At 52.6% G+C, this 245328-nt stretch overlaps 10 protein-coding genes and 16 non-coding genes across 48 annotated transcripts; 5 read left to right on the forward strand and 21 right to left on the reverse strand.

The window, feature by feature from the left end:
- Window positions 1–29333: 29333 nt before the first annotated feature.
- EPOP (elongin BC and polycomb repressive complex 2 associated protein) lies at window positions 29334–43228 on the reverse strand. Of its 3 annotated transcripts, none has more exons than XR_008573934.1 (3): window positions 40661–43228; window positions 32086–32145; window positions 29334–30893 (listed from the first exon to the last, which is right to left on the reverse strand). XR_008573934.1 is itself a non-coding variant. In XM_054801917.1 (2 exons), exon 1 carries the CDS (start codon window positions 42891–42893, stop codon window positions 40686–40688), a length of 2208 nt encoding a protein of 735 aa, XP_054657892.1. In that variant the 5' UTR covers window positions 42894–43228; the 3' UTR covers window positions 29334–30893; window positions 40661–40685. The 3 variants fall into 3 exon arrangements, 1 of the variants encoding a protein (XP_054657892.1); XR_008573935.1 differs by having other exon boundaries at window positions 31128–32145; XM_054801917.1 differs by lacking the exon at window positions 32086–32145.
- A 20654-nt stretch (window positions 43229–63882) lies between these two features.
- MLLT6 (MLLT6, PHD finger containing) lies at window positions 63883–110190 on the forward strand. 3 transcript variants are annotated; one of them, XM_054801747.1, is made up of 20 exons: window positions 63883–64013; window positions 67552–67631; window positions 72484–72538; window positions 74119–74228; window positions 74674–74777; window positions 75491–75584; window positions 76757–76864; window positions 86007–86105; window positions 93823–93997; window positions 94753–95346; window positions 96838–97019; window positions 97770–97887; window positions 101550–101616; window positions 102003–102145; window positions 102424–102612; window positions 102812–102900; window positions 103318–103673; window positions 103806–103914; window positions 105423–105800; window positions 106625–110190. In XM_054801747.1, exons 1-20 carry the CDS (start codon window positions 63905–63907, stop codon window positions 106667–106669), a joined length of 3204 nt encoding a protein of 1067 aa, XP_054657722.1. In that variant the 5' UTR covers window positions 63883–63904; the 3' UTR covers window positions 106670–110190. The 3 variants fall into 3 exon arrangements, with proteins under 3 accessions (XP_054657722.1, XP_054657723.1, XP_054657724.1); XM_054801748.1 differs by having other exon boundaries at window positions 76760–76864; XM_054801749.1 differs by lacking the exon at window positions 63883–64013 and adding an exon at window positions 64904–67036.
- Window positions 110191–115823: 5633 nt separating this feature from the next.
- On the forward strand, window positions 115824–117151 carry CISD3 (CDGSH iron sulfur domain 3). The gene is made up of 2 exons (XM_054801892.1): window positions 115824–116129; window positions 116468–117151. Exons 1-2 carry the CDS (start codon window positions 115890–115892, stop codon window positions 116645–116647), a joined length of 420 nt encoding a protein of 139 aa, XP_054657867.1. The 5' UTR covers window positions 115824–115889; the 3' UTR covers window positions 116648–117151.
- A 67-nt stretch (window positions 117152–117218) lies between these two features.
- PCGF2 (polycomb group ring finger 2) lies at window positions 117219–128029 on the reverse strand. Of its 4 annotated transcripts, none has more exons than XM_054801888.1 (10): window positions 127633–127722; window positions 124438–124577; window positions 124049–124145; window positions 122019–122074; window positions 121390–121440; window positions 121195–121303; window positions 120556–120604; window positions 120270–120408; window positions 119847–119927; window positions 117219–119406 (listed from the first exon to the last, which is right to left on the reverse strand). In XM_054801888.1, the coding sequence occupies exons 2-10, from the start codon at window positions 124547–124549 to the stop codon at window positions 118916–118918; spliced, it is 1185 nt and encodes a 394-aa protein (XP_054657863.1). In that variant the 5' UTR covers window positions 124550–124577; window positions 127633–127722; the 3' UTR covers window positions 117219–118915. The 4 variants fall into 4 exon arrangements, with proteins under 4 accessions (XP_054657863.1, XP_054657866.1, XP_054657865.1 ...); XM_054801891.1 differs by lacking the exon at window positions 127633–127722 and adding an exon at window positions 127915–128029 and having other exon boundaries at window positions 118916–119406; window positions 120270–120365; XM_054801890.1 differs by lacking the exon at window positions 127633–127722 and adding an exon at window positions 127915–128029 and having other exon boundaries at window positions 118916–119406; window positions 120270–120368.
- A 1298-nt stretch (window positions 128030–129327) lies between these two features.
- Window positions 129328–129401, forward strand: TRNAN-GUU (transfer RNA asparagine (anticodon GUU)). Its single transcript has one exon. It is a non-coding gene; the product is annotated as a tRNA-Asn (tRNA).
- A 2093-nt stretch (window positions 129402–131494) lies between these two features.
- On the forward strand, window positions 131495–134246 carry PSMB3 (proteasome 20S subunit beta 3). The gene is made up of 6 exons (XM_054801986.1): window positions 131495–131649; window positions 132086–132270; window positions 132664–132771; window positions 133149–133326; window positions 133572–133666; window positions 134121–134246. Exons 1-6 carry the CDS (start codon window positions 131647–131649, stop codon window positions 134167–134169), a joined length of 618 nt encoding a protein of 205 aa, XP_054657961.1. The 5' UTR covers window positions 131495–131646; the 3' UTR covers window positions 134170–134246.
- On the reverse strand, window positions 132356–159649 carry PIP4K2B (phosphatidylinositol-5-phosphate 4-kinase type 2 beta). 7 transcript variants are annotated; one of them, XR_008573946.1, is made up of 12 exons: window positions 159381–159611; window positions 149944–150041; window positions 148234–148330; window positions 144093–144245; window positions 143165–143311; window positions 142766–142804; window positions 141290–141403; window positions 140730–140988; window positions 140233–140336; window positions 137774–139524; window positions 137203–137239; window positions 132356–133686 (listed from the first exon to the last, which is right to left on the reverse strand). XR_008573946.1 is itself a non-coding variant. In XM_054801975.1 (10 exons), exons 1-10 carry the CDS (start codon window positions 159555–159557, stop codon window positions 139444–139446), a joined length of 1269 nt encoding a protein of 422 aa, XP_054657950.1. In that variant the 5' UTR covers window positions 159558–159649; the 3' UTR covers window positions 134629–139443. The 7 variants fall into 7 exon arrangements, 1 of the variants encoding a protein (XP_054657950.1); XR_008573945.1 differs by lacking the exon at window positions 132356–133686 and adding an exon at window positions 134629–134720 and having other exon boundaries at window positions 159381–159593; XR_008573944.1 differs by lacking the exon at window positions 132356–133686 and having other exon boundaries at window positions 134629–137239; window positions 138858–139524; window positions 159381–159593.
- On the reverse strand, window positions 149958–179154 carry CWC25 (CWC25 spliceosome associated protein homolog). Of its 10 annotated transcripts, none has more exons than XR_008573948.1 (20): window positions 177725–178238; window positions 176792–176917; window positions 176260–176692; window positions 175835–175960; window positions 175376–175736; window positions 174110–175122; window positions 173601–173749; window positions 172731–172827; window positions 172248–172471; window positions 167450–168474; window positions 166923–167095; window positions 166471–166707; window positions 165673–165742; window positions 164992–165119; window positions 164684–164753; window positions 164025–164209; window positions 163374–163457; window positions 162619–162780; window positions 161183–161353; window positions 149958–150041 (listed from the first exon to the last, which is right to left on the reverse strand). XR_008573948.1 is itself a non-coding variant. In XM_054801977.1 (20 exons), the coding sequence occupies exons 11-20, from the start codon at window positions 167465–167467 to the stop codon at window positions 161239–161241; spliced, it is 1242 nt and encodes a 413-aa protein (XP_054657952.1). In that variant the 5' UTR covers window positions 167468–168474; window positions 172248–172471; window positions 172731–172827; window positions 173601–173749; window positions 174110–175122; window positions 175376–175736; window positions 175835–175960; window positions 176260–176692; window positions 176792–176917; window positions 177725–178127; window positions 179000–179154; the 3' UTR covers window positions 160484–161238. The 10 variants fall into 10 exon arrangements, 8 of the variants coding, with proteins under 8 accessions (XP_054657952.1, XP_054657953.1, XP_054657954.1 ...); XR_008573947.1 differs by lacking the exon at window positions 149958–150041 and adding an exon at window positions 160484–160659; XM_054801977.1 differs by lacking the exon at window positions 149958–150041 and adding an exon at window positions 179000–179154 and having other exon boundaries at window positions 160484–161353; window positions 177725–178127.
- On the reverse strand, window positions 168889–168960 carry TRNAC-GCA (transfer RNA cysteine (anticodon GCA)). The gene has a single exon. It is a non-coding gene; the product is annotated as a tRNA-Cys (tRNA).
- Window positions 169348–169419, reverse strand: TRNAC-GCA (transfer RNA cysteine (anticodon GCA)). Its single transcript has one exon. It is a non-coding gene; the product is annotated as a tRNA-Cys (tRNA).
- TRNAC-GCA (transfer RNA cysteine (anticodon GCA)) lies at window positions 169845–169916 on the reverse strand. Its single transcript has one exon. It is a non-coding gene; the product is annotated as a tRNA-Cys (tRNA).
- TRNAC-GCA (transfer RNA cysteine (anticodon GCA)) lies at window positions 170342–170413 on the reverse strand. Its single transcript has one exon. It is a non-coding gene; the product is annotated as a tRNA-Cys (tRNA).
- Window positions 170799–170870, reverse strand: TRNAC-GCA (transfer RNA cysteine (anticodon GCA)). The gene has a single exon. It is a non-coding gene; the product is annotated as a tRNA-Cys (tRNA).
- TRNAC-GCA (transfer RNA cysteine (anticodon GCA)) lies at window positions 171296–171367 on the reverse strand. Its single transcript has one exon. It is a non-coding gene; the product is annotated as a tRNA-Cys (tRNA).
- On the reverse strand, window positions 171648–171719 carry TRNAC-GCA (transfer RNA cysteine (anticodon GCA)). Its single transcript has one exon. It is a non-coding gene; the product is annotated as a tRNA-Cys (tRNA).
- On the reverse strand, window positions 175537–175608 carry TRNAC-GCA (transfer RNA cysteine (anticodon GCA)). The gene has a single exon. It is a non-coding gene; the product is annotated as a tRNA-Cys (tRNA).
- TRNAC-GCA (transfer RNA cysteine (anticodon GCA)) lies at window positions 175996–176067 on the reverse strand. Its single transcript has one exon. It is a non-coding gene; the product is annotated as a tRNA-Cys (tRNA).
- Window positions 176494–176565, reverse strand: TRNAC-GCA (transfer RNA cysteine (anticodon GCA)). The gene has a single exon. It is a non-coding gene; the product is annotated as a tRNA-Cys (tRNA).
- Window positions 176953–177024, reverse strand: TRNAC-GCA (transfer RNA cysteine (anticodon GCA)). Its single transcript has one exon. It is a non-coding gene; the product is annotated as a tRNA-Cys (tRNA).
- Window positions 177305–177376, reverse strand: TRNAC-GCA (transfer RNA cysteine (anticodon GCA)). Its single transcript has one exon. It is a non-coding gene; the product is annotated as a tRNA-Cys (tRNA).
- Window positions 179155–179261: 107 nt separating the features above from the next.
- On the reverse strand, window positions 179262–181223 carry RPL23 (ribosomal protein L23). The gene is made up of 5 exons (XM_054801987.1): window positions 181095–181223; window positions 180742–180825; window positions 180360–180488; window positions 179610–179723; window positions 179262–179389 (listed from the first exon to the last, which is right to left on the reverse strand). The coding sequence occupies exons 1-5, from the start codon at window positions 181105–181107 to the stop codon at window positions 179307–179309; spliced, it is 423 nt and encodes a 140-aa protein (XP_054657962.1). The 5' UTR covers window positions 181108–181223; the 3' UTR covers window positions 179262–179306.
- LOC129195693 (small nucleolar RNA SNORA21) lies at window positions 180080–180213 on the reverse strand. Its single transcript, XR_008573950.1, has one exon. It is a non-coding gene; the product is annotated as a small nucleolar RNA SNORA21 (small nucleolar RNA).
- Window positions 181224–181510: 287 nt separating the features above from the next.
- On the reverse strand, window positions 181511–181582 carry TRNAC-GCA (transfer RNA cysteine (anticodon GCA)). The gene has a single exon. It is a non-coding gene; the product is annotated as a tRNA-Cys (tRNA).
- A 2083-nt stretch (window positions 181583–183665) lies between these two features.
- On the reverse strand, window positions 183666–183737 carry TRNAC-GCA (transfer RNA cysteine (anticodon GCA)). The gene has a single exon. It is a non-coding gene; the product is annotated as a tRNA-Cys (tRNA).
- Window positions 183738–184105: 368 nt separating this feature from the next.
- Window positions 184106–217926, forward strand: LASP1 (LIM and SH3 protein 1). Its single transcript, XM_054801684.1, has 7 exons — window positions 184106–184232; window positions 189056–189150; window positions 203656–203740; window positions 211102–211209; window positions 214463–214619; window positions 214760–214857; window positions 215110–217926. The coding sequence occupies exons 1-7, from the start codon at window positions 184164–184166 to the stop codon at window positions 215281–215283; spliced, it is 786 nt and encodes a 261-aa protein (XP_054657659.1). The 5' UTR covers window positions 184106–184163; the 3' UTR covers window positions 215284–217926.
- Window positions 217927–224182: 6256 nt separating this feature from the next.
- Window positions 224183–233621, reverse strand: FBXO47 (F-box protein 47). Its single transcript, XM_054801719.1, has 10 exons — window positions 233441–233621; window positions 232849–233019; window positions 229980–230056; window positions 229342–229419; window positions 228083–228191; window positions 227000–227176; window positions 226313–226459; window positions 225579–225721; window positions 225012–225171; window positions 224183–224316 (listed from the first exon to the last, which is right to left on the reverse strand). The coding sequence occupies exons 1-10, from the start codon at window positions 233619–233621 to the stop codon at window positions 224198–224200; spliced, it is 1362 nt and encodes a 453-aa protein (XP_054657694.1). The 3' UTR covers window positions 224183–224197.
- Window positions 233622–245328: the final 11707 nt, after the last annotated feature.

The following is a 245328-nucleotide window of genomic DNA, read 5'->3' on the forward strand; positions in this document are numbered from 1 at the left end:
CTCTTTGGGCCTCCCCCCGCAGCTGGGTCTAGCGGGACGTTGAAGCCAGAAAAAGGCACGTCCTGGCCAAAGCGGGGCAGGAGACGGCCGCAGCGGGCTCAGCCGACGGCTGCCTCGGCAGAGGTGGACGCCCGCGTCTCCAGCCCTGCCTGCCTCCCCGTGCACTTTCCCGGAGATCCAACTCTAATTGCAGGAGGGAGGTGCTGTATTTTTCCATGCATGAAGATCCAAAGTGACACTTTTTCCCCTTCTCTTTTCAGAGCGCGAGAGAGCTGGTTCATTAACATAAAACCACCGAGCCAAATAAAAACCCTGAGTGCCGTGACAGCATCCCTCCAAATAACACGGGAGAGGAGAGTCTATTCGTCTCCAGCTCTGCCCTTGCCAAGCGCCGTGGCAGCCGCAGAAGGAAAGTCAACTGGCAGGTGGTTGTTTCACACCCTATTACTGTGCCACTCAGCTCGGCCGAGCCGCCTCCGAGCCGCTGACAGATGGATGGGATTTCGAGCCCCAGCTCCACCCCACGGAGCTGGCAGCAAGCGAGGGGATGCTCGGGAAGAGCAGCGCGGCTCAAGCCCCCTGGTAAGGCTGGGAGAGGGGTCACCAAGCCCAGATGTTGGGCAGCTGGAGCAGGGATTTCTTTCTAAGGCAGCCTTGTCTTCAGGTACCCAAAAAATATTGGGACCCTGGTTGCCCACAGGGTCACCGAGGGGCTTCCAGGCAGAGCAGGACACGGGCACGGCAGTGCCGTGAGGCTGACTGCAGGCTTGCGAGGTGCGTATGCTTTATGCACACCAATTCTGCAGGAATTTGGCTTCCGAAACATGCCAGCGCTTCAGAAACATGCGTGGCCTGCGGTGCCTGCCTGGTACCCAGCTGGAGATCCGTGTCAGGGCAAGAGATGGAACCCAGGGCACCCTGGCTGCCCCAAGCACCCAGCGCCACAGCCCCCGGGCCAGGACCCTGCGCAGCCCTTTCCTCCCTGCATGTCGTTGGATTCACCTTCTCCATTTTCATCCCTTTCCCCTCCTTCCTCCCCTGCCTGCACCACAGGGCTTGCAGAGGACCGGGGAATCCTACGCTGGGCAATGCATCCCCCTGAAATCCCATCCCAGCGCTCCATCTCCCACAGCAAGCTGCTGGCTCCCTCCGAGCGCAGCCGGGTACAGGATCCGAGCCTCTGCTGATCTGCGCTTGGTCCCGTTTCAACTCAAAATACCCCATTAAAAAGAAAACCACAAAACCCAGACCAGATGCCACAACCACTTTTCAAAACCATCTCTCTGGGAGTCAAGCTACTGGGCTGGGAGTTACAGCATCCCTTCCCCCCTACGGGTATCCCTGCCTCCCACAGGTAATTAAGCCAATTAATGAAAGCCACTGACCATAAGATTTTGACGCCCGTAATCCCAGGATGCTCACAAGGAAAATGCCGGGCACTTTGGGAAAGGGGAGATGGGGAGAAATTCTGGCAGGTCAGGAACCAAACGCTGGTTCCCATCATCGTTGCTGCAGCGAGGTGGGTGAGAGCTCGTGGGGCAGCGAGAGCTGGGCAAGGTCTGACCCACGGCCCGACCCACGGCCCGCCCCACGGCCCCACGGCGCTCTGTGGGGCTGCAGCCCCAGAGCTGCAGCTCAGGGAAAGGCAGGAGGATGCCCGGGCTGGCTGCAGGACAGGAGCCGTAGATCTGGGCAGGTCCTGAAACATGGAACCTTTTAACAGGCTGGAATTGAAATATATAAACTTGAGGTGGAGGAGATCCAACAACGCCAGCCAAAGCAGCGGTTCGCAGGCTCAGCTGGAGCAGAGCAGCGCCCACGGGTGAGCAGGAGCGCTGCCGGCAGCCCGGGGAGCCCGGGGAGCCCTCGCCCCCACCCACAGCCCATCCTTTTTCAGATGTCCCCTTCCAAGGTCTGAGCACTGAGACAGTGTGGGGTGACCTGAGCGAGGGGCTGTGGGGGAAGGACCGGAAGGGAACCTGCTCTTTGATTCTCCTTTCCCAGTTATGGTGAAACACTGGTTCCCAGTTTGGGGCTGGAGTGCAGATGCTACATTTCCCAGCCTGGAGCTATTAGCTGTGCTGGAAGCCCAAATGCATCATCTTCCTTCGCCCTCCTCCCTTTGCAATCAGAACATTTCAGCATAGGAGGGGAAAAAAACAAACAAACCATAAGTGTTTGGTCCCCCCCTTCCTCTTCCTCCCACCCCTCTCCATCAGCCCTTCTGTTGGAGATGAATTTTAAAAAAAAAAAAATTTCTTCATTTGCATTTATTCTGAAAGTGGAAACCATGCAGGGGGAGGGAAAAAATAAAAACAGCTGACAGCAAAGTTTTATTATCCCCATTGGGTGGCTAGGAGCAAATCAGTAATTTTTTAACAAGCATTTGAGCTCCTTTGCCAAGTGCCTCTTTGAGCCTTGGTGCACCTGCAGCCTGGCACAGCCAGGAGGGGGGTTAATGAGGACCTTTGATGGGGAGCAAGCACAGCTGATGGGTAACAGCACACACTCTCCCATCTCGAGCTGAAGATCCTTGCGGTGATGAGCTGGGACCTCCCCAGATCCACACGCGTTGCTGCGGCTGCAGGAGATGAAGCCTGTCTGGTGGGTAAGACCCACTCGCGTGGACCCATCGTTGGGCTCCAGACCTCCCCAGATGATGCTAACAGGATTGCTCACTGCTTTTTGAACCCAATAATTCTGTAAAGCTTGGCCAAGCAGCCTCTACACTCCAACCCGGGGACCTCAGACCAGGCATCTCTCACCTGACCCACCTAGAGGTGTTTTAATAATAATAATAATAATAATTAGTTACAAAGCTTGACCACAGCTGCTGGGAAAGAGCCAACTGAGCAAAGTGCTGGAGATGGAAGAACTTCACAGCCACAGAGCTGGCACGAAAGGGTGTCTCTGTCCTTCTCATACCTCCCCGCCAGCTCCCATCCAGCCCCACGCCAGTGCTGCCCCTTCCCGAGTGCAGGTCCCCAGGACCGTGGGTGCCAGCCCCCACCACACGGCTTTGCTGGAGCTGCAGGGCTGGAGCAAGTGGCAATTTGTGCTTCACAAATTACAAGTGGTAGGAAGCCAGGGACGCTCCCCCAGCACCGGGGGCAGAGCAAAACGCTGGAGAAGCAACTCCCCTCAGGTGGGGACCGCAGCACAGCACCCTCCCTCCTCCCCATTTGCGCACCACAGCCTCCCAACGCCCAGCTCAAACCCCACTCCGCTGCACCCTCGAGCCTCTCCAAAACACCTCGGCAACCTGCAGCCTCCCTCTGTCCTCCCCAACACGCTTGGAAATAAAAATCTTAACAGCAGGAGCCTCAACGGACTCATCCATGCACGCAGCACCCTGGGGACACCCACACCCGTTCACCTCTTCTCCTGACCCCGAGACAGACCGCAGCCAGCCCGGCCCCGTTCCCCTCCCTGGGCACCGAGCCCCAAATGGGTGGGGATGCTCCCCACAGCCCCGGGCCACACTCCGTGCCGTGGGACATCGCTCACACGTGTCCGTGCGTGCCAGGCGTGTCCCTGGGGCACAGAGGCAGCCGCCGTGCACCCCGGCTGGGATCGATGCGTGGCAACGAGGAGAATCAATTTCTATAATTAAACATTGCACTGCTGGGCTGTGTCCCCACCACCCTGCTCCCCCCACCCAGCAGAAGCGGCAGCGGGGGCTTTCAGCCCCACGGCAGTGGCCCGTGGGGGACTGCTGCTCCCGGCCGGTGCCAAGGCAGCACCCACCTGGGTCCCTGCAGCAGCGAAGGGCACCCCAGGGCCTCCCCGCTCGCACGGCAAGGCAGCGGTACAGAGAATTTCTTGGTGGAAAAGAAAGCAGAGGTAGACACGGGTGGGTGTTTCCCACCCGGCTGGGCCTTTGCTGCGAGGCTGATGCTGTGAGCACCAGGGGAAGGGGAGGAGGACGATGTGGGGGGACAGACGTGCTCTCCCCACAGGGGTGGGATGTCCAGCCAGGATGGAGGAGGTTCGTGCCCCGGGCTCACACCCACCCCAACGCAGCAGAGAGGGGCCTTTATCCCCCTTTCCCTGAAGGGAAAAACACATTTTGGGGGAGCTACGCAGCTTTCCTGCATGGGGAACCAGGGCCGAGCCTGGCACTGCCACCCCCACCGGCACTAACCCCACCACCCCCCAGTCCAGTGCAATCGCCACGCCAGTTCTCAGCATCACCCCCCTGGGCAGAGCCACCCATGCCCCCCCACCCCATTCCAGCCCACCTCCCCAGGAAGGGGGACGAGCATCTCCCAGCCCCCGAGCAGGACATTCCAGACAAAACGGCCAGGGCGAGCATCCCTTCTTGCCCATCCTGCTGGGAGGGGAGGGACGGCTCCTGACAAAGGATAAAGCTCCCTTTGCACAAAGACACCAGCCCTTTGGCAGCCCTGCCAGGGCCTGTGGCTCCCCACACCCTCCCAGCCCCCCCCCCCCGGAGAGGATCGCAGCCCACCAGCAGCAGCCTGGGGGCACAGGGTGCCTGTCAGAAGGAGCACGGAGCCATTTCCACAGGCGTGGGAACGCTGGCAGCTTCGGGGGGGGGGGCAGTCTGGTGGGAAATAATTAGCACGTTGGAAATGTATTCCTCATTAAAATGAGGGAAGAGCCACCGCTGGGGCTGGAGCAACCACGTGGCTTCGGGCAGCTTTGATGGGGGCACTGCCCTGAACCCCAGGCTGGGTTTGCTGCTGTGGGGGGGGATCCTGCACAGCAGCCCCCACACCAGCAGCGGTATGAAAGCTGCGGAGCAGCTAGAAGGACTGAAAAGCATCTGCACCGCCAAGATCGGGGCGCTGGCAGACCTTGAGCAAGTTTGGGGTCCCTGGGACTGACCCGGCTGTAGGGAAGGGCCGAATTCCCCGCCTGATGTCAGGGTAGGGGACACCCACCCCTTGCCTGGACCAGCTGAGCAGGGGGACCCCTTCCATCTCCATCCTTAAGCCAGAGCTAGCTGGATGTGACCCTCCTTCCACCCCCCCCCAAAACACCTGCCGAGGGTCACAGCTCCCGAGGGCCCCGCGGCCGGGCGCCGGGCACATTCCCGGGGCCAAGCACAGACAAAAACAACTTCCCCACAAGTTGGGTGCCAGCACCCACGCAGCAACGGGTGGGTGGGCGCAGGGGCTGAAGCATCGCCACTCCCCAGCCCGTCTCACCACAGCCAGGGCGAAAACAGAGAGAACAAAGAGGGGAGAGGCTGCGGGGCGAAGGCTGGGCGCTCCCCGCGGCGAGGACGGACAAAGGGACCCCCACCCGTGGGCAGCGCAGCCCTGACACACATCCCTGTCACCCACCGGGGCTGGCACAGGGCAGGGCAGCGCTGGCGGCCGCAGCACACTGTGCACACCCACCCGCACACCCACCCGCACACCCACCCATCCCTGCTCCTGTGTGTACACACGGCGGGGGCGGGGGGAGCAGACCCTGCTGTGGCTCCCTTACCCCCCCCCCAAACACACGGGGAGCAGCCGGGCACAGCACAGGGCAGGAGGAGGGCAGGCAGCCTTTGGAGTTATTTTAAGTTTCCCTCCCCATCGCCTCCCCCCACGCCCAAGCCCAGCCCGGGATGTGCCAGATTTTTCTTCCTCCTGCAAGGATGCTGAAAATATCTCAAAAGGGGTGACCCGCAGCCCCGCTGCTCGTCCTGCCCTTTTGTCTCGGCAGCGGCTGAGGGGTGGGGGGGGGAAGGAAAAAGGGGAGAGAGCAGGTAGGGGAGCAGCCCGCAGCCTCCCTCCTCCTCGCCCATCTGTCTCCCCAGGCTCGCAGAGAAAGGAAATCCAGAGCCCGGCAGCCCCCAGCCTGGCTTGGTCAGCAAAACATCGCGTTTAATGCACAACGCTGCAACAACGGAGCTGAAACAGCCATAGGCACAATAACGGATTTCTTCGAGCATCTCCCGTGAGCCCCTGCCCCCAAACACCCCACCGCTCCAGCTCCCCACGCCGGTGTTTCTAGGACAGCGGCTCTCCAGCTACTTTATCCCTTCGGAGCAAGGCAGCCCCGACAACAAACAACCCCAAGAAGCAGCATCACCGCCGGCACTGGCTCAGCATCCCCCCAGCCCATCGGTCCCCTGTGCAGGGAGGCACCGCATCCCCGGTCCAGGCAGCCGAGCCCCACGCACACCCCTCCGGAGCATCACAACCCCACGCACACCCTTCCTGGGTGTCAGTTCACAGGAAACCAGCAAACTCCAGTGCCGGGAGCAGCGATTTTCCCCCCCCCCCCGCCCTGGGCATCGGCAACACTGCCCCGGCAACATGGAAAGAGGAGGAAAAAAAACCACACAAATAAAAAAAATACCTGCTACTTAAGAATGGATGCACATAGTGAGAGTGACATGCCTTGAGAGGGTGTATTCCCCATTTCTGCTCTGCTTGCTCGCTTTCTTGTCTTTCCTTTCTCTCTGCGAGGGGCTCAGGCCCAGCCAACCATGGGAGACGGAGGCAGGAGTGCGAGCGAGCGGGCGTGCGGGTGCGAGCGCGCGCCGGGGTGTGTGCGCGTGGGAGCGCGCAGCTCGGCGATGTACAAAGGAACAAATGGGAAAAACACATTAGCTCATGATAGATTAATGTGCGGGGAGACGGCTCCCCCTCTCTGCTCCCTCTTAAAGGCCCCTACGTTTTATTCGGCGATAGGTGGCTAGCCCGAATGCCAGGAGCAATCAGGGTGGCGCGCAGTTGCCACCGTGTGCCATCACCCACTGACAGCGGGAGAGGCAACCGGACCCGCGGGGGACGCACAGGAGAGGCAGCTCCGGGCGATGCATGGGAGCGGCGTTCACGAGACGTTGTACACCTCGAAAGGGGACAGCAGAATAGCATTTGTACACCGAGAGAGAGAGAGAGAGGGGCGGGGTGGGCGGCATCCTGCCGCGGTCCTGCACGGGCAGCAGTATGGCTGCTGCTGTAAAGGTGGGTCCGAGGAAATGAGGGAAAAAGGGTGGTGGAAATGCTGCCAGCAGAGGCGGGACCGGACCTGGCCCCACGGGACCGGCAGCTCCCAGCTAACGCAGCAACGTGGCTTGGCCATCGTTTGGCAGCTGCAAACTCCCTGCAGAGCAGCCAGCGAAGACCCTCTGTAGCAGGGCACCGGTGGCATCATCAGAGCACCGATGGCATCATCAGAGCACCGATGGCATCATCAGGGCACCGATGGCATCATCAGGGCACCGATGATGGCATCAGGCTCAATCTCCGCCTGGCAGTGCCCACCATGGTGGGGACCCAGCCGTGGGCTCTGAGCGCTCGTGGTCCAGAGGGAGAGCAGCACCCACAGCGTGACGGGTACACGAAGGTGCCCCGCTGGCACCTCACCCCGGCTGGCATCTCCTTGCCAAGGGAAACAAACCCAGAGACCACCAGGGAGCAAAGGAAGGGGTAGGGCAGGAAAAAATAAATAAGCAGCCACTTTGTTTTGCACAATTTCCTGGGACCAGTGAGGAGGGCTTGCAGGCTTTCTCCCCTCCCTCCGCACCGGTGCTGCTCTCGTTCCCGTGGGACGGGGGCTGCGGAGCCAACCTGCACCTCCCCAGCGAGGGGAAGGGGAGGTGGAGGAGACACCAGCTATCCCCGACCCCCCGCAGCCCCCGCACTCCCTGCATTAGCTGGAGAGCCGCTGCCCGGCGGCACGGGGAAACGCAGCAACGCTGGCTCCATTAGAGAACGTCCGTGGGGCGAAAGCCTTTTCCAGCACCAGCAAAGTGCATCTTGATGGGGCTGACGTGCTCCTGACAGCAGGATGCCCCAGTACACGTGGCTGGGGGGGCTGCGGCATCCCAGGGCTGGCATGGGCTGCGCACGGGGACGGGGTCTGCTGCAACGTGCCGCCTGTCCCTGCTCGGTGACGTACCCCAGCGGGCTCGTCCCATGCCCCCAGGCAGCCCCATCATTTCACGATGCACCCCCATTGCCTCCTCGCACCCCTGCAACCACATCGTGCCATGGTGGGAGAAGGGGAGCTCTGTCTGCCGGGAGGAACAGGATAGAGGGAGGGAAAGGGGGAGAAAAAAAGATGAATGAAAAATGGGAATGAAAAGGGTTGCTGTTAGACCTGGGAGCACTTCAGAGACGTAATAAGAGGTGAAGTGTTTATAACACGGAGTGAAATCCTCCAGTCTGTCTCTCGCTGGTAGGCAGATTAGAGGAGCTAAAGTTCCCCCCGGCATTAAAAGTCTCTAGGTTAATACCAAATCCTAATCTGCCACTCCAAGGGATGCCACCGGGTAAGTCTGAACCTGCCCGTGCCAGAGGGGAGTGTGGTCACCTCGCAGGGCCATCCCACAGCCATCCACCCCCCAAGACAAGTGAGATAACCTCATGGGTCAGATCCTGCCCTCCCCATGGGCTCTGGGGTTTCCCACAGCAGACCCCACACCGCTGCCTGGTGTGAACCCAGGAGGAGATTTAATTTGCATGGAGCATCAGGTGGGAAATTCAAGAAAAGAGGTGTAAACTGCTCCCCTCCCACGGTGGGAGCCGCCCTGGCCATGCCCAGGACACAGGGAGCAATTTCAAAACATTTTGGGCTCTCTGGGATGGACATAAAACTGAGCAGCCAGGAAGGGCCAAGAAAACCCAACACAAACGCAGCAACGCTGTGAAAGCTTCCCCACAAAGCCCCACGCATTCAGCACCGGCATCTGCAAGAACAAACCCAGCCCCGGCACCGAGGCCGCACCGCGGGGCGATGCCGGCTGACAGCTCCCCGACTTCGCAGCTCGCGGAGAGGCAGGGGTTTTGATCACGGCAGATCCAAGTGAGGCGGTGAAACGTCTCTAAATGAGCTGAAATGCGGTCTAATCGGCACATCTATTTTCTAACAAGTTACATATTCCCTTCAGAGCTCCAGTCATTTCGAAAACACATTAAGGAGAAATATTTGAAAGCTAAAATGTATTAAACAAGCACTTCATCCTCATCAGCAGAGAGGTTATAGACCTTTGCCGGTCTCCTTCCAATAACCTTGCACGCAAGATACCACGAGACGAGCTCCTGTTTTCTAAAACCCATTAAAAACACGTGCGCCAGAGGCCGGTCCCGGGGACGAGGCTGGGCTGAACCCCCACCCCGAGCACCTTCACGGGGGGCCGGCAGGGCAGGACGGGGCGGTCGTGGCCCCCGGGGCTCCCCTACGGCAGCCAACACCGCGGGCAGGGGACACGAGCCAGCCCTCACCCGAAATAACAGGAGTGACCTGAAAACACCCAGGGCTTCTTGGAAGAAAGCCTACAAGAGCGCAAGTCTATTTATTTCTGTTTTCTGAGGCTTTGCAAAAGGGGAAGGGAGAGGGAAGGTCCTGCAGCCACAAGAGAGAGGAATTTAATTTGAAAAGGAAAACAGATATTGCGTATAACCACACGACGCCGGGAGCTGGCACTTCAGCAAGAGAGCCAACGATTCCGACCTGCACGGGAACGGGATGCCACCGGGGGCCAGCTCTGCCCCCCGGCACACGCCAAAGCACACTCAACACCAACGCCACCACACAGACCTCTTTCCTTTCCAATAAAGGAGGGGAAGGGAAGAAAAGAGGCTCCTAAACCTTCCCCTGTTCTCCCCAGCTCGGCTGCAGCCTTGCAGCAGCACGGTCGCTGTTTCACCCGCCCGCTCCCAAACCCCCCAGCCCTGCAGAAGGGGTTCAAGGTCCCTTCGCCGCTGGATGGGAGGAACATGAAAGCTGAGACTCAGCTCTCCATTATTTATCATATGCTTCTTTTTTTGTCTGACTTGTCCTAAAAAGTCCTTTGAAGCACCCGCCACAGGATGAGATTTGTGTGCTCCTTGCCTTTAATTAGCCCTCCCCATGAACCAACCCATCCTCATCCTCTCTCCTCTGCTGGGCAGCCCAGGCTGACCAGGGCAGCTCAGGTTTCCTGCTCCAGCACACAGCAAAGGTTTTGGGGAGCAGGAACTCCCACCACTTGCCCCTGCGAAGAGCCACAAATGCCACCCACAGAGGCGTGGGGGTGCCACAGCCTCCCCCTCACCCAGGCCACATCAGACCACCCCCAAAGATCCAGCGCCCCACAGTTTAATACCACGATGCTAACAGGATGCTCTTCCTAGCCCCACAGCATCCCTCCTCTTGGTCTCACCACACTCCCCCAGCAGTAAGCTCCAAATCTATGCAGCCATCAAAAATGGTTTATCCTCTTACTGGTCTGACTCTGCCACCCGCTTCACTGGGGAGTCACATCCCCCATTAACAGGGTGCTTCGCAGCAGGCAGTGCCAATCCTGTCCCCACATGGTCTCAGAAAAAAAATAAGCCCCAGCTTGTCTGTGCCCCATCCTTAAAACCCACCAGCTCCACCCAAGGGGAGGAACCGAGCGGCTGAAGAGGCTGTAAATGGGGGTGTTGAGATGAGCATCACCCGCTGCCCTCAGCCCTTGCCAGCCTGGGAGGGGGTCGCTCTGGGGTTGTCCCCCACGTTAACAAAGGCTCTTGCTGCTGTATGTGGCAGCTCAGGCAAAAAACGCCGCAGCTGTAAGCGGGGCCACGTCCAGGCTCTGCGTGTGCGTGTTCGGTGGGTGGCAGCCTGTCCATCCCACCCGCAACCCCTGCTGACCCATCCCAGGAGCGGGAGGGGGGCAGAAATGAAAGAAGTTGGCGATGTCTCAGGCTCAGCCCTGCCCTCCAGCACCATTCCCTCCCCACCTCGCCTGGGAGACTTTGAAGCAAAGCCTGAGCATCTGAAGCACACCAGAGTCTGCTTTGCTCATATTTTTAATATAGCTTCACACAGAGCCATCCCACACACATCTGTCCCCCCTCGGCACAGGCTCACATTCACCCGCGTGCCCAGCCCCTCGCCCACGCTGGCCGCACAGCCACACGTTTCCATTTATAATGCACCCAGTCACGCACAAGCCCTCGCATCTCCATCCCGCCACACGTAAGCTTGGGGATGTGGCTTTTCCGTTCCCCCTCTCCAGGCGCGCTCCATCTTCTCCCCAAATCCACCTGGAAAGCTGAAGAAAGGCTTTACATTTCCCTTCAAGCACCGTTTGTATTGCCACCATCCAGCCCCTTTCCTCCTAAAAAAACCCCTCTCCATAGGGTCCTACCTGCAACGCCCAGATTTCCCACTCCCGAGCAGCCCCGTTATGGGCAAAGAATAGCAGAACCGCACCTATAACGCTACGGCCCCTAAACAAGGTCCATATTATTCCTCTCCCAAATGTAAAGCCAGGAAAACAGGCACAGAGCAGGGGAAGGGGCTTTGCCAGGAGCTTTTTGCCCCAACTGCTTCAGCTCATGGAAATCTCCCTCCAGGAGTGCAGGGAAGAGGCTGGAATGCTCCAGAAATGAGCTGGACAAGCAAGGAAAGGTATTTAGAAGAGGGGAAATATTGCAGAACCTGAATAAATTCCCCAGCCTGCCCCACAGAGGAATAAAACCCGGAAGAGCTGGCTGCCAAAATTCACAGTGACTGATGAGGGCTTAATAACAGTTAAACAATACACGTATTGGCAGATGTTTATAAGCAAAGCCACCACCAGCAAATAGATTTTATTGTCTCAGACAGGGACCCTTTGCTGCCTCCATGTCCCTTCCCATCTGGAGCGTGCGAGGAAGCCGACAGTCCCTCTAGGAGCCTGTCCATGCCTGATTTCCACTGGGAACCAGTCTGCAAAGCTCACGTGCGCTCATCAAGCTCTGAAGACCGAGCGATCCTCATTCCCCAGCCCTCCTGCAGCAAATCCAGGTGTGCGGAGGGGGACGACCACCCCATCTTCCATGGGCAGTGCAAGGAGGTGACAACCTGCAACCGCAGCGGCTTGAAGGGGAAGGGGTTGAAACTGCAGAAATTCAAATATTGAAAGAGAAAAGGCGCCTTGGTCCGGGGGTTTGGAACCTCAACTTGCCTCTTTGGAAAGGAAAGTGTTTAAGGCCAGGTTGGATGAGGCTTTGTGCTGCCTGGTCTAGTGGAGGGTGTCCCTGCCCGTGGCAAGGGGGTTGGAACTAGATGATCTTTGAGGTCCCTTCCAACCCAAACCATTCTATGAGTCTATGAGTCTATGAAAAAACTTCAGCCCTAACATAGAAACCCAGATCCCAAGGTCTGAGCCAGATCCTCGCCCACCCACGGTCACGCTGCAGCACGGGGGTGTCGTTACACAGCTATACCTATCGCTGCGCATCTGGATTGCGCGTCTGAGTGCCCAGGGATTGACCCAGGTATAACGCCCGCTGGATAAATACCCAGCGCTGTCACACTATGAAAGTCAGCCGGAGCAAAGCCGCTGGGAGCTGGGACCTGGGGCGCGGAGGGGATGCTGCGGCTCACGTGCTCTGGGATGCCGGATGGCAGAGGCCGTGCAGGCGTGAGGCTCCTGGGGCGACGTGCTTCGGCAGCAGCTCCCTGTCGCTGCCATTATCCGCTGCTTTCCTCCGGGCATCGGGAAGAGGAAAAGTCTCCATGGCAACCGAGGACAGATGTGACCATGACTTGTAATCATCACATTTTGGGGCTGAACGAGGCACCCATGTACCAAACACACTGCAAACTGTCTGCAAGGAGACCTGCCTTCTGCCACCCATGCAAGGAGGGGTGACCTATAATTGCCCAAATTTTACAGTAGGGAACCTGGGCATGGTCACACAGGGGAATTGGGGCTGGACCCCCACTTCTAATCCCCAGCCCAGTCTCTCCAGCTCAGCCGGGGCACTGGGGCTGCCCTCTTCTCCATGGGTTTGACAGGCAGGCGGTGAGGAGGAGGGTGGGATGTGCTGCGAATTACACCAAATTTTTACAGGTTGCGGCCAGCTTCCCGGGCTAGCGTTAAAGAGGAGGCGCTATCTTTCATCAGCCGGTAGCCGGGTTTCTCTCCGCAAGTGCTGTGTGGGCAAAGAATTGTTGATGCATAATGTATGGACATCTGAGCAGGAGGGGGATGGAGGGAAGAGGACAAACAAGAAAAGGAAAGAGGAGGAAAAGAGGTTGAGAGAGTCAAGTCTCCTCCCTCTTCACCCCAGATTTGGCATCTTTCTCTGCTATCCGTGGACCCTTTGCTCCCTAAAGCCTCACAAAACTCCTTGCTCTCCTCGGTGCTGCTCCATGGGACCTTTGGCCATGACAAGGGCTGTCCCCAGGGTCTGGCCATGAAACGGGGACAGAGTCCCAGCAGCGCTGCTCCTCGGGGCTGAGCGGTTGTTAGCTGGTGGCACGGCAGCCCGTGGCCGCAGGACAGACGGGCGCACAGGACAGACAGCTCTGCATCCTCACAAGAGGCGTCCGAGCTTCCCGCAGAGCCACCCCAGCAGCCACCCTACGCAGGGCAAGAAAAGCCAGATGCTTTACGAGGTTTGATTTCTTCCTGCAGCTTTAAGAGGATTTTCTCCTTAGAAGGAGCAGCTTTGCTGATTGCAGAGATGACCGATATTTCCACTAACCAGGCAAGAAATCCTGCGCTAACTCCCAGCCACGGTGGCCTGGGGGACGACAGGCTCGGGGCTCACCACGCTCGGCCAACTCGATCTGCCCTTTCCCTTATTCTCAGGATACCAGCAGCCCTGCCTCCAGCAGCCCCAGCTGAAGGGGCCACACTAGTGTCTTCCACTGAACAGAGAGAAAAAAAGCCCCCAGAGCCCCCCGTACCAAGCTGGCCGTGGCCTTAAGACGGTGTTGGGGATGTAGCAACAGCCAAGAAGTCGGTGCAGGCTGGAAAACCCATCACGGTACGGGACTTCCCCGTGCAGAGCCACACACAAGCCTTGTCTCAGAGAAGACAGCAAGAAGGACACGTTAGCATGGATGATGGAAATTACTTTATTTCACCAGTATCTTATTAGTCACCAGGATTTAGCGAAGGTTGTGGGAAACAAAAGCCATCAGGTAAGTCCGTAGAAGGTTCCCTCCTGCTGCGGAGGTTTCTCCAAAGCCTCGGGGCAGCTCAGGAGAAAGCCAAGGCGTTTGCTGAGAAGTTCAGCAACGGGACAAGGGAGACGAGTTATCACGGGCTGATCACAGGCAGACGCTGACAGTTAAAAGGGAAGGAGACGTGCGGGGCAAGCGGAAAGAGGTCGTAGAAAGCCATGAGAGTGAAAAGCAGCAGCTGCTTTATTATGGGGTTTTTTTGTGCTGGGAGGAGGTAGGGCAGCAGAGAGGAGCAAAGAGAAGAGCAACACAGCAAAACCATCAGGCCTGAAGAGCCACATCCACGGCAGCATCCAGCGTGGGCATGCTCAGGGCAAAACGGCGTTTGTCAAGGTCAAGGGCAGCCCTGCATGGCTGGAGACGGAAACGGAGGAGATCCCAGTAACAAGTTTTAGAGGGGACTGGGAAGAATGGAGTTTGGGCAATATTCTGTGCCAAAAAAAAAAAAAAAAAAAAGAGGGCTTTTAAGATTAAGGCAGCATGGAAGGGAAAACACAAGGAGAGAGCTGAGTCACGGCTAACACCTCGCCTGTGGGTAAATGCCACAGCCCGAGCGGAGCAGCAGAGCAGCGCTGTCTGCAGCAACCAAAGAAAGGAAAAAGGGTAGGATAGAGGGCTCGGGAGACAGGGATTAAATGTTATTTACCACGGCTGGGCTTGAGCTGATGGCTAGACAGCCACCAGGAGACAGCACAGAGGCAATCCTGAGTCATAAGCAGAGACGTAGCGAGCGCTGGCAGACCCTGGCTGCTCTTCCCAGTGCCCCAGAGTAAAAGCTTGCAATGGAGAAAGAATCCCATCAGAGGTGGCAATAACTTGGATTTCTCCAGGTCCTCGCTCTCCTGAAGTGGAATTTTCTCTGCTTCACGCGAAAGGGTCCTTGGGCTGCCCACGACATCACGGCACCAGCTCGTTTGTGAGGAGGGGCTGCCCTGGGTGGGAGGATGCAGGGAGAGCTCGTGAATCACGCGCTGCATGGGGCAGCCACGCTGGGAAAGCTCGGGAGGTGGAAACATCTAAAAAGAGCGAGTTCAAAGGCTATTCCTGCAGCAGAAGGAACCAGAAATCTGGGTCAGAAGGGGTAGGAAACACGTCAGCAGCTTGCAAGATGAGAAAGAGACGTTTCTCCAAACTTGGAGGATGAGGTCCCCAGTACCAGCAGTTCAACCGTGCCCTGCTGCAGAGCTCAGGGTCGCAGGGGTGTCCCCATCTGGGGGTCAGGGACCCCGTGCCATTTCCAGCAGCACCCTGGAACTGCGAAGCAGAGAGGAGTTAAGGAGGTTACAGGGATCTGCCTTTTGCATATGGGTTAATGGAGACGGGTTGATTCTGCCCAAAGCCACATGGCTGGTCGATACCAAAGCATGCCTGAAGTCCATTTTCCCCCGACGCCGTGCTGTGCTCGCCCCGGGAGGGCGAGTCAATGGGCAGCAGTTTGGGACGACACGCTCCGCAGCAATCGATAAGCAACAGGAGCATCGCATGAGGTTTTCTTCTTGCTTCCCACTGACTCACTGATCTGGACTTGGCAATTCAAATACAGTTGATTATCTCTCCTGCCATACAAAAAGAAGGGTTTTGGCAGAGATTTCTAGAAAACTTGGGTTCATCCCAGTGCGAATGAGGAAAACTTTTGAAAAGTCAAAAATGCACAGGAGGGGAAAAATCTTTTCCTGAAAAGCTAAAGCTAGCTGACTGCATCTCTCCTCTTCCCTACGAAGGCGGCAGCATCTTCCTGTGCTCACAGTACTTTCTCCATTTGATTTATGCAGTAAAACACCCTCCTTCCCAGCTTCCTTGCCCTGGTCTCCTTCAGCTGGAGAGAAACTCCCTTGAATTTGTACGAGGACAGCAAGGCAGGCAAAGCCACCTGGATGGTGAATCCATTTCTAAGAGGAATTTGCAAGGAGCTGGTGAGCCCTGGAGAAACCAGCTCCGATAGACTTTTTCCTCCCTTGTTTTCCTGAAACGCAGCAGCAGCTGCCAGCAGGCTGTACCTTTAAAGCAGAGACAGGCTGATCCCCAGGATAGCAGCTGGAAAGGGCATATCCATAGCTCCGACAGCGATAAGAGCCTCTGCAGTCCCTGGGAATTAGCAGGCACGGGCTCACGGAGTGGAGCCTGGAGCCTGCCTGGCTGCAGGTATTTAAGAGGCTGCAAAGATGATGTTCAGCCCCATGAGCTGGAGGGGAGGCAGGAAAGGAGTCAAATACATGATGCAGATGGAGCTGCAGAGGACCAGCAAGCTCAGCTCGCCCAGCGCCAGGACCAACGCGACAAGACTCAGGCTTGGCTTGGACCACGAGCAGGAGGGCGCAGCCTGCACAGAGGGAAGGGCACGTTCCTCCCTCCTGTCAGAGCTCAACGCCTTGCACCAGGCAGCATCAGCTGGATCAGAAGGAACAGAGCTAGAAAACTAAACCAAAACACCAAAAAAATTAAAAAGTGTGGGAATGCCACAGCGGGGCAGGAGTGCAGGCACTCGCACGCTCCTGACCCCGCCTGCTCCCTGCGTGCATCTGAGCCCCAAAGGACTTCCTGATATGATGCTAGTTAGGATAGAAACGCCAATCACATTTCCCTTCGGTGTGATCTTATCAGGCTTGGGCTTGCCAGCCGGAGCTAATTAAATCCTGGATGCAGTCATTGCTTAAATGAAAGTTTGTTTCCTGCAATAGCAAAGCCAAGGATGGAGGCAGCCTGTGCTTTCTTGTATCTAGCAAGAACATCTGCCACAGCCGACTCGTGTTGGTCCTACCTGCTCCACAGCTGTATGCACAGGTCCAGAGTGAGACCCCCCTTCCCCTGGCTCTGCCCAGGCTTCACATCCCCGCTGGTCACAAGAGGCAGATAACGTACGTGAGGGGCCACATGCGGGAGCCAGCCACGATTCCCAGGGTGGGAGGTGCCGCCTTTCTTTAGCATCAAGCCCTGCCTGGGGTTACAAGGTGCATGATGCTACCAGTGGGCACCAGGTCCATGGCAGGAGCTCAGGGGACCCCCAGAGCTTTGCATTGCACGTTTTGTTGCTGTACTGGTGCAGCACGAGGCATTGCAGAAACAACCTGGATCCCAAAAGCAACGGCTGTCTCAAGAGATTACAGTCCAGCCGCAGCACGAAGTTACCTTGAAGACGGTACGCTGCGCTTGCACAGCCAGTACGCAGTTCAGAGCTACAAAAGAAACTTTACTTTGACTTCCAGCTCACAGGGGCTGGCAGAAGGCAGCCAGGAAAGGCAGCCCTTACCCCTTAACCTACTCCTGACCAGGAGGCAAAGCCAGCAGTCAGACGCCTTCCAGCAGCTGATGAACAAAGGAAAACAAGAAATAAGAGGAGGAGATGGGGAACCAGCAAAGCCCCCGGTGATTCTGGCACACTGGTGCCCCGTGAAGGCTCGTGGCTCTGCAGCACAGGGAGCATCCCCCAGCCATGCTCCGGGCAGCGCCTGGCCCAGTTTCCATGACCCATAAGCAACGGGAGGAAAATACCCAGACTGTTGCAACGAGTGCTTTATTAGGAGATCTTTACCACAGGACAGGAATATTAAAGTGCCGTTTGCAATCCAGGGATGCTCTGGTGCAGCAATACACTTTCTCTCTTCTGGTTTCCTCCAGCTAATCCCACCCGCTCCGCATGTGGCTCCTGCTTTAAGGAGACTTCAAAAGGCATCACAGCTTTAAAATGTTGGGGAAACCTCCCTAATCTACCTTCCACATCGCTAAGTCCTCATAGCCCTAAGAAGCCCTCGCAGGCATTAACCCAACAGCCAGAGCCTGTCCCCTCGGCACGGGGAATAGCACAATACTTTAAAGCTAAGCAGAGAGGATGATCATACAGTTAAAGCACTGACAGAAAACGCGATAGCCGGGGATCTAGTCCCATCTGCCATATGCTTCCTCTGGGACTCTCCATCTCTATTTTTGGGTGATCCATACTTGCCTGCTGCTGAAGGAAAGTGGGTGGTGGGGAGGCTATCACAAGCTGTTGTGCTCTGCAGGACTTTTTTAGTGTTCTTATGAAAGCTGGGTACCAATTTGCAGAGTAAATTGGATAACCTCGTCATCCTGAGACGTGTCCATTCAGTACGGTCTGCGTGGCCACAGCCCAGTCTGCTTGGAAGCTGATAAGGGCTGAGGAGCAGCATGGACACGCAGGGCTGGACACCAAGGGGTGCTGCGATGCACACGGCAAGGAGGGGAGAAACCAGGATCTGCCAGACCCTCGTAGTCAGGCAGGTTTTGTCTGGCTCCATTCACGTCAGTCTCTGACACCAGGACCTGTCAAGTTGTCCCTAAAAAGCTCAGAGCAAGGAGATGAAAGAAAAAAAAAAATGTGCTTACATGCTCCCACCTCTAATTCAACCTGTCTAGAAACCAGCTCTCCAATAAGCCCGTTCAATACCACTTGAGTCCAGAAGATGCAGCAAATAAATCATATTCCTGGGGTGGAAGAGCCTACAGCCAGAGCCCGGCCGTGCGAGCGCAGGGGATGCACACTAGGCACAGAGGAGGTAGCGTGGAAAGCTCGTCTCACTGCAGGAGGTTTGCACACCCGTGTTCAGGTTTTTGGGCAACGACCTCACCCGTACGGGCACCATGGCCGGCACCCCGGGTGGCTGGTTGCTTCTCCCTCATCCATCATCCCGTAGGGGTGAAGGCTGTCATTAGCCAAGGAGAAGGAGCCGGAGCCATCCTTGCTCTCACGCATAGGTGCCTTCTTTTCCCAAACGTTGCCAATCAGAGAAGAAAGTGGGATGAAAACAGCTCCCGAGGGAGAGTGGGCAGCTGGAGACGGCGGGAGAGGAGGGAGGAGGCAGGGGGAGGAATCCCGAGATGCCTCGCTACCGAGTTCACACTGAGTGGAATTGCTAGCAATTTTGTAACAGAAAAACAATTTGTGTGAATCTTGGGGGGGAAAAAAAAAACATAAATAAAAAAGAGCCTGTCAGCAGGGTTGGAGGCAGGAGGGGAGAAGCAATGCCGGGGTCACCGTGCACTGAGCGAGGGGCCCCACGATGGTGCCCACAGGCAGGAAAGGAGGTCGGAGCTGGGGGCCAAACCTGCCCGAGCCCACCACGGTGCTCAGCAGCACCCTTCAGCTTCACAACCCATCTGCATCTCAACATCCATCAGGCCCCGCAAGGTTCCCATCCGCCCAGCACACGCGGGTGCAAAGCAGCTCCACGCCGCTGTCGAAGGTGCTAATAGCTGCCGCAAGAGAGTCCAGCTCCAGAGGTAATCGCAGACCTCATTACAGCCAAGGAGCCCGCCAAGTATTTTTTTCCAGGCTCAATGGAAGGAAAAAATTAAGCCCAATCACTATATAGAGCGGCTACACTCGACAGAAGTTACTGCCTAAACCTTTAGCTGGCAAAGCCTGAGGATTTCTTACCTGCCCCCAGCCAAAAAAAAGTGCTCGCAGCGCCCCGGGCAAGGCTGGATCAACACCGCGCTCCCAGCCCGGCCAGGATTGCACTGAGTGGTGTTAACGATCACGCAACCGAGGTCTGCAAAGAAGTCAAGAGATGGTGTTTATTGAGCCCAGAACTCGCCAGAATGACAGATTTAGGGTATTCTATACAGAAACCAGACCTGTTTGATGGTTGCTCCTGTTGCCCTGGAGACACAACGGGCCTCAACGTTATTTACGCTTTTCCAATGACCACGACAGCACCAGGATGATACGGCTCATCGATTTCCCTAATGAAAATCTTGGTGAACCATAATGTCGGACCACAAAATAATGGCGAATCTCGTCAGCCAAGGAAGAGTCGGCATGAACTGCTGTTACACTCAGATGGATCGAAACCAGGACCTTCCCCCCCTGCACGTGGAGCCAGGGAAATAACCGTGCAACGCACATGGAGGGGCCAGCGTTCACCTCTGCTGGTGCCAGGACTCTTGGCATCTCTTAAGCCACGGTGCTTTCCTAAGTGATTTTTTTTTTTCCTCCCATTAATGGTGCAAACTGCAGAAGAACCAAGAGTTCTCATCCCTCCACCTGATGCTTTGATAAAACGCCTGAAGTGCAGGGTATAAAGATCCCAAATCCCAGTAAACCAAGCTCCTCACTGCAGGGATGCAGGAAGAAGGGGTGGGGATGCCAACCCTCTTAAACATCAACAATTACTAAGCCTGAAAAATACACACTTTATACATATATTTAAGAAACCTAGAAGAATAGAGGGGTGGGTGTGGAAAAACTCCAAATTTCTTTTCCCAATTATCAGCAAACTGCCTCCTGCAAAGCTGACAGTCAGAAACAAAACAGTCATTACACCACACACCGGCGATGGGAGGGAAGAGATCTGTCAGGTGGGTTTGCAATTAAATATCAAACATGCAAATCGGAGCCGCAGCCTAATGAAGAGCAGACCAAGGGGTCAGCACTGGGATGGAGGGCAGCGGGAGCTGGGTGGCTCCAGGGAAGCCACAGCCCAGCCACAAGCAGCCGAGAGATGCGCTGGGATGGTGAAAGCAGGCAGAAAGGAGCGCAGAAGGTGGGGGGAAACGGGCAACTGGGGTAGAGGAGCTGATGGGAATGGAGAAATCCTGGATAAAGCAGGTGGGGAACAAGGCAGCTGTTTTTCACAGGTTTTCTGAGGCTGACGTCGGGCTGAGCGCTCAGCCGAGATGCCAGTCGAAACGCATGCCTGGCTGGGCAGGACCAGTCTCTGGTGCAGCTCTGAGCAGCCGCGGTTTTGGGAGAGGTGCAGGAGCCGCAGCGGGCCGGGGCTGCGGAGTGGGGATGCAGCCGGGGACCCCGCCAGGTTTGGCAGCAGGGGAGGTGTTTGTGTGTCCCCACGAGACACATCCACCCCTGGCCAGCATCAGATGTGCCAGGGGCTCCATCCCAGGGGATGGGAGGGATGAGGGTGGCAGCAAGCAGTAAATGTCAAACTGCTCTCCTCAGGGGGTCTTCCTCGGCCAGGAGCCACTACAACACACACCAGCGTGGCACATCCATGCAGGGACACCATGGGACCAGCCTCTTTGCCAGCGACTCCTGACCCTGGTTACAGACAGATGTGGCACATCTGTTTACAGCATTGACCAGCCCTACCTTCAGCAGCTCTGCAGTTTCCATAGCTATTGCACGAAGGCACCACAACCTCCCCAAACCTCCCAGACAACCCTGCGGGAAGCCTACGCAGGTTACAGCACCGGTCACAGCTTCCAGGGGAAAAAAAAAAAAAGAAAAAAGAAATATAACAAACCAAACAACATCCAAACTCTGCTTGCAAGCAGCCCCTCCCTGGCTTGGAAAGGATGCTACTGCAGCTTCACCCATTGAAGCTGCCTGAGCAAACCCCATCCCGCAGCACGGGCACCCATCGCAGGGGGGGAGGCAGCAGGGAGGCTGGTGACAGCGGGGTTTGTTTAGTCTGAACAAGAGGAGACTGAGGAAGACACGATGAAAGTCCTCAAAGACGTAAAGGGCAGCAGCAGAGGACAGGAATAATCTGTTCTTTATGTCTGCTGTGGAAAGGACAAGAAATAATGGGCTTTAACTGCAGCAAGGGAGATTTTGACTCAATGGTAAGAAAAACTTTGTAATAATAAGGACTATTAGAGCCCTGTGACAGACAGCCCAGGAAGGCAGTGGGATCTCCATCACTGGAGGCTTTTAAGAACAAGGCAGACAAATATCTGTCAGAAATTATATAGGAATAGTTGATCCTGCCTTGGGGCAGGGGATAAATTAAATTACCTTTTAAGGTCCCCCCCCCAGCTCTCCCTTTCTGTAGTTCCTTGTTCGCCATGTCACCAAAGGCTGTATGCCTTTAAGGAGAAAGCATCTCCCTAAGAAAACAAGCACATCTATCATCAGAAAAGTGCTGTCATTAACAAAGCTAACGAGGCCGGGTGCACAGAGGTGAAGACCCACCAACCCAGGCACAAAGATACGGGATTGATTGGCTCAACCAGCGACCGGTCACCCCGCGTGATGGGACACCGACTCCTTGCAAAGGCGTCTGGGAGGAGAAACCCTCAGCGAAGGGAAGATCCTCGGGCAGCGAGGTGCTGAGGCAAAGGAGCCCTCCTGGAGGAGAGGGCTGTTAGATGAGCAGGGTACTTCAGACAGGAGGAGGGGGGGGGGGGGGAAGTATAAGGCAAGATTTTTTTTTTTGCATGACCACTCTTGAGCACATTCTGGGAGCATTCGGTTCCCACCGGCTTGAGTAATGCCATCGCTGAGCTCTGCCCCAGCGTGCCAGGAGATTCTAGAGCTACAGACGAGCTCTGTCTGCCCCGGGAGATGAACCTACACGTGGGGAGAGGCTGCCTGCAAACTAGCAGGACTGATGTGCAGTTTAGAGCATCAGATCGTGCTAACAGTGACAGGTTTTCCCTTCCCTTTTAAAAAAAACCAAGCTCTTTCTTCGTGTTAGCTGTTTAGCATAAACCAAACAAGCGAGCCAGCCCCATCTCCTACCTCCTGTAACCTTTATTCCCCACTGAGCCGCTTGTCAGCCGTTTGCTGATCGGGTCCATAACTCTATCTGGGAGCGTTATCTCATGCAGGGCTGCCTGACCCTCCCCGGGGGGGAGGGCACGCTCCCCACGCTGGGGCAGCACGGGATGTATCTGTGCGGGGTCCAGGTTGGCTGTTTGTTTGGGCGTTTTGGAGTGGTTTATGGCCAGGTTGCAGACAGCGGGGCTGCAGCCAGCCCCTCTCGCCCGGCTGGCAGGGGGGGACCGCGCTGACAGGCTCAGTGCCTTGCCGATGCCGTCATACAATAAATCTGCAGCATTCTCCAGAGAAATCTATCCAGACATGGAAGAGGTTGGGCACAGCTTCCTGGGAGACCTGCTAACGAGTCTGGAGCCTGATGAGACACCCAGGGAGCCCAGGAGGGAAGGGGGACAGTGACTTACCTGCAGCCCAGCAGCAAGTCCCTAGTAGAGCTAGCAAGAGACCACTAACTCGGGTACCTCTCCTGTCCCAGGCTGGCACGCCGACCTCCTCCTGGGTCTGAGACAAAACCCAGCACTTAGCAGTAACCTCCATTCTGGCCAGGGAGGCTTCTGCGTGTTCCTGCCCTAACAAAAGGGGCTGTGTTTTCTCTAAGCGCCTCCAGGCTCTGTAAGGAGACACTGATGCCTCAGATCAGGTGAAATTCCAGATCCAGGGCAAAAGACAAACCTATCCAGGATCTTTATGGGTCTCATCAGCCTCTGTCTGTTCCAGAAACCTGCAAGATTGGGGATACACATACCCTTACGCACAGGTGTTGCTGCAGGAAACAGCACACGCACACCAAACTGAAGCACGCAAGCACACTCGAGCGCTTCCACCAAGCGGCACGTGGACCCTTCGGCACCCCCACGCGCTCCCAGGTTGTGGGGTTGCTGCTTCGGCCCCGCTGCCTCTGGAGGGTGATGCTGTGAATGAGAATCGGGTGCAGGCAGGGCCATGGGGAAAGGCAGGTACCCGGTCGCTATAGAAACCGGCTGCAGGAGGATGGAGAGGAGGAAGATGGGGTACAGATCCCCACCACGCTGCTTCCACAAGCAGCACCCTTGGCTCTGAGCTGACAGCCCACATCAGCCACGCTGGTTTTGAATCCCACAGCTTGCTGCCCAGGGATGGGGACAAGCCATAAGGGGCACTGCTGCTCCCCACTGAGTTTTTCAGCCTCTCCAAGCCTTGGGGCTTCACTTCCGTAGCAAAGAAAAAAGGCCTTTCCTTGGCAGCTCGCTCTAAATACGAATGCATTGGTAGTTGCTCGAGACATATATACGTCATGGGCACGGTAGCATTGCCCAAGCATGAGCCTGGCATGACTGTGGGCAGTAAGCAGTGTTAGAGGAATACACAGCTCACCAGCCCCAGCCTTTTCCTCCCCAGTTATAACCTGGGGTATAGCCAGGAGGACATGAAACACCCAGCCCAGACTGGGGTCCGGAGCAGTTCAGCGAGCCTGGAGAAAGGGAAAGCAACGAGCACAGCCCCCACTCATCCAGAAAGCTCAGTGCATTTCACAAAACCTCAGGAGCAAAGCCAGGAGCAGGGTGATGGTGTTATCACTGTTTTAAAGGAGGGATGGGGGCAAGGGATGGCGAAGGGAAGCTGATGGTGGCATACAGTACCCGGCTCCCAGCCCACTGCCCCCCTCCCCTCTGCTGCCCAGTCTTGGGTATTGCAGCCCTACATATGCAATCAAATCACCGTGACCTACAAATTAGCTTCTAGACCCATTTTATGCTAAACGGTGTAGGAATACAACAGACTCTGGCAAGACTTCAAATTAAGACTGCCAATTAATGGTCCTCTTGGGGCTAATTAAATATTACTTTCCATAGCACTTTTCCCCTCCCCTAAATACTTTGCCAACTACTTCCAGACCCGGCGCAACACAGCTGCCTGGGGCAGACGGCAGCAGCCGCAGCGCGAGGGGGGGACTCCCCCTGGTACCCAGGTGGGCACCTCTGCATCCACACACCCTTTCAAATTCCAATGTGGGCTGAAGTGATTTGATTTTGGAGCGATCAGTGGGTAAATTGGCCTTGCAGAGATGTCAATCAACGGTTCCATGAAGTCAAGAGCTCGCAATTCCTTCTACTTTGACTGAAATGCCTTTAAGGATATGAATTATGCAAGCAGGGAGATGACGGGGAATGATGGGTGGCAGATTTTCCCCTGTCCAGATCAGCAGGTGACAACAGGTCTGTGCTACAGGCTACTGTGACAAGGCAGCAACGCCTACAGCTTTAACCCTGCCACGAGCCGCACGTCCAGCAACAGTTTTGCCTGCTCCCCAGAGCCTCTCTGACCCAGTTTTGGGGTCTCTGGAAGGGCAAGGGCACACACACCATGCAGCAAGAGGAGATCTCGGGGGACGCACCCAGCAGCAGCAGCAATTCCCCTCCACACCAGCCCCCTGTCAGTGAGGACAAGGCTTGGGAAATCAGAGAAAAACAAAGCTCAGTGAGAAGATGGCTGTCCAAACAGCCTTCCTCCTCCCTCCCAGCGAGATGCCAAATCCTGCTGGCACCCTCCAAAACCAGTGGGTCACAGCACCAGCATCAGGAGAGAGCTGCCAGGAGCAGGGGGCTCACAGGAGGGTCGATAGCCACGAGTGCCTCAAAACATTTTGCAGATCACAAAATGGAAGCTGGCAGAGGAAAGGCTGCATCTCCAAGGATGCTCAGCTAGCTGAAAAATGCTGAAAGTTGGGTTTGCTGAAGATAATACTAGAAGTGCACGTGTCTGCAGAGAGCCAAGGGCCATCACTGCTCTGGTCCTGGAGTTACGCCCATGGGCACTCAGGGTCACCCAGCCTCACCCCAAACACGGGAGCTCCAGTGAAGCAGCAGTATCCCCAGCTAAACACACCCAACACACACCTGAGTCTGCAGAAAGCCTGAAACCATCGCTCCACGGAGAGAGGTTTGGGGGGGTTGGGGTTTTAAAGCACATTTTGATTTCAAAAGCTGCAACAGCGCTAAAGAGCGGAGCTGCTGCAAGGAGGCAGAGCCAGAAGCGGGGTGTGGGGGTGCTTCCCTGAGCTCCTGTGTTCCCCAAATTCACCTCTGGAAACCAAACAGGTCCCACAGCCTCCGTGCAGGCAGGAGAGAGGCATTGGCAGAGGGCAGCACGTACAGGAAGCCTCCCTGCCTGCAGCCCTGCGGGTAAATAGAGGGCACAGTCCCCTGAGCTGGCAGCCAGGGCTGCTGGCCAGTGCTAAGTCACTGAGACAAATTTCAAAAGGGTAGAAGGGGAAAAAATACCCAAACACAGGGGAAACAAAAAAAAGAAGAAAGAAAGAGAGATGAGAAAACATCTCGGCTGGTACAGCCGGCCCCCGAGCCCCAGGAGAGCATCAGCTACTGGGCTTCTCCTCCCGTTTCCATAGCAACACAATTTGGTGCTCTTTAGAAGAGCTCGCTCCCCCCTCTCCCCCTAGTTAATTTTATTTCATGTTTTGAAATAAAAGTGGTTGATATGGCTTTTGTCTCGGGAGCCTCATTGGGGAGGGGGGAGAAAAGGGAGAATATCAGCAGCTCTGGAGGGGCTGCAGAGGGAGAAGGGGGTCCTGGACCCCCCCACCCCAAATCAGCCATCCTGGAAGAGCAGGTTTGCTGGGTCTACCGAGTGCTCCTGCGCTAAGGCGCATTGGGGTGCTGCCCGTGAATCACAGGGTGGTCTCGTCCCTTAGAGGTGACAGGCTGGAGATGGGTGCCAGCCTCATCACTCTCTCCCTGACCTTGAGAAACACCCCAAGACCTCAATTCCCCCTCGTGTGAGCTCGATGCCACCACCCGCCTCTTGCCCCTCCTGTCCATCCACACAGGGCAGACCCACCTCTGGCTGTGCAGATGCAGTGCTCACCCCCACCACGCAAATACGAGCACCCACCCCCAAGGACCCAGCACAACACGCCGAGACCAGCCACGATATATTGTGTGCAAGAAAGAACACAGGGGCTGCAACCCCAAGCCCTCCTGCTCCAAAAATATCCTTCTTTTCCCAGACACGCCACCAGGATGGGAGCAGGGAAGAGGCTGGGAGACACAGAACCAGTACAGCCAGGTGGTAACAGCACAGACCATCCCCTTTACATGGGATTTCCTACACCAGGAACAAGCATCGGAGCCGCCCTTCCCCACCACTCGCCCACAGGACCAGGACCTGCCAAAATCCCTAAATGCCAAACCCGGCTGCTTGGACTCAGAGCAGGGAAGCACGCGCAGCCCGAGGCTGCCGCTCAGCTCCTCGTGAGCATTCGGGCTAATGAACGCGAACGCATCTGTTAGTTGCTAACAGTAGGGCTGTTTGGGAATGTTTTGATTAAATATTTTTCATAGAAAATTCCAACTGGTTGAGATTGAACTCGTTTGCCTGAAATAATTGGTGGGGATAAGTTTTCTAGTTAAAGGAAAAGGACTTAGGAGAAATGTGTTGGAATTTTGCTTCCTTTAAGCTATAATACATTCTATTTCACAATTTAATTTACAGGGAAAGAATGTTAAGAGAGATCAAGTCAATGTTTTGAAGTGGTAGAAAGAAAAATGTTTCAGTAACCAGATAGCTCTGTGGATTTTCCACTTTAAAAAAACCACCAACCACTTTTTATCCCAACCGAGAACAGGAAAACACTTTGAAATCCCAGTTTCTGTAGCAAAAAAGCTGCCCACCTCCAGAAAGCACCCTGGCACTGACCAGCCAGGGCAGGTCCCAGCCTGGACAAGGCTCTCAGCGATTCTCCACCTCCAAACTCCACCACAGCCACCAGCAGGCACCTCGTGCCGTGGGTGTTGGGGTGGCTCCATGGGGCCCATCAGGACCCCGAGGGCTTTGCTGGGAGGGAGCCTCGGGCTGGGCAGGGGGGAAGCTCCTGTCCCACCCCAACCTGAGCTCAGGGTCCGGCAGCAGGAGGGGAGGCAGCGGCTTCCCAGCCCTCCTCCCGGCTCCAGCACAGGGAACAGGGCAGGGCAGAGACCTTCCCTCTGCAGCAGCCCCGACCTCCTGCTCTGCCACCGCGGCCCTTGCGCAGGGGACACAGCCACCGCCTCCCCGGGATGAGCAACCCCCCGGGTCCCCTGTCCCCATACAGAGAGAGGGGCACGATCCTGCCCAGCCCAGCCCACCCTCCTTCAGCATTGCAACATCAACGCCTCTCAAACAAAGTACAAGAGAGAAAGTGAGTAAAAAAAGAAAAAAAAACCGCACACATTTCTAGGCAACACCCGTGCTACCTGTGCGGGCAGACCCCGGGGGGGGCAGCAGCAGCAGGAGCAGCACGGCCCTGCCTGCACTTGCCGGGCAGATATTGCCACCGTGTGGGCAGGGCTTGCAAGCATCAGCTGCAGCAGCTCAGGGAAAATACTCAAAACTCTTAATTAGGTTCCTCCTGTGCTAAAAAAAAAAAGAAAAAAAAATGTTTCCCCCGGGGATGAGTGTTCCCCCCCGGGAGGTTATTGCTGTACGGCCCCTCCTGAGAGCAGCGCTGGTGCTGAGAGGAGAAGCAGGACCCGATGCAGCAAGGGCATCGTCACCCGACGGTTTGGGTACCCCGTGGGTTTGTGGCTGCTCCTAAGGCAGCCGTGGAGGGTGACGGAGGAAACACATTCGTTACCAGCGGGTTTCATTGCACTGCGTGGGGTCCTCAGCTCCCCTGGGAGATGGTTCATGGGTGGGGAGGGCAGCGGCCGGGTTGAAAACTGAGAGCAAAAGGGACAAAGAATAAAGTGGAAAATAAAGATGTGCTCTAGGTCACGCAGGAGGCCTCCAAGAGACCCCGGAGCAACCGCTCTCACCTCTGTTTGTTGGAGCTGCACCCACGGGGACCCCACGAGTGCCTGTGCACGTGTTTGGGAAAGGGGTGAGACAGAACAGGGGATGCTTTTGCATACGATAAAAAAACCAGCTGGCCTGCTGAAAACACCGCGTGGATCTGGGTACTTGTAGCTGGTAGGGTGTCCCCAGGGCACAGGATGGATGTCTTTGGGCCAGAAACCTCCAAAGAGAGGAGCAAAAGTCAGCCTGGACATTGGGGAGCTCACGCTCACACTCCTTCATCTCCAGGATTGCTGCGTGGGGTGGATCCATCTGGAAAGGAGAGGTGCTGGGGGACCCCTCTTCCCTCTCCCAGGGAAATGTTGCTAGCCAAGAAACATGGAAAACTGCGAGGCAGTCGGATGGTCGCTGCACAGCAAGGGCTGCCACGGAGAATGATGGCCGTGGTCCCACCTGGCTTTAAAGCCTATGGGAAAGTATAAATAGCCGTCACAGAAAAAACTGCTGCTACATGAGCAGATGGATTAAGCAGAGTTATGGGAGCTATAGCTATATATATCTAGACGTATAAACCTGTGCGTACATGTGTGTGTGCTCAGATACACGCTCCCCGCTAAAGCCCCCAGATTGCACATGGGACTGGGAAGGGACCTTGTGCTCTGACTTCATCCTCCTTGGCGGTTGCCAGAAAACACTCGGGGGATACAACTGCAGGATTGGGAAATAGTAATAATAGCTTATTTATTTGTTTTTATAGCTTTTTCATTTAATAGCTTGTTTTATTTTTAAACACAACAGCGCTGAAATGTGATTGAGGTGGGAGCAGAGCACTGGCCATCCCCTCAGGAGAAGCAAATGCAAAGGAGAAGGCATGGAGTGGAGGAGGAGGAGGGAGTGGGGAAGGCAAGGGGGAGCTGGGGGCCCCCGGGATAAGGTGTGGAAGCAGTTTCGGGCTCCTTCCATCAGGGCAGAGGTTGCACCTGAAGCAAACGGCCAGAAAACCTGTCCCTGCCAGTGATCTGGGGAACTGGGTACGTCCAAAAGCCAACGAGAGGGTGCTACAAAACCAACCCCAAGGTGACGTGGGGGTATCTGCGTCTTCAGACCCTGCTGCGCAGCCCTGGAGAACGGCTGCACCACCCTCTCAAAAAAACAAATCTTGCGCATCCCAAGTGTTGTATAAGCACCATTTTTATATTGGTTTAATTATTTCAACAATAAATTTTCCACCAAAACAGCTGAAGCGATGCAAACACCAGTGTGGACATGCATAGGCAGAAATCAAAGCGCTGCAGTTTATTCCACTTCCCTGCGGCTGAAAGTCTCTCGGTAGGAGAAACCTCGCGGTGGCCTCCCAGTCCCAGGGGGTTTGTTCCCTGCGCTGTAGCTCCCACTCACACCCAGGGCAAAGGGACACTCGAAGCGCGAGTGACCACGGCAGGCGCTGGGGTTTGCACCTTGGTCCCACGTGCTGCTGGGCTGGGCTGAGCCTGCGGCTGGGTGTCCCCACCGATGGCTGCGTGGGACCCAGACCCAGCACCCTTCGCATGAGCTTTTCCAGCCCCTCCATCGCCCTGAGCAGCGGCTTTGCCAGGTGGCTTGAACTAACCTGGCTGCTTTGCTCCAACAACGGCCCCTTTTGCCAGCAGCAGCAAACAGGAGCACAGCAATCCTCCAGCACCCCGTGGGTGCCCAGGTTTGCAACCAAAACCTGTAAAAGGGTGCTACAAGTCACGGGTCTGCGGCGAGCCCCCTCCAGCTCACGGCCCAGCCCAGCAAAGCACCGTGGGGCTGCTGCAAATTGGCAAGGGGAACTGGTACAAAACGTCGGTGCGTAAATGCAAAACAGCTTATGTGGATCCAGGAGAAGTCCAGCCTCTCAAGGACGACTCCACGCTAATGCTTTTGCAATAAATTCTACAGCAGCTTCTTTCTAGCAGGCTTTTGGTAGGCGTTTGACCCAACTCCAGTCAATCTAACATCGTTACACTGCAGTTAATGTCAGTTTGAAAGTGCTTTTATAGCTGAAACACTGCTGTACTTAATGTAAACACCGAGGTTATGAGGATTCTTGCATTGACACGGGGAGGTTGTACTGATTAGCTTAAATCACTGTCATGTGGTATTAGTTAAAAGGATGTAAAAAGCAGCGTCTGAGGCCTTGTCTGCGCTGCAGAGCCACCGCTACGCCCTCAGGGACCCGGGGGGTAGGTGCACGTACAGTGATAAATTGGGGATTTTCTGCAGAGGGGACAGGGACAGGTTTGTTATGACATCAATAAAGAGCACACGGACAACAGCGCTGCCAACACACCCGTGCTGGGACCCCAGGAGCTCTGGAACAGCAAGACCCCCTGTGCTGGGGAGGTCCCACCGGAGACGCCAGCAAGTCCTGCAGAGCGTCCCGGCCGGATCCTCATCCTGCAGCGCACGGGGGTCCCCAGTCACCCCGCAGCAGGGGACAGGGATGTGGCATCTGTCCAGGAGTGCCCGAGGTCACCAAGAAAAGCCATCGAAAAGCAGAAGCACAAGCACGGTGCCCCGGGGCTGCGGCCACCCCCCCTGAGGGACCGGTGGCCCATCCCTCCGTGCGTTTCACATCGAAGAAAAAATCTTCCAGCACGAGCAGGTTCTTCGGGCCCCTCGGCTGGACTTTGGCAGGCGACGGACAATAGGAAATAGGGACTTGGCGAAGTTTTCTTGTTGAGCTTGCTGGAGACAGGATCGGACCCGCTGCAGGAATGATCTCCTGTAGGAAATCGGGTGGTTAGAGCTGTACGCGAGGGCTGCAATGGCAGGTCCGTACCTCGCCAGGCACCCTCCTCTGAGGGCGGCGGAGCAGGGTGGGAGTGCAGGAAACCCTCCCCCTCCACCAAATTGCATCCCCACCCTCACTGCAAACATCATCTCACCCCTCTGCCTGCCGTCCCCCCCCCCATCCCCTCCCAGCTGGGGCATCGCCCTGACCCCCACCTGAATTCACCTTGTCCACTGGGAACACGCAGCAACGTCCTTCCACTGCTGGGGCGGATGGGTGGGTTTGGGGTTTTTTGAGAACATTTATAAAGATCTCATTGTTGAAAGGAAAAATGGGATCTCCTTTCCTTTTACCTTCCAGGGCAGCCCTAACCCCTCTCCCCTCATACAAAAACACACAGGAAAGGGGTTTCTTTTCTGCTTGATTAGATTCAAAGGGATCTTTGTCTGGGGGTAGGTAGAGAAAAACCCTCCCCCACCTCCCTTTTGACCCTCAAGACTCTGTCTGGTTTTGTTTTAAACCAAGAGAGACAGAGCTACACCCTTGGGATGTTATAAATATATATACACCGGGAGGATGGGGGGGCGGCGTCATTCGATTTTCCTGGACGGCAGCTCCAATCCTGCCGACCCCGCGTTTCTTCCCCGATCTCCGGAGTGCCGGCCGGGGTTTGCCTCCAGATGCACGGGGGTTTCCCAAAACGGCCCCCCCTCTTCCTAAAAGTTTCTCCTCTCCTCCGGTTGCCACGTTATTTAGTTATTCTAAAAGGCTCCTCAGGAAGAAAAGCCATCAGCGGGGTCGGAGCAGCACCGGGGGGGTTGCAACCCCCCTGCTCTGGGGGGGACACCAGGGGGGTCCTGCTGCCTCCTGCCCGGGGGAGCTGCTCCTCCAACGGCCCCGATACGCCTCACCCGTCCCAAAAGAGATCACAGGTCTCTGCGACAGCACTTTAAATTATATACACGCGCACGTGGACACACGTGCTCCGTGCGAGTAGCTGAGCACATGTGTGCACGCGTACATGAACACCCATAAAACACAGACGAATGCAGCTGCACACATTACTGCCTACAAAAAGTTTGTAATGCGGAAAACACACTACGGACTCTCCGGTACCTTTTTTCCTGTCTAGATTTTTCTCACATTAAAAAAAAGAAAAAAATCCATTATGAAAACCACGTACCTCTCGGTATCTTTACTGGCAATTAATTTCAAGGAGGGGTGTTCCATTTTGACAAGGACTCTAAACATGTTAATATTTGAAGAGGGGAAAAAAAGTATGACATTAATTATTCAGATATTAGTAGGCATGCTGACAGCATAGCCCAAATGATTTTCTGTCACAAACTGCTATTAATGGATTTTTTTTTTTTTTTCCTCCTCCACGGAAGTATTTTACAAAGACTCGGTACCAGCATTTTTCTTGAAAGAGTTAAGTGCTGAAATTATCATTATAATTGTAGGAGCAGTAAGGATTAATAATGAAAATAATGGGAACCAGAGCGCACAACAGATGTGAATCTCCCCTGTAATCGTGTGATTAAAAACCAAACGTACTACATTGCAAATCATGGTGGTGCACTGAAACCACCCCTTTGGGGTCTCGACTTGCACCCCAGGAACCTGCACCCCAAGGACCCACATCCTGTGTGCTCGCACCCCAACCTGCACCCTGGGGATCACGTCCAGCCGTGCACCCCCCTATGCCTGCACCCCACCGTGCCCTCCATCCCATGCCACAGGCAGGACTGGCAGGGGAGGACATTGCTGGGCAGCACATTACCAACCGAAAGGGGCTTCTGCCCCGGCCCCCCCGGGCGGCACAGCTGGGGGGAGCAGAGCTGGGGGGGGGGAGCACAGCTTGGGGGGGGAGCACAGCTGGGGCTGGGCTGGGTTCACAGAGTTCAGGCTGCCGAGATTTTAGGGCGAGATAGCGAAAGCTGACACCCAGGGAGCCCCCCCGACCGGGCCAACAGCCGGCCCTGCAGCCCCCACCACCTCATTCGGGAGCCCCACAGAGAGGGGCCGAGGGGGTGGCCAGGTGACACCCCCCTTCCAGCCGGCCCAGGGCCACATCCTGCCCAGCCTCACTCCCCCGAGGATGCTGCTCGCCAGCCAGCGCTCCCTGGTCACCCCCTCCTTCCCCAGCTCCCTCGGAGCCGTTTTCTCTTCTCAGTCCTAAAAATAATGAAATAAGGAAGGAAATGGGGGTGTCGTGGTGTCATCCTGCTCCCTCACCCCACAGCTCTGCTGGACCCTGTCCCCACCCAAGGATGGGTGACGGGTGCCCACCAGCCACCCTCAAGTGACACCCAGTGTCCCTGGATCTATTTGAGGGTGTGAGAAGCTTTCAGGTATAAATATGTCAGGGCAGGGAATCCCACCTGGATAAATGCAGGGGAAAATGGGAATTGGCAGGAAAAAATACAAATATGCAAGTGAAGACCGGGCGTTATTTGCAGGGTGGAAGGGAGGCTCCGTTTCTGCAGAGCACCTCTGGTCCTGCAGGCACCCAGAGGGACACGGAGAGGGGCAACAGCACGTGCCCGTGTCCCCAAAACCTCCCTGCACTCCCCAGACTCTCCCTGCCCTGTCGGAAGTTATTTGCTTCCACGTGTATTTATGTATTTCTGCTCTTGGGAACCGACGGGGAGTATCTGAGCTCTGGCCCAACGGGGAGAACCACAGCAGAGGGGACAAATCCCCCCCCCCAAACTCTCCACGCTCCCACTGGCTTTCAGAGGACAAGCTAAGAATATAAAATCATAAATCTAAGAGCAGCATTTTTGTTATTTCCCTTTTTTTTTTTTTCTTCCCCAAAGTCATCTCCGATGAGAAGTTAAAGACCAGTTCAAAAATAATCCTCAACTGAGACCTTTACCGCGAGTCGAGGAGGGCTTTTCATCGCGTTAGAAACCACAGACAGCAAAACGTGGGCTTCGATGTTTCAGATCCAGCTCGCTGCTCGGGGAGGATTGATTTCAGAGCACATCCTGATGGGTCACTTCTTTTTTTATGACATGCCGCTTGCATGCAGAATCCCAAGTTTCCTACGCAACGTCTTCAGTTATTTTGGGGGGGGGGGGTTAACCACTGTAACGAATGGTTAATTACAAGCAGTCGCCCAGGCGGTTGCTGGTATTTCCAGCTGATTAAAAGGCTGGATGAGCCCAGTGTGTAAAATTGTAGGAAAAAGTGGAATTTAAGGTAAACACCCCGAGTGTGTGAGGCCCCAGCGGATCCAGGCACACTGCAAGGAAGCCAAGGGGCAATTGGGGTGAAATGGGGGAGAAACGGGTCAGAGGACCAACAGTGCCCAGACCCCCCACACACACCTTCTGGGACCCCCAAACTCCTCCTGAGGGAGCCGTTCCCGAGGGGAGAACCCGCCGAGGGTCACGCCAGCGCTTTGGGGACCCCCTGCCCTCCCCTTCCCCACAAACCCAGCCTGGATCCGTGCTGTTTGCCATGCCGAAGCCAGGATTTAATGGCATTTTCCTCGCTCCCCACCCCCCGCCCCGGTCCGGGAAGGGGAGAGGACCGGAGCCACACACCGGCCCCGAGCAGGGATGCTGTTCCGGCGGGAGAGCGGCCGGATCCTGCCCCGACCCCAGAACCTCCTTTTTTCCTGACAAAGGACAGGCGAAATCCTCCCCCGGTTTTGGGGAGAGGTGGGAGGGGGAAGGATGAGCACAGTTTCCCATATGGCCTCATTTAGGGTAATTTCTTTCAATTGCTAAAAGCATAAATTCCACCTATTGAGCCCGTAGATTTATATGGAACAGCTGAAGGATCCTCCAAAGCGCTTTGTGGGCTGGCTGCGAGGGCCGGCTCCCACCTTCCAGAAAGGTTGGCGGATAATTTCCGTGGTGATTTTTTTTTTTTTTTAAAGCAAAGTAAATTTTAGCTTTTTTTTTTTAAGAGGGAGATATTGATAACATGGGAGTTAGAAAGAGCCTCATAACTCACAATAAACCCTTGTCCATTCTCTTCTATTGACTACATGTAAACATGGTAAATGAAAGGCCTTTAGTGACACTTAATCCCTCACCCCCTCCTCGCTTCACCCCCCCCCCCCTGCTCCCTCCCTGCCCCCAGCCCAGCCTGCCCTGGGAGGGGGTTACGCTGCTTTTTTTCTCACAGCTTGCTGTTTTACTGAGCCCCTCCTCTGCTATCTAATTTATCATTAACACCCTGACACTAAACTAAATAAATGCAGCGGCTTCCCTCGGCTTCCCCCCACACCTTGCTCCAGAGCTGCAGTTTTCCTCCCCCCGGATCTTTTAGGCATGAACGAGTCGCAAATCTACGAGTTGGGTTTTTTTTTTGGGGGGGGGGGGGGGGGGGCTCGGAGTCCCTTCCCCGGCAGGTCCCGTGCTGGTCCCTGTAGATAATTAACGTCATTATTAAATTACCTTCTTTAAAAGATAATAATAATAATAGCAGGGTCATTTGGCTGCGATTAGACCCGGTGCGGTCTCGCCGGGGTCGCTGCCTCCTGCTCGGGCTGCTCCCAGGCTTTGCCTCTCGAAATTTTAAATGTTTTTAAATGGGAGTCATTTTGACTTGGATTCCTTTCCTCCCTGCCAGAAAGGAGGAGGGGAAGGAAAAAAAAAAAAAAAAAAAGCTGCAAATAGGTTTCAGGCGCCGAGTTCCTGATTTGCAGATCGATATACTTGTGTAATTTGGGTTTCAGCGATTTTTAAGAGCAGAGAGGGTTTTTACCTGGCAGAAGCGAGGTCGTCAGATGATTTTGTGGCAATCGAATAATACATAGTTATTAATCACAACTAATGAGGTCTTGACTGGAGGTGCATTTCGTTTCTCTTTCCATTTTTCTCGGTTTGGAAAGATAATCTTTCTGGCTGTGAAGGAGCCACGTAAATGCTTCCCAGGTCAGAATTTCAACCTTCCCAACTCATATCCAAAATAACAGACTTCAGGCCCCTTTCAACACACTGCACAGATAAAAACCAATTCTAGTCTTTGGGTCGCTTGTTCTGATCTACGTTGGGGTTTGTGTTTGGATCTGACTCTACCGATGCTGTTCCAACGGGATCTTCCAATCTCTGGCCACGTTTTCCTTTGGCAGAGATTTAAAAATATATCTGAAGTGCTCCTTCCATAAGGGGCACTAACTCCTGAGGCCCTCAAAATAGAAACACATGTTTGGGGAACAGTCTCTGGCCTACAAATTAGAGGGAAGGAGCTATTGATTTCCAATTAAATGTTGAGGAAAAATGTTTCTTTCGGGCAAAATTTGTCCACAGAAACACTCACACACACCCCCAAAGCAGCTGAGCACATGCATGCACGGTCACACACTCACACATGTGACAGGCACACATGTGTCGCTTCGCACAGCTGTACAGCACGGAGGGTTGTAGCCACACGGAGCCGAGGACGCGGCCACAAATGCATGGGGGGGGGACACGCACGCACGCAAACACACACGGACAAGCACACACGTCTCACGTGGGTCCAGCGCACAGGAGGGTGCCAGGCCCACGGGTGGGTGTGAGCAGAGGAACGTGCTTTCCAAACCACGTAAATAAACGCACAGCCAGATGTGCGCGGCCACACAGCCACAGCTGTACATAGACTGGCGGCACAGGCTGATACACACTCCCTGCGTAGCACGCAGGCATACGCACAACCTCCGTGGGTGCACACACATGCACACACACTCACACACGTGTCCTGGGTGCACAAACACGCATCCCCCCCGAAGGGAGCACAGACGGTGCACCCCAGCCAACCCACCCACCCCAGCACACACCCACAAAAACGGCCAAATATCAGCCAGTTCTGTGTAAAAAAAAAAAGTATTTATTTCTCAGCCTAGATCCCATATTGCACGCAGGAATTAACACTTTCATCGTCATATACTTACAACAACTTCAAATAAATAAAGGTACAGTAAATCTAAACAGAAAGCCCAATACATGGCTGGAAAAGGCTCTTTCCTCCCCTGGGTGGTTATTTTTAAACGCATGTTTTAGGCCGGGGCATGGGGGAAAGGCAGCATCGGCTGCTGGATGTGCCCAGCCTGGGGAAACTCCCCTCCCCATCCACAGCACCCCCCAAAAATAAATTATCCCTGGGCAGAAACATCCCTGGATCCGGTGGTCCAGCAGAGAAGCACCCATGAAGTGACCAACATTTTTAAATGCGCTGGATGGGAATTTTTAATCCAGCAATGGAAAGAGAGAGCAAAGGTCCCTGAAACCCCCAGCCCCAAAATAAACCCTTACAAACCGTGATTACAAAGCACCACACCGTATCCAAGCTGAGATTTTTCCTGAGTCTAAAGCAGGCTGCATTTTTAAAAGCAGCACCCTTTCATAAAAGTTTTCTTTTTCTTTTCTTCTTTTTTTTTTTTTACAAGATACTTTCGGTTTTCTCCTACCTAGACAAACATTTTTATGGAAAAAAAAAAAAAAATCCGTTTCTGCTTCTTTTGCACCCGTTTGGAAATAAAGCAATGTCACTAATGTCATTATAAAGGTGCCTTTATATCCTTTATGCCGTCCTGGCGATGCGAGTTGATCTTTTGCTCAAAACCAGAACTAGTTTGTATCACTCGAACCGCTCCCTCCTCCCGGCTCATTGTGTCCCGCAGAGGTACTGCTTCTTCCAACCAGGTACCGCTTGGGCTTGTTCATTTTTTAAGTCCAAAACAGGTTATTTCAGATAACAGTTTGGGTTTTCCTTTTTTTAATTTTTTTTTATTTAGTTTTGATGCATCGCCACCCCCCTCTCCAGTCTCTTACTGGGGGATTGCTAGTAAGATTCCTTTTTTTTTTTTTTTTTTTTGATCGCTTAATTTCTTTGAAACATGTTTAAAAACAAATGGTGAGATTATTGTTATTATTGTTGTTGCTATTATTATTATTGTTGTTGTTTGCTGTGAACGGGATGGTTCTGCTGCTTGAGGAGCCATTCAAGGTGTGTTTGTGTGGAAAGTTTTGAGGTATTTTGTATTGTATTCACAGCCCTGCTACAACCCCCTTACATTATATACAGATATCTACACCTACACACGCACGTACGTATGTGTGTGAGCAGATAAATATGTACGTGCACGTAATGTCTGCATGTGTGCACACATATCGTGTATTAATAGCGGTGTTTTCCACACACCCACATGTACAAATGCATATATACACAGAGATAAATATCCGTGGACGTGCACACGCGTAGGTGCCCGCCTGCCCGCTCACCCCACGCACGCACTTTCCGAGGTGATTATATCCCTTAGAAAATATTCCTGAGTTATTTGGCTGTTACTACCCGCGGCAGACGGAGCTGCGGAGTCTGGGGTTTGCTGCCCTTTTTTTTTTTTAATATATATATATATTTATAAATTTTTTTGCATTCATTCCCAGCGCGGATCTCGGGTTTGGTTTGTTTTTTTTTTTCCTGCCCGGTCTCCACGGGCGCGGAGCGCGGCCGCCCGCTTTGTGCGGCCGGGGGTCCCTCCCGCGGCACCGCTCCGTCCCACCGACCCACCCGTGCTTTATTTTAAATGTTATTTTTTTCCTAGAAAATACATTTTTAACCCGATCCGGATTTGGAAGAGTCGGGGAGAAAGAGCGAGCGATCGTGCTCCGCGCTCGGCAATTACACGGAAAACGGGCATGTTTCTCCTCCTCCCGCCCCCCCCGCCACGCGTGTCCCCTTCTCTCTCCCCGGCTCTGCCCTACGGATCCCCCCCCGCCCCGGCTGGCCAGGCCGAGGGGAGCAGGGGGGTTGCGGGGGACACGCGGGGCAGAAAAAAAACATTTGCGTGATTCCTGTGTGCGCACTCCGAGACGGCGATGCGGAGGCAAACTCCCCAAAATCGGCTTTTCTCGCTCCTACGCACTCGCAGGGCTTGGGGTTTGTTTGGTTTGGGGGTTTTGGGTTTTTTTTAACCGTCCACGGCTATGGATATAAAACCTGAATATTTCGAGACAGAAGAAATCCCCCTCTTTTGCTCAGCGTGGGAGGAACGGGAGGTGGGGTGAAGTAAACAAAAAACCCCCAGTTAACCAAAAAACCCGCTGAAAACCCAAGTAAAACAAACATTGCTTTTAGCAACAATTCACCATCTCCAAGAAAAACAGCGCTTAATAGATACAAAATACGCTTGACCTTAAAAATGTCTTTTTTTTTTTTTACCCACTGATGGAATTAAACAAGGAAAAAAAAAATCAAAACGGGCCGTGCCAGACCTGAATATTTTCTTTTGAATTCTACGATGATTCTCCTCGCCCTCCCCTTTCCCTTCCCTTCCAGCAAAGGACACTGTGAAGGGATTTTTTTCGGGGAACCGATTTTTGGAGGACTGTGGAGGAAAAATAGAAATTCCCGAGCGGGCAGTGCGTGATCCCCGACCGTGGGCTGCGAGTATTTTCTGTTGCAAAGAAGGGGAAGAAAAAGAAACAGGCCCCCCCCCCCAAAAAAAAAAAAAAAAAAACATCAGCTTTGATTTGCTTAACGTTTCCAAAACAGAGCGGACTTCAGAGAGCCCGTCGGGCTTTGATGCCAAAGCGGGGTGGAAATCACATCAGAAATAGTCAAAAGAGCCAGTTACAAAGCCACTGGTTTGCAAGAAAAGTTAAACTGGGATATGATTTCCTCTGCAGAGGAGAGAGACATTCCCTCCGCATTCTTCCCCGCATTCCACTCCGGAGCTCGGGAGAGATCAAATTGTCCATCTGTACTCTATTGCTAATGCTCCTGGATCCTATTTCTTGTGCCCGTAAAGCTTTTACAGGCCTGCTACCTTTAGGCTATCGGAGTTCGGGTTATTATCCAGCAAACAACTCACTTTTTTCTTTTTTTTCTTTTTTTTTTTTTAATATACGTGCAGCAGTTTCAAATAACTTCCTCTCAAAGCCTCCTGTTTGCTTTTAGCAAACAGAATTTCCTGGTCTTTTTAAAGTTGGTGTTTTCTTCCTGTCTCTTAAGTAGACAGAAAACATTACATTGCTATTAATATAGTTATTTGGAATAGCTGCTCCCAATTTCGCCGGGATTGACTCGGACCGAAGAGGAGTGTTTATGCTGCATGACATCATTATTTCTCTCTGCGTGTGATTAGTATTAGTTTAATCCAATGCATTTATGGAGGAAAAGGGAGAAATTAGATCTATTCTTTCCTCGGTTTTTTGGTATATAGAAGCGGGGGGAGAAGGGGCGGTGGGAGCGGGGGCCGGGGAGCTGCCGGCCGGCCGGGGTGAGCTCTGCTCGGCGGCGGGAGCCCCTTCCCTCCCCTCCGAGCTGCGCGGTTCATCCCAAATCCTTTTGCTGGGAATAACCCATCGCGTTTCGCAGCCAGGCGGGGAGGGGGGAAGGCGTCCGTCCGCCGCCCCCCTGGGTTTGATCGCGTGTTTTAGCTTCGTCCCTTAAAACTCAGCGCGAAACCAGCATCGGACCCTGGCACGTACACGGACAAAAAAAAAAAAAAAAAAAAAAAACAAAACCCTCCCCCGGGCAGAGCGGGGAAACCCCCCGTCCACCCCCCAGCCGAAGCCGTGTACACACTCACTCGCAGCCTCCCCGAAACGCTCCTGCACCCCCCTGGACCCCGCACGGCTCCTCCGGGCATCCACCTCCCTGCCCGGGAGCCCCCGGCTCGGGCGGCCGCGGAGCTCGGCGGGACGGAGGGGTCCGCTCCCCCCCTCCGACCCCCGGGGCACCCCGGCCCGGCCGCCCCCCCCCCCGGGACCCCCTCCCGCCCCCCCTGCAGCTCTCATCTGTTGCATGTAAACCTTTCCTCCGGGCCGTCCGCTGTCCTTAGAGATCCTCCAAGCTATAGCCCCGGAATTTGAGGCTGGGGGGCACCGGGATAGCGTTGCCCCCCAGGTGCCAGCTCCACAGCGGGTGAGTTTTGGAGAGGGCCCAGGAGTTTTTGACCCCCAGGGAGGAGGCAGGACACAGGTCCCCATCTTCCCCCACGACCAGGGAGGGAATACAGGGGAAGTTGCCCATGAGGCTGAAGGAATTCCGAGGCGGGGTTGGCCCGGCGCTGCCGAGGCGTTTGCAATGAGTGTTTCCCTTTTTGGCATTCCTCCTTTGAGTCTTTTGTGGCCTCCCTTTAGAGGAGCTCTGTTGCCTTTCTGCCTCAGCGCCTCTGGCAAGGCGTCTGCGCTTGGCATTCCTTTCCGAGCCATTGCCTTTCAAAGCTTTGTTTGACAAGGTGCTGGGGCTCTCTGCTCTTTTGGAGCCGGGGGATTTGAGCTCTGCAGCTTTACAGGGCTCCGTCCTCCCTCCGTGGCGCAAACTTTTCCCGTCCAGGTTGAACCCTTTGGCGTAACACCACAGCTTGGATTGCCGGATCAGCCGGTCAAAGTGCTCCCGCCGGGGCTCCCCCGTCTCCCCGGGGGGCGCCGGGCCGAGGCTCCCCGCCAGCTCCTGAGCCGGGGGCTGCGGGGCCGAGCCCGGGGCCGGCTCTTGGGAAGGCGCTCGCCCGGCTAAAGCTCCGCTTTGCCTCTCTGCCTGGTCACTGGGGCCTAACGAGGCTCTATTGTTCGAGGCATCTTTGTGCAAATCCTTCCCTTTGGCGCAGGGCTCCGCGTCCCCAAAGCCTCCCTCCTTTTGTTGCGGATCCCCCCCAGGGGTGCTGCTCGGGGAGGGAGGGGGGGAGGAGGAGGAGGAGGAGAAGGAGGAGGAGGAGGAGGAGGAAGGGGAGGCCTCCTGCTTTGCGTACAGCTCCGGCAGCGGCTGGGCCCCCGAGCCCAGGACCGGACCCGGGCTCAAACTTTCCAAAGTTGATGCTCGCAAAGTCCTGGCCCAGAGCTGCTGCGAGAGGAAGAGGAGGTTGGGGTCGGGGCGCAGGGCTTTGCCCACGCTCGGGGGGGGCTCGGCAGGGCGCTCCTCGCCGAGGGGCTCCCGGGGGGGCTGCGGCTGGAAGCGGGGCAGAGCCGCCTGCCTGTACCGGGTGCTCTGCACCGAGTCCCCGCTGCACAGCGAGCTGCTCTCCGACTCCGAGGAGCTGCCTTCCTCGCTGCTGCACGAGGTGTCCCCTTCCTCCTCCTCCTCCTCCTCTTCTTCCTCCTCCGACGAGTCGCTGGAGGTGGCGGGGCTGGACCCACCGAAGTCCAGGCTGGAGTCCGAGTCGCTGGAGTAGCCGGCGGAGGTACCCTGCCGCTTGGAGCCGGGGAAGACGGAGGAGCGGCCTTTCCTGGCGGCCGCGGGTCCCTTCTCCGCCGGGAAGAGCCCCTTGGCACAGCAGGGACCCCGTTTGCGCCGGCCCGGCTGAGCGAGCGCGGCCGCCTGCGCGGAGGGGTGCGCGGCCGCGGGGTGCAGCAGCGCCAGGTCGCGGGGGTACCCGGCCAGGACGCCGGCGAAGAGCCCCCCCCGGCCCGCCAGCCCGCAGCCCCTCCGGCCCCGGGGGGGCTTCTCGAAGGCGGGGAAGGCCCTGTGGAAGGGCTGCGGTAGCAGCGCGGCCGGCGCCGAGCGCGGCTTGGGGAAGGCGGGGGGCAGCTTGGGGCGGCCGGGGGCCGCGGGAGCGCAGCAGCCGCCGGCTCTGCAGGGCGGCAGCAGCTGGGGCCGGGGGCAGGGAAAGAGCTCCCCCGGGTCCGGCAGCAGCAGCTGCTCCCTCCTCTTGCTCTTCCTTTTCCTCTTCCTCCTCCGGGGGCTGAGGCTCTTGCAGGAGGTGCAGAGAGCCTCCAGGTCCGCCTTGGAGATGAGGGAGCATTTCACCGCGCGGGTGGGCACCGAGTTGATGGCTTTGAGGGTCCGGAGCTCTTTGAGATCGCAGCGTCGGCTCTTGATCTTTAAGGTTTCCATCTTCTTGCTGATGGTGGTCCTGGGGATATCCTTAAACAGGTCGCTGAGGACCTGGGCCAAAGCAAACATCTGGGTGCCATTGATCTGTAAGTATCCCAAGTTTATCCCTTCGATTTCTTGATAGCCAGCATGAAAATCCCCCGGCCTGGCTTCCCCATTGTAATCCATGGTAGCTGGAACAATTCCGAAGGTCCCTTCGCAGGTCAGGAACATTTTGCAAGGAGCATTTACTTTGTCTCTTTCAAAGGGGGCATTGAAAATAAGGACATATTTGTTTCCACTCCCTGATCACACACATCCCTACCCCTCCGGAGAGGTGGGGGAGGGGAAAAAAAAGCAAAAAAAAAAAAAAAAAAAAAGCCAAAGCAGTCGATCTCCCTTTCAAACGCTCCAGTCAATGGTTTGCAACATCTTCCAAACACCCAGTTCCTCCGCCTGTACCGGGGCTTGACTCCTCGTCTTCCCCCTCCCCAGCAAAAAAAAAAGAAAGGAAAATAAAGAAGTCAAACATCTTGCATCCTCCAGGCTCCCCCCGGCCAGCTCCCACCCCGCGGCCGCGCACCCCACCTTCCACTTCAAAAATAATCTCTTGGGGGCGGGGGGGCGGGAGTGGGGGGAGGAATCAACAAGCACAGCCCCCCCTTTTGCTGTGCGAAGCCACTGAGATGCTTAAGCAAACAAAGCTACCGACAAGGGGGGGGGGGGGGCGGAAAAATGGTAGCGGGGGGCGTGGGGGGCTGGGAGGCGGGGGAGCCCCGGGGCTCCGTGCGGCTCCCACCTTCCCCGGGCTCCGCACTCGCGGCCCCGCCGCCGCGTACGGTATATTCTAGGGAACACCCCACCGAGCCGTCCCCGCCACCCGCCAGCTGATTGGGCACTCCAGCCCTGTGATGTCATAAAACCCCAACATTTCACACGCACACCCCCGCGCAAAACCTCATAAACCCCTGGGCGGGCCGCGTAGCACCGCGCAACACCGCGCAGCGCTGCTCCCGGGCGTGCCCGCGGCTTCACCGCCCCGAGACCCGGGCGCACACAATAGAGGCAGCCTTGGGTTTGGGGATTTTTTTTTTTTCCTTAAAAAAAAAATAAATTACAAATTACACTGTATTTTCGAGGTGATGGTAGCGCGGGTGCCTCCGCTTTGTTTCCGCGTTTTAGTTTTCTGGGGTTTGTTTTGGGTTGGTTTTTTTTTTTTTTTCACGTAGGGTTGTTTTAAGAGAGGTTACTGCGCCTTCCCAAATCTGCCCGGATTCCTCTGGGATGGGTGTGTGTACGTATAGATTTAATAAAGCGTGAAAGATATTACTCTAAGCGAGTTGTTCGAAACGATTGACTCCGCAACAATTCATCCTTCAACCCGGAGTGGAATGCTTATTAATTGCCAATTACTGTATTTATTATGTGGAATGAGCGCGGTATCAACAATAACATCGGCAATAGGCAATATGTGCAAATAAAAGCAATGCAAAGATATTTATATTCTTTTTTTACTCACACACGTTCTTTATTCACTTCGCATCTTTTTCTTCCAAACTCTTTCTTTAAAAAAAAAAAAAAAAAAAAAGGAAATTCTTTTGCATGCCTTTGCGCTGCTTAACTTTATTTCGAACTTTAAATCCCAAGATTTCTTCGGCATTTGGTAGCTCACTCCTGTCTTACAAACCAGGCGATGTTTTCCCAAAAGCAGGGGGAAAAAAAGCTGCAGATTTCGGTCTCCAACGGGGAAAAAAGAAAAAAAAAAAAAGAAAAAAAAAAGCCCCATCCCCTTACCCAGCCCGGAGTTCCATTGTCCCGTCCCCTCTATTTCTTTATAAACCTGAAGCTACTTGAGCGAAGTGAGTGGAGCCGCGGAGGCTGGACCGAGGGATTTTAACTCTCTGCTCAGGAGGCTAATTTTGGGGAAACAGTTACCTCGGAAACCTTTCTGGGGGAAGGGAAGCTGCAGCTCTGCAGCGCATGCTGTTCCCTTTCAAGCTTCGTCTGTCTCCCACATGAAAAGTTGCTTTTAGTCTTCCTCTGCTTTTTTTTGTGGTTCAAATGGCAAAATCTGAGTAATTTGATAATAATAATTTGTTAAACTATATGTACAATCAACCACAGATGATCCCGATTTAGAAACAATCCAAAAGGAGGAGGAGGAGGAAGCGCATTCCTGAGTATGCGTGAAAAAAAATTTAAAATAACTCCAACATCGACTTTAATTTGGGAGCGGAGATCACCTGATTTGCTTTTACCTTCTCGCCGGCTGACGGGAGGGGAGCCTCCCGATGCCAATCCCGAGTCTGCCGGGGGAGGAATCACTGCCAGGGTTTTTCCCCTCCCCAGCACCCATGGGCGCACACCCCCCGCAAACGCTTGGCCTTGCTGAGGAAAGAAAATACCCCGTTTTCCAGATCTGGCTGCGTTAAACCACCACATTTCACCCTCGTTTTCCACAGGCAAGAGTTTCCTGTGAGTAAAGGTCTGCCGGCCAACACAAACACCAAATTCCTCTTTGTTTGGGTAGAGGGGAGGGGGAAGAGTTTGCATCGCGATGGACGGAAAGTGGCCGGTTAGGGGATACTGCAGCTTGTTGCAGTGGTTGTCGGCGTGGTTCGCTGCGAGGGACCACAAAAAGTCCTGGTAGCAGCCAGCCCGGAGTTTCCCTTCGCAAATATAAGGGAGATCCAGGGTATTTTTCTTTCCACATAAAGCCAGAGCCATTTTACCTATAGGCTGAGCTTTGCTCCGTGCCAGACTGGAGGAGGGGAGCGTGGGGTGGAGGGAAGGAGCTGGCAGAGAATATCCCTGTCCGATGTGGCTGATGCAGCCGCGGGGTTTATCAGGGGGTCTGCTAAAGAAAATACAAGTTCGAGCAGCGGAATAAACTGTTCCCGATCGCTTGTGGGGCTGTAGAGAGGACCCGGAGCCCCCTGATCGCCAGCCAGGAGGAAACGGGGCTCAGAAGCCGCGCACAGGCGAATGTATGGATACGTCATTTCCCAGTAAATCTCTGTCAATAGGAACACAAATGGACAATATTTTGGCTATGGATAAAGTTCAATATGGAATATGTGCGTGGGGGGGTGCGTTGACGTCTCTATAGGGACGCAGACAGCTCGAAGTGGGACATATAGAGACTCTGCAAATATGTGTGTGTGTATATATATATATATATATATAGTGGTGGGCAGGATACTCGCGGCCAGGGTGGTGGTTCATAAGCAAAGGCGTTTTAGTAGCACCATAAGTACTCCGTGTTTCTGCTATAGGCGCCCTTGCTGCTAACGCCGCGGGTCCCCCACTGCACGCAGGGTGCCGAGTGTCCCGTCCCTCGCTGTGGCACCTTCACCCCGGTTTAACAACGTATAGACGAGCTGGTCGTTATGAGGTGTACGGTGGCTTTTACACTTCTTTATCGTTAGGGTGGCTGCAGGCCTGATATGGAAATGGCCACGGAACGGGCTGCTCCGTGGGTCCCACGCGAGGGCTGGGGACGAGGGGAGCTGTGCTGGGGCCGTGGGGGGGGGGGAGTGGGGCTGCACCGATCCCCAGCGATGCTGCTTGGGAAAATGGGCGCAGCCAGGAGACCTGGCAGTGTCTACAGCTGTGTATTTGTGTATTTGTGTATCTGTGTAGTATTTGTATATTTGCATCTCAGCCCAGTTACTGCTCCCGAGGGCGGAGGGGGGATTCCAATCCCCCCCCCTGGAAGAGAGGTCAATAACCCGGGGGTCCCCGCGGTAATCCTCACCCGTGAGACATCCCCGGGAGATTTCTCCCTCGTACCTGTCAGGGCTGGTTGTTTCCGCAGGAAGCAATAAAAGTTATCAGGTTATGAGGTTATTCCCATTTCCAGGGGCGCAGGACCCCTCTCCCCTCGCTGGAGCAGCGGAGGAAGGGGGGAGCGAAATAAAAGGTGTGTGGGGGGTGTTCCTCAGGTTAGCTTACTCCGGTAAACTCATCCCCACGCACTTCCCCCAGTGGGTTCAGGTTTAGATAAGGTGCGTTTCTGCCTGACACGGAAGTGCACACGCACACGGCGGGGCGCCCACGGGTGCAGGCGAGGCGCTGCGCTGGAGGAGGAGGGAGATCCACGCGTGTCCGCGGGGTCCGGGCGGGACGGGGGGTCCGTCCTGCGCGGGTCAGGGTCGGCTCCGCGCCTTCCTCCCGGGGCTCTCGGGCAGAGACAGAGCAGGAGCCGCTGCAAACATCTCCCGCGGCCGCACAGCAGCGCAGATCCCGCAGGCTCCGGCTTCCCGTGGGATTTCCATGTTGGTTTTTTCGGTGCCTCATTTTCTATTTGATCTGGTGCAAGGACATCAAAGCTTCAGTGAGGAAAATAGAAATAAAAATTAAAAAAAAACCCAAAACCTGAAAACCCCAAATAAATTTGAGTTGCACTGTTTAGAAGAAGTTTTAGGGACTGGGGCTCCTCTGTGTGGGTTGTGCATGGTGTATGAGAGGTCTCTCGTGGCGGGTGGGTGGGTTTGGGTTTTGCTCTGATAGCTCAAGTCTCACTTGTGGCTCTCCCAAGTTCAGCATCCCTGGCAAAAAGCAGGCAAGGGGGGAGATAGGTGCAAAAAAAAAGCAGGTGCCAGCAGGAAAACAGGAGAGATGCTGCCGGTGGGAGCTGGGGCGAGGGCAGGGAGTGAGCAGGGAGGAATTCACAGAGCAGTTGGCACTTAGGGAGGCTACATCAGATTTACCACGAAAAAACTGATTAGAAATTAATATTGACCCAACTGCATTATTTCAATTGCAGTAAATCATTTTATTTACTTTCTTTTCTTGCCACAAGCAAATCCTAGAAAATGAGGTGGCCGAAATGATGCCAAGATCCCTCCGTGCAGAGATCCCTAGAGCAGGGACAGCCTGGCCGTGCCCCCGTGCAGGGCAGATACCCCTCAGTAAATGCTCCCACGGCAGTTCCCATCCAGAAACCTGCGTGGAGAGGCTGCGAGTTCCCACCTTCCCGCTGCTTGCTGGGGCAGGGTGGGCCTAGTGCTCCCACTAAGAGAGTCGAGCCCTCTGGGGAGGGGTTGGTGGAAAAGGCTTTTGGCTCAGATACGAGGAGTGTTTTCAAGGAAAATATTGAAATTCTGATTATTTTTTTAAATTTCAAACAGTTTGTAAAAGATCTGCAGGCAGCCCATTGCATCTGAGGGAGCTGAAAGCAGCCCAGCACCAGGCACTGGTTAAAACCCCTAATATTTTGATCAGAGGCAGTTGTTACTCCTGACAGGCACTTAAGCTGTCTGGGATGAAAATATTTCTACAAATCACTTGGTGCATTGGCTTTTTAAACATCCCTGGTACATTTTACAGGCTACAGGAGGGAGCTGAAGAAGCGGACCCAAGCCCCACCAGGCCGGTCTGCAGGACAGACAGATGGACAGGCCAGGGCCAACCCCAGGGGAAAAAAAAAAAAAAAAAAAAAAAAAAAAAAAGCCTCCTTCACTTTGGGGTGGTGGGTAGCTTCATAACTGCTCTCCCTGCTCCAGGACCCACTTTATGCTGCCAGCAGCCAGGGATTGCTAAAAAGCTCTCAGATGCACTCAAACGCAGAGATATTCTCTCTCGTTCACATGGGATAGGGTTATCTTTCAGGAGTTCTTTCTTATTTTTCAAGATTTCTCTCTTATTTTTCAGGATTTCCCTCCTTTCTTCTCCACAAGCATTTTGTGAATAATATTCAATGCAACCAAAAAATGTCTCTCCATTCTCAATCTAAACATGGAGCACATTGCATTGCTAATCAATAATATTTTAATAAATCCTACTATTCCTAAAATGATATTTGAATTTATCTCTCAATTAATTTTCATATTTCTAACATGCTTCTAGAAAACCGGTGCCTGAGGAGAACGGCGGACTGTGGAGCTGTGCAGGGCTGCATGCACCGGGTTGGGAGAATTTGCAGTAAATCTGTGCTGCTGATGCAGGGGCTGTTATTAGTAGATATTTGATTCTTTTCAGATTTTTTTTTTCCTTTAGGTACTACCCCAGTGCAAACAAAAGCAGTATTTAGTGACAATTTATAAAGATGCAAATCCCGCTCCCCTCTCTTTTGTTTCAAAATACAAAGAGAGAAAAGTGGGTTTAGTTTGAAAATAAGCTCGGCTTACAGGGCTGCAGGCTGGGGCTATCCCTGCTGCTGCTGTTGTTCCCTTTTCCTCCCCGTAAAAAAACCCCACGGTTTGGGTGTTTGGTTTTTTTTTAGGGGAAAAAAAAAAACCAACACAAAATAGCAAACAATAAAGAATCGAAAATGTGCAATCTGATGAAAATTGCAGGGTTTAAACTACGGGAGAGGCCTAGGAAGAGCAATAGATTGCATCAGACCAAATGGTGCCGCTCAGACCGCGTTTAAAAGGTTTCGAGCCTTGCTTGGAGTAAAACCGAGAGATTTAAGGCAAAGCCGGGGCAGGTCCCGGGGAGCAGATCCCGAAAGGATGGAGAAACGAGTCGTTATTTTTTAATCAGCTGAGTCGTTTGCTCCGGAGCTCTTTTGCGTGGTTTTACTGGCGTGGGAGGAGGGTCCCAGTTCAGGGAATTAAAAACGCGCCCATCCTTCCACTGACTTCAAACATCCCAAGGTCGCTCTTTCAAACTTTCTGCTGTATTTCTATCTTTCTTAATAAACAGCCTTTCACCATCCTCTAACAAAGAAACCACATTTTCTAGAGAGCAGCTGAAGGAAATTATACAGTAATAAACACTGCCGCTTGAAAAAAAAAAATGTTTGTTTGTTTTCCTAAGTAAATACAGCTAAATACTTCCAAGAAGGTTTCTTCTCCTGGAGAAATCCTTGCGAAGAGGCTCGGAGGAGGGTCCTGGGGAACCCGGCAACTTCGAGGGATGAGATGTGAGGCTGGAAGGGGAGAACCTCCATTTTCCTCCTGTCTTCAACGAGCCTATTTTTTCCCCCTCCGATTCTTTAAAAGATTGGGTTTGTGACGATTGAGAGAAGTGTACGTCTTGAAAACAAACCCCCCCAAAACCAACAGACTGCTAAGAAAGAGAAAAAACGAGTTTGTAGAGGGAAGAGTTCATGCCGCAATCTTAAAGCCAGCAGAGAATTTACATTATTCTTCCGTCGCCTTTTGATGTTTCCCATATTACATTGTGATTTGGTTGTTTTCCCTCTTCTTGCTTAATCCAGGCTCTTACTCTTTTTATACGGGAACAACTACTAATAAAAAAATTTGCAGATTAGTAAATGATAAGCCCAGGACACTTTCCTTTTAACAAATTTCATCTGAAGAAATCTTAATTCTGGGGATCTTTTTTCCCCTTTAAATCTAACGCAGCTAAACCAGGGAAAGTCTCTTATTATGTCTAACCCATTGATTTACTACTAACGCAGGATTTTGTTCGCTAGTTCAGTTTAGAATTAAAAGAATGCTGGAAAATATTTTTGTTGCTAAGATAAGCTTAAACCAAAACTCTTCCTTGCCGTTTAATAAGTGCTGGTATCAGTAGAAATTAAAAGCGATGCAAGAAAGCCACAATCTTTCAGTCTTTTTATAAGATAGAGAATGATCTTGGATATTGCCTTTTCCCTCAAAGAGCATTTTATATTCTTTGGGAAACATTTATCAATTCTTATTTAAATTGCACTCATACCTACAACACTTATTCCTTAAATTTTAAGTGTTCTATTTAAAGCAATTACGACTTAAAATTCCTTCGCGACAGACAAATACCCTCGGAGCATTTTTAAACTGTGTAAAGTTTCATGTTGTCAAACTTTAAAAGGGAAAAAAAAACTTTTTTTTTTTTTTTTTACCTTTTACAAAGTATTTCTCCTGCCTGTTATTGATTGACAAGTTTATTATTATTATGAATGGATTCTCCCATTTCCCAGTCCTCTTCAAGGCCTGATGTGGATTGAGAGCCTGACCAGTTGCTTATTGACCCATGATGGCTATACAATGACCCTGCTGCCCCCAGCCTGACCCTGGGACCCCCGAAGGACCCAGCCCAACAGAACAGGGCTCAGATATGCAAAGTTGGAGCTTTATGGGGTTTGGGGAGGGGAGGGAGAGATTGCAAAGTGGGCGAGGGTTTCATTAACAAAAATGTGTTTATTGTAAATAAAAAAGGCAAAGGGGCTGTTTAAAGGAACACGTCCTAAAGGATCGAAGCTACCTTCTGGATGGGGAATGCTGGAAGCCTTGGAGCCCTTTTAATACCAACACATGCCTAATTGGTGACAATAAAAGGAGGAAGGCTGACACTCGCTCTGCTGAGTTTCCTGGCTGCCTGGGTGATATTCAGTAAGTATTGCTCGATTTCAAAAAGTTACCGAATTTGCTCAAGTTTGAAATGGCAACCTCCTTTAGGGAGGAAAACAGAGGATCCCCGTGGAAAGGCCCACTCGCACCCCGGCTATTTTCCCTTCCCTCCCTGCGAGCATCCCCGTGCGTGGGTGTCTGCGTCCCGCTGAAATGGGAAGCTGTACCCTCGTTTTGTGCTGAGATCTGGTGCTCGTACAATGAGAGGAAGCAAGGCCTTTAAAAATGTAATCAGGGGGGATGAATGAAATAAAAAAGGTTGGGGTGGATATCAGCATTAATATTCACCCTTTGTCTTTTTACCCACTAAGTGAGGAAATGAAGAGGAAAGACATCTCCTCCTACCCTTGAAATGCAGCTCCTCTGCTTGGCTACTGTACAGGGTTTGTGGGCGAGCTAATAATTATTTGTGAGAGGTGAGAGATGGTATGTGGCCCAGAAAGCGTTTGTTTTGTGAAACAGCATTTCGCTCCATTTCAGAAAGTAAGGGGATCTGCTCCCCACCCTCACTCCCTCGTTTAATGGAGATACAGTTGTTTAAATAATTTCCCTCTTCCCAAAACAAATGCAGGAGAATGAGAGCTCATTTTTTATCCTAATTGATGGATCGCTGAAGACAAGCCTTTGAAGAAAACGGCTGTCAACAGTGGGAGATACCCGGAGCATCTGGGTTAGATAGGTATAAAGCAATGAGCAACCTGCATTCTTTGCGAGGCTGGATGCTCTCAGATTATAAACCACGGCGATTGCTTTTGATTTCGCCATAAAAAACAACAGCAGCAGCAGCAGCAAGTTGTTCTGACACTCTCAAAACATCTGGATTGTAAAGTTTGCTGGTTTCTGGCAACAGCAACAATAATAATAAAATCTCTCGCCGTACGGGCAGATCCCCAGGGTTTCGCCAGGGTTTGGGCTCGACCCGGCCGAGATGTTTGTTCCGCTGCACGACAGAAAATGTACGTGTGCGGGCACATCTCAAACACCTCCTCGACGGGGGATGCAGGGGATAACACACTCCATTTCCGTGGATCCAAAGGAAAAAAGCTCTTGCAATTCCTAATCGCGGGGCCCGTGCACCTAAAGGCAAGAAAGAGCAGAGCTGGGGGATATAGAGTGTGTGCGTGTGTTTAAATAGCCTGAATTTTGATTTAAATCTTGGGTTATGGGAGAGATTTGCACAAAACCTGGTATACGGGAGTACACGGTGACGTCAAACGCTCACGGGGCACAAGGAGCCCTGGACCGAAGTGGCTGCGTGTCCTTGCACGTTGTGGTGCATGGCAGTGCACGGGTCTGTGCACACACGGACACGCAGGGGTGTGGGGTCTCCATACCCAGCACGACCCGGGCAGGAGCTCCTCTACCTGCTATTGAGCTGCCTTAAACCCTGGAATTTGGGATGAAAAAAAGTTATTGAAAGGTTGAGAATTGTTGTCGAGTACTTCCCGCACATTACCCCGTGTGTAGGGGAGGAGGTTGCATCTGTTTGTCTTTAATTGATTTTATTATTATTTTTTTAACACGGTGGTATCTCCCAGCTGCCAAATGGCTCTCGGTTTCGGAGACGCTGAGACCTAAATGGAGAGGAAAGCACCGAGCTGGGAAACAATAAAATATAAAATATTTGCGTTTCACTCCAAAACGGACATTTCAGCTCCACTTTCTAGGAAACGCGTGGCAGAAATGTCCCACTCCGTGAGGGAGGGACGGGAGAGCCTGTGGCTGTGTGTCCCGTCCCGTGTCCCCCTCCCCAAGCTCCTGCAGCCGCCTGTGCCTCGGGGGCGGCAGGGGGGGGTTCTCTCGCCCCCAAATAGAGATGAGACAAAGAGATGCCTTTGGGGAGCTGCTTCGGGGCCGCTCACAAGTTATCATCTAAAAACCAACGTCCCCGAGGGAGCGGACACCGAGACGGGGGGGACACCGGGCACCGGGGACAGGCGGCGGCACCGGATCCCCCGCAGCGGTGCCCGGCCGGGGTGAGCGGCGATCGCTCCCGAGCTGCGCGGGATGAGCGGGGCAGCGGCGGGGGCCGAGAGCGGGAGGCGGGGGAGCCGGCTGCAAGGCGGTGGGGGGGCTGCCCGGCTTCAGCCTGGGGTACCCGGTGCTGCTGTAGCCGGGGCGTCCCGGGATCCGGCTCTGCTCGCCCCGGCTATTCCGCCTCCTTCCACTGAATTTTTTCTTTGGTGCTTGTGAGAAGGGACCCATAAAAACACGTGTCGCGTCCCCCCGAGGTTGCTCTAAATACCCTGGCAGGAGGGTGCCGGTGCCGCTGCCCCCTCCTGCCCTCCCCGCTGCCGGAGATGGGCATGAAAAAGCGGTGACAGCGGCGGTCGCCATCCTCCTCCGGCTCCAGCCCTTCGTCCCAGCGCCCCTCTGCCGCCCTCCGCTGCCATCTCCCCTTCCCCCGGGCCACACATCAACCCCCCAGCCCCTTCCCACGCCCGCACCTCTCGGCACCGGCTCCCGAGCTCAGCCTCGCCGGTAACTTTCCCCTTTGCCTCCGGCGAAGCACTTTAAAAAAATATAAATAAATCAGAGGAGCCTCTCGGCTGTCCCTTCCCCGGGGAGGGTCTGTGCCCCGGCTCCGGGAGGGGCCGTGTTTGCTTTGGGGTTGCGGTGCCGCCGGTTTGTTTCCACGCCGCTGCCGGGCTCCGGGAGCCGCACACCCCGGGAGATGCGGCCGTGCCCGCACCGGAGCCCGGACACCCACTTACACCCTTCTTCCCGGGGGATCTGGGCTGGAGGGATTCGCACCCCAGGGAGTCTCAGCCCCAAGTCTCCTCCTGAGGAAGAGCAAGGTCCCAGCGCGGTTTTTCTCTGCTAAAGCCGGACACTCCCGGGAGAAGCCCCGCTCAGCTTCGGCTGCCGGGATGGAGAGAGACCGGGATGGGGCAGGGGAGAGCAGGGGCTGCATCGGACAGAGGACCCGAGCAGAGGATGGATGGATGGATGGATGGATGGATGGATGGATGGATTGGCGGGAGAAATAGTCGAGTTCAGGCTCTTGCGGTCATTCCCATTTCTGAAAGGTTTCGCCCTCCCCGGAAAAGTCGGCACTTCCCCTACAGCGGCCCCCAGCCATGAGCCCCCACCTCCTCGCCCTGTCCGCTCAGAGCCTGCCCGGGGCGAGTCCCCGTCCCTGCCCGCTGCCCTGGGGGCGCGGCCGGAGGATGCGGGTTTGGGGGACTGGGGTTCGCCCGGCCCCGGGCTCAGCCCCCCCGGAGCAGCCGGGGTGGTGCGGGGGGGGGGGCGCGGGGGGCTCGGCCCGGTGGGGAAAGGCGAGATGCTGGCGCCCCCCGGAGGTCTCCCACGGCCAGCCTGGCCGCAGGGCACGCGTTTGGGGGAAAAAAAGGGCATTTTTAGGCTTTGCCCAGCAGAGGTCCCCGGCTGCCTTCCCACGAGCAGTCGGCGGCTCCCTGGGCCCGCCGGGCCAGTCCCGGCCCGGTGCTGCTGCTTGCACCCACCCGGCAACGCCGTGACACCCCCGCCCCCTCCCCCCGACCTCCGGGGCATCTGCTCAGCCCCCCCCGCCCCCGAGCATCACGTCCCGGCCGCCTCAGTGCCTTGGGACCCCGTGGGGCTGGTACAGACCCACCCCCGCCCCCGGGTGGGGTTTCTTCTCCTCCACGGGCTTCAGAGCAAAGCTGCCGGTTTGCCCGGCAGAAACAGAAACTCCTCGCAAGGGAGAGAGCAGCAGCGGAGGGAAAAATCCCCTTTCCCCGCACACTTTGGGCAGAGATATGTTACTGTCTCCTGCATGCCAGGGCACACAGCAAGCAGCCTGACTTTACAGAGATCGTTGGGAGATTATTTGACTGAAGTGGGCAGCAAAATTCAGGGCAGGGACCTGGAAATACACCCGCTGGGTTGGGTAGATGTGGTTAAAGCCATTGCAGGGGAAAATGCACCCGCCCCGAGATAACGATTCCCCTGCAGAAAGGGGTCTGTACGGAAAAGCGCCACTGAAACCTGTCACGTCAGAGCTGACACTTAGAAAAAAATCACATTAACCCAACTCTTTCTGCCTCCTTAAGTGACACAGTTCTGTAAACTGAGTCTCATTTTCAATTTCAGGTCTTCTCACTATTTTTGTAATCCCACTGTCAACGAGCCAAAACAGAGAGAAAGAAAGAAAGAGAACATAGTAGGTTTGTCTATATTAGGAAACGACTTTAAATGTACTGCTATGTTTGTGCAAACCTCCCATGTAGACCCATTACTACTTTATACTGCACTTATGATAGATTATTTTAATTTAGCAAATAACCAGATTGAATTAATGTAAATCTTAATTAAAGCTGGACTTAGTGCACCTGAATAGCTTTTGCACCAGTGAAATTCCTCAGCATAGTCCAGTCAGCACCACACCATCCATCTACAGACTTGTTCCAAAGCATCCTGCCACGGCCTTGCCCTCAGAGATCTTTGTGCACTGACTTTTGACACTTTTAGAAATTATTGGCATTGCTGGGTCTCTCAAGTTGAGTGCAAAAACACTTGGGCATCAAGATAGATAGGTATGAATCATGGCTGAACTGATTTATTCCAAATATTACTCATGAATTAGGCTGAAACCATCAGCCTAATTTTGATGCCTTATCTCTCATTGGGAAGCATTGCACAGAAGTGGTGACGGTGACTTTACACACTATTTTGGGGGTCAACCTCAAGGATGTCAGAATTTGGCCATCTTTTATTTTCCAAGAGACAAGCTATGACTCACCAGTGACTAAGTAACAGGTTGTGGTCTCAAAATTTCTGATGAGTAATAGGGTGTGGAAGGAGATCTAACCCATTCTGTAAGTCACTAAATAGACGCATGATTAAAAGGACGATCCTAACAGCAAGGCAGATTGGCAGAGTCCATGATAAATCACTGAAATTATTAGTAAAGGAAACAGTTGTTTCCTCTGACAAATAATTAGGACGTTTATAATAAACAGGCACCTCAGAACGGTCCATGCAAATCTCCCAAGAGTAGTGACAAAGGACTGAAGGTCTGATTATGTTGTCTTTTCTGTCCTTGCAAGCTCTTACTAAGAACCAGAGCCACTCACCGTATGACAAACATGTGAAGTGCAGCCTCCTGCTGCCCCAGCCCCCCCCAGGCCTGCAGGCCCCCTGCCCCACACCGGGCACCCACTGTTCCCAATCCCACCAGCCCTGTGGGGCTTTGGGGGTGGGGGGGGCTCAAAGGGCATTGTAGCGTTTGTAGTGTTGAGTATGGAGAGGTGACGGGTAGATGTGGATAGAGGGAGGGAGAGATGGAGGGAGGGATGCAGGGAAGGATGCAGGGATGGATGGAGGGATGCAGGGATGGAGGGAAGGATGCAGGGAGGGATGGAGGGATGCAGGGATGGAGGGAGGGATGCAAGGAGGGATGCAGGAATGGACGGAGGGATGCAGGGATGGAGGGAGGGATGCAGGGAGGGATGCAGGGATGCAGGGAGGGATGCAGGGACAGACATCCTCCAGGGAGGTGCATCGCCTTTGCCGCCTGTAGGGTGGGCGAGGGGGGACACAGGGCCGCCTGTGCTCAGGGCCGCCCGGTCCCGGCCCCGGGCTGCTCTCGGGGCCCCCCTGCGGCCCCCCGCTTCCTGCCCGACCCCCGGGAGCACGGCACCGCCCCCGCAGCCTGCGCGTCCGCGGCCCCGGCGCTGCGCGGAGGCAGGATGTCGTTGCCTGAACCTCAGCGCTGCAGCTCGCAACCAAAAAAGCCGCCGATCGTTTCCTGTCAATATTCACGGCGCTTTCTCAGCCCCGGCGGTTCCCAGCCCCGCAGACCCGGGCATGGTCCGGGCTGGCTCGCTGGAGCCGGGTACCGGACACCGGGCAGCTCTGCCACCGAGCCCCGGCATCTGCACCGGGGGGGCCGGCAGCCCCCTCCCGGGCCCGCAGCACCCAGCGCACCCCCTGGGCTGTCGATAAAGATTTTTTTTTTTTTTTTTTTTTTTTTCAGAAATCTTAAGGAACGGGAGGGATCTGGGTGAGAGCTGACACCCCTCCCCAGCCCTGGGTGCTATGTGGTGAAAGGTGTGCAGCAGCAGCAGCGGGGCTTGTGCAGCTCCGTGCACGACTGTTTCTGCAGAGCTCTGGAATGGATTCTTTTGCATACTGGAAACCAGCTTGAGAAGTCATTAAATATATATTAAAGAGTATATATATATAGGTAATTTGGGAGGAAGGGAGGAGGAAGCCCAACTCTGTGCAGGTTTAGCACCCTGGACCGTTGTTGGCTTGGCAGCAGGGCGGTGAAGGATGACGGCCTTTACCCACCCGCTGCCCCACGCCTCGCCATGCCATGGGGCCTGCCCAGCCCGGGGTTTTTGCAGCCCTGGGAAGATAACTTCATCCTGGAACAGCGACTTGGTTTTGTGCAGTCGCTGCGGGGCTGTTACCTTCAGGCTTTTACCTCAGGTTTCCTGTCTTAAAGGCAGTTTCCGATAGCGTAGCCAAGAACTGAACGTACAATTGCAAGCTAAGCTGATGCAATGCTCTGAACCAATGCAAGGATGTCAAAACAGAGCGTTTAATTAAACTGGTTTGTAAACCAATTAAATGAGAGCAACTGGTGGGTATAGGCAAAGCTTCAGTTACTGCCAAGTATTTTTTAAAGGCGCTAAAAACACAGGAATGTGAGGAAAAAGTCCCAAGGCACAAAGGGAAACAGGTGTCTAAGTCCCATTAAAAAAAGATCTGCTTGTGATTATTAATCCCCCCTTTCACATCAGGACCTCAGCCGAAGACTGAATCTATGAAGCACCTAACAATCTGCCATGCCAAAGCACCCCGGGAGAGTTTAAATGCTCTCAAAAGCCTTGGTCCTGCTCCGCGTGCATCAGCAGACCGTTGGGCACACCGAGAGATGGGAGCAGCTCCAAAGCTTGTTTTGGTTTTAAAGCCTTTGGTTACGTTCCGAAGAATGAACTTGAAAGCCTAAGTACAGGCTCCTTAAAAATGCTCTTGGTTTCTTGACACAGACCACATCACTTATTTCCCTAGTAATTGTTGCGTACTTTCACTACCTAATGTAAATAATAATATTAATAAAAATAATATGACACTAATAAGTCCTTGGTTCTGCCTCCCCATAGGGAATTAGCCTAATTATTCTCTTGAAGTTCGTTCCAAAGCAATGTTTATGTGATTTTATGACTATCCTATTAGGTTTGTTAAACTGGACTTGTTTTAGAGATGTTCCTCAACTGCACATTCTCTCTTTTGCAGGAAGAAATGAATAAACAGCTGAACCACTTTAAATACATGACCCATAGGAATCCTCATCACCCCAGTGGGAGAGGACAGTAAGGTAAGTGGGCTGGAAAGCGGTCATAAATATGGGTATGTCACAAAAGCGTGGGAGTTTTGGCTTTTAGGGTGAAGAGAGCACGATTCTAACGATCCCTTCAAAATATTTCCACTCATAAAGGAGTAATTTAATATCAAAAGCAAATTTGTCATCTTCCTGTACGATGACCTACTATATTAATCAATTTTACTGTTTTGAATGTATCAAAATCATGAAGACAAATATGATCCACTGTCTCGTTTGATTTAAGCTGCTAGAGGAAAGAAAAAAAAAAGACGGGCACAGCAGATATTTCAATCGCTACTTTTTCCCTTTATAAGTCATTAATGGCACTGTTTCCTTTCAAAGTTGTTAATGACATCATTGTTTCCTTTCAAAGTCTTTAATGACATTGTTTAATGAATAATAACTTGCACTTATATAGTGCTTTTTCAGACAAACAACCCAAAAGGGCTCTGCAGTAGGGAATTGGTCAGACAAAGAGGGAAAATGAGGCACAAAGGGAGGAAGTGACTTGTCCAAGGCCAGAAAGTTACTGACGAAGCAAAGCTGGGAGTGCGTGCGTTGGCTCTTGGCTTTCTTTACCCTCTGGATCTTTCCGTGGGCGTTCGTACATTAGAAACGCAAGCACGAAGTAACCCATCTAAGAAACTGTAAGCACCGAATGCAACAATTCGTTCTGAAAGCTGATGGTTTCTTTTTCTTTCACAAATATCTTCACTAAACGGAGTCGTTTCTTAAGAAAAGATGCCTCGGTGAAATGCTTTGTGTGAGGATAGGAGCAGGGCAGAAAAGAGATGAAAAACGTGGGGGGGGGTTTGGTAGGTGTGCTTGATGAAGAGCAGGGGCAAAGGTCTCGCTCTCTCTCCCTTGGGACCGACGCGGTGCGGAGGCAGCTGAAGCTCCTGTTTAAACAGAGACTTTGCCTTTGCAGGTCACAGTCCAGACTCCCAGCTTTTAGCCCTGCAGGGTATGAGAAACCTTTGCAGACCTCAGTGGGATTTTTCCTTGTCCGACGATGGGAAAAGAGAGTTAAGAGGCCCTGTATACTGTAGGAAAATGTACACTGATTGCTGACTGATTGCAATTGAGATTTCATTGGATTGGCAGACATCTCCCCCGTCTACAGTGTAGAGAAATATCAGATTTTGACCCCTTGTCCCTACCAGCAAATGTGGACCTTTTGTTGCTAGGTAATAAAATCAGGTTTTGGTGGAGAGCAAGGGAAAAGGTTTATATCCTTTATAAACCCACCGCAAAGGCAGCAGAACTCCAGAACCATCCGTTTAAGTGGCATTATATGTGGGAGAGGCAAAAAATAAATTTGGGTAAAGTTTTGTGTATACCACTGAATCACATTTGATGACTTGTCACTATCATTACCATCATTCTCATCTTTGTTCCTATTACAATTACTATTAATCGTGATGGTGGAACATGCAGACACTGTGAGTACCATCAAGATCCTACTGATCCCAGAATAGGGCAGAAGGTGTGATAAAATGCTATTCCCTCCTGGAGGGTCTAATAACCCAAACAGAGAAGAAAGGAAAAGCAAAATAATTTGCCTAAAGTCTTGCAATGGGTCGGTGGCAGAGCTGGAGCCCATCTTTCCAGATTTGCCGAGGAATTCTCTGCCATAGATTATTTACCTCTTCAAGGAGGGACACTTGTTGGCCTTGAAATTTGATAACTATCATAATCTTTCCCCATGTTTTGAGACACTACGGTATCTAAAGCAAAGGATACAGAGAAAAACATCAGGGACAAAACTTTAAAGAAAGCCGAACTAAATTATTTTGTTTAACTAATGTGTACAAATCACGTGCGCAGTCTTCTCGCTGTGCTAGCAAGCGTTTACAGAGAGATGAAGGAGCTCCACGTATATGCATCGGTGAGAAGGATGAAAAGTTTGGTCAAAATGAGAAAAAAACTTTCTAAAAGAGATAGGGTTTGGAGAGTTCTCCGATTATGTCACGTTCTCCCTGGTGGCTGCTGCTAACAGAGGATAAGACTTCGCTGCTGTTATCTGGTGAACTGATCCCGCAGTTCCAACTGAGAGATTTATACTTTAAAGTAGCGGTTCTTGCTAGCGACTCAAAGAAATTTGGCTGCCTAGTGAGGATTACTACTCTTATCTGCACAATTCCCTCTTCCTCCAACCTGCCCAAGAGGAATAAGAGAAAATCTGGTAGAGCAAACAGGGGCACAGACTTGCCTGTCCACAAAAAGGCAAATTTTAGCCCTCCTTGGACCCAGATAAATTACAGTCCTTACTCATGATAATATCAAGTGACAGTTTCCCCATAAATGAAGGAAGGAAGAGTCTTCATTCCCAGGAGAAGCTGTTGGAAAAGGCTGGGATACTGTGCAGAGAGGCAATCTATCACCGCAAGCCATTAAGTATGTACATCCCAGGGTTTCCTTGCATCGACCCTTTGTGTAAGCTGGGCCATGAGCGCTTCTCTAATATAGATCAGTCTTTAAATTTCCTAAGAGCACGCGGAGTTATCATAAGAAAGCTACATTTTCTTCCCTTTTTTTTTTTTTATTTTCTTTAACATAGGATGTATGCATTTTATAGATAAAATAGCTGAAGTATGAATAATCTGGAAAACGCAACGATATGGCCTTACACCCCAGTAAGAGTATTTTATTTATTATATCTCAAGAATTTCTATGTCAGGCACTTAGATGCTAACTAAGTTCATGTTATTTTTAAATACTAATGAAGTAAATGCAAAGAATCCCCCTGAAAATGAAAGATCATCTGTAACAAGGACTCTGCCGACAGAGATAAGGCTAACAGCTCTGTTCATGATGTATGAGCCTGTGCAGAAGCCAGTTCCCTTATCCACAATTTTCTGGATATAGTAGCAAACAACTAAGTTTAGCAACAACTTCTGTAACTGAGGTCTCCAGTTAGGACTGAGACACACAAGGATGGTGGTTCCCATGAGTCAGGACATATCACTTGAATTTTGCCTGCCTCCTACATATGGCCACATTTTAAAAAGATCGACTGATAAAATAACAAATGAACAATATAAATTAAATATCTCCATGTCTCAGTTTTCACAGTTGTAACTTTCCCCTAAATTTTTCTCAAGAAACCGTTGTGCCCTTTCCTCTCTGGCCTAGCCTTTCCTCACCACAGGGATTAGTTATGTAAATTGGAACTTAATCCCCTAAAGGCAAATTTGCAGTTCAAGTCCAAGTGTCTGCTAGCATGGCCAACTGGAACCAAGACCGTCAGGGGATGGCGGATGTTTAGCATTTTGTCCCGTAGTCTAAGACAATCTTAAACCGCAAGGATCTCCTTCAGGTTACAAAGGCAACCAGCCAGATTTTCCCCCTTTTCTTTTAAACAAGTTCATAACACAATAGATAAAAGAAAAAAAAAAAAAAAGAGGGGGAGAGGAGGGGAAACCCTCCCAGAAAAGTGAGCTAAGGCTGAGTGAATTTCCAGCAATGTGGTGAACGTATTGTCTGCCCCTGTGACTCTCAAAGGAATGTAATAAAAGGAAGACAGCAACCCAGCAGGCAGCTTCTCAGGGAGCCGTCTGCCTTCCAGCCCCTTGATGTAACGCTTGAACAGGTGCAATATAAAGGATGCTAAACTGGTGATTATTAGGGCTGTTGGAAAGGGTTTCCTCTCTGCTCTCTGATGAGAAGATTTTTTTAAAAGAAACTATATGATGGGATATGCCGACCTTTCAAAGACTACCTGTCGCAAGAGAAACGCTTTGAGCAAGAAGAGGGCCGCCAGCCTAAGAGACATTGGCGCTGTTTCTGGTCTTGTTTAAGCTGCCGTAAATCAGGAATAGTTCCCGTGGAGTCACTGCAGCGATACGCTTGCAGGCAGGAGAACAGAACTGCTGAGGTTGTGTTCCAGGGAGGGCATCTTTCTGCAGAAACACTGGTGGCTTTGAAGACCGATTTTCGAGTAAAGATACGACCTCCTGGCTACTCACAGCATCCAAAACCAATTTTAAGTGCCTACTCCTGGAAGCAGAGAGAACGGTTTTGGGGTTTTTTTCCTTGATGTTTCCTTCACTACCGTGTCCATCTCTCTTCAGCGCTCACAACCCACAAAGAATAGGGAAACAAGATTTCGGGTGGCTCAGTGATTCCATGAACCCCATATGTTTCCCAAGATACAATACTCTCGCCTTTCAATCTAATTTACAGCACTTCTTTTTTAAAACATCAAGGATTTACAGGAACAGAATTGAAAAGTAGTAATGCAAATAAGGCAGCTTTATATGCACCTTTTTAGTGAAGTCGCTGTATACCGTTCCTCCATCAGCCCTACAAAAAGCTCTTCTATAACAGTACAATGACGTAAGAGGACATCTTTTTCTTTATCAATGCAGGCAAAAAATTGTTTACTGTTTCTTTGCCCAGTCTGGCACCAGGCACTTCCCTTTTCCCATGAGGACAGCGTGGTGGCTGGGTAAGGACCTACACGAGAGATCATGAGACCTGGGCTCTGTTCCCTCCGAGCTGCTCTGTGTCCTCAGGCAGATGGTTTCAGGTACAGCTGGAGCTGTAGGAACACGTTACACGAATTCTTTGCATTCCTCCTAGGCCACCTTGCTAAGATTTAATTATTTTTGTGCTCTGTGCTTGGGTTTTCCTCATTTCTCCTTGACTGTTCCGGGGGATGTGTCCAAGGCAAGGGCTGTTTCTCACCATGTACCAGAGGTTTCATGATACTGTGTGGACTTACGGGACCTGCAGGTGCAATCCCATACAGCATTACTCACTAGCTTCTAGGATTACTTCTTTTTACCGTTTTCCAGCTGATTTCTGACACTCGTCCTGCTGTGTATAAACCTCCAAGGGGGCATTTTTCTCCTTCCGTGCAAAGATAACAAAACAGGTGCCAACGGGTTAAAAACTCCTCCAGAAGGAGCCTCCGAGAGCAGGACAGGCGGTGGCGCTCGCGGAGCCCCGATCTGTCAGAGAGGAATTGCAGAGATAATAGGATTTGAGGAACGGTCCCAACTCATCGCTCCGGAGCGATCCATGTTGACTGGCTCGGGCACGCATCCAGCGGTTTGCACACACGGGTGCACACTCGGATTCCTGCTCGGTTTGCTCGGGAGGGGAGGGGGAACGGGAACGGGGACGGACACGAACAAAAACGTAAAGAAAGAAGCGACATAAAGCAGCAGGAGGAGGGGGGTAAAAAATAAATTAATCTCACACGCACAGAGGCACGCAGAGAAATGCACCCGACCCAGCCAGCCTGCAATCCCTGAACCTCAAATTTTACAGGAGCATGCGGGCGGCGCAGCCATGATTGTATAGGCGGGGGGGGGGGGGGGCTTGTGTGTGTGTGTGTGCGTGTGCATGGGCGCGGGGCGAGCGTGCGGGGCGGGGGCGCACCGCCCCCGGGTCCCCCCCCGAGCACCTCCCGGCTCCGCGCCGCCGCGCCGCCGCCACGGGGGGTCGGACACCCCGCGCCCCTCGCGGGGCGGCCGTGTGAAAGGCAGGCTGCGAACGGGGAGGGGGGAGCGCGGAGGAGGAGAGGAGGAGGAGGAGGAGAGGAGGAGGAGGAGGAGGAGGAGGAGGGAGGAGTGTGTGCGTAGAGGGAGGCGGGGGGGGAAGGAAACCCTCATGGAAGTATGAAGGAGATGGTGGGAGGCTGCTGTGTCTGTTCTGATGAGCGGGGCTGGGCGGAGAACCCGCTGGTGTACTGCGACGGGCACGGCTGCAATGTGGCGGTGCACCAAGGTAAGGCACCGGCCCGGCCCCGCCACCAGCACCGGGGGCAGCGCGGGGCCGGGGCGCCGCCGCCGCCGCCTCCCCCGCCGGGAGCCCCGGGGAGGCCGGGGGGGGTGGGGGGGTGGTGCGGGGGCGGGGGGCTTTGTTTTATCCCTATTGTTCAAAATAACGGTGTCGCCGCTGGCCTGGCTCGGCGGAGGAGCCGGAGCGGGGGGGGGGGAGCGCGGTGTGCCGAGGGCGGCGGTGGGGGGGGGGAGCGGAGTTGGCCATCAGCTGCGCCCCGGGGGGGGCACGCACCTCCCGGGACTCCGGGGTGCTCGTTACCGGGAGCCGGCAGGGACCGCCGGCCGCTTCCTTCCTTCCGCGGCGGGAGCGGGGGAGTTGCCCGGGGTGGCGGAGCCTGGTCGTGTCCCGTTCCCCCCCCCGCCCTCCCCGGTGCCCCGGGAAGGGCGGGCTGCCGAGCCCCGGGCCGGGAGGGGGGCAGCGCCGGGCTGGGAAGCGCCGCAGCCGCCCCCGGGGGTCCGGTGCCGTCGCCTGGGCCCGCTGCCGCACATGGCCCCGGGTAACCCCCCGGGGGGGGCCGCGGGGCCCGGAGCTGCCCCCTCCGAGGGAGGGAGGAAGGCAGCCCTTCTCCTGGCAGAGATACGGGCTATTTGCATTTTAAATGACTTGGAGCACGCCCCTGACGCACGGTATCGGGTTGGAAAGTTTGTCCTCAGGTCTCCAAACAACAAAAAAAAAAATTAAAAAAAATATGTATTTACTTTCGTTCAAATCCAGCAGAAGGGCATAGTGATTATCCTGCTTGGTTTGTTTTGAATAACACGAAGGTTTCTGGTCTCATCTGGCACGTCTGTTTTTCCATCTATTATTATCCTATCCATCTACCAGCGCATCTCCAGCCTCTTCCTGTACAATCTCTCCCTCGGTGTGTCGATGCACGCTCCCGTCTCCAGCTGCGAACGCGTCCTGCTCTGCCCGCCTGTCAGGCGCAGGTCTCTGGGTCTGTAGGTTGGGCTTGCTTTTGCTTTTCGTACGTTTGGTGTATCCATGCTCACGTCTTTAGTAAGAAGTCGCTTACAACTAGGTGACTGAAGGGGAGTTGAAAGGAGGAAGCGAAGCTGGCAGGGGATTTCTCTTCATTCAGAGCCGATTCTTGGGTGTCTCCTGTCATCAGGCAGCCTCTCCAGGGTGCCCCTGAGTGACCCGGCAGGACGAGGGTCTCTCTGGAAGGATGCTTCTTTCTGTTTTAATTTTGCTGGTGTAAGTCTTCCGTTCTTCCCTTTATTTATCAAATCATGCTAGAGAATGGGTGTCTTCATCGCGCTCTTTTTTTGGAGGGAGATAAAGGGCATCGGCATCCTTGCACCCGCTCCCAAGACTGATATGAACGCTTTTGTTTGCTGGCAAGACCAGTTTCAAATGTGCAATGCTTTTATTCTTTTAGGGTGCGTGTTTCTAGGCCCGCGCAGGTACGGAGACTGGATGTGTTTGCTGTTTGCTGCGGCGGCGGGGAAGCGGGCACGTAGCGTTGTTTCGGTAGAGTTGGAAGATGTTAGAAAAGTCTCAGAGAGGGCACGGCTTGTGTGTTTGGAAAACGCAACTGTCTATTTAGGGCTTCTAAGGGTCCTTCAGGATATAATAATTCATAAGGAGTGTAGCAGCATGTAGTGGATGTTCTTCAACCCTCTTTTTAAAGCCCGCTCATAAACCTAGCAGTAGTGTGGTGTTTTGGTAGGCTTTTATTTCTTAAATAGAAACAAACCACTGTAGGGGATCATCTGGGTCATCTATTCTCATTCCATGCAGTCACACGCTGGGTTTGGTATCTCTTTGTACTGCTCAAATATCCACAAAACCAAAGTTACCTTTTGAAATGATTGTACAGTTAAATGAAGAACCCTGTATTTTTTTTTTTTAAGCTTGTGTTATAGCTACACATTTGGGCTCATTCTTAAAAACACCAGTACCGTTTCTGTGACAAAGGTTAGAAATCCTAGTTTTCCAGTAAAAAAATTCCAAATGTAAACAAAACCATCTGATTGGAAATGAAGACTCTACTAAGGTAGTTAAGAACATTTACAAATCATATTTTCAGCTCTGCCTGACTTCTGTCCTGCATTTTCCTTATTTTCTTCCTTGTTTTCTTCCCTTCTGAAGCAGTGGGCACAGAAGCTCGCACTGGCTCCAGCTGAGTGCTTGCTTTTGGCCCTAAGCCCACTGCTAAAGATGGACCCAAGGCAGGCTCCTCTGTCATTGCTTTCATGTAGTTTCTATTTTCTTATGTGTATGCCTTGGCTCATCTTGCAGTCAGCTCTTTCAGTTTAACTCTACAATTGCGTTCGTTTTCCTGGCCGATGTGGAATAATAGACATTAGAGAGACGGAGAGAACCTATTGCGGGTCGTGTCTGGTCCATCCCCCAGGGAACATCACAGGATTGCTTCCAGCAGGATATTTTCAGATGCTTTGTCCAACCTAGTTTCAAATGTCTCGAGTGACTGGGATTCCATTCCAACCGCCAGTTTGCATTTGAAGGTGGAATAAGGAAGATATAATTTGTTCTTTCCTAGGAGACTCCTGTACTCTCATCTGAGATGAGTAGCCTTACTTCTTACCGCTATCTTTACCAGCCTCTGTTGCTTTAAACCCAGCTGCCTGGTGGCTAAGAGCCCTTTTGGGGTCAGAAACGCTTCCTTTGGGACTCAGAAAGACCACTCTCGGGCAATTAGAGGGAGAAGGTCCCCAAAGAAGGTGAAGTCTTCAAGCAGCATTGCCCCGTTGGAGAAGGGAGCTAATTTTCAAGAAGTGGGAGCTGCAGCTTGCAGAGGGAAACCCTGAGAGCATCGGTAGTGGAGCAGAAAGCAAGAGGGACACATGGTATAGCTGGATGAAAACAGCAGTTTGGTCGGGTCGTCAGCTGGAGACTTGTACGAACACAGAACCTCTTCCCAGGAGAAGTCCAAAAAAGCCTGATGATCTTGGAAGCATGCTGCGAAAGGCTGCCGTTGGATGTGGCTTGCAGACTTGAGGGTGTGTGGGATAAATGGGAGTTTCACTCGGTGTCTGTCTTAATTCTCACTGAGATGATTTCCTTCATGATACTGAGATTTTATCTTAGTCCTATTTATGGTTAAGGTGCTTCATAGCCATCTGTTTCAGAATTTTATATTTAGATCACTAGTGACACTTGAAAAGTTAAGGGGTAAGAAATTGCTCTGTTTGTGTTCGCTAGGCCAGACTTAGACACAGTTTATGAAGCACTCTATTCCCACTTAGGCTAGATTTTCATCGGAATTTTTTTATACTAGACATGAGCTTATTTGAAAACTTGAATAAATGTGTAACACTGGACCTCTTGCAAAAGGCTGTCTGCTGCTGCTGGATATGGAACCTAGAAAGGGGAATAAAATGCTGCATAGATGTAATTTTTGGTTTTGTCATCCATCTCTGACCGCTAACAGCTCTGGCAAACTTTCATATGCACCTGAGAAATTAAACAGTTGATTTAAAGATGGTCTAACGAACTCTCTTTGCTTTTCTTCCAGCTTGCTATGGAATTGTCCAAGTTCCTACCGGGCCCTGGTTCTGTCGGAAATGTGAATCTCAGGAGAGAGCCGCCAGGGTGGTGAGTACAAAGCACGCTTGTACTTAAACTAAATAGGTTTGTTCGATGCCCTTCACGTCTCTGCTGGAAGAAGTGTAGTCCCCTGGCAAAAGTGATAGAGCCTACTGCAATTGTAATCCCAGCCCTGCCTGTAACCTGCTATAGTTTGTTTCTAGAATAAGAATAAATTTATTGAATGGTTTTATACAATGCTATTAGACTTTTTGATGCTAAGGTGAGAGGTGCTTTTAAGCAAGTTATCAGTGACAAAATTTTTGAGTCTAGAGACCTCCATCTTCTCAAAAATAATGGCATTCTTCTAAAAGGTGGTTTCCCTGCTGCCTTTTCTGTACAGCTCCTCAGGAAGTTTTGGAGTGGAGGGAGGTTGGCATCACCTGAGATGCTGCTGTTCTGTCAAAGTTGTCATACTGACTGACAGGATGGATTGGCACTCATATCTCGCAGCAACAGTCTCCTGCATAAAGTCTTCCGAGTTTGTAAAACAGCAGAGAAAATGACAGGAAGCTGGATCAGGGTTTAGTTTCTGTCTAAGTAGCAATTTAGCAGTATAGAACACTTTACAAATGTTCTTAATTAATTCTGGCATTTCCCGGTGAGGCAGGAAAGTGGAAACAATCAGGCCAGGACTGCCTCTTAGGTCTGTCTATGTGGCAAAGTTATTTGTGCAGTAAACTAGGCTGTGAGTTTATAGCACACCAGCTACTCTGCAATAACTTCCCATGTGAGCCCTTATCAGATACGGCTGCACCAACCAGCTGCTGAGGTGCCGGGCTGTAGATCTTTAACGTGTTAGTTATGCCATGGATGCTGCTTTTGCCATACAGTAAATCCAAGCTAGCTTCCCCGCTTTGCTTCCTTAAAGACGGATTTAAATTAAACTTTGGCTTTCCTGAAATACAAGCGGCCTCAGTCAGCACAAACAACGTTTATTAATGCCTGCGCTGCCTTCTGAACTGGTTTAGCTAAATCGTTTCTGAAGTACGCACCTAGCGAAGCTGATGTAGGCGACCTCTGAATCTGCGGATCTGTGCCGGCCTGAGCAAATAGCATGCTCCATCTCAGCTGGGCTCTGCTTGCTGCAGTACAAAAGTTTAATCTGTTTCACAGATGGGCGAAGAACTTGGCAAAGATGAGTGAATGGGGGAATTAGGTATCCATACCGTGCTTTCTACAGTGCATTAACTCATTCCTCATTGGAAGTGGGAGTGTAAACAAGACCAGACTTTCAGACCTGAGCTCTTTTCCCATTGTAAGATGCTGCTTTTATGTGCGCTGCAGTAAAGAAGATCAAATGTGTCTTTGAATGGTTTTACATCCTGCAGATAGTTTCATAGCAAAGAAAGGAATTTGGATTTCATGAGCCTCCTTCCCCCCGCTCTCCCAACCGTGCAGGCAGAGAGGAGCTCTTCAGCGTTAGCTACGATTCAGTGTAAGTTGTAGTAGTACATGTACACACAAGTCCTCCTCACCTGCGCTTGTTGCAAGGACTGTAACTCTTCACTTGCACATTATACACTTCAAACCGCCTCCAAGGTATCACGAAAACAATACCCCCGCAGGCGGCTCCTTATTTAACTCGCTCTTGGTGAAATCTGTTAGACAACGCGTGGTGGGCTTCAGTCATGCCATTCAGTCCCGTGGCATTCAGCCCTGCTACTATAATAACTGAACAGTGATAATCTTCCTTCCTAAGAAGAGCTGGAGATGATTTCCTATCTAAATCCCTCACCTTTTCAGTTAAACACCAGCAGTCATAGCAACAGACATGCAGATGGGTACATACTTAAAAAGAACCTAGTTCTTTGATTTAGAGAACAGCATGATCAGAGTAAGGGAAATGAGTCAGGTCTTACAAGATCTGCGCGTGGCTCTGCTACTAAAACACTTTGAATCTGGGCTCTGTGGTCCAGCGAGGCTGGAGGGTATGGCTCTTCCATTGCCCCGGGGTTTCGCTGCTCCTTTCTCTGCCTGGCTTTCTGCAGCTGCAAAAGGGCCGTTATCAGCCTGCGGCCACTGCCCCCGGGATCTTCAAGGAGACGTGCTGCCGTGTGAGCGCTAAATACACTGGCAACAGCAGCAGGATGAATTGATATTTATATTTCTTTCGTAATGACTGTGTGGCAAACTCCTTTGAAAAACAGCAATGTTTTTCTTCCCACATCTGCCTTCATAGAACAATCTTAAAGCAGTTGACAAGCTTTGTCCATCACAAACATATTTATTGGCTAAATATTGACTTCTGCTTTGAAAATGAGATAGGGAGGCATGGAGAATATTACACTCCTTAGTGAGTGCTTTGAAACATAGGTCTCCTGTGTTCTGTATTGCTCCTTTGGAGAGATGGACTCCATCCCCCGTCAGCTTTGGAAGGAGAGCTCGGGAGCCCTAACTTCAGTCGGCAGGTGTAGTCGCTTGGTGGTAGATCCCAGAGTTAGAAGCCCCAGAGGATGAGGAGCTCTAACCTTCCCCATCACAACCTGCTTTAAATCAACCAAGCTCTGCTCTTTTCCCAGAGTTGAAATAAAAACCCCGGAGACTACCTTGGCCTATGCAGGTTGAATAAAAGGAAGAGGTACCGCTAATCCCTGCTCATAACCCCTCCTCAGATGCTCAGGTCCCTAAAGGATGCTGTGGACGCTATTGTGCTTACAGTAAGCAACTGAAAGCCCATCCACTTTGTAATCAAATTGTCTAGGAAGCCCGGTGAGCTGCAATGGCCAGAGGGCACTCATGTGAGGGATCATGTGAAGGCTTTAGCTGTCATTTAGAGTCAGGGCTATTAAAAGTCTTGTGTGGGGCCGATGGAGCTGTTAACCCCTCTTGTTACAATCAGAGCTTTGCTAATCGCATGGTGGGAGAGCCGCTTTGATCTGAGGGGTGGAGGGGAGAGCGGAGGGGCCTTTTCAAGTGCAAATTTCTTATTACAGTGTCTCAGTTAACCCAGTTCTTTTTCTGTCTTGGCTCTGCCGGGCTTTCCATAGTAATTGTGAGAGCAGCTCTCCAGCCCTCTGGCAGGCCAGACCTAACCAGGAGCAGCGAGAAACACCTCCCGTGGTCACCCATCCCTGTTTCAAACCAAGTCGCAGGGAAAGTGAGACGGGCTGCGATGACCGCACTGGTCTTTGTCCCTTCATCTCTTATTTATACGTTATCACAGCGATTTCATGCTTACCAAAGGTGCCTGTTTGACTCCCACTAAAGAATTTGAGGATCGGGCCGAGCCTCCTTGCTGCCCGTTGCACTGCAATCCTATTTATTACGCCTGTCTGTCCATGAGGTAAAACTTCAGCAGAAGAAATCTTGCTTGAGGAAAAACCACCTTTGTGGAAGGTCCTCAGGGACTACTCGGTGGCAGAGGCTTTTGCTCGTGGCAGAGGCTTTTGCTCATGGCCAGTTCTTGCTCAATACGTCGGTGGTTTTTGTGGTATGGAGCACCTGCCCCATTACGCTTGCCAGAGCCGAGCGATCGCAGGGAAGCGCAGGCAGGCGAGAGGGCCGGGTCCTGCACACTCATAGCAACTTAGCCTGCTGTCTTGCTTTGACACCAGTCACCTCATTTCAGAACTTTCTGATGAAGCATGTTTTTTCACAGAAAAGAGGGGGGTTTGGGTTTTTTTGTTTTGTTTTTTTAACAAATCAGACATTTCTACTAGGGAAGGAAAAGGGTTGTGTGTCACAGGTTTTCAGGCTTTTTTTAAAGTCAAACAAAACAAAAAGCATGTAGAAATTTTCCCTGAGTGATGCTATGAAAAGACAACGACCGTTTTCAGGCAGCTCAGCCTGGGAGGAGCCCTCAGGGCCGGCAGCGTGTTCCCCCATGCATGGCAACACACCCTGAAACCACCCCAGCTCCCACCAACGCTTCAAAAGGGTGTTATGGCCAGGGGAGAGCCCTCATGTGGCAATTGGCCGACATGGAGGCTGCTGTCAGCTGGGCAGGGCTGCAATTAGTGAGGGAAGATAAACGAGGGCACGGCCTCCATGTCTGCTGTGACCACGGTGCTGGGTTTCCCCAGCTCTCACCGTCCTGCTTGCTCAGACCTTCTCCGCGCCCTCACCTCCCTCCCCGCACTGGCCGTGAGGGACACCCTTTGGTGGGTTTGGCCCCTGGTAGAGGACGTGGCGTGTGTTCCCCCTCGTGGCCTTCCCCAAAAGCAGCCATTAGCGACTGGGCATGGAAAGGAGCGCAGAGTTGCTCCTGTCCCTCACAACCTGTCATGGCGCTGGGCCTGCAGCCTCCCACCCAGCATGGCAGCGCTGAGGGAGCTTCCTCCACCCTCACGGGTGGCAGGGACTCTCTGGTGCCGATGTTCCCCTCACGTCCTCCCCGTCCCACCTCAGCCCTGGGTTTGGGGGGGAGGCAGGGTGCCCACCCGCCAGTCTCTGGCCGCCATGGCCCCCCCACACCCCGCCAGCAAAAATGTCACGACAGCCTCACCCGCCTCTCATGAGACTGGAAAAAATATCGCAAGAGAAAGAGAGAAGGAAGGAAGGAAAGAGGCAAAGATAGATAATGGCTTCTTTTTATTTGCCTTCTGCTCTCTGAGTCATGGTTTTCAGTTTTACTCCCCAACCGCAAAGACAAACTTTTTTTTAAAAAGCCCCGTGAAAGTCAAGGTTCGCTTGTAGCCCCGTGGCTCTTAGGCTGAGGCTTTAAATACGTCCTCCTCAGGATGATATCGAGCTGTGTCAGAGAATCTTTTTGCACCCAAACCGGTCTCAGCCCTTCTTCCACTTCCTCTCTTTGAAAGCAGCCCCATCTTTCATAACCATGTTGTAAATGAATCATCTCTTTTCTGGCCCTGCGCCCCTGGGAGTTAGATTAAACTTGTTCTTTCTGCTTAATTTCAAGAGATGTGAACTGTGTCCCCACAAAGATGGAGCCCTGAAACGGACCGACAACGGAGGTGAGTACCTCTGCGCGGAGCCGGGTATGTCGTGCAGAGCCTCCGGGGACTCGGCAGCTGTCCCAGGTGCAAAATAATTCATTTCTGAGCCTGTGTCACCAGAAAGGGAAGGCTGGAGGCTCCAGAGGAAGGAAAACGTTCTGCTTTTTTCTTACAAAACCTCATTTCTGAAGCCTCCATGGCAAAAAGACCTTTCCCTGGGGGGGAACCTCTCTGACCTCTGGCTGGCATCGAAGCACAGCCCCTGAAATGTGCAGTTCCTTGAGTTTAACCTCGCAGGAATCCGTGCACGATCTGGCTTTGTTTACAGAAATGTGGAAGTTGCTGAGTTATTTGCTGCACGCTTGCAGAGCAGCAGCGTGATCCTCAGGTTAACAGAGCCTCAGCCTTGAGTCCCCATCCGAGAGCAGGGACCAGGATGCAGTAAAGATGTTTTTCTCTGCAGGACTTCTCTGCTCATCGTTGATGCTTCTCGGCCTCTGGTGCTGTGAAATACTGCGGAGTCTGATTTCAGTTGTCAGAGCTTGTAGCTATTGATGCTACTGGCTGTATAGATCAAACTTCATTTTTCTCAAAATCTTATTTTTCAGAAAGGCTTCTGTACCTACCTGCCTCGTACCTGAATACGCAAAGAGTTAAATTAGGCAAGGAGGTCTTTATTCTGATAGATCCCATGTTTAAGGAAGAAGCCCTAAGTCTAGCAAATGCTAAAGCTGGTTGTAAGTGCCAAGAGCCTTAGTGCAATAGCACAAGTATTGTGTTGGGGGATCGTTTTATAATAACATAGCATCTTCTTCCAAACGTGTTATTACATGGTTTGGTCAGGTCTGTGTAGACAGGCACAAGAAGTGTTACAACCATGTCAGTGTACAGAATTATATAGCCCAAGTACTTACAGTGCCGTGTGATTCTGTAATAGTGGAGTTTGGTTCTGCCTGCCCGGGTGAATCCATCCTAATTCTAGCTAAATCCTTCCAGTGCGGTAGCCGTACCGGTATGGATCAGCCTCCAAAGGCTCCTGACCTTCAAACTTTCTCAGTTCTGTCCTGACCGGATGGAATTTCAACTTACACATCTGATTTGGGCAGTGTCTTGGTGGATTTAGATTTTAATCTAACTTGGCTTGCTGAAAAAGAGCCGCTGTTAGCTGTTGATAACAGCCAATAAAGGGAGCTTTGTTTCCAGTGACATGGGACTACACGTCAAACCTGTCCCATCAGCATCATTTACTGCTTGGATGCTTTTCCTGGGTTTGGTTAGGTCTTCAGTTCTTGGTCTCATGTCCTGAGAGGGTGCTTTTAAGAACGATGAGCATTGTACTTTTCTTTTCCCAAAGAAATCTCTGCTTTCTTATTTAATCTGGAGGTGGTATTCGTCTGTCTTTCACCCACAGAGGATTTGATTGCTAACCAAGTTACAACAAGCAGTATTTCAAATCTAACATCTAACTTAAGTTGGCTCCCTTCCTACACTCTCTTCCTTCTCTCCTTCCCATGCTTGTCTGCAGCCCTGTCTGAGTTTAAGACTCTTCTGGGTTGCCCCATGTGAATCTCCGCGCCCTGTCTTGTTTGCTTCCCCAGGGTGGGCTCATGTCGTCTGTGCTTTGTACATCCCAGAGGTGCAGTTTGCCAACGTGCTCACCATGGAGCCAATTGTTCTGCAGTACGTACCCCACGACCGTTTCAACAAGGTAAGGCCATCTCCTGCTCCCCCAAGCCTACTTGCCCCACCTTGGCTTTTTGGGATCATCTTATTCTACCATGTTTCCTGTCCAATTTATTTGAATTTCCAGGTACTCAGATTCCTTTAACTAACAAAGTAAATCCCCATTCCTGAAAGTAACTTTTTGGTCCTCCCTTTCTGTCTTCCCCAACTCCCTGCAACTTGAGCAATCTCCACCTTGGAGCTGCGTGTTGGTTACTCCACATTTTGATCTGACACAGGTGTTATTTGGGGAGAAAAAGAAGATGTGTGAGTTTTGTGCATGCCACTGAGAAGTAACCCAGAGCTGTTGTCATAGGAGGGAGATGACTGGACACAGAGTTGGCTTTGCCTCCTGATGAACAGTGAGAGTGAAGGAGACGTTTTGTCTGCCTCTTTGAGCACTTTGCCTTTTTTTTTTTTTTTTTTTGCAGACCTGCTACATCTGTGAAGAGCAGGGCAGGGAGAGCAAAGCAGCCTCTGGAGCATGCATGGCCTGTAACCGTCACGGCTGCCGGCAAGCTTTCCACGTCACCTGGTGAGTTCCTCACAGCATCGCCCCACGAATAGCCCCAGCTATTGGTTTTACTGCCATGGCTTTGAGGCCACACCACATGGGTGGTGTGGAGAGTTGGGCTAATCACCCTGGGTTGATTTTGTGCAATGGGTATCTCATCCTTGCTCAGTTTGTGAGGGGAACTTCCCCAGGAAGGCTGAGGTTTCACCAGTGAGCCTTCCCTGCTGAGAATGAAGCCTGGGGATTTCCCTAAGACTGTGTGGAATCCAAGAAGAGAAGAGATGAGTCACAACCCAGGAATGTTCCTTCTCCAGCAGAGCACATACAAGAGTATCATCTAGATGATGTGATTTTAAGGGCTGATATCCTCATGTACCCTCGCAGCCTGGAAACAACATTACCCATCAGCAGAACAGGGAGATTCCCAGCTTTACACGGATTCCTTGCTCATGATATGTCTTTCGTTGGAATCGTTACTGGTCTCCCAGGTCTCCCTTAAGAAAAACAAAAATTGCAAGACAATCTGGTAGAAAAGTACTGACAATTTTGAAGATCTTAGTATGAATTAAAAATAGTCTGAACTTTTTCCCCCCTTCTTGCATACCATTTGCCAAGCAGAACAGGAAATTTCAAGACCCTGCCTGGGTATCCTGAACTGTTCTTTGCCCTTTGATGTGATGTGTGGTCTGGTTGTACAATTTGCTTTATCCTCCTCCTAATTGCATGTATTTCAGTGCCCAGATGGCTGGCCTCTTATGTGAAGAGGAAGTCCTAGAAGTCGACAATGTCAAATACTGTGGCTACTGCAAGTACCACTTCAATAAAATGGTGAGTTTCTTCATCCCTGCAATGGAGTTTTGTTGTCACGTGTAAGGCATTGTCTTCATCCTAGATTGTATCTCTGTGCTCAGAGCAGTAAGAAATGCCAAGAACGCATAAACAAGGTCTGCAGCCTGCTTCCCTTTTCAGCCATTTAGTCAGTCACTTAGGAATAAAGATTAATTTGTATTTTGCATTTCTATAGCATCCTTAAACCCATTTTCAAATGGGTTTGGACTTCTCCGACCCATTCTGTATGGCTGGAAGATGAGTCCCAAGAAAGGAGAGCAGCTATGATGCTCCTGGGAATCAGGGGTATAGCTCAGGCACCCTGGGCAGGAGGGTGTAACAGAACAGCCAAAACTTCTGCCTGAGGACAGAGACAGCCCGGGAGAGACGTGGAGTCATTCACTGTTTGGGGGATATTTGGGGCAAAGGACTTCCCCCTATTAATTACAGTACCGAGAGGAAAGAGAGGAACCCTTTCCTGTTCTGCATAATTAGTAGACACCTGCTCTCCCCCCTCCAGCAGAAAAGGAAACTTGATCCTCTCACTACAGCTTTATGTCTCAGTGCCTCCTTTGTTGCTGGCCTTTCCCACTTTCCTTCCTGCTTATCAGTGCTGTCACATACAGTGACTGATGTCTTGAGCTTCCCCTCAAAGTCAAACTGGAGGAACCTTCCCTGCCCTTCAGGTACCCTCAGTATCTGACATGAGTGTAGCTCTGTATCAAGTTTAGTGATGCTGAGAAGGATAGCAGGACTTCTGCTAGTGCCTGGAGTCTGAGAACAGGGCGTCCTTCCACACACCCCACTCAAGACTGAAAGCTGGACACTGCTGTTCAGGACTGGCTTGTCTGAGCAGCATTGCTCCTACCATTTATCTTGTTGTTTACAGAATGGTCTCTTAGCAGCTGCGCTTTTCTTCTTACAAGTGTCAGTGTGCATAGGCCACCAGGAACCAAGGAACTGGGGAGTTAGATCTACATACTGTTTGTAAGCCCGCTAGTATGGTATGCACTGTGGTCCCCGTGTCAGGAAGCAGGCTGGGCATCATTTACTGTAACTCTGCTCACTGTGACGGTGAAAGCTGGACTCTATAACACTGTTTCCTCTCTCTCTCTGTTTTTTTCTTATTTCTCCTGGTCTCCGTGTCTTCTCCCCTTCCCCACTTACCTCAGAAGACCTCACGTCACTCTGGAGGTAGCTCCTTCATTGCTGGAAGAAGGAGCCGATCCACGTCCCCTGCTCAAGAGAAGCATGTGTCCCACCACGAAAGGCCAAAGAAGGTAAGATCTGCACAGAGTTTGTCCATCCAGAGAGGCAGACTCATGTGGGATGGAGGTGAGAAGGGGAAGAGTGTGCAAAGAGCGCCGATGGCTGCTCAGGTGAGCCCTGACTCTGCAAAGAGTTCCACAGTCAGAGATCTGAATAGTGGCTGCGTTTTTAAACAGGCCTCTAGAAACGTGTATGCAAATAGAGCAGCACAGCCATGGGGAATGCAAGGCCAAGTCTGCATGTTCAGATTATGCCAGAGGACTCCTGGCAGATGGTCCTATGGAATACACAGCCGTCCCCTTTCTGTCTTGTGGCAGGTCCACTTTGAGGATGACACTGTGCTGTGATTTCCAGCCGCTGAGTTGATCTGTGGGGCAGTAATTTGGGCTGTGGTTTTAAATGTAGCAACTCAAGAATATAAACTGGAGCTCATTGTCCTCAGATCCCCGAGTGCAAGTTTGAAAGGACAAAAAGATACTGATAGTAATCTGCATTGTGGCCAGCAGGTTAATTGTAGGCAACAACAATAATTAGTATAAACTAGTTAGTATTTTGTTAGATTAGCCAGCCACAGGGATTCCATCTGCTTCAAGTCTACCTGTGAAAACAGTTTATCTTTATAAAACACTGACTTAGAAGAACATCGCATGCTAGATCTGACTGGTACGATAGTTATCTAACTCTGCTGGTTAAGATGTACTCATCAAAACTGCTGCAATGTTACAGGACATGTTAACAGCACACCAGGGTTCATAATTATCCAACTGACTTGCGTGACAAATGCTCCTATCTCAAGGAAAAGCAGCAGTGAACGTGGAAGGCAGAATCCCAGCACACTCCTGGGTTCTGACAGGGATGCAGGTTCCAGTGTGGAAGGGTCTGTACCAAAAGAAATGAGGAGGCCAGAGGCTTCTGAGGTTTTTGTTATTTATAACAATAAATAGCCCTAAATGGCGGGACGCGCATTTTTTGAACGATTCAGGTTCTAAGGCAAGTGGCAGCAGAATAAGAAATCTTCCTACCCCTTGATACAGCTTTTGCAATATCAAGAATCCACAACGTAGCACTGCCACCCTCCTTTGCACCCCATCTATCCAAAGTGGTGGGGTAGGATCTGAAGCAGAAATAACTTAAGCAGGGATACTTTCAGTATGATCAGATAGTTTTTAATACTTTATGGGCCATATCCTGGTTTTTGTTAGCAGAAATCCAGAATTATTCTACCAAGCAACCTCTGGATATATTCCGCTATAGTCAAAAGCCAAATTTACCTTGTTGTATAAACACGATTGGTGATACCCCTGCAAATTGCAGCGCAAATCTTTTAAGTCTTGCCATAGGTGTCTGGCTGTTTACTACGTCTTTTTTGTTTGTTTTTGTCTTGTTGCAGTAGGCATCCTCACAATGCGTAAATGATTTTGAATGGTAGTGATAGTGACCCACATCCAGAAACAGCCCGATGACACTCCGGTGGGTTATGTGGCCTAAGGCTGATGGATTTCAGCGCAGTCTCCAGGGGACAAGGGCATCCAGGCTTTCAAAAGCAGTATGGCCATCAGTTAACACTGACTGACACCCTCCTGGGCATGCCCGGCTGAGAGGCCATAAATTGTGTGGGCAGGAAAGCCATCTCCTTCTTTATTTACAGAGGTTATCCCGCAATATCCAGTTTGAAACGCTGCCCACCATGTCCATTACGTGTTCGGGAAGCTTGCCCAAACCGTACCTGATACATGGGCAAACAAGGCAAACCTCGCTCGCAAAGCAGTGCCTACCCTGCTGCCGACACCGAGTCAGAACGTTTCCTGCCGCCGCCAAGGCTGAAGCGTACGGGGAGTATTTACTCCTCTTGTGTGTTCAGCTGCTGCGAGGAGAGGAGGAGGCGGGAGGGAGAAAGAGCATCTGTGCCACGGACGGGGAGCGAGCGCTTGGCACAAGGTGAAGGGCTGTACTGGAACGTGCTATTTTTATCCAACAAGCAGGCAGAGAGGGTGGGGGAGAGGGCAGGATCGGGGTGATTGACGGCCGCTTTGGAGAGCTCAGCTGTAATTATAACTGACAGACTGTGCAAGTCCAAGGCTGGGGACCGTGCGAGGGTTTCTGTGTTTGCACAGCTTCTGGTGGCAGGGGTGGGAGCGCCGTCATGTGCCTGGCAGGTAGGAAAAGCAGGTCAGCGCCAGGGGGAGAGCGAAAACAGGAGGAATATGGATTTATTTATAGGCTTCTCAGTGGCGCTTGCCGCTATTGTTAGCCTGTGGGTTCCTCACAAACGTGCAGAGATTCCGTCTCACTGCTGCCTCACCGCTCTCGCCTCCTGATGGCTCGTAGGGTTTGCGAGCGGCAGATCTGATGGAGGCCCCTTCCACGGCCGGGATCGCTTGGCAGTGCAAAATCAACTCCTTCCACTTAGAGAGAGGGAGTCAGCACGGAAAGGGGGACGAGGTGTGCAAAGCAGCTGAGATGGGCAGGGTAAGGAAGGCACTCTCGGCTTCCAGGGGTGTTGGGTAGTTCCCAGGTCTGGGAGTGGTTCTGAAGTGCAGGGAGGAAGAACTGGGTGTGAGGCGGTCTGGGAACACAAACTTTTCGAAGGGGTACCCGAAGAGGGGCTTGAACAATTAGTTTTCGCGTGGTTTTGGAGTACGTGACTAGCAGTGCATGATCTAATTGCACATGTTTCAGGGGAACTGGGTGTGCTGCTATGCTGACCTGAAGTAGAACAGCTTTTTCTTGAGCCTGTCCAGCTGTGCAGCCGGCTGGTCCCGTCCTCCCGGAGCTGGAGGCGTTGCAGGAGAGCCGATCACTCAGCAGCAGACCAAAGTGCTTGTGTGAGTCTCTGGGCTGCAGGTGCTCATGGCTCTCCACTCCAGAAGGAGCCCAGTGCCTGACAGCTCCCTTCCCGTGCAGGGCTGTGGCTGTTTACTTAGGCTTTACGGAGGAAAACTCTGGCTGAGTTAATGACTAAGTGAGGGGCACAGGATTTAACCCAGTGGCTTCAGTAAGACAGCAAAGACTCAGGATTTGGACTCCTAAGCCCTGCTGTAAAACAGTTCAGCATTTGTGAAGAGTCTTGTTCTCTGCGGAACAAGGGACAATTGTGATGTGGGACTGCAAGCCAGCGTCGGCATCCCCCGGCTCTTGCAGGCACAAATGATACCAGCCCAAGCATTTCCTTCTGTGCTGTCCTGAAAATGGAAAAGCTCCAGGCTTTGCGTTTTCCTCAGAACATACCAGGCCTTAACAAAACCAGCCCCATCTATTTCTTTGGGGTTGGTATTGCAATGTGTGTGCTCCACCCTGTGGGAGCCTTTGCAGGATTGGTTCGTTGAAAGAGAGAAAGAGAGAAAGAAAGAAAGAAAACAATAGCTAAATACCAAGAAAATGCTGGATGACGCACAGGGGTTGAATGAAGTACAGATGTTCTGTCACCTATATTGTCTGCTTGAAACGCACAGAAAAAAATTACCATGCTCTGTGGAATGAAATTTGTCACAGCAGGAGCAGACGGGAGCACACACACTACAACGGTTTTAGGCGTGTATCCCATGGAGGGAGACACTCGTCCAGTGTTATTCTTAGCAAACACCTGGAACCCATAAGCAAGATCAGGGGACTTTTAATGAGGATATGGGACACTGTTCTGAGCGGAAAGGTCTCTGCCCAGTGACACAGGAGGGAGAGGCGCTTGGAGCAGATCAGCCCACCTGCAGTTGTTCCTCAGGTCTGGGTACGGAGCCAGTTCTCCGCAATCATAACACACCTTTAGCTCCTGAACTCCTTCCCTAGCCACAGTGGGAAGCACTTTATGGGGGTACAGGGACTGTCTCTGTCCTGCCCCTCTTAGCCCTGTAGCACCAGCCAGGGCAGCGTACGAGCCCCCGGTCCCACGGCGGAGAGCAGATGCACGGCAGAGCCTGCCTCTGCGCTGCCATTGCCTGTCTGGCTAGACCTGATGCAGGTGGAGGAGAGGAGCCAGGGATCCGGCCTGGCAGATTTAGCACACTGGAGAAGTTGTACTGGGCTGAAATCTAAACCCAGTGGGTCTGTGAGGGGCTTTGTGTTTGCATTTGAGTTGTTGATGGAGGTCTGCCTCCTGGAGTTTTGTGTCCTTGCAGGCACCAAATGGCAAAGTGGACTTTTTTTTCAAGTGGGATGCAGGTGGCTGCTTGCAAGACCAGCACAGATTTTTGGAGAAGGAGTACTGAATCTAAGCCTACTCTGATCCAGCTATCGAAGGCTTTTTTTATAGCATCCTTGACTGGCTTTCTGTGACCTCTTGTTATGCGGGTGTTTAACCGCCCCCAGCAAATCCTTCCATTAGCAGGGAGCACAGCAATAATTTGAGAGCACGCAAAGCCCAGCGAGGGCTGGCCGCGCGGCCTTGTGTAAAAACTCTGATGCACTCAGAGCGTGTCTCGAGGCAAACCCGTGAAATCCCCAGCACGGCCCTGGTGCAGGCGAGTTTGCAGGCAGGGGCTGGCTTAGCGTCCCTCTGTCCCTGCGGCCTTCCTCCTGGCTGCGGCTGCCATGGCTGCAGCCCAGAGCCAGGCCTCCTCCTTCGGGTGAGGGAGTTCAGAGAGCCTGGGAAAGAGGGAGGGAGCAGCGGAGCCCGCTGGGCTCTTCCCAGCTCTTCCCTCCCTCCTTCCCCTGCCCAATCTACTTTTAATGATCCAATTGCTGGTGTCCAGCAGATTAGAAGAGGGGGCTCGGAGAAGGGGAGACGGCGGTGGGGGGAGCAAGAGGAACTGTGCACAACCCTTTTTGGCAGCGAGAGATCCTGTTTCGTTCCTCCTGTGCTGGGGAGCTTGAAGGGAGATTGTGTCGCTGGCACGCCCCCCCCCCCCCGCCTCCGATGCAGCTGCGCTCCCCCCGCCGCAGGCCTGGCCTGCTCCATGCCCACATGCCAAGCCCCAGCTGCTCAGTTCTGCATGGAGAGAGTTTGTTTTCCATGAAGTTTGTTGCTGAGGGCAGGTTCACGTTCCCTGCAGACCGCAGCTCGCCCAGCCGGCCAGCCTGCCACAGGGAGCACCGAGCGGCTGCAAGGTAGGGCTTGGCTTTTGCTTGCAAAGATGGGATGGGGGTGTTGAAAGGTTTCCTGTTCTCGCAGTGCATCCTCCCTCCCTCCTCCTCCTCCTCCTCCTCCTCCTCCTCCCCTGACTCCTGCTTCATGGCACGGCCAGGCAGGTCTCTGTGGGCAGGCTGGGCTGTCGGCAGTGGCTGTGTTGTCCGTGAAGTTTCCTGGAAGGAGGAGAGTGCCTGGGTGCAGGGAAGATGAAGTGCTGAACACAGAAAAGCCAGGTGAGGAGAGGGCACTTGAGAGGCAGGGCAGAACGCTGCTTCCCTGTCCCCCGTCCCCTTGCCCTCCTCCCTTTTCGCCCTGCGGCTCTTGCAGGAAGCATTTGAAGCCTTCCGGTTCCTGAAGAGAACCCACATGTTTAAAAGCCTGTGGTGCAAGCTGGGGAACGCCCTGGGTTGTCTGAGGGCCTGTCAATACGGGCAAGATCACCAGGAGTGACTGAGCCCCCCCGACCGTCCCAGTGCCGTGGTCTCTGCGGGCAGCAGAAGTAACCTCTCACCAGTGCCTGGTCTGGGGACAGCCCGACCTGTCTGCGAAATGTCCACGGGGTGACGGAGTTAATCGTCCTGTCTGTGTAACACAGGGCACTGCGTTTCTCCAGGAACGTGAAGGTGTCAAATCCTGTTGCCCTTCTGAGTACCCAAAAGTATTAGAGAGCAACTGGAGGGTGGGAAACGGGTCCTACTGGGTGTGCAAAGGCAGTGGGCACCCCAACTCTGCAAAGGTTTAGGGCTGCTGGCTGCAGCCCAGAGAGCTCCTGGAGACCCGCTCCTGTGGGTTTCTGCTCTGCCCGAGCAGGAGTGGCACAGAGAGTCTGGAGAGGAGGTGGTGTGGGAGGGGAGAGGTGCTTGGTGAGCACAGAGGGGAGCAAGGTGTGCCGGTGGGCATGGCCTGCGACCGGGTGCAGGGACACCCGGCAGAAGCGCCTGAGCTCCTCGGCGGGCTGCGGTGGTTCTGGTTTCAATGCAGTCCTTTGAGCAGAGCACGAAGGCTGGTCTCTGTGGGACAGATTTTCTAAATAGTTTGAGTGCAGTTGCTCAGCATATGTAGTCGGGGGCAGATCTTCAAAAGAGCTCAATACCCAGCGTTTAGCTTTTTGGAAAACCTGACCATTTATTCAAGCATTTAAATGGGAGCTGAGGCGTTCCAGAAATCTGGTCCCTATTGTGCAGGCTGGGTTTGTGCTGAATATGTACATATGTACGCACTCCTACATATAACCAGGGGACTGCTCAGTTAGCTGTTGTAGACTCTGCGCTGCCGGCAGCGAAGGGAGATTTTTCAGACAGGATTTTGAAGCTGGAGGACGTGAGTTTGGTGGTTGCCATCACAATGAAATTGCGGGAGGTTTTATGGTTTACTGCGGTGGCAGTCAGGACATTTCTGCCTTTCCCCACGCACGTGCACGTGTGTGTGTGTGTGTGTGTGTCTGTATGTAGGTTCTTTGTCATTAGCCAAAATGGCTTGGCTCTGCCTTGTCTCATCTTGACCATGATACGTGAAATTAAATCATTACGGTGCTGTCTCGCTGGCGTTTGCAGCAGTGTATCTTATTCCCTCCTGCTGCAACTTCATGATCGAAAGGCATTTGGGATTCGGGGTCTGTCAATGAGAGAATAAGCTTTGTGGTATTCAGAAAGTTTAAGGACCAGGGTTTGTGCAGTTATTTGGCAAAATGTATTGTAACGAGGTGTCTGGCTCCTGTTTTCCATTCCTGGCTTCCGTGAGTGGCACAGGCAGCATCTGCAAGTAGGCGAGCGTGTGTCCAGGTGGGGTGGGGATCCCTGACTTTTCTTTCTGAATTTACGGATTACTTTCTGTGAAATCTTAGCAAGTTCTCTCGTCACATGTGCCCTGGTTTCTCCATTTGTAAAATGAGATGTAGATATTAAAAACCACTCTTCAGCTCGTTGAAACTCTCTGCTGTGTGCTATTAAGTGAGTGCAAATTGTTACTATTACTGGAATAACGAACACTGATGTGCACATGGTCCGTGACGAGCTGCTTACCTAACTGGGCCACAGTTTCCCCATCTTCCTGTCCTAGAAGACCCACGAGACTTAGATTTTATAGCATGAGAAGCCCCCGACTATTTAAAACATTATGAGATTTAGTAAAGATTTAATTTTAATTTTGTTTTTCGGCACTTAGTCTGTAGAAATCACATTTTCAAGCTTTCCTTGTTCACTGCCAAAGCTGGAAATGTATATTAAAGAAAGGGAAGAAAAGAAAACAGAGATTCTTGTAAAAATCTGTGGCTCCAGGAACAGAGGCTTTAACAGATACGCCAAACGCCAGCAGTCTTGCGATAAAGTGATGGATGTTGGCAGCGTCGGTTGGGCACTTAGCAAGTGCAGTGAAGTTCTAGGCTGGATTTGTCCCCTTTTTTCACCAGCTCATCCCAGTAAAAGCTTCCGTGGTGTCACGGCAGGCCTATGCCGCGGGGTGACTGGTGGCTGCGGCGTGGGCCTCCTTTACGAGTGCAATGAGAATTCAGGCAAACCCCCACTGGAAGGTGCTGATTTCTGGAGCACTTTTGCTTCACCTCTGCTTCACTTCATGCCTTCCTTCTCCAGCCTTTTCCTCCTGCCCTGTCCCTCCTCCTGCCCTTTTTTTTCCCCATTTAGTGTATTGTTTCCTAAGCTAATTATTCCACACTCTTCTCTCCTCCCCAAAAACACACAGTGGAGCTCATATATTTGCTGCAATTGCATCTTCCCCTGACAGCATCCCAACTTTGGCATGTGCTGGCAGCTGTAGCCTCAGGGCTTTGCCTGCATGAGGAAGCAATCAGCATCTTTCTGGAGAGTCAATGAATTTTGATGTGACTCTTCTGTTCTGAACGCACCTTTGGTCCAGACTGAAGACTTCAGCTTCTAGAATAAAACGTCCATGCAAGGGAGTTGTACCAGAATAGCCATCCTTTCCCACAAAAAGGTCTTGGAGACAGGAGGATGGATTTTTCTAAGCCCTGCATCTCGTGGAGGTGTTTATCTGACAGCAGGTCTGTTGGTCCACACACCAGTGACCACACAGGGAAGTTTGGAACTCCGCACAGAAGTTTCTGCAGCCTCAGTAAAGAAGGCCGTATCTTTAGCTGCCATCGGTAGCACGGAGAAGCTCCTGTAGTCCACTGAGTGTGCTCCCATGGGAGCGTGCAGCTGAGGAAGACAGGGAGGAAGCAGGAGTGTGTGATGGAGTAGGCACTTTTATCCGTCCATCCTGTATGCCAGCTGGCCTGGGCATCCTCAAGCCCCACTGACTTGAGGTCACACAGGCCTATGTTTTCAGTCCTTTCACTGAAAACCTCTTGGGTTTAGCGTAAACATCCAGATAAAACTATGTAAGAGTAGCCTCCTTGGCTACAGTCCGTTCCTCAAGGGAATATAAAATCAGGGCAGGCAGCACTCAGTGTTTCTCAGGCCATGATTTTTCCTTGGTTTATAATTTGAAGAATCCCATTTTTCTGGGGTTTTAGTGTGAGAAAAGAATGAAGAAATCGAACTGAATTGTCTGTCTCCTGTTAGCAGAGATGGACCCAGACCAGCCGTCTCTGGTGGGAGGGGAGGTGTGGGGGATCTCTAGGTCTAGGCTCCGCGATCTCTGCTGACCGATCTCTTTACCTGTGCACGTGCAACACGTGCCGAAATCAAGATTCTCCCATTGGCTGTACGGGGCGAATCTGAGAAACCCTGGAGGAAGGTAGACAGAGAGGGTACGGGGGCACGGAGTCCCTTTGGGGAAATAGCAGGAGGAAAGCTCAGGTTTCTTGAAATCAGCCAGAGCTTGTTAAGTCCTTCCCTATCATCTTACCATAAACTGTTTCGGGGGCTTCTGTTGATATTCTGCGCTCCAGATGTTGGCTGCAGCTGGGGTAGAGATAGTGGGACGCTCCCAGCCAGAAGCTGGGATGTGGGGGAAGGGATACTGGGCTCGTGTGGATGGGTGGAGAAGGAAAGAGGAATATGAATGTATGGTTGTAAATCCACCCCTACACACCCTCCTTTCTTTTCCCTTACAACTGCTATTCTCAGCAGAGGAAAAGTTAGCCTTCCAGTACTCTCTGATTTCTTTTGCAGAGTCGGAAAGACAAGGAAAGACCTAAACAGAAGCACAAAAAACGTCCGGAGTCTCCCACCAGCCTTACCCCGTCCTCGGTGCCCGTCACTGCAGAGAAGGTACCAAACCCACAGGATGTGGGCATGTGAATGTAGGGTGGGGAGGGAGGGCAGGGGGAAACCATCGGCACTGGCTTTTGTAGGAAGTGGGGAGGAGAGTGCAGAAGACCAGAGAAAGGGCTTTTGTCCATTTATTTTGATTTCTGATTCGTCACGTTCTCGCTCTCTCTGCCTGGCTCCCCACCTCGACGCCCACCTTGGGAATTTAACACAGCAGCTGTCTTGATTTCTGTCAGCACTGATGACACAATCATGGAGCTAAACTCCCAAGTGATTGAGCTGAAGTGCCAGCCTGTTTTACAGCAGATGTTCGGATTTGAAGCTCTTGCGGAATAGATAAATATCCATGCTTTGGCCTTTTCCGCTGCCACATTGTAAACAGCTCAGGCAGGTGGATAAGCAAGGCAAGGCTTGTGGGAGGAGGTGTTATCCTTTATTAGACAAACCGATGTAGCTGAGGGGGGAAAAACCCCCAGACAATCTTAGAAGCACATGAGATCTTCAAAGTGCATAATAGAGGTAGCTTTTCTGTGTGAGACAATGGGAGGTTGCTTTCTATTTAGTTCCTCCATTTTGGGAAAATTCAGGCAGAGGGGCACGGTGTGGTGGCCTGTTTTGCTCCTGAGGTGTAGAGGCAGTCCGGTTCCCTGCTGGGAAGATGTCGTTTGTGTGGGTTTGTCTTCTCAGTACCCAGGGCTGGTGGGGCACAGTCAGGATGTGGGTGTATTTCTGCTATTCGCTGCTGAAATCATGCTGCTGACATGGGCCCTTGCACTGGCTGTAAATCAGGATAGCCCTGAGCTTTTTGGAATTCGTGCCAGCCTCAGACTCCAGTAATGCAGAATAGACACAGTGGAACTTGCCCCGAGCTTGCATGCAACAAGGTGAAGGCCAAATTTGCAGTTGTTCAGGGTCAGGGAACAAGTGAGGTTACTCCAGCACCTGGACCTTTGGATTTGTACTCCTCTCTCTCTAGTGGGAATGTAAATTAATGCAACTCCTTAGTGTATCTGGTGTAAGGGAGAGTAGAACTAGGGCCAAGCTCCTGCTAGAACAAATAAACAACATGTCCCAGGAATGTCCTTTTGTGCACAGAAATGCTACTTGGAAAGGCTTGGGTGTCCTTTACGTGGCAGGACTGCCTTGTGAAAATGAAAATTCACAGGGTGGCAGGGTCTGCATGTGTGAGAAGCGCTGCAGGGGCAGTCTGGAAGAGCGAAAGCTCCTGCCAGTCAGCACAGGGTTGCTTTGGGTTAGGACTGAAGAGGATTTTCTGTGTTCTGTGTGAGGCCAAGCCTGGAAGCAGGGAGGAGATGCAGGTCAGAGCTGAAATGGCAAAGCTGGTTGCATGGGTCTCACGAAGGGAGAAGCAGAAAGTTACAGAGGGACAGAGTGAAGGAACAGCCTCTGAGCTGCAATCACTCTTAATTTACCTGTGCTCATGTTAGGGCAGCTCAGCTCTGGTTTTTGGGAACAGCAGATTCACCCAGTTAACAGAGCTGTCAGGAACTGATGGCCTAAGAAGATTATTTTCAAGCTGAACTGAAATCCAAAACCCGACTCTTGGCCAGCTAGAGCGGTTGTTAGACAATTACCCACTGTCTCCTCCAAAGCCCTGCCAGACCTTTATAAATAAGAAGGGAAGGGTGCAATTCAGTTTTACGGGCAGCTTTCAACTCTTTGTAAGCTAAAATTCAGGAGATCCTAATTACTGTAGCTGTACTTGAGTGACAGGGTTTTAGTGTTTCCCTAGGGAGTTATTATTAATCCTCATAACAGAGAGTGTATTTCCCTTGCTTTTTTGTGCGTAGATCCCAAAGTATTGTTCAAACTCTGTTACCAAAGGTACCTACTCCAGCTGAAATGTAAGAGCTGCTCAGCAGCCTGCTACAACCCCGCACAAACCCCTCGGGGTAGTTGTATGAGGCTTTCTGGATAGTTGCACCAGTGTAACATTGCACAGACTAATGTAAAACCCTGAGACACGTTAATGTAGCATGTCCAAACAGGTTTCCTCCTGGAAGCTAAAACCATCTTTGTCCTTTCTGGGTCTTAGATTAGTACAGCTCATCCCAGTAAGAGCGTACTGGGGAGTGGGGAGGGTAGATGCAGCAAACCAAAAGCTGCTGTTTGTGGTGGGATATGCCGAAGAGCATTGCTAGTCCCTGCTGTGCCATGGTTAGAGTCTGCAGAGAGCTGGGGTCTCTTCCTCTCCTTACCACTTGCACGACCTGGGGCAAATCATTTATCACCTCTCTGGTCCTCTCCAGGTTATGCAATGAAGCAGAGCGTAAACTCCCCAGGGATGATCCCTGCAGGTGACACAGCCCTCCCTTCCGTGGGGAGCAGCTGGGTGAGAGCAGATCTCAATGACCTGCAGCAGTGAGGGCAGATGGTCGTGTCCAGGCTCCTGGGAGAAGGATGCTGGCCTGGAGCAGCCGTGCAGAGCTGCAGCAGGCTGCTGCAGCCCTTGATGTCTGCGCCAGACCCGTGCTGCCAGCTCGCCATGCTGCTCGCACCGTAGCCAAGGTGGCACCACATACAGTGAGTCCCAGGCTCCCGCCCCAGTGCGCAGGCTATGCTGGAGCAGGGGTTGGACTGGAGGTACTGAGCATCACCGGTGTTTTGGAGCCGGCAGTGAGGAGCAGGAGCATCAGTCAGACGGATCAGCAGAAGGGTGATCCGCTTGCACCTTGGGCACCAGGACTGGGGGGACTGTAGCGTGGCACCAGCCACCAGGCCATGCAGGGGTGTTACCAGTAACTGAATCCACACTCCAGTCTGCTCCCAGTATGCTTAGCCTGAAAGGAGCCTGGGGCAACAGACATCTGAGCCCCGGCACCTGATGTTGCTACCGAAGTCCTCTGAAACTGTCAGCAACCCTTTACTAATGGATTTTCAGAGCTATATAGAAAAGCAGTAGGACTTTTCAAGCTACTTACCAGGTTAGTCTGATAGCAGAACCACGTTGTGCTGCTTTGGAGGAACGCTGGTATATTCCACTTCCTTGTTCCCTCAGGCAGCCTGGCCTCTGGGTTCACATTTTTCTTTAATTTTGCAATCCAGATTTATTTTTCAGTTCCAATTTTCACCTAATACGTCGTCCACCCTGTGCTCCCCTCTTGAACCATTTAGTTATGAAGATCCTTTGATGTGGTTTCAGTCTTCGTCGTGAAATCAATTGTGCTAGACCTCTGACTTCTGCCAGATTTTTTAACATCTCACTGAGTGCTTCCCTGCGTCTTCTAGGAATCTAGATACCATTAATATCTGACTCTACCAGGCTTCCATGTCCTGTCTGTGCAGTGACAAGCTCCCACTGCCTCCCTCTGGTTTGGTGGCTAAACATACTGAAAACAGTGGTGGCCTCAGCTGTCATCTACACCAGAAAGTGAAACTAGGGTGTGAATTCACAGCATGCAAATGGCTCTTCATGACAGCTCTTCTGAGCTCTCCTCCTGCCTCTGCAAAGTGGCTTTGGGCAATGCGATTTTCATCGCTCTCAAAGAGGGGCAGGAGACCTTGCTCGTGGGGCACAGGAGTGTCCCTTCTACCGAGCACACAGAGCAGCTGACCTGCTGAAAATCCCCTCCAGGGCTTTTGGATGGACTGGGGAGGATTGTAGAGAGTGAATTTGTGCTGGATATCGGCTCTCATTCACTGTCATCCTGGCTACTTGGAGCTCCTGCAGACTTTTTGGGGAGCGGGGAGGAGGCAGAAAACATTCCCTCTGGGTAATAGTTTCTGGCTATTTCATGTGGTCTATCCAAAAACTACAAAATGCTGCCAACTAGTAACGCTTTTGAACAGCCTGGTGGAAAGATGGCATTCATGGAGCGGGCCTGGGGCAGGGGAGGGTTCCTCGCCAGGGGCGAAGCAATGAGTCTCACCAGTAAGTCTTGGCAGCCAGGGCTGCTCCGGCTCTGCAGTCGCACACCGCCAGACAAATTCAGGAGGCAGTTTCTGTGCTGGGTCTCTCCGTGTAGCCGGTTCTGGCGATCGAGGTTAGTGAGCAGCAGAACAGCGAGCGGCGTTTCTCTCCCCTCCCCCTGCAAATGCCCCTGGGGAGCCATCCTGCCGCTCTCTGTTGCACTTGCAGTAAATCTGCAGGATTGCAAGCCACCCCAGCTGCCTTCTTCTGCCAGCTGCAGACATCATGATCACTTGTTGACACACACTCACACATGCTACGTGTTTTGGGCTGAAACATCTGACTTGCTCTGGGTTTTGTAACCTAAGCCGCGGATGCCAAGACCTCCCCGCACCCACCCTCTCCCGGTCAGGTGCTGGAAAGGGGGTGCAGCAGGGCGAAGAGCTCCCGATTGCAGACACCACTGGAGGCAGGGAGACATTCCAGGTTTCCCACTGTTATTTGAGCTCTCAGCATCTACCCAGGACTGGCCTGGAGCTGACAGATCCTGGGAACCTCTGCACTGCGCCTGGCTCTGGCAAATTCACAGTCGCTGTGATGGGGTAGGGGTTTGTGGGGGAAGGCTGATGATTACACCTGCAAATCAAAGTACGTCTCAGCATGGATATTTGCAGTAAGAATCCCTGAGCCTTTTAGCATCCCTTGTCCTGACGTGAGTGGGAATTTGCGTGTGACATCAGGGACTTAAAAATACGGCTTCAGCCCATCTGTGTCCCCTATCCCCACCTACAAAGAACAGCAGCGCAGCGCTGCCTGATCTTGAGGTTGAGGTAAAGGTTGTGGGTGGCTCAGACACAAAGATGCTGGACCTCGTGCCTGATGGAGACTCCTCTGACCTCTGCCTAGCGATCCAGCGTGGAAAGGCAGCTGATGCTTACATCCTGCCTGGGTGGCTGCTTCAGCACATCGCCCCGTGGTGCGTGGGCTGGAGGAGCTCCTGCTCTCGTCGCATTGTTCCTCGTTCGTGTCCTCCCTGCTTCCCCTTCACCAGTAGTTTAATCCAGGCCAAAGCCGCTCTGTGTTACCGACGTGGTGCCAGCTTCCCCCACCCCTTCTGTATTTCGTCAGTGGTTCCCTCTAGGAGCTCGTCCCGCCAATCAGGAGGCAAAGAGATGCTCTTCTGATTTCCCATAAATAAATTAATGAATGAAGAGCTTGGGTGCTGCACAGTGTCACAGAGAGGCCAGGAAACAGGTACAGCCCCTCGGGGGACAGTGAGTGCTGGGGGGGGGGGGGAGGAATGCGTGCATGCCTGCGCTTGGGTGCCTGCGCGACTTCGTCTCGCTTCTCCCCGCTCCAGGATTGAGGCAGGAGTTTCCCCATCAGACTGTCACCCCCAGCTGGGGCCGCAGGTTTATTCTGGTGACATTTTTCACTTGGTTGCTTTAAATAGACCTTCAAAATGTAGCTGCTGCCTCATTTTGAGAGAGAGCTCTCACTTCCTCAGTGCTTCCCTATTTTTTTTTTCCTCTGCAGCATGCCCTCCCACACACACCTGTTTGCAACACACGAAACATTGGTGTTTCTGCACGCACACACACAGATTTCCATGCCGGAGAAAAGCCGATGATCCAGAGGTTGAGACCTCTATTTATGCACAAGGCAAGCAGCAGGCACGCAGGTTTCTCTAGTCCTGCTCCCTCTAGGCAGCAGCCCTGAGCTGGAGATCTCCTTCGTTAGGGAGACGATGGGATTGCAGCCCTCGTTACTGTTATTAATATTGGCATTATGGTAGCAGACCCCTCCCTTTCAGATCAAGGCCGTGTTGTGCTTGGCAGTCCACGTGTGTCTCCTGGAAGGCTCCGCTGCCACACAGAGCTTGCAGGCTCCACGGAGCAAAGTGGGAAAGAAATGGAGGCACAGAGAGGGGAAGCGACTTAGTGTGGTTTCAGTTTCCCTCTCTTTGCTCCTCGGCTGCAGCACTTGGGTCCTTCCCCCAAATTCTGGCTCTATGGAACGGCTGCTAGAGAAGGGCCCTTTGTGGTGAGGAAGGGCTTGTGGTACTACCGTACAGATCTGTCTGCCGTGACCTGTTTGGGAAACAACGTCTAGGATAGCATGGGGCAGGAGGTGGGAAAATCCTGCCCCCAAAATCTCTGGGAGTCTCTCAGGGAGGTCCGTGAGGTCAGATCAGCCCTACAGGCGAGCGTCTGTCCATTCAGCTGGGCCAGCTCAGCCTCTCTTCCCCTCTTATTTTTTTTCCCCTTTAATTTTACAATTAAGATTTATTTCCCAGCTCAGATTTCCCCCTACCACCCCACGCTAATTCATTACTTGCCCTGCACTCCCTTCCTGACACTCCGGATTTAGAACATGTCTTCTCATGTGGTTTCCCCCTGCCCTTCTGTGGCCTCGTGCACCTTGTGCGAAGCTCCAAAGAGGTGAATTTATGGGAGGAAAATTCAGGGCTTTGCATTTCTGCTGAGACATGAGCCATCTCGTTCCTGCGACTTCGTGAGCAGTCTCAGGACTTCCCATAGCCCCCAGACACTGCTCTCCTTTCCCTCCCCAGGCAGATGTGGAAAGTCGGAAAGATTTTCATGCTCCCTCTGAGCTCATAAATCAAGAAGGCTTAATCTCCTACATCCAGGAGTCTGTGATGAGAAAATACAGATTCCCCCTCCTCTCCCCCCTAATTTCCACCACTCCCTTCCTCCTGTCTTTCATATTCCCGGCACATCTGGTGTGTGTTAGGCTGCCAGCTGTTGCATTGTGCAGAGTGATTAAACCATGTGGGAGGAACGGGGAAAGATTTTTATCTGGGCATTCATGAGTCTGCATTACAAGCCCTTTTTTCTTTAGCTTTCCCCAAGAAGAGGTCATCTGGAGTCAGGGATAGTGGAATGTGAGAAAGGTATTGTGCTTCTCTGTGTCTTCCTTGTATCTGCTCAGTAAGAAATAAAAGGTGTTTGCACTAATGTACAGGTGTTATATTTTGGGCTGTAGCCATCACATTGGAACTATATCCATAATATTGATCGGTTGCAGTAATATCTTGCAAGAAGTGATCTTTGAACACTGCTAGTTTGGCTTTGAAGTGACTTGAAGGTGAAGGTTTCATATCCTAGCGTGGGTGCCCCGAGGGATCTGGTTTTGGGTTCATTCCACTCTCCCCCTGCTAAACTCCCACACTTCTCTCTCTCATCCCAAGCTCCTGGATTTCCTAGCATCTGGCCAGCCTCTTCATCCCCCTTGCTTCCCTGTCTCCTGCAGGCTTATATGGGGTTTGGGTAGCATCTGTTGCTGCATGGTCAGACGCTGCTCTAACAGTGTCACTGTGAAATATTTACTGCCGTAGATTTGGAAAGCCCTGGGCTGGCAGTGGAGCTGCTTCAGTGGAGGCTTTAGGGAAGGCAGGGAAACTCCTGTCACAGCACAAGCACGAGCAAGTTCCCCCAGGTGGACTGACCTTGCTGAGAATAGCACACCTGAGAGATGCAGCTGAAATGTATGTTTGAAGCACGGCCAAATTCACATTTTATTTGGGCTGAATAACCCTCTGAGGTGCTCCCCTCTGCTGATGATGTGGGGGATCTCTCATTGTCAGTGCCCTGTTTAATTTCCTGCAGTTAGGTGGGATGAGCGTAATCCCTAGGAGAATAAAGCTTGGTGCCACCAAGCAGCAATAGAGGGGAATGTTGCTTTTCTCTTCTGAGTAACATGACCTGACCATGACTTTGTGGGCAGTGGGGGCAATTACTCTTCTTAAGGGGAAATTGGTAAAAAGAGCCCCTGCTGTGGGCACATCTGGCCTGAGTGAGTCACCTCTGTGTTTGCTGCTGCCAGGGTTCTACCAGCCACCATGAGGGGAGCAAAGAGACCTCGGAGGTCGGCCGGTCAGAGGTGAAAGGCAAGAAGTCCTCGAGCCATGGCAGCAGCCACAAGGGGAAAAAGACAGGAAGTGGGAAAAGCTCAGTTGGCTTCAGCTCAGCTTCATCCAGTGGGACCTTCCAGCCTGCAGGTAAGGGGTGAAGGAGGCAGGAGGAGAGAATGGGGGTGATGTTTTGCTTTGCTCCTCTTTGATATCTCTGTATCTGTAAAGGTACCTGTTCGCCAGCCAGTGGTGTGAAACTTTGCTGATGGCTATTTCTTTAACCCCTTGAAGAGAAAGGGAAAAAATATTATTGCTACTAATTCCGTGCACAGAGGGAAGAACTGAGTCAGATGAGTGTTACAGCTCCCCTCCTGTGCAGGCCTGCTGCACTGCAAGGAAAAACAGATCCAGATGTCTGAGTGGAGGGAGGAGGGAAGGGAGACTGTGCACAGGCAATATGGGCAGCACCTGCCCTCTGCTCCGTAGGTGGTACTGCCTGCAGCGGCGTTTTAAGCAGTACCAGTGGAGAGACCTGAGCCCAAACTTGATATCCAGGCTCCCCTGAGCTTCGAGTCTAATCCTTGCTCAGTTCTTTTTTGAGCTGTTGTCACGGGTAGCCTGTTTCATCTCCTGGGACCCTGATCGGGGCTGGGGGGACAGCGGCGATGCAGGGCCTGGGGGAGCAGACATGTGCACGTTTGGGTGGGATGGAGCTGCTGGTGTGCACCTCTCGTGCTTGTCAGCGTCAAAGCAACGGGCTGGAAGGTGACAGGGATGGCCTTCAGCTCGGCATCCAGCCCGTGCCAGAGGAGCTGCGTTGTGACCGTGCTCCTGTTGCCTTATGGGCTGAGTTACTGCCACCACGAGCCTTCCTATATCTGCTTCCCCTCTGCTTCCCCCAGGTACCTCCTGCAGCAACTTGCAGTGCTCCCAGGACTTTGTGACATTCCCCAAGCTTGAGCAGGATGAAGAGAAGTACCGGAAGCCTGTCTCTTCCTCTTCGTCTTCCCACTGCTCCCCTCTGTATGAAGGCCAGAAGGGGGGGGACATCTTTGAGCAGAAGGTGATCTTCTCCGGCTTTGGGTCCATCATGCGCTTCTCCACCTCCGCAGTGAGCCAGCAGAGAGGCCGTGATGCTTCCCCCGTGGACTATAAAGCCTCAAACCCTGTCGGCGGCCCTTCGGTGGGGACCAGCGGGACCAGTGGTAGCAGCGGTAGCCACAAGCGCATGCCATCCCTCAGCATGGAGGAGGGAGAGGTGCTGAAGGAAAAGAAGCACAAAGGTAGCAAGAAGAACAAACATGGACCTGGCAGGCCAAAAGGGGGCAAAAGCAAAGAGATTTTGGGTGCCCAGCTGGCTGGGTCCACGTCTACTTCCTCATCACCTTTCTCCGGGGGCTCTCTTGTTAGCTCCAGCATCGGCAATTCTTCGCGGTCCTTCAGCCACACAGGGAACCTGCCCAGCCTCAGCATGGAGTCCCCGCTGCTGGGTTCAGGTATGTTCCCCCTCAGGGCTCCAGGTGTGCACAGTTCTTCCCAGCCCTGCTGTCATCTTCATCACATTTGGCTGGTGTCTGGACCTGTCTGCACAGAGTCCAGTCCCTTTAATTCAGTCCCAGGAGCTGTAAAAATCCACATTTGGGTCTCCCCTTTCCATCTTGGCCTTCATCCTAGAATCTGCTGTGGGTCAGCTTCTGTATTGTTGGAGCTGGGGGGCAGATCTAAGCTGGGGGGCATTTCAAACCCCTTTTTGCTCAAGTGCTGGAAAACCCCAGCTAGCCAGAGCTTAATTTCTAAAGCGATAAAGAGGGATATTCACAGGCCAAACCGGAAAAACCACAATCTGACCCCAAATGAGGGACTCTCATAAGTGGTTCAAGTTTAACCCCTCTTTTAAAAGCAAAACCTTTCATCCTGGTCTTACCACATCCACGTAGGGTTGGGAGACTGGCACATCGTTAACTCTGCCGAGAGGCTTAGAGCTGTTCCCAGCCTGAGTCCCCTGCCCTGGCCTGGCAGGGATGGGGGCAGCCAGGACATGTGGCAGGAAGGGGTTAAGGCAGCAGGCAGAGGAGGGGCCTGCTGCTCAGGGCTGAGGTTTGACACTGTTCTGGCAGCAGAACTTGTCATCGGTCTATTGTGGGTTGTTTGCAGATGCTCCAATTTAGGTCAGATTGCAAGGGGGGGTGTGTGTGTATAATTTTGTTGTGTGCGCCTGGGAGCCCTGGCCCGTTTGCACTGCCAAATGCAGTGCAGAGAGACGAGAGGAGCTGCAAGAATTGATGCAACTTCATAATCATAACCTTAGGCCCATTTTTTTTTTTTTTGCTTCCCCTGTGGAACAACAAAGGGATGTTTCAAAGAGGAGGAGGCTGCCAGGTCCCGCTCTCCTGCCTGCTTGTTCTCCCATTCCTCTCTTGCGGAGAGATGTTGGCAGGGCTCTGAAGGACCCGGCTTTGGGCACTGCCTCTGCCACGTGCCTGAGCCAAGGGGAAGTCAGACGGATCCTCTCCCTCTGCAGCAGCTCTCCCCTCACCTTTTCTTCCTCATTTATCTGTCCGTACCCCACTGTGGTCCCTGGGCATCGCGGAAGGGGGTGGGTTAGCTCACCGAGAGTGTGGTCCCTTGACTAGCATGGGCAGCAGAGAGCGGGACTCTCTTGAATCCACTACCCCGTTCTGCCACTGACTTGTGCCTCTGAGTCACTTCATGCTGTGATTCCTCTGTCGGATTGTATCGGGGTGCGAGGAGCAAACGAGGGGGCTGGGGCAAGGCTGGAGAAGCTCGTGATACCTTTTGATAGAAGGACTGTGGGCTGTGCCCACCCTCGCTGCATGCCGGGCCATGAGATGCTGAAGTGCATGTTACGCTTGGTCTTGTGCATCGGTGTCACCCTCCCTTTCTGAGATAAAGCCCTGCAGAAAACCAGCTGCCTGCAGGCCGTTGGAGGGGAGCGTGGCTCTCTAACGCGTCTCCTCCCCTTGCAGGGATCTACACCAGTAACAAGGACCCTATTTCCCACGGGGGTGGAGTGCTCCGCGCTGTGTGCAGTACACCCCTCTCCTCCAGCCTGCTGGCACACCAGGGTACGTCGTCTCTCCCACAGCTCAACCGGTCTCCCTTTGCTAGCACCATCCCAGCCTCCTCCTCCTCGGTCTCCACCACGCAGGTAAGAAATCAGGACCAGGAGAGGGACTGTAGCTCAGGACAGAGCAATTACTGGCAGAGCAGGGGCCACTGTGGGCACAGAGGAGTTGCTTTCTCCTTTTGGGAATAGCTTCTCTTCCTTCAGTTTGGAGGGGAGCTGCCACCTGCAGCTTCCCTTAGAGTCAGCAGAAGGATGTAGGCAATTTTGCGTCACAGCCCACGCAGCCTGTTTCGGGGTGGGAGGAATTGCAACCTGAAAGGACACCTTGCTTTCCAGTGGCTGTAAGGGGAGCACAGACAGCGCGCAGGTGGCAGAGGCCTGGCTGTCGGCGTGTGCTGTGTCCCGTGCTGCTTGTCCCCCGCTGCTCGGCTGGCTCCTGCCACCGGTGCCAGCCCTACCTTCACTCCGCAGCACAGATAAGGTGGTGGGAGGGCTCGCATGTCCCAGCTGGGTGGGCTGTGCGTGTGCCAGGAGACAGAGCCTCGTCCTTTGTCGGGAGCTCACTGTCAGAGGTGTTTTACAGGGAGGAGAGAGTTAGTTTTACAGCCCCAGTGTTAACACGGCTCATTCAGACCTCTTGGCTCTGAGATGGGGCTGGGAAGATTTCAACTGTCTAGCGAGACTTCCAAGGAGATATTTTTAACACTCTCTCTCATGAGCAAGCTGGGTTCAAGAGTCAGGAAGAGATGGAATAATGAAGTTATTTTCCTCTTGCGTTTTTGAGAAGTCATTTCTCTCTCTCTCTCTCTCCCTCCTTGTTTTGCCATGTAGGTGTTCTCACTGGCAGGTTCAACATTTAGTCTCCCTTCCTCACATATTTTTGGAAGCCCCCTCGCATCTGGGCTATCAATCAACCCACTCTTAAATCAGTCGGAAAGCAGCCGGGCAGGTACGTGAATCAGAAGGTATGTGAGTTTGGACTTCCAAAGGGGTCTCCCTGGAAGAGTCGAGACAACTGCATCCATAGTTCTCCAGCTGCCCTCCCTGCTTGCTCCCATCCTAACTGTGTGAGAGCCAGGGGCTAGGAGAGAGGGACAGTGGCTTTTTCCCCAAGGCAGGAGGTGCTTGTGTTTGCTTAATGAAGTGCTGGCCTGCAACCCTCTAAAAGCACGTCTGCTGGTGTGTCCACTGGATAACCTGTGTCCCTGGACATGCGCTAGAAAAGCGCAAGAATGTTAAGTCCTTTCCTACAGAAAGTTGTCTTTTTACATGCTAAAGCTGTGCAAACCTGGTGAAAACTACTGTGAGCTTTTCCTTGCTCAAAATGAGTTAAAAGTTTTTGTTGGGGTTTTGTTGTCTGGGTTGGTTTTTTTTTTTAAATGAGAGATATTTCACACTCTTAATTTTCATCTTCCATTTCTGTTTTGAGTTACTTCCTGCCCTTCCCCTTCAGCTTTGTCATGAATGCAACAAAATCCACTGTTTTCAACTTCCAAACGTGAACGTGCCAACACTGAATTACTTACAACTGCTCATTTTTTCCCACCAAGGCAAATTCATTTTTCTTGGAAAATTGCCTGGTTAATAAGCAGGGAACTTGAAGCAGCATAAGATTTCTTTTTTCCCAAAACAGAGTGGGCCTGATCTTTGTTTTGCGCCAGTAGTTAAACAAAAGCACCCTCCTGATTTTCAGATGTTGCAGTTAGTGGTGCAACTGTCTCATGCTCCCCTAGCCCAGAAATGTTGGCAGCTCAGCATGCTGGATGCTGAACTCCTGGGAGGTAAAACTCTGTCCGGTGTCACGCTGAGTGACAAGCGCTTTAAAACACACAATCCTCATTAGAGGTGGTTCTGAATTCTCCGGATAATCTGACACCAGTGTGCCCTCATTTGCCTTAACAAGCGTGCATGCCTGCATGTAAAGCATGAACGAACACGTATGCTTACTTACGACCTTTGCAAGCCCACGGAAGGTGCCTGTCTGTCTCTCGGTGTGTCACTGGCAGCATTTTGTCTGTGTGCCCCCGCCGGCAGCTTGCATCTGCTTGAGCGCAACGGGAAGGTAACTGTGCGGCTGACCCCAGCGGGAGTCAGGGCTGTTGCATGGGAGCAGTGAGTCAGGAGTGATTCAGTCACCTGGAATTAAGGAAAGAATGGGATGATTCAAAAGAGTTATTCGTCCCTCCCGGCGATCGACAAGAGAGAGATGACCCACTGCCACTTCCCCTTTGCTGTTATTTTGGCAAGGTGCTGACAGGAGAAGGAAACGAGTCAACTGTCAGGAATAGCCCTGTGGTTCAGGCACAACACGGAGGCTCGGCAGTCTGGGTTCTGTTCCAGCCCTGCGGCTACTAATGAATGAATCATGTAGGCAAAATCCAGCATACAAAGTGCTTGAAAAAGCCTGAGCCGTAGTTTCCATTTCGAAGGTTGCTCTTTTTGTTTGACTGGGATCTTACAAGCTTCAGGACGTGTTTCTTCCAGTTCCAGGCAGTGTTCAGAACAGCTCCTGGGTTTTGTCACGTTTAAGGTTTGTCCATCACTATCTCCTCCTGCTGGAGCTAGTGGCCCAGGGGGTGTTTAGCCAAATATACTTTTTTTTTCCCCTTCTTTTTTTTCCAGGGGGATTAATTAACATGCCTCAAACCTCCTGTGTGGGGCCATTTTCACTTAAAAGTGTGGTGACTGCTTTAACCCCAAGTCGTTAACAGGGTGGTTGTGAAGTTACAAGTAATCCTGCCTTGTCTTTAATTCAGATTACCTTTCCTGAGAGTGTCTGTGTAGACGGATCCCATGGAGACGCAGCTTTCATTGCAGTAATATTCGAGCTTTTCACAATTTTAATGTGATATAGGGAAATGGCGTTACCCTGTCTTACAGATGGGGGAACTGAGAAACTGTTACCACTGTTGCAGGTTGATACCAGGGTGTCTTTGGCAGTACAAAAAGTCAGATTCTTATCTTCCCACTCCCTTAGCTACTGTCTAGTTCTTCCTCCCACGGCTTGTCCTGGATCCTGCCTCATTATGATGACAGGCCAAATGTATTTATCTTCTCTAGTTGTCTTCAAGCCTCTTTTTCATACTTGCAGCCTTGGAAAGTGCTGCCTCTGTGCGATAACTCAGTCATCTCCCTGTTCTGCAGACAACAGGGTGGTGTTGGCCGGGAGATAATTGAATATGGAGCCTGGTACTGTTTCAGAAAACCAGAATCGTGTATGTACGTGCACAACCTCCCTGGGCTGCAAGCAACCAGTGTGACAATAACAAGTAGGCAGTTAAAGCTGGATGTTTATTTGGTTGCAAGTTAAAACGGTCGTGGCAAAGCCGCACGTGGTGGGCTTTGGATCTTCTTTGAAGGGTTTAGGTGGTCCTTGGATGGAAACAGCACTGAGAAGCACTGCTGTAGTCTGCTCCCAGTCTTCTGGGAGCTGATCCTGGGTTGGAGAAATTAGGAAGTTGACATGGTGTCCCTGAAATCAGGACTTGTCTCCATATGGTATCTTGTACTGGGAGACTGCTGTTGACTGGCAACTGCTGGTCACCTCCAGAAAGCAGTGGCTTCTCCCCAGAAGGGTGGACCAGTTATACTTGATGGCCAAGAAGACATTCTCATGGGGATGAAGGAGTGAGGATCCCACTCATACCTGTCTGTGAGAGCTGCTGAACAGCAGCTGCGTTTGCTTGTTCTCAGCACCAGAAAATAGTGCCAATAACTAATGCCCTGTTCAGGGCATTACACTGTAAATCACAGTGTTCCCTGCAGGAGACTTCCTGTATTCTCGCACATAAGAAATGTCTCTTATTGTGTGAAGAAGAGGAGGGGCAAGCGAGCCAGCTGGTGCGGGCTGTAGTCACAACATCTGACACGTCCCAGAGCGAGGGGAACGTGTGTTTACGGGCTGGCAGGCTCTGGGGATGGAAAGCAAATGGCAGATAAATATACTTCACTTCTCGATGGCTCTTTGGGTGGGAGGTATCCTGCACATGTGCACAAGCACAGCGGCTCTGTCCCCAGCGCTGCGGTGTCCCAGCTCCCTGGGACAGGGGGAGGAGTGTTGGGGGCAGCTTCTGGACACCGAAGCACTTGTTTAAGCTCTTCAGAAAGGAGCTGAGCATCTGGAAACTTTGGAGGACCCCGGCTGGGTTTCAGGAGCGGATCCTGGAGGCAGAGGGCAGCAGTGGCACTCAGGGGCTTTGCCCACAGGATTGACGCATCCTTGCAGGCTCAGCAAAGCAAAGCGTCTCCCTCCCCGCAGGGTCACGGCTCAGGGCAAAGCTGCCTCCTGCCCCCCCGCTCTCCGCGGCTGGGGAGATTTGGCCCCTGCCATTAGAAAGGAGGTCGCGTCCGTGACCTTTCCAGGGTGACACACCCCCCCGCTTCCCCCCTTCCACGCCGTGACACAGAGTGACACGCAATGGCACGCAGCCCCTCCCACGGCGGGCGGAGGCGCATGCGGACGCAGCCGTTATGCAATGACGGTGCCCTGCGCTGCTCGGTGCTCCCATCTAGCGGGGACCGGCGCTCGCCGCCCTCGGGTGACAAACCCGGGCACCTGCGAGGGCTGGACGCCTATGAACACTGTGCCTCTCTGTCCCTCTCCCCACCCAGAGCCCGACCTGGAAGACTGCAGTTTTGGCTGCCGAGGGACGTCGCCCCAGGAGAGTCTCTCTTCCATGTGAGTGTCCTTCAGGAGTCCTCCCCTGCCGCCAGGCACCGGGGGTGCCTCCGCATCCGCGTGGGCATGGCGGTACCCCGGGAAGCCGTGGGATGACACAGCAAGGAAAGGGAAAGAGACTGGGGGAAGTAGAGGCAGCTGCTTCCCTCCTCCTTGGGGCTGGGAGTGGGATGGGATGGGAAGGGAGGAGGCAGGTTTGCTTTTCTAATACGAGCTGGGGCTAACAGGACCAGAGGGCTCTCCTGAAGTGGAGCGGAGGAGGCTGAGGCTGGGGGGGGATGCAGCCACTCCCAGCATGAGGCAGAGGAGATGTGGGGAGAAGAGAGCAGAGTAGTGCGGGTGCAGTCTAGGGAAGCGTCTCTGACATCTCCCCAACCCTTCCCCAGGTCCCCCATCAGCAGCCTTCCAACCCTCTTCGACCAGACAGTGTCCTGTAGCAGCAGCGGGCAGCTGGAGAATGTTCCCCAAGCTACCCCAAACATCGAGCAGCTCCTGGAGAAGCAGGGCAATGGAGAAGCCGGCGTAAACAGTGAGTCACTCTGGGCATGGGCTGTGGGAGGAGAGGTCCTTGTGCATGTTTGTGTGGGAGCCAGCTGGGATTGTGCCCACAGGCAAAGGAGCCGGGTGGGGGACAAAGCACTAGTCTGTGCCATGGGGGTAGCTGGCAGTGGGACTGTGATCTGGGGCCAGTCTCCTCCCCCGGTGTGGTCTAATTGTGGTACCCCCGTGGATCTCCTTCTCTTCTTTCCTCCATCCCCCATTCTCTCCCCTGACCCTGTCCCCCTTCCCCCCTTCTGTTCCCTGCAGTTGTAGAAATGCTCAAAGCCCTGCACTCGCTGCAGAAGGAGAATCAGCGGCTCCAGGAGCAGATCATGACGCTGACGGCCAAGAAGGAGCGTTTGCAGCTCCTCAATGTCCAGCTCTCCGTCCCTTTCCCCGTGGTGACCAGCAGCAACGGCCCAGGCAGCCAGGCCCAGTACATCCTGCCTCCCAACGGTGAGGGGGCTGGTGGGATGCATCACCCTGCGCCCTTTCCTAGCGGTTCCTGGGGTGGGCAGGAGAGGGTCGCAGTGGGGAGGATCTGACCTATTTCTCTCTCTGTAGCCACTGGCAGTATGCACTGTCCCTTGCTATTGCTGTGGCAACATCAGGCTCCACCCCTGACTCTGCACCCTCACTTCTTTCCTCCTTACAGTGTGCAACAACGATTCCCTGAGCATCAGCAAGAGCCCCCCGTGCAAGAACAGCTTTGGGATCGAGAACTCGCTCTCCACTTCCTCTGAGGTACACTGGCCACTGCATCTGCCAGCCAGCTGGGGAAGGGACCTGGGGAGGGAACAGAGCAGTGCAGTCCCAGTACGCTGACGTGATAGCCAGCTCATAAAGCCTTGTAGTCCAGGCCCAGAAATCAGGTTTCTTTCTCTGGAGTGCCCGTTCTTCAGTTCATCCCAGTGCTGAGGGTCTGAGTAGAGCAGCTGAGGCTGGGAGCGTGAGGTGAGAATGCTTCTAGGTTATTCTGGCCTCGCTTCTAGAGATCCAGCAAAGCATATCTGAGTTCTGGGACCCCTCTGAGCGTACACCTGCACTTGCACTCACAGCCCCCCTTCCCGCCTCCAGCTCCTGCCCAAAGCACCCTTGGAGCTGAGCTGACCTTTCACAAGCTGCCCCAGTCCGATGCTCTTATGTCCGTTTCTCCCCCAGGACCCTCATTCAGGTTGCCCCAGCAGGAGCAGCTCTTCCCTGTCCTTCCACAGCACTCCTCCGCCCCTGCCCATGCTGCAGCAGAGTCCTGCCTCGCTACCCCTGCCCGGGGTGCAGCAGGTGAATGGCCTGGCCAGGGTGGCAGGCAGCGGGCTGGGGGGAGGCACCTCTGCCAGCCACAGCCTCTCCACGGTGCCCATGGTGGACGGCCTGATGGGGACCCTGGCAGGAGGCCAGCAGATGCCCATCAACGGGATCCTGGGGAATCTGAACGGAGCTCAGGCCGCCCAGCCTCCGAGCGCGCTGACGCAGGCGAGCGGGCCTCCGACCTTGCAGCTCTCCACCAGCCTGAGCAGGTGAGGATGGGGAGCTCGCGGGGACAGCCCTGCCCTCTCCAGCAGAAGTTTAGCACCGGGAGGGAGGGAGGCCCTCTGTATGCAGGACCAAGACGGGCTGCGCTGACGTTCCCTGCCCTGCTCCCCTTGCAGCATGCCCAGCCTGAGTCCCCTGACAGAGCAGCAGCGGCACGTCTTGCACCAACACGAACAACAGCTCCAGCAGCTTCAGCAGCTCCTGACTTCCCAGCCGCTTAATCCGGTAAGTGCGCCTGCTGGCACCTTTTATCTGATGAGCTGTTTAATGGGAAAGCCTCGGAGCAGAGAGCAAAACTTAGGGCTCCCTCCTTCACATGAATCCCCTGCCCACAGGGCTGCGGAGTCATGTGCCTTTTCCTTGGCTCCGGGCTGCTGTGGGTGGAGTGAGCAGAAAAGCTTTAGGCAGGAAGGTGCGGCACCTCCTGGAGGGAAGGAGATGGGGATTTGAACTTTTTGGTACAAAGGAAAAAATTTAATCTGGGTTTCCCACATCCTGAGGGTGTGAGAACATGGTAACGCTAAGCCACCGTAAAATCAGGAGTGCTGTTACCTCCTCCAGCCGTCTTTGAATGCAAATCATGTCTGCTCCTGCTGCCACGAGCACACTGGTCTCAGGGCTTGCAGATGTGCTGAGGCCCACAGGAGAAGAGGAACTTGCTTGAGGACACTACTCGAGTTTAGAGAGAGATAAGCACCAAATTGCTTAGTCCTGAGGCAGGTGAGCTGTGTCTGGGCACATTGACTCGGAGAACTGGAGATGCCAGGGGGACTGCGTAGGTGGCTGAGGACTTTGGGGTCAGAAGAAGGATCAGGCAGCTGTTCTGAGGATCTTGGCGCTCTGCCTGCATCCTCTTGGGTAAAACAGCAGCCCCGTCCCAGGCTGTTGTGGGAATGGCTGCACAGATAGATGGTAAACAAGCCCCTGAGTGTGTAAGAACCGCGTTCGCTTGCCCTGCAGAAACCTCTGTGGTGTCCCTCCCCTGCGGTGGAGTTGCACGGGAGCGCTAACAGTTCCCGTCAATGAAGCTGTGCTCATTTATATCTCCCATGAACTTGGCCCGTTGCTTTGGATAGATTTCTGGGTCAGGCTATTTATAACCCAGGAAAAGCAAATTTCAAAGGGCCTCTCTTTACAGCAGCTGATGTCACTGTGTCATCAGCTGCATCCCTGTGGGTACGGGAACAATGTCAGCTCTCAGCCTGCTGCATTGGTCGATGGTTGCTATAGTGATTTCCGCGGTTTGGTTGGATTCAGGGCGTCCCTCTGGGTGCAGGTGAGCTGTGGCCCTCGTCCCCCCGAGCCCGGCTCACCCACACTGACCCTGTGGGTCAGGGCTGAGCTGTGAAGTGGGATGGGCTGGAGAGGGAAATTAGCAGCCAGTCTAGAAATTCAGGATAGTGAATGCCACAGACTTAAAATCCATGGGTCGATTGGAAAGAGCTGAGTAGATTTGTGTGCCTGCAGGTGTCCTAGCAAGGGTTGGCTAATCCTACGCTTCAGGAAACAACGGGGTTGGAAAGGTCATAAGCACAAGCTGTTAATGAACACAAGACAGACCGTTCCTCTCTCTACCTGCAGAGATGTGATCAAAGGGACTTTCTCCCTGTCCCCAGTAGCATTGCCTGGGATGGAGCATGCCCATGTGGCTCCTGGCTCCTTTGTATTAGCTATCACCTCTTCGTGAGCCCTTCGTCCCTCCTTTGACAGCTCTTTCTCACCTTTCCCTGCAGGAGCAGCAGGCCCTGGTGTTCCAGATGATGCAGCAAATCCAGCAGAAGAGGGAGTTGCAGCGGCTGCAGATGACAAGCTCGTCCCAGCTGTCCATGACCAGCCTCCTGGCAGCCACCTCTGCCCCCCTGCACTCCAGCACCAGCTCCCTGATGACCTCGGCCCCTCAGCCGCCCCCCAGCAGCAGCTCTCTCATGGCCTCCCTCTCCCCGCAGCAGCTCAACCCTAGCAATACCCTCATGGCTGCCCAGGCCACGCCACCGCTCAGCGCTCCTGGGAACAGCCTCCTGGCTTCGGGAACAGGCATCCCACCGGTCCTTACAGCACAGACTAACCCGTTTCTCAACCTGCAGGCCGATGGCAACACCCCAAAAGGAACGGTGCGTATGCTGCTAGCACTACCCTAACCCCACTGAGCTCATGGGGCTAGGCGCTGTACCGGGGGAGAGACAGTCTGCACTACAGTTAATTTGGGGGAGCAAGGGCACGGCTTAGGCAGCAGAGCCAGAACGCTCCGCTGGCTTTGCTGCACCCCTGACTAGCCAGTGTCACGTCCTGCTCCTACGTCCAAGGACTTCGGTAGGGCCCAGACAGGGTCACGGGTAGGCGCAGAGGCTCCCAAGGTGCCCTTCCACGCGTGTGCGCAGACACGCGCCAGACCTGCTGCAGAAGCAAGGCTGAGACAGGCCGTAGATTTGTCTCCGTAGGACTTGGATGGGACAATGTGCCCCTGGCAGTGCTGGCCCTATTGGAGCCTCGCGATGAAATACGAAGGTGACTGCATGTTGAAACCCAGGGTTTAGGAAGAATCTTGCACCCAAGAGGAGAGGTGGCGGAGAGGTTTACAGCCTCTCTGTAAAGCAGCCTTGTACTGGAACACCAGTGTCACGCTGATGGTGTGATACTTTCATCTCTCTTCCTTCCCTCCCCTGGCCTATACCTGTACCCAGAAGGTCCAGCCCTGGTTGGAGACGTTTAGGAGCCAAAGGCCAGGGTTGAGGGGCCAGTTCGGCCTGAACTGGGCAGAGGGGAAACCTGGGGCTCCCGTGTCTCCGTTGATCTCGGAGGAGCCTGAGAGGTCGCGGTGAGCAGGGCCAGGTCCGCAGCACAGCAGGGCTCTCTGCTTCTGCCCCCTCGTGTTGCTGCCCGTCCGGTACTGATACCTGTCTCCTCTGCGTCTCTTTTTCTGTTTTGTTTTTTAAAGAGCATGAATGAAAAGGGAGCTCCTCTTACCCAGGACAAGGGCTAAGCTCCCCGCTCAACCCGAACAAACCAGCAGCCAACTCCTCTCAGCCAGGGGAACGTGGCTTTCCACAGTCAACTTTGATACTGTTAGAGCAATGAGCACAAGGCTTCCAAGAAGCATTTCCTGCCGCTGGGCAATGCCAAGAGGTGCTTTGGAAGACAGCACGTCTCTGACCAAGCCCTGGTATCGGGAGGAGTGAAGGTGGGGGGCTGCCTGCCGCCCCGGTCCATGCCACACACGCTCAAAGTGAAGCTGTGTTTCCACGCAGAGTGGAGGAGGGAGTTAACACCAGATGTCTGCCAGTCTCTTCCCTGCCGTGAGTGCAAGCGTGTGTTCACGTGCGTGTAGCCGCTAGAGACCATCGAGCATCCTTGGCCAAGACCTTGGTGGAGGGAGGCCCCTCTGCTGAGGCCTCCTTTCTGCACAGTGCAGAGGAACCTGGCAGTGCCCTCGGAGGCAGCATTGGATGTGACACAGCTGGGGAAGTGGGACCTGGTGGCAGTGCCTACGTGGTCTGCTTCGCCCAGATGGGGAGGTTAAGAAGAAGTTCTGTAGCTGAGATTTCTCACCTGCTTTTCATCTGCTGGGCTCTTAGGATGCTCTTCTCTCTGTAGCCGTCATATGAAGCCCTGACACCTCAGCTGGATCCAAACCCAGCCTGAAAAGACAAAAGCGGTGGAGCGAGGGGTGAGGACTGGTGCTTGGGGAGGAGGTGAAAGCCACCTGCTTCTTTAAAGGACGTTGCCACATCTGCTCTGCCAGCTGCTGTCGGTTCGGTGCCGTACTTTTCACGTGAAAAGCACACTCCTGCTCCTTGTGCCATCTCTCACTCCTTCCTTCCAAGATTTCCAAAGGCTAAAATTTCAGCTTGCAGAAAGGGGCTGTAGCCAGTATTCCCCCCTGTCGTAGCCAACTTCAGAAGGTGCATTTGAACCCGGCGTTTGTTTCCCAGGCCTGAGCTGGGAGATAGAAACGTGCGTGTGGAAGAGAGAGTCCCAGATCCGGTCCTTGTTCGTTCTTACCCACCACAAATCACTTCAGTCTGGCAAAACCCCGTTCTTCCACTGGCCTTGGGCACTTCCAAAAAGGGATCTCCAAGCAATGGGACAATTACCAGGCTCCTAAGCTAGGACATCGGACCCTTCATTGTTCTCCACCTTTCGACCTTAACTCCGTCTTGCAGCCTGGAACCTCAGCAAAGAATTCGGCGTCCTCTGAGCTCGGATGCGACGGATTGATTGAAGGACAGGTGGGGCAGCTCCGGGGGAAGGGGAACATCTACGTCAAACGTACAAATGCCCCTTCTTTTCCTCATCCTCTGGTTAAATCCAGATCTCCTGGGGGCAGGCGGGAAGACTCCAGCTAATAGAAACTCTGAGGGTCTTAAAAACAACAAAAAAAAAAAGACAAAAAAAGTTGTCAGACCTTAATGGATATTTTTCAGCACATTCCCGCTGCCCCTAACTAGTTTGCACTATTCAAATTTGTCAGCAGTGGGTCTGTGCTGATAGTACTAGAAAAGCTTGTTATAGGCAAAACTCATCTGCTAAATATCTTTATTTGATTTTCTTTCTTTTTTTTTTGTTTGTTTGTTTGGAAGATTGTCACCACAATGGTTGAATAAGGCTAAAAGGAGAGAAAATACCTTTCTGATCTCAGCCTCCAGTTCTGTGAACTGGGCAGAACACTGCTGTCTGCTCAGAGATATATATATTATATATATATATAATTTTTTTTTTTATAAAGAAAAGCTAATGTTTTAACAAGGTTAAGAAGCTATTGGGAAGATGGAGATGGCAGCTAAAAGTGAAAATGCAGGGAAAAAATAAAAAAGTCTCCCTTCCTTGCGGTCTCTGCAGCACAGACCTAGCGAGGAGCACTGAACCGCGGCTCTTGCTGACACATTCCCTGTCCCCAGCCACCTCCCGGGCTGAGCTGTGCCACCTCCCATCACCGGGCGCTTCCAGACTGTGAATGAGATCTTTCAGTTGCGAATGGTTTGACTCTAATTTTGCCTCCCTGTCCCCAAAATTGCTCTGGCACAAATGTGTGCTTGCACTTTTTTTCCTTTTTTTTTTTTTTTTTTTTTTAAATTTTATTTCTTCCCCTGCCCCGAGCTGTGTTGTCCCTCCCTCCCCTCTGCAAGCAGAGGTGCTCCCCAAACCGCCCCGGCGCAGAGACCCTCTGTTTCTGCCTCGCAGCCCCCTCCACACGTGAGGAGTCCTGGGCTCGAAAGCCAGCCGCAGAATGGCTATTTCAGGGCTGCCGTGCTAAATCCGGCCCTGAAGTGCTCTGTTTGCGCGTGATGGCTGCCTGCACGTGAAGGCTCTACCTGCCAACCTTCGGCAAGCGACAGGTCCTCGGGATTTGGGAACGGACATTCCTCAGCGCTGGTTTGGGTCAGCAAGATGATGGGCAGAAGCGTTGGGGGTAAAACAGTGGCCGTTAAACGTGCAAATGTGGTCTCTGCCCGCTGCTTGCCCAGCTGTGTTTGTCTGGGGGTTGATTTTTATTTTATTTTTCACTTTTTTTTACTCTTAAGGTCCCAAATTTGTGTTGCCACCTGTTTTGCTGTCATGCTGACCATCAGCACGGCCGCTCTGTAACCGCAAGGGCCTGACTTGGTGCCCAGACCTCGTCAAACTCTTCCAAAATCTAACCACGTTTCACGCCCTGGAATTAGAAACATGCCAGTACCAGGAAGAGAGGGGATGGGAAGGAGGGAAGGTTGGTTAGCATCTATCCCTTGTGTCCCACAACAAGATTTTGGGTGCCCAAATCCCTGGGCGACAAGAGAAAACTCGCAGGGGGTCAGCGAGTTGATGGTGAGTTTGCAGGCAGGAGGGTGAACCGTGCTGTACGGGGCTCCGCACCCCTACTGGGAAAATATTTGGGAGCCCGTGCGTCAGAAGAGGTTGGAAATCAAGGACTGAATTCAAGGAATCGGTTTTGTAGGCAGGATTGCTGTTAAAAGTAGGGAGGGCTGAGCTGCGCAGCGTCCCGGCTGCCCCCTGCTCTGTGCTGGCCGTGCCGTTGGTGGGGGGTGGTGGCGGTGGTTGGAGTACGAAGCCTCTCTGATCTCCGGGGTTCTTCCAGAGCTGGGGGGGGGGGGGGGAAGAAGAGACATATAGCACTTATGCATTTCTCTGACATCTTCCAAAGGCACCCGGTCCCTTTGAAGTGCGCTCCTTGTCTAATCGCCTCAACCTGTCCCGGAGCCAAAGGTCCCTTTGGCAGATTGAGGGGAGAAGAAGGGGGCACTGCTGGAAGGTCGACATTAAACATTTGTATTTCTGTGAAAAAGAGGGAGAGCAAGGGAAAGGAAAAATAAAAGCTAAAGATTATCTGTGTTTCAGTTGCACTGGGGTACGTTTCTTTACCCGTTTTGATGCTAATGTCTCATTTAGTATGTTGCATGTGTCTTTTTTGTTTTGATTTGGGGTTTTTTTTATTAAATAAAAGAGAAAAATGTGTATATTTTTGGCAATTTAAGGTAATGTAGCTAAGATATATTTTTTTCACGCTGCTTGACTGTTCTTTATTATAATAAATAATATTGATATTAATATCAAAGACTTTTTTAATACAGCTAGGGTTTCAAAATTTAAATGCGCGTAGGGTCTGTGTGGTTAACTTTCCATGTTTGTGCTGAAGTCCTGTTATCCGCAGCGCACACCTGGCACCCTCCTGAGCAAGCGATGCTCGGAGGAGGCAGGAGCGAGGTCCGGGGGGGGGTTCTCAGCCTGGCTCCTTCCCGGCTTTGCGCCTCGGAGTGAAGGGAGAGCAGGGCGAGGGAGGAGGAGTTGGTGGTTGTTCAGTAGCAAAAAGGTCCTCCCGAAGGAGCAGCGACAGCCCGTGCCGGTCAGTAGAGATGCCCAAAACCTAACTCATTGACCTTGCAGGCTCCCCACATGGCTCCTCGGTCCTCCCCGCTCCCAAGAGTTTGTTCCTCCTAAGCACCGAAGGGAAGGGCTTGTGCTATTTCTGCTTTGTTCATGGGTGGTTTTTTTTCCCCCGCCTCAAACAGCCCTGCGTAGCTGGGTGATGAGGTCTCTTCAAAATATGGTTTGGAGAGATGTCCTGCTCTTGAGAAAACCAGCTCCCACGCTCGAGTGTTCAGCTCTTAGATCTGGCTTGGCACTTTAACGGGGCGTGCTTCAAAACTGCATGCTTTTCTGCCTCGTAGCCCACAGGCTCCACGGTTCTGCCTTCTCCTCCTGCTTTTAAATCAGAAGCTGGTTTTATTGACCTTTTCTTTTTTCCCAGCCGCGTGTGCTCACATCCCGTCAGCGAGGTGGACTCTGCTTGCCTCCTGGATTCACAGGGCTCCTTTAAAAGGCCCAGGAGAAGTTCTCCCCCACCACCTGATTCTTCTGCAGGGCTTTTCTCTTTCTTACTGACCAGCAGTCAGCATTGCCACCTGGGTTGGAGGGGGGGGGGAGAAATTGGAGGCCAAAGAACTTTCCCAGGTTTCTCCAGACAGCCCCAGAGCTGTCGAGAAGGGAGCACAGAGTGAACTGGAGACAGAGGAGTTGATGGTTTTATCTCCAAGAGTGGTTTTGGTTGTTCAAAGGATGATCCAGAGGAAGCAGAGTTTGGCACGTAAAGGCTGGTCTTGCAGAGTCGGGTCATCAAATGCTCTGGGTCGTTTTTAGCAAACTTTCAGCTGGTTTTTGAAGGGAACAGGAGGTTTGGTGTCTGGCTCGCAGGACTGGGTTGCTCTCTGCAGTAGTTGGTAGCTGCGAAACCTCCTCTTCCATTTGTGGTTAGTGCTGGGGTGCAGGCTGGGAGGGAGAAGCAGGGGATGCCTGTGGAGCACCAGGGGCACAGTCCCGGTTCTGCTGTGCTTCTTGGAGCCCGGAAATATGAAAAAGAAGCTGAATGTTTCCGGGGCGTTGCGTTGGCTTGTTGCTGGCATGGTTCTCCTCTTTCCACTGCTTGGCTCTTGGTAGCGTTTCTGTTCCTGTGTTGCATGGATGGGGACTGGAGAGGCAGGAGAGGAAGATGCTGAGCGGTGTTCGGTGGTTTTGTGCCCGACGAGCGGGCCACGGCACCTTCTTGGACCAGGATAATGTGAGAAATGCATCTATAGCAAGTGCCTGAAACGCGGCTGTCCGAGCAATGCTATGCCTCTCTCTTCCACAAGCCTTAGATCCTCCATGCTCCGCTCCAGGTCTCTCCCAACCGGTCACCAGTGTCACCTGGACGTAGCTCTTGTGTGAACAGGGGCTCCCTCAGCCCTGGCACCCGCTGGGCGCTGCAAACCCCTGGTTCTCTCTCCCCTTCCACGCTGGCACGCGTGCTCTAGCCGTGAGCCGGCTGCCCCAGCGGGATGGGGGCTGGTTCAGACTCCGGCACCATCCCTGCAGACTGCGTGGCTGCAGATGGCTTCGGCCCCCTGGCTCTGTACCAAAGACAATATCGACATAGATGAGGCTTTCTCACGTGCTCAGTAGAAGACTCCGGAGGAGACATACCAAGCAGATGGTGTCATTCTCTTTGGGGTGAAATGTTCAGGCTAGTTGGCAGGGTGAGAGGTGACCGATACGTCTGAAGTGAGCGGGGATCCATCCCGCTGCGGTGGTGGAGCGGGTCCCTCGGGAGCTCGGAACAGGCGGCAGTTGTTTGGCGTGACCGGCAGATTGGCTCTAGGATACAGATGCTTTCCTGCTGCAGAGGAGAGCTGGAGAAAGGGACATCTGCCTGGGGGCTTCTCTGTTCAGTGCAAGTCCTTGTTCTAAAGAGTCCTGCCTGTCCCCGAGACCCCTCTGAAGGACAGCGTGGCCAGGGCTTGCGCCGGGGGCCAGCTGCACGCACAGCAGCAGTGCCAGTCCCTCCAAAAAAACCTTTCAAGTTAAAGCCTGGTTGGTTTGCACGCCCCTCTCCAGCGTCGCCCCGTGCCGATGGTGATAAGGACGTTGCTCTGCTTTGCGTTTGCCGTTAAGGACACCCGCATCGTCTGCCAGGTTCCAGCCGGGATGGGGCTGAGCAGGCGGCCCTGCGCCCAAAGTGGTTTTTCAAGGGCTCTTCCAGCCCAGCCAGTCCGTCAGAGCTGGCAGCTCACGCTGCTCTGTGATTTACCCTTGCCCTTGGTATATGCTGTGCTGTGCGGTTTCTTAAGCCCACATAAGTAAAAATAATCAAGTGCCTGTGATCAAAACAGCCTTGAGGCAGGGAGTTGAATGGGTCCCCAGTGCCTCTCTTTTGTGCGTTTAGTCTAAGAAATGGAGTTGTCATAAAGGCTGTGGATGTCACCTTTGCAGGAAAGGGTGAAGTAGCAATAATTTTAATAGTAACTTTGCAGCAGCGGGTCTGAAACTGCAATTCAGAGGTGTCCTCTCGCCTCCCGTTTTTCCAGATGGGGAAGCACAGGCACGGAGAGGAGGGATTTGCTCAGGAGCCAGATCTCCTGCGCTGTGCTCTTCCCTCTCCTCTGCCCAGAGAGGGGATCTGTGGTACCCACCAGTGGGATGCGTGGGCTCCCGTGTGGCTCCAGTCCTGCCGGGAAGCTTCGTGGGTGCAGAGACAACCCAAGATCGTGAGTTTGTGCAGCTGCCGGCCCTTCTGGTCTCCGGGGCAGTGGCTAACGGGCACAGCCCGGCTCCGGCTGCGGCTCTTCGTGCCCGTTAACTCCGTGGGTTTTGCGTGAGGACCCTCAGCCCAGAAAATCCCCTCCCAACCCACTGCTGCCTGCCTCGGGACTCCAGACCCAGGGCACCGCTGCGGTGGGAGCTGCAGAAGACAGACAGGGGGGAGATGGGTGGGAGCAGCAGTGCTACAAGGAAAGGATTTTTTTTTTTTTTTTTTTTTTTTTTTTTTTGCTTGGTGAGACCTTTGGTGAGGTTGGGCTCAGAGGGAAGTTTTGGTTCAGGCTCAGCCAAATCCACACGCCTCCGTTTATCCCTTCCCTCCCTGGTGTATGTGGACCCCCCCCCTCTCCCCCAGCTCCCCGCTGCAAACCCACTGCTCAAACTGGAGTAACGGCTGGCCTGATGGAGGGAGGGAAGTTTTATGTGGGGTTTTTAATTGATATTTCAAAATTTATCAGAATTTGAAGAAATTGGTTTGTGCTACCAATGGTTAAAAAGCAGGAAAATGGAAAAACTCTGTTTAGTTAACGATTATCGTTTTAACTTCACAAAGTCATCAGTATCCTGCCCAGCAGCGCCGATCTGTGACTGCGCTCCAAATTACGTGTGACATCGCAGCTGAAGGGTAAAGTGCAGAAACCCCCTCCAGGGCCTGGTTTGTATTTTTAAATTAAGCAGCAAATGCAAAGTTTTAGCGCCTGCCTGGGCTGTAGGGAGCCTCTGCTGACGGCCGTGCCTGGATGCAGCCTCTGCAAGATGCTTTAATCAAATCGCTGCAGTGAGCAGGAGGGGCTGTGCTCCAGGTTATGGAGAAATCGAAATAAGTGATCGGCTGCAGAGGGGTCCCTGTGTAGTCACGGCGTGGAGGGGGGGGGTGTCCAGCCCCTTGGTAGGTGTTTGGTCCTGCTGCTCAGGAAAGCAGAGGAGATGCAGAGGTCCGTCCCTGTCCAGGACCACGTCCTCTGCCCGTGCGCACAGCCTGGCTTTCCCAGGGATTTAAGCACATCCTCAGTTAGGAGGGCTCCCCACGGCAGAGCCGGTCTCGAGGGGGCCGAAGGGGTCCATGGAAAAGGGACAAGCACAAAAAAGAGAGCAGGGAGAGAAGCGGCGAGTTGCAAATACCGTAGAGTCGTAGAATCGTAACATAGAATCATAGAAGAGCATAAACGTATAAGCAGATATTTGTATGGTTGTTTTGGGTTTTTTCCTAAGAAAATGTTTTTCTTTGAAAGCTAAATGGGCAGATTTGTAGCCGGGAGCATTCGTACTTTCTTACATATTTGTACAACTGCCGTGCATCCGCGTCTTCTGCGCTCGCTGCGGGAGGCGCGAGGGAAGGACGCTTTCCGCTCTAATTTCTTCCTAAGGACAAAAACCAATTCAGGTGCTAAGGGCAGCAGGATCTTTAAGGCTCCTGTTTACCCTTCTCTGTCTTCAGCAGGAAAGGAAGTCGGCGAGCCTCATTTTCTGTCCTTTGTCTATAACACAAATAACGTCTTTGTATCGTTAATGTATTTGTATGATTGAGAAATTGTCACGGTCCTTGTTCTTTTTATTAAAAGACTGTTTTCAAAAAAAATAAAAAGTAGGTTGAAAAGATCTGCTTCCGCGTCTGCTCGTTTTCTCGGTGCTTCTGGACAGGCGTGATGCTCAGCAGTGCTCCGTGCGCCACGGAGGTTACTTGAGCGCAGCAGCTCCCAAATGACTTGCAGACCTCCGGTAATCCGGAAAAACCCAAGCCATGGCCAGCAGCTGGGCTGCGGAGCTGTATTAAACAGAGGATTTACAACCTCCTCAGTTAAAAATGCGCAGAGGTGGATGTTCGGATGTCTCCGAGTAATGCTGTAAACGGAGGCACGGAACCTGGGCATCCAGGTTTGGGAATCGCTGCTCGGAGGGGAGTTTTCTACCCCTGCCCTGGATGGGGGGTGGGGGGCACTTTAGAAAGGAAAATAAAACGGCCTTGGGTTGGACAGGGGGCTGAACACCTCCACAGGGCCCGGATCGGACCCTCGCTCCCATTGCACCGGGGCGGTGGGAGCTGGCCGTGGGCATCCCCCACGCAGGACACGGGGGGCTGTGATGCTGCCCACGGGGCTGGCTTGCCACGGAGCGCTCCCCCCACTCCGGCGTGCGGCCATCTGCAGAGCTAAAGCGTTTCAGCTGTCAAAAAAGATAATTTTTCCCAGTAGTGAAATGTTTAAAAAAAAGAAGGGGAGGGGTGGGGGGAGCCCAACCCTTTGATGCTTAAAAGATGAATTTCCAGGGAAGTGGCGGAGGCCGCATTTGGCGAGCAGAGGGACCCCCCCCACCCCCCTGCCTGCAGCTCCGGGGGGGGGGGGGGGGGCGGACGAACCCCCCAAACCCCGCGGGGGCGGCGAGACGGGCGGGGCGGTTCGATGGGGGCGGTGCAGGGGGCTGCACCCCGGGACCGGGCACCCCGGGGCGGGGTGTAGGGGTGTGTGGGGGTGTGGGTGTGCAAGGGGCCGGGGGAGCTGCGAGGACCCGTGCGAGGGGGAACCTTTCTACAACGAGCAGCCGAGCTCCCGCCGAGCCCGCCCGCCCCGACTCTTCCGGCGGGGCCGGGAGGAGGAGCCGCTGCCGGGGAAGGTGACCGGGCTGCGCGCTGGGCCATGGTGCTGCTGAGACCGGCTGCGCTTGTGACACTGATGAGAGCCGCGGGGGGCGGCGGGGGACGGCGGGAGACGGCGTGTACGGGGGGTTGGTACATCCCTTCGCTCTCCTCCGCCCCCCCCGTGCGCCGGTGCTCGGCCCCCCCGCAGCCGGTGATCGCCGCCAAGCAGCCGTTCCCGGTGGAGCTGAAGGCGGGGAAGAAGTACGCCTGGTGCGCCTGCGGGCACAGCAAGAGCCAGGTCGGGCCGGGGGGCTCCGGCTTCCCCCCCCCCCCCCCAGCCGGGATGGGGACGGGGCAGGACTGGCCTCACGGGACCCCCCCCACCCCAGTCCAGGGGAGGGTTTTGGGGGCGGGGGGTGCCGCTGCTCTCCTGGGTGCTCCTGCAGCACCCCAATTCCTGGGGGATGCGCTGGGCCGTGGGCAGGGCGGGCGGCACGGCCGGGGGGATGGAGGGGTCACGGTCCCCCTGCTTCGTGCCGGGGTGAGGGGGGGGGGAACAGCGCAGCCCCCGGGCCAGCCAGGCACCCCCAGCACCCCAAAATCCCCACCTTTACCTTCTTGCCGTTTGCTTTGCAGCCCTTCTGCGATGGCGCCCACAAGAAAGCGGCTCCGGGGATCTCCCCCCTGCGCTTCACCCCGGAGGAGGACAAGACGGTCTGGCTCTGTGGGTGCAAGCGCACCCGCTCCCCCCCCTACTGCGACGGCACCCACAAGGAGGAAGCCGTGCAGAGCGCCCAGCTCCCCGCACAGCTCTGACAGGGCTGCGCCTCGCAGGGATGAAGGTCACAGAGCCCACGGGAGCTCAGGACCACCGGGATGTTGAGCCCTCAAGGGTTTGGGAAGGAGTGAGGAGGAGATGCCCAGCTCCCACCCCAATTAATCGTAATTACTGAGCCCTGAGGGCTGCCACCAGCTGCAGAAAACCAGCCTCACCCCACCACAGGGGCAGCAGTTTTGGCTTCTGCCCCACCAGGGCCCTGCTACGGATAACGAAGGCTCAGCAGAAACTGGGGAAAAAAAAAAAATCCACCGGATAACGGGACTTTCAGGAGCGGTTTTGAGTTGCCAGAGCTGCGGGTGCCCGTCGGGATGGAGGGACCCGGGCAGCTGCATCTGTACGGGTAGACGAAGGGAATGACAGTCTGCAGCATTTATTACATTTACAAAGCTGTATAGTTATACAAATGTTTAACCAATAACGATATATGAATATCAGAATATATTACAAGACATTAAAACGTCGTACAGGATGCAAACATACAGAGCAATTTGGTTTGTACCATATAGGAAAAAACAGAAAACAAAACAACCCCCCGAGAGCCCCACACAAACCCCAGACCGAGGCACTTCAGCTGCCTCCCTCGGTCCATTGTGGCCTATTTACAAGGAGAAAAGGGGTGTCAAAGTCGAGACAAATGGAGCCCCCCCGACACGCTTCGAGCTCCTCATCCAGCCCCAGCCCGGGGATGGGGAAGAGAGAAACAAAAGGGGCCCCGTGGGGACCCTTCCCGGGCCCCATCCCCAGTGCCCGGGGGGCAGCGGAGCCCGGGGCTGTGCTATAGCGAAGGTGCCGCTGTCGAGTCCGTGATGGGGGTGCAGTGCTTTAAAAAAAAAATTTAAAAAAAAATTTAAAAATACAATAACAACATCCCATGTTTCCTGACCTTTGGAGTCGGGCTGTTCATACAATTCCCGTGCCGCTTTCCTTTGGTTCTCACCGTGCCGTCGCGGGCGGCCGCAGCCGCTGCCTGGCCGTGGGGTGCTGTCCGGGCGCTGCAGGCACTTGCTTATTTTTTGTCATTCGTCCCTTTCCCCAGAAAGGTTGGGAAAGAAACCCCCGGGGTCTGCGTTTCCCGGGGCTCGTGTGCTTTTTTGTGTCAATGTAGAAAGTTGGTCCCTTCCCCGGAGCGTGCGGACAGCCGGTGCCGCCGGTACCGCTTCGCTCCCGCCCGAAACACGGCAGCACCTTCCCACTCTCGCCCCTCACCGAAGCCTCCTGGCTAAAGGCACTGTAGTCTTTATTTTTTTTTCTTTTATTTTTTTAAAAACCCAATGTGGGGACAGGACAAGGTAGGAAGGACGGGGGAGGGAACGAAAAAAGAAATGCTCTGAAATGTGGCGTTGAAGCCATGGAGGTGATTGGGGAGCCAGCGACGTGGGGGTCCCGCGCCCCCATCGCTCGGGCAGGGCAGCAGCATTTGGAGCCCCTGGGTCCCACGCAGACTCACCCAGCGCTGCCAAAGCAGCCCCCACCGGTTTAGATGCCCCCAGCCAAAATTTCCCGGTGGTGCCCGGAGCCGTTGGCACCCAGCGCCCTCCGTCAGCCCCGGGGAGGTGGCAGCTCCCTTGGAAAGCAGAAACCAATATTCAGCGGGGCTTGTGCTCCTACCCCCAGTACGGCTGGCCCTTCACCGCATCATTTTTTTAAGTTTGCGGGGGGGGGGAGGGAAGAAAAGAACCTACTTACTGTGCGTAAAGGGAAACGTTTGTGTGAGGCTTTGCTAGATCAGAGCCTGAAACACCATCCAGAGACCACACAGGGAAAGCAGATAAAGAAACAGAAACGTGCATGGCAAGGCAAAGCCGGGGGGGGCAACGCCGGCAAGTGATGCTCGATGCCGACAAACGGACCACGCGCTGGTCCCAGCTGGCCACAGGCACCACGTTATCAAACCTGGTGCCAAAAAAACCCCCAAATGAACATAAAAAAAAGGAAAAACAAAAATCAGGGCATGGCGTTGCTGGGGGGGGGGGGGCAGTTTTTGGCGTCTGTGCTTGGCCCTTACCTGTGCTTGGCCCTTACCTGTGCAGCCGGGAGTCCCCGCTCACGGCCCCGTCTCGCTCCGAGCAGGCGCGAGGGGAGAGGGATGGGGAGGAGAGTGAAAAGCGTTAGAGAAAAACGAGCAAGGAAGGCGGCAGCGCCTGCGTGGCTCCCAGCTCCGGCATGCAGCTTACATTAAGTTAAAATTAAAAAAAAAAAAAAAAAAAAAATCATTTAAAAATATTCAACCACATTTATGTGTCTTATTTGCATTTTAAATTAATCTGGTCAATCAATAGAAAATAAGTATGTATAATTTTTTTTCTCCCTATGTACACATATATATTTATATATGTATATATATAATATATATAGATATATAAAACCCAGCCAGGAGTCCCTGTTTGGTCGTCGTTTAGGTCAAGGCGGAGGCCGTGCTGCCATTGACAGTCGTTTTGCGGCACCGGTTGGCGGTGGGTGGCAGCGGGTGGCAGTTCGAGGTGCCGTTGAGCACGGTGCCGGTGCCGGCGGGACCGCTGCCGGCAGTGGAGCTGGGCGAACCGTGGGACGGGGTGCCGGGGCTGGGCAGGGAGGAGGAGGTGGCAGGCAGCGTGGCGGGGCTGTGGGCTTTGTCGCTGACCGATTCGCACTCGGAGGCGCCGCTGGTGTTGGTGCACTCGGAGGTGGCCGGCTGGGACAGCTTGAGCCGCTTGCAGGTGGGTTGGACACGGTATTTCAGCGGCAGGGGCCCGTTCTGCAAACGGGAGAGGGGCATGGCACCGGGACGGCACCGGCGGGCACCGACCGCATGGCCGGGTGCCGACCGCCAGCCCTCCCCGCCTGCCCTGGAGAAAGGGGGAGAAAAGCACGAGCAGCCCCTCCGGCTTCCTAAAAATCACACCTGGAGCAAACGAACACCCTTGTCAGGACGGGGCGTCGGGGGTTTTCACTGCTTGAAGGGCTCCAATTTTTAGGCTCTCCAATTTTTAAGCTTTTCAATTCAGTTTTCTCAATTCTTAATTTTTTTCAATTTTTAGTAAGTTCTTCAAATTTTAAGTTTTTTCAGTTTTTAAGCTTTGTAATGCCTTTTTTTTTAAGCTTTTTAATGCCGTTAACCTTCCCCTAAAGGACTGCTTTTCCGAGCTTTTCTCCAAGGTAAGCCCCGGTGCCGGTACCCAGGGCAGCTCTGCTTACCCTCCTCCAGGGATAGATGTAGGCGATGTCCATCAGGGTGTAATACTCCTTCAGGGGCTCGTCTTCGTAGAGGACTTCCACCTGCGGCAGGGGACAGCGTCAGTCCCCCGGCACGGGGACAGAGGCACCGCCAGCATCCCCAGAGCCGCTCACGGGGCATCGGGGCTTCGCCATCCCCGCAGGGCCCTTAGCTGGAGCTAATTTACACGCCGTAAGGGACGGATCCTGCCCCAGCGCCCACCCGCTGGGGATGCAAAGCCCGGGCCACCGCGAAGCAGAGCCGTGATATTCGGGAGCAAGCAAAGCGCGGCGTATTTGCAGAGAGGGATGCAACACGGGGCGGCCAAAATGGCATCGGCCCCTCCGAGCCCACCGGAGCGCAGCGAAAGCCGGGCAGCGAGCGCACCCCAGGCACACGCTCACCTTGTACTTGCTGGGCACGTCCATCTTGTTGCGGAGGAACTTGGCCAGGTGCATGACGGTCATGGCGGCGGGACAGCGCAGGAACCGTACCCCGTTCTTCTGGGGACGCAGCGGGAGGGGGCCGGGGGGAGAGGCGTTGCTGAGAGTCCGCCGTGCAATTAATGGGCAGTTCCCACCTCCTTCAGCAGATGGTTTGGGGGTACCCTCCTGTCCCCCCTCCCCACCCCGAAAGCCCGGGAGGCAGCTGGACACTGAGCTCTCCGTGCCGTGGTCCCACCACACTCACCTTCTCCTTCTCCAGGTCCCCGTTCTCGACCGTCCCTTTCTTCTCCTCTCTGGAGAAACACAGGACAAAGTTTATGGAGGACTAAAAAGGTGCAGAGAAAAAAAATAACCCCCCAGAAGGGCCACCCAGGGAGGGGCTGCAAGGGGAAACGTCCAGTGACCTTCAGCCAAGCTCTGGCTTCGCCACCCCTGACCACAGCCATGCCCAAGTTGCTGCGTTTCCAATCCAGCGCCCTGCAACCGCTGCCCGGGCTGCCGCCTTCCCTCCCTGCCTCCCTCCCTCCCTCTGCTGCTCCGGATGCCGGTGACATCCTCGGAAGCCACCACCGGCACCGGGGACGTGGCAGCCCTTGGGCTCTGCTGCCTGGGAAGGAGCCTTCCCCTGCCTGCCCGGGGAGCGGCGGTGCGGGGACCCCGCTGCCAGAGCAAGCACCCACAGAGGACGCAGGATGGGGGACCAGGGCAGATGGGGTTTGGGTGCTCCTCTGTCCATTCGAGCACCCCTGGAAGATGCTGAGGGGCTGCGTCAGCCTCCAGCACCACGCATCTCAGCTCTGTCTCCGGAGTGGGAAGAGAGGGTGAGAGTTTATTCACGCCCCCAAACCCAGGCAGAGGCTTAGGAGCAGCCAGAAAACGGTACCTCGACCCTTCATAAAACTCTATGGACAGGCTGACGATCTCATCGTCCGTCAGGTTCCCCTTGTCCTGCTCGGAGACTTCCCCGCGATCTTCGTTGGACCCATTGGGAACTGCGGGAGCAGAGGGAGGGAGAGGCTGAGCTGTCGGGGGGGGGGCACAGCCGGGGCGAGGGGGGGTCCCCGGGGCTGACACTCACCCTCTGCCATGGGGTAGGCTGCGTAGAAGTCGCGCCGCCTCTTCATCTCATCTGCGGGAGAAGGGAGGAGGAAGGTGAGGGGGGGGGGGGAAATCACACCAAGGGGGAGATGGGTGCAAAGAGGGGAGCAAGAGGAAGCCCCGGATTGCCGAGCACCTGCTCAAGCACGAGCTGCCTGGTGCAGACGGACCCGTAGGAGGGCAGTGGCTTCAGCAAGAGCAATCAAGTCGTACCAATAAAACCCTCGGAGCGGATGCAAACCCGCTGCTGTGAGAATGCCTTTACGGTGGCTCGACTGTCCTCAGTCTTCCCACACCTGCAGACCCCCCCGCTTTTTCCCCCCGAGGACGGGCAGGCACTTGGAGAGCAAATCTGTGACTCCTGCTCCCAGTTTTGCTTTTCATGGCTCCCCCCAGCAGCAGCCCCCGGAGCTGCCGGAGGGCGGGATGGGCACTATCCGGCCGGACCCATCCCTGTACGTTCACACCACGCATTTTCCTGCTGTCCCTGTTCCACGGGCAGGGGCGTGCGCGGGCAGCACGAAATCCGGGGAACCAGTTTCACCGGTGGGTGGGAGCGAGTTACAAACAACCCCAAACCCACACCATTACAGTCGTCCGTGGCTGTACCTTTGAAAAGCCCCGGGACCAGTTTGTACACAATGTCCTGTAGGGTTTTGTCCGACCTGGGGGGAAAAAAGAAATAGGAAAAGAGAGAGAAATCAGCTGGATGGGAGCGGCTGGCTTCCCCAAAGCTGCCCTGCACCACGCGTGCGCCGGCCAGCCCAAACGCCGCTTTTCCCCACCTGCCTCCCGGGAAGCTCCCAGCACAAAGCCCCAGCTCCCCGTCCCATGGCGATGCCACAACCCTGACTTGCAGGCAAACCCGTGCGCCCTCGCGCTCACCGCAAAGGGTTAACTCCGGAAAAAGAAAGAAAACCATTTCAAAAATCCTTGTAATTGCTAGGGATGATGGTAGCAGGATTTTGGGGCCAGGATCTGTTTCAGTAGTCAAAAGGATTACAAAAACACACCGAGAACTTAAATAATAAAATCTAAGATCAGCAAATGTTTCTGCAAGTTTTAATTTGCATCTAATTTTATTTTTGGGCTCGGCTGCAGTTCAGGGCTCTGGCTTTGCCTTCCCTCTGCTGTAAGGGTGGCAGCCCAGCGTCCACTGTCCGGTCGTTATACGGGAAAGCAAAGCGGATTCCCTAAAATGTGAAAATGTCAAAGCAGGATCTTCTAAAGCACTCGAGGAGCTGGGGAAGCTCGAGTCCCATCCTCAGCACAGAGCCGGGAATGGGATTTTGCTGGAAGGGCTTGGGCTCGGGACCCTGCAGGCAGCGCATCTGGCACAATTTAAAAGCTGCAGCTCAGCTGAATAAAAGAAAAAAAAAATCTCAAAAACAAAGCAAGAGCAGTGGGACTGGTGAAAACTAAATTATATCTGCAATTATTTCCATGTTAATAATAAGGCCTTTATTTTAAAGAAAAACAAATGACCGTACCCTATATTATTTTTAGCCTAGCCATGTCTTTCATCCCTAATTCCTCGGTGATGTCACTCTGGTTCACGAGGCCCCGCTGTGATTTTATTTATAATACATACCCAGAGAATTTGCTTTATAATTTACAGCAAGCTAATGAAAAAGCAGCTTCAGCCGCTTGATTGGCAGCTTAATTACCAGCCGGTCGCTACTCTTGCATGAGTCAACCCCATTCAGCCCAACATGGTGGCGCTGGGTGGGGGCCGGGGTGCCACGGGGGACGCGGTGGCCACGCGTGGGCAGCACCCTTGGCACCGCGCAGCATCACGCCCGGGGCGAGGGCGTTTCGGCGCTGCCGTGGCACCGGTTTGGGAAGCAAAGGGAAAAGCAAGCCTCTCGTCAGTGCAGAGAGTTTTCTACGGCACCGCATCTGGATTGGGTCTGCCCACGCGTGCCCCGTATTTCCCCCCGCCGGATGCAAAGGGGATGCGAAGGCACCGCGCCGCCACGACAGCCGGGGCTCGGGGCTGCCAGCACAGCACCGTTGGCGTGTGCGGTGCCCGTCTGCGGCGCGGGCGGCTGTGTATCCGTCTCTGCACGCAGGCAGGGATGTTTCGGCGAGGGAGCCGTGGGAGCCGGAGTGTAAATATTTCATAGTGAACCAGAAAAAAAAAAAAAAAAAAAAAAAAAGGCGGAAAAAGTGTTACTACAGAAACGGATTTACATGGAAGAGGCTAAAAAAGAGGAGGGAAAAAAAAAAAGCCGAGTGATGTATTGCGGCCTTTCATGGTTTCTATGCCAACCACCTGCAGAGCCAATTCCACAACTGACGGGACGTGTCTGGCTTTCCCCTGCCAGACGCAGGGCCGGGGCAGAGCCGGCACGGAGCCGCTGCCGCCTTTCACCTGCGCCTCTGCGAGCCCACCGCGGCATCCCCCGAGGGACGCGGCACTGTCCCCCCGAGGGACAGAGCAGGGAGCTGGAAAGCACAGGAGGTCCCAGGTTAAACAGCACCCAGCGGGACTGCGGGGACGGACGGACGGACGGACGGACGGACGTCTGTGGTCTGGGATGCGCAGGGACAGGCTGCCCCGACACGGGGCTGGGGCTCGGTGCCACGCAGGAGCACGGCGTGCGGGGGGACACCCCCCCCCCCCGCCCCGAGCTCACCTGATGCTGAGGAGGGGTCTGGTTTTGTGCACTTGGACATCACACATGGGGCAGTACTTGTTCGTCTCCAGGTAGCGAACAATGCAGGTTTTGCAGACTGCGGGGAGAGACTCAGCGTGAGTGGATGGACGGACGGACGGAGGGGGCAGAGCCCCTCTGCCAACCTGGCAAAGCACCTCACGCCCCCGCACAGGCTCAGGGCCAGGACCCTTGTTCCCCCACCCTGGTCCGGCCCCATCCACAACCCCACAGCTCCGTGCAGCAGCGATGCCCGATGCAGGATGGGTTTGGGCACTGCCCTGCCCGCGGGAGGGTCTTGGTGCTGCACGACCACCCTTCCCGGGGTTCGGGGCACCCCTGGGTGCAGCACGGGGGCCCAGGACACTCACAGGAGTGCAGACACTCCACGATGGTGGTGGCGTCTATGAAGTAGCCGCCGCACAAGGCGCACATCAGGTGGGGGTTGAGCTCGGTGATCTTTATCCTGGTGGTCCTGTGCATTTTGGAGCAGCGCCGCGGCGGATCCTCCCTGCAGGGAAACACCCGGGACCACCCTTAACGGCCACCTCATGCAAGGACGGGACCTGCGGGACGCACGTCACCCTTTAACGAACAAATCCAGGGCAGGGTGGGGGTGCTCCCTGTGACGTGCCACCGGGGCAGCCCCGGTCCCGCACCCTGCCAGCCCTGGGGGTGCACGAGCAGCACCCACACATCTCCCCACGCAGCCCCTGGCCCCGGGCACTGCCCAGCTCCCTCTGCCTCACAGTCGCATCTCCCTGCGGTCCCCAAGTAGGTCCCCACCATGCCGAGACACCTCTGAGTGGGGACAAATCACCCCTGTTAGCCAGCCCCTTGCCTGCAGCTCGCGGGCTGTGCACACACACACACGTACGCACGCACAAACACACGCGCACAGAGTGTATTTTTGTTTTGTTTGATGGAAAAGGCATTTTCAGCCACCGCCTCGCGGTTTCTATAGAAACTCCTAAGTCCGGTGTCGGCCACCTGCCCGCAGCCAGGAGCACCCGCAGCACCTGCGCGTGTGGGTGTGCACGGCCGGGCGTGCACGTGGGGCACGGGCAATGTCCCCCCGGTACAGGGCGCAGACACGAGGGAATCGCTGCCTGCCCACTCCGGCACTTCCACGTTTACAATGGGAAACGGCAGAGCCGGAGCCCGAAATCGCTGCAGTTTTATTGTTTCCATGGCAACCTCGATACTTGGAGAGGAGCCAGAATATTATTACAACCATCCGAGGCGAGGGGGAGAGGGGAGAAGAAACCCTGGGTTTGTGTAAATGAGCGTGGGTGTGATGGCACCGCGAGGGTGTGCCAACAGCAACACCCGTACGAACCCACACGCTCACCCATCCAGGGAAAACACACACACGTGTGTGTGTACACACATGCTATACGTACACGCACATTTCCCCCACACGCACACAGGCAGAGGTACACACGTACACCTGCACCCCTGCGGTACAGGCACTCGCACGGGGTCAGGCATGGAGCGGTGTCACCGGCCGCCTGACACGGGGCCAGGCCCTTCGCAGACACCTGACAACCGGACAACAGCCGAGACAACCACCGAAGGCACAACGGCCACGGTGCGGGCACCGCGACCGGGCGAGGAACAGGATGAACCCCGTGCCCGGGGAGCAAACGGGATGCACGTGTGTGCGTGCACGCACGGGACCGTGTGTGCAAGGCTGTGCGTGTAGGGGTGCACATGCCAGGTGGGTGCGCACGGGGCTGTGTGCGCGAGGCTGTATTTTTGGGTGCGTGCAGGGGTGCGTGCTCGGGGCTGTGCATGGAGCCGTGTGTGCAGGTGTGTTTGTATGACACGGGGTCGGTGCCCGGCACCTCCCCCGGGGAAGCCGCCCCGTGCTCCCGCTCGCTCCCTGCCGTGCTCCTCCCGGGCCCCAGTCTGGGTCTCTCATCTCGTTCAGCCGCCGTGGAGTCCCCAGAGGCAGATGTGCAAGGACGGGGACACCACGGGGATGGGGATGGAGATGGAGATGCTGCAGGGATGGGGACACCACGGGGACAGGGATGGAGATGCTGCAGGCATGGGGACACCACAGGGTTGGGGACCTTGAGGACACCCCTGTGCTGGAGGGGCCAAGCTGAGCCCCAGGGTCTCTGTGCAGAGAGGGGTCTGGGGGGCACCAAGGGGGTTGGGAAGCCCCAGCCCCCCCCCCAGGCTCAGCTCTCACCCCTAAGGCATCCTCCGGGTGGGCACCCCAGGGTGCCCTACACCTTGCTGTCCCCGAGCAGGTGCCCACAGGTGATGGGGGCCACTGCCAGGCTCCCCCCGGCCAGGAGAATACCTGGGGGGGTCACGGTCCCCTGCCCCGGGCTCCCGCACCAAGCCCCCCAGGGGACCGGGCAGCTCCACCGGGCACTGGCTGCCCACCCCGGGCCACAGGACCCACGGCTGCATTTTGGGTGGATTTTGCTGGTTTTGGTGCTCGCAGCCACCAATGGCGGCCCGGGTCTCCACGGGAGGGGGGAGCCTGAGACACCGGCGCAAACCGGTTCTAATAAACCGGGTGATAACAACCGCGATTTCCTGCCGCGGGGGCGAACAAAGCCCCGGACCCCCCCCCGGGCACCGGAGCCGGCCGCAGCACCGGCCCCACCGGAGCCCTCGGGGCCGCCCCGTCCCGCCAGCAGCGCCCGCTGCCCCGGCCCCGCCACCGGCTCCCCCGCACCCCCGGTCCCGACTTTCGGGGTCTTTTGTCTCCCTGGGCGGTGGCCCAGCACAGTGCCCCCCCCCCCCCCGTGTCCAAAATCCCCCCGGGCCAGGCACGGGTGGGGAAGGACGTTTCAAAGTCACCGGTAACTTGGACCCGACCGGCTGCCCCCTCCCCGTGGGACCCACCGGCGGCAGCGAGCCCGGGGGCCGGGAAATAAACCGGGACGGCTCCCTCCGGCACTGCCCGCCCACTCGCACGGCGGCCACGGGCCCCCACGCACCGGGAACACGACAAAAAGGCGCCGGAGCGTGAACCCGCGCCCCCCCCGACAGCGCCCGCCGCCCCGACGGGACCCCCCGCCCCTCCCGGGGTGCGGGACGCGGGCACCGGCTGCTGCCGAAGAGGGAAACAGCGGGAAGGGGGGGAGGAAGCACCGCGGGGAGGACAGGGACACGCGTGTCCACACGCCCGTGTACGCACAAGGACACACATCCCCAGTCCCCGCGGCGGGACGTGTCCGCGCGGCAGCGCGCGGTGCGTGACACCCGCCTGGCACAGGCGCGCGGGCACGGGCACGCGATGGGCACGGGCACGCGATGGGCACGGACACGCGTGACCCCGCGCTGTGCCCCCGGGGGTCCCCGGCTGCAGCCCGGCGGGTGGACCCGCCCCGGCGCCGCGGGCAGCTCCCGCTTCATTTATTGGGGGGGGGGGGCGGCGGAAATTTGGGGCCGGGGGTGGGGCAGCCCCGGTGAACCCGGGGCGCTCCCGGTGCCCCGCAGCCCTTTGTACTCGGGGCCGGCTGACAGCCCGCCCCGGGGCCCGGCCCGGCCCCTCCGCCCGCCCCGGGGGGGGCTCCCGCCGCGGCCCCCCCCGGCCGTACCGCACTGCCCCACTCCACGCCGCGCCGGGCCCGGGGTGGTGGTGGGGGGGCGGCGGGAGCCGGGGCTGTCAGAGCTCCGTAGCCCCTCGCCCGTGTCCGCCGTGGCGGGGGTGGGGGTGTCACGCCCCCCCCCGGGGCAGGACCGGGGCCGCGGCACAAAGCGGGGGGAGGCGGCGGCCATCGGCCATCTTGAACGCGGAGAGAAAAGGGCGCGGGGGGGGGGGGGGGCCCGGCGGCGGGACCCGGCGGCGGCGGGGGGGGGGGCTGGGGCCGCGTCCCTACCTGGTGGCGGCGGCAGCGGCAGCCCCGCGGCCGCCCCTCCGCTCCCGCCGGTCGGCGCGGCTCGGCTCGACGCGGCGGCGGCGCTGCGGCCGGGGCCCTTTTTTCTCTCGCTCTTTTTTTTTTTTTTTTTTTCTTTTTTTTTTTCCCTCCTTCCTCCTCCTTTTTTTTATTTTTTTTTCCTCCTTTTTTTTATTTTTTTCCCTCCTCCAGCCGCCGCCAGGCCCCGCCCCGCCTCACGTGACCTCATTCCTTTGGGGTGTTGCGGAGGAGGGGAGTGAGGGACCGAGATTGGGCTCCCCCCCCCCCCCCCCCCCCGCCGCCCCGCCCCGCCGGGACACGGTCCCCCCTCCCCGCCCGGGCACCGCCCCGGGGGACACCGCCGTGACGGTGCCCCGGTGCCTGCGGAGGGCCCCGTTGCTGCCACCTCCCCCCGCCGTAACCCCCCCGTTGTGCTCAGGGAGGAGAGTGCCCTAAAAGCCGCTGGAATGAGCCCAAAATCCGAGCTGCCCGGCGGCATCCCCGCTCCGCTCCCCGCTAACGGGTCCCCGTGTCCCTCCATCACCGCAGCACTGCTCGGGTGGTGCCCCGGGACGCCCCCCACGACCAGCGCTGGGGTCGTTTTCGGCCCTAAATGGGGGGACTTTCCACCCGGGAGGCGACGCGGGGCATCCCGGGCCCCGTGGGACCTTCCCCGGGACCCTCAGGCGGGAGTCCGGTGCAGCGGGACCCACAGCGGAAGGGGAAAGCAAAGAGAAGGGGGAAAAATAAGGGAAGAAAAATAGAGGGAAATTAGAGAAAGGGAAAAATGGAAAAGGAGGGAAGAAAAAAGGAAAGAAAAAAGGTAGGAAAGAAAACAGGAAATGAGGGAGGAGAAGAAAAAAGACAGGAAAAAAAGAGGGGAGGAAAAAGGAAAAAGCGGGAAAGAAATAAAAGGGGAAAAAAGGGAAGGAAGGGGAGAGGAGCGGGCGGGCTCACGGCACCGCTTTCCCCCGCCGGCCCGGCCCCGCTCGGAGGGAAGGGGGCACCTTGCGGGGATTTCGGGGCGTGCGGGCAGCCGGTGCGCCCACGCGTGTCAGCGGCCGCTCACCCCCCGCCACCCCGCAGCTCCGCTCCAGCGCGGCGGAAAGCGCCAGACGGCCCCGCTGCCCCGCGCGTGTCCGCGTCTCCCGCGTGGGTCCGGCCCGGACTCGGTGTGACCGAGGGGCGCTTCCGTACACCCGGCGTACCGGCTACTCGGCGGGACGCAACGCCTACGCGCGTTTCCCCTTGACCCACACGGTTGCGGCCGTGTGATTAATTCCCCGCCTGGTGTCCCGGTGTCCCGGTGTCCCGGTGTCGGTACCCGGAGCCCTGCGGGCGCTCCCGGGGATGCTCCGCCTGAGTACGGCGGCCGCGACGCTATTTCCCAGCGCGGTCTCTGTGGCGCAATCGGTTAGCGCGTTCGGCTGTTAACCGAAAGGTTGGTGGTTCGAGCCCACCCAGGGACGGTGCCACCCGCTTTTATCTCTGTTTTCCCCTTTTTTTTCCCCCCCTTCTTCCAGGGCCGGTCCGAGGGATCGGCTGAGGATGGACACGGTGAGGCGGCGGTACGCGGAGGTGGCCGGTGCCGCCCCCCCGTGGGGCAGGCAGGGTGGTTTTTCACTATGCAAAGAGCTGCACAGCAGCTTGGTGGGGCTTTTCCCGCTCCCTCGGAGCGCTCCTTGCCCTCAGGACTGGGCTGAGCTGGATGGGAGAAGGTGCAAACAGGCAGGATGTGGCCCTGGTGCTCCCCGTGGGCTCACGGCTCTCTCCAAGGCGCTGGGCAAGGGGGAAACCAGCCCCCAGTGTGTGCCAGAACACAAACATTTCTGCTCAGCCTGTGGTCCCCTCTGCACCGCAGTTTCTCCCATAAGCAAAAGGACATGTTGGGACATTAAAAATAGAGCAGACACTTGAAAGCCTGTTTCCATCCAGAGTCTATATTTTGCCTTAGAATAAAAGCTGAAGGGGGTCCAAAGTCTGCATTGCTGAAGTTCCCCTCTCTTACAAAGTCTTGTAAAATCTATTTATGTTCCCTGCTTGCCCTGATTTTATTTCCATACCAGAAATAATGAAGTTAATGTTTTGATGCAGCGCATAAAGCCGTGCCAGGAAGATCCCTGTTGTTTCAAAACCCAGAGCCACAATACGCTCCCACGGCCAAGCCCAGCCGCGCCAGGGCCGGGGAAGTGCCGGGGCTCTCGGGGCCAGGGAGGAGGCTTGCTGCTGCCTTCCCGATCTGAGAGCATCAGCCTGACGGGAAAGCGAAGAGAGAAGCGGTGCCCAGCGGGGATCACCTCCCCACTGCCACCTGAGACAGCCAGCGCTGCCGAAATCTGCCTTTGGAGCTATTCCCGTCTGGCTCTGCTGCTCCTTCTCTCCCCAGCGCAGGGGGTGTTCCCGCCAGACAGAACGCAGCCTCTGACTTCATCCCTGCAAGAAACCTTTTACAATGGAAAACACTTTAAAAATACAACTGCTACGGGACAGGCTGCGCCTCCAGGGCTCGGTCCCTGGGCGGATGAACAGCCCCTGCACAGGCCAGAGGTTTTCATTGAAACCAGGCGGGCCGATCTGTTGTGCATTTGAGAGCGTTTCCAAACACATGGATCTCTCTCCCTTTGGCACAACATCACTCCTCTAAATTAAACATTTAATCCTGTCTCCTCCAGGAGAGGGGAGAGCTGGCGAGCGGGGCTGAGGAAGGAAATCCAATACTCTGCAGAGCGCAAATCCCCCTTTCGATTGCTCGCTGAATAAAAAGTACCCTCACAGCCACTTGCCAGGCCCCGTCCCCTCCCCGGGGTGTGCCGTGGCTTGCTGCTTTACAGAGTGACTTTACAGAGTGACTTCGGTGTGACGGCGCTTTCCAAAAGGATTTGTTTTCTTCTGAGGACGCTCGCTGTCCCTGGCCCCACAGGGCGAGTTTAGGGTTTTGCACCCCGGAGCCGGAGGTGCAGAAGCAGACGGCGGGTGCACAAGGCCTGCCGCACGCCAGGGCTCTGCACGGTGGGGTGCTGCGGGCTGGGTTTCCTGGAGTTTCTAGTTAAATTCAGCCAGGTTTGGTCAACTTTTCCCAGAGCCCAACAGTAAGGTGCCAGGGCCAAGCTGGGGGGAGGTACCACTGGGCAGGTCTCAGTCCGGCCACCCTGCGGTGATCCCGGCCTCGCCACGGGCACACGGGGAACGGACACGCGGGGAACGGACACGCGGGTGCTGCACAGGGGCCGCGGCCCGGGGGACCCCCCGGTGCCACCGAGTGATGGCACGGCATGGCCGTACCCGCCTGCCCACCTCTGCAGGGCCCCTGCACGCCCCTCCAGCTGCGCCGTGCCCCCACGGGCACATCCAGCTGCGCCGTGCCCCCCCGCGCGCGCGCACCCAGCTGCGCACCGCCACGGCTCCAGCTGCGCGAGCTCCTCCCTCCAGCTGCGCCCCCGCCCCTCGCCCCGCCCGCGCAGTCCGCCACCGTCCCGGCATGCCCCGCTCACTATGACTCTTCATTTTTCTCCCCCTCCCCTCACCGCCGTCGCAAACCAACCAGCTCCTCCCAGGGGCGAGCCGAACCACCAATAGCGAGCGGAGAATCGCCGGGAGGCCGCGGCCGTCGCCAATGGGAAGAGGCGGGAGGCGGGAGCAGCGGCGCGGCGGGGTCGTGTGCGGTGCGGCAGGAGCAGCGGTGCGGGGCCTGGCGGTGTCTGTGCAACCGGCGCCATGGTGAGCGCCGGGGCCGGGGGGAAGAGCTGGGCCCGGCAGGACGAGACCCGCGGGTGCCTGGGGGAGGCGGGTGGGCTGGAGGTCTTCCCCGTCCCCGCGGTTGTGTATCCCCGTCCCCGTGGGCCTTCCCTCAGGCCCGGCCGTGGCGGGCGGGGACCGCGGGTGGCGGGAGGCAGCGGCCGTGAGCAACCCGCTGTGGGATGGCCCCCAAAAATGGAAAAATTAAAACCAAAACCGCGAGGGAGAGCGGTGCTGGCTTCACCCCGGGGTAGCGGCGGCCGCCGGCGCTGGGCTGAGGGCGCAGGGACCGGCCGAGGACCGGGGGTACCCGGGGTGCAGGAGGCCCCTTCGGCCTCACCAAGGAACCGGCGCGGGAGGCGCACCCCGAACCGCTGCCCGCAGCCCCGGCGGTACCTGCTGACCTTCTCTCTTCCAGTCTATTATGTCCTATAACGGGGGGGCCGTAATGGCCATGAAGGGCAAGAGTTGCGTGGCCATTGCTGCGGACCGGCGGTTTGGGATCCAGGCGCAGATGGTGACCACAGACTTCCAGAAGATTTTCCCTATGGGAGAAAGACTCTATATTGGATTGGCAGGACTGGCCACAGATGTGCAGACGGTGTAAGTGAGACTCTTGCCCGCCCGTGTGTTCCCATACTGAGCCTGTAAGAGGCATATTTACAATAAATAAAAGGGGCAGCTTATGTTGAGCATAAATGTCTTAGTTTATTTGTGGAGAAGGGTATAATAGCTGGGTGCCAGCACTCCTTTTCTTGGTCTCCATTCACTGGGAGTTGGTTTTTTTTTTAAATAAAACTGCATCTGATTTAAGATCACATCACCACTAAGACTTAACTTCAGGTATAAAAGGAACTGCATCTGGAGTACCTACCTGCCTCAGGCATGCGTCCAGGAGCCGGTAACTCAGTGTGCAGTAGAACAGTTCAGATCTGGGTGAAGATGAAAGAAAAAGGACCTTGCTTCTGCTTTAATGCCGATTCTGATCTCTTGCAGTGCCCAGAGACTGAAGTTCAGGCTGAATCTCTATGAGCTGAAGGAAGGAAGGCAGATCAAACCCCAAACTTTTATGAGCATGGTTTCCAATCTGCTCTATGAGAGACGGTAACTGTCAAACAGCAGAGTCACTGTTTACGTGTTGGTGAAGGCTGGGGTTGTTGGAGTTGGTCTGATTCTAGAGAGCTGGGAGGTTGGGGAGGGCTCTGTAACGACTGCTTGTGGTATGGCAAAAGGGGACTTCAGTCTAGTGATGATGTTATCTTCAACTTCCTTGCAAAAGAATATTGAGTATTGTTAAAATAATCCTGTAGCAGTACAAGTGCGTTCTGTTTGCCATGCTAAAACCATTGCAAGGTGCTTCTAGGGTGACCCGAAAGGTCCCCCACCAAAAGCACCCGTGGGACGTTTTCCTCATGTGGATATTGACGTGGGATGTGGAACGGCATCACGGTGGCTGCTCTATGCCATGTTGTTCTTCACAGGTTTGGACCTTACTACACAGAACCAGTCATTGCTGGGCTGGACCCCATAACACACGAACCTTTCATCTGCTCTCTAGACCTGATCGGCTGCCCGATGATAACCGATGACTTTGTGGTCAGCGGCACCTGCTCTGACCAGATGTACGGCATGTGCGAGTCCCTCTGGGAGCCCGACATGGTGAGTGAGGTGGCCAGGCTCAGCTCCGATTCTTGGATTCAGCCTCCTGTTGTTAACTGGAGAACCCGAGATACGCAGGTTGGATGAAAAGCTCTGTGCTTTGGTACTTCCCAAAGGAGCTCAGGAGAACAAAGGCTGTAGCTTCTAGCAGCCCGCAGGAAAAATCTTGTGGCATCTTGGATGATACTTTGGGGTTTGAACAAAATCCGGTGACTCAACATTGAACTTTGGCTTCTGTTCCTCAGGAACCCGATCACCTCTTCGAAACAATCTCGCAGGCCATGCTGAACGCAGTGGACAGAGATGCCATATCTGGAATGGGCGTGGTAGTACACGTAATGTAAGTGTTGCGCTCTTCCCCTGCGGAACAGAGGTAGAATTTAACAAGCTGTGTGTTAAAGTTAGTTAAGGCATTGGTTTCCAGGGTATCCCTAATCCTGCTCCCTTCCAGCAGTATCCGTAGTAATGTTTTGTCCATTCTAAGTGTTTTATTCCTCATGGCTACTCTGTGTTGCAGTTTGTGGCTGTTGCATGAACTGCAGGAGCCGTGGGAAGTTAATCCTAGAGTTGGACTCTTGTTGCACAGGGATTCCTTAGCTGCATTCCCATCGGCATTCAGGAGCACCTCACGTATGGGTACCACTGGCCAAAAGGATGGCTTTTGCCATCAGATGATCCTGCCTGCACTAGCAAACAAACTACCTACGCACGCTGTGACTTACTAACAAAGGGACAATCTGTACGTATGTGTTAAATGCAGATTTACTAATAGTCTTCTCTCTTTCCCCCTCTAGTGAAAAAGACAAGATCACCACCAGGACCCTGAAAGCTCGCATGGACTAACCCAGCGCATCTGCTCATGTGTTTCACATCCCGCTCTGCTTGGAACTTTTTTAAATAAAACTCTGTATTGTAGTGAACTTTCCATTTCTTGAGTCTGAACACTAGGATTAAGTTCTCATCTCTAAAGCTGTCAGAAGGAGCGTGGGTTTTACACGGTAGCGGAGCTTACCTTTCTCTCTGAGCCACCTATGCTAATCTCCCTCAGTACGCCCATATGCGAGTGACTGAGCTTCAGCTGTGCCCCAGGGACTCAGCAGCATCTCCTTGTCAAATTTAATTTGTTCTCATATCCAGGACTATTGGTAAAATCAGTTCTTACTTAAAACCCCCATTTTACAGGCATGTATAGAAAGACCCTTCCAGTTGTGGTTAATCTAGGACTTAAATCGACCACATACCTCATGGAGTAACAGCTGATGATTAGAACACTTTAAAAAGGACAGCAGTAAGGAACAGATGTACACAAAGTTTTAATTTTATTTTTCTCTGGTTGGAGACTCATCTTGTAACATGCATGCATTTCAAAACAGTAACAGTGTCTCAAACTGCTCCTAGCAAACAGACAAGCACAGAGGACTTAAAATTCCTATTTAAAAAACAGCAGTGAAAAAACCTAGAATGCTTTTTTTTAATAGTTTTAGATTAAACTTAATTAATTTATTCACATTTTTTCAGTTGCACTGATTAGCCCTGTCCACCCTTGTGACCTGCGTGTAATACGCTCACTTGACACAACTCAATCCAGCTGCATGTAGCATTGTGCAGCTAAACAAAGACCAGCACAACTTCCGAGTGGTGAAAACTGAAACCACTAAAAATGATGGATGACCAGCAGTTGGTTCCCCGAGCTTTGCCATTGCTATTACACGAAACAGTCATTTCAAAGAGCAAGGAAAATCAGTAGTGGCTAATACGGATACTGGAGAACGGCTCTGCAGAAGTAGGGGAAGTTTGAGAGGCAAACCTGAAAGGGGGCATTAAGACACGGACGGGGAGAGGATAGCTGTTTTGTTTTTAGAGCTATTTTAAGGCCGATCTGTCTCAGATTGGTTACGCAGTGTTGCAAACCAAGTTTAGGACAAGCACGCTGACTTCTCAAAGGTTTGTACCACCTCGAGGTTAAACGCTTGGACCTCCGTGCAGCTTGAAGGGAGGCATCTATGAAGACTGCATAGTAGTTGCAGGACTGGGAGGAATCCGTCGGCCGAGGCTGAGACAACCCCTACCAAACACGGCCCGTAACTACAACACAACCTTGCTCCGTGCCTTTCTTGGGCTAAGAGGTGAGTCCCCAGCTGACATCCCCACTGAAGGCAGCTGTGGCAGCGCTCTGGAGGGGAAAGCGGGAGCTTCCTCCCAGAAAAGAAGGCTCAAGTGTCTTAGTGTTCTTGCTGATTACGATAATCCAATTCTCAGATGTGGGAGCACAGCCTCATTTATGCAGGAAATCTGGAGTCACCTACTACCCCAGAAGTTCTCCCTGTGATACATTTCACGATGGCGGCTTTTATAATTAAAACCAGGTCAAGCGGAGGCGTGTACGAGAGCAGAGGGAAGGATCCCACCGCTCCTTGCTGCGGAAAGTGAACTCCTGCTGACTTTCCCCTTACATACAGCAAACACCAGGTCCCCTTCCTAGTGCTGACACAAAGGGTGGGTGCTGCCCGGTACCTCCAGAACATGGGGTTCCTGTGAAAGGGTGACCCAACGTGTTCTCGAGTGGTTTTTATTGCACTGTTGGGGCAGAACAGCACCCAAACTGCGAGTCCGCACTCCGCCTTCCCTCTCCCACTCTTATTTATGCTGTAGGAGCTATCTCAATGGGGAAGATGTAAATTCTAGGTTGAAAGCAGTTTTTAGTTCTTAAATTTGGACAGATTAGGCCCGTGTTCAGAAAGAGACACCCTCAATACAGGCAGGAACACAGACCCTGCCGCTTGCTTCTCACACAAACTCACCCTGCCTTTGGGCACTGGAGACACTGCACACTAAATTCTATTTTTTTTTTTCCTTTTTGAAACTCCAGTTGACCAAGGAATTGCACCGCAATTTCTTGAAAAGTCCTGTGCTCTGATCAGGATCTGAGTGATCTGCCTACCTACTGCAACTCTTTCAGCTGAGGGTGGTTTTCAGTCAAACGCACTTCAGTGTGAAGTGTTCCGCAGGGTACATGCTACAGACAGAAATATCTACATTCAGCAAACTAGAACTAAATTCACACCAGAGACATACAACAAACTAGCACAAGCAGTTGTAAAACCAGAATTGAAAGGGCTGGATTTTCCTTTTAAATACTTGAGTTAAAAAAGTGACCTAAAACAAGATTAAAAAAAAAAAAACCAACAAACAAAATGAAACAACAACAAAAAAAGTCCCTTTTAAAAACAAATCAAATATTTGCAGCTTCACTTCTTATTCTGGTAATAAAAATACTGTCTAGAAACAAAAATTAGCATTTTTAACATAATGCTACCTCTCAAAATGTAAACAATATACAAAATGCTTATGTTAAACAAAGTTACATACCTGGGTAATACATCATTAAGTGAGAAAATTGCATGTAATTACTTTAATACACACAGTATGGCAACTTGACAGAAGTGGCAGAATTGGGGAAGTGCTAAAGTGAATAGAGTTTATGGGGCTTTTCATATCACTTGAGCCAGAGCCAGCCAATTTAATTCTAGCAGGAGTTCGTTTGGAGTGGAATAAGAAAATACAGTTAACTGCTCTTAAGCCCTTAGTATTATGACTTCTGTAAAGACTGCTGCAGGAACTAACTGCATTTTAGTTTCATTCCTGTGTATGAAATTCAGTGAATGAGACTATTGCTCCTAGCTATGCCAACTTCACTCTTCTACTTTCTTTGGGTTGTTTGTTTTGTAGTGTCTCATTGCAGGATGTCTGCAGTTCACTAATTTCCTTCTCTCTTCCTCCCCGCTTTTTCTCATCTTTTTTTTTTAATACATGATTTAAAGATAAACAGTTTTAAAGGTACAAGCTAGTTTCCCAAAAGGAGAACGGCAAACTTACCAGGCCAAAGTTGCAGATTCAATGCAGATTTTTAAAACTGTCAAGAATAAAAAGTGATTGGTATTTAATTTCTAATTGATAGTAAACTTAAGTGCTTATTGTTTAAGAGAAAAGCAACCAATATAATGCCCACAAAACTAAGCTGATGATACCCTCTAAGTCCTCCCTTTTTTAAAGTATTCTCATAGCTGCATTTGTTTTGTGGCTTTTCCAGCTACACATCTTAAGACATAAGACTCTTCAGCCTCCCAGACAACGGTGTGTTAGCCCCCACATCGCACGGTATAGGGACTGGACTACAGCGGCAGAAGAAATTTGTCCCATGTCAAAGGGAATGACCCATGAATGAATAAAAAGATTCATATCCCATGATGACCCCTTATAGTAATTTTTGATTTCTTAAAGACTCTATTTACAGTGCACTCTTATGGGCTGAAACTTTAGCCCCCTTTTGTCCCCTTCAGAGTTGAGACCTGTGGGATTCACATCACGAATGTGGGTATGAACATAAAAAACCCCAAGCCCACATTCAGAATCCAGACCAGAGCTAGCATTAGTCTAGGGAAATTACCAGGATGTGATGAGCACCAGTTATCTCTCAAAAGGACCAAATTCCACACAGCAAACTGTAGCACGCGTTACAGCACAGGACAGACATTCGAAACAGCTTATTCCCGAAACAAAGGCATATGTGAAAACAGTTTCAAGGCAGATAAGCAACATGTTTCAACTGCAAGAGGTTTGTTCAAAACGCTAAATCCTGCTTAAAAAGAAAAAGAAAATTATAAAAAGAACCAAAAGATCTGTAACTGTTGTGCAGCAGAGCTAACAAAACCCAAAGCAAGTCTGACAAGCTTGGCTGTGAAAAATATTACAAGCATTCTGGAGACAAAACAGGACGTTATTCAGTCACGCAAATCAGTTCCAATTCCTTAGGGGGGGGGGAAATAATCTGGCGCAAGTGTTCAAACATTTCCACTCCTTGACTGTCGCTCTAGAGAGGCGTATGGAGCAGAGAGGAGTAAAAACAATCACAGCTCAAGTCCTGAGTCCTCCTGAGCAGTGAAACTTGCTCCACAGTCACAGCTCCCAGCACTCCCCACTGGTAGCGAGTCCAATTCCTTCGTGTGCAAGTCACATTGCCATTTAAAAAATACACCAACTAACCAAAGAACCTCTGTCAGGAAACAAATTCAAGTACCTGTTGCAGATCGGGCAAGTAAGGAAGACTGAACATTAGCTAGATTAACACTGGCAGAACTGCAATGTGAAGCTGTAATCTAAGAGACACGGCAATTCCTGACTGAGGTGCAACAGGGAAACGTTCCAGATAGTGAAATACTATCCCATATCTACAGGTACAAAATGCTATTTTTTTTTTTACCTCTTTATGTTTATGAAATCTTCATAGCTGGCCAATTTAAAGCACAATGGGTCCGAGCACATTATCATCTGAGGTTGTTCAATGCCTCTACTACTTCTCACACTGGTTGTTTTTTTTTTTTTTTAGGTTCTAGAAGTTACACCTTTTTAAGTGATCATCTTTGGTAGATGTTCATTTCCCTTGTCTTTCTTGTGAATCAAGTGCAGTTACAAAAAAAGTTTTTGTTACTTAAATTAACCAAAAAATATAAAGTGTCCCAGTCTGAATTTACCTAAAGTTCAGCGACTCCTCCTTATCAGAGTAATATTTTCCATCCTTGAAATGGTGAGCTATTTTCCTTCCAATTCCTACCAAGAGGGAAATAAAAGGGCTTGTATGTCTTTCTGGTAAAGACAGTCCAATTAAAAAAAAAAAAAAAAAAAAAAAAGGAGTAGTGTGTGGAATCAGGCACTGCTTCACTCCTACTGAACGTGATCTAGAGCGACCCCTTTTATACAGTGCCACGTATCATATCCCTATGGGATTCTCTTGATCAGAGAGGAGAAAATGTCATTAGAAAGAGCAGTGCTGAAACAATGCACTTTTCTTGTTTTAAAAAGCCCTCAAATCTATGTCTGGGCACTTCTGTAACATAAAAACCCACTTTTCCACCTGGGTCAAGTGGACTGTTGGAGGGTGCACCTAGAATTAGTTTTCTCTTAAGTCACACAGTGCCACACACTCACTCTTGCACACACGCACACACGCACACATGCACACCCCACATGCTGCTACAGTGTCTGTTTTAGTGTCACAGGCTGCATTCTGTTTGGAAGTAGCCCCTCTTCTCTTCATTTCTCGCTGAAGGCTGAAGACAACTATGTCAGGATATTGGAGATAAATTCATTGAAGCGTTTAGAGTACTGCTCTGGGTTCACGGTGGAGATCTCTGCCCCAGCCTGCAAGGCAGAGAGGAGAGACAAGTCATAACACCCTCCTCTAAGGGCAGAGCATGCAGCACTGCAAAGGGTGGAGGAGGGAGGACAGCAGGGGACAATCATGTCAGCACAGCCTGTCTCTGCCGGGAAAGATCCATAACAACTTGCAAGTTCTGGGAAAAAAAACCCCAACATCTGTAGAGGTCTAGAGAGATCCTGAAGGAAACTGATTTTAGCTCCAGCTGGATCTTCTGCAGACCACTGAGTCAAAGCATTGGATTTGTTCCCTCATGGTTTAGAGGAGATTTGGAAGGAACATGAAAAACTCCATGTCCCGCTAACCTGGGCTGTTTTCAAGCCCTTTTGGGGAGTTTAGGATTGCTGCCAGGGAACAGGACTGGCCCCAGGAAGGGGCAGGGTAGTATGTCTCCCTGCAGACAGTTCTTTCCTGCTCTGTGAGGCTGTTGGTGCCACACCAGAGAAATCCAGCACCTTCCTAACTGGGATGTAAATGCAATGCATCTCCAAAGAACCAGAGGGAAAGCCTTTCTGAGACAGTCTGAGGAGACAGTAGGTGAGGGAAGAGCTGTTCTTGGGCACAAGATCACTGGAGAATTGCCATACCGATAGAAAACTCAGTGTCAGGAGACACCGCACATACGCACGCAGGCATGCAGGCAAAGCAGAAGCCCCAAAGCCCGTCCTCCCTGCGGGTGGCAGGCTGCTTACCCCATGTTTCACTGTTTTGGCAGCATGTGCAGCTTTCTTCTTCGCATCGTATGGCGTAAGAATGTCTATAATGGCCATGAAGTACACTTCCTTCTTGGGGGCACCTAGCAAGGCAAGAGAGTTGCTAGCACACCCTGAGCTGTGAGCAAAGCCCAGCGGCACCCCCCTCCTTACAAAATACACGGCAGATCTGTTTTGATGCAACTAGCAGAGAAAGCAAGGCAGCTGGAGGCTGCAGAAGGGCAGAGAAGAACGACTGGAAACAGCACACCAGAGGCCCACACGCTCTCTGAACATGCCACTGCTCTCCAAGCATCACTTCTACGCATTCCAACTCACACCATCCGCAACAACAGACTGTACAGCAAAGGAGAGACACTCGGCAGGGTCCCTCTCTCTCCGTGGACAGTCCTCTCACTCCATTTAGCCCAGCCAGACCACAGGACACCTCCTCTGCCCTCCAGACCTTCTTCAGGGCAATATTCCATGGTACTCACTTTCGTGGCTCTTCATGGCATAGACGTCGACAGAAGGATCGAACTCTCCAGGCCCAAAGAAGCGAGGGTAGTTGAGGAGATTGCCAGGGCTGTCAGGGGGTGTGCCATAGGAGGAAATCGGGTTGCCTCCAAGACCATCGTTCTCACACTCCTCATCCTCTGCCCGATCCTCCACTTCCATCTCTTCCTGCTCTGCTCGGTCAACATCGTGGATCCCAACCAGCAAACTGTAGTCCATAATCTTCAGCTGAGCTAAAAACTGAGAGAAAGTGATGAATGAGAACAGCAGCATTCACGTGGGATCAGACATCCTCAGTCCTACACTGCCAGTATCTCCCTGAATAGAAAGGGCTGTAGTGAGAGCTAAACCCTTACTAGATTCCAGAGAATCTATACATAAGCTCTATGCCCACTGCCATCAGCATGACCCTGGCTGTAATTGCTTGACTGATCCAGGAGTGACTTGCTTTTCAGTCACTGCTGCACCCCTTGTGCCAGAGGCCACAGTGAGGATCCAGTTATAGCAGACAGAGTAAAACCTGTCCCCCAGGAAACTCTACCTCCACATCCCGCTTCAGCTTTTCAAGGAAGTTCTTTTTACTCTCTTCTCCAACATGCAGCTTCTGACCCTCATTCAAGAAGTCGTTGTCCTTGAACGTTGGGAGATCCTTGGCCTGCAACAAAAAAGCCTGCATCAAATTCTCCAAACCCCTGCTTCCTGGGGGAGGGCTGGTACACTGATCCATTAGCAATACGTTGATTGCACAGAGACTGTGATTGAGTGGGGGGCTGCACCAGCGTCTTTTGCCTGTTTTTAAGGTGAAGTGGCTCATCCTGACCACTAAGTATGAAAACAGCATCAGGCAGAGCAGTTTTTGTCAATGAATCCATGTGCTGAGCTGTACCTAAGGGGAAACTGAAGTGAGACACAGAGAGCAACTCAACTTTAAAGACTGCCGGGAAGATGTGCTGCAGGCTGAAAGCTTGACAGCTGGGCTCCAGCCAGAGACAGTCCAACCAGCTCCCAGAATAGAAAAGAAATGCGTTTTGTTGGCTTCTGATTGGGGGGGAAGTCTTGAAAAAAATGCTTCTCTCCCTGAAGACTTGAGGAAAAAATTAAAACTGCTGCTTTTCGAGGAATCTGCTTGCAGCAGGCCCTGAGGATTTCTCAGGGACATGGAAGAACATACAACCCCTTTGTGCAACTGGGAATTAAATTATTTTGTTCTTAGAATGATATATGAGTGTATGGTGGCTTTATATAGATCTACTATGAATGGTCTGAGACAAACTGCATAAGCAGAAAAAGCTAGAGAGTAAACAGCCAGCAAGCCGGGGACACTCGGGCACAATGAAGCCATGCCTTGACACCACAGCATTTGGTGTAAATGGGAGTCCCTTGGCTCATGTCAGAGATCTAATTTTAGGGCAGGCTGGAGTAGACTTCGCAGTCCCAAACCTGAAAATCCCACATGTGTGGGCAAAACATGTAGTACCATGAGTTGCTGCTGTGATTTCAACAGGACTTTTCATGGCTGCATCACAGCCAAAGTTTTGCAGGGGCAGGATTCCGAGTCGTACATTCCCCTAATGGCACCAGAAACCAAACTTACAAACAGGCTGAGATATGCCAAGAATCTGAGAGGAGCTGGTCTGGTTTATAAAGCATCTGTTGCAAAAGCTAACTGCTGACCTGACTCAGTTTGGTACACAGGGAGCGCTATGAAGAAATCCTTCCATAAAGACACCATTGCACTAATGTGGGTTTTGGTACTTGTGGGATTGTCCCCCAAGAAGTTCCCCCCACTCCTGGTAGTGTCAACATAACAGGGCAGGGGAGGGCAGCACCAGATCTGCACGATTTCTTCCTGAGCAGTTACTGGGCACAGCCTGAAAGGTGGGACAGAAACAAGTTATCACTCAGGCCCCGTTTAATATCCCCTGCTCAATACCCCTTTGGAAAAGGGAAGTCAGTTGCATCCCATCTGCTTCCAACCACCAGGAGGAAGGAAAGGCTGGCCAGGAACAGTCCATACCTTCTCTTTATCACTTGCTTCCCTGGATACTGTTGAGCCCTGATAAAAGAATAAAGAAAAGAGCATTGCTGCACTATGTGTCATATTCCCAAAGAATTCATTGACACCATTTAATTCCTCCATGCAGAAAAATAATGAAAGTATTTTTAAAATCAGTGCTCAACCCCTTTTTCATGCCTGACATAGCCCTACAGATCTCCCTGGTGTAGTGTAGACCACTTGGGATGGGGGAATGGAACAACATTTGAGCTTCAAGTGAAGCCCCATCCAGAGCCCCCAAAACCCGATCCCCTGAACAGAAAGCAAAGCCCAGAACCTTGTCAAGTAGGTGTTACAAAGACCAGCTCCCACCCTCCCGGAAAAGGAGCTCAGCTCCATGACTGCCCTCCAAACACTCACCTTCAGGTCATATTTCCGGTGCACAGTCAGCCTGTGACTAAATACGTTTCTGGTAACCACCATGTAGGTTTCCACTCCATCCACGGTGAGCCTGTACATGCCAAGAAACTGGGGCAGGAGGGTGTTCCCATGACACTCCACTATGAACTGGAGGAGAGCAGGGAAGGGAAGGGCAGAGAAAGACGGTATTGTCACACAAAACCCATCTCTGACAGAACACAAGCTCAGCAAGAAGCTGATAGCGAAGCCTCCCGTTCCAGACATCTGACACCGATGCGAAAGGAAAGGAGACTTGCACATGGCTCCTAGGGTCTCAAGAAAAGCAAGTTAGGGCATTGTAAGAATCTTCCAGCCCTGAGCTGAGACAGAGCATCCCGTGCACCGTGCACGTGTGTGTGCACGTCCAGCCTGCTGTAATAGGCTAGGCTTGTGTCTGTCACCCAGTCTCAGCAGGGCAAGTCTGTTGTTGACACTGGCTAACTTCACTTCTGGTGGTGATGTGAGTGTATCTGAAAGTGAAGAGCAGATGGACTGAGAGATAATGTGGACCAGGGTAGAACATTTCCAGCTGTCCCACTTTGCCCCCCCTTCCCTGCTGCACATAACTGTCTCCTCCCTGGTCCCTCTGGAAAGTCTAATTCAAAGGATTGAATTAGGAGCATGTTTACAGATCTCAGGTACCAGCAATCCATAATTCACTAATGTAAGGAACAGGGTGAGCTGTGAATGGGCTCAGCACTGCAAAGAAACAGGCAGCTGTGCCATAATCGGCACTCAGATAATAAGGAACAGTTTTCTTCTGCAAAAGCTATTTGCAAGCTCTGCCAGGTTGCACACTGTGAATCCAAGCTCCAGTTCCCCAGCAAATCACAAGATGCTCCCCAAGGTGTTTTCCACCCCCCCTCCCAGGGTTCCAGACTCACCGTACCTGATGGTACTTCTTTAAGATGTTGTGCATCTCTGCTACATCCTCGCTCGACACTGCCTTAATGACAAACCTCCTGTCGTAGGTGGTGAGGAACCGGGCCCCACATCGGCCCTGGCTGTCACTGTTCACTGGGGCGCTTCGTGTCACCGAGTTCTGAGGGAATCAGAACAAAAAAGTGGGGAGGAGAGGCAGGAGCTGCCACCTCCTTGGAGAAGAAAGAAGAGCAGTCTTGGAAAGCAGATGAGATGTGGGTGACCAAGGCCAGCTCCACAACCTGGCTCTGGAACAACAGACATCCCAGGGACTTTGTGCTCCACCTTTGTAACTGTGACAGTGTCCTGGTCAAGCATCAGAGCACACTTGCAAACACACTCCAGTCATGACCATTAAAGAGCAAGCATCCTTGAGTGTTCACCACTACTGAGGTTAACCCAACTGTTCGGAAGTCTGGACACAGGAGTTTAGAGCTTTCATCTGGGCCTTCTATTTACCTGTTTTACTCCAACACCTGGCATGCATTTTTGAAAATGTTTTTTTTACTAATGAGTTATTAAGGAGGCAGTATACACAGACCAAAACTTCTTAGCATTTCCTCCTGGAAATCTAAGAACTGTCAGCATATTTCCAAGATTTAAGAAAAAAAAAAAAAGAACAAAATTAATTAAATGGCTTGCCTCCTTTTCCACCAAAAGGCAGCCTAAATTGGCAAAAGTCTCGTTGTTTGGGAATTCTTTACAGGTCACCCTGAAAGCAAAAGCCACCATCAGCCTCTGCAATTCTTACAATTGGACGAAAAGGATTCTGAGTATAAATAGCTTGGTTGTTTGTCCAACAACCAGCAGCATCTGTCTTTATATCCCTGTCTCCACCCTTAGCAACGAAACATCGCAGCTTCTTTTTATACCTGCGGCACAATTGCAAAATCCCAAGTAAACTGCAGAGCAAGTACCTACTGTGTTCCCCGAGCCACAACATCAGCTCTTTGTCCTGATGCCTCTCCCCAGGTAGGGGGACTTGCTGTGAGCCTCATCCCACTGTTAGTCCTGTTCTTTGCACCTTCCAGACTAACCCAAGCAGGTCACCAGTTTTCTGCTTGTCACCAGTCTCAGCAACTGCCTTCCAACTCCACAGCCTAGTCACCAATGTCTGTTCAGAAGCCATTTTGTCAACCAACAGTATAAGCTCTCCCTAGCGTTTCCTTGCCACTGGCGCAAGCAGATGGGGAGAGCTGAGCTCTGAAACACAGTGGTACTGACATCTGGAAAGTGGCCTTTAGCTGAAGGTAGATGTGTCTTTCAGGATTTCAGGGCTGGACAATGCGTTTCATGATGTATTTTCTTAGTTATACTGTTCTCTCCTTCCCTCAGCTCTCTGAAGAGCAGACAGCAGAGGGAGCCTGCTCTTCTGCAGACGCAGACGCGCAGGCGAGCAGAGCCTGCTGCGAAAGAGGGATTTACCATGTCACGCTGCAAGTGAGCCGAGAGGTTTCCTTTCAGAATGAAGCATTTAAAGGTTTTAAAACTTTAATGAAGCAGGGGAAAAACTCTGCTCCTGCCAATGGCTTTAGAAATCGTCAGGAAAATAAAGGCAAACAAAAAAAACCCCCTTGCCTCTTGCTGACATTTGCAAATCAGTCTGTGCTACACAGTTTAATCACCCCTAACCTCAAAACCACAAAGCTTTTCTTCTAGAGGACACAGGAAACAGAAATCGTGACCACATATGGACATTACCAAATTCACAGCCCTTAGGTTTACTTTGTTCCCTTCCTGTCATTCCCACCCCTTCCACAGTTCAAGTGTTTATCATCCTGGCTCGATTCCCAGTCAAGCCATCACATTTTACCCACCTGAATTAGCTCAATGAATGTTCTCTGCTTTCTGTTCTAGCTGGACACTTTTAAAGAGCCAAATGGCCTTACCTCAGAGATGGCAGAAGTAATCATTCAGAGCAACAGGTAAGTTATCACAGGTAAGTGATAAAACAGGTAATGAGAACCAACAAGATGGTGGGTGCTTCTATGTAAGTTACTTCACATAGTTCTGATCATTTCTTAAAAGAAATTGAGGAAAAAAATTCTAAAAATATTCTATAGCGGATGGACTGGGAGAAAAAATAATTAGGAGCTAATGACTTCACTGCATGCAAGTACGTTGAAGGGTATGGAGGAAGCCAGGACATAAAGTAATTCCCTGGTACAGCCAGCCCCCAGGGCAGGGTGTTGCTGGCCAAGCAGTCTCCGAGCCATACACAGCCTGGCATGAACTACTGTCAACCGACCAGGAAGCAATGGTACTGCTTCTCCTGGCAAAATGCCATTGGTGCCTAGAGAACAGGCCTGATGGTAAGAGGGAAAAAATAAAATTAATAATCTAACAGGCATGTGCTCGAGAAAAGCATGGACTGAGCAGCCATGTCCTGAAAATGAGAGATCTTTCATCATAAGCAGAAGAGATCTGTGTGCATAAGTCCCAGCTCACAGGTAGTTACAAGGCACTGGGCATACACAGGCACAAAGAACAGCACCTGCCTCCTAACGCTGGGCTCGGCTCTATCTCTGTCAGCAGATGGGCAGTCACCCAGGCCAGAGCTGCGACAGGCAGCCACGAGGCAGCAGCCAGCATTTACTATTCCTCCTGGGGATGGCTGGCCCCTTGCAGAAGAAAAGCAAACACGACTGTCAGTTCTGCTCGAAAAAACGTGTCTCACTTTGAGCAAACGCCCTCAGAGTGCCCAGCATGCCTGAGAGCAGGCAGCAGAGTAGGATGGGCCCTGGCAGCCACGAGAGAGGCAAGTGAGACACAGTTATACAAAGAAGCCCCGAACCACCACTCCCAGTATCCTCAGAGGTCACCCCTTCCCACAGGGGGACCAGATGCTCTCCCCTTGGCCTGGCAACAAGGGGCAGAGGATGGACTGCCAGTGCCACACATCTGCTCCTTGTCCCATACCATAAGACCAGAAACTGGATTAAGTAGATCCCGTGTCTCAGCGGTGCAATGAGCCATGCAGCTGGAGTAAGAGAATGGATCTCTTTATTAACCTTGAAACAGGGTGAGATCAGTCAACAATCTAGATATAATCAGGGAGAATTTTGACACGCTTGCGGAGGGCATACACACAGACATATGTGGACATGGGTACACACACACTCCTGAAGGAAGCAGTTTGGTGAGATTAGCAGGAACAGCTTTGCTCCCATCTCCTCTCCCCACAACGCAGACAGCAGGGACCATGGCTGGGCTTGTACAAGAAGCAAAGAAGGGAGCGAGCAAGAAGCTTGCAGCACTCATCCACCGCTCCAGCGCTAACGTGCCTCCCTGGGCTGGTGGCTTCCAGTGAGTATTTTAACTGAAGCCCTCAACCAGTCAGTGCTGGCACGTTGCCAGCCCTTATCAACTGCAACGGAGTGTCAAAGATACCGGGTTTAATTACTTAACACTCAGCCTGCTAAAGGCCACGCAGCTATCAAAGCCACCCTCTTTTTCTGCGCTGGCTTTTCCCTCATTTAAGAGGTCTCTAAGCAGCCTGCTACTACACATCTCCTGCGTGCGCAAGACTAAGAGCTGTGTGTGGAAGGGTGGCCCTGCTGCAGCAGCAAGAGTTGCGACATCTCTCTTTCACTGGATTTAAGCCCAGCGATATTAATACAAGAAAATGTCTCTCCCCTCCAAGGCAAGCTTGAGCCTCTGGCCTTAGGGGACACAACCCAAAGCAGCCGCCACTTTGATAAACCCAATTCAACAGCACCAATGCTTGGCACACGCACTTGGTTAAAGCAGCACCCGAATCTGTAAAAACACGACAGACTCATTTTCCTTGCAGATGTTCTGCACTAGATCATTGTTATCCTCCAGCTCCCGCCTGTCTGCAACCATCTGCTGCCTCTTATTTTATGCCTAGACTCTAAGTGCTCTGGAGCAGGGACCATCTTTTCATTCTGTAATTGCCCAGTGCCTGGCACAGCAAGATCTACTCCATTGCTGGAGGCCCTCAGGGTTATGGCAAAACCATTCAAACCATGATTATAAGCCCAAAAAACCAGACCATACAAGAATGTTGATATCGTAGTTTCTCTGCCAGCTTGGTTACTCTGACCTAGGGAGAGGTGTTAGGAGGGCAGGGAGAGAAGAGACAGTACCTGGTAGTCTTGATCATCAATCCCAAATCTTTCTCGGAGGTTTCGGAACACCAGTGGACAATACTCCTTAAATTTAAAGCGACTTGGCAAGTTTTCCCTAGGGCAAAACAGAAAAGATATTCTTGTGCAATGATCAGCTTGTGAAATCAAACTCAATTCTTCTCCCACTTCACTGCTAACCCCCCCAGGATATCCAAGCCCCCTCCTACCTACAAGGGCTCTAGTCTGCAAGTATTTACCCTCATCAGAGTAGCTAGTTTCTTTGGGTATCAACAAAAGTCATCTGTTCATACAAATGGTTGTAGGATCCAGCTTTTGACTAACAGGCTCTTTGGATGAGGATGTCAGTCTTACAGAACAATCTCCCCTGTCACAAGCACAGATTTGACAGAATAATTTCTCTCTTTCCTCCTCCTTTGTTGCTTTGTTCCGTTCAGTAACACAGCTGCCCCCTGCAACACACTGTTACTGTTTAAGATGAAAAGCTGGAGGAAAGGGGGGGTGCTCTGATTTCAGATCAGATCAGATCACTCGTGCGTCAAAAGAAAGGTCAACACAAGACAAACCATCTCACCCAGAACGCAAAGGAGAGGGAGTGAATCAGCTCCAGTCTGGCATGTTCCAGACCCAAGCGCTACAGAGTGAGCTTTGCTGCCAGGCCTCCCCAGAGCACAGCACAGTGGACAACAGACATTCCCCGTTGCTGAGGGATGCTGCATCCACTCCCTACCCGAGCTCTCATTCTGCCCGATGGGAAGCAGCAGAGAGGATGGTCCTGCTTGGACACAGTGGGAGATTTTGTCAGCTCATTCTCAATGAGAATCCTTTGCACCAATACGTGGGAAACTAAAGTCTACGTAGGAGAAGAGGGAAGAGCAGATACTGCAAATTGTAGGTGCCGGAGAAGACAAACTTCTGAATCACACTCCCACTCTCAAAAGCTGATCCCTGTGAAACTTAGTGAAAATGAAGCATTAATCAGGGAGCACCGCAGACCTACACACACACACACACAGAGCCAGGGCGGGGAACACAGCTCTGAGCACCAGTCACAACCATGGCTCTAAAAGGGCTTCCAAAAATGGATCTTTTGGGAAAAGGAGAAGGGGGTAACTCCACACAAACCCCACAGGCCAGGGGGACAATGCAGCTTCATGGCTGCCTCCTGCGAACTGTCTCAAAGAGACAAGGGAAGCTAGCAGGTCACGGAGATCGAACTCCTGCCCTCTCCTCCATGGTCTTGGGATTTGGCTTCTGCTGGTCAGGACAGGACACCCAGACAGGGCACAGTAGGAGTCAAAAGACACTCCTGCATCAATTTGTGTTTAACCAAGGTGTGCAGCAAACTCCAGCCCTAGGGCTTTGGACAACTTACACTTTGTGAACTCTAAAATAGTCTTCTACCCAGTCCAGTGAATATCTTTGTGTAAGTAGCTTTGTTTTTAAGTAGTGCCACTTCTGAGCTTGGCCTTACCAGATTTGTCATCACTCAAACCATGTAAACCAAACCACAAGACAGCATCTCAGTGACAGACTGACCCTTGCCGCGTCCTGTTGAGTGGTCTGGGCAGGACACAGACTTGGGGCATGTGTCCAGCCATGCCAGATCCTCTGGGCATTATAACAGGGAACAAACCAAAAGGCCTTCAACACCCAACCGCAAAGAGCTCTAAATTACAGAGACAAACAAGTTGGGAAGCACCTACTTACTTGTTGAATAGATGATTGTCCACCTTAATCTTACTGTAGGCTTTAAAGTCATCAGGCATTAACATGACAGGGACGGGAACATTGCTGAGTTCGTTGATCTAAAAGAGAAAGGAAAGAGAGACTCAAAACTCCAGTTCCACTGCCCTGCAGTTACTGTCAATGGACTTACAGGGATGCCAAATAGCCTGGAAGCTGGTTTTGAAGCAATACAACCCATTAGGCTTCCAGAGCAACTTCCTGTGCTGAAGCAACCTGGACAACACTGTGGTTACAAGCCACAGAAGCATCTCATTCAATCATGCGGTGAGTGCTCCCCCAACCAGCCTCAGCTCTTTCATCTGTTCATCTTCCACTGATCATACAGCTTAGAATTGAGACAAATCTACAGACCAAGAAACAGCAGATTTTAAGTTTTAAATAAATCACCTTTGCCTTTATAGGAGGTGTTGCATCAGCCAATTTCTTAACTATTTCTCACTGTTACAAATCACAGATTACCAAAGTCTTCAATGTGGCCAGCCAGAACAGACTCTGGGTAGCTTTGGTGCAGCACAGTGCAGCTCCCCTGTGGATGCTGTTTCTATGCCTGCTGTCTCTTGTTGCTCTTATGCCACCTTCTCTAAAGGGATGAGTCACTCCACTAGATTGTTTTTGCTCCTTAGTCATGTGTGGCAAGCCACAGGAATATAGGGAAGCAGAAGAATGAACGTTCAGCTACTATTGTACAGACAGGCTCATGCTACAGCACCCAGCAGTGAAAGCATCAATAGTAAAAAAAAAAAAACAAACCCAAAACCAAAACAATTCCACCTCTGGACTATATCTGGCTATCCTGCTCCAGACAAACCGACGCACTGACAAGGATGTGCCAGCATTCAAGAGCAGGTCAAGAGCCAGCACGTTTCTGAGCTGCCTTTTCTGAGGACAGCCCCAGTATCATTCATTCACACGGACTTCACAGGAATCACATGAGTCCCATCTAACTGAACTGCTATTAACATGCTGGATTTAGGAAGCAATTTCATTACAACCCTATTCCCATAATTACTGTGCCAAGCAGGTAATGCTGGAGAGAAGCAGACAACACTGGCAACAGCGGGGTTTGGCTAGGATTCAGGTCTGGGGTCTGTTCCCAACACCAACATCTTAAGCAGGTCAAGTGACTTCCAGCACGCTTGGAAAGCACGCAGCATTTCCCTGCTGACTGGAAACAGGGTCCAAGCCGTCAAGCCTAAGGAAATAGACTCCAGTTCTGGGATTCCCCGCTCCTTGTGTGCCACAGGACACACAATACTGTCCAAATAGCTGCTGCCACATCTCCTCCAAGGAGGCAGAGATGAAAGGAGGCGTGAGGCCGTTCTGCAGTGGGATCTGTGGCACAGTTCAACTCTGCAAGGACCACAGAGGTCCCAGCTCCGGAGATGCACAGTGAGCTGTCTAATTATATGAGCAAGCCTTTGACAAGGTACGTATTTTTCACATCCTTTCTCCATCATTACCAATGAAAAAACAGACCAGATTTAACAAATGTCAGACTGGAGAGAGACACATACACACTGCACAGAGAAAAGATGACTATTTTCAGAGACAGTCATCCCACACAACAGATAAGCGGAAAGTAAACCGGCCACCGCTCCGTTACGAACAGAGATGGTGTTCTTTAAAGCCCTGCCCAGTATTTACTTTACAGCAGCACCGAGGAGCATCAAGCACTCCCATAAAGTGCTTTGGGATGTATGGAGAATGACACACAGATGAATGAATAAATAATGTCATATGCCTCCCGTCATCTGTAATCACAATGGAGCAGGGAGTCCAATACCCCCCCCCAGCTTAAGCTAAAGGCTCAATGCTGCACTGAGCCGCTCCTCGAGCGGCAGCTAGAAGAGAGGACAGGCAAGAGGACCACAGGTGAGGAAGAGATCTCCCAGATCCTGGGGTCCAGGTCCCAGCTACTGCAGGGAGCTGTATCTGAGAGCCCCATGCAGTGATTTCCCCTCAGGGTGAAGAGAAAACAGCTGTATGAAGAAAGAGGCGCTGCCTCCAGCCACTAATTATTGCTGTCTAACAGGAGGGGAAGCCCGACAGCACAGCTCCTTAGACATGCCTGTTCTCAGCCTTCTTCTCGGCGGTGGGTAAGGCACAAACAAGCTATTATCAGCTTGTTCCAGAGCGGAGGAAGGGTGCTGACGGCTGAGAGGGAACAGCGATTTGGAGATTGTCTCCTCCCTGCCAGAAATTCAGACACAAATGTTAGCAAAGTGAGATGTCAAGACGTCTCTGGGTGTCCTCATTTCTGCCAAAGCAGAAACCTCAAAGCAAATGTTGTACCTGTTGCAAGTCTCCTGACTGGCAGAAACGGTGCGCCAGGATACCTCGTCTCATTTTAAAAGATGCCCCCATTCTTCCCAAGATACAAGTCTGACAACAGCCAAAAAAATCCCCCCTGCAGAAGCCTTTCCCCTCTTTCAGCTGCGTACAGCAGAGCTTTCTGGATGTTTTGGGATTCCGGCTCTAGAGGAGATGGGGAGAAAGGAGGGATTTGTGCTAGGGACCAGAATTGCTGCCAAAGAGCTGACCTGGCCAGTTCTAGCCCCAGGACTCATAGCCTGCCCTCCACCACACAAGGCAGCTCTTGGTCAGATGGCCACTGGGTCTTTGTTCCTGACACCAGTCTGAAAGCAGTCTGGATTTGGTTAGGTTTGCTGTTTTGTTTGTTTGTTTTTTAAGCAAGAGGGATGTGCACTGTCTGCTCCCACAGTAACTACTCCCATGCTTGACACTTTCCTCATGATCCTAAAGGGAGAGGAATGAAAAGGCCCCCCCACTGCCTTGGAAAAGGCATATCCCAAACTCTCCCTTCTCATAGTACAACCCTCAGCATCCAGTGCCCCCTCCTAAGGGTTATCGGGCCAGATCCTACAGCATGGTGCCAAGTGAAACCCTAGGAAACCTTGCCCAAATGAAAGCAGCGGGCAGCACCGCTCTATAGGGATCCTCTCCTGTGCTTATCATGGTGGAATCTGAGCAGCCTCCGAGAGCAACGTGACTAACGCCTGGCACATGTTTGCTCTCTCGCCTTCTCCCCAGGGAGAGGCGTGTAGCAGGAGATTATATATAGCAGAGTGTGTGTCTCTGTGTATTTATGCTACAGAAGGCAAGGTCACAGCAAGGTGCATAGCAATGAGGTGCCCAGTAACCCCTGGCTCCTGGGGAGCCCGTTCCCATGGGTCTGACCTGCCTGTCTCCCACAAAGAGATGTCACCCAGCTGTAGAAAGTTTGCCTGTATCTGGACCTTTGGAGATCTCTGGGGCTGGTGCTGGCCACAAGATGGGACAGCGAGATCTTGGACTTGGTTCTTTGTTCTGGAAGAGACAGCTGCAGAGAGCAGAGGTGCAGCAGCAGACAGCATCCCAGTCACACACCTCGGTCGCTCACCGCAGGGGTCACGGGCTATTTTGAGAAGCACAGCAAATGCGAAAAGCAGACTGTACAGCAGTCTGCTCCTGGGGTATTTCCACACCTCCACTACAAAGGCTTAGAGGTTCCCAAGGTGGAAAAAGTTAAGAACAGCTAATTCAGAGCACAAGCTCTTCAGGCTAGGGATCTGTCTCCAGACCCAGCACAATGCTGGTTTTCTGTAAGCCATCCAGCTTTTTAGACCTAATCTGCTTTTGAATCCTCTGGAAAATAAGCCCCTGTTTTTGCACAGTCCTCTTATGCCAAGAGTCTTCTATTCCCCCACTGGGTAGAATGCACAGGCGACCTGACAAGGACCACTCCTGGGCTGAAAGCACCATTAAGAAGCGCATTTTGCCACTGCCACCTGCATTTTACAGCAAGACAAGACAGTGGTCCTGCCCCTCCCCAGGCCAGAGACAGCGTGAATGGCACATGCCCGTCAGCCTCACAAAAGACTCAGACACGCTCTAGGCTCGGAGGCTCCCAGTGGAGCTCAGAGGATTGAAAACCAAGACACATTTTAGACAAACCAATTGACATCTTCACTAGGCAACAGCAGGGGCACTAAGAAAGAGATGCTTCACATTTCTCTGCTGGTTTCACCATATTCTGAGAACAAAGGAGGCATTTCCCAAGCAAGGAGAAGAGCCCAGTGTTTTCGGAGGTCGCCCTGGTGAGAAGAGGTAAGGCAGCAGATTGCCTAGTATGTCAAAACAGCCACAATCCCAGCAGGGAAAGACAGCCGGATGTCACTGAAGAAGGGACCAGGGCTTGGGGCAACAGCAGTAGGTGAGGGAGAGAAGACCCTCATGTCTCCAAAGCCGCAATTGCCGCCCTCCTCCTCCATTTGCCCAGCAGCCTGAGGAACAGCAAGCTCAGCTCCGCTGTTTCTCCAGCCCTCCCCTTCCCCCCCCCCAGAAGTGGCCGGGCCCTTCATCTTCAGTCAGCAGAATTCATTTTTGCCTACGTCGCTGAGAAGTCTACAGCCACCCCTGGCTTTATAGTGCTGGAAAAAATACCACCTCCTCTCTGTCTGTTAAGCTTGTATTTCCTGGTCACTTGAATTCTTGAGCAACACCAGTCAGTATGATTCTGGGTTTATCTGCAGTTGATAATTTGTCTTTCCCACCAAAGCCAATTCCTTTTTCAATAAAAGACACATCAATATTCTGTGTCATTCAGGGACAGCTGTTAGAACGAATGGGCCAGGCATAATTTTGTTTCAAAACCTGACTGTAGCCTCAAAGTGGCAATTACCATTAGTAAATTGATGGGAAAACGCAATTTGTTTACTAACAAGATCCAGATGATGGAGTGTGTGAGTCTACTCTCTAGGATTCTTTACAACAGGAATTTGCTTAGGAAAATAAAAATACTTTGTTCCTCTCAAAGCCTTTCAATCAGGCATCTCAAAGTACTTTGCGAGCATTAGTTAAACTTTATAATACTCTGGGGAAGTAGGCAAAAGACACACAGCAAAATCACTTTAACTAGCATGGAGACAAACCCACATCTGCAGCAAAACTTTGCCGCTGCTTAGCACAGTACAAATAGGCAATGGTTTGAGGAAAAAAAAAAATACTGTTTTCCATGAATTAGAGCATGATTAATCAGTATCCAAGCTAACAAAACCCCCATGCAATGCTATGGAAGCATGAATCTTGTAGTCAATAATTTCTATCAGCGCTCTGGGGACACCAGCATGCTTTAAGAGGAAAAAAAGCATCCCCTAGTGACAGCGAACCCACCTCTTCCCAAACAAAGTACTTTGAAGCCTGATGGAAAGGACTCCTGCATCCTGATGGAGCTGCAGCACAACGCTGTGTGGCCGGCAGAAGAATCAGCCAGTGCTACCCTGCTGCCCCAGCGTCGCAGGGCAGCCTGTCACCCATCGTGTCAGCGTGGCCTCAGGACCACTGGGAAGCATGCGTCCTCCCAGTCCACTTGCAGGTAGGCAGACCTATCACTTCCCGTGGTTCAAACAAGAGCTGAGGAATGGAAAGGTTAAATGACCTACCCACAGTCAGTGGCAGAGCAGGCAACTGAGCCCCATTTTCCTCGCTGAACTACCCAGGAAAACCTTTTCTCTCCATGTCCCAAGAAGGAAAAGGGCTTCTGGAATCCCTATTTTAACAGGAGGTCCCACGATGAGAAGGTTCAGAGCCACCAGCCTCAATCATTAACACGGGCTATCATGGCCATCGCCATATGCTGCACTCTCCTGAGGTCAATTAGAGCCACAGCAGACAGCAAGAGTTGGAAAGGACAAATACATGCTGTTTACCCTGTGCCAGTACCAATTTATAGGACTTCAACATTTGATATGTGGCAGATGCTGCTCTGGCTAGAATTAACATGGCAACACCAAAAACAACACTGCAGAGAAGGGAGAAGCGTGCTGCAAATCCCAATTTTGCTATTTCACTTGAATACTAAATAGCTGTGTTTTGTACTGGCTGGCACCACTCCTAAAGGTCCTAGGAGATCGGCTGGTGCTTCAGCCAGTAACGGGAGCCTCTGGAGCGCAGGAGGCTGCCTCAGGCAAGATCCACACAGCCAACAAAAGAGATCTACCCATTTCAACAAAAATGGGATTTGTTTATGCCTACCCCCTGCCAACATCCACAGAGCTCCAGGGATCATTTCCAGCTGCCACCTAGAGAAGCATCACCACGGCCCATATGAACTCGACTGTTCATTTGATGAGCAGAAACAAGAGTCACTTCTTCAACACCCCCCAAACTCACTGGGATCCCAGTGCCTTGTATAATCAGCACCTTACAACCGTTTCTATGGTTTCCGGAGCATCACGCCACGCTGCCGTGTTCATCTTGCTGTTCAGTGCGAGATGGCTTCTCCCTTCCAGAACCATCACAACTTTCCCTCTGCTGCTGGCAAGCTCCCATGCACACGCGTCCAGCCGGAGCACGGAGAACGTGCATGGAGCAACATGCACATAACCAACACTGAGGAGCTGCATCTCCTCTTCCAATGCCATTACAACAGCAGTCACAAGCAAAGCTTCCCCAGGAACCATCTCCACATTTGCTGAATTTTACATTGCCTTACAGAAAACTCAGAAATCAAGGGTGACCCTCTGCAACTCCACTTACTTTTCCTATCTGTACGAGTTCTCCCCTCCCCTCCATGGTTTTCTAGTTTGAAATTTCGTTGTTGGACGAATACCACCCACGCTTGGCCCTGCTTACACCAGCCACAGCCCCACCCTGATCCCGATTCACTCAGTTTAAACACTGACTGGGGACCACCAGGACAGCCAAGACCCAGCTCGCTATTTAAACAGAAATGCTTAGAACTGGTGTTCCAGAAACCAGTTCCTGTTCTTGGTGTGCTAACATCATTGCTCCCGATGCTCTCCAGACCCATCACTGCCTGTATTCACACCAGCTGCTAACAAGCTTGTTTAAACACAAGGCAGTGCCGAACTGCTGCCAGACTCAGTTAATGGACTCAAGGGAATTTCTTCAGTCAACAGAAATGGTGGATTGCATAAAATGGTTGTTTGTTTGATTTGTCCATGAAAAAGTTCATCTCTAATGCAAGCATTTTTGACAGAATCTTCCTGGCACAGCCTCGTGGTTGTGCTGATAGATGTTTTCTCCCCCTCCTACTGCAGGGATCCCAAGGCAGGGCTCCACAGACACAGCCAAGGGATTCATCCCTCCTTGTAAAACCGTGATCCAGAAGCCAAACATTAAACAACCCCCCAAAAGATTTCTAACAAAGTCCAAAGGTACTCCTGAAAATATTCCTCAACTATCCAGACCCATCTGCTGGAAGCACATAAGCAATTCCACTTCCCATATAACCAGGGCACCACCATCATCTCCCAAACGCAGCTGCTCATGTGTTGAGCAAACAAAGCCACCTCGGCTCGCAGCCTGCTCTGCAGCGTGGCCACACCAGCCACCAACCCTTTCAGGCACTCACAAGGCTCACCCAAACGCAGACTGAGATCGGTGGCAGAGAAGTGGAGGAAAACAACCTAGCAAGAATTAGTTGGGAAATCTTGGATGTGTGTCCAAGGGTGAGGAGGTCACAGCTGAAATTTTCTAACCCCCTTCCCAGCCCCTCAGAATACCATCCTCCTCTCTGGCAGCAATTTCTTCATAATGTGCATCCAATATAATCTCATTACTAGCTTAGCGTTCATACAGAACTGTCGGCTTGCCTTCCTCCCTTTGCCTAAATATTTCACAGCCAAGTGCTCCAAAAGTTACATTATCCTGATCCAGTGCCTAAAAAAGTTGCCAGATTCCTAGCACCCAGACAGCTACCAAAAAAAAAAAAAAAAAAGCTAATTGCCACCAAGCAACAACTGTCCCCAAGAGGCCACAAATGAAACTCAGAAGAATCCCACTAATTTCCATTTCTTCAGGGCTCCTAATAGCACCACTGATCAAAGCCTGATTAAATTCATTATCGTGCTTCCTGGGCAAGGCTCTGAGCAGCAAGCACTCGGAACATCCTTTGACTCAGGAAGACAGCACTGTGTTGAACTACATTTGAAAGCTTCCACTCCCTCATCGGGCTAGCTAGAAATACAATTCTATTTTTTTGTGTGTTTGTGTTATTTGTTTCTGCAAAAATTAAACCTAAATCCCTTTCACTCTCTAGGAAACATCCATTAATCCACTGCAGAAATAGGTGTGTCAGAGCATATTAATTTAGGAAGGGATGAGGTTTCTGAACTGACCACCCAAATATTCTCCTAGGACAGCATCCATTACCCACATCCACGAGAGCGCAGTGGTAAATCAATCCTCCCTTCCAGCATGAGATTTGTGCCTGCCGTCACAGATGAGGGAGAAGTTTCCAGAGAAAAATAGAAAGATGGTCTTAGGAACCTCCAAAGGAGGGGGATCAAACAGCTGAGCCTTCACAGACATTTCCAAGGGACCCTCTCCCAGCTCCCTCCTAAGACTCGTGCCAACAACTGCCCAGGGAAACGTAGGCCGAGAGTCCGGGGGACAAACGTGGCCTGAGTTCTGGTAGCTGAAGCCTAAAGTCAGAGGGAGACAAGGTCGGACAGATGTGGCCAAAAGACCCTTTCATATTTTGGGATGGAGAAGAGACACCTGTAATTCCCCCCATACAGCCAAATGAGGAACAGGACTGTCGCTGTGCGCATGGGACCTCCGGGTCACGACACGTGGGAGTCCCCTCACCGCAACGGGGCCACAGGGACTGCCTTGAGCGAGAAACCCTGGGGCTGCGACAGGGGACAGCGCTGTGGGTGTCAAACGAGCATCCTCAGGGCCTCCTCTGCCAGAGAGGGGGTGTGACAGGGCAACGGCACCCTACACAAAGGGACACGCACCAAAATGGCATCGCTCCCCCTCGCCAGCCCTGGGAAACACAGGGGAGGGTGTCAGGGAAAGGGATGCAAGCAGGCACGCTCTGGCAAAGAGAAGTCCAGCAGCGGGGAAGCCTAAAGCCTCCCCAGGCATGAGGAAGGAGCTGTCTGGGAGGGACGCCCTGATCCCGGGGGGGACCCAAACTGCCCGGAGACAGGGATGCTCTGGGGAAGGAGCTCCAACCCCAGGAGAAAGGCACCACCAGGGACAGGGACACACGCGGGAAGGAGCAGACCCCATGGAGATCCTCCTCACAGGGCGGGCATCCCCCGGGCCAGGAGGATGAGCCTGACACTCCCTGGGAGCGGGAATCCAGGGAAGGACTCGGATTAGGGAACGGATGCCAGCGGGAGGGAAGGCTGCGATTTAGGGGGAAAGCGGGTGTGGGGGACAGAGCCCGATCCGAGGGACGAGGGCCCTGCTCTGAGGGGGGCGGGACAAGGCCCTGCCTGAGGGAGAGAGGACAAGGGCCCGATCGGGGCGGAGGGGGGGGCGAGGGCGCTCGCTGAGGGGAAGGGCCCGCGGGGGTGGTGGTGGGGGGGAATGAGGGCCCCGTCCGGAGGGGCTGGGGAGGGCCCGCTGCGGGCCGCGCTCACCGTGTGGTTGGCCCCCCACATGAGGACGCTGAGCAGCGGCTCCGAGGCCCGGAACAGCTTCACCTTCTGGCACACGAAGTGTTTCTTCTTCGTCTTGGTCTTGCTAGCGCTGAGGGCCGAGCCCAGCGCCGCCCCGACGCCCCCCGCCGACGAGCCCCCCGCGCAGTTCGAGGCCATGGCGGACCCGGACCGGCAGCGGCACCGGGAGCCGGACCGAACCCCCTCCCCCGGGCTCCCCCCTACCAGCGCCTCCGCATGGTTCCGCCCGGCCCGGCACACGCCCCCCCGCCCCCCTCCCTCAGTGGTACCGCCCGCCCCTGTCAGCCCCTGCCCGTTGGTCCGGTCCGGCCCGTTAGCTTCCCCCGCGCCGTCCCCCCGTCGCTTCCGCAGTGGTTCCGTCCCCGCCTCCTCCTGCCCCCCCCCCACCCCGCCCCCGCGGTGGTTCGCTCCACCGCTGAGGAGGAGCCGCCACGGCCGGCCGAGCCCGCTCCGGCCCCGCTCTGAGGAGGCGCCAAAATGGCGGAGGGCTGAGGAGGTGGGGAGCGGGAGGTACCATGCCCTCGCCGAGGAGGGGGAGCCTCGGATGCTAAGGAGTGGGAGCGCGGTGCTGGCCGCTGGCTTTCCCCGACTTAACCTGCGGCAGGCGCGGCACGAACCGCAGTACGGCTTGGGCTGAGAGAAGGAACAAAGGAAAGGGTTGGACGGAGGGAGAGGGAGAAGGGAACGAAAGCGTCCCTCCCTCCTCCTCTTCCCGAAGATGGTCTCGCCCAGTTGGCGTGACGTACCCGCCTACACCACGCCCCGTTCTGAACGGGCCAATAAGCAGCAAGGCGCCTGGAATTATGAATGGGCTGCTATACACGTCACAGCCCCTTTTAAAGGGCGAGGAGAGGGGGCCGGGGCTGCGCGGGGACCCCCCTGGAGCCCACCCGGGGCCCGGCGGCACCGGGGCCGCATCCTGCGGGCTGGAGCGGGTCAGGCGCCGGGACAGACCCGCGAAGGGACTGCTACAGCCCGTGACAGCCTCCCGGGCCCCCAGGAACCCTCCCCTTTGACAGGGAGCCTTACCCCTGCCCCCACACCCCCAAAAGCCACAAAGAACATTTAAAAATGACAGTAAAGTTTCTTAATTTTTCAAAAAAAAAAAAATCTACACTGCTGTACATATACACATTACTTACATTACAAAATCCCAGAGAAATATTTGCTGTATCAGCTATGCTCTGCTCATTTCCTTTCCCTTCGAAGCAGCTTCCTTTGGGTCAAACACCATTCAAATCTGCGAGCAACCAAATAACGGCTACAGATATTTTGCAGACTCGTCTAACACCGCCCTCCAAACCCACACCTGAAACGGTGACAGCATTGAGCAGTTTTCCGTCTGCCACTCATGTAGTTTTATCGAATTCCATGAAATTAACTCACATGTGAATTTGTTCTGTTCCGGTATTTAAGGACTAACAAAACTAGATCTTTTTGCTCTGTCAAATAAACTTGGACAATCTGCCCAGCGTAGAAAGCAGTTACCACCTGGCATAATCTGGTAATAACAATATACAAAAATGATATCAGTCAAGGTGGAGAGAGAAGGAAAAGATCTGGCAATACGTTAAAAATAGAATACAAGGGCTCACGAGTTCTCCAGCAAAGGTTTGCTTGCAAGGTCATACTCATTACAAATGTATTCACAATGCCAGAAGTCCAGAACACGCCGTGGGCTGCAGCACAGAAATCCAGCACCTCTTTGGGAGATGGTAACTGTTCCTGGAGAGAGCAGTGAGTCTGCGCTGGAGGTCTCTCACCTTTGGGAATAAGCGTCCATTTAACTTCTGCATGGGAGCAGAGGAAGAACCAAGTTTCATCTCTGCATAAAGTTTTTTTCCAAGGCAGCGGGAGTTCTCTGAAGGGAATGGATATTGCGTTTCACTCGATCTTCTAGGGTGGAAGTAGATGCGCTCTCTAGTTTTAAGCGACTGCAGAAAATTGAACCAAAGAAAAAAATCAGAATCTCATTCCAAGCATTACACCATTTCTAACAGGATTCGCCATTCCCAAGTCATCTACATAAATTAATCTAACATAGAAAATAGCAAATTATTTCCTATTAAAATCTGCACTGAAAGAACTGAGTACCTCTTAGTTTGGCTTGTAACAGAGTCAATGCCTTATTTAAGGTGAGCGCTCAGAAATATATCTTCGGTAACTCTCAAATCTCCCCCATCTTCCAAATATAACTAACCGTTAATTACAAATGCATCCGTCACAGGGGACTCGGTTGCTTTCTGTGAAGCAAACGAGGGAAAAGCAATGCGTTCCTGAACTGAGGGCAGCGGTCCTCTGGGAGTCCGAATGCCAGAGCTCGTGCTGTAAATGACTACGTTAGCTACAGAAGGGATCCCCGTGACCGCTCCCTTTCTTTTACGGCTTCAGATCACACTGCTGTGCTTTTCTGAGTGATCTCCTCCTGCCCGTCTCCCTTTTCAAACACCGCGCCGATAAACACAGTTTGTCAGCTCAACCAGTTTCTTCCGCACGGGGAAACACACAAAAATCCTTCTCCACAGGAGATTTTGCTCATGGAGAAAATCTGTTGTGATTTTAAGCCACCCTTGAGTGATCCTAGCTTTCAGCAACTTCAGGAATTAGCGTACGTTCTCTGATTAATTTATAGAGCCTGGAAAACAATACACTGCAGCAACTCCAAAATACACAACATTGGCCACAGGATCTCTCTCACACCCCACTGTACCTTCTGGAAGGCCTTGTGCCACTCCAGTTTCCTTTGCCTGTCGTGTACAGAGGGGTCTGTAAGTTATCACGTGGGTTTAGAAATTAGAAATGGTCTTATTTTTTTGTTGAGCACAGGTTTCAGTCCCACAAGCTCTTGGCACACAGACTCCTGGTGGACTTGCAGGCCTAGAACTGTTTTGAGCTCCTAAAACCAGAGAACTTTTTAGTATTTGCATGTAAAACACTACTAGGCCTTTCTACAGGATGGCAAAAAACCCTCTGATTACTGGTTTCTGAGTCTGACTACCAAGGCCATCAGAGAAATAGCGATCTTTCAGGTTAAGAAGAGAATTTGGGAACAGTAGATGTCACCAGTTCTACCGTAAAACACAGCAGAGGTGGAACTCATACCATAATCTGAAGCATCTCAAATGTTGAGGCCATCACTCACTCTCAGAAGCTGTGGCCTGTATTTCCCTTGAATGAAAAAGACAATAAAGACACTCACTTGAAGAACTTCCCATCTCGGGAGTCGAGTTTCTCCAGCTCTCGCTCCAGCTCCTCCTCCTTTCGGTGTTTCCTGAGGTTGTTTGCTCTCTCCTCTTCCCGCCACTTGGCATTTTCCATCATTTCCTGGCGTTTACGCTCTAGCTCCTCTGGAGAGATCTTTCTATTTGTGTAGAAAACACCACTGCTGTGAATCAATAGCACACTGGGCCCCACCCCTCTCTTGCTTTCTATTCTTTAAGATGATTTACAATCCCCAAAATTAGGGGTATTTAACATGGTTTTTTATTTGGTAACCAATCAGCAAAGCTTGTAGGTACATGTCAAACTGTTCTGCTTCACCACGCCCTAGCAAGAGTCTGTTTTCTCCCTCTTTGCAGCCTTCTTGTTTGTAATTGACTGGTAAGATGATGCTGTCAAGGTCATATTTTCCTGATGACAGTGAAACAGAATGCTTCTAATTAACAGTCCATGGAACAAAGACTGACTTCGCATTACAGCCTTGCACAGTGATGCGAGACACATGGACAACCAGCAACCACGTGAACTGCTTTGGGAAGCTGTCCAAGGCGTTAACTAACAATCAAGTTCAAGAGCACCGAGGCGAGCACTTTAGGACCGTCTGCCCAACTTTCTGGACATCCGATCCAATCTATTTTAGTTAACAGAATAAAATTTGGTTCAGATTACACCCAGCTGTTTCACAATCACCAGGGCAACTTCCATCCAAAAGCACAGGGACAAGATCTTGCTTACCTTGTGTAACCCGGAGCATGCTGTCGCCGATAGCTCTTTTTAGGGGAAGGGCTTCTAGCTCTCCCTTTCTCCTCCTTGCTATGTCTGTAACCCAGAAATACCCTTATCAGGCCGGATGAATATACATCATCACACCTCTAAACTTTCCCTGGATTTTTTTTGTATCCGTTCTGAAACCAAGACATCTCCTGGAACTGCAGGACTGTTACCTGTCCACTTCAAAAACAATCCTCATGACTCTTGATATACTGTAAATTTCCATGTATTTTTACTCAGTTTTAATTATTTCATCAGCAAGCAATAAATACCTGGACCTGATTTTATCAGCATTTAGTAAAGATAATTCAGCAGTTATAAATACCCTTTAAAGAGAATTGGTAGCCCAAACAAAGCCCAGTCACAAGCAATACCTCAAGGCTGCACCTAGAAAAGTGTCCCAAATGATGAGGGCAGTTGCAGATAGGAGTGAACCTGTGTGCTTCTGCACTCTCGCTCAACCACGCAGCTCCTGTCTTTCCACCCAGAACTGAGCAATAACGTGGCCAGAACAGTGAAGTGGTAGAAGGAGACTCAGTACAAGGGATTTTGATTCTAGAGAACTCCCCCCACCAGCAGCTCGGGGTTTACATTTTCCAGGTTAGCCACACTCACTGTTTGCTGTGCCTAGAAGGAGACCGTGACCCCCTGCATCCAGACTGTTCCGAATTCTTCTTGCTAGAGCGTCTCTGAGGAGAGCGGGACTGGCTCCTGGATCTGGAGCGATCCCGGTGCTTGTGGGGGGCCCTCTCCTGGCCGGCAGCTGGAGAGCTCCGAGACCTGTGGTCAGAGTCCCTAACCTGAAATTGAAAAGCATCTGTTCAGGAGAGATGTCTTGTCAGAGCAGAACAACAACGTAAGGCCACAGAGGAGACCTCACACTAGCCTACATGCAGGAAGGTTTGTGTTTACTTATTCTACTTCCCAGGTTCTTATTAACACCCGTGTCTGAAAAGATAATTTCTGTAGGACGTTCAGTAAATGAAACTGCCGACACAGCCAAGCAGAGTATTTGACCTGATGTGTGACTCTGAAGAGAAACTAAATAAAACTTAACTTGAATTCAGAGCAGACAAAAGTCCTACTGGGATCTGAACAAATTTAGTTTCAAGGCTTAGATGGCTCCAAGTTGAATCTGAACTTTACTATATCACGTCGCCCTCACGATCTCTTTTACCCGGTGAAGCAGTTGCAAACAAACCGCCAAAACTCTCGCTCTTCCCTAACTCGGGGCACTTGCTACTGAAAGAGCTGTGCGAAACACATGCACTTACTTGTAAGCCATATCCTGGGACTTTGGCAGGAGCAGGTTTCCAGGAGGAACTGTTCGTCCTCTTCTGAGACCTAAAGAGAGAACAGAACAGTACTTTTGAAGCATGTGAAATTCAAGAACGTTTTTTAACGTTAAAAGGTCATAAAAATAATTTAACGATGCAAAACCAATAAAGTAACAATGCAGAAACATTTAGGCCAAGTCAGAGCGTTAATCAGAAAGATAAGACTCAAAGAGAGGTTTTGAAAAAGACATGAAAAACAGATAACAGGAAACAAGGTATTTTTACAATAAACCCTCAAAACATACTTATTTTTGCTTCGCTCCTCATCACTGCTGTCACTTTCACTGCTAGAACTGCGACGCCGATGTTTCTTGTGCTTCTTCTTCTTCTCTTTCTTCTTCTTCTTCTCTTTTTTATCTAAACTGTTTTGCAGCTATAAAGTAAAACACCATTTCATTAGTAATAATTACTGTCTCCACATTTGTGCAGTCAATATCACAAGGCAAAGCAACAGAGTTCTCTGTGGAAAGGCTCCTGAAACAAAACCTAAACCATTTAACAAGGTTCTCTCCCAAAACTAAAGAGCTTAATGGAGTCTTCCCTAGCGTCAGTTTGGTACCAGTGCATGTCAAATCCTATGTCTGCAATCACTCTGTAGTACTAAATCAACAATTAATCACTGGCTAAAAAAAAATAAAAAATAAAAAAAATCAAACCCCCAAAACACACCAGAAGAGCAAGAAGAGTAAAATAACACTGAATTTGAAAGGAAGAGAAACTAATTCCTGCTGAGAGACTGATAAGGAGCCTTGTTCTATTATATCAGGATTATAGAAAGCTGAATTTGTTCTAGTTTTCCATGAAAGAGTCAGGAAACAGAACTCAGCTCCTTATCCTAAACAATACTAATTTTGACCTATGATCTTCTCCTTGGTTCAGTGTATTCTGGGCTTTGAGTCTGTAAAGGAGTACTGAGATACACCTACCAATTCTTTGATTTTCTTCATTTTAACAGGATTATTCAAAACTTCTCTCTTCTTTTCCTCCTCCCTCTTTCTAAAGCAGAAAAAAAAAAAGTATTTTCAAACAACTGAAAATATCATATTTTCATGAAAGATACTGATCAAGTGCAAGCTCTAAAAACATATAAAGCAGAAAAACAGCCAAGTTTTGAACACTGAATAAAATAGATCCAAGTAAGGAGAAGTCTGTCATTTTCTTCTCCACTGAAGAGTGCAATTTGTAGGTTAAACAAAAATCTGTTCTACTGCCATCAATCTGCCTACAATGCTAATAAACACCTGAACTCTCAGAGCAGAGCAGATATATTCACATACACATGAAAGGCTGAGCTAAGTTGGTAGAAACGAATCAATGCGGAGTAACAATTGTAAATATAACCATATAACAAATATAAATAAACATTTATATCTATTTACCAATTTACAGCTAGATGATCTATATGTTGATCATCAGCTCTTTCAGGTGACAAAATCTTAGATTAGAAATCAAGCCAGCAAAATTCTCCAAAAGCAGCAAACTGACGCAAATATGTTATTTGGCGTTAGGTTGCTGTGTCTAGAACACACAATCAAAATCCTACTAGTCATGGAAGCGGCTGGTGACATCTCTGCTGCCTACAGCCTAGAGCTCACCAACAGGCAGACAACGCTTTGACAGACTCAATATCAGACTTTACAGAGAAAAATAAGACTGCTCTTAGCAAGTTGCTAATACTGATGCTTTGCTCCATTTACTACTGCTTTCAGCTCCACCTTTAGTACCTTATCATGAAAAGTGGATCCTCTCGGATTTTGTTTGCCATGTCCAAGACAGAATTGGCCCCTGTCTTGGCAAAAATGGAGCCTGGGAGAAGTCCTGTCTCGTTGGAACAGCCCGCGTCCTTGTCTTCTGTCTTCTCAAAGACGTACTTGTCCACAGGGCGACCCATAAGATATTCCTCTCTGTTCACCATACCTCCAGGACCCTGGTACATCCACTCCAACTTTTCTTCTCTTTTCCTATTGCAAACAAGACCATCTTATTTTCCTTCTCACAGTTCTAAAGTTGCATTTTAAGGCACTGGCTGATGTTGGTGAGTGGAAACATTTATGCATCAGAGATGTTAAACCCACGGCACCCATGGGCACCGGGAGCACCCACAGCACCTCACCAGACAGTGCTCAACGTCAACAGCTGGTAACCGCCAGTCTGGTGGGCACCAGCACCCCCTCACCTGACAGTGCCCATGTCCTCAGCGTATCGCTGCATCTCCTCCCGTGCTCGCTCCTCCTGCAGCTCCCGCTGCAGCTCCTCGATCTTCTTCCGCTCGGCCTCATGTTTCTGCTCGGCTTTCCACACTTTCTCCACATTGCGCAGGGTCTGGGGGTGCCAGCTCTTCTTCAGGTTCTGCAGGACGGGGGGGAGACCGGACCGGGACCGTTAACGAACGCCCACCTTCCCTCACCCCCGGACTAGGGGAAGGGCCCGCTCAGAGTCGCGCTCGCCCGCAGCACTTCTGCCCTCGGCAACGGGGCCCGCACAACGGGACGCGCTCCTTCCCACCCCGCCGAGGCCCGACCGCACCGACGGCCCCGCTGCCAGGGGCGGGGAACGGCCGCAGGCCCCGGAGAACCCGCGCGTCCCGGGACCGTTGCCGCCTGCCAGCGAGCCCGAGCCCAGCCCGGTGCCCGGAGCCCCGAGGAACACTCCCGGCCCCTCCCGGCCCAGCTCAGTCCCCCCCGGGCCCGGGCCCGTCCTCACCAGGTCGCCTCCCCCCATGGCGGCGGGCGGTCGCTTCCCCCGCGGCTACCGGGCCTGGACGTGCGTCATCACGAGGCGCCGCGTCGCCGCCGGCGTCTGAGCCGCGCGCCTCAGAGTCGTCACTTCCGCCGCAGCGCTGAGGGGAGCTAGCAAGATGGCGGGTGAAGGCGGCGGAGCGCAGCAGCGCACAGCCGGCCCCGGGGGCCCGCGGCGCCTACCGATGCCGTTCGGTAGGGAAAGAGAAAAAAACCAAAGCAAACTACAACAAGCAAACCCCCGAAGCATTTCAAAGACTGGCGTGAAAGTCCCGGGGAAAGGAGCGGGCTGAGCGGAGCTGCGGTGTCCCAAGCGCCGCCGGTGCCGTCAGGCCGGTGCCTGGCGTAGCTGCGAGCGGGCCTGCAGGTCAGTGGCATTGCCAATGAGCAGCCGATGGCCCGAGGGGGTATCACTGAACCTGGGGTGTCCCGGGCAGAAGCTCTCCCCTGCTTCCCGTTACACAAGGGCGGTCACCCGTTGAGCAGTTCCATTGCCTCCGGCGGTGGCCCCGGGCCGGGGTTAGAATCGGTGACCGGTGACCTGCTGGATCCCGACCCGCCAGCCCCCTGCGCCACAGCCCAGCGCCGAGGGCACAGCTCAGGGGCAGAGCGTCCGGCTGCGGGTCCCGAGGTCGGCAGTTCGAGCCCCGGGGCCGCCGGGCAGCCACAGCTCCCGCTCCGTAAAGGACCTGCGGGCTGATGTGGGCATCACCACCCCCCAGCTCCCTTCAGACACATCTCGGCAGAGATCCCCTCCTCGAGAGAGCCATTCCACGCCTTGTTCACAGCGTAAATGAACGGCAGTTACCCGGACAGGAAAAACTGGACCAGCAGCACTGAGCCTGAGCCAGCTGCTTTGTGCCTACGTGCAGGCTTAGGGAGAAGTGAGGCAGAAACGCCAAACCCTGATGCCATGCTTGGCCGACCCAGGGATTTCCAGGACCTCGGAGGGGGAAGAAGGTCTCTCCAGAATCCGTCTGCCTGGAGATTCTGGAAGAAGAAAGGGTGGAAAAGTAACTAAAGAGGGGGCACCTGAAGTTGTTCAAAAACATTTTTCTCTCTCCAGGGAGACAAGTGGTTATGTCCACTCACCAGAGTCTTTCACTTCACAGCCCCCTCTGCACCTCAAGGTGCCTGCCAAAGGTTGCACATGGACATAAAGAGGATAAATTATGATAAATATGATCACTACAGAGATTCAAGAACACAGACACGTACACACAGATGGTGAGCAGCTACTCACACAGTGCACAACCCCTGCAGCTTCCTAATCCTCAGGGCCTCAGTACCACGAACGACAGGGCTCAGGAACCAACCATCACTGCACAGCACACATCACAAGACCCAGGAAGAGATCTCCCTCCTCTTTCTGTGAAGAATTTTGGCAAAAGGAAGGTGGAAAAGAGGGGGCGCCTGGAGTTGAACCAGGGACCTCTTGATCTGCAGTCAAATGCTCTACCACTGAGCTACACCCCCTGCGCACAGCTCCTTCACAGGGACATTTCAAAAACATTTTTCTCTCTCCAGGGAGACAAGTGGTTATGTCCACTCACCAGATTCCTTCACTTCATAGTCCCCATGCACCGTACGGTGCCTGCCAAAGGCTGCACACGGACATAAAGAGGTTAAATTATGATAAATATGACTACAGAGATTCAAGAACACAGAGACGTACACGCACAGACGGCGAGTAGCTACTCGCGCAGCGCACAACCCCTGCAGCTTCTCAATCCTCAGGGCCTCAGTACCACAAATGGTGGAGATCAGGAGCCAACCATCACTGCACAGCACACATCACAAGACCCAGGAAGAGCTCTCCCTCCTCTTTCTGTGAGGAATTTTGGCAAAAGGAAGGTGGAAAAGAGGGGGCGCCTGGAGTTGAACCAGGGACCTCTTGATCTGCAGTCAAATGCTCTACCACTGAGCTACACCCCCTGTGCTCTCACCCACAAATCAACCCTTAAAGCATCTTCTTCCCCAGTCTTTGCCCTCTCTCATCCATGGAAAGCCAATCCCACTGTAGGAACTGCAAGACTGAAACGTGACAGCGGCCCAGACATGGAGGTGCTGCCCTCCAACGCAGGACACAGGCCCAGCCTCTGTGCTTCATGCACCAGGTGACCTTGACCCAGCTCCTCTCCAGCCAGAGCTCCAGTTCCTCTCCTACCTGGGGGCTCTTCTCTCTGAGGAGACTCTAACTTGACACAGCAGCTGCCTAGGAGTCTTGGAGGTTTTCCCCACACATTCTAGCTCCAACTGTAAGGAGAAAAAGAATTCACAGGTGGGAGACTGAGCTGATCTTATCAGTTAGGCTTCCAAGGAAAGAACAGCCTAAACCTCTGAGAAAACAGTTGCTTCTGAGGGGGCGCCCGGAGTTGAACCAGGGACCTCTTGATCTGCAGTCAAATGCTCTACCACTGAGCTACACCCCCTGGGTCAGCACTCAGACAAGGAGCAAGGAAAAATTTCACAGTTAGCTCTGCTTTGATGCCCACTGGTTCGAACGCTCTATAGGACAGCATCTGCTTTGGTGTGCTAATGTACGTGCAAAATTGTGCACGGAAAGTCATGACCGACGATCTGGAGACAAGTGCACTCAGAGGGGTCTAATTACGCACACAAACCTGATCCCCAGCAGCTTCCTCTCTGATCCAAACAACTCCTGCTACGGCCAAGCCACAAACGTTGCGTCTTTGCTCTGTCACCAACACAGATATCGATTTTGGCAGGAAGCGTGCCGTCAGTTGTTGAGTACCTGGAATGCTGAAGTTCAGGGACCTGCCTTCTGTGCACAGCATGAGCCCAGAGGATCCAAAAGTAAGGAACGCTCTCATGCTTTCTCCTGGGAAAAGGACAAAGGGGGCACCTGGAGTTGAACCAGGGACCTCTTGATCTGCAGTCAAATGCTCTACCACTGAGCTACACCCCCTGTGCACAGCTCCTTCACAGGGACATTTCAAAAACATTTTTCTCTCTCCAGGGAGACAAGTGTTTATGTCCACTCACCAGATTCCTTCACTTCATACTCCCCATGCACCGTACAGTGCCTGCCAAAGGCTGCACACGGATGTAAAGATAAATTGAGAAATGCGATTACTACGGAGATTCAAGAACACAGAGATGTACACACACAGATGGCGAGTAGCTACTCACGCAGCGCACAACCCCTGCAGCTTCTCAATCCTCAGGGCCTCAGTACCACAAATGGTGGAGATCAGGAGCCAACCATCACTGCACAGCACACATCACAAGACCCAGGAAGAGCTCTCCCTCCTCTTTCTGTGAGGAATTTTGGCAAAAGGAAGGTGGAAAAGAGGGGGCGCCTGGAGTTGAACCAGGGACCTCTTGATCTGCAGTCAAATGCTCTACCACTGAGCTACACCCCCTGTGCTCTCACCCACAAATCAACCCTTAAAGCATCTTCTTCCCCAGTCTTTGCCCTCTCTCATCCATGGAAAGCCAATCCCACTGTAGGAACTGCAAGACTGAAACGTGACAGCGGCCCAGACATGGAGGTGCTGCCCTCCAACGCAGGACACAGGCCCAGCCTCTGTGCTTCATGCACCAGGTGACCTTGACCCAGCTCCTCTCCAGCCAGAGCTCCAGTTCCTCTCCTACCTGGGGGCTCTTCTCTCTGAGGAGACTCTAACTTGACACAGCAGCTGCCTAGGAGTCTTGGAGGTTTTCCCCACACTTTCTAGCTCCAACTGTAAGGAGAAAAAGAATTCACAGGTGGGAGACTGAGCTGATCTTATCAGTTAGGCTTCCAAGGAAAGAACAGCCTAAACCTCTGAGAAAACAGTTGCTTCTGAGGGGGTGCCCGGAGTTGAACCAGGGACCTCTTGATCTGCAGTCAAATGCTCTACCACTGAGCTACACCCCCACCTGCCACACACCTGCCCAGCAGAAATCGCCCTGTTATGGACCGTCACAGCAAAGTTCTGCAAATTAACCCTGGGACAAAAGACAGCTCCTCCTGAAACTCTCAGCCCCTTCCCCACAAACCCCCACTCTGACAGTCCTCTTCTCCTCTGGGAATCTGCTGCTTTACCTCTGGCCGGCACCTGATCCAACAGGGGATGGAGCCTGCAGGCGGTCTGGGCAAAAGCTTTGGCAGGAGGAGTTGCAAAGGGAGATTTTCCGGGCCCAAGGGAGGAAAAGGGAGGGGGCGCCCGGATTTGAACCGGGGACCTCTTGATCTGCAGTCAAATGCTCTGCCCCTGAGCTACACCCCCTGTGTGCTGGGGCCACGTTCGGCTCCTTGTGGGCACTGACCAGGCAGCTCTGCTGCATTCCACTGCCTGCACTCACCACACCTGCAGTGCTGCCTCTCACACACAACAGCCCTCTCACACCCCTCCTTTGACCTTAACCCCCCCCAGGCCTCTCACCACACTTCCAGCCAGCCTCCTGGGGGCCGAGCTAATGAATTCCCAGCTCTTGTCCTCCCAAACGTCCCAAAACGGAGAAGAAAAATACTTGGAAACTCCTCCCAACGGTGCTGCAGGCACTCAACTGCGCCTCTCTCAGATCTGGGGCTGTGCCCTGCCCTTAGAGCGCACAGCAGCCACCCAGAGGCATTACCTGCCGCGACACCTCCCGCGCTGCCCACGGCCTCTCTCCATCTTCCCCTCCCGGCTGCCCAGGGAGAAACGGGCACCCAAAGCCTTTCGTCCCACTGTCGTGCCGTGCCCTGCCTCAGAAAGAGTCTTCACAAATCAAAACTCTAGCACGAGCTGTTCAAAGAGATCAAGGGAGAGCACCTTTATTTTAGGGGGGTTTCTTCCTCGTCAGCAGGTCTCTGCACCTCTCCCCGGGTCTGAGGAACAACAGCTCCTTCATCACCCCTGCACTGGAAAGACGGCCGCCTCTCACAAAGACATCGACTTCAGCCGCAGGGTTGGAGTCTTGCGGTGACAGCCCGAGCGCCCGCTCTGCCCTTCTGCTGGGAAGAAGCCACGACCGCTCGCCTGCTCTGTGCAACGGCCTGGAGAGAAGAGAGTTGCCCTCAGTCCCTCGGAGCCCTTTTCCAGGTTTCCCGTCCCCAGCTGCTGCTAGCACACAGCTCTTGATTATCCAGGGGGAATGTCTGAGAAATACTTGTAGGCCACAATGTATTGCAGATTCTGGTTGGGCCAAACAGCTGTTTAAAAACATCCAGATTGATTTTTACGTGACTTTTTCCTCACGCAAAGCCTTTGAGTCCAGACCCCCCCCACCCGACAAGCTGTGAGAAGGACACGTACCTGCCTCTCCCAAACTCCTGTTCAGGTGCCTCTGTTCCACCTCACACCTGAGGAATGAATCCTCTATCCAGCCCTCCCTGTGCATGCGGCCACAGTGCTGCAAGAGAGAGAGAGGAAGGACAAAAATCGAGGACTGAAACCAGCTTCAGGAATGGGGCTGGGAGAACTCCTGCAGAAGCTGAAGGAATAGGCCATATTTTTGAGGAGAGCCAGATTTTGGGCCCTGTTGCAAGCTGTTGCATTCTAAAGTGGTTTGAACTGGGCTGCGCAGAGAAACAAGCCTGAAAGCTGGTTCTTTCTTACTCGAGTGCCCAGCACACAGATCCCGCTTCCCTACAAGTGGCAGAAAAGGAAGAAGGAACGAAGCCTTTGAGACAGAAATTGTTAAATCTCGCAGGACAACTACACTTTACAGTCCCTGATGCACCCACTCCAAGTTCGCTTTTTCTAATGTGAACAAGAGTGTTGTATTTTCTACTACAGACTCGTCAGGTTACAGGTTAAGGCACCAGCCTACGATGGTGAGAAAGATCAAACGCACATTTCCATAGAAATGGAAACAGTTTTACATCAGAGACATTCAACACTCAGCCCTGGGCAAGAGAATTTATTTTAACATGAATTTACACATCCCAGCCACAGAAAAACCCAGCGGTGTTTAAGTTAATGAGGCAGAAGAAGAATTCAATGATGAGCCTCTTCTCCGCAAACGGCAGCACGCGACAAACAGGCTACTGACAGTTCACACCCATTATTAGCAGAGCCCTGAGAGTTACAAACAAAGCCCCAAGCGAATTTAAAGAAAGCGTCCCCGCGCACAGACTCCTCTGGACAGATGAAAGCAGGAACACCGCGAAGAGAACCACCTACCTCAGGGGCACCGGGAGTCCCCGCACCCCCTCACCGGCCGGTGCCCGTGTCCTTGGCGCACGGCAGCAGCTCCTCCATCTTCTCCCACGTGGCCTCACGCTCCTGCTCGGCGTTGTGAGGGTCTGGGGGTGCCAGCTCTTCTTCAGGTTCTGCAGAACGGAGGGGAGACCGGACCGGGACCGTTAACGAACGCCCACCTTCCCTCACCCCCGGACTAGGGGAAGGGCCCGCTCAGAGCCGCGCTCGCCCGCAGCACTTCTGCCCTCGGCAACGGGGCCCGCACAACGGGACGCGCTCCTTCCCACCCGGCCGAGGCCCGACCGCACCGACGGCCCCGCTGCCAGGGGCGGAGAACGGCCGCAGGCCCCGGAGAACCCGCGCGTCCCGGGACCGTTGCCGCCTGCCAGCGAGCCCGAGCCCAGCCCGGTGCCCGGAACCCCGGGGAACACTCCCGGCCCCTCCCGGCCCAGCTCAGTCCCCCCCGGGCCCGGGCCCGGGCCCGTCCTCACCAGGTCGCCTCCCCCCATGGCGGCGGGCGGTCGCTTCCCCCGCGGCTACCGGGCCTGGACGTGCGTCATCACGAGGCGCCGCGTCGCCGCCGGCGTCTGAGCCGCGCGCCTCAGAGTCGTCACTTCCGCCGGCAAGATGGCGGGCGAAGGCGGCAGAGCAGCGCACAGCCGCGCCTCCGATGCCGTTTGGTAGGGAAAGAGGAGGAACAAACCAAACCAAACTGCAGCAAGCAAACCCCCGAAGCATTTCAAAGACTGGCGTGAAAGTCCCGGGGAAAGGAGGGGGCTGAAGGCTGTGGGGTGCACGGAGCTGCGGTGTCCCAAGCGCCGCCGGTGCCGTCAGGCCGGGGCCTGGCGTAGCCGGGCCTGCAGGTCTTTGGCTTTGCCAAGGAGCGGCCGAGGGGTGTCCCTGAACCTGGGGTGTCCCGGGCAGAAGCTCTCCCCTGCTTCCCGTTACACAAGGGCGGTCACCCGCCGGGCAGTTCCGTTGCCTCAGGCGGCGGCAGCGTCCGGGGGCGAGGTTAGAACCGGTGACCTCCCGGATCGCGACCCGGCGCCTTGCCCCTAAGCCACCGCTTCCCGCCAGCCCCCTGCGCCACAGCCCAGCGCCGAGGGCACAGCTCAGGGGCAGAGCGTCCGGCTGCGGGTCCCGAGGTCGGCAGTTCGAGCCCCGGGGCCGCCGGGCAGCCACAGCTCCCACTCCGTAAAGGACCTGCGGGCTGATGTGGGCATCACCACCCCCCAGCTCCCTTCAGACACATCTCGGCAGAGATCCCCTCCTCGAGAGAGCCATTCCACGCCTTGTTCACAGCGTAAATGAACGGCAGTTACCCGGACAGGAAAAACTGGACCAGCAGCACTGAGCCTGAGCCAGCTGCTTTGTGCCTACGTGCAGGCTTAGGGAGAAGTGAGGCAGAAACGCCAAACCCTGATGCCATGCTTGGCCGACCCAGGGATTTCCAGGACCTCGGAGGGGGAAGAAGGTCTCTCCAGAATCCGTCTGCCTGGAGATTCTGGAAGAAGAAAGGGTGGAAAAGTAACTAAAGAGGGGGCACCTGAAGTTGTTCAAAAACATTTTTCTCTCTCCAGGGAGACAAGTGGTTATGTCCACTCACCAGAGTCTTTCACTTCACAGCCCCCTCTGCACCTCAAGGTGCCTGCCAAAGGTTGCACATGGACATAAAGAGGATAAATTATGATAAATATGATCACTACAGAGATTCAAGAACACAGACACGTACACACAGATGGTGAGCAGCTACTCACACAGTGCACAACCCCTGCAGCTTCCTAATCCTCAGGGCCTCAGTACCACGAACGACAGGGCTCAGGAACCAACCATCACTGCACAGCACACATCACAAGACCCAGGAAGAGATCTCCCTCCTCTTTCTGTGAAGAATTTTGGCAAAAGGAAGGTGGAAAAGAGGGGGCGCCTGGAGTTGAACCAGGGACCTCTTGATCTGCAGTCAAATGCTCTACCACTGAGCTACACCCCCTGCGCACAGCTCCTTCACAGGGACATTTCAAAAACATTTTTCTCTCTCCAGGGAGACAAGTGGTTATGTCCACTCACCAGATTCCTTCACTTCATAGTCCCCATGCACCGTACGGTGCCTGCCAAAGGCTGCACACGGACATAAAGAGGTTAAATTATGATAAATATGACTACAGAGATTCAAGAACACAGAGACGTACACGCACAGACGGCGAGTAGCTACTCACGCAGCGCACAACCCCTGCAGCTTCTCAATCCTCAGGGCCTCAGTACCACAAATGGTGGAGATCAGGAGCCAACCATCACTGCACAGCACACATCACAAGACCCAGGAAGAGCTCTCCCTCCTCTTTCTGTGAGGAATTTTGGCAAAAGGAAGGTGGAAAAGAGGGGGCGCCTGGAGTTGAACCAGGGACCTCTTGATCTGCAGTCAAATGCTCTACCACTGAGCTACACCCCCTGGGTCAGCACTCAGACAAGGAGCAAGGAAAAATTTCACAGTTAGCTCTGCTTTGATGCCCGCTGGTTTGAACGCTCTATAGGACAGCATCTGCTTTGGTGTGCTAATGTACGTGCAAAATTGCGCACGGAAAGTCATGACCGACGATCTGGAGACAAGTGCACTCAGAGGGGTCTAATTACGCACACAAACCTGATCCCCAGCAGCTTCCTCTCTGATCCAAACAACTCCTGCTACGGCCAAGCCACAAACGTTGCGTCTTTGCTCTGTCACCGACACAGATATCGATTTTGGCAGGAAGCGTGCCGTCAGTTGTTGAGTACCTGGAATGCTAAAGTTCAGGGACCTGCCTTCTGTGCACAGCATGAGCCCAGAGGATCCAAAAGTAAGGAACGCTCCTCATGCTTTCTCCTGGGAAAAGGACAAAGGGGGCACCTGGAGTTGAACCAGGGACCTCTTGATCTGCAGTCAAATGCTCTACCACTGAGCTACACCCCCTGTGCACAGCTCCTTCACAGGGACATTTCAAAAACATTTTTCTCTCTCCAGGGAGACAAGTGTTTATGTCCACTCACCAGTCTTTCACTTCACAGCCCCTTCTGCACATCAAGGTGGCTGCCAAAGGCTGCACACGGACATAAAGAGAATAAATTATGATAAATATGATGACTACAGAGATTCAAGAACACAGACACGTACACACAGATGGCGAGCAGCTACTCACGCAGCGCACAACCCCTGCAGCTTCCTAATCCTCAGGGCCTCAGTACCACAAATGATGGAGCTCAGGAACCAACCATCACTGCACAGCACAGGTCACAAGACCCAGGAAGAGCTCTCCCTCCTCTTTCTGTGAGGAATTTTGGCAAAAGGAAGGTGGAAAAGAGGGGGCGCCTGGAGTTGAACCAGGGACCTCTTGATCTGCAGTCAAATGCTCTACCACTGAGCTACACCCCCACCTGCCACACACCTGCCCAGCAGAAATCGCCCTGTTATGGACCGTCACAGCAAAGTTCTGCAAATTAACCCTGGGACAAAAGACAGCTCCTCCTGAAACACTCAGCCCCTTCCCCACAAACCCCCACTCTGACAGTCCTCTTCTCCTCTGGGAATCTGCTGCTTTACCGCTGGCCGGCACCTGATCCAACAGGGGATGGAGCCTGCAGGCGGTCTGGGCAAAAGCTTTGGCAGGAGGAGTTGCAAAGGGAGATTTTCCGGGCCCAAGGGAGGAAAAGGGAGGGGGCGCCCGGATTTGAACCGGGGACCTCTTGATCTGCAGTCAAATGCTCTGCCCCTGAGCTACACCCCCTGTGTGCTGGGGCCACGTTCGGCTCCTTGTGGGCACTGACCAGGCAGCTCTGCTGCATTCCACTGCCTGCACTCACCACACCTGCAGTGCTGCCTCTCACACACAACAGCCCTCTCACACCCTTCTTTTGGCCTTAACCCCCCCAGGCCTCTCACCACACTTCCAGCCAGCCTCCTGGGGGCCGAGCTAATGAATTCCCAGCTCTTGTCCTCCCAAACGTCCCAAAACGGAGAAGAAAAATACTTGGAAACTCCTCCCAACGGTGCTGCAGGCACTCAACTGCGCCTCTCTCAGATCTGGGGCTGTGCCCTGCCCTTAGAGCGCACAGCAGCCACCCAGAGGCATTACCTGCCGCGACACCTCCCGCGCTGCCCACGGCCTCTCTCCATCTTCCCCTCCCGGCTGCCCAGGGAGAAACGGGCACCCAAAGCCTTTCGTCCCACTGTCGTGCCGTGCCCTGCCTCAGAAAGAGTCTTCACAAATCAAAACTCTAGCACGAGCTGTTCAAAGAGATCAAGGGAGAGCACCTTTATTTTAGGGGGGTTTCTTCCTCGTCAGCAGGTCTCTGCACCTCTCCCCGGGTCTGAGGAACAACAGCTCCTTCATCACCCCTGCACTGGAAAGACGGCCGCCTCTCACAAAGACATCGACTTCAGCCGCAGGGTTGGAGTCTTGCGGTGACAGCCCGAGCGCCCGCTCTGCCCTTCTGCTGGGAAGAAGCCACGACCGCTCGCCTGCTCTGTGCAACGGCCTGGAGAGAAGAGAGTTGCCCTCAGTCCCTCGGAGCCCTTTTCCAGGTTTCCCGTCCCCAGCTGCTGCTAGCACACAGCTCCTGATTATCCAGGGGGAATGGCTGAGAAACAACTTGTAGGCCACAATGTATTGCAGATTCCTGGTGGTTGAGCGAAACAGCCGTTTAAAAACACTTTACAAACCACTGCCAGGCCGAGGTGCTCCCATCCATCATTGCTTATGTTTGTGCTACAAAATCTCTGAGCCTTTGCTCCCTTCACATTCCCCCCTTTCCTGCACCATAACCCTCCTCCCCAAAAAAAAAACATCAGGAGCAGCACCAACATATCTCAGTAGCTTCCGAGGACCTGCCCTGCAGCCCCCCAGCACATGTGCTGGGCTCAATCTGGGTCTTACAAGGCAGCAGGGCCACGATATCCAGGACAAAGTCACCCCAGTTTTCACTTGCGAGCCCAGGTACAAGGTGGCCTCCCCGCCCCTGCAGTGGCCCTTGCTCAGAGGGCCAGGAAACAAGCTGGCCTGCAGCTCACATCCAGATACATTCCTTTCTCTGCTTCAGCCGGGGGAACACCAGGAAAATGACCTGCCACCACCTCAGCCCACAGCTGAGGGCTCACTGTGTCCTTGCACATCTTCAGCAAGGTCCAAGAAACATTTAGAGCCCGCTGTGCAGAATGGACGCTGCAGCTCATGGTACAGATTGGTTTCAGACAGTATTTGTCCGCCCTCCAGAGTCAGACCCATAGCTCTAAGCAGTTAAAATGCCCATTCTGGAAGAAAATTCCAGACCTGCAATTCCGAGAGCCCATGCACAAAGGTTTCCTGTAGAAGGCCTTTTACAGACACCTCCCCATTTTTGTTGGTGCATACCTAAATTGGATCAATTCACTCAGTACTGCTAAAATTTAAGTCTTTCCAGTGCAACCCCTTCCAGCTATTTTCCAGTAATACAGGAACCTGCCTGAAAAAAAGAAAAAGACATTGGATATTGAAACTGCAAATCCCATTTTCCTGCTGAAGCATACATCCACAGGAAGAGTTCTGTAAAAAGCTTTCCCAGGACTCCCTCCCTCATTGTAACCTTGTCCTGCAATGGCAGAGGAGGGCGCTTTGGCAAAAAAGACACTACTGATTTGGTACAAGGACTTTTATTTTATCTCTACGAAGACAAACGCGTTTATGCGATGCTTCCCGCATTGGAGGCTATCCTGGGCCACAGATCTGCGCACTCCTTAGCCACAGGGCCTGTGATTGCGGAGCCTGGAAGAGAGAAAAAGACAACGGCAGGTTAGAGGTGCCAAGATGGTTCAGGGCAGCATTTTACACAAACGCTAGTTCAGCGTGGCCACATTCTCCTGAGTCCTGAGGGGAATTTGGGTCCTTTTGCCCAGAAAAGCACAGCCCTCTAACGCACAATGCCAAACTACCACCCCTCTGCACGCCCCTCTTTCGCCCAGCACAACAGGATTCTCGTCCGTACCTTTCATTTCACCTTTGTTATTTACTATCACTCCCGCATTGTCTTCGAAATAAAGGAACACTCCATCTTTTCTCCTGTACGATTTCCGCTGCCGAATTACCACTGCTGGGTGGACTGCAAAGAGAAACGAGCAGCTCGGTATCGCAAACATCGTGTTAAGCACGCAGTGCAGCAAGAGAGCCCAGAGGAACTGTTCTGCTGCAGCGTCTGACTCAATACATGGGTTTGGGGTGGAGATTTTTTTTAATGTCATAGTTTCAGTGCTTTGCTAAGAGAAGCTACAGTTTATAGCCAACAGTACACTTAAAACTGACCATGTAACAGTTACATCTATGTCTGCACTTGGGACAATTCAGTGTTTTTCCGCTTTCCCACCTTTATTTCTAAACATACCATCAATTCCCAAACAATATTCAGCAAGAACTCCTCCCTTCCCCTCCAGGGCAGCAGCAAACCTTCTTTTCCAAGGCAGATGTCACACCACTGATTGAAATGAACAGCACAAGCTGCCACTTCACCCAAAAGCGATGGCTTTACTCTGCCCTTCCACGACAACTCGCTGAGCCACTGTGCACAGACCCAACAAGTGCTTTTTTAGAAGGGTGGAGGCGACACTCCAGAGATTCAGTGCCCATCTTCTGCATCAGTTTGAGGGAAGAATCGTGTGTTCCCCTTGGACGAGCACCCTGCCTCTCCATCCCTCAAAGGAGGGACGCTACAGCGGGACTCGCCGCTCCTCTCCGCACTCACCCTTCTTCCTCAGCTCCGGCTTGCCCTTCTTGACAGTAGCCATCACCATGTCACCCACGCCAGCCGCTGGCAGCCTGTTCAGGCGCCCCTTGATGCCCTTCACAGAGATGATGTACAGGTTCTTGGCACCTGCGGAGAGAAGCGCTGGCATTAACGGGGCTGGCATTAACGGGGCTGTGCGGGACGAGCTTCCCATGTCAAACCACCGAACGAAGCAAACAGCGCAGGCTGCTGCCTCACCCAGAAATGCCACCACCGGCACAGGCCCAGTGAGTGCTTTTCAGAAGGAAAATTGGTTTTTACGAACTCATTCAACAGCCGGTCCGCCCTCAGCGTTACAACGGGCGGCCCCGGGCAGAGGCACAGCGGCGGCCGCGCTCACCTGTGTTGTCCGCGCAGTTGATCACGGCTCCCACGGGGAGACCCAGGGAGATGCGGAACTTCGCACCGGACGAACCACCGCGTCCTGCGGATCGAGAAGAAGATTAAGAGCCCGGGCGCGGAGCAGCACTAAGCGGCCTCCAGGCAGCGGTGAGCCCGGCCCGGCCCGGCCCGCGCCTCCCCGGAAGGGGGCTTAGCGACACCGGCTGCGGCCTCCTCTCCCGGCCGGGGCCGGACACCGCTCCCCGGGCCCCAGCTCCGCCGGACGCCACCCGAGCAGCGATCCGGGCGCCCTCCCCGGCCCGGATGGAGCCGGATACCACCAGCCCCCCCCCCGCCCGACGCCGGCCTCACCTCGCTTCGACATCTTGGCACCGGAAAAGAGGGAGGTGCCCGGGGCACGCCGGGATATGGGCTCGCCCCGCCCCTCCCGTTCCACCAGACATCACGTGGAGAGGCCGGCCCGGCTCACGTGGCGGCCGGGCCCCGCGGCGCCCCCTAGAGGCGGCGAGGAGCGGCACATCCCGGTACCGGGGCGGGGGGCCGGGGCCGGCCCGGCGGTCTCACAGCGCTCCCCTCCCCGCTGCCCGCCTGTGCCACGGGCTGGCTCGGACCGGACCCCGCCGTGCGCCGCGGGCAACGGAGAAAGCTTTCGGACCGGTGCCCGCCCGAAATAATTTGGGGAGAAAACCCTTCTTTTTAGAATTTTGTTTTTCGGGGAGGGGGAGAGAAAAAAGGCAGAAGGAAAAAAGGGGGGCAAAATTAAAACAAGGGGGCACCCGGATTTGAACCGGGGACCTCTTGATCTGCAGTCAAATGCTCTGCCACTGAGCTATACCCCCGCCCGCCCAGTGCTTTGCTCCGCGTCGCCTTCCCCGCGCCGCCGCCGGGCCCGTCCTGCCGAGGCCACCCGGGCCCGGCCCCCCCGGTACCGCTCGCACCACGGGGGCTGCGGGGACATTCGCCCGGAGCCGCCGAGCAAGAAGGTTCGGTGGACCGGGTGTGTCCCCCCCGCCACCCCCATGGGCACTTTGGGGACCGGCAGAGCCCAGGCTGGTGGGGAGCCACACGCAGAGATTTTGGGGGGCAAGAGCCTGAGCAGAAGAGCGGGAGCAAGAGCAGTAATTAGTTATTTTCCAAGCTGGTGACGAACATTCGCAGGCAGCCGATTTATGCCCGCGATTCACGGCTCCTGCCGGGAGCGGCTTTAGCAGCCGAGCGGCCGCAGCGTGCTGCATCTCTTGACAGCAAGTCAAGAAATGAATTTTTCTGCGTTATCAGAAGGAATTGCCCTTGTCTGGGTTTTGCCTCCACATGATTTTTTTGGCCCTACCGATTCTGCAAATTCCAGTGTAATTTAACCACAAAGGAAAAGAGATCTTTGCCTAGTGGCAATGAACGATTTTTTATTTAGTCAGGGATTGCCTAAATCTAATTTCAGGAGAAAAGCACAAGCGACGCTGCTTGTAATATTACATCTACCTGGTCCTCTGAGCCCTCTGCGTAGAGCTGGGAAAACATCCTGACAGCTTGAAAGCATATAATGGGAAATACATGTTTAAGATAATAACTTCAGAAGTATCCTGTCATTTCATGGCTATAAAATCAACCGCTAACAGTAAACATGTGGTTTGTAGCTAATGAGAGACACGTACCGAAGCATTGTCTGGCATAACAACGTAAATGTATTGCAATCTTCGAGGATGGAAGGAGGGATTTCGGGAGGAAAGCACAGGCCACGCTGTGGGGTGAACCCAATCAAGGGGCCGGGGGCTGATGCTTCGGACACCAAACGTGATGCAGCTCATGAAAAGAAAAAAGAGAAAGAAAACCTGCAGCTGGAGCCGGACCTCGGCGGAGCGATGCCCTCGGCTGCCCCCGGGAAGCAGCAGCAGCTTCGCCACGTGCAGGGGTGAGGATGAACCAGTGCGTGCGCCCAAAACGTCTGGGTGATGAAGAGACTTTCTCACCCAGCAGCGTCTCCTGAGCCAAGAGAGGAAAAACCGCCCACAATATCCCAAAGAGCTAGATAAGCAGAAAAGATCATCTTATTTTAAGCTGTGATGGGCCAGGAAAGGGTGGGAGGCTGTTTTGGGGGGCTGGGAAGCGTTGGGCGAGGTGATCAGAAAGGGAAGGAGTGGGTGCCTTTGTGAGAGGATCAGATAAACTGCTTTTAAAATGAAGGAAGCCAATTTTAAGCCGTATCCTGAAATGAATAAGGGGGAAGAGAGCCGAGCGCAGCCTCGTTTGATGTGGGTGTGCTTTATTAAAGCCTGCCTGCAAATAGCGATTGCCAAGGCTTGTTCTTTTGTAACAGGCTCCGGGAAGGGAGAACGTTGGGGGAATTAAGGTGTCGTTATCTCCTGATAGAAACTGAATTAATGTTTTTACTGAGACTTCTGTAATATAATAACCTGAATCGACCGGAATCGACGCTGCCGACCTGACTGACTGCACGGCATGGTGGAAGGGTGCAGGAAAAACCCACCCGAACCGGGGCTGTATGTTACCCCCTGGGACTGGGACCTGCCTTGCAGAGGTCAAGATGCTCCCGCTCACGTTCGTCTTGATGCATTTCAGTAAAATTACACTAAAAATTTAAACTTGATTGGGAATTGGATTTGGTAAACCACACACCAGAGATGAGGGTGCTCCCACTCGCCCACGCGGGTCTCCGCTCTGCCTTTGTGGATTGGTTTCCCATTAACAAAAAAAAAAAAAAATTGTTATTTCCCTCGTAACTCTTGCACCTTGAAACAACTCGATGCCAGACCCCAACCAAATGGCTACCCAAAGGGAGACTGCTCACCGTACACCAGTGTGAAGCTTTCAGGACGCTTAACGCGTCACTTAAAATTATTAAGGTAGAATCACACGTGTGGGGTGGGGGGGGAAAAAAAAAATCCAAAAATCCAGGGTTTTTTTAGGGGGCACCCGGATTTGAACCGGGGACCTCTTGATCTGCAGTCAAATGCTCTACCACTGAGCTATACCCCCGCCTGCCACTGTAACGGCCGGGCGCTCGTTTAATGCGTCCCCACGCGTGCGCAGCCCCCTCCCGGTTCCACGCGCGGACTCTGTCCGCGCGTGGAACCGGGAGGGGGCTGCGCACGCGTGCAAAATACCACACGGAGAGGAGAAAAAGAATGGCGCGGGGGGGGGGGTGACACCACGCACACGACACGCCAATCTCCCCCCACCCACGCCGCGATTTGCGCAGCGGGGAAGGGTGTACGTGTGCGTGCACGCACGCGTGGGTGGGCGCTCCGCCTCCGCGCGCGCGCCCCCGGAGCCCCTCCTCCTTTTCTGCCCGCCCCCCCCCCCCGCCTATTTAGGGTCGCGGCGGCGCGGGCGGAGGCCCAGAGGAAGCGGCGGCGCCGGTGTGGGAGCGAGCACTCCCCCCCCCCCCCCCGTGTTTTAACTATGAACCCCAACTGTGCCCGCTGCGGCAAGATCGTTTATCCCACCGAGAAGGTGAACTGCTTGGATAAGGTGAGCGCCACGCGTGGGTGTGGGGGTGTTCTCCGTGGTGGTGGTGGGGTCTGTGAGGTCTCCCGTGGGGCCACTGGGTGGGATGGTTCTTGTTCTCCTTCCTCTTCTTCTTCATCGCCGTGGGGTATCTCCACGCTGCCCACCCCTATCTCTGGGATGTGGGGATCGCCCCGCTGTAGGGATCCGGCTGATCCCGCGGGATCGGGACCCACGCTCCTTCCAGCTATGGGCTACCGGAGGCGGCATCTCCCCGTACCGCGGACGGGAGCTCTTTGCCCGAGCGGTCGCTGGGGCTTTTTCTTATATATAATTCAAAAGCAGCAGCGGCCCGAGCGCCGTGGGAAGCTGCAGCGTGCGGAGGCCGATGGAAAGCAACAGTTAACGCTTCCCCTGAAACCGGGAGCCTCATCTGGTTTGCATTAGCCGAGCTTTTTGCTTTTTTTTTTTTCCTCATTTTCCATCCCAATTGATACTCGTCTATTCCAGAACTCAATCTTTATGGCTTGTGCTGCCTGCCTTAACGTGGTGTGGGAATGCTTTGAGTCTCTTTTTTTTTTTTTTTGAGTATTTTCCCATCAAAAATTAAGCTTCCATGAAAGCTGGAGGTGGCGGTGGTGTCGCCGTCCCCCATGCTGCAGAGCTCCCGTGGGATTTCCCTCCTGGAGAGCTGAGCCTCCCTCCTCCCCCTCCTTTTCCAGGCTTCTGGGACGACCAGTTTAGGGACTAAAAAAAGTAACTCAAAGAATGCGTGGATCTCGGCAGCGGCATTCCTGAGCTTCAGCAGACCCTGTTACTCGCATTTTTAACAGATGATGTTTCTTCCTTAAGCTGGGAATGGTTTGAAGCTGAACTATCAGCCCTGTGTCCCGGAACTGTCCCGGCTGTTGGGAGCAGTGAAGCGGCTCTGTCTTCTGGAGCCGGTGCTGCGGGGTATCCGAATTATGGCTAATTGGAAGGGAAGGGGGGATGACCCATTGCTTCCTCCTGTGCAGCCGGTGTCTGGGGTTTGGGTTGCTGTGAGGGCAGGGCTGCTGTGCATCCTGAGATCATCTATTCTAGCTGTTTGGGAGCAGGCAGGAGGCTGCAGTCATCATCTTGTACTTCTGCAGGTCTTACTAGCTTCCTCTTGTTACAGATCATTGTGTGTTCAGCCTTGCAATACAGCGCACCCCTAACCAAACGGCTCCCCCCTGGCTAATTCCCCTTGTGTTGATTTTTCCTGGGGTTTCTGGCTGGTGAGATGGCGGCTGGAAGAGCCTACCCACTTCCCGTAAAAGCGTGGCATAAGCACGGTGTTATTAGAGTGGCTGTCCCCCTGTTTTCTCTCTACCCCGAGCAAAGTCGAAAGGGCAGTCCTGGTGTTGTTTGCATACGTTGAACCACAGGCAGCAATAACGAAGGGCTTCTGGGAGGAAAAGTCTGCCTGTTGCCGCCTTTGAGCTTTCGGTGCCTGTGCTGGTGTGTTGACAAGCAGATGTGCTTGGGTTTCTCCTGGTAGTGAAATCGGGAAAGTCCATTTCCCTGCTGAGATTTACAGCAAATGAGGAAAACTTGCTGCTTCATCAGGCTTTACAAATGCAGAGCAGCTAGAGAAGTGGGACTGCCTGCTGACAGCTCTGACTTGGGTAAAACTCCTCCTGTGAGGTCTGCCTCTTGACTTTTCATTCGTCACCTTGCAAAAGGCAAATGCCCTGCTCAGGTTTGGGGAAATGGGTGTTGTTCCCTTCCCCCATCCCTCCCCACGTGCCCCGCCAGCTCTCCAGATAAGGTGCTGGGTGATGTGGCCGGCTTCCGCTGGGGAAGTGACATCTCCTGTGCCGCCCATCGCTGGAGCTGGTGGCGCAGGGTTTGGTGGTTACAGCTGCAACTGCTTGAACCCGTGTAAACCTGATGTCGGGTGGCTTTTTCTAAAATGAGTGGAAGTTAGAATTAGCTGTTACAGCACGTCGTACCTGACCAAGGATTTGCCTTCAGCCCGAGGAGTCTCTCCTTATGTCATCGCTTTGAGTGATGCTTGCTCCCAGGTGCAGAGCAATGCGTTTGCTTAGCCGAAGGATGTTGTGCGGCCGTAGCATGAGCTATAAATGGACATACCAACGTGTGCTGTGGCTGTGAGCTCTGTCCCCAGATCTAGTCTGCTGTGAGCGGCAAAGCTGCTCGAAGGGCTCCATCTCTGCAGGAGCAGCCTGCCTGGGCTGTGGCCAGCGGGCTTCTCGTGGAGTACGGCACGCTGGGATGTATGGGGTGAGCTGTGCCGCGCAGTTGTACCTGGGATCGGCTCCAGATGTTCAGAACGCTTCGAACTTGGAATTGGAAAGCGCAGGCGTTAATGCTCCTGTAAAAACCTGTTTGAAACTTGTCCTCTTTCTCTGCAGCTGAGCTAGAGGGTGAGCGGTAGCGTTACTGGAAGCCTACATAACTGCTGCTCCCCCGTGTCGGTGCTGTGTTGCAGCCCTCCTTTTAGTGCTGGCTTAGATTCCTGGATCTAGTGTTAATACTGCCAGTGGTAAGACCAAGTTTAGTGGCAGCAAATTTAGAGGTGGGGTAGCTCTGCTGCAGAGACCTTTGTAAGAGCCGCGGGACAGAAACACCTCTGAACAATGCCTAATGCAAAGCGAGGCAAGAATAAGCATTAATTGCTCTCTGGCTGGAGGTGAAGGCTGCCTGAGTGCATCGCTTCTGCTGTGCTTATTGTGGAGGCTGCCCCGGGCAGGAGGGGGACAGCTGGCCTCGCCAGATACTCCTTGGCTCTTGGGAGCCTGGGTATTCCTCGGAGGAAGAGGCTCTGAAGTCATGTTGGCTGTCTGTTCATCTCTACGTATTTATAGTGGCATCTCTGGTATTTATGCACAGCTATCGCAGCGCTAGGAATGGCTGACAAGCTTGGAGAGGTCTGTTCGTTACCTCTGATGTGGCAGTAACTCAACCGAAAGGCTGTAACTTTCAAGATGCCCAAAGAACTCGGGACTCAGCTCTTGATTTGTCCCTCCTTAAAGAGGCTGAAAGCTGCGAGGGAGGAAAATAATCCTGTGCAGGCTGGATGCGAACGAGGGTGTTGGTACAGAGCAGCGCGGGGTGCAGTAAGAAGTCCCCTCCTTGCCGTTAGTGCCAAGCTCTGGAGGAACTCGTAGAACTAGAGAAAAAGAACAAATACGTTGCTCTGAGCAACTGAAACGAGGCAAATTGTCCTTCTGGGCTGAGTCAGTCTGGTGAGAGCCGCGGCGGTGTTTGCACACCGGGGTGTGGTACCCGTGGGTAGGTGGCACAAGGGCTTAGGCTTGGCTCTTGCCTTCTCCTTGCAGCAACGCAGACCGAGGCAGTAGTTGCAGTGGTAGAAATGACTTTTTTTAAAAGCTTAAGGGTGGAAATCATAGCAACAACTGCCAGCTGTCCTCCTTGGCTTTGCTCGCTGCATATTAAATGTGTGCCTGGGTGTCCCACTGTAGTCTGGTATTATGAGCTGCTAATGTGACTTTTGGCTTGTTCTTTCCCTGGCTTTGCAGGGTGATGCAGGGCAGTTTGTGTGCTGTGCAGGGGGTTTGCTGAAGGATGGGGCGGGGGTCAGCTCAGCTCCTACCTGTGTGCTTCCCTTTCTGCGGTGCCTGATCTGGTCCCTTCAAGTCCCGATGGCTGTAGCTGCTGGAGGAAGCGTGAAGTCTGGTGGCTCGGTGACTGGCAGGGCATCAGTCGTGGTCTGCGTGGGGTTGAGCAACCTTGCAGAATTGCTTGGTAGCAGCTCTGATGGTTCTCATCGGGCTCCTTCCAGCCTGGGAAGCCACTCGGGCTGGTTAAATGCAAAGTGGCAATAATTTCTTTAAGAGTAGCCCTAAAAATTTAAAATGCTCTTTTTAGAGTTCATTAGGTGTTCAACCCCTACTGCAGGGTCATGATCTGAGTTTCAGGGAGTTTGTCTTTAGCCTTGAGCCTGAGTGTGCCTCTGGGTTAAACGGAGGTGACAGACCCCAGCTTGGCTGGGGGGGGCAACTTGAGGCTGCTGGTGCAAGAGCTGAGGGGGAGAGGATGCAAAAACTACCTTCACCAAAGCATCAGGCTGGAAGCTCCTCTTCCTTGGTGCTGTCTCCCCAGCCCTGCCCTGTGTTAAGAGGCAGAGCTGGCAAGAGCAGCAGTAGCTCTTGATAGCCCCATTGCAGGGAGAGGGGGAGGCGAGGAGCATTTGGGGTGATCCTGCATCCTCTGGGGCCGTAGGGTTTGAGGTTGGGGATCAGCCACCGAAGCCGCATGCAGAAGGGTGGTATCTGGTGAGGACCTTTGAGCCGCCAGTGTCAGACTGTCTGCTTCTCATGAGAACCTTTCCTTCTCTGTCTTTGTTTCCTTGGCTTGGTGTCTCTGCAGCCTCACCTGACCTGCTCTTCTGGCTATCTCTTGGCTAACATCAGCAAAAAACCCCTAAAGCAGCAACTTTGAAGCCTGCAAACCACAGCTGCTAACTCTGCTGACGGTCTCTCTGCTCACAGGGGTTTGTGTTGTGGCTCCTGAGTAGGAGGCTTCTCCTATTCTGTATTTGGCCGAGCCCAATGAATTCCTGGTCTGGAGACAAGGAGGCAAGATGCTGCCATAATGCAAATCTCAAGTGTTTCTGCCCTCTTGAGATAAGATGCATTGGGAGGGTAAGGGGGGGATTTACTTGTGTCCCAGACCAGCAAGAATATTGTCTGTCCTCTAGGTTTTGTAGGGCTCGTAGATGCCATCACTGACATCTCTAGGCTGGAGGAGCCGCTGAGTTTGAGCTGTGCGATTCTAGTGGGACGTGGCCCTGTTTTGCAAGTCACTCGTGTTAATGATTCTCTTGTCTCTGTTTCCAGTTCTGGCATAAAGCATGTTTCCACTGCGAGACCTGCAAGATGACCCTAAACATGAAAAACTACAAGGGCTACGAGAAGAAGCCGTATTGCAATGCGTAAGTGTCTGCTGCCTGCTCTCATTGCTGCTGAGAAAGTGTTGGGCCCGGGAGGTGCTGTAGGATTTGCTGGACCCTCCTCCTTAAGCCCAGGTCCTGACCCCCCTGAAATGAGGGGTGTGGGGATCCCCGAGCTCTGCAGAAACGCTTTCCCTGCTGCTCTGCAGCATTTTCTGGGAATGTGTGTGAAGCCCTGGCTGAAGGGGTCACACTGGCCAATTAATACCAGTATTAAAACAGTGTTTTCCAGGCTTAAATGGCAGCTGATGGCTGCTCTCCAGTTCCAGCTTGAACAGACAAAAGGTGAATAAAATTCAAATACAAGCAGGCATTTACATGGAGTTGATCTTAATCTGTATCCCCTTAAAGAAGGGGAAATAAAAAGGTGTGTATACCAGCCCAGGTGAATACAGGTGTCTGGGGAGAGGAGAAATGTCCTTTTGTGCCGGGACGCGTGTGTCACTGCTGGGCTCATGGCCAGGGGCATTCACCCTCATCTACTGGCGCTTGCCCTGGGGGTTACGAAGGCGAATGCATCTGGAGGTAAATACAGCTTGAATGCAAAATCCTTCTCTCCTGAGCGGTGTGGGGGAGATGGAGGCAGAGCAAGGTAGGGTGAGGGCAGCTGCCTGTACCTCAGTTTGCTTTCCTGGATCTTTCAAGCTACTTCTGAGTGGTGGGTGTTCACCGGCCCCTGTTTTTTCCTCTGAAGCAGGACCCTTAACTGTGCCCTGCATTGTGAATGCCAGCCCCTACTCAGTCCTGAGCTCTACGTGCCTGACGTGTTTCTTAACGTCTATAAAGCAGCTTTGCAATGAGATTTTTTGGTAGCTGCTTCTTAGACATTAATAGTTCTTAGAAAGAAAATTAGATAACATAATACTACTTGGCACTTGTCTAGCATTGTCTGTTCACAGAGTACTTTACAAAACTTTAATCCTGACAACATCCTTGTAAGATGGGTATTACCCTATTAATGTCTAAGGCGAGGAGAAAGGAGAAGCAGTAAGACCATCAGCTGTATGATGCCTTGGCACAAAAGCGCTCCAGAAGCGGGTTTTTAAGTTGGTTATTGCTGATATTAGGTGTTGGTGAGGATGACCTTGGACAAATAACAGTCAAAACTTCTGTTGAACTGGGATGAGACTGGTAGCATTCGAGTCTTGGCTGGTAATGGTTGTGTCCTGGGATCTCACCTGAAATGCAGGGTGGCAGTGGTGTGAAGAGGAGTAAATAACTCCTGGTTATGTAGCTGTATGGGGGCCACCAGCACTATTGGAGCTCCAGTGTCAGAGGTGAAACTGGGAACTTCCCGGCGTAGCGTGGGAGGAACCCCGTGGTCTGAGGCAGGGCGAGCTGTCGATTCGAGGGACTCTTGGACTGCGTGGGTGTCTCACCCTGCCGTGGTGGTCCAACCAGCCTGGGATCTGTGAGCTTGAGACCTTCACTTGCAGAGAGCTGCAGGAGATAAGACCTCTTGTAGTGTCCTGAACCAAAGCTTTCTTCTCTGGACCGTGGGCACCCTGGTACGGGCTCTGGCAGAGCCTTGCCTGGCACCGTGTGTTGGGCACCGCCATCCCTGGTGCTTCTGCCTCTGGCCATAGGGATGGGCCTGGGGTCCCCGCCTGTGCTCTCTCCCTCCGGGCTGCTGGAAGGGAAGTGGGATAATAATGGGAAATTCCTGAGATTCCAAGGAGTCTGTGCAACCTCGACCCATCTCAGTTTCTCAACCCCCTCTGCTTAAGAGCTCCCTTTGATGCTGGCTTGCTGTCTTAACCCTTTAGCAGCCTCCCTGCAGCAGAGGCAGTTGGCTCTTGCCTCTACCCAGGGTAGCCCTGGATGTTCAAACCGTGCACAGAAACCCGTGTTTAGTGCTTTGTTCTTCCTACCTTGCCTGGCTGTGCCTTAAAGCAAAGCGAGAGCAGCTGAAAACTGCCGGCACGTGAGGTTTGCCTCCGGCTCTGCTGCCAGCCCCTTGTTTGCCGGGGCGGAGGCTGTACGGTGTTGATGCCTGGACCTGGGGTGAAGGGAAGCTCCAGGCAGAGGACGTGGGCTTGGTTCCTTCTCAGCTGCTGCTCCTGGAGTATCCTGAGGAGGAAGAAGCGTCTGGGCAAGGTGAGTGCCTGGCAAAGGACAGCCCAGAAGGAGCCCACCCCTTCCAAACGGCTCTTCCTGATGTTGGAGTTGAGGGGCAACATCTTCTATCCCCCGAGAAGGGGGTGGAAAAGCAACGTTTATCCTGGCAGGGAAAAGGCTGCTTTTCTGAACATGCCTTAGCACAGGGTCTCCTCTGTTTGAGCCGTGGCCTTCTGCCAAATTCCTGAGTTTCTTTCTTCAAGAGAGCAGGAGGAAGAGGGCTGGGCTTCCTCCCTATCTGACATTACCCCAGCAGTAAATCTGTGTGAAGCCTTTCAAGAAGGTGGCTGGTTAACTCTGCCCGTTGCCCTCCCCGTGCCCATCAGCACTGGGAACTGGCTTGGTGGCAGATGTGACCATCTCCACCCTCCTCACCATGCCTCTTCTGATGTCAGCTGGGTACTGGGGTGACTGGTTGTTCACTGGAAGCAGCAGTCAAGGCTGGGCTCATCTTTTTACATGAGCACTTTGAACTTGAAGTGGAGGAAGGGCAATATCCAGGTGAAGTTTGAGACTTCTGCAAACAAAGTGACGGTTGGACTTGATGATTTTAAAGGTCTTTTCCAACCTTAAAGGTCCTATGATTCTACAAAAGGCAGGGGGAGAGCCTGGCTGCAAGGGACTGTGTGTGTGTTCCAGGGGACCAGCTGCTCCCAAATATGCGTTATATATAGGCTTTAATTTCTTCCCCCTTGTGCTGAAGGGATAACGGAGCTCTGTGCTGCAGCTGGCAGGGCTGAGGCTGGGGGATCGGGGCTGTGTCCCTTAGCCGTGGGTCCTGGACGGAGCTGGTACCCACAGCAGCAGGGCTCCGGTCCCCTCCTGGTGACTGCCGGCTCTGCTTCGCCTCGGTGGTGGCTCAGTGTGCAAGCACAAATCTGTGCCTTGAAAATCCTGTCTGAGAGTTCAAAGCCATGTATTCAGTGTGGGGAGTCGGCATCTTCAGAGACATCGCTGGGCAGCGCTGCCGCTTGAAATGCGAAGAGGAGCTCGCGTACGCCCGGGCGTGGAGCTGTGCGAGGTGGGGAGAAGGAGCAGTGTCCTGCGCAGGAGGCTCCTTTTCTGCCTCGGTCTTGGCTACGAGGTTGTTCTGCTCATCTCCCTTGAGGACATCTAGACGAGACCTGAGGTTAGACTTTATCTTTAGCTGTGGGTTTGCCTGAATTCATGCTGATGTACGTGCAATTGCCCTGTTAGCTGCATCTCTGTTCAGAAAACCCCGCTGCGGCTGCACGCGTGCGTCCCCTGTGCTGGCATCCTGCTGCTGGAGCACGGCTGATCAGAGGGGCTGTCTTTGCTGCCTGCACACCCCACAGTGCTGGATTTTTTTTTAATTTCCTTACTGCTGCAGACTAGCTGGCAGGAAGTTAATGGCCTACTTGCTCAGAGGTCCCTCCTCCCCCACCAAGGAGAAGCAGCCTGGCCTGACAAGCGCAGCATCCTTTGTTTGAACGTGCACGGGGAGATGGTGCTGCTGGCCGAGCCCCTCTGCTCCCCTTTGTGGTCCTGGCTCGGGCTGCCCCACCAGTGCAGAGCACAAGGAAATCACGGTGCTGCTGCATCTCCGTCCCCCTCGCTAAACTGCATTTTTTTCCCCCTCAAAAAGGGGCTAAAGGCTAAGCAATGCTGCCAAAAATATCTTACGTAGGTGTGTCGGCAGGGTCCCCGCTCCCTCCATCTGCCGTACTTGAGTGACTTCAGCTTTCCTTCAAGGAGTTGACTTTCCTTGCAGAGAAACCACACCTGGCATGGTGGTGGCTGCGGGGATCGGGGATCTCGGGGCTGACATTCCTCTTTGCTGAGTCAGGGCAAGCGGCTCCTGGCTCACAGCTTCCCTAGACCTAGCACCCGGTGTTACTGGGGCACAGCGACTGAATGGGAGCTGTAAAACCTCCAATTCCTGGTGATGACCCAAAGAACCTCCCTGGCAGATTTCTCACTGTTAAGATCCTCGCTTTTCCATTCAGCGCAAGTAGCCTGATACCTCTGGGCTAACTCCTTGCTTGGAAAAAGTTAGCGAGCAGCTCTGAGCATCATAAGGAGCCAGTGATCTGTTCTTGGCATTCCTCGCTGCTCCATCTGGTAGCAGCCTACTACATTAATAAAGTGATCTTCCAACTGGGGGGGGCAGGAAGGGAAAGAGGAACAACTGTGTTGCTGGGACGGAGTCCAGGTGTTTATCCGATGCTTTATTTGTGCCGAGTTTCTGGATGAGAAGAACGGCCTTTCTGTCTTGGTGTGCACACTTTGCACACTGCGGAGCTCTGAACAGACTCTGCTTTTTGTCTCGGTGTAAACGAAAGCTGGGCTCCCCATATGCTGCTGGGGGGAAGGACCCCCCCAACACACGTGGCTTTGAGGAGCTGGGGGCTGCAGGTACTCGTGCTTCACCTCTGCTGTGTTTGGGGAAGCGCTCCCTGATGCAGCCTCCGTAGGGGAGAGGGGAATATGGTATATGGGAAAGATTTCCTGAGTAATGATGTGATTTAATGGCTGGAAGGCTGCAAATGTTAGCAAATCCTCTTTGGGGTGGAGTGTCTGTTTTCTGAAGGGCTTACTCCAAGTGCTGTCTGTGTACTGGGGACCTCTCAGAGCTGACACTATTCCTCCTGGAAACCCTAAACCCTTCTGTCGGGCTCTGCTGCTCCCCCCCTGCCCCGCAGCTGATCCCTTCTCCCCATGGCTGGCTTCTCCCTGCAGTGGATGCTACTGGAGATGAGTTTAAACCGGTGACGCCCCGGTGTGCACAAGCCAAAGCATTTGTGGGTGAAGCCTCTGCAGAGGTGGGCGAGGGGGAAATCTCACTGTGACTCTTTGCAGGTTACTGCTCTCCCTCCCGGGCTCACCCTGCATTGCCGTGTTGCTCCTTCCCAATAGTCCCAGACGTTCTCCACCTGGGAGGTGTTTGGACTTGGGAGGAGGGGAATATGTGCTCCTGCTTCAGGTGTTTGGTGCCTGCTTATTGTGAAAGCCTAATCCTAGCAAAGCAGATGGTGAGCTTGTTCTCCAAGAAACACTATCGCCCGTAGTCAGGGTGTGCCGTGTCGGTGGGTGAGGGTCCTTCTGCTGTCCCTGTCCTGCCGCGCACGGAGTGCAGCAAAACCGAGCCGGCGTCCCCGCTCCTCCTGCCCGGGGCTGGCAGGCAGCAGCACAGCTCACCCTGCACTGGGGGGTGTTTGTGGGTTCAGGCAGAGCTCCAGGGCTTGGCAGCTGCCTGCAGCGCTGCCCGGGGAGGGGGCAGCGGCCACGCGGTGCCCTTGGAGCCTGGAGCACAGGGTTTGGGCTGAGGCTGCGGCACTGACCTCGCCGGGGGGGCAGGCTGTAGATGAATGTTGACTTTCCTAAACTTGCTTATCCATGCCTGGGGCCAAGAAACCTTGTGGAAAAACCCAGCTCCGTTGCGATGCCTGCTCTGTTCCTGTAAACAGTGGGGGGGGGGGGGGGAGGACAGGACAGGCACCGCTCTGTTTTGGGGGCTCAGCGATGGGAGTGGGGGAGCAACGTGATGAGCAGAGCCCTTTCCAGAAGTGACTTCTGACTTCACAGCTTGGCAACCCCTGTTTTCCTGCATTCACTTGAAATCTTTCCATTATGGATTAAAGCAGGTTCGTGAAAACAAGCTGGTTTTCACTTGGGCGGCGTGCCGCTCTGCAACGCCTGCGGTGACTTGACTGCTGGCAGAGCCTTTGGGGACGGGGGTGAGATGATGCTGCCCGCGCTCACGGGGAGCGGAGCTGGCTGAGCAAAACCTCGCTCCCCGATGCCAAGACGGCCGTGCTAGAGCTGGTGGTGATGGGTTCTGCTTCTCCTGCCTCCTCCAGCCCCGTGGTAGCTAGACACCGGAGCACTGAGCAGGCAATGGGAGGGTCTTGGAGAAATGGTTTCCTACAAAGTTGTGCTCTGAGTTAGTTTATGCAAAGCCAATATTTGGGCGGGCTGGGAGAAGGCAGCAGCTGCACATGTGGAGGGCTGGACCAGCCATTTTGGCAGCTTCTCCCTGAAAATGCTGGGAGGAACTGAAGTCTTTTTCCGCAGCCTGCTCTTTTGTAGTAGGGTGTTTGCAAGCTCTCAGCAAAGCAGCGTGCTGCTGCTTTTATTATTAAAAAAAAAAAAAAGAACAATTTATTTTTTTTAAGCTTGTCCCCAAGAATCAGCAACTCTTTGTAAAAGCAGGATGTGAACTTGGGAACCTTCTGGCAGAGCCTATTACTTCCTTTGTTTAAGCCTGATGCAGCTGCACAAAGGTGACTGTCACCGCTCGGAGGTGCAGGTTTGTGGGCAGGGAAGGGATGCGGTGCGTTTGCTCCCACTGCTAAAGTCTGTGTCACCGCTTGCTGGACGAGCCTGCCAAAAGCACTTGCTTTACAGCAGCCTGTATTGAACACGAGCAACACTGAGCTAGAGAGGCTCTTCTAAACAGTCATCTCAGACATATCTGTGGTGTAAACTAGCCTTGCTGTAGGAACAGCTACGTGTTTGAGTCATGCTGAAGATGCAGAGTCTGGGTCCCGTAGTTAACGGACCTCCATCAGTTGGCTCTTTGTAGAGCAGCTGGATGGTACCGTGATGCAGTAAATGAGTTTTTACAGATGTGTCCCACCAGTCTCTTCATCGGAGAAGTTTAACTCCGTTTCCAGTTTGTGCGAAGCTCCAAAGGCGGAAGTTCAAGTGCTGCCACTTAACTTGGCTTTGTGGGAAGGCAATTCTCGGAGGCGAAATCCACTTTTAGGGCAGGACTGAGACATGATGGGGTGCGAGTGCTTGGAGATTCACATCAGTCTGGAGCTGAGATTGCTGGCGCATCCTTTATGCTGCTGCTCTGGGCCCGGGAAGGTGAAAACGCTGCCTGGGTCTAATTTATGGGCCATGAGGAACCTGGGACTGAGATGCTGGTATGGTGTGTGGGAGGAGGGGGCTGTGCTTGCTTTCTAATGTCCCTCCCAAAGGAGCTTCCCACCTTAGCGCCTTGCCTTTGGTTGTGCAGCTATTGCTCGTGGCTCCTCAAATGAACCGGCTGAGCTCTTTCTGCCGTGGCTGTAGTGATGCTGGGGGGGGGAAAAGCAGAGCTGCTCGGGGAAGGGCTGTGAGATGCACAGAGCAGGAGGACCCTTCTCCCATGGGAACCCTCCGACTCACTGTTAACAGCGAGTAGGGTAAACTTTCATCTGCTTTGGATTTGCTGTACTCAAACAACTCCTAATGCAGGAGCCAAATGGGCTCTGTCTGGCCGGAGGAGACTCGATTGACCTGATTTTGCAATGCAGCAACAAAATGTCTCATCTCTGGTGGCTGTGGCTGGACCGGCGCAGCCTCACTGGGGTATCTTGCCAAGAGCTCGTACGCAGAGTCTTGCTGCGGCCAGTAAAGCTCCTTTTTTTTTGGTGGAGGAACTGCATGCGCTGGGTTTTGTGGGGTGAGCAGCCGCCTTCTCTGTGGCTAACACCTGCCTGGCTTGAGGTGTTGCTGTGATGCAGGAAACAATTTGGACTATGTCTTGGGGGGGAGCAGGTGCTGTGCTGTGCCGAGGCGGGGGCCGGCTGCCTGCACAGGGTAGATGCCCTCTGGAAAGTGGGGCTGTCTCTGCCATCGCTGCCCCTCCCTCCTTAGCTGGCCGTTCAGTCGCTTTTGCAGCGTGTGAAACCTGGGGTGGTTTGCCTTAGCGTCTCTCTTGGTGGGTGTAATCACCCGAGGTCCTGCGGAGCGGCAGATTAAAGGGGGTATTTTTTTTTTCTGCCAGCCCCGAGCAAGGATGCTGTGCCGCCGCTGCCCTGAGCCTTCGCTCCGTCACGTGTCCCTCTGCCCCACATATTCGGTGCCGCTTCGTTTAATCTGACAGCAGCCCCCCGCAGCGGGGAATTGGGGGGGGGGGAAGGGATCCCGTGTGTCCCATTCGTTAAACTCTAATCAGGCAGAGGATGGATGCCAGCAGTGTCTGCGAGGAGAGACCCTGAAGTGCGAGGCCAATCCACTGGCCGTCTGGCAGCTCTGTCCCCGAGACCAGCAGGCTCCTCTCCATCAGTCGTTACAATAATCCGCGTCTGCCTGCCTGATGGAGCAGCTGTGGGGATGCCGAGGGCTCGGTGCGCGCTCACCCTGCCCGGGCTCTGCGCCCTTCTGCTTCACAGCCTCTGGCTCGGCTGCTGCAGCGTCACCGAAGCCGTGGAGCACCGGGCGGTCCCCAAGACTCGCCAAAATTTGACTCCCTGCTTCACGCTCCTGCATCCCCATCCCCTTAGGCAGGGGAAAACACCGTGATGCTCAGAGCGAAGCATTTGGATCCTGTTGTAGCATCAGCCAGAAGTAGGAACCAGGGGCAGCTCCCTGCAGGTAGCTTGCATGGGTGTCTTTTTTTCCCCCCCCCCCCCCCGGCTCTCATTTGTTCTTGAAAGGTTACTGCTTTTGCCTGGATAGCTATTACTTAGCGGCAGACTTTACACAAATGTCACTTCTAAGGATGCGTGGGACTAATTATTTCCCTGCAGTTTGTCAGAAGAGGGATGGCTTGAAGCAGCTTCCCCCGTTTGTCTTCTCGGGCTGCTTGTGCCTGGAGCCTGTGGAGCCTGGAGGGTTTTCTAACGACCTTAACGTGACTCTGGTTCCCCACACAGTTCTCTACCTGTTGCCCTAACTTAGGAAACAAGTGCTTCTGCAGCAGAGGGAGGGAGCGAAGGGCATCAGGGCAGGTGTGCATGTGTTACGGGAGCGTACACGAGTGTGACACTGGCAGGGCACCTGCTGGCAGCGGCCGGATGAGCTCATGCAGCGCGGTCCCATCTGCAGCTGCCGGCAGAAAGCCTCTTCTTCCGTGGGCTTTGGGCTCGGCGCGGCGTGGAGGCTGCTGTGGTGGGCACCGAAATTCCAGCTGGTTCCAGTTTTGGAAGCCTTTGGCTCTGGTCGCTGTTGGTGAGGGCGGCTGTTCGGTAATTGCACGGGTGGGTTTGGCGTGCGATGCTCACGCCGCTTCTGAAAGAGCGAGGCAGGTTGAGCAATAAGCACCCTTCCCCTTCCCTGCTTCCCCAGCCAAGACCTATTTATGGTGATGGCTGGGGGGGGCAGGGAGGACCCATGGCTTGGCTCCTTCCTCGCTTTTGACTGCGAGAAGGGGGAGAACCGGGTCTGCTCCGCCACGAGACCGCCCCACGCGAGGAGGGACGTGCCCATCTCCGCTGCAGATCCCGCAGACGCCCCGTTCCCACGCGCACGCTGCCTCCCAAGGCAATTCACTCGCTGCTTTCTCATTAAGGTTTAATTTATTGCTGACTATTACTGTGGCTGATTCTCATGCATAGGAGATGGGGGGGTTTTTTCCCCTCTCTGGTGTGTGGTGGGGATCCGGGCGTCTGTGTTTGTACTGGCTGGGCAGGGGGAAGCGCTGGCTTCAGCGGTGGGGGGGGCTGTCACCGCTCCTGCATCAGGAACCCCTGGCCTTAAATTCCCCAAGGACTGAAATGCCTTTTCTTTATCGGGCAGATCTCGTGAGCCGGGGAGAAAAGCGATGCCTAATCTTAGGGGAAAGGCGCTCAACTTGTGCATTTCTTCCTACGCCTCGCGCAGACGGACCCGTTTCTGTTGTCTCCTAACGACAGTCTGCAGGGGCTCGAGGCTGAGTAAAAAGCAGCCTCAAATCCTTGGGAGGCGGCTTCACAATCTGACAGAAGTGGAAACCTAATTCTAGCTCAGTCCATGTGCTCTATGGTTATCTCTTCCTCTCCCTTGCCAGACTGCGGCCGTAGCAGAGCACAGCCCGCTGTGGGTACGGTGTCCCCGTAAATGCAAGAAGCGGGGCTGTCGGCTGGTTTTTAGGGTGGGTTTTTTTCCCTACAACCGTGGCTTTTCAGCTCCTCTGAGCTCCACGAAGATGAATTTCTCCATTTCCAGCCCTTGCAGTGACGGGGGCTTCCCTCCTCCCTGCATCCGGAGGCTGCTGCTGGGGACTTGTCTTCTCCCCGGCGTTATTAGCATGCCCAGGGCATGGGATGCAGTTGCCATGGCAATGTGATGATTTCGGCTGGCAGCACCAGCAGATAGTACGGGAGCTCCCGGGCCATGACTGAGCTGTAAATGCAGCTCTGGCTGGCGGTGCACGCAACTTAAAAATTGCATTTGCCCTTCACAGGAGCCATATGTCTTGCTGTGTGACTTCCCTGCCAGCCTGGGGCTGTGGGCAGCCCTCTGTCCCTGTGCTCTTTAGGGGACGGGGCTGTTAAAATTAGGGATCTCTGCAAAAGCTGGTGCTGAGCAGCAGGAAGAAGCCTCTGGATTTGCAAAGACCCCAGGGAGCGGTGATGGCACTCAGCTGCCCTCGTAGGACAGGGATGTAGCTCTGGTTCCCATCCTCACGGCAGGTCTCGGGCTCTGTGTAGCCTGTTGCCTTCCAGACCTGATCCGCAGATGGAGGATTAGCGATCTGGGAGGGCATTTAGGCTTTTAGCTGTTTGTATTTAAAAAGTGGCTTTGTTTCCTTTGACCTTGGTATGAGTCAGGCGGTGACTTCCAAGAAACTCAGGAAAGGGCTCCAGGATGCGAGCGGTAACTCGGGTAAAACAAGAGACAAGTCTCAGGACTGTCCTCTCGTGCCCCTGTAAGCTGAGGTAGTGCACTTATTGGATTAGCACTGTTGTTAATTAAGCCTCAGCTCCCCCAGCAGCTGCCTAATGGCACCTGGGTTTGGACCAGAAAAAATGCCCATCTCCTGCTGATGCTGTTTGCTCCCGACTCTGCCCAGCAGACACCAGACCATAACGTGCCCCACTCTTGGGAAGGGGGAAGGAGTCATTCCCAGGAGTGGCCGAGGTGCAGCACCCCTTGAGCAGGGGCTGTTAGATGCAGCTGCCTTGGTCCCTGGAGCTTGTGGGCTGCTAAGAAGGGTTTTGTCATCTTTGCAACAACATAAGGACCCGCTTCCCTCCACGCTGTCCCTTCGAGGTATGACTGCATCAACCCAGAGACTAGCGCGATTGCAGCAGCCTTTACGTGAGCAATCTCTGCTAACCAGAGGCCAAGCTGGGGCGATGGAATTGAGACGGAGCCCCTCCTTCGCCAGCCCCCGTGGCTGTTCATCTCTGCTGGCAGCAGACAGCAGCTGCTGTGGATTTGGTCCCAAGGTGTCTTACGCTGGTTTGCTGCTTCTAAAATGTCACTCGCCGGCACGGCTCCGCAGCAGGGGCGCTTGCCGAGCTTTTGCTGAAGCGTGGGTCAGGCTAGCACCCACCCAGACATCCACACTCCGGTGGCACCGGCCGGTGGAAGAGCAGAAACCGTGGGCAAAATGTCCAGAGCATCTCAATAAACAGCAAACCCCTGCCCAGGTCTGCGGTGTGGCATCACCCAGTGTCTGTCGTTCCCGGTGAGTGCAGGACCCTCCTGGAGAATCAGATTTTATCATTATTGGAATCTTAATGCGGGAATTTCTCTGCAGCAAGCTGCAGGCTTGGTGAAATATCTGCCTTGATATTGTATGCCAGTGCGAAGCCCTGACGTACCAGTGCCTGAAGGCAGTGGGGAAGGGAGCCTGAACGCACAGTGTTATATCCCCTCTAATCAGATTAATCTAACCAGAGATTAAACTCTATCCTTCAAGCAGTTGGTGATCTGTTGTTTGTCTGAAAACTGATTCTTTGTCCTTTTCCATCTTACTGGTGGAAGTTGAGGGGGGGGGCTGTGGAGGGTTAATTTAGGTTTGGTTGGTGTGGGTGCAGCTTTGTCCTCTGTGCTCCCCTGCACCCCGGTGAAGGATGGGGGCTGGCTGGGGTCTCATGGCCGATGCCCATCAGACGCTCGTGGGATGGCTGTCCTCGTGTGGGCTGGGGGGGGGGGGCAGAGTATTTCCCAACCCTGGTGTTGACTCCCACCTCCCCCAGAGCAGCAGGCACCCAGGGTGGTGCCGATGGGCCACGGCAGCAGGTGACGTCCAGCAGGACAAGACCTGGAGCAGGGAGCTGCTGTGGGGTTTTTTTTTTTTTGGGGGGGGGAAGCTGGCTGGAGGTTGGGTTCCTCTGCCATGCTGTGCACCATGGGGATAGGAGCAGGCAGCGAGCTGCTGCTTGCTGAGTTGTCTTTTCCCCTTTCTGCAAACCACATCTGCATTGTTTGGTTTCTGTGTGTAAGGCGGGGGGGAGGGATGTCTTTATTTTTTCAGTGAGGCTGAGGCAGCTATTTTTATTCTTGAGTTTCCTGCATTGCTGCTTTACGGAGGTATGTGCTGCCCTTGCAGGTCTGTGGTTGCCTATCTGTCGCTGTCCTGCTCTGACAGCGCTGCTCTCCAGCAGCAGCTTTCAACCAGACTCCATGCACAGCTGGTTTGCTTTCTGCTCATTTGACCACACTTTTAATTAGCCTTGGGCAGAGGTGCTAATGCTGATTCTGTAGAGAGATAATTGCTAATGCCTGAGCACACAAGCTCCCAAAACAGAGCCCAGGGGCTTCTTAAGACCCACAAAGCCCCATTTCATGTGGTCTGGGAAGGGGCAGGAGCTCCAGCTGCCCTGTGGTTTGCTGCGTAGCGCTCAGGAGAGCTTGGTTCAGTTGGGCTACAGCGATGTGGGAACTGGAGGCTGCACAGCCTGAATTACGGCCCTGGAACTGGGCTCAGCGTTGTGCTCAAAGCCTTCAGATCCCAAAGAGTGAGTGAGTGAGACCTCCCCGTTATCCTCTGCGAGGAGCTGCTGTCTGTTTTCAGTGGGCTGCTCAGCCCCGGTCACCTTTTCCAAGAGCTACTACAGTGAGGACAGCCGGCTTGCCTGGCTTTGCAAGAGAATTTATCTGAGTTCTTGCATGTATTTGAAAGCGAAGCGGGGCTGCAGCGTGACGTGCTGCCCTGCTGCCACACGTGTTCAGCGTGAACCAGGGCTGGTGCTGCACTAAGCAGTAACTTTCCTAAAATCCTGCGAGCTGTTCCCACCGCGCAACGTGGGAGTCCTGCTTTCGCTCTGTCAGAGCAACCTCTGACCCTTTCAAAAGACAGTTTTCCCCTTCTCGCTCTCTATCTGCATTCCGCCCCTGAAGCGCTGCTGTGGGATGTCTTCGGTTTCTTTGCCATCCCGTGAGAGCGGTTGCCATCTGTCCAGTGTCAGATTTCCTCTCCGGGCATTTCTCGGGGAGCGTTGTGCACGGAGGGCTTTGCTTCCACGAGGAGCCTGGAAACGAAACGTTCCTCTTGCAAACGGTTTCCTCCGCACGTCTTGCAACGCTCCAGATACAGCGAGGGTGGCTGCCAGGACTGGATCTGGCTGTGGGCGAGAGCATCCTCCGAGATGCAGGATGTAAAGGACCAGCCCTGGCTGGTGAAGCATCGTGGTGTTGGGACTGACCCTGCCACGTCTTGGCAGCGTGAGGGACAAGCCGTAACTGCCGTCGGGGTCTGGTCAAGCCCAGCCCGGGGGTGTTTGCACGCTGAACCTCCCCCGGTACGGCAGCGATTTGCCTCTTGCTGTTTTCCCTGTCTCCTGGAGCTGGGAATGGCCACGTGAAGTTCATCCGTCTGCTTGGACAGGGCTTGTAGCCACCTCCAGCTTTAGGGTTAGATATTTATTTTCTCCAAATACCTGAATTCTTCTAGCTGTTCATTTACGTTGTCTATAGCAAAGGCTGCGTGCGCTTCCAGAAACTGCTATATGGCACTTCAGAACAATAGCAGCTGGCTCGTAGCCACAGCGTGATGGAGCTCTCCTGCTTTACCCTCCCATTCCGGGCACGTCCTAAGGATTCACTGACCGTGTTGAACTGGTGCAGGTAACTGGTGCAGCCCGTGCCCCAAGATGGGAACAGTTACGCTGACATGGTTTACGCTAGGGTCGTGATATTCTGTAGCACCAGGAAACCGTAACGTGAGGTTTGTGCGGCTGAAACTTCAGTAAAATAAGCAAGTGAAGCCACCCTGCTCCCCTCTGACTCTTCACAGCTGAAACAGTGAAAGGGGCACGGTCGTTAGCAGCATTTGTGTGGACTAATGTTACCCTGAGGACTGTTTAATGAAAAATTGAAAGCCTCCAAGAAGATGTGTTAAGGTCTTTCCAGAAATCACAGGCACAAACCTGGAATGGCTTTAACCCCTGGGAAAAAACCCTCCTCTTCCCCACCCCCCCCCCCCTTTTTTTTTTTTTTGGATGAAGTTTAGCTGAAGGTAATAGATTGTGAGAACGGTGGACCTGCTGGGGAGGGTGTGAGGTGCAGGTGAGCGTGCACGGTGAGAAGTGCCATGGTCCCAAGGGGTTACCGCTACGCCTGCACGTGACGCGTCTGCAGCCCGGTGCTGCCGCTCGCCGCGATGCACCAAAGCGCTCGGCTCTCCTGGGGCGGATGGGAAGGGGCAGCGAGCGTGGCCGTGGCCCGTAGGAACGCTGTGACGGATGATCTCCCTTCTCTCCGCAGACACTACCCGAAGCAGTCCTTCACCATGGTGGCAGACACTCCTGAGAACCTGCGTCTAAAGCAGCAGAGCGAGCTTCAGAGCCAGGTGAGCGCGCGGGTCGCTCCTCACCCGGGGCTGCCGTACGTTGTCCCGTCACCCTACGTTCTCCCGTGCTCTGGGGCTTTCCTGCGTCCTCCACGGAGGAGGGAGAGGTGGGTTTGGGGTTGGATCCCTCCTCTCAGGTCTCACCCATCTCAGCTGTCTGCTGTTCCCTTCGTCCCGGCTGCTGGGACCTCCTGGGGGTGGAAGGGTCCAGCAGGCAGTCTGCCTCTCCCAGTCCATGTCTTGCACCAGTTTACCTCTTCCCGGCTGACATCCAGCCGCACAATCAGGTGAAACAGCAAATGGCTTCATCTGGACAGGCGTCGACTCTCTAGGCGAGTATTTCAGGTAAACCCAAATCTTGTAGGGCTTGAAAGCTCTGGCAAGCAGAAATAAACAGATAGAAAGGATAACGACTGGCACAGATAAGGATTTCTTTCTCTAGTGGGAAGAGCAGAGCCTGTTTGAGAAGGGTGTTGTCCAGACGTGTCCCATTTGATACCCTGAAGGCGTCCCTGGATCCGCAAAAGTCCCCAGCCTTGACGCACGGCCGTGGGCTGGGTTCTCGCGCCGATAACTCCTGATGCTGCGGTGGGACCTGGTCCCTTGGGTGGGCTGAGGAGCAACCCCTGGTTTCCTTCTCTTACTCCAAAACACTGAGAAAAGAAACGTGAGCCACCAGGTTTTGTGGAGAAACAGCTGGAAGGGCAAGGTTAGCTCAGAAACGGGCTGCTCTGGTGGGTGACCCTTCTGCGGGGGACTTTGCTTGCGAGGCCGTGTTGAAGTGTCTCGAGACAATGTCCTGAACCGTCGCCGCGAGCGTCAATGTCGCAGAACTGCAGGCGTGTGCTCAGAGCACGCCGCACTGGAAGAAAACGCGTCCAGCGGCAATTTTGGCTTGAGTCAGCGTCTCGCAGGAGAACGCAGGATGTGGCAACTGTTCTGGGAATCTATTGAATTTCTCTTTTTCTTTGAAAAGGGACAAAAAGGCTGCCCAGAGTGTTGTCCGCAAGGCACGCTAGCTCGGCTCAGCGTTTTGACGGTGTTGGTCTGGGCAGAGGGAGGACGGCTCGGGATTTGCCGTAGTATTTTCAGGGTGAACAGTCATTTTTTTTTGAGATGAGTGCGCTCCTCTCCCGCGCCGCACAGGATGCGGTCACCTTCCTTCCTTCTCTTCCCATTAGCCTGAGAGTGCCAGGAGCTGAAAAGCAGATTGCTTGGGAACGCATCCCGCCGGAGGAGGAGGAGGAAGCTCAGGCCCTCACCTGTTAGCAGATAGAGCTGGTGCTGCCCATGAGTTTTGAAACCTCGCCTTTTGTAAGGTCTCTTCCTCAGAGCGAGTTGCTCAACAGCTCCTTGGCTTGCACAAGCTCAGCTTGGCTCAAGCTTAGAGCTAGAGCTCAGCCTGGGGCTGGCTTTGTGTTTCATAGAGCGGTTAAGGGGACACAGTTGCTTTTCCATGGTAACAATCGAGATAATGCTGTACCGAGTGGTCTGGAGTCTCCAGCGCTGTTTTTACAATGAATTCACGCTCTTCATTAGCTGTTGCTTATTAAAGGAGACCCTGGGGAGGGAGCGTGCTCTGCTGCCAGGGCTTTTCTGTAGCTGCTTGGGACTTTCAGCTCCTCGTGGTGTGCGGGAGGTGGCTGGAGGCAACGCCAGCTGCCTTGCAGGGGAGGGGGTGTCTCCGTTCTTTGGAGCTTGCACCTCCAGAAGTTGGTCACTACAACTCGAACGCCAGCAGGACATTCCAGCCCCTGGGAGAGAAGCAGCCGTGCCCAGCTCTCGGTGGTCTCCTGGACCCTTGGGGGCTGTAAGAGCCTTCTGCGCGCTCTCGGTTGCACGGCAGAAGAGGGGCTGGGGTGCGGGCAGGGTCTGCCAGGAGCCAGCACCCCACTTTTTCAGTGCAAGGGGGGGAGAAGAGGCTGCTGTGGGGGTGCTGGCAGAGCCGCCGCAGAGAGGGAGCGGGAGGGGGGTGGCGTGGCTGAACCAGGTGGAAACTGCGAGGCTGAAGCGCCCGGAGCCCTGGGGTGGATAGATCCTAAACACGCTTCAGATAACATCTTAATTCCTCCGTGCCTTTGTTCTGCCTACAAAAGGGAGTCTCCTATTTTCCAAGCGCCAAAGTTTGTGTTTCTTGAAGCACTCTAGCTAAAACACTAGCAGCCGCTCTGGCTTATTGACAATCCCATCGTACTAATTGCAGGAGCTGAGCAAACCCCTGGGGAAGGGAATGGGTCGCTTCAGCCCTTCCAGAGCAGGCAGAAGGGGTCACAGTCTTGCAAACGAACTGGAGCCGTTAGCTGAGGAAGGCTTGTGGCGAAGGGCTTGCTGGCTCCGCTTTGCAGTGACGACAGCCTGGTAGAAGAGCTTCTGCGCTACGCTTTGGCAGTTTGGGTGTCCCCCCAAAAAGCGCATCCTGGCTAACGCTGCTGGGACAGGCAGAGCTCTGCACCTGGGTCAAGTAGTAAAATGGAGTAAGATCGGGGTTATGTGAGCGGTCGTATCTTGCCTTCAAGCTTGCGTTTGCCAGCCAAACTCAACAGTGAATGAGCCTTTGGTCCGCGGCGCGAGGTTTCCCCGAGCGCGCGTCCCTCCAGACAAGCTGTGGCTGGGAGCTGCAGTAGGAGAAGGGAAACCGCTGGGTCTGTGTCGTCTGCAAGGGATTTCTAACTGGCAGAGGGTCATTCCCCGGCGATGGGAGTGATGCTCCCCAGCAGTTTTGCCCGTTCCTCTGGAGCAGAGATCCTGTGGAGCTGGAGAGCCGCTGTCCTTGTAGATGACCCTGAGGAGGCTGATCCCATATTTCCTCCCACCAAAAATACGCTCCTTGTCCGCCCCGGCGTGACGAGAAAAGCCGGTGGCTGACCGGAGCCGCTGCTGGCAGCCGTGCTGTGCGTGGGGACGTGGGGATGGGGCAGCTGCGTGTCGAGCTGGAGCAGTTTCGTGTCCCTCCCGATGCCGCCGCTATTTGTGTCTGCTGAGAAGGCGTCTTCTGTTCCGGTCAGTGGTAGACGCTGAATAATGATGTCTTGTGCGGCTAAATGAGTCTCCAAAGTGACAGCTTTTACGCCTGCAGCCTTCTCTTACAGCCCACGTGCGGCAAGAAAATTGCAGGTTCCCGTCCCGTGGCTCTTCTTTCGGACTCCAAAAACGGGTGGTTTGGGGCTCAGCCTTTCCTGCCGGAGGGTGGAGGCTCCCGTGGCGTGGGAGGCAGGTGCCCGTCTCCTGTCCCTCCTGCAGCCGTGTGTCCGTCACCTCGGGGAGCTGCCGTCAGCGACATCGGGGCTGCGGGCACAAGGAGGGATTCACGTGCTTGAGCTGAGACCTGCGAGGGGTTATAATGTGTGAAGGGCCATTCTCCGGCTCCCTTCGGATAATGCAGGTTTTGTTGCTCCCCTTCCCATTGTGCAAGGAACAATTCCTCTGGGAAAATTAATTGTGGATCCCGTTTTATTACAATGGGATGAGGCGTGGATACGGCACTGTCTGCATCGCTGAGCTCTCTCGTGCAGCGTGTAGGTGAAACGCGGCCCCGAGCCAGAGCGACGGGAGTGGGTACGTGGGTTGGCAGCTGTGGCAGGAGGGGGCACGAGCGCTGGGTCTCTGCGGCCCCTTGCACAGCGCTGAGCCGGTTCACGTTGGTACTCGTGTGCCCTGTGAAAGCACGGCGGGACGTACCGAGCCGTGCGTTTCTGTCCCCCTTTATCACCCAGGGTCACCCGCACTCGAGTTGCAAGGGGAGCGAGGGGAGCGGGACCCGGGGAGCGTGGCCGGAGCAAGGGTTTGTGCCTCTCGAAGGGCAGCCGGTGCTGGGAGGGGGATTCCTCCCCGGCTGGGGGTTGCAGGTCGCCTCTCCCCACCCAGCCAGCGCTGCCTGCCAGCCTCCTGCCTGCACAACGCGCTGCCCTTATAAGGGCAGGGAGAAGCTGAAAGGTGCCTTGGCTGAACGCTTCCTCCCTCCTTTCCGGCCGCCTCGCTCAGCCCTGGTGATGGCCGCAGCCTGGCGGGACCCGGCCGCTCCTGTGCCAAAGCCAGGAAGGGCCGTGGATCCTGTTAAACAGCAATTCCCCTGTGCGGAGCACGGGGACGGCGTCCGCTTCGTGGTCTCCCTTCCTTCCTCCCAGCATCGGCCCCGATGCTCGTGCCGTGCGCGGCGAGGCGTGCTGGGGTGCAGGAACCCCAGTTAGCCGGGAGCACCAGCCTTGGATGTGTGTTTTGGGTTAGACCTACCCCCAGGTACCAGCATCTTCCCCCATGACTCCTGGATCAGCCTCCCCCCGCAGTCGGGCATCCCTGTGCCGCAGTTTTTTAGGGCCAAGTTCCTACACCCTGAAAGTTAGAGGGTTAAAAAAAAAACAAGGAAGAGATGAAGGGGGATGGATTTAGGAGGGTGAAAATACAGAACTTCTCAAAGGAACTGCTTAGCCTCGTGATTAGCTTCTCGCTTGGTGACTCTCTATCTTTCTAGCCTGGATTTCTTACATCTCGTCAACTTGTGCTGTGCCCCGTGCAGCCCCCCCCCCGCCCCTCGGGGCCGGCTGAGCAGGATGCTGCAGGAAAATCCCTCTTTTTCCGAGCAGCATCTCCCAGCACAACGGCCGGGGCCAGCATCCCACGCCCGGGCTGCAGAGCTCTCCAGGAAAACAGCCTTTATTGAAAGCAGAGCAGATAAAGGACAAACACGGCCCCGCTGCCCGCCCGTCGCTGCGGCTGAGCAAACCAGGGCTGGTGCTTTGCAGAGCAGCTCGCGGGGCTGACTCACCCCCTCCTGATCCCTGTCTGGGTGTGTGTCACAGGCTTTATGTCACAGCTCTGTTAACCTTTGGTTCCACATGCCTGATGGTTAACACCTCAAGGCTGTTCCTTCCTAATCGGTGATGTTCAAGCTGTGTTCTTTACCCCAGCCAGCAAAAGTTTGTTAGTTTGTGGGTTGGTTTTTTTTTTTTTTTTCCCCTCTCGTTGCTTCAAGCAAAAAGAGACTTCTGCCTTGAAATCGGTCTCTCGCGTTCCTCTGATGTGCTTTGGCATCTTGGTTGTATTAATGTCCTCCCAGGGTGGACTCTGCAGCCTGGTTCGTTAAGCCTTTCCTTTCTAACGTCGCATTAGAGTTAGAAATCTAACACGACTCACGGATCATACCATCTATCTCAGGGTTTCTGTGATGCCCCGTGGCTGCGAAGAAGGGGTAGGGGCTCCGACGTGCTTTCAAAGCTTGCGTTTCTCCTGGTCTGCAGGATAGGAAGAGGAAATGTTGTGTTTGCAAGCGGAGCACCGAGCTCTGGGGGATCTTCACCGCTGTAACCCGTGCAGCCAGCGGCGAGCTCTCCCCTGTGCCTGCCGGTGCCCGTCACAGGGCTGGTGCCTGGAGCAGGAGGGGATGCCAGACAAAACCCTCCGAGCCGTGGGCACTGCGGCCCCTGACCCTGCGGCCCCTGCGCAAAACGGAAACCGCGGTGTCTCGTTGTCCCCTGGAAATCTTGTATTTCCCATGTCGTTCTGGATCAGAGAGGAGGCAGGACCCGCTCCGTGATGTGCTGCGTGCCCGCAGCCCTGCCCGGCTCCAGCACCGGAGGGGTCTGACCCGGGCACATCGGCACGGTCCGGATGCTGCCTGCTCCTGCCTGTCCCTGCCTGCTGGAGCCAGGTGAGGCCCCGGGAGAGCCCAGATGGCAGCAGAGGTGTCTTGGCTTCTCCAGAAGATATTGTAAAATGTTTGGCAGCCTTTCCTGAAAGGTGTTTCCAGGCCCAGCTGGATACGCTGTCTGGATGGGAGGCAAATCCGTGAGGTCTGAAGGAGTGTCTCCGTAGGAGTGTGTGTCGGGGAGAAATCAGCTTTATTCCGCTTCCCCCGCCACGCTGCCGGTTCTCTGCCTCCAGGCTTTATCTTGGCACGGCACATGAGCGTGGCGCCGCTCTGCGAGCACGGCCCTCGTCCTGCGAGCTCTTTCTTTGCGGGGCCAGCCCAGCTTCCCGACCGTCCGGCTGGCAGGCTGCCGTCCGGCTGCGGGACGGGAAGGGTTACGGGAAGCTGCCTGTGCTGGCCAGACGCGCCGGTGTCTGGCCCCTCAGCTCAGGGGGGGAGCGTTTCCCCATCGGGGAGCGATGCGTCGGCTGCTCCCCCAGCCCGCTCCATCCAAGGCGGCTCCTGCTCCGCTTCCACCCCACCTTGCACGCCCGGAGCCAGGCTGCTGCGTCTGCCCGTGCCGGTTGCACGGGGACCGAGAGGTTTGATCCGCTCACGTGCGAGGCGGTGGTGACCTTTTCGGTTTAGTGACAGCCTACGACCGTCCGCAGTGCACGGGGGTGAATTCCTGGGAAAGGCAGGCTTTTGATGCACGGTTGTAGGCTGCAACGAGACGGAGCTCCTAAGGCCTTTTCCTCCCCAAACAGGCAGAGGCAGCTCCCGGCAGCCGCTGGTGCAGGGCCAGATCCTCACGGAGAGGATGGAGGAGGTCAGGGTGTCTCTCTGCACATCTGCTTCCTCCCCCTCGTGAAAACGGGGCGTCCTTCTGGCAGCTGAAAGCCGGCAAAGCCGCCGTGTCGGGGTGGGCCAGCTGGGTGCTGTTTCCTTCCCTTTGGAGCCATCGAGTCAGCCGTCGGGTTTCAGCCTTTGCAGAAGCTGCTTCTGCTTCTGGGTGACTTGGGTGGGAGCAGCAGCCCAGCACAGAGCCAGCTGGGACCGGGACCGGCAACCCCCGGAGCCGAGGCTGCTGAGGAGCACATCTGGGCTGTAGCTGTGTGCTGTGTTCACTGGAAACCCCAGTCTTAAAGCTGTGTATTTAAAAAAAAAAAATAAATAAAAAAAAAAATCCAGGACTTTTCAGCTCCTGGGTGTGATGGGAAGCTGATGTCAGTGTCTGGCAAACAGAAATAAGGATGCTTGTGTTTTGCCAGCCTCCACCCTCCACGCTCTGGTTTCGTTACGGTCTTCTGGGTGTATTCCTTCCCAGAGGCGGCTAAACGTCCCCTGGCGTGGAAACGCTTTTGTACGGGCGTAGCTCATAAAAATCCTCGGGGCTGTCAAGCGGGCGGCTTGCCATGGGTCAGCTGCTCTGTGATACGTGACTCGGGCACGCTGGTAGCCCACAGGAAATTCAAAGTAAATCCAAGTTACCCCAGCCCCTGCTGAAAGAGAAACAAGATCAGCAGATGCATAGGAAGTCGTTTGTGTGTTTCAGCTCTTGGCAAAACCCCGTTTTGCTGTTGCTGGGTACGTTGGGAGGGGGGTCTCCTCCTGTTAGAAGCTGCTGCATCTCATGAAGCACGTGGGTCGTGGTGAGGGTCTGTGGCTGAATCCAGCTGCTGCGCACACCAGCTTTCCCCCACATTTAAATCTGGGGGGTTTTTATGTTTGTACCCAGATTCGCTACAAGGAGGAGTTTGAGAAGAACAAGGGGAAAGGCTTCAGCGTCGTGGCTGACACCCCGGAGCTGCAGAGAATCAAAAAGACTCAGGATCAGATCAGCAACGTGAGTAGCTTCTAATCTCTGCGTGTTATTGCCATGACCTTCCTCCCGCCGGAGGGGGGGCTCTGCCCGAGCGGACCCACGCTCTGATGGCTGCACCGAGCACACGAGGCCGCGGCATCTCGAAAGCCTGGCAGCGTTAATTCTCCAGCCCGTTTGTCCAGGCGTCTCGTGACCCTTCTGCTCCGCCGTGCTGGCAGATGCTGTAGCCAGATCCAGAGGGGAATCAAAGTCCTTCGCTTCTCCCGAGGTGCTCGAGTCCACGTCGATTGTGAGAAGCGAGGAGGGGAGCAGCAGAGGGTGGCGTTTGGTGGGGGCAGCTGTGGACTGCAGCGGTCTCATTCACCCCTGGTTGTCACCGGAACCCACGGCGTGGGTGGCACGGCCGGGTCCGGGCTTGCGGGGGCCATCCCTGTGCTGCTCCCCCGAGGGACGCCAGTCCCTCTTCTGCTCTCTCTGGCTTGTGTTTGCGTGCGGAAACCCCGGCCAAAGGCACACCTCTTCCTCCTGTCCCTTGGCAGCTGTGACTGTCCTCTGCCAGGCTCCGCTCCCCTCGACCCCTCCTGACTCCTGCAAAGCCCTTTCCAGCCAGCCAGCCGTCGGGAGCGTTTGCTGCGGCTGCTGCTGCTGGTTTGTGCCGAGGCTGCGTGCAGCCCCCAGGGTCCCCCCACGTGCTGTCACCAGCCCCGAGGGTAGGACAGCAGCATCATCCGCTTTCCTACCTACAGCCCACATCTTGCGGTGGCCGCCGCACCAGAGCGGCCTTGCAGGGAGCTCCTCGAGGTCCCTCTGCCATCATCCTACCTCTGCGCTGACGTGGAGGGGTTCCTGGGGGCTGTGCACAGCAGCATCTCTGTCCTCCCCTGACCTTCTGGAACGGGAGCTCTGCCCTGTGTCTGCAAGAGACCCAGCTCTTCCGTTTCTGAAAATGATATTGAAACTACGCCCGAGCTCAGCGGCAGCTGGCCTGGCAGCTTGTGCTTCACCCGGCAGCCTCCGTCCACGTCCAGGTTCTGATGGCGTGGTACGTGGCAGACGGGGACGTCTGTGTGTTGCCATGGTGAACGAGGAGGATGCACGCTCGCGACTGTAGCTGCGGCACTGGCTGCGTCAGACGTGGGGCGTACCTGTCCCCTGCCCAAACCCGACCCTGCGCTCCCAGGCGTCGTGGCACGGGACGCCTTCGGCAGAATGCAGGGAGTTAATTAACCTTTAGCTGCTAGTGAAAGTCATGTGTGTTCCTTATCGAACACCCAGGAGCTGTTGCGAAACCCGGCCCAGCAGAAGGCAGGGCTGGGAAGGCTGGTTTCTCCCTGACCAGTAAACCCACCCCTGGAGCGCAGCTTTGCACGAGAAAACTCTCGGTGCCCACTGTGAGCTTCTCCCAGGTCTGAGCTCTGCCATGCCCTGAGCCGCTCTGGCTGGCTGAGCCCTGGGCAGCACCCGAGGGCAGAAAACCCGATGGATGCTCTGGGGTGCTGCAGGGTTGTGAGCAAGAGACCCTACAGCTGAGGCGAAAGCCCGTCCCGGAGCTTTGTCCATCCTTAAGCATCCCTACCTCCGGGACAAAGCCCCTGGGCTGGGAGCTGCTCTCTGCTCCCCGGGGCGGCCAGGGGAGGAGGCTCCAGGCTTGCAGGGAGAGGGAGGACGGTGCTTTTGCACCCGCAACGGGAGCTCGCACACGCGTGGGAGCTCACACATACACAAAACCAGGAGAATGCCCAGCAGGGCAGGAGGAGGTTGTTTATTCCTCCTCCTTCTGATCCCATTGTGCAGTTCTCTGGCAAGTACTGATCTTTCCTGGGGGAGCTGCAGGATGTTATCTGCACAGCAAACCCCAGGGCTGGGGAAGGCTTCCCGCTTGGGAAACGGACCTGGCTGGAAGATTTTCCCTGGGGGCGGCTTCTCAGTGGGGTGGGAGCTGGCGGGGGATGAGCACAGCTTCAGGGCTGTGGTCTTTGTTACAGAAAGCACCACTCTTAGAGAATCTGTGGAGGTTTTGGGGCATTAAGTAATGCAGCAGAGAGAGGAGATCAGCCCGTGTCCCTCTGCTCGGCCCCTTCACCCTCTCCCAGCCATGGGAGCAGTTTTCAGCGGCTTCTCCGTGGACATCTGGCTGCCAGCCTGGGGTTGCAGTGACCCACTTAGTAAAGGCGCAGAAACGACTCCACAACGTGCAGAAAGCCCGGCTCAGCAGGCAGGGTTTCACTCCCAAGGGTGCAGCCAAGGGGCTGCCCAGCACGGCAGCGCTCACTGGGGTGTGAACGCCTCCGCAGCACAGAGATGCCCCAAACCACCCTCGGCTGGAGGGTGCCGATAGGGTCCTGCGCAGGGGGAAACCCTCCTGGCAATGGATCTGTGCAAAGCCTGAGCCTCTGACCGCTGGGAACCGCTGTCCTGAGGCTGGGGGAGCAGGGTGCTCCCCTCGGGGTGTTCTCCTTCCCGGGAGGGTGGCTCTGCTCCAGGTTCTGCCTCCTGCCTGTGCAGGGAGCCTGCTCTAGTGCCCTTCGGTAAATAACTGTTTAACCAGCAGACAAATGGGCTCCAGGTGCTTTCCTATGGCAATGCATTCATTAACACAAGTGGCTATTAATTTTTACACCCACGCCCAGGCGGTTGGGTTTAACCCTTCCCTCCTGCCCGCTGTGGGGGGGCCCCTCCGTGCTGGCTGCGGGGGAAGGCTCAGTCCGACACAGCCGGTGTGTTTGGTGGTATCTGCTTGCAAGAAAAACCCCGAGGCCCTCTCACGCGTCAGTTAAAGGGAGATCTGGGGGCAGATGTTGGAGCGGTACCTCCATGGCGCCCGCCGTACCCAGCCATGGGCTGGGGAGTTGCAAACCGAACTCTGCGTGTGCAGGGGGAACTTCCTAAAGGTGCTTTTTTTCCTCCACGCTCCTGCAGCCTGGGGGGCTTGGGAGCCTGGTCTTGAATCTCACCCACGCCTGAAAAAATTGTGTATCTCACCCATAGGACGCTTAAACCTCCTCCTTTCTCTGCCACGAGCCAGGGGCTGAGCAGACATCCCTGGGGAGATGGGGGGGGAAGTCCCCTGGGAGTGCTGGGGAGACTGAGAGAGGGCTGATGCTGAGTCCTTGGTAGCAAAACAAAACGAGCTGGGACGAGGTGAAGGACGTTGCTGGTGCCGAAGGGCTGCAGGAGCTGCTGCCATTGCTGGGTCCGGGCTCAGCCTCGTGGCCAGCGCTGCAGAGGGGTCCCGGCTGCGCTCTGACCTCTCCTTCCTCTCCTGTTGCTGTAGATAAAATATCATGAAGAATTCGAGAGGAGCAGGATGGGCCCGAGTCCCAGCGAGGGTGCTGAGCTGGAGCGCAGGAACTCCCAGGAGAGCACCAATTACCGGAGACCCGCAGAGCAGCAGCATCAGCCGTCTCATCACGTCCAACCCAGCAACCCAGGTAAGGCGGGGGGCCGCAGGCGTTGCCAGTGCACAGCCCTGTGTTCGCTGGGGCAGCAGCCGGCCCTTCGTCGCGAGGGGCTTTGCTGCGTCCCCCACGCGCCAGCGCCGGCTAACGGACCCGTCCTTTCCCCGCCCCAGGCTACCAGCAGCAGCAGCCGCCGTCGTCTCAGTCCTACGGCTACAAGGAGCCGGCGGCACCGGCCTCTACACAGCGCAATGCTCCTTCTGGAGGGGGGGTGAGTACAGCCCAAGGGCTCACAGCGCCCACCCCAACACCAGCCCCCCGCTTTCCGCCCCCCAGCGCTGGCGGGTGTAACACTGGGTGCTGGCTGTTGCTGGCACCAGCATCCCTGTGTCGGCTGAAAACCTCCTGGATCCGGCACGGCTCTTGCGTGGGGCTCGGCGCGGCTCCTTGCCCCAGGACCCCCCCACCCAGGACAGGGCGTGGGGAGGGTCCGTGCCCCGCTGACCCCTCTCTCCCCCCACAGAAGCGTTTCCGCGCCGTCTACGATTACAACGCAGCTGATGAGGACGAGGTCTCCTTCCAGGACGGCGACACCATCATCAACGTGCAGCAGATCGACGACGGATGGATGTACGGCACGGTGGAGCGCACGGGCGACACGGGCATGCTCCCTGCCAACTACGTGGAGGCCATCTGAGCCGCGGGAGGGGACGGGGCATGCGGCCGACAGCCGAGCCCCCAGCCCGCGCCGGCTCCCGTGTGTGTGTGTGCGCGCGTCTCTCTCTGCCCCAGCATCCTTTATCCCGTGTGCTCTGCCGTCATCCGCCGGAGCCGCGTCCTGACATCTCAGTTACTCTGTGTTTCTGCAGCCGCCTCCGGTTTCTCTCGCCAATTTAGCTTTGTTCTAGCTCGGTCGGGACTGAGGGACTGTCTGTAAGGGATGCTGGGGGCTCGAGAGACCAAACCGCCACAGCTTTCCTTCTCCTTCAGTCTCCCTCCTCTCTGGCCCTCCCGGGCACTCCGGCATTTCCTGGCTGGAGGAAGCAGCCGGAGTCGCCGGGACCCTGGCAAAGGGAGGAGGAGACCATCTGTTGGGACCAAATTCCCCCACCTCTGGCAGGGATGGGCAGAGGGCAGCGATGTCTGCGTGGAGGAGGCGAGGGATGCTCGTCCCGAGGGCTGCCCTGGGCTGACGGGAGGGATGGGCTGGCAGCCTCCACCCTGCACCGCTCCGGCTCGTCCTCTTGCTTCTCCCGGCTCCTCTGCGGTGTTTCCATTCAGTCTTTGCTCCCTTCAGTCCTCAAAACGGAAAAACATTCGCAGTTAAAAATCCTTAAACAAAATCTTTCTTTCTCCTCGGGTTTCAGAGCGGCTGCTCTGGATGGCCCTGGAAGTGGCCTCTTGCTGCTTCTGCCCCGGGCTCTGGCTGCCTTGTTCTGCCTCCCCCGTCCCGCCGGGGCTGCGCTGGCGCAGGTGAAGGAGTAGCCGCAGCGTTGCTTCGCCTGGAGGCTGCTGCTCCTGCTCGAGGGCTGGAGACGGGCCGGGCTCCCCGCTCCTCTGCGCTGGGCGGGGGGAGCACTGCCACACCGAGACCTCGCGTCCCCCCTGCAGCTCCTGCGTTCTCTTTTTGGGCCAGGGTCTGGGGGTCCCCCCGGGCCCCGCGTGCCGGGGCAGCCTCTTCCTCTCTTAGCAGCAGTCGCTCCCCAGATTCACCCAGACTCTTCCTGCTTTTCTCTTGCTGCTCCAGGGCTTTTGGGACCCTCCTGAGCCCTCCACCCGCTGGGTAGATGGTCTGGGGAGCCGGCAGGATCAGCCCCCATCCCTGTGCCTCTTCTGAGCCGTGTGTGAAAGATTCTCCCCCTCTGCCACCATGCTGGGGACCATCCTGGGTGACTGTCCCCTCTGGCAGCTCGGTCTTGCATGGCAGAGACTGGGGTTTGGCACCCTGAGCCACCCTGCACCTCTCGTTGGTCCCCGGCGGTGGTGGCTTTTGGGGCCACCGCTGACTTGGGATCACGTCGTGGACCAAAATCTCAAAGCACATCCCTGTCCCTCTGGGCTCCGAAGGTCCTGGAGCTGGGCAGGAGCAGGCGTAACTGGAAGCCTGTGCGGGGAGGGCGGGAGCGGGATGCTGTTCTCCGGGGTCGGAGAAGCAGAACCTCGGGGCAGCGGTGCTGCCTTTGCCTCCAGCCCTCCCCGGCTGTGCTGCGCCGCGGGGCCAGGACGCTTCCCCGGGGAAGCTGCCACCTTTGTTATTCCCAAAGGAAAAGAAGGAATCTAGGGACCAAAGTGGCTGAGTTGAGACATTCCTTGGCTCTCCTTGGGGACGCGTCCTTGGGTCTCGCGGAGGGGGAGATGGTCCCACTGCCTCGCGCTTGCAGTCCCCTTTCTCAAAGCACACGGGGCTGCGGGGCTGGTTCGTGGATGGGGTTGGGGTGACAGAGTCGGGGGCTGCTGGAGCAAATGCTGTCCTGGTGGGGAGGGGGTTCCTGGCAGGGTAGAGACCCACCGGGAGGACGTGAGCCGGGGAGGGGGAAGCGTTTCGCTCCTGGCTTGTTCCCCAGCCGGGAGGGGGAAGCGTGAAGGGGCCTCCCTGGCACCGTCATCCCCACAGGGTGAAAATGGGACCCCCGAAGCAGCTGGGATGGGCTCGACGGGATGGGAATCCCCGTTGGTGCTAAAACAAGCGAGCACAAGAGCAGGGGAGAGGGGGCGGCTGGGCGGGGGGGGGGTCTGCATCTCCCTGCTAATCCTCTTCTTAATCACGTTCTTGTCTGGGAACAGGGGGGAGTATCAATGTGAATAAACCGTTTTTTAATGGACCAAATAACACAGGCAATTACGTTTTGGTATACAGACCTTTTTTTAATGCTACCTTGAAACCATTGTCCTGATTCTCCCCTCCCACGCCCTGCCCTTTATCCCCTGCCATGGGAAACAAACCTCTTACTGCTTGATTTCTGCCTTTTCTCTCGACTTATGCACTTTTTTGCCTTTTTTCATAGCTGAAAAGCACCTAAACCTGTATTTAAAATAAATAAATAAATAAAATAGTAAAAAAAAAAAAAATTAAAAGCTAAATTGCTTCTCATCACGTGTAAAATAGACCTCGTCCATCCCAGCTTCCCTGGTTGCGTCTCAATGCTGAGCTTAGAACTTGTTTTCTTCCAGATCCGTTGCTTGATTGGGGTTTGTCCTTGTGTACTCCTTCCCGTCGGGTTGAGCACCCACCAATAAAAACGTTATTTGGCCTTTTTAACCGAACCATCGAATGGAACAATCCAACCGATTCTCTTCCTGGTTTACTCGAATTAAAAATAAAAGTATAATTTTTACCTGCCGATTGTGCTGGCTTTGATTGCAGTCGCTTTTCTGGCCATTTTCCTGCTCCCTTGGGACACGGTGGGGATCTCGGGTCTGGGGGAGGCCGCTGGGGTCCTCATCTCTGCCTGGATCCCCAGGGAGTGGGGAACGCCGACGTCCCTGGGAGCCACCCTGGGCTGCGGCTTCTTGGCTCGTCTCAATCCCGCCTGGAGCCCCGCCGCAGCGTCTGTCGATGTGTTGCGGCCCCCGGGTACCACAGAGCCCCAGGGAGTGGAAATTCAGCCGTGAGCCAGGTCGGAGGAACCCTTGCAGAGCACAGGGTGGAGGTGCAGGTGATGCCTTCCCCCCCCCCCCCCTTGCTGTCTCACTTTGGGGTCTCGCTCTCGGAGGCCACACACTGGTTACAACGTGGCTCTGGGTTCTGCGGGGGTCCCAGAACCTCCAGAGACCAGACCCACCCAGGGAAACGGTCAGCTTTGCCGCGGGCAGCGCAGCACGGGCACCGGGTCCCGGCTTCGCTCGACCTCACCGGGAACGCGGCACCACGACAGCCGGGCTCTCCGGTCCCCAACCAGCCCTCGTGCTCAGAGAGCAGCTGGTGATGGCTTAGCTTGGCCGCTGCAGCCTCCCAAGGTGGGATTTTCAACAGCTACAGCGTTTAGTAGTGGGAAAAGAAAATCTTGAAGGTGTGTGGCGAAGGACATTATTTGCATCAACAGCGTTAGCCAAAAAAATTGAAATAGAAAGGCTCCGTGGCGGTTGGTGCTCACTTAAAACTGTATTGCTTTAAACTGTATTGCTTTAAAGTGTACTGAAGCAGGTGGTGTGACGCTGAAAGCACAGGATGGCGCAGTACCCCAGCAGTACCAGACTCCGAAAGGTGAGAGTTCAGCGTGTTCCCGGCGGATCAACGTGGCTTTGCAGCGGCCAAAGCTCATTTTTGCTATTTTCCCCATAGGATGGGCCCTTCCCCAGCTGCAAATGGGGGGGGTGGAGGGGGTGGGGGGTTGCATCACCGTAAGCACCCCCATAAACCGGGCAGCGGTTTGGGTAGGAAGCAGGGGCCAAGCAACTCTCCCGCAGGCAGCCGGTGCCTCCCCGGAGCCCCTCTGGCAGGTCTGGGCTGAGCGAACGCTCCTCCGCCGTGCACGGCTGAAGCCCCATCTGACCATGTGCGTTTATCCCTTTATTTTCCGCCTGCCTGCTGGAAATCGGCTCCATCAGCTCCGGCATCATCTCTCCACCCTGAGCAGAGCGAGCTTTGCTCCGGCTGGGAGGGAGGACGGACGCAGCGGCTGAGCCGTGGGGGGCTGGCGAGCGAAGCGGTGACTCTCTGCTGAGCATCCCCCCTTTTCCACGCCGCGGGGAGCCCGGCAGCCCCTGCCCCACCGGCTCCTCGCTCACCATGCTGGATATTTTCATCCTGATGTTTTTTGCCATCATCGGCCTGGTGATCCTCTCCTACATCATTTACATGCTCTAGAGCGATGCTGGGGAAGATGCGGCTCAGCATCAGCCTCGCGATCGAAGCATCGTCCAGGTGAGCCGGCTGCTCCTCATCCCGCCAGGCTTTAATTTCTGGGAAGAAGCATGTCCGGGGAGGGGGAGGAGAGGGGATAGTTTTGTTTTTAACGCTGTTTTTGGCTGCTGCTCCCTCTGCCTGGCCGAGGCAGCCGAGCTGACAGCACCAGCGCAGCTGTTTCCTGCTCGGGGCTGGAAGGAGGGCACCAGGGTTTGGTTTATAAATCAGGCCACCTCGCCCGCTGAAACGTGCGCCGGCTATTGTGCGGCTGCCGGTTTCTCCCTGCTGGGTTTATCGGCCCCTTCCCCTTTGGAGAAGCTGCTCTCTGCAGCACAAACGTGTGGCTTCTGCTCCCGCGAGGGAGAGAAATAAAACAGTTCAGGGGAGAAGCAAGACGGGATCCCGGTTGCATCATTTTAAAGGAGGCGAAAGGGAGGGGACGTGTGTGTCGTCCCCCCCCCCCCCCGTGCCGGGCGAAGGGGGGGCCGCCGTCGCCGCCTGCACTCGCACACGCTGCCATTTCCCCCCCGCCACCGTCTCTGGGTCTCTGCAGCTCTCGGGCCCAGCTCAGACAAGCGTCTCCTTTCTCTTCCACAGCCGCCGCCTGGTCCGTCTTCCTCGGAGCCTTCTGGAAAAGCCTTAACCCTCCGCACACAACCGGCTGCCCAACGCGGAGCGAGGAGCCGCTCGGGGCCAAGTGGGGAGAAGGAGGGAAATGGGGCGACGGGGGAGAGGGCGGCGAGGCGACATCCCGCCGCCAAGACGTGGGTTGTTCCCGGTGACGCACTCAGCGTCCTGGGGGGATGCCAATGGTCCTGCCCCCACTCGCGTGGCTTTGCCCCTTGGGATGAGCACTTCCGAGGTCGGTCAGTCGGGTTTAATTTTAGAATGCACTTATATTTTTAATGAAAAATGTTCAAGGAAGTGAAATAAAGAGGAATGACACAGGAGAGCGAGCACATCTGCTGGTGTTGACTCTGCCAAAACGCGTCCCTGTGCATTGATGGCGGGGCTGGGGCACACGCGGCTCCGGGAGCAAACCCCGCTTCCATGGAGGGATGGAGGGCACCCCGCAAGCCCCAAGAAGGACGCGGTACCAGCAAACCCTGCTGAACCCCCCCCCACGTCCCCTGGCACGAGGGGGAGCTGGGGATCCAGGCACTGCGGGGGCCAAACCTGGAGGGTGCCCGAGCTCATCCTCCCTCAGGTCCCCTCTCTGGTGTTCAGGGAAGCTCCGGGAGCTCTCACTTCATCTCAGTATAGAAAAAAGGAACATTTTTAATACAATGGAAATTTCTATGGGATGGAAAGAACATTTCAGAGCTTAATTTCCCCCAGCTTGCAGAGGTCTGGGAAGATATTTGGGGCATCGGGAGGATTTTTCCTGTCCTTTTATGAAGCCCTGAACCGATCCCTGCGCGTACACTGTCAGTCACATGCAATGCTGTTTTCAGACCGAAAGTTTCATCCTCCCAGAAGACACAATTTTCATACACCTGGTCTCTCCCAGGAATATATATTTTTTTAAGCAATAAACACCTGAAATATATCTGTAATGGGAAAAACCGCTCATGCTCTGTTAGTTCAGTATGGCACCACCACACGAGAGGGTGCGAGACACCAGAGCTCCAGGGAGCTGGAATTGGTTGATAAGACTTTCGGAAGACCATGTTCGCCTAAAAACGTGGGATTTCAGAGTCTGGGAATGCTGGATGCGGTTGGTGTTGCCAGCTGAATACTTGACACTGCAATTTCCTGTTAGTAAAACTCCTGAGAGAAACACGAAGTTGGTGACTTTGCTCCCAAGCGTGTTCCCAGAGCACCAGCTCCAGCCTGAGCTCCTCAGGGCGATCCCTCAGCGCCGGAGCCCTGGGGATGCGGAAAAGCCTCTCCTCGCTCCACCACCAAATATAGTTGAAAATCAGAAACTTGAAATATTCTGGGAGGAATTTCTTCAAGCATAAGTCATGTTCTCAATAACCTCCGCTTCGTGAGTCTGTATCTGATGTCAACATCTGCAGTGATTAAGAGGGAGTGAGTAACGAGGAATGCGTGGAATGGAAACTCAGCTGAGTGTGAAACCAGGAACAATAATTTTCTCTTACTCTGACCGCTCCTCTCCCTTGGAGAGCCTTACAAACCCGTCAGCTATGCGTAACAATCCCTTCCTCCATGCCCCAAATCAGCCAGCTCCGTTCTGGAAGGTGAAGCGACCCAGCCCAGCAGCTGCGGGCTGCAAAGGGATTGAAACCGCCCGGCAGGAGAGGTGTTTGCAGACAGACAAACGGCTGCAGCGGACAGGGATGGCTCTTTAGCAGATGGGATACAGTGCTGCGCAGCTCAGGGTGCAGTCAGGGTGCAGCCCTGCTCTGAAATGGCTACACTGGCACAGGGGGAATTTTGCTCCTCATCCAGGGAGGGTTTTATCAACTCCCCAAGGCAGCAGAATTTGGCAGCGGAAGAAAAAGCACCATTTTCTCAAGTATCGCTGTCCCAGCTCCACTGGCGCACGGTGCTGCCTGGGGGGGCTCCCCACCTGGCTGCCATTAGCCCAGCGGTGTTTAATTGCGAGAGCCGATCAGACGGTGATCCTGGAAAAGGAGGCTGCAAGGCTGGTGTCGTTTCTCAGCTCAAACAGAACCGGTTTGAGAAGTACAGTTCCGGTGGGTTTGAGCTTTGATCCTTTGGGGAGGAAAGTCCTCAGCTGGTGAAAATGCTGGCGTACGTAGGAACGCTGCAAAAACTAATGCCAAACGCTTGCTGAGCTGTTGTGTATGTAAGAAAAAGAACAGTTAATAATAATTAATAATGCCATCAATATTTCACAATTGGCAGCTGCATAGAACTTGCATTCCTGGAGGATCTGCTGCCAGAGGGAGCTAGCGCCGGCAGAGCTGACATTTCATCTTTGTTGACTGCTGCCAGTGAATCAAAGAACTTACTTTTCCCATATCGCTGCGCTCACATAATGGCATCCCTTGTGATGGGCTGTAATTTATTGCCGCTGTGTCCTCGGTCCCGGGAGATGAGACAGGCACTGGCAGAGAAGCCGCGCCAGCCCTGTGGTGCTTGTCGCAGCACAGCGAAGCAGCGTTACGCACAAGAAATACGATGGACCAAGAAGATGTGGTGGTTCAAGACTCCATTATTCTGGATTCCATCTATTGAGATGATTTATTGGGAGCGATTCCCGCTTATAAAGCCAGGGAACATCTAACGATCTGGGCTGTAGCATTCTGCCTCAGCGGCTTCTTGGCTGCATCTGCCTCTCACTGTACGCGCTGCAAGTCATTTTTCACCTCATATTTTGAGTTCATTAGCGATCACTTTGGAGGCATTCAGTGCACTGACTAGATATCAAAGAGTCTCGCAGTTTGCTTACTTCAGAAATAACACGTAGTCGCAGCGCAATTGCAGTATTGCAGCGTGCTCTTAAAAATAACCTTCAAACGGCGAGAAGAAAAGGATGTTGGAAGCAATTTCTAGCAGAGACACTCCTCTCGGGGAAGGTTTCACCTCTGCCATCTACCGGCACGCTGCAAAGATCCTCAGCAAATTTATATCCCATATCCACTCCTTAATGTACTCAAATCCTGTCTGTAATTATATATTCAACAAATGCCGCAAGAATTTTAAACGTTCAAACTTCCAAGCAAATCATTACAGAGCTGTTGTCAGCTCATTACTGATGAAATCAGGTGGGGGCAGCTGAGATAAATTGGGACCATTTAGGCGTTTCCAGTAGTTGAAGATTGGCTTTCAAAGCTCACTGTAGGTCCCTGCAGCTAAAATCTGGTCCTGAAGGAACACTAAAATGTTTGGAAAGTGATTTAGATGGAGAAGGCAGCTATTTAAAAGAAAACAGCCATGTTGTAAACAAGGCACAGTAAAGTAAGTGCTTTTTATTACGTATTTTTGGTTTGAAGGCAATATAGCAGAAAATCAAAACCTTTTCTAAGTGGCAAACATTTATACACTTTAATGAAACAGTGATCTTAGCCTATGTGCATTTAACATAGGCTTAACTTCAACTTAGCTAAGTCCTATGAAGGCAAATACACTTCAACAGCTCAGTTATTACATGAGGCAGGGAGAGGGATTTGAAATTTCTTCTGCTTGAGGGTTAAAAGGCACCTGTAGTTTTCTGGGGGGGAAATTGCCTTGCTTGATCAAAGCAGTTAAATTGCTTTCAGGAATTGCCTCTTTCTGCTAAAACTGAATGTAGAATCTCTGGAGCAGATTGTAAGAGTTAGCGAGAGACCCTGGCAAACTGGAAAAATGTAGCTATGCTTCTCTAATGATGTCTGCCTTTTTCTCCTCTGATTCCCAAGAGAAAACAAAATTAAAAGATCAAAATGTTTTTGGTTCTGAACTAAGATAACATTCTTCAATTTGTGTATGCACATCAAATATGAAAACCATGTCATTTTTATTGTGTATGCAAACATACACAGTGGGAAAAGAATGCAGTTTATGTTCCCAAACCAGAGGCCCCCAGCCTGCTTCCTCAGTGTGTCTTAACGCAGCCGCAGAGGAGCAAAACGTGCGGAACTCCGCTGCAAACACTCAGAGGTCCCCCAGTATGTTCTGTGAGCTCATTCAGCTGGTCTGACACGTATGTCACTAGCTTCTCCCGCTGCCACTCCAGCTCTTACTGGAATGGAAATGTAAGAAATAATTGGACACTTCTTTGCAAATGTTTAAAGATAAAAAAAAAAAATATAATCCAGCAGGAGTAGAGCAAGAGTCTGTAAAATTCAGAGCATCAAATGGTGTTGCTGTTGCTTCTCATGGTCAAGTACAGAATTTCTTTATGGAAGTTTGCTTGTGCATTTACCAGGTGAAACAAATTCAAAAAGCTGCTGTCCTCTTCATCACGATCCCCTACCAGGGCAAAGAAAACCATTTAAAAATGATTAGTGAAACTGAATAATTTCTTTGAAGATAAATCTTACTCCTTCAGTGTTTTCAGCAGAGGCAGCCTCCACTTAGATTTATGAGGCATCAGCTACTGCACCTGATGGCAGGACAGCTGTGAAATAACACGGGAGACTCTCTCCAAAATTCCTTCACCGGCTTGTCCAGAGATGGACAAGAACAATTGTGCGTTAAGACAAAAATCTGTCCTAACTGAGCAGGCTGTTCATCTTTACAGCTTGCCATCATAATCAGTCTGGAGGTTTTATCAAGGCTGACAAGCTGTGGACAGGGAGCAACTGCAGCTTGTTGAGCTGAACAGGCTGGCTGGCAGCTGCTCAGCGCCTGTCTTTAGACATGGCCCAAAAGGACCTCAGGCCCGATGCTCTGGTGGGACGTGTTTTAAAAGACTCTTGGTTTCACTATCCATGGCACTAGGAATCTCTCAGGCAAGAGAGACCAGTTAAAATAAATGTCTCTCCCATTTATGACACTTGATTCATTATTTTATGTTAGCAAAAAAACTTCAAGCGCTCCAGTATTGCTCTGGCTGGTGAGGGAGGGAAGGAGGACAGGCTGTGATGCCACGCTGACTCTGTCGCCTTGCTCAGTGCTAGCTCCCGATTAAAGAGCTGATCCTGGCTCCTGACCCGCAGGCTTACCGGACAGTACGGCCTGTAGCATGTCCATGACCATGTGAGCAAAGGCATTCTCCACACACTGCAGGAAGTTGTTTCTCTCCCCTGGAGTGCCGAAAACTTTGCAGACCTTCTGCATCATTTTTACTGCCCAGTCCATGCAGTACAGGTCCTTCTCACAGACCTGACATAGAAAGGAGATATTAGAAACACACCTTTTATGATGAGTACAAAGCTATAAAAGGCAAGATTAAATTTTAGAATTAACTATTGATTCTAATGCATGACTGGATCAGTTGCAGCCGTGGTCTGGAAAATTAGGGTTTGTTATGAGGACGTAGAGGTTGTTGTTGGCATGCTAACCGAGGAACTTCACAACTTTTCACTAGTGGTCCTTCTCCTCAAGGACAGGCTTGGCCCCTTGCAGAGATGTGCTGGATAGGGACCAGAGGGTGGAAGGGTACCAAGCCTCTTGCTGGACTTACTCCTCGTGTGTAGGAATAGATGGGGAAACAGTTTTCAAGGCTCAGAAAGCAAATCTGGGGGTAAAGAGCCAAAAGGCCCGAGCCTGCTCTGCTCAGTAGTACTCACCAAAGCCAGGAAGACCATGAGCCTGGCTAACTCAATGGCTCTCCCATTCACGGCTTTACTGGCCATGAAAGTGAAGCAAATGTTGTTTCCACTCAGAATAAGCAGCCGAGCATTGTTCTCCATGAGCCACTCCCGGGGAACAACTTTGTAATAAAATAGAGAGAATTTTAGTGATCTTTGAACAAAAAGAACAGAGTGCCACAATAGTTATTCTGAATTTATGAATTGTTGGCTTTGATAGCTAACCAGAATTTGTGAGGGGATACCCTCTGGGATACAACTGCAGCAATGAAGTCGTATAAGCAATTCTTACCAGCGGTACAGTTAGACCGCTTCATGATAGCTTCTGTGATATCATCTCACCCAAAACGAACTTTCAATGTAGCTGTTAACATTGTTCAGTAGAATTTTGGCTTGAACAAACATTATGTTTTCAGCTCACACAGTTTGGACAATGTTTCCTTAATAATGGCTAGACAAGACTTGAATTTTAAAGGTCTTAAAATAGTTCACAATGGGGAAAGACAGCCTGAATTTGTAAGCAGTGCTGAGTTTCTCTCATCCACGGCTACTGCCTGGCTTCCAAGTGTAATGACTTTTCCAGTTACGCCACAGCTACTGTGAGGAATATTGCAGTTTCCCAAGGCATCTCTGTGTCTGAAACACACTTATTGCCAGATTTGGAGGACATGAGCATATAATCCTATGGATTAATGATAAAGGCAAAAACACACCTGACAGCTCATCCACAAGACTGATAACATCATCTGCTGTCCATTCTCTAGCTTCTGTATCATACAGCAGTTTAATTGCATCTGCTAGACCTTTCAGACTGGTCTCATCTGTTGGTCCTTCTATCATTTTCTGCCAAACCACATGTCCTGAGCAATATATTAATCACAACTGCCATTAAGTGACAAAGTAAATTATTTTTTTTTTTAAACAAGCAGGGTGCTAAACTGGGCCTGACAGCAGAGTCGGAGGAGGGGAATTCAGGTAACACAACTCAGTCTTTGTGACGGTGGGATTTTTTCCATCTGTCATTTTAGCAGGGACAGTGGTAGTTGCAGCATGAATCACAGGGCAATTTAAAGAAACCCAGGTTTAATAATTGAGGGAGAGAGCATGCTCTTCTTCAGGGAAACAGATGCTTCTTGGAGGTGCATTGGAGCTAACTCTACCCTGAGCAGGGGAGAATAGAGGAACAGAGGTGCAACCCCTTCACTTGAATTGTAACTTTTTTCTATCTCATTTATGTATTTATCTATGTTAGTGAGCTCTGGTTAAGCAGAATGATTTTTTCCAGGCAATACAATTACATTTTATTTGCATAAAGCTTGGTTTTCAGAAATGCTGCATCCTGCAAGGAAATCTCATTCTCAGGGAACAAACTTTGAAAATTAACCCCCCAGACTACTCGCCATCCAGAGGGGACACTGGCCCAAAGATGATGTACAGCAGGCGAGCTTGATTAACCATGGGCCACGGCTTTAAAATACGAGTCAACCAAAACGCAGAATCACTTCGATGAATCCAGTGGTTCAACAAGACGCTACGACAGTATAACCTTATCCGCAGCTCTAGCTTCCGCGCACTTCCTGGAGTAAAAGAATGTAGATATTATAAATCCATCAAGCCTCACACAATACAGATGATCACCTTTTTTTTTCCTAGGACGAGAAAGAAGGATTTTCTTAAAGCTGCCTAAGAACATCTAGGGGGATTTAATTAAATTCTCAGCTGTTACGTCCCGAGTCTGGCTCTTTTGGGTATGTTGCGCTAATTCAGGCCACAGAATCTATCGATGCACCCTCTGGTACCTTTCTGCAGCAACTCATGTGTCTTCAAGGGCTCTCAGCTCTGTTTTTTTTGTTTCTATTTTTTGGCATCAGTCAGTGGAAATAGGAGGAAGTGTGTATAAGGGTGAGTATAAAGTGTTCCACAGAAACACCCAGTTCCGTGCTGGGTAACGTGAGAATTTCTTGAGAGTCATGTGGCACATCAGTGTTGTGTTTCAGAAATATTAAACCTAACTTTTTACTGCATCACTTTATTTCTATGTTGGCTCCTTTCCCATTGATTCCACTAGAACTGGTGTACAGTAGAAAAGAGTCAAATCCATGTTACTGTTTACGTAACATATATCTTATGCATTAGTTTGCTAATGGAATGATTCAAAAAAACCCCAACGCCTCTCAAGACAACTCTCTTCACTACAGGATACACATTAAAGACAAAAGCACTTTGCTTTTGGTGAAGGAAAATAGCTGTATCTATCTATATGAAGGGCAAGTATTTGCTTTAGAATGCCCACTTTCTGCGTAATGCTGGAGCTAACAGAACGTACATGTGAGTCAGGAAAGGACTAGTGCTACAAGGCTTAGCTGAGCTGAAAGTCTCAATTCTAGACACATTTTGTTTGCAGTAATCAAGATCCATTTTCTGACTTCTCCATGCTAGCGCATTTTGATTTTTGTAGGACTTTTGTCTGTTTTGATGATTACCTGGTTTGCTGCTGACAACCGTCTGTACTTTACGGGGTAAATTGCTCAGCTCACAGAGGAAGTTAAAAACCCGGTGACACTCTAATTCATCCCAGCCTGCTGTTAGGATCTGAAGATTACAAAAGAAAGGAGGGGAAAAATGAATAGATTGAGCCATAGTTTAGGTCACAATGCCATTTCTCAGATAACTACAATCTGTCCTGCAATTTTTCAGAAGAACAGAGAGGGACGGTGGCATACCTGGAGTGTGGTGCCTGCACAGCATCTCCCCAATGAGCGTAGGGAAACCATTATCTGCTACAGAGGGGCTGTACATTATGGCAGAGGTTGTACTTAAGCTTAACGCAGCCCAGAATCAAAAGCTGCTAATGGTGTTCCACATTCAGGGCCAAGATCTGATTTTTGAACCTTATGTGGAAAAGTACACAAAGGTATTTGCTACAAAGACAGATGTCCTAGCACAAATAATTATCTGTAACTCTTAATCATGGAAAGATAATCACATTTTTTTTGTCTTATCAAAGACTTCAATGCTGCATACATATACAGCACCTGTATGCTTAAGTTTCTAAGACTTAAATGCATTTAAAATGTGCTCACAATGCCAGTTCTCTCTAAGAGAGAATTTGTTTCTGTATTTTTTTAAACAGACTTACTCTCCAGTAAAGGCTCCATTATGGCAATTCTAACACTTCACAATCAAACATCTCAAGTACTGTTAAAAAGGTCCTACCCTTAAACGTTTTACTGCATGTTTGCAATCACAGTCATCATTACAGTAAATAAGCTGTGGATTGCTGAACTAATTCATCTGACACTGATATTATTATTATTATTATTATTATTATTATTATTATTATTAACTTTAAGCTACACAAACTAACAAAAATATTCTGGCACATGATGTGTATAGCCATTTACTTTTAAACTAAACCATCTCTGCTCTGGATTTGTGAATTTCAAGCTGTGTAAGAAAATCCTCCCCTTCTCCCATGTCTTCTTAGATAATAAATTGCTAATCAAAATGCAGACTGGTTGGTAGTGAAATCCAGACCAAGGAATTCTCAAGAGTCAAATCAGCAACTTTAACAACCAGAAAGGAAATTCAGAGAACTGTGTGAATAATACCTTCCCCGCTACCCCCCAAGGCTCAAAACCATCTTATAAATGTCTTGCAAAAACACAGATTAATTTAGAAAACTACCTTAGTTTTCTTTTATATTTGTGATACTTGCCTTCTCTTTGTAAAGATACGGTACCTGTAAAAATACCCCATAGCACTGTAATCCTAAACAATGCAAAGGACTTGGACACCCATTAAGTTTAAAACAGGAAACCTGCAAATGAAAAACACTGGTAATTTATCTTAACTGACCGTAAGCTAATTCCTGTGATTGAAAATTCTCTGTTCTACTTGCCTACATCAATACTGATTAGAGAGGTTCAGAAGGATTCCCTTCTCTTATTGTGTAAGGAAACAAGTAGTAGTACCTATGTTATGGCTTAGCATTATGTTCTAAACTGTGGTCAAATGAGCGTGCAAAAGGAAGGTAAGAAGAACAGTCCTGTTTTCCAGAGGGTAAAATTTCTGTGAAGAGCTGTGCTCTTCCACTGCAAAATTTCTAGTTGTCCACAAACTGAAGAAATGTTGAAAACCACTGATCTTGGAATATGAAATCTCAGTAGAACGGCCTTGTGTTCTATAGGCTGGCTTAGGTTTTTCTATTATTATTAAAAAGAGGCTGATTTAAAATCGTTACATTAATTACGCTGTAGTAATAAACTCCAGCAATGGCACAGTAAAGGCATAATTCAACTAAAAATTGCCTTCTAGAAATAGTAAGGTAAGTGCAAAGGACAGTTTCCTGAAACATGCGTGAACGGAATGTGAACTTACTTCTGAGAGAATCTTGTGTATATACTTTAGCCTATCTTTTGTAGGCAGTAGAAGTGTGCATCTTTTAAGCAACAATCCTGTGAACAAAACAAATACATGCACGACTTTGAGTATACATACATGGCACATACGTTACTGAATTAGTTTAAGCATTCACATCACAAGCATGCACACGCTAGTGAGAAAAAGCTGCTCCTGCAAGGCGAAAAGAGCAGCACAGAGCGGAAATCTGGAGAAGGGACATCTTTTACTAAAGAAATGTTGTCCAGGAGTACATAGGCTTCCTTTGCCATAACTTGTTTATTGTGTTGTTTTAAAGCCCCTGTTAGTCACAGTTGGAGCCCTATTAAAATTACTATATTGGTTTTAGAATTAGAGCTGTTAAAAATATTGGAAATAAATGTTACTTGTTGCACCTCTTTTAACAATCCCCTGTGGAATGCTGGTTTCCCCCTTACATCACGGAAAGCTGAGCTTCCAAAATTTTTTCAAGATAGCCACATGCTCTAAAAAGAAAATATTCTAAACTGTGTTAATGTAAAACATAGCTAAGAGGTAAAATTATTTTCCTATACAGGACTGAAATGGTATGTGTTTAGGATGTCAAAGTCTGGAGTTCATTATAGTGTGGAACAGCTGTTTGTTAAGCAGCATTTTTTTCTACACTACTGATAGAAAATGGGTTACCAGCCTGCGCTTCAAAAACTTTTACCAGAGTAAAATATATGTATTGTGTTTGTTAATTATTCAAGAAATCCACAGAAAAGCATGTACTTTTTCTTTGGTGGGGGGAAGGAAACTTTTTTCCTGAATTGTCAGTCTCCCAAAAAATACATAACTTCTCCAATGTCAAAAAGTACTTCATGCATTTAGTGTGGTTCTAAATTGACTCTTTCCTTATATAGAAGTGTGTTAGCATTCCTACACGAGACATAATTTATTCATCAGCCTAGGACATGGTCCAAAGCTCAGTCAAGTCAATTTTCTATTGACTAAATTAGACTTTGGAGAGAACTCCCTGAAGAATAGTTGAAACTGTTAAGACAGGGTAGCTGGAAATCAGAATACAGCTATCAGCGTGGGGAAAAATAATGTTGAGTAGCAAGGGCTGAGCAAAAGGTACTGCTGCTGGTTTGGTAGAGCAAAATCCCCCCCTCTGCAGAAGGACAGTGACATGATCATTTATAACTCAAGTCTATTTTAAACAATGACCGAAATTCTGACCCCATTACAAGTACTGGAAGATTCTACCCTGGACTTGAGTGGAGCCAGACCCCGCTGAGTTAAGTGAGATTGATGTAATATGTAGACCCTGCTCAGGCTCTCTGAATGGGAATGAATTTTTCCCATTGAGTCCAGTCTTTCCTGCTGTAAAGTAAATATTGATTTTGCAACTGACCTTTTAACAAAAACGTTCTCTTGAGCCTTCCACTGATGACACAGATACTGCCAATGATCTTTATATTTTGAATAGGTCATGATTTTACTACTAGGCCTACTATAGCGATGGGTTCACACCTACATTTAAATAACAAGTTGCCATTTTGTATGTGGTTACTACAAAGCCCAAAGTAATTTTGATTTTTTTTTTAATTGTAGGGTTTCAGGCTTCATTTTAAAAATAAGCCACTAAGATTATTTTAAGATACCTCAAAACCTACGTGGATTGCTTACAATAGGAGGTCTTTGGTCTAAATTATTTCAATGGTGTTCCTTTACCTCGTGTATGCCTTTACTTAATGTCTTAAGTTCAAACCATACTTAGAATTCTGCATCTAACCATGGCATCATTTTATTTCTCTGTCAAATGAACAATGTTTTCTTTATCAGCTAGGTGACAGTAAATAGATATGGATCAAGTTATGTTTCAATTTAATTTGCTTCTCTGATAGAACACTTTAGAATGAGTTAGAACCAATGTGTTTTAAAAATTAGCAGCAAAGTTAAAAAGCAAACAATTTTTAATTTAAGGATGTACAGTGCTCCCCATTACCATTGAACCCACATTATTTTGATTAGATTTCTATTACACTATGCCAAAAGAGGTCTGAGCAGCTGAAAGAAAGAACAAGTGACTCTTTACACCCAGAAAGGGTTTGGTTAGCGTACAGTATACCAGGACAGCAAAAGCACAGACATTTTCGCATTGCCCTTAAGCTAGGAGCGAGAGGCAAATGTGTTCTTCATGCCCATTTCAGTCTCTGATACAAAGCTGCCAAGGAGAATGCCACTCACTGACTACTGTGATAACATTTTTGTGACGAGCAGGCTTCTTTTCTAAGAAGCGGAATGCAATCTGCACTACATCTCAAGTAGACTATCAAGCAGGCTTTCTGATGGCAACTGTTGGTCGCTTTAGAATTAGGCTGGGTTTAAGTACTTGCGGCTACATTTCCCAGACTGAGGAATGCGAGCTGCTCCGCAGTGATACATGAAGGCAGTCGGAACAGCCAAATTCCTCCCGCTAGCGTGGGGCCTGGGAGTCTTGGTTTCTGCTGCAGTTTCCAGTGGTGGTGTCCAAACAAACTAAATTTGGAAACACCTACTACTGAGAACTGATCCTCTGCCCAAGCGCTGCTTGCCATTTAATAGGAAAAAAATAAACATGGAGGAAGCAGAACGTACATTATTTTTTCCGTCACTAAGAGGTTTTGGAATTATTTCAGGTAATTCCTCCCACCTTCCCCTGCCAGTTAATAGTATTTGAGTGGGCTATTTGGCATGGGGAGGAACTTCGCTTTCACAGGGAACTGTGCAAATGATTTGGGTCGTATCCTCAGCATTTTACCGATCAATGCATATAACAGAAGAAACCTTTTAACTGAGCTTGGTTCTCCTCTAATTGTTACCATTTCCATTAAAGGATCACCTAGAGATTTGTAGTGCTCTAAAATATAGGATCCTTCTCTCTTGCCAGGTAGCTCAAGGTTATGAAAGTCTTGCGGTAAGAGCCTTCGGTTTCCTGATGGGGTTGAGATGTAATTAATAAGGCGGTTGCTGATGGTTTTCGACACCATGCTCAGCATGCTGATATCCTTCACTGAAAAAGCAAAACCCAGTATACTTGTAGATTTTTACTGCAAGAAAAATGCTGATCACTAGTCAATAACTTTATCTTGCTTCAAAAATAGGTCAGGAAATAAGATTTACAAATACAACAAAATTTAATTACTGTTTATCTCCTCTGCCAACAAACTGTAGTAATTGGAAATGGATAGATCTAAGGAATACTTTTCACACATAATAGGAAAAAAAGACTTCAAATACTTTCTAATTATAATTTAAATTTTGGTCACTTGGTTCTTTATACATAAAAGCTGAAAATTCAGAGAGTAATTCACATAAAATAACTTCAACTAGCTAAAAGCTAAAGCATTTTAAATAATGGCTTTTTCTAAATGGAAATTTTTCGTGGTAATTTTCAGATATTGGAAGTAATACCTTTCTTATCAGAGTCTCACCTGAAAGATAATTCAGTACCATTTGAAAGATCTCTAATGGAAGTGTTTTAAAATATCCAAGTGTTGACAGAGATTGGGAATCTGTGTCCAAGATGTTGCAGCACTGTCTGGAGCGACGGTTACTGCGTCTGTATTTCTGGTTGGGAATCAAGGTGTAGCCGGTCCCTGCAGCGGATGTCATTGTTCTGTTAGTCCCATAAATTTAACCTGGAGAGAAAATATGAAAGTCCTGTTTTCCAAGGAGGAAAACAGTATACTCAAAACTAGGCTAAGAGGAAATCACTCTGTTGTAGACACCACAACAGAGTCAGAAAATCTTGTCGTATACGTAGGATATATTTTTGTTTTAATTTAGTGCAATGATATGCAATTTACTAAATAATTTTCCAATTCCATGTCTCAGAAAATGGAATATTCAGCTGATCATAGAGGAGGAAAAGATAAAAGCACTGGGGGACATCATACGAGTAGGACATCAGAAAGTTAGGAAGATAGTTCTAAATGGGAACTCTTGAGAAAGTATATGCGATGGTACAAGTACAGTAATTAACGTTCTCTTACCTTCGTGCACTAATTAGGCAACAGAATGTGAAAAAGTTATGGGCATGTTATTGAAATGATTTTCATGTTATTTGGTTCCTTTAGAGTGATAACTACTTATACATATGCTTGCATATGACCAAAAAAAAAGATTAAAAGTTTTTTCCTGCAGCATTTAAGCTTAATTGAATATAATGACTTTATGCGTGATGTACAAATAAATAATACAGTATTGCTATATAAAAAACTCCAGTGACCCAGACCCAAGCTGATGAGGGTCTGAAAAGTAATGAGCTTTAAAAGATCAAGAAATATGTTCCTTTGATTTGCCTTCTGGTTTCTGAATCTCTAGAATAGGTACACTTCACATTGTCAGGCAACAATGACAGTTAGTGACTCATTACCTCTTAAATATTTTTTTTTAACAGATTTTTCACCCTATTTCTTGATTCGAGCAGCTGAGGCTTCAGGGAAATTGCCAAAGAGAATGAGTGCTGCAGTATAATTACAAGAGCTGGCAGCACTGGTTGTAACATAATTGGAACCCGTCCAAGGCTGCAGTGCAACATCCCAGCTACCATCAGTGGGAAATACACTCAGAGAATAGACCTCATTGTTTCAAAGATTAAAAATTTACAAAAATTACAGAAAACAAGTTCCAAACATCCTTCATATTTATTACGAAAGCATGCAAGCCAGACCTCTCTAATAGGCCACAGAGCAAAATCACCACATCCACAATGGCAGCACTGTTTGTACTGACAACTGAGAGAATACGGGGCATTTCATTAAAAGTGTTACAAATGGGTTTGGCTGACTTGGGCTTGTGTGCTGGATAGAGTTTGCATTGTACATTTAAGGAAGTTATACTTCACTGGAAGCATTTTTAATTTAGGTACGGTATAATTCCGGCTAGCTAAAGAAGCTTATAGTGTAAACTTTCACGAGGCTCATGAGCAAATGTAACTGCTCCTAAAATTAGTGTTTCATTAGGCTTTTACACTGTTCAGGCATGAGACAGAAAATTGCTGTAACAGCTTGAAGAACAATCAAGAAACCACCTATAGATAAACATACAGTTATATGAAAAAAAAATTTATATTCTACAAGCAAAGTCTGAAGTCAGTGGAAATTTTATACAGATGATTGTGGATTCAAGACAACTTTAATTCCTTGTGTACAATACACACAGCAGCTCCACTCCTGTTTGAAAACAGGGCACCACTAAACTTGGCTCAAGGCAGGCTAAACCCAATACAGATTTCTGATTCATACTTTAGAAATTAAGTTGCAATCCTATGATACTTTCTCTTCCTTCCCCACTCCCCTTACTGTCTTTAGCAGGACTGTAGTGGAAGGATTTATGGCATTTTTAAGCGTTTTTTGTTTTAAATCTTACCTTGGGTCTGCAGTTGTGTTATATGGAAGAAAAAAATACCTCACCACAAGGGAGATTTTCAGAAGTACTCAGCCAATTCCAGTCTGTTTCTATTCAACTTGATTGAAGTTGAACTGATTGCCACTATTTTAATTTAGAGCAGAGCTAGATAAAATTAATGTAAATAAAAATGAGTACAAGCAGTGAGTTTCAAAGCTTAGATACTTTACTGAAAGCTCCCATTAGCTTCCTCTTTGACTTAATGTGGTTTTTATTTCTTAGGGAGTTCAGCCAGAGCAGGGCAATGGTCTGTGCATCTCCATCTGCTGCTGGGATACCACTTGTTTAGAGAACTGCTTAATCCAGACTGGAAAATTGAAAGGTAAACGTTAAATATTTAACAAGCTAAACTCATAATATTAGCCAAGAAGGGTCATCTTATTTGTTGCTATAAGCTAATTTGTTTGCAAGGCAGAAAGCATCAACTTTCCACCGCTCCAGAATGTTTGTTGTCCTTAAACAGTCGCTAAACTCCTGCTAATGGATGCACTTTTGTCCTCCTACTTCTCTGGGCCCTGTGTTAGCATTTGGCAAACATTTATTGCAAAAGGTTGTTTACTTTGGAGATTGGTTTGGAACATTTCCGTTTCCCTGCCTTGTCACAAAGAGCATAAAACGAATCGCTTCAAATATTAACTCAACGGGCTTTTTTCTTTTTTTTTCTTTTTCAATTTTCTCTTTTTCCTTGTCAGCGCAAATAAAAAAACGTACAAGTTCAAGGGAGGGATGACAAACCTTAGAGCACCAAGCACAGCCATGGAGTTACATTAGTACTTGTTACCCCCTGGCCTACAACGACAATTTAAAAAAAACAACAACCGCCAGCACCAGCTTTTTTTCCTCAGCCCCGGGTGGGTTTGCTCCTCAGACTGCAGTATTTGAGGGAGCAGGTTATATTTGGCCTTTTAACTGCGCTTTTGGGTCAGATTTAGCCGGGCTATGACAGAACTTTAGGCCAACAGACCGGCTAGGCCGCGGTCTCCTCCGCCCTCCGCGTCCCCTCTCCTCCACAGCCCGCCAAAATTGGGGCTGAAAACAGGGACCTGCGCCCCCAAACCTACACAGAGGTGATAAAGAAGGTCTGGCGGTCGATGCCTACTTACAGACAATGCTTTATGAGCAATTTTTTACCTCAGGGAAATTCCCTCCCTTACAAACACCTCCCTGGCCAGGGCGCCCGCCAGGCCGGCTCTGAGGGGAGCAGCAGAGGAATGGGGGGGTGTGGGGTGAGCAGACCCCGCTGCCTCCGGTGAGCATCATACCCTGTGTCCCTGGGGGGGGAGGGGTAAAAAAAAGAAAAATAATTTTTAAAAAAATTACTCTTTAAAATTAACTTTTTAAAAAGTATGGTTTCAGTCAAATGTCACTACTTATTGGAGTTGAAAGGGGGGGGGTCTGGGCATAGTAATGTACACAGGTGCACGCAGGCAGGCACACCCGTGTTTGTGTATTTTGCTCGGGAGCAGAAATGTTTGCAAACGTGGAAAAAAAAAACCAGTTCAGTTTCCGGGCGGCGGCTGCCAAGGAGGCCGATGGCCGTCACCTACGGGTTGGAGAGAAGAAACTAGTACAGGTAACAGAAGTGTTTTATTCCACTAGTGTTTTATTAATATTATTAATAATTCCGCCCCCTGCCGTGGGTTTTGTGCTAATTTGTTTGTAATAATTATTTTCCCGCCTTTTCGCCCGCCGCCCCTGTCAGCGCGGGGCGGGAAGGGAGGGTCTCGCGCACGGCTTTCCCGCCCTCTTGTCCCCGCCCTCCTGTTGAATATTTAATCAGCTCCCCGCCCCTCCCCTTAAGGTCTGCCCCTTAAGGTCTGCCCGCGAGGAAAGCGCGTCCTCTCCTGTCACAAGCCCGGCGTGGCTCCGCCTCCTCATGAATAATTAATGTCCATGTTGGGCCTCCATTTCAGGGGGAGGCCGGGCGGTGTGAGGGGGTCTGGCGGTGTGAGGGCTTTGGAGGTGTGCGGGGGCCCGGGACCCGCCTCCAGTCACCTCCCGGCCGGGCGAGGTGGGTATCAGGGTTCCCAGGAGAAGTGTGGTGTCCTCGGGCCGGGGTTGCCGTGTCCTGCCATGGGGTGGGCAGCTGGTGTAGGAGCATGAGGCGCAGCAGGGCCTGCACAGCATCCCGGCGTGGGGTACCACAAGGAGCATCGCTCTGGGTCGTGGGTGTGGGGACACCATGGAGCTGTGGGGCTTCTCTTTATTTCCCCATATATGAAATCAGAAATACAGCTGGGTCCAGTGACTGATAACCTGGATATTGAATCTAGCGTGCTTCTTTACCATGTATACAGTCTGCACTGCAGTTGTTGGTTGTACTGTATTGGCTGCGTGCATTGCCAGAAAATGTATATAGGAATCTTCTTCCACTTGCCATGTTAGTAAATTCACATTGTTTCCCTCGACATCTAGCAATGTCTTAAAGAAATTTGTAATTTGGTATCAGGTATGATGCTAAGGGGCGAGGCAGAAAAGGGATAGGGGAAGGTTGTATTCATGTAATACAGTTTTATGGTTACAAGTATGAGAGCCCAACTTTCTTAACTAGAAAAGGAAAGTGATAGACTAGAAAAGGCCTTAAATTACATACATTTTCTCACCAGCTCTTGTCAAAGTATTTAAAGCAGTTCGATTTGGTCTATTGGAGATCACGAGCATGCTTTTGAATACATGTAGTTCCAGATAGGGTGAACTTGTGTAGAAAAGATTACCTCTGCATCTCAAGTGTATAAATGCAAGGAAAAAAAAAACCCTTTGAGTCTGTTGAACCTCTATTCTTTGTCACTGAGATACAGTGAAAGACACATGCCACAACCAGGTCGCAGCGCACCACCAGCCTGTGTTGTAGCACAACCCTCACATCTGCAGAATTGTTCTTGTCCGAGACTGGGCCCTGTCTTCAGTCTGCTGAGGAAAGACGTGACCCCGAACACCGGTGCCAGGCCCCAGCGTTTGCTCACGTCAGAGCAGAAGTTCTGCTGTGGGACAAGCTTACGCAGGACTGTGAAGCCTGCATACAAATTAATTAGGCTGCAGCGGAAAGATGTCACAACACTAAGTCAGCGTGCCATAACATATGTCTTGGAGCAAAGCTGTAGTGTTGTAAACCAAAAATGTGGCATGATACCAGCCACAAATGTTGTTAGCGGAGGCTGTGCTACAAGAAGTAGTTACAAATTGCCACGCAGCCGTTATACACTATTGCATTATATTGTAAAATAGTATTGTTTGTGGTGCTGCGACCTTGGGAAAACCACGGCAAGCTGCCGTTCTTTGTTAGAGCAGTACACAGTTCGTATTCATTAAGAAACTGGTTTCTAAAATGACTTATTTCTTTTTACAAATTCTGCTCCCGAAGTAGCTGAGTATAAATAACTAGTTCTCTTGGGGATAGTAACTGAACCCCTCGGGAGAGGTTCTCTTGCTGCTCCGAAGGCAGTTCCCATACGATGGCAGCAGAGGGCTGCAGCTGGTTTAAAGGACTTTTCCCCAGTAGTTTTTTTTCCCCAAAGACAGTTGTTTGGTTTGGTTTGGTTTTTGTTGTTTGGGGTTTTTTTTCTGGAACTTTATTGAAGGAAGAACTTTCCTTAGCGAAACTGAAATAGAAACAAAACAAAAATCAACCCCAAATATAATGTTAGAGCTTCATCCGATAACTGCTGCTGAAATTAATGAGAGTGGGAACGCCGTGACGATGCAACTGTGATTGCAGTATTCTTGCTGAAAAGGTGAATTGGACAAATGTGCAAAAATAATGTGCCTCCAAGGCATTTCTACGTAGTCTGACTATACAGTTGAGCAGCACCAGCCAGGCAGAGCCTGAAGACTTACGTTGTCTCTGTTTCTTTTTCCAGCTGGGAGATAGCTAGCAGCGCTTGGCCAAATATCTCTTCATGCAATTGTATTCTGCCCCTGTAAATCCTACAGCAATTCTGTTGCTCACAGTAAGATACTGTTCTCATCCCCATCGCTGTTTTGCTGGTTTGCACCTCTCTATTCCACCACAAAAGAGGTGGAATTTAGGAATGGCAGAATAAAGAATTTCAGACTGCCCTTCCTGTTCGTTTACACCAATAACAACGTTTCTAGTAGTTACCACATACCATTAGGGAAAGAATATAATATAAGGGGGTGTATATGGAGTATCCTTCTTCTGGTACAGCTTTTTGGAGCCTGACAGGGGTTTAAGGGTTTCCTGAGTCTGAAGCTACATCCAGGCTCCTGTGTTTAATATGCAGTGGTGGACCTACATAAATACAACTAACTACATAATGATCGGCATAATTAACAATAGCAACAGTGACACTGAGTTCTTCACTTTAATTGCGTCGCGCGGTAAAAGTATTATCTTGTGTTTGTTTTAAATTGGTTGAATGAGTCATGGTTGGTTTTTTTGTTGTTTTCATTTGAGGCTCTGTAATCTAGTCAATGTTTGTAAACTGTTTTGAGGTGACAGGATGAAAGCTAATAAGGAAAAAAAAAGTACAATTGAGTTGTTATAAAACTACAGTGATGGTTCTGCCAGAGTGCTAACTGCTTATTCTATGCATGAGTGGCCTCGTCTTGCGTACCTAATTTATCTTTGCCCTGCCTACACCGAACGCGTGAGCAACATTATGTAACTCTGGTAAAAATATCCATTGTGTTTCTGGTGCTCTGCATTGTCGGTGGCGACATTTAAATGAAAAGAGCGGGACTGCGATGGAGTCAGCTTTTCAAACACCTAGGGTTTAGACAGCAGACAGTCGCTAGTGAGATTTTTCCGAAGAGCCTGAGCACGTTAGGCATCTAAAACCTGTTGGAAGCCAGGAGGTAGCCGTAAACGTGCCAAAGCCATGTTTAAGCATGTCATTAAATTCCTCTGCAATGGCTGTGTAGGCAAGATTGAAGTCTTTCCTGCTATAAAACCAGCAAAGTTTTCAGCCATCGTTTCATTTCTCACATGCATGATTTTCAAGAAAAACATGGGAGAGCCCTGCGATAGGAACAGCACCTGTATTTAAATGTAGAGATGGGTGCAAATAGGAAGTAAGAGTGGTTAGATCAGAATATCAACAGAAAAGCGAGAAAGTGGGGGGGTGGGGGTGGGGTGTTGCAGGGGGGAACTGGAGAAGCCCCTGGAGGCCCCTTCCAGCCCAAACGATTCCAGGATCAGGGAAGGGGCTCTGCAGTCTGTCCTGGTGGGACAAATTGCATCTGGTTTTGCAAGGGAAGGGTTGTGTCTCACTGCTCTCCCCCCTGCCCAAGCCAACCTTCTGCATTTTCAACTCATGCACCAAGCCAGAATATTCAGCCTCCCAAAACCGGCCTTATATGTTACTTATTTAAGGTGTCTTTTTTTACTTTTATTTTAGAATATGCATTCTTTGCGTCCCTTCCCACCATGAGGGCTAGATGTAAATAACTAGAAAAACTATTGAGCCACCAGCAGAAAGCTGGCATTCTTCTGCAGTTTCTTCAGTTGAGCTGGGGCATTAAAATAAAACACCAAATGTGGTGGGAGGCAAACAAGAACGCTGGAAAAATTGCACCACTAGGACCAGGACAGCATCTAGTGCGATATAAACATTACAAAATGGAAATAATAATAATAATAAACCACAGAAGAAAGACATAGTGCTTCCAAGTTTCGTGTTGCTTTATATGCAGTCTTAGACAGTAAAATTTCTTCAGTGTTTAGTCTGTTTAAATCAAATTTTTCCTCGTTTGCCAAATGTTTCTTCTCTCCTGAGGTTTCATTGAAACTCTGAAACATTATTAAAGAGCTTAGACTCTCATTTATCCTTGAAGAAAGCGGTTTAAAGCTTGTTACAAAATGATAAAACTATACAATTAGTGGGGGATTGTTGACTCATCCAACACAGGCTCTGCTGCGCGTTCTGCAAGGATATGAAGCGAATTAACGGCACTGTTTTGTATCATCCTCCTTAATGAATTCTCAGGATAAAATCGCCATGCCCTCCTCGGCTGGCGTTTCTATTTAAGGACCACGGGCAGGGTGTGGAAGGGCAGGAATGTATACATCCTGCAACCTGGCCCAGACCTCGGCAACGGCTTCATCTGCTGGGAAGCTGATCAGAATTTTGATAACGCAAAGTCCGATTTTGCTGTTATTTTGCTTGTGGAACTGTGCAGCAATATGGATGAGCTGCAGCTGGAGGAATTAAAAAGGATAATGGAAAATTTAAGAAAAAACAGGTAAACAGGGAAAAAAATTAAGAAGTAATTACTTAGTGCGTTCCATGCACTGAAGGACTGAGGTTAAGACATGGCCTGGCTGCTCTGATCCTCGTGCAGTTCCGTGATGCTGCATCATCCACGTCCTCACTTCAATATCAAACCGAAGTGGCATCCTGTTGAAATGTAGGACTGCAGAAAACCATGGCAGGATCTTCACTAATACACAGAACTTCCAGATGTCCTCGTGCCTCTTAGGATCATAAAGTGTCTCGGTTTCGGGCATGTGGGGCAGAAGTGGATTTAATGCCAGGATTTGCCATTTTCTCCTTGCCTCCTCCATCTCATTTAGGACACAATGATGAATTAATAACGCTCTGTCCTTCTACCGTGCCTTTCAACCACGGATCTTAAAACGCTTTGCGTGCATTAAATGCCGGAGCTGTGCCGCGTGCCCTGTGATGAGCCTTGTCCGAACACGCTGAAGCAGGGGGAGCTGAGGGACCTCCTCAAGGATGTTTGGAAGATACCGGAGGCAGAATCCAGAGCCCTGGTTCTTGCTTCCTGCCTCCAACGATGGCCCTGAATGTTTGGATGGAGGAAAACTAAGACTGAAAGAGGCAAGGCAAGGAAGCGGGTGAATGAGGTGGATGCAAAGGTGGTGCAGGTTTGTTGTTCATCCTTCATCAGATACTAAGGGTTTAGCCCACATCAGAGGCGTTCCTCTGCAGTTCCTAAATCCTAGCTGAGGATCTGGCCTCTAGGTTCTCCAGTCTGCTCCTTCCTTATAAATATTCCTTATATTTTTCCTGTCTTCAGCTTTTCTCCATCTTCCAGTTTTGCAGAGAACTAGAGACCATCACAAGAACAAAAAAAAAAGTGGATTACTAAGAATTCATTAGCATCTCAAATCCAGTTCCTCTGGTTTTCTGAAGAGCTGAGCGAACCTGTCAGAGTGTAACTGGTGTTCTTCCTTTCTGCTTCTTTTTAAGATGCAATGTTCAGCCCTAAACAGATGGGACCCTGTCAGCACAACATGGAGATAATTACCCGTTTGAGCCATGGGAAGCTTCATAGCAGATAGGAAGTTATTGCAGCCAATTCCACTCTGCTTTATGATCTTATCAGTTTTCTTGGGCTGAGCATATTGGTAGGCCCTAGTATTCCTTTGAAGAAACACTAAGAAAAACCTTGTTTCCGTAGGGATGCAAATTCTCTTCGAAGTTGCAGAGCAGCTCCGCAGAAGCCAGGGCAGCTGTCCCGTCTGCGGAGGGAAAATAATCTGGCCTGCAATAGAGGCGTGGAAATATCAAGTGCAGTAAGAAGGGATAGCATAAATGGTAAATAAATTAACCTGATGATTGCTTAAAAAATCCTTCTGCAGCAAAGCGGAATAAAATAACCCTCAAGAGCAGGTACCGGGCAGCCAGTAGGTACTTGCGTGCAGCTTGTCACAGCACATGAAACCCACTGTTGTTCTTAAACGAATAGCAAACCTGCTCTTTTCAGGAAAACAAATACAAAAGGCTTTTTTTTTTTTCTTTATCTCAGCAATCCTGTAATTTTATTAGCTGTGTATTTTGTGCAGAGGAAAAGGGGCTTCATGTGCATTCTGCCAGCACACGCTGAAGATTTTGTCAGGTTTTAAAAAAACGTAACAAAACCACCCATCAATTTTTATAGCTTTAGGTCAAATTGAGGAGGGGACCAAGAAAATTTAGCTCAGTTTTCCTGAGAAAAAGGAAAATTGCTGCCTGCTCTGACCTACTTGCTAAACAATCAGGATTTATTGTGTGAAAAGGAAAAGAAAAGAGCAATAAACCCCAGCCTTTGGAAAATTTTCAGTATGTGAATTGGGTTCATAGGTTCTTCCTCATCCTTTTGTAATGAGAAAATTGTGGGAGGAGATGAAGGTTATTGCAGAGATCCTCTTGTGGTAGCTGAATGGAAATGTGCAGGTGTTTTCTGCTGCCTTAGATCCAGCCTGTTAAGTCGAGCCGTTTTTTGGGGAGCTGTGCTGACAATTATCACACTACAGGATGCCACCCTCTAATCTTCTCCTCTCTGCCATTTGGGAGAGTAACGTGGAGCTTAAGATAGCGATTTGTGGTGGCAGAAACATCGCTTGAGCCGTTTGAAACCCGGCTGGCAGAAGCATGCCAGCGTGCAGGGTGGAAAGTACATCTGCAGGCAGCTGCCTACGGGGGGGGGTGGGTGGGTGGCATCATCGCTGCGATTTTAGCATAGGATTAGTAATTTTATAATTCAGTCTGATTAAGGGATGAAAAAAAAAGAGTTGCGCTCTTAAGTTTTCTATGGAACTACCTGCCTGAAATACCAATAGTCCTTGCTGCGGGTGCCAGCTGAATTTTGTCCAGGCAAACACCCAGCAGGTTCCTCCACAGACCGTGCAGATGTTTAAGGCTCTTCCTGAAGCCCTGGAGACAGGGAGGCAGACGCAGCCTCCTGGGAGAGGTGGAAGAGCAGCCGCTAAGGCAAATTCCCTGTTTCTCACATCCAGGGGCCAGAAATGTATTTTATGCAAACTAATGAAATTGTCTCACAAAGATAGTAAAAACCCCAGCATGATGATCAGCTCCGTGGCTTCCCCAAACCTGTTCCAGGATTTGTAGAAGCCCCGCTTTGGGGCCCAGCTGTGGCTTTATCTATTCTAGTCATTCTAGGTTGGACTACAGCAGCACCCGTTCCTCATCACTAAAGCTGACTCAAGATTATTTCTAAATTCTTTTAGTGAGCGCAAGAGATGAAAAAAAACCAGCTTCTGAGATGGACGCGTGTATGATGGTTGCAGTCACCTTAGCAAGTAATTCCACCCCGCCTTGAAAACACCTTTCCCCTCAGCAGCCCTAAGTATCTCACAAATTTTAGCAAATCTACAATTTGTTTGTGAGAAAGGAAATGATACCCATCCTTCCTTTCTAGGTGAGGCAACCCAAGGCATAAAGACATTTAATAAACAGCCAGGCAAGGACTTCAGGAGCCCTAATTCCCTGCTCCCAGTCATAACCAAAGCTTAATTCCACAGCACTTGTAAAATGCAGATTCAGAGCTGTGCATCTATTTGAGATTTTATCCCACCGCCCACAGGCCCTTTTGTAGCAATCTGCTCCCTGCTTGCTTTCAGTGCTATTAATTATGGTTTGGCGTGCTGTCGTACCTGAGGTTGCAGTTGCATTTCCAGGGTATAAACCCTTGTTTATCTGCATGATGGCTAAAGGATTTTTTTTTTCCCCTTTCTGGGATGTTGTTTAGTATGAAAATTATTTGTTCAGGAGAGCTGACATTTTTTGCATATTTATATATTATAAAGTATTTGCTTTTGTGTGTGTGCATATATAGAGGGAAAAATATATATATTCTAATTATGTATCTGCTACATCTCTGCTCGGAAAAATAGAACAAGGCATTGGGAGAGTAGAATTCTTTTATCGTGTTTAAATTAACTTATAGCTGCTTGTATCGCGTTAGTGCAGTTTCTCCCAACCTGGAAAAGACTCCTGGGGAAGAAGGGATGAGCAGGGTGCGAGGGGCTTGGGAAGGCGAAAGGGAAAATGAGAAGAAGCTGATAGACTACTTCTTTTTCCAATATTGCATCATGCCAATCTGTTCATACTTTTAATGTACAATAGCAAAGGAAATCTAAACCTGGAGGTGCTATCTAGAGGTCTTGGATAATGACCTTTAAAGTGATTTATGCTTTTGAGATAAT

This window comes from Grus americana, chromosome 22 (assembly GCF_028858705.1).
Source record: "Grus americana isolate bGruAme1 chromosome 22, bGruAme1.mat, whole genome shotgun sequence".
Classification (NCBI taxonomy): Eukaryota; Metazoa; Chordata; class Aves; order Gruiformes; family Gruidae; genus Grus; species Grus americana.

What these genes read in the sequence shown, in the direction of transcription:
- EPOP (XM_054801917.1), bottom strand. Translation starts at nt 42,893, where the DNA reads ATGTTCCTGACCTGCGAAGGGACCTTCGGAATTGTTCCAGCTACCATG.
- MLLT6 (XM_054801747.1), top strand. Translation starts at nt 63,905, where the DNA reads ATGAAGGAGATGGTGGGAGGCTGCTGTGTCTGTTCTGATGAGCGGGGC. An exon ending in CAATGTGGCGGTGCACCAAG is followed by an intron (nt 64,014 to 67,551) that starts GTAAGGCACCGG and finishes CTTTTCTTCCAG; the next exon opens with CTTGCTATGGAATTGTCCAA. An exon ending in CCCACGACCGTTTCAACAAG is followed by an intron (nt 74,229 to 74,673) that starts GTAAGGCCATCT and finishes TTTTTTTTGCAG; the next exon opens with ACCTGCTACATCTGTGAAGA.
- CISD3 (XM_054801892.1), top strand. Translation starts at nt 115,890, where the DNA reads ATGGTGCTGCTGAGACCGGCTGCGCTTGTGACACTGATGAGAGCCGCG. An exon ending in GCGGGCACAGCAAGAGCCAG is followed by an intron (nt 116,130 to 116,467) that starts GTCGGGCCGGGG and finishes TTTGCTTTGCAG; the next exon opens with CCCTTCTGCGATGGCGCCCA.
- PCGF2 (XM_054801888.1), bottom strand. Translation starts at nt 124,549, where the DNA reads ATGCACAGGACCACCAGGATAAAGATCACCGAGCTCAACCCCCACCTG. An exon ending in CGTGGAGTGTCTGCACTCCT is followed by an intron (nt 124,146 to 124,437) that starts GTGAGTGTCCTG and finishes CTCTCCCCGCAG; the next exon opens with TCTGCAAAACCTGCATTGTT. An exon ending in AGACCCCTCCTCAGCATCAG is followed by an intron (nt 122,075 to 124,048) that starts GTGAGCTCGGGG and finishes TTTTCCCCCCAG; the next exon opens with GTCGGACAAAACCCTACAGG.
- PSMB3 (XM_054801986.1), top strand. An exon ending in GCCACAGATGTGCAGACGGT is followed by an intron (nt 132,271 to 132,663) that starts GTAAGTGAGACT and finishes GATCTCTTGCAG; the next exon opens with TGCCCAGAGACTGAAGTTCA. An exon ending in GGCGTGGTAGTACACGTAAT is followed by an intron (nt 133,667 to 134,120) that starts GTAAGTGTTGCG and finishes TTCCCCCTCTAG; the next exon opens with TGAAAAAGACAAGATCACCA.
- PIP4K2B (XM_054801975.1), bottom strand. Translation starts at nt 159,557, where the DNA reads ATGGCCTCGAACTGCGCGGGGGGCTCGTCGGCGGGGGGCGTCGGGGCG. An exon ending in GACAATCATCTATTCAACAA is followed by an intron (nt 148,331 to 149,943) that starts GTAAGTAGGTGC and finishes GTTTTGCCCTAG; the next exon opens with GGAAAACTTGCCAAGTCGCT. An exon ending in AGCTGAAGCGGGATGTGGAG is followed by an intron (nt 140,989 to 141,289) that starts GTAGAGTTTCCT and finishes ACTTTCTCTCAG; the next exon opens with TTTTTAGCTCAGCTGAAGAT.
- CWC25 (XM_054801977.1), bottom strand. An exon ending in GAGGACATGGGCACTGTCAG is followed by an intron (nt 166,708 to 166,922) that starts GTGAGGGGGTGC and finishes TGTTTGCAATAG; the next exon opens with GAAAAGAGAAGAAAAGTTGG. An exon ending in GAGGAGCGAAGCAAAAATAA is followed by an intron (nt 164,754 to 164,991) that starts GTATGTTTTGAG and finishes TTCTCTCTTTAG; the next exon opens with GTCTCAGAAGAGGACGAACA.
- RPL23 (XM_054801987.1), bottom strand. An exon ending in CAACTGCGCGGACAACACAG is followed by an intron (nt 180,489 to 180,741) that starts GTGAGCGCGGCC and finishes TTCTCTCCGCAG; the next exon opens with GTGCCAAGAACCTGTACATC. An exon ending in TAACAAAGGTGAAATGAAAG is followed by an intron (nt 179,390 to 179,609) that starts GTACGGACGAGA and finishes TCTCTCTTCCAG; the next exon opens with GCTCCGCAATCACAGGCCCT.
- LASP1 (XM_054801684.1), top strand. Translation starts at nt 184,164, where the DNA reads ATGAACCCCAACTGTGCCCGCTGCGGCAAGATCGTTTATCCCACCGAG. An exon ending in AGAGCGAGCTTCAGAGCCAG is followed by an intron (nt 203,741 to 211,101) that starts GTGAGCGCGCGG and finishes GTTTGTACCCAG; the next exon opens with ATTCGCTACAAGGAGGAGTT. An exon ending in CGTCCAACCCAGCAACCCAG is followed by an intron (nt 214,620 to 214,759) that starts GTAAGGCGGGGG and finishes TCCCCGCCCCAG; the next exon opens with GCTACCAGCAGCAGCAGCCG.
- FBXO47 (XM_054801719.1), bottom strand. Translation starts at nt 233,621, where the DNA reads ATGACATCCGCTGCAGGGACCGGCTACACCTTGATTCCCAACCAGAAA. An exon ending in TACACAAGATTCTCTCAGAA is followed by an intron (nt 229,420 to 229,979) that starts GTAAGTTCACAT and finishes TTTCATTTGCAG; the next exon opens with GTTTCCTGTTTTAAACTTAA. An exon ending in TCTTGTGGATGAGCTGTCAG is followed by an intron (nt 225,722 to 226,312) that starts GTGTGTTTTTGC and finishes TTTATTACAAAG; the next exon opens with TTGTTCCCCGGGAGTGGCTC.